The sequence below is a fragment of the Sarcophilus harrisii genome, chromosome 6 (genome assembly GCF_902635505.1).
Source record: "Sarcophilus harrisii chromosome 6, mSarHar1.11, whole genome shotgun sequence".
NCBI lineage: Eukaryota > Metazoa > Chordata > Mammalia > Dasyuromorphia > Dasyuridae > Sarcophilus > Sarcophilus harrisii.
The window spans coordinates 150,202,999-150,491,356 of NC_045431.1; the positions used below are offsets into that span (position 1 = coordinate 150,202,999).

Genomic DNA, 288,358 nt, shown 5'->3' on the forward strand with positions numbered 1-288,358 from the left:
CCCTATTTCCAGCAGACTGTAAATACCCCAAAGGAAGGAATATATCCCTTACAAAACCCATAGAACTGACATAAAGTGGTTTCCAATTTAAAGAATACCCATTCCTGACACAATTTGAGGCTATTTGGTCATCAGAGCCCACTTTCCCCTTTTTTCTTCAGGCTACCTATTAACCACAGCCTTTAGTGCAAGAAGTCAAATTTAGGTTCCTAAAATCTAAAAGTCTCCAGTTTCACTAAGCTTCTTAGCTTACAATGAAAATAGGGTAAATCAGAGATGAGGCACTTATTCTAGCACCCTTGATGGTGTTGAGGGGTCATATTATACAATGTGTTTGCAAAAGAAATCCCTAGCTTTTGGAGTCCTTTCTCCTAAGGCCTTAGAGAAGTGAATTATTAGAGATGTATAAAGTTTCATTTATTTAAACGGTGTAGTAGGATTTTTTTTAAGTGTGATTCATTTCTTTACAATTTTATTTTGTAAATATACCTTAAACCTTTTAAGTTTTAATATAACAATAATGATGTTCAATTTTCTTTTCTTTGAAATTGAGAAAATGCACCTCCCTCATGTTTTAATAGGGGTGAGAGACTATGACCATGAGATATTACATATAGATAGGATTGGTGCCTGTCAATCAATAAGCATTTATTATGTGCCTTTAATATGCCAGGTCCTGGGCTAAATGATGAAGATGCAAAGAAAGGTGGAGGAGGGAAGAAACATTACTTGCTCTCAATGTGTTTACATCCCTCCACCGAGGGAGAAAACACATTTGTAACTACAGGATGTACCTAAAAGATATATATAAAAATGTAAACCCGAGGGTTGTTAGGATCATGACCTATGAAGATTTAAATGCCCTAGTTCATAGTAATTCTGCCTTTGGCAGTATAGTTATGAAACATGAATGGCTTATGATTATGCTTCCAGTTAAGGAGGTAAAATTTTGTTAACAATGTTACATTAATATTGATTTAAGAATGACTTTGAGTGAATAAGTAATTTTGTCTATTATAAATATCCAAATTAACTACAAAGGACATATAAAGAAAGGAGCTATCTTCATTCAGAAAAAAAGCTGGTAAATAGAAGTACATATAGAATCATTTTACATATACACATACAGAGCCTTATTTGTGTCTAATATAGCCATCTCTAGGGTGGGATAGAGAGAAGGAAGAAAAAAAAGAAATTTATAAATATAAATTTTATGTATATATAAATTTATTATATATGTAGTGGAATAACCAATTGTACATAATTTTTAAAAAAGCAAAAGTTTCTGGTCCTAGAATGTAGATTCTGATCTACTAAGATGGTTTATCATGGAACATTCTGAATATGGCAAAAATTTCATGATAAACATTTTGTTCCAAACAAAACAAAACAAATACACAGTGTCCAGCTGCTTCAGTTCTCAGTTTAGTCCCAGGAAAGAAATGTTATCTTTTCCCATGTGGACACCAGAATTGTCTCATGACCTCAAGTCACAAAAAAAAAGGTCCTAGGAAATGCAAAAATACAGGCCCAAGTTCAAATGTTTATGAAAAATAAAATTAGAATAGTTAGATGCAGTCTTTAAAAATTTTTTTCAATAATATTTTATTTTTCCAAATATATGCCAAGATAGCTTTTAACATTCAAAAACCTTGAAATTCCAAATTTGCAAAACCTTGTATTACAAATTTTTCTTTCTCCTTCTCTTGCTCTCCATTCCCAAGACAGCAAGCAATCCAGCATAGGTTAAACATATACAATTCTAACAAACATATTTCCATATCTGTCATGCAGCACAATAAAAATCAGATCAAAAGGAGAAAAATACAAGAAAAAAAACCAAGCAAGCAAGCAAACAAACAAACAACAACAACAAAAAGATGAAAATACTATGCTTTGATCCACATTCAGTCTTCATAATTCTCTGTTTGTGGACTACACTTTCCATCCCAAATGTTTGGAATTGTCTTGAATCACCTCATTTCAATATTCATTTTTGCAAGACTTTATTTCCACTATGCCCAAAGGTATATCGAACTGTGCATATCCAGCAGTGTTTCTACTGGGCTTGCATCCCAAAGAGATTATAATAGAGGAAAAGGGACCTTTTGTTTGTGGCAGCCCTTTTTGTAGTGGCAAGAAACTGGAAACTGAGTGGATGCCCATCAGTTGGAGAATGGCGGAATAAGGTATGGTATATGAATGTTATGGAATATTATTGTTCGATAAGAAGTGACCAACAGAATGATTTTAGAGAGGCCTGGAGAGACTTACATGAACTGATACTAAGTAAAATGAGCAGAACCAGGAGATCATTGTACATGGCAACAGCAAGATTATAAGATGATCAGTTCTGATGGGCATGGCTCTGTTTAACAATGATCTCATCTGATTCAGGCCAGTTCAAATGGTTTTGTGATGAAGAGAGCCATCTAAACCCAGAGAGAAGCCTATGGGAACTGAGTGTAGAACTCAACATAATATTTTCCCTTTTTTTTTTTGTTGTTGTTTGCTTGCATTTTGTTTTCTTTTTCATTTTTTTCCTTTTTGATCTGATTTTTCTTGTGCAATATGATATTTGTGAAAATACGTATAGAAGAAATGCACATATTTAACATATATTCGATTACTTGCTGTCTAGGGAAGGGGATGGAAAAAGGGAGGGAAAAAATTTGGAACACAAAATTTTGCAAGGGTGAATATTGAAAATTATCCATACACATGTTTTGAAAATAAAAAGCTTTATGAAAAAAAGGCTTTATGTTCCAAGTTTTTCCCCTTCCCTTTTTTCCTCTCCCCTCCACAAGACAGCAAATAATCTGATATAGGTTAAACATGTGCAATCCTTTTAAATATATTTCCATATTACTCATGTTGTACAAGAAAAATCAAAGCAAAGCAAGAAAACCATGAGAAAGAAAGAAACAAAAAGGTGAAAATACTATATTTCGATCCACATTCAGTCTTCATAGTTCCCTCTTTGGATGCAGATGGCATTTTTCATCCCAATTCTATTGGAATTGCCTTGAATCATCATATTGTTGAGAAGAACCAAGGCTATCACAGTTGATTAAGATGCATTTTTTTTTTTTTTTTGTGCTGAGGCAATTGGGGTTAGGTGACTTGCCCAGGGTCACACAGCCAGGAAGTGTTAAGTGTCTGAGGTCAAATCTGAACTCAGGTCCTCCTGATTTCAGGACTGGTGCTCTAACCATTGTACCAATTAGCTGCCCCCAAGAGGCAGTTTTTAAGAGACAAACAGAACCCACTTTAAAGTGAATTCCAAGAATCTCTTAATGAAGGCTATTTGTGGGTAGAGGATGAGTCAAGAAGATAATGTGAAAGTCAGCATTTTTGCCCAGTTCATCCAACATTTCTTCTCCACAGTAACCACAGAAAACATACCCTACCAAATTCTGATTGGGAAAGCAAATAACAACAAAAAATGTTACTAGAAGCTTTTCCTGCCCAGAGCACCCTAGAAGATAGTAGATGAGAGATCTGCAGACACTGAGAGGAGTCAGGGAAGGAGGAGTAGACGGGAGCTCTGCACAGTGGTAGCAATACAACTTAGGAACAGTAAGGATATTGAGACAGAGAACGTCAAAGCAAAAAGCAGCTGGGCCGAAAGAAATCTCAGGGGGTCTGTGAAGCAGTGCTGGGCACAGGAACAGTTGCCAGCTGGCAGTTTTGTCATATATTACTCAGCTCCTACATCACAGTTTCTAAGGTAGAGAAGAAAAGTCATGAATGAAGAGAGGCCCAAGCTATGTACAGAGCAAGGAATGAATTTCAAAAACTCAGTAGTGTGACTGGGAATCAGAGACCAGAATGGGTACCCAGTTCTAACCCTCAGTCACTCTGAACTTGTAGAACTCCCTAGTGAGCTAACCATGATTGAGTCAAGCCCACACAATCCAACAGACCCAACCCTGAGTCAAGAACCTGAAGAGCCCAGATGAAGCGCCAGACCTTTCCCCAGACCACACTGCTTCAGAAGGAGTGAAAACTTGTCATTGTTGATCAGTCATCTCAGTCATAGCTGACTTTGATGTTTTCTTGGCAGAGATACTGAAATAGTTTACCACTTCCTTCTCCAGCTATTTTGTGGACAAGGAACTCATGTTTGCCCAGGGCCACATAGCTTTAAACTCAGATTTTCCTGACTCCAGGCCTGATGCTCTACCCACTATGCAGGGTGAAATATTCAGAACCCCAAACTGAGTTGTGAGTTTGGTCACATCCAAAAGGTCCTCCATCAAAAGACAGGAGCTCAAACCAGACATCCTCCTCAGAAGTGAGCAGTATCTAACACTTAACATGAAGTACAAAGTCAAGAAGGAGATGGGAAGAATGAGAAAATAAACAAAAGAATCAGACCATAAAGAGCTGCTATAGTGATGGGAAGCTTCATGCGCAGAAAGGAAGTCAGTGACTTGAAAACATCTAAAAGCCTCAAAGAAACATGATTGGACACAACCTCTATGAGTATTATTAAAAGAATTAATGAATAATTGAAAAAAGAGCAAGAAAAATTTTTGTGGTAAGTCTTTTTGTAGTGGTAAGAAACTGAGTGGACACCCATCAATTGCAGAATAGCTGAATAAGTTATGGTATATGAATGTTATGAAATATTATTCTGTAAGAAATGATCAGCAGGATGATTTCAGAAAGATTTGGAGAGACTTACATGGACTGATGCTGAGTGAAATGAGCAGAACTAGGAAATCATTATACATGGCAATAGCAAGATTATCAAATCTGATGGACATGACTCTCTTCAACAAAGAGATGATTCAGGCCAGATCCAATGATCTTTTGATGAAGAGAACCATCTGCACCCAGAGAGAGGATTGTGGGAACTGAGTGTGGATAATAACATAGAATTTTCTTTCTTTCTTTTTTTTAATAATTATAACTTTTATTGACAAAACCCATGCCTGGGTAATTTTTTACAACATTATCCCTTGCACTCACTTCTGTTCCGATTTTTCCCCCTCCCTCCACCCCCAGATAGTAAGCAGTCCTATACGTGTTAAATATGTCACAGTATATCCTAGATACAATATATGTGTGCAGAACCAAACAGTTCTCTTGTTGTACAGGAAGAATTGGATTCAGAAGGTAAAAATAACCTGGGAAGAAAAACAAAAATGCAAATAGTTTACATTCATTTCCCAGTGTTCTTTCTTTGGGTGTAGCTGCTTCTGTCCATCCTTGATAATTGAAACTGAGTTTGATCTTCTCTTTGTCAAAGAAATCCACTTCCATCAGAATCCATCCTCATATAGTATCATTGTTGAAGTGTATAATGATCTCTTAGTTCTCCTCGTTTTACTTAGCATCAATTCATGTAAGTCTCTCCAAGCCTCTCTGTATTCATCCTGCTGGTCATTTCTTACAGAACAATAATATTCCATAATATTCATATACCACAATTTACTCAACCATTCTCCAATTGATGGGCATCCATTCATTTTCTAGCTTCTAGCCACTACAAACAGGGTTGCCACAAACATTTTGGCACATACAGGTCCCTTTCCCTTCTTTAGTATCTCTTTGGGGTATAAGCCCAGTAGTAGCTCTGCTGGATTAAAGGGTATGCACAGTTTGATAACATTTTCAGCATAATTCCAGATTGCTCTCCAGAATGGTTGGATTCACAAGATAGCATTTTCACTCTTTGTTGCTGTTTGCATTTTGTTTTCTTTCTCAATTTTTTCCTTTTTGATTTGATTTTTCTTGTGCAGCAAGATAATTGTATAAATATGTATAGAAGAATTGCACATTTAACATATACTTGATTACTTGTTTAGGGAAGATGGTGAGAGGAAGGGAGGGAAAAAATTTAGAACACAAGGTCTTGCAAGAGTGAATGTTGAAAATTATCCATGTATATATTTTGAAAATAAAAAGCTTTAATAAAAAAAATACTTGGTGGGGGAGAAAAAGGGACAAAAAAAGATTGTGAAAACCAAATAAGAGCAATAAAGGAAAAAACTGAAAAAGAAACGATTGCTAATTCAGCTTACAAAAACTTTTGTTTCAACTTTTCCCCTCCTTCCTTCCACCTCCTCTCCTAAATGGCAGGTAGTCCCATACATATTAAATATGTTAAATTAAATATTAAATACAATATATTAGGGAATATTTATTTATACATATTTATACAGTTATCTTGTTGCACAAGAAAAATCGGATTTTGAAAGAAGATAAAAATAACCTGAGAAGAAAAGAACAAAAATGCAAGCAAACAATAACAGAAAGAATAGAAATGTTATGTTGTGGTCCATACTCATTGCCCAGTGTTCTTTCTCTGGGTGTACCTAGTTCTGTTCATTATAGATCAATTGGAACTGATTTGGATCCTCCTCTCATTATTGAAGAGAGCCACGTCCATCAGAATTGATCAGCATGTAGTATTGTTGTTGAAGTGTATAATGATCTCCTGATTAATGACACAATTTCAAAGGGCTCAATGAAACTTTCAATTCACCTCCAGAGAGAGAACTGATGGATTCAGAATGCAGTTTGAAGCATTCCCCCCCCACTCTTTTTTGAACATAACTAATGCAGAAATTTGTGCGGAAAGTCTCTCTGCTTAAAATAAAAGAAAAGAAAAATGTGAAAAAATAAATAAGTTCTAATTCAGCTGAAGGAAAAAGACAGGGATAATCAGAACCATTAGTCCTTCCATGTTTCACTCCAGACATCTGTTTGTCCTCTGAAGTCTGGCCCTGAGAGCCAGAAGATTTAAAATGGTTCCTTTACTTTGCTGCTTGTCCTTAATTTGGAACCTTTGCTTCTCTCACTGAGGTTCCTTTGTTCTGAGTGGTGTTTTTTTATATGTATGGAAGAAAACCAAGTACTATATAGTGCTTCTCTCTTCTCTGTGTATTCTTTTCCCATTATCTTTGATGGCTCTTATTTACTTCATCATCATCATCTTTTTTATTATTTAACCCTCAGTACAAGGAGGTGATTAGAAAAAACAAAATAAAACAAAACATGAACAAAAATCATGAAATTAGGGTTAAGTGACTTGCCCACGGCCATACAGCTAGGAACAATTAAGTGTCTGAGGCTGGACTTGAACTCAGGTCCTCCTGACTTCAGTGGATAGAGCCTGTGCTCTATCCACTATGCCATCTAGATGCCCCACATTGTAAAAGTCTTTACAGGTCCAGGCTATTCTTACTTCTTCTATGGCAAAAAATACAAGGTAATCTCAGAGGTGAGACATTGGAGTATGGAGTGGGACTGGTGGTGAAAAGCACTAGGAAAAGCCTTTTGCAGAAGGTGGAATTTCAGCTAAATCTTGAAGGAAGCTAAGAAAAGATGAGGGAGAACATCCTGGGAATGAGGAAAAGCATGGAGTCAGGAGTCTTTTGTTGGAAGAATAGTAAATGTAGTTAGTATCCAACTGGATGGTTTTTGGCAAACTGCTTTTCCCCCCCTCTTTCTCTTAAAATAAATTTTTATTGATATAAAACAATGGTTTTTACATTTTCTAAAATTTCCCCTCTTTCTCTCTCCAAACTCCCAGAAAGTCATTCTATATAGCAAAGAATACTTTTTTTTTTTTAAAGGGAAGAAGAAAAGATTAGTAAAACCAAACATTTTTAAAATGTGAAAACAAATTCAGTGTATCATATTGTGGACTTCCACCCTAGTAAACAAATTGAGAGAAGTTTTCTCTTATTTCTTCTTTGGAACTATACTTATTCTTTATAACTTTGCAACAATCTCATTCTATTATTGGCCAGCTTGAATCCTAGCAGAAACAAAGGGAATTGAAACAGTGAGATGTATATATTGCTTCTCTTCTAGAGTTTTTATAATATAATTATTTTTAGGTTGCTTATCTATTTAGAATGTATTGTGGAATACAACGTAAGATAATTCATTGAGCTTAATTTCTGCCAGATTGATTTGCAGTTTTCTTGGCAGTTTTTGTCAAAAAAGGAGTTTTTTCCTAATTGATTTATTTATTTCATTTTATTACTTCTTTTCTCAACTCTAGGCATTTTCTCTGGCTGTTCTCCAGGCCAAGGAAGACTCTCCTTCCTTTGCTTTGGTTTGATGCTGACCTCCATAGATTTCCTTAGGTTCCAAATAAAATCCCACCTTGTTCAGGAAAACCTCTCTAGGTCTACTAAATTCCAGTGTTTTCTCTATTTCCTAATTATTTTGTATATAATTTACTTCATATATTTGTTTGCATGTTGTCACCCCCACTATATAGAGAGCTTCTTGAGATCAGGGACTGCCTTTTGCCTTTAGTACAGTGATGGCATACAAGAGGAGCTTAATAAACATTTATTATCAAATTTTGGATTATTGGATTCCATTGTGTCTGATTCTCCTTTGTCTAGTCTGTTCCACTGATCTATTTTTAAACCAATACTAAGTGGTTTTGATTATGGCTACTTTATTATATAGTTTGAGGTCTTGAAGTATTGGTACAGTATAGACATGCGCACTGAATAATGTACCAGTTATCGAATTTATACATTTTTTTGTGTGTGTGCTTTGGTAAGAGGATGCCCAGATAGTTTATGTATTTTATAACTATTTTGAATGGAATTTCCCTTTCTTTTATTGCTTCTTGGTTTTGTTATTATCATAAAGATATGATTTAAAAAAAACAAATTAAGAAAAAAGATACTGTTTGGAATGGGGAAAGATTTAGTGAGGAAGTTTAATTTTGTTGAATTTAAGATGTTTATTTGACATTCAGTTCAAGATGTCCAATAAGTAGTTTGTGATGCAAGACCAAAGGTTTTCTGAAAGGTTAGAGCTGGAATAAGTAGATTTGAGAATATCAGCATAGAGATGATAATAAATTCCATGAGAGATGGTTATAATAGAAGTAGACAAGACAGCTGAGTTATATGAAAGAATGAAGTGAATTCTTCTCTAACAGATGAAGTTCTCTTAACAAATAAAGAAAAATATAACAGTCCTGATGAAGAAATTCAGAAAGTCACAGTCCTTTGTCCATTCCCAATTATCATAGGGAATCTCTGTGTCTGTGGACACTGGGAATGGATTGGCCAGGGATGAGCTGCTCAGAGCCCTCTAGAACCCAGGAAGTAAGTAAAAACTGAGGCAAGTGTGCCCACACTAATTCACCAGTTCATTGGGTTAGGCAATAGAAATGAGATGTCAAAGACTGAGTGGTTTGATATTTCCAGAGAAGGGTGGTGTGGACTGTGGAAGACCCGTGTATGGATCATGTGTATCCATGACAAAATCTTCAACATGTAGCATTAACTTTTAAGCATTATAAACTTCCGGGAGACTGATACTCAAAATAGCAAAATATCAGACAATTTGTGAAACTGCTGAATCAGCTTTGGCTCTTTACCATTTCCCTCAAGGTCCACAGCTTCTGGAGGGTGGTGTTCCTCTTCTGTCTCATTTCTTACCTCGCCTTAATCACTGATTAGGCATTGCCTCAGTCAAACTGAGACCAGTTAATGACCTTAGCTTGGGTCTCCCACTGCATTGAAGGCCATCTCCAGTCGTCCAGATCATATCTGGCCACTGAACCTAGTTGACTCTGGAGGAGTAAGAGAAGCGGGTGACTCCCATTTAAATCCAATTTCCACGCATGTCACGTAGTTGTATACACCTCCTGTTGTGCAGCTAGTAATGTTTGAGGATCTCAGGAGTTCCTGACATCTCAAAACCTTAAACTCCTTCCCCCAAACCTTTAAAATCACCCAGATTGGATCTAATCTTAGGAGATGAGTTCTAAAGGGTCATCATATCCCCAATCCTGAGTTTTCTACAAGGAAATAATATTGCTTTATTAATTATTCTCTCTAGGTTTTCCCAAATATGGATAAAAGAGTCCTTATCTCTCATACAGATGCTTAAGATAATAAATAGATATTGCATAGTATGGAGTTATTTTACCCTAAATGATTTATAGGAGGCCATATACTCCTCCAAGGAAGTAATTTTAAGTTGGGACTGTTGAACAACCAATAGTCACCTTCTTTAGACTTGCATTGTCTAGATGACTCACTGTAATAGAAGAGTTTAGCAAGATATGTATCCTTTGTATCTCAAAGTCTCATATGCTTATGAATCTTTCAGCTATGAGTCTGTTGAGCCCTGGATAATAAGCAATAGCCTCTTCCCACCCTTGCCATTAGGACTGAGAGAACTGAGTTTAAAAAAAGAGTCCAGGAAAAATCTTGAAGCTCCAATTACATATTATTGTCATAAACTACAGGTGCATTATCTTGATCCTTGCTAGGATAATTCCTCCTCCTTTTGAGTATTGCCCCTTGCCTCACTGTCTCCTGAACTCGACCTTCTTAACTGGACCCTTATTCTGTCAGGATTAAGTTACAATCTTTTCCTGTAATTATGGTTTGTCTGTCCTCCCAATGTCCTCATTCCCCTTATCTGCCTTTGTTTCCCCTATAAGACTGTATACTATAAGAATATTGTGTATTCTGTTTGCAAACCTTAGTTAACTAAAACCCCTATATAAGTTCTCTGCCTTGGTTCATCTGTACTGAATGCTTTAGACAAGTGTCTCATTTGGTCACTAGCTTAAACTCTGCACATTAAAGATTAAAAAAAAAACAAAACTTGACTTGCCTCAATTTATCTGGTGTTACAGAGCCACATGGTGATTTCCTTTCCTCAAAAAGCATGCTATTCAGCAAATCTCCCTTCTTTAACTACAAAATTAACTTTCAGGATCATGATATAGAAATCTTACTCTTCCACATAGAGTATGAGGTTCAGAGAGGTACACTGACATATGCTTTCATGAACTTTTGGGAGAAATGACTGAGTGCCTAACTCTTGCTGTCCCTAGGTCTAGGAAAGTCCAATCTCCGGATCTCACCTCTAAGACTACACGACTGTAGGAAATTAATATTTTTCTCATGTTGAATAATTAATAATCATATTAAGATATGATTTCTACTTCCTCACTGAGAAACCAAGGGAAATCTCCTTTAGAGGCCAAGATCAAATCAAACAGTTAAAGAAAATTTAAGTTTAGGCTAATGGATGCATTCTGGCTCACTGTGTTTGCTCAGATAAATCTGAGGCAGAATGCATCCATTAGCCCCAGATAAGTCTGGGGAAAGGTTGTTTTTATTATCAAGACAGGCAACATGGAAACATGTCTCTGACCAAAATTTGAGTGATCTAAGTCTCCTACCCAAAAACCTTTATTTTAAAATACTCCACACCTGTTATTGTGTTAATACTTCCTTTCTGAAGGGCATATAAAATATGACCTCATAGCCATTAGGAATCTTTGGTCTAAGGGAAACAGGCAAATGACCAAGCCTTTATTAATAACCTGCTGTCCTTATTAATAAAATTATTAAATTACCTAGAAATTATATCTCAAAACTTTTAAAATATCACACAATTAAATTAATTCTGTTCTTTAATGCTTTAGTCGAGACATTTATATTATTTCCTGGTAGAGCTCAGACCTGAAATGAATAGGTTCTCTCCAAACCCATGAAAACAGGTCTGCTTTACTCTTTGGGTCTGTTCTGTCCTCTGAAAAAGCAAAAATGGTGAAAAAGACAAAAGGGAACATTTGGGTCACATGACCAACAAGATAGAGACATTTTACTCCAGAATCTAATAACTCTCAAAAAAAAATCTCCCAAAAAGCAACAGAAGAATTATGTAGAGCAATTAGATGTCTCCACAGATAGGAAACAAGAAGTCCAACAAAGTAACAAATTTCTGGATTAACAGTAGAGAATACTCATTCATAGTATCTATTTAGCATCTTGCCTCCATTAGTTACCATACTTTGGCATGGTGAACAAAGCGACCTACCAGCTTGTGCTTTGGGATCCAGTCAGGAAGAATTTTCCTTTTGAGGCATTCTATGCCAGTACATGCCATCTCTGGCCAAATTCCAGCATTCTGTTGCAAGAAAATGCCCAGCCAGGTATGTAGGGGAGGAGGCTTTTGAGAAGGAGGAGACTTCATGATGCCTAGTGTGGTTCTCTAGTCAGAGAACTCCATGCTAGCAGCAATTACCCCAAATACTTATTCTACCTTTCCTGAAGCCTACAAAGATCCTCCATCCCTGTCTTAAGTAACTTTGGTTAGAGACAACACTGACCATACTTGAATACTATTCCCCTTTTCTTTTAGCCCAGTATAATCCTCCCCACTGACACTGCCCCAGTTTTCCCGATTTTGCTGTTTGGCTAGATGAACCAGTGTCCATTGCTCTTTTTTGGCTAGTAGTCTGAATTCCTCTTCAACTGAAACGGCTTTGAGGTCTAGCCCAAAGGGTTAAATCTACCATCAAAGGGGAAAGAAAGTGAGCAACAGGACAATGTAAGAAAAAGACTAAAACTAATAAAGATCTTAGAAGAAAGAAAACTCTGTTTAAATACCTATAGTATGAACATATTAATAAACAGGGAAGTTATTGAGAGCAAAAGAAAGATGGGTAACACAACATATAAAAAATTGCATATGTTTGTGATTAAATAGATGAAGGAAATTAAACCAATACCCAATGAAGCACAGAATTTTGTGGATTCTCAAGATAGTACAGTATCACAACAGAAAATACCAGAGAAATAAGAACTTTAAAAGAAGAATTTAGATGGGAACAATTGATTTGTACAATGAAAACAATAAATTTAAAAATAATAATAAAAATTAATAAATAAAATAATAAAAATTAATAAATAAAGGAATAAACTGAGAAAAATTTGTTCATATTGACAAGTCTTTCCAAAAGAACAAATCACAAATACAGTGAAGAGGACAATTTGAAAGAGAAGCAAAGATACATATCAAAAGAACACAAGTTCTTCATACAAGAAAAATAAACTATTGATCTCAAACTCAAAATGCACAGAGACATTTTAAAGATCATAGACTTCCTAGAAATACATGACAATTCAGAAAACTTGAATATCAGAATGTAAAAAATAAAATTAAACTGTTCTAAACCCTCTAACATAAAAAAGAAAGTACCAACTGAACACATTTCTAGGAAAAAAGGCTTTGTTTTAAATTGAAAGACATTTGACGTCTTCAAAATTTCTACAGGTAACCAGGAGAAAGACCTTCATGTGTGAAGGGAAAGAAACTTGAGCAATATAGGATTTTTTCTGCACTCACCAGAAACTAAAGGTGGTAATGGAATAATATATTTCAAAAAGAAAGGTGTTAAGGATGCAACCTCCAATTTCATAACCTGCAAATCTGAACCTAATTATCTAGGGGAAAAAAAAGATATATCTTCAATAAAAGAGAGGCATTTGAAGTAGATTATTTGATGTGCAAACACCCCAAATATGCCAAAAGTACTCAATGGTGATCAAAGTGACGGCAGGATTTAATCGAATAGAATATATGATGGTGGAGGAATAAGCTTGAAACACTGTGGACTAAATCTCTCTAATATTCCTAACCAATGAATCAATGAATTTTGTGGGAGTAAACTGAAGAATGGGGGATACATAAAAGGAGAAAAGGGAAGTGGATAGAAGGAAATATGCAGTGTACCTTAATCAAGCTCATGGTAAACACTGAAGGGAAACAAATTCCCAGTCTCCTAGCAAGAAGAGGAAAACCATACTCTTCATTTCTGTCAGCACAATAGTATTTTACCACATACCATAATTTATCTGGCCATTCCCAAATTGATGGAAACCTTTTAATTTCCAATTCCTTGACATTTAAAGAACTATAAATATTTTTGATGGATGAATACTGTCCTGACTTGGGGAGGAATCATGAAGTAAATGCTTAAGAACTCCTTGAAGGGGAAAAACTCCTTGAACTCTCCTGGAAGAGACCTGTCCCAGGGAATCAAGATAAAGTGGTTTCATTCTGTTATCTTGGTGGGACTAGTTGAGTCCAGGACTACTCCTACTTAATACAAGCTGGAGATGTAGATTTCTATCAACCTCTATTGAGTTGGAGATTAGTCTAGGACTACTCATTCAAATGGAAAATTTTTATTTAATTTGAAGATTTCAGTCTGATTTCAACTCAAACTGCCCCCTAGCCAAAGTTTCAAATTATAAAACGGGGACAATTTGGGGCATTTCCTTGCAGAGGACCTAAAAGCAGGAATCATGCCAGGCCAAGGAACCTCCCTTGTCATAGCTGCCCTCAAGGACCCTCTGCCCACTGAGAAGGCAGTCTCTTTTCATCATTAATCCCTTTTAATCTTTCTCACCTATTTCCCTAATAGGACTACACACCTCTTTACCTCTCTAGGGTTGGGATTTCTCTGCTAGGAACTTTACCTTTCCCTTGAGGAAGTCAGTCTTCCTAGCAAAGGCTGACTTCTCAGTTCCAACAATAAACTTCTTTTTGCCAGTCTAAATTTTTGGGTTGGTAAACTCTTTTACAAAGCACCTGCGCCGACCAGAAGGGGTTCCCACAGCTTTCTGCCCTGCATAGAACCTCATCATTTTTGTATATTCTTAAGAGCTTGTTCTCCTCAGGATTAATCCCTCCAACTTCATCCTCCCTCTATTTTTCTCTAGTCACTAAGTGAAATGAATTTGTAATTAATTGTGTTTATATTTGCATATTTTTCCTTCTTTTAATCAGTCATAATGAGTGTGGTTCAAATGTCAGCCTCTGCCCCAACAATATTGTAACATCAAACATCTTCAGAGGACTAAGGAATTCTGATGAGCATAATGTCAAGGAAAAAAAAAAGTTTCATTTTATACTGATTCTACCCCTCCCCTCCCAATATTTTTGTTATTGTTTATTCATTTTCAGTTGAGTCCAACTCTTCATGCTCTCTTTTAGAGTTTTCCTGGCAAAGATACTGGATTGGCTTTCCGTTTCCTTCTCTAATTCATTTTACAGATAAGGAAACTAAGGCAAACATGATCAAGTGACTTTCTAGGGTCACACAGCTAGTGTCTGAAGCTAAATTCAAACTCTTCTTGGCTCCAGTCCTTGTGCTCTATCTACTGTACCACCAAGCTACCCTTCATTTAATTCCCCCTCTCCCTTTCTCCTTTTTATCTTCCTATTGATAGAAATGTACTCCTGTACCCAAATGTTGCTGTTTCTTTTTTTTTTTAATCAGTTGAGATGGTAATGAGTATCTTCAGCCTCTCCCCTCTCATCCTGTTACCAATAATGGCTTTTTAAAAGGGTCTAATTCTTTTTTTCTTGCCTTTTGTTCTTCCAATTAATTTCTTGACCACAGAGTTTAGATGAGGGTGAGACTTGCAAACTTCTGGAGATAAAGTCTGGGCTGGTCCTGTTTTTGCTTTCTTGGGTACTAAGTCTTCTATTATTCTAGGTTCTCAGTGAGGCTTCAGGTTGGAGATCTGAAAATTTTCAATGCTCTCAAAGTCATCTGTTCCAGGATAAACCTAAAGATGGTTGCATACCCTGGTGTATATTCTCCAAGATCCTGACCTGGATTTAGAGTTGAACAACATATGTATGGGTTTGCTTCTTAAGAGTTTCAATAGAGTAATTGATTAAGAACTAGCTTTCTAAAAAAGCATGGCATACTTTCCAATTTAATCTGATATATTAAAACTTATATTCATCACTTCAACAAAACACCAAATTAAATCCCAAAATTTAATAAATTTTTTCTCTCATAAGGCAGTATAAGAAGCCTTATTGTTTGCCTCCTTTTGTTAACCAGGTGGGAAGTTGTGCTGGTTCAAAGTGAAAGAAAAATAGTTTCTCTGTGGTCCATGGTCCATGGTAATTGAGACCTTGAATCTGCCTTTTGAGGTCAACTTTTTTTCTGTTTCTCTGAACTTGTTCTTTGGTACCAGTGTAGGCTCAGAGACTACACCCTATTCTGGTATTGTCATTCCATAAGGACAAGTGCCCTCTGTATTCTATCCTAGATTTTTGACCTAGAACTGAACAGTGATCAACAAAGCTGTTAGCTGGCACTGGCTTCTGAACCCTGAATTCAGGCTGGTGTATTTTCTAAAACTGCTTGTAGGCATTTTATAGTATTTTTTTTTCCTGCTACTTGATTACTTTGGCTCCGCCTTTCAACAGTAAATATTTAAGACAGAGGAAAGGAGAGAAGGAAGAATTCAATTAACTATTCAACTCAGAAATAAAAAAAAGAGGGAGATTTAGGCGACTTATAAAAAGAAGAAAGAAAAAAGAATTAGTAAAGTAAGTAAAACTCCAAAATCAGGAAAAGTGCTGACAAAGGAGAAGAAGCAGAATCGAGGGTGAGAAAAAAAGTATTAGAATATGACTGCCTTAAATTAAAAATTAGAGTAAGATGGAGGAAAATGTAAACTGAACCCTTATAATTTAAATGTTAATGGATTAAATAATTCTATAACATAAAAGAGTAATATATTAGATGAAAAAAACCTTCACAATCTATTTTTTAAAATAAGAAATACATCTAAAGAGCAAAGCCACATATAAAATAAAAAAAGGAGGAAAGAACAAAATTTACTATGCATCAGATGAATCCAAAAAAGAGTTGCAATCATGCTATTAGGACATGGCAGAAACACCTCACCCCCAATATGAATATGTCTTTTAAAATAAGAAATTCTCTAAAAGGAGCAAATTAAAAACAATTATCAACTTTAAACTTATATGCTACAACTTATATGCTAAATTCACAACAGAAAAATTAATTGAATTGTAAAAAGACATATACAGTACTATAAAAATAGCAGAATACTTTAATGACCCTCTATGAAGTGGACAAATCTAAGAGATAAAAAGGAAAACGTACAATTGAACTAATTGCTGGAGAGATTAGTGTTAAGAGTTATGCTGTCTTATAAAACAGCATAACAGGAAGTGCTAAAGAATATATAGTTTTCTTAGCCTTACATGTAACCTTTGCATAAACTAATTATTTTATTTGGACAGAAATACTGCAAATAAATGTCACAAGGCAGAGATACTAAAAATATTCTTTGCAGACTATACTGCAGTAAAATAGCAATCCATTAAGGAGCACAAACAAAAGAAAGAATTAAAATAGAGACTTAATAACTAAATCCTAAATAAAGCATTTCACACAGGACAAAATTACATTCCTATTAATACATATTGACCAAATAGAAGAGGATTAATGAATTGAATATGCATTTAAATCAAAACACTAAACAAAATAACCCACATTTAGTATAAACAATGAGAATGAAAATAAGAGAAACAAAAAAAAATATTATGGAACTGATAAAACTAAAATCTGGCTCAGAGAATACTTGCAAAATCATTTAGAAATATGTCTAAAAGCTATAAAACTGTGCATATTCTTTGAACTAGGAGTACCACTATTGGATCTGTATCCCAAAGAAATCATAAAAAACGAAAAAATCCACATGTACAAAAATGTCTGTAATAACTCTTTTTGTGATGGCAAGGAATTAGAAATTGAGGAGATACCTATCAATTGGGGAATAACTGAATAAGTTGTATATGAATGTCGTGAAATATGACTGTTCTTTAAGAAATGCTGAACAGGCAGATTTCAGGAAAACCTGGAAAGATTTACATGAACTGATTCTAAGTAAAGTGAGATGAATTAGGAGAAAGAACATTGTATATAGTAACAACATTGTGTAGATGAGATCAACTTTGACAGACATCCCTTCTCAGCAATATAGTGATCCAAGACAATTCCAAAATAGATTTGGAAGGAAAATGCTAAACACATCCAGAGAAAGAACTATGAAGACTCAATACAGAACAAAACATACTATTTTCAGTTTTTTTCTTCCTCCTGGTTTTTTCCTTTAGTTCTGATTTTTCTCTCACAACATGGCTAATAGGGAGATATACTTAATTCTATACTGCAACAGCAAGATTGTGTGATGATCAACTATGATAGACTTAGCTCTTCTCAGCAACTTAGTGATTAAGGCAAACTATAAACTTTGGATGGAAAATGCCATTCACATTTAGAGAAAACTATGGAGACTGAATGTGGATCAATGCATAGTGTTTTCACCCTTTTTTCCTTTTTCTCACGATTTTTCCCTTCTTTTCTGATTTTTCTATCCCAGTATGACTCATAGGAAAATATGTAAAAAATACATCAAAAATGTTTAACCTAAAAAAAAAAATCTAAAAAAAAAGATGTTGAAAATTATCTTTACATGTAATTGGAAAAATAAAATACTATTAAGAGGATACTTGCAAAATTGATAAACCTGAAGTCAATTTGATTAAAAAGGCAAAGAAATCAAATGAACAAAACAGTATAAGAATGACATGCGATCACAAGCAAACTAGATGAAATAAAGAGAATGATAGCAACCTACAAAGCATAATTAAATCCCAACAAAATTAAGTACAAAAGAAAAAGAGGAATAATATCTTAAGAAACAGAAAATACTCAAACCAAAAGGATACTAAATAGAGATATTAAATAATAAAATACAGAAAAGGAAATCAAAGTTGTTCTGAAGGAACTACCAAAAGGGAAGAAAAATTTTTGGTCCTGATATATTTACTGATGAATTGTCTCAAACTTTTAAAAAACAATTAAGACTTATGCTACTCAACTTATTCTCAAAGACAGGCAAATAAAGTACCAACTTCCTTTTAGGAGACAAATCTAGTTCTATTTTTTTTTTTTTAACAAGGAAATGATAATACAAAGAATTAAACCACCAATTCATTAATGAACATCAATTCAAAAATTTTCAACAAAATCCCATTCTTAGGTTACAATTACCTAATTCAGAGGCAGACCTTCTGGCCCAAAACAGATTAAAACATAAATGGGAAATCTTTAAAAAAAATAAATAAAAATACAATACAACATAAATTATGTTAATTTGTGGTTTTGGGTTTTCTAAGTCAATATATAACCCCCTAGAGATCCCTTTCTATTTGAACTGATGACTACTGATTGAAGGCATCATCATAACCTAGTTAGATTTATACCAAAGATGAAAGGATGGTTTCAACATTCAGAAAATAAACAATATAATTAATCATTAAAAACAAAAATAATTAAAACCATAATGGTCTGAATTGATATAGGAAAAGCTTTTGACAAGGCACAGCATTCAATTGGGCTAAAAAGCAAAATAAACAAATGAGCAAAAAGGGATCTTTTAAAGAAATCATTAAAAGCATTTCTCTAGAATCAAGATTAAGCATCATGGATAATGGGGATAAAAATAGACGCTTTTATGAAAAATACAGGGATAAATTAAGAATATCTACTCTTTCAAAAGCTTTTAGAAATGACAGCAACATTAATAACACCGGAGAAATAAACTGAAAGTATAACACTAATTATAAAGGCAATAAAACTATCTCTTTGCTTATGGTTTATGTCCATACTTTAGGGGTCACCAAAGAAACTCAGACAACAGCTTCAGTAAAGTTGTAGTCCATTAAAAAAAAATCCTAATACCAACTCAACAATCAACAGCATTTCTATATAATATTAACAAAATCCCAGAGTCAATAATCTGAAGGGCAATCCCATTTACATGGCTACAAAATGAATAAAAGAATTTGGAATCTCTCCATTAAAGCACACCATATTTGTTTCCACTACAAAGTGGAACTTAAGCAGCTGAAGGAATATTCAGTGCTTATGGCTGGGCCATTGTGTATTGCTTCATATTAATATTGCTTTATATTGCTATAGTAATAAAAAATGACAAGATCACCAAAGTTAATTTATGGTTTTAATGCTATGATAATCAAACCACCAAAGTGATACTCTACAAAACTCAAAAGAATAACAACATTTACAAAAGACCTAGGATATCAAGGGAATTAATTAATTTTTTTTTTATCAAGAGAATTAATGAAAAAAAAAAAAGAAAGGAATGCAGGGCAATAGAACTTTCAGACTTCAAACTTCATTATATAAAGTAGCAGTCATCAAAACCATTTGGTATTGGTTGAGTAGATAAAAGTAACGGACAGATGAAACTCAGAAATAATTGAAAAGACAAATATGGTCCAGACAATTACTTATTCTCCTTTATAGACTAGTAGAAAGGAATGGGAATCTGATCCAACAAATGTGTTCTATGTTTGAGAAATTAGTGCAGCCAATTAGGTAGGCTGGCTTTTGAACAACAGATTATATAGGATGTTCCAAAAGTATTAGTGCGACTTAAGACCTTTGGGACACCCTATCGAGTTGAACATCAAAACTATTTCTGTTTGTTTGGGCTTGCCTGCCAGCATAATCTTTGATAACTCAGCTTTTGTCACCATGATGAAACATCAGAGGAGTCAGTTGGAGTTAGTTTAAAAAAAAAAACCACATTTGCATAGTTAGTGCTTTAAAGTTAAAAAGTTCTTTTTTTTCACAATAGCATCCCTAAAAAGAGGTAGCAGCCATAGTATTATTCCTATTGTTATACAAACAACAAAAATGAAGTTCAAAGAAATCCAGTCCACCTAGTAAATATTGGTGACAGGATTTGGGTCAGGTCATGTCTGATTCCAGGTTCAATCTACTTTCTACTCTTCCATCTCATTTATTTCATGTTTCCTTACCCAACCCTCATATTTTGTTTGATATCTTTTGTTTTTCTTTCAGAATGAGACAGACACACAGTGCCACACCAGATCTGGTTAGTGGTTTCCACTTTTCAGAAATCCAGATAATGCAGACTCCATATGAAAAAATCCTTCAATATGTGGGAATGATCAGAGACAAAAACACCGGATCCCTGTGACCTCAAGGACACAGGCACTTTTGACAGCATTACTATGAAATCATGCATTAGGGTCAAAGGTTCAGCTATATTTGCCATATTTCAAAGAAACAATGATATACTGAAACATCTCATTAATATGCAGGCACATCTTTAGCTTATTGAGTTATCACTTTTTAAAGATGTATCTTTATTTACAAAACAATGACGCCTAACCAATTACAAAGAGACATCAGAAAATTTCATTTTCCACGTAATGTATATAAATATGTACAGGAAATTTTATAAAGTAAACATTAGAAACTGTGACAGTAAACATCTGCTACTTATTCTATGTCAAATGTTATCTCTTAAATCTTAAATATTGGTTTCAAGTATCCCTTATAAAACAGTCCTACTTTATTAAAATAATGAAAAAGAACTCTGCTATAAACAATATTGCTTTAAAAATAGACTAAGAAAATATCCCAGTAACAATGCTCACCTTGATCAAATACTGATGTAATTTTTTTCTATAGTCTTTAAGCAAAAAAAGGCAGTTTAATAACTGCAGTGATAGATTAGTGTTTTTTAATACAACACTTTATTTCAATAATCATCATAGGTTAAAAAAGCTATACAGTACAGCTTTATTAGATATTTACTGTTACAGAGGAGATCCTCTCATTTCAGAGTGAGGGAGGTCTTTACAAAGGTATTGACTTGTCTTGCCCTTTCCCAAGGCTGTTAAATGGCCAGGACAGATGTCTTAAAGGAAGAGTTTGACACAGTTAACACCAGAGATGTATGCACACAGAGAACTTCTAAGAATCACTTTAGATGGTGCTGCTTATTTTTCTGCTCTTCTTCAACTTGAAGACGTCTCAATACACAAAGGACAACTTGATAGCAGAAAATATATTGATCCTGGGGGAGAGGAAAAAAGCATATGGAAAAAGGTAACATTTTCATATTTGTTGAACAGTTGTTAAATTTGGGGGATTTAGTTTTAAAACTTCAATATTTAAATCCTATTTTGGCAAGGAAACTAAGAATGAGATATTCTAAGTTGGATTAATTTTACACAGATGGCCAAGGGGAAGCCTATATAATTCGTTAGACTGAAATTCACACAGATTTATTTTTGTTTGGTTCTACTTTCATTATCTCTTTGTTTTATATTGCTATCTCTATTTGAAATTCATGTTCATATAGGCATAGGCAACTAATTCTGTTAAAAAGTGATATAAATCCTGAAAGTGTGTACAGATTTTTTTAAAATCTCAAATTGAAAAAAAAAATTCAAGCAAAATTTCTTGGAATATTGTGAATAAAAACATTTTAAAAAATAGAACTTAAAGTTATATTTCCTTGTTAGTAATTTTCTTCCCAGAGGCAGTATGATAGAATGGACTAGAGAAATGGAATAAAAAAGACTTAAATTCAAGAAAGATTGGTTAGAGCACTGGCCTAGGAGTCAGAAGGACCCAAATTCAAATCTAACCTCAAACACTTAACACTTCCTAACAACTGTGTTACTCTGGGAAAGTCATTTAACTCCAATTGCCTCACAAATAGAAAAAATAAAGGTGAGAAAGATAAGCTTCTGACATGTTTCAGATATATGGTTATAGGTACCCCAAGTTCTTAGGGACTCCAGGTAACTCTTTACTATTAAGTTACAAATGAATTGCTGTTATTTTTTCAATTCAGCAAAATGACTTTGCAATTTAACTGGATGACATTAGTTTATATAAACTAGTTTAGGTAAAATTATCATTTTTAATTATATTGACCATGCCTACCCATAAACAATTAGTATTTCTCTAATTATTTAAATCTGATTTTATTTGTATAAATTAAAAAAAATAATTTTGCTTATATAATTTCTGGATTTGTTTTTGCAAGTGTATCTATGTGTGTGTGTGTGTGTGTGTGTGTGTGTGGGTGTATACACACACAAAAGTGATTTTACATATACATATTTGCCTAAAAATTTTACATTGATAACTTTTATTATATATTTAAAAGGAATTTCAAGTTGTACATAACAGATTTATGATTTCTATTATGGACATGCTTGTTTTAATCCATAAGTTAAAGGTAAAAAAAAAAAAAAATTGAATTGTAGATGGAAATTGGTTAGTTTTCACATCAAAAAAGTCTCCAAACTGATGAAATGACATATCCTGACCAAGGTAAGTTTTTTTTCCCCTTGTATCTTAGCATACCTAAATTTGAGAAGGCATATTATTGGAAAGTTGGCCACCAAAGAATGAATTTTTTCCCACTACATAATGAAGACCATTTCTAAATGTGGAGGGGGAAGGGTCTGTGCTCCATATTATTGATCTTTGAAGTAAAAATATTCCATTAACTTAGTCACTCAGGCTTGGAAGTGGAATTTTTTTTTCTTTTTGGTAAAGTGATGATGGATTTGAAAATATACATTGATGTAATATTCTCCTAGTGCTTAAACTGCCCTTTGTTTATAAATGACACTATAACCAAAATCAGTTTTAAGAACATGGTTGGAAAACTGGTGATCACATTACAATGTCATAGCATTAACAGGCTGCATACCTGGGTTTGAGGTTTAGGCAGCACTAGCCAGTGTGGTTTCCTTGCCATGAAAATGTCTGTGTGAAAGTCAGCTGAATGTTCAGAAGACTGAATAAATTTAAGAAAATATGTGAAGTAGTCATAACATGAAAGGCAATTTTTTTTCTGTTTAAAAGGAGCAAATTTTATTTAATTTTTTTTAAAGACCAACAATATCTACACAAACAATATGTGTGTGTATATCTAAATGGAGATTTCAGGTTCCAAATGGAATTTCACAAAGTATTCTAAGAATTTGGGAGGGGGAAGCAAAATGATTATACTTTCTAAGTGTTCCACAGTTATGTTTTCTTTTCTTTTTTATTATACATTCTAAATAAGAAAAGCCTTCCCCCCAAAAAAAAGGAAAAGAAAAGAAAAAATGTGGCTAACAGAAGCTTTTAACATTCTCTCTGTAAAAATAACCTTCCACTGTTTTTTAAAAATAATATTTTATTTTTCCAAATATATGTAAAGATAGTTATATTTAAAAAAAAATCCTTATATATTCTTTAATTAGTTACTGTACTTATTAACTTTTCTTGTATTTCTGTTGACCGGGGTTGTTTGTAAATCAAATATTTTATTCGGAACATTTTTCTTTTTTTTGCAGGAAAGTCTAAAATTTATTCTCTTGTTAAATGCTGATTTTTTTCAATGATGCTCAGGTTAAATTTTGAAAGTTCCTTTGTTTTCTTGGAATACATTTCCCATTCAGTTTCTTTGAAACATATTTCCATATTTGTCATATTGTGTGAGAAAAATCAGACCAAAAGGGGAAAAAAACCACATAACTTCCCACTTTTTAAAAAATATTAGTGCCAAAGACATACCTCAGTCTGAATCATACCATGTCTCTGCAGCCTCATTGTACGCACCAGGTCAGAGATGTCAAACTGCCAAAGTGAACAATATGGGTATATTTTGGTAAATGCAAAGAACCACAAAGGACTCTTCCCTGCGCTTTCTCCTCTTCTGCCCAAAGCATTCTTCTAGATTTGTATTAACTCTGAGATAGGCTGTACATCCTATTCGAGCATATCAACACTGTGTGCTGAAAGGCAGCATCAATATTGCTCAGTACTTGAATTTCAAGTTTGAAGACTTGTTTCCAAGTCACCATTGAAACATTTCCTAGCTGATGGCTGTTTTTTACTAGCTATGGGAACACGGACAAATCACTACTTCTTTGAGCCTCCATTTTTTCATTTGTAAAATAAGATGGTGGGAGTAGTTGATGTCTAAGGTTCTGCTTTCAGCTCTGACTCCTATGACTGGCATGCTGCCCAAAGAAGGCTATTGTTGTGGCTATTGTTATTTTGAATCAATAAATAGGGAGCTAGTTTCAAAGGCAAGAGAAGGTCCTGGGTATAAATCCAGCAATTGCTTAGCAATGTTCTAAGTATTTCTTTAATACTTTATTTTCTGCATTGGTAGCAGGAGTTTCCTCCTCTGGGAATTCCCTATGCCAATATAAACACAGATCTAATCTGTATCCTTGTTTCATATTTTAAAGGTTACAGCAAAACACAGATATGTTATAATTCTCCTCTTCTTTCTGTTCCCCTTTCCCTGGTATTCTCAGAAGGCAGCTGCTATAGTAGAATTGGGGCTTAAAACTTTTGGTTCAAATTCCAGATCTGTCATTTAGTCTATAGTCACTTTCTTTGAGGTTTGATTCCCTCATAGTAAAATGGGTATAATAAAATGGGAACAACTTGTCTTCATGGGGTTGTTGTGAGGACAGTATGTTGTAAACCAAAAAGAATGGTGTAAATAATTGACATCTAAGTCTTACTTATCCTACACAGTATTCAGAGGATAATATATCTAGCATTGGAAGGCCTATAATCTAGTCCAATGCTATCATTTTACAGATGAGAAAATGGAGACCTAGAGAAAGTTACGTCATTTGTTTTTAAGCAGGTTTTCAGGAACTAGAGAAAGAGATTTTTTTGTTGTTGTTGTTTTGAGGGTTCTTACTTGACTAAAATTCTTTTTCCCTTGAAACTTGACTTAGTGTCAGTAACACATAAAGAATATTTATAAAATGAATGAAAATTTTCTCAATTCTAATTTCAGAATCATAATCTATTCTCCAGAGCATATGAATTCATTGAATTTGAAACTAAAACATCTCTCAGGGGCCAACAAGTCTAATCTACCATACCTGACAGCAATCCTAATGACAGATATTTGACTAGTGATTATCCACTTCTGCTTGAAAACATTCAAGGATGGGGAAACTAACACCTACCCATGCATGTTTTTGGAGAACTCTAAATATTAGAAAGTTCTTTTTGGCACAATCCTATATTTACCCCCTTGAAATTTTCATCAAAGCTCTTAGGTTCTGTTCTGTGAGGGCAGAGAAAACACCTGTGGTAGCCCTCCAAATATTTGAACACAACTGTCATGTCTCCCAAGTCTTTTCTGGACTAAATGTGGCTACTGATCCCCAGATAGCAAGGACTTGCAGAACTGAATATGATACTCCAGATAAGAGCAGAGGAGTGGAATAAGCTTCCTTATTCCTGGAAATAATGCCTATCCTAAGATCAATTTAACTTCCATGGCTGCCCAAAGTCCACTTCTGACTTCTGCTTGGTATATAATCCACATAAATCCACAGTTCATATTTTATAGGAAAAAAAAACAACTAAAAACAGGGCAAAGTTGCATTTTATGCTATTTTCCTTTATCTTCATCTACTGTGAAGTATAAAATACAAAGCTTTTGCAGCTTATAGTTTTTTGGTTTAGTAGATGAGTTTACAAGGGTATGCTGGTAAATGTTCAATATCTAGTTCTCTGAAAATAAACAAACTTTAAAGTTTAACTTGCATTATTAATATTTTCTCTATCTAAAGTTTAAAGAATCAATTATTCAGGCCCTGATTTGTACTGTTTGTTGGTTTGCAGGGGCTAAATAGTCACACTAAAATTTTAAAAATCAGCTCCTTGGAGTCAGTAAGTGTTGGCTCCTGCACAGCAAAATTCATTGAATTAATTATAGGGGTGTTATGAAACTCAAATGTGATAAAGGAGGTAAAGCACTTTGCATTCCTTAAAACATTATATAAATTCCAGTTGTAATTATTATTGTTATCATTAGCCTCCAATAACCAAATGAAGTCGATGATTTCATTCTCTTTGCTTTTCCACTGCACTCAGGCTGATCTCAGGCATTAATATTGAGTAACATAGAAATGCAGTAGTAAATATTTAACAGTCAGGCTCTCAGGAATGTACCCTTAAGTATGTATGCAACCCATAAGTTTAATCAGCATCACAAAGTCTTCCTCGTGTCTGGACAATCAACAAAACAATAAATCAAGTTTGGATTTGTGGGGATAGCTGCTCTCCAGCAGCAAATCCTTGGCTACAAGGCATGTCCAGTTTAAGGAATATAAAACATTAGATTTAAGAAGAAGTTGAATAAATCTAGCTCCATAGTTTGCTTATTTTAAAGGTGTTTTGTCTACTTGAACCTTAAGAATTATTATGATTCTGTAACATGAAGTATAATTTTATAACTACTGAATAAAAGGGGGGGATATATCTGTTTCTAGATTACATATAAAAATTTTTTTTAGAAGAAACCAAAGGATGTAAATGGAAAGGTATCTTAGTTAACTGAGCTAGTGTAGCCCTTTCTTTTATACAACAGCAGACTGAGCCTCTGTGAGATTTCATAATGCATATAAAATTGGTAATAAATAGGAAAATTCACCAGGTCTGGTGAATAAGAGGCAAGTTCAAATCCTAGATTGAACATGTGCTACATGTAATCCTGGGCAAATCACAAAATTAAGCTTTTTAAAAAAAATCTATAAAATGAGATGGACTAAACTACTTTTAAGATTTCTTCCAGATCTAACTTTTATGATTCTAAATCTAAACTTTTCCTCTTAGGTCTGAATTTAATAACCAACTTATAAGTAATGGTTAAAAAAAATCACACTTTTAAATAAAGGATTTAAAACTAGAAATCTTGTCAATCATTCATTATGACAAAAAAAGAAAAGAGATACCTGGCTGATGCTGGACAGAATATATTACTCACTATGTGATCTCACTCTCCACCTGAATTCTCAGTGTTTCAAATTTCCCATTTATAAATGTAAGATTATAATCAATATTGACTTCTTGTCTGATTCATACTTCAAAAGACCTAAGATTACATCATTGTTATGCACTTTCTTTACGGATGCAAATTGTAACCCCTATATAAATCCAAAATAGAATATGGGAACTTCTTGATCTTTATTGATTATTGATTTATTTATTAGTATAGATACATTGACCTAAAAGTCTCTGAATGTCCAATTCCACTATTGCAATAAGTGGGTCAGCACTAATTTAAGAATTTTCTCATGAAAGAGATAAAAGTAGATAAATTATCTGGTTGATAAGGCAGGTCATAGTTTGTCTATATAGTTAAATCTAGATGAAAACAATAATGCATTTCTTTAATTTGAAAGATTATGATACCTTAGTAGGATCATTGGGCCATATTATGGTCATATATTTATGGACGTTTAATAGACCCTTTCTAGAATTCTCTTTCTAATTTGTTTCCTTCATAAATTCCTCATATCTCCTTTAATGATTTTATAGATGAGGAACTTAACACTCTGGCAAAAAAAGGCAGAATTGTGATTTGAATTAGGAGCTGCTTATACTTAAATATGTATGTAACCCTTAAGTTTAATCAGCAAAGAATTCATCTCCTGGCAGACAACCTTCTGGTGATGACCTTTCATACCTGGTCTTTGGATGTCACATTATCCATTCCAGACCCATAATCAAAGTTTGTCCCTCTTAGCAGGGTCTGCCATAGCATTTGCATTAAGAATACTGATTTCTAAAAAAATATATGCTGTGATGTTAAAATATCAGAATAGAACTTAGAAGACATATATACACTTCTTTCTTTCTGTAATGGATCTATAACCTCATTAATGTAAGGCAGAGATGTCAAATGTATTTTGTAGCTCTGCAATCCTGAGTGCAGCCAGAACCAGATTAAAATCTAATTGGAAAATATTCAATGAAACAAATAAAAATACAATGGAACATGGTCAATGTTGATATGTAATATTCTAGGTCAGTATTGGTCTACAGGAATCCTTATGATTTCTCTTTGAGTTTTATCATTGGTGTATGGAACTCAAGGGGAATATGATCTCTGCCAGTACAGACTAGTACCTGCCTGGGGGCCCTGAGACATTAGGTGATGTGCCCAGAGTTACACAGCCAGTGTATATCTGAAATAGCATTTGAACCCACAACTTTCAGAATCTTTGACCAACAAATTTCCCATTATTCAATGTTGCCTTGTATATGCATAATGAAAAAACTAAAATTTAATATTAGTAAAGTCCTTCAAACACAGTGTTTGTAAAACATTCATATTTACAAATTGAATTTATTATCTCTTTTTAGCTTTCTGATATTCACATTTACTATGTTTAATGCTATAGCCAAAGTGAATGAAACTCCCATACATACACAGCTATATATAAAGATGTAAAATAAATGTATATATCATAAAATATAATTATTATATATTACATAAACATACACACAATTATATAGTGATGCTAACTATTAAAGCATCCAAAACTGCTGATACACTGCCTAAATTCAAGCAACAAAATATTTATTTTAATTAAATGTTTAGATCCATGTACTTACTTCAAGATCTTGATTGATTAGTCCTAGAACCACATCTATACAAATAAGTGTCCCTGAACGTCCAATCCCAGCACTGCAGTGAATGATAATTGGCCCTGATTTGTGAACATGTCTCATGTATGAAATAAACATGAGTAATTCATCTGGTTGAGAAGGTGTATCATGGTCTGGCCAGGCAGTGAAATTTAGATGAGAAACATATCTTATTTCTCCAGTCTGAAAGTTTATGAGACAATTAGTAAATAAAGGTTAAAAATATTGTTTTTATGCAAATAATTAAAGTACAGCCCCAACCCCAACCTAAATAAACTCCAATAAATAAATATATTCCATTAATATAAATCTTTGGTCTGGTCTCTGCTACTGTTCACAATCTGGTCTCTCCTACTTTCTAGTCTTCTCACACCTTACACCCTTCTATGAGCTAGGGTCCTTTTAACACCTGTTGTGCCAGATATTAAACCATCTCTTATGCCTGTGATTTTTCCTTGTGTCCTCTATGTCTGAAATACTTTCTTGATTTCCCCCTAAGTTCTAGAACCATACTCCAAAACCACTTATGAAAGAACTGTTTCTTTTAGGCTCTCCCACAGAAACCACAAGTACTATTATTGTATCTTGTTGAAGAAAGAGCAGTTTAAAGTCAACAGCTGTAACTATCCTTCTAAAATATATTTCTCAGGGAGATTTAACATGTGTGCATGTTTATAGATCATAAATATGATTTTATGAGGAGATAGGAGGAATTTATGGAGGAAACAGATAGGAAAAAGAATTCTAGAAAAGGGTCTGTGAGGAGCTGGTGGTTTATAGTGTATTTGGGAGAATTCTACCCACATGAAGGCTAAAGAGAAGAGTAAAAAAAAAAGACTTATTCATGGGGAGATTAGATTTTACTTTAATCTTGAGTATAATATGAAGACTATCAGTACTTTAAGTAGACTGTATCTTCAGAAAGTAAGGTCAACTGTGGTTATAACAAAAGTTTGAGGTGACCCCTAGCTGTGCTCTTTATCAAAGATTAAATATGTAAGTAATGACATGTCTTTTTTGTTACTGATTTTGCTTTATGTAAGAAAATCTCTCAATATGTTAGCATATGCATGTATACATATGGGTATGTATATACCTAAGCGTATCATTTTGTTTGTAATTAGCAATCTAAAGTCTACCACTTCCCTATCAGGAAATCAGATGATTTTAATAAGACTCCACTGAATTCCATTTGGTACTACAACTTCTTATTTTGTCACAAAGGGTCTTTCTCTAGTTAAGATATTAAAGCTCCCCAGTGTAGTGAATTCTCTACAGCTAAAAATTCTGTTATAAAAACTGGTAGTTTCTAATATTCAGCTTTGGAACCAATTTATGTTGCCGAGTAAGGGCTGACATAAATTATAACTTATTTGTAATGAAGAGGGTTCCATTCAAAACTTCAAAAGAAACCCCCAAAGGTTGGCATCTATTCTAAGAATAGTTATTGAGGCTGATGTAAGAGAGAATGGATGCCATCATAGAAAGAGACAAAGCATATGGTGTGAGCCTGTTTTTATAACAATATGATAACTCATAAGGCACAGATGGTTTCATTCACTTACCTGAATATCCTGGAGCTCCATTGCTCTGACAATAAAGCCTTTTAACTGCTGCACTCTCACTAGGGCAAGCCGAAGCCTGTTATTTACCATTATAGTTTTCCCTAGGATATCTGGCCAATACCGTTGGCACTTGATCTTTTCTCCTTCTACCTCTTGGGTCATCATAGCTATCACTGTAGCATTTTGTTCCCAAATCATTTGCCAAAAGTCTGCCACAGTTGTAGGAAGAGGTCCTTGACAGGCGATGTAAAAAAATTCTTTGTTCCCCACTGGCATCTTAATGAAGCTGGCGTTGATATAGCCTCCTTCATCTCCAAGTGGGACTCTTGTCGCATCATCTGTGATTTCCCCATAACAAAACAGTGATCATCTTGACATGTTTATTTTCAAATAATTATCTTTCAAATAGTTTGGGGTACATTAAAATATTCATTTCAGCAATAGGGAACATTTCAGTGTAGATATTTAGAAGCATTAGAGGTGAGTTTGATATGTCTCCCCACACATGAGCACATGTGCTCCCCTTAGCACATGAGCACAAGGAATTTCTTTTATACATGTTTTCTATGTTAAGGCATATAGTCTATTGAATCAATTACAATTAATTAAAATGAATAAACTTAAATCTGTTGAATAAGTACCTAGGGAAAAGAATAATATTGTCTAGTATTAATTAATGATCCTTATCTATTATTAAGTAATAATAAATGAAAAAGCCACAAAGCTTGTTACTAGAGAACAAAATAAGTATTTTAAATATATCAATACATTAGTAATTATCAAGGTTATGGATAAAGTAAACATTTCTCTTATTTAGTTATGCTATATAATATGAATCATGAATCTAAAATAAATATTAACTGAAGATGTTCTTAGTTCATTCCCATATGGATTAATTTCAGGGAAAAAAAAATAGGCAACTATCTCAAACTGGCTCAGTTTATTTGTTAAGTAGAGTTCTCGTTCTCTTATCTTAGAGCCACATCCTAACATTTATACTTTCAAAGACTCAAAAGACATTTTCACACTATATAGTTTTAGCTGATAACTTGAATACCTTTTAAAAAAATTTTATTTATTTATTTATTATAACTTTTTATTGACAGAGCCCATGCCTGGGTAATTTTTTTTACAACATTATCCCTTGCAGTCACTTCTGTTCCGACTTTTCCCCTCCCTCCCTTTACCCCCTCCCCCAGATAGCAAGCAGTCCTATACAAGTTAAATATGTCATAGTGAATACCTTTTTTTTTTAATGAAAGCAGAAACTTTTCGTAATATTTTTGATATGCCCAATAGAATGATTCTGTATATATTTACATATTTCGATTTAGTGTGACAATCTCTAAAACTAATGAGCAATAATCATGTAGAGAATTTCTAACAATTCTGAATTTTTATACCTACTGAGCTTAATTAATTAATCGTCCTTACTTCTTCCTAAATTTGGGTTCATGCTATTTGACCTTAACCTTTCCTACTTATGAGCCATCTTCTTGATACAACTTTTACTTTCTTCCTCTGTTAATTTCTGAGGCATAAGTAGGCATACAGAATATTGAAATCCAGAAAGTTGAAGCTGACTTAAGGCACCCCCTGAATACTTGTGCATAATAATGAAAAGAACAGGTATGCCTATTCATTACTTCCAGACATTTAAATAAATAATCCTATTTTGTTATTTGAGTGAGTTATTATAGTAGAAGACAGAGGTGAAAATAACTTCTCTTAGTCTGCTGGAAAATTTTAAACAAGTCTACTTGTTTAGGACTACTATTGTAACTCCAAATCTAAATTATTTGATGCTTTATGGATAAAACATAGTTAATTCTTAAAATACAAAATGGGCATAAGGAAGAAATTGTTGATGGTTACAAAGTATGAACTTGGGAAATTTGTCTATTCAGAAGTCAAGCCAAGGAAGATACACTATAAGTAAAAATTCAGGAAACACTGAAGAAACTGTGTTATCTGACTTCCACCCAATCAGTTTTAAAAGCACACAGATATCAGAGTAAGGATGGTACCCAAATGTTCAAAAAACCAAAACCAAAACCCCAACAGTTCCTTATAAGAGAGAAATGAAGGAGAGAGTATTTGAGAGAGAAAAACAAGAAGGAAGAAGAGGATGAAAACTGGCCAGCAACTTAAAAAACTTGAAATTGTCATCATAATTTTTCTTTAAAATAAGAGCAAATTTGGAAATAAATAATTAGAACTTACAGGGAAGTATATTCTTATATCTGTTTTTCCTTCTGTTTTCTTTTGTTTGTCCAATTAAGCAATGATCCAAAGGTTTTAATTCCTGAAGATTCTAGAAGTATAAATGAAAACCATGTCAATTTTTCTGAGATAAACTAAAGGTCACAACCATGATGATAAATGCTATAAATGTGAAGAGAATGGCAGTTGATCAGAGAAGAATTTATAAAATGCTAATTGTAGAGGATGGGAACTCTGAAAAGGTATACTTAAATCTAGGTCAGTAGGGTGCTTATAGTTAAGTACCTATTCAATGTGAGATAATGGTTCTCTAAACACATACTTAATGTGAATCAATATATAGTTGACATATACTTAGGGTAATATGGTGATATAATATTCTACACTTGCACATGCTCAGTGTGAGGTAGTGATGTAATCGTACTGGAGTATTTAAAAGGAGTCTCAGATTCAGAACATTGCCTCAATCACAGCTCTCAGCTACAGACACAAAAGAAGATGCCAGATTCCAGACTCCATCTTTGACCAGCCACTATGGCTCTCCAGCCTCCTTCACTCCTCCACTAAGACCAAGAACTCAAACTGATCCCAAGGTCCCTCCTGAGAGCTAGCCCGGACATTACAGCTAATGAACAGATCAATTTTCTAATGTTTTGGGCCAATCAAGTTAAACAATTATTCTGTGTACGGTTACCCTGATAAGGTAAGCCATTGCTGAGCCACATTCCTACAAGTGTTTTTTCTTTAACATACTGAAGATAGAAAGGCCTTCTTGGAAATAATTAGCAATCCCACAACAACCAAATTTGAAAAGGGCTTTTAAGATACCTCATATAAATTATTTAACTCTCCCTTAAGATGATTCAATATGCTTTTTGGGGGAGGTGGGCACCTATTTAAAAAACTTTGATCCAAAATAATGAAATTCACTAGAACCACAAATAACAAGTTCAGTGGGATCATAAAATCTTCCTTATTCCATTCTTGTTTCTATTGAGCAAGTAGAAAGAATGACAGTATAAAGAGAAACAATATGTTTCTTCACCAACAAAAGCTTCATCTTGTGCTAACTACCTTTGTCAACTAGTTTTTCTCCCACTGGCTAAATGCTGTAACACCTGACAATAATAATTAATCCATTAAAAATATGAAAAAATTGATGGCAGCAATGGCATAAATTAGACACTAATAGAAAAGTCAACCGACAAAAAAGAATGATGAAAAAAGGATCATAAGATGAGGGAGTCTGTGGGTGTGGGGGGAGGAAGGGATGTATTGATCATTGCTACTTTGAAATGGGATGGCATACTTGAAAGTCTCAGTTATATTAAAACTGTAGTACAATGACTGGTGTGGATTCTATCTTGTGCTGGAATTTATTTTTTGATATTTTCTGAGTTCTTTCCTCAAAGTTAAAAAACTATGAAACCACATCGCCAAGAAAATTCATCAAGCTTCAAGATAATAGAGCTCTAACTTTGAATCAGTCTTCCAGGGTTTTATTTAGAAGAAATGGTGGGCAATAAGGATATGTTAGAAAAGACACCATAGGACAAAAATATTTTTGTATTTGGAAATTAAACAAAGGTTGGTGTTAAGGCATCTTTTTCATGAAACAAAATATTATATTTATATTCATAAGAAGCAGCACAAGGAACTCACCTCCAGCTCTTTGGAAGGAATCCCTTGCTCTAGTAGACCACGCAACATTCGGATCACACATTTCAACTTGTTACCAGTATAATTGCCTGAAGGAAGCACTCTGACAACAGGGAGGGCAGAGAGCTCTTTATTTGTTAAGAAGCAGTGATCTATAAAAAAAGATGAAGGGGACCCTTATAGAAACTGGTAAAGTGCCCCTAAATTGGGGAATGGCTGAACAAGTTATAGATAGGAATAAGAAGGTATAATATTGTGCTGTAAGAAATAATGAAGGGGATGGTTTCAGAAAAACCTGAAGAAACTTGTATGAAATGATGCAAAACGAAGTGAGAAGAACCAAAAGAACAATTTATACAATGAAAACAATACTGTAAAGACATAGGAGCTAAACAATGTAACGACTAACCATGACTGCAGAGGACTCATGATGAAACTGGCTACCCATCTCCTAATAAGGAGATGATATTAAAACATTTTATTGTTGGACATATCAGGTGTGTGAATTTCTTTTGCTTTACTATATATAAAATTCTAACAGGGGTTTTGTTTTTCTTGTTTTCTCAATGGAGGAATGTAGTAGGAGGGAAAGAAGGCAGATCATTTTAAAAAATTAAATAAAAAAAAGAAATGCTATCTAGCAAGAACAGATGAGATTTATCTGTTTTTACCCCTTTTGTCCTTATTGGGACAATTATTTCTGCCATCTTTACAAGGTTTTTATTGTATAAAATTGTGCAGCCAGGAGAGATTTGGATGGTTACTAAAATTTTTGTAGGCAGTTACTAAAAGACCAATGAAGTGGATGATAATCCCTAACTCAAGAAGCACTTATGAAGCATCTTAAAGAGATCAGAGTTTAATGGAGAAGATGAAATGCAAACAGCTATATATAAATACAATACATACAGGACAAATTGGGAATAAGGTCAAATGGAAAGCACTAAGTTTGAGGAGGATTGTAAAAGGCTTCTTGCACAAGGTGGACCTTTAGCTGGGATTTGAAGGAAGCCAGGAAAACTAGAAGGCAGAGAAGAGAAAGAGAGAGTTTTAGGTGGAGGATGTCAGTGAAAATATTTAGAGTTGAGAGAGGGAATATTGTGTGTAAGGAATAGAAAAGTGACCAGTGAGGCTGAATTTCTGAGTAGGTTGTGGGGGGAGGAGGAAAATATATGATTTCAGAAAACTGGAAAGGTAGGCAAGAGCCAGGTAATGAAAGATTTTACACTGTAAACAAAGGATTTCATATTTAATCTTGGTGGGGGCATAACACAGTCAGCTCTGTGCATAAGAAATACCAGTTTTACAGATGAATAGAACATGGACTGGAGTGGGGAGAAAAATGGAGGCACATAGACTCACCCTGAGATTTTGTAATATTGCAGGTATGAAGTGATAAGGGCCTGCACAAGGATAAGAGCATTATAAGAAGAAAAAAGGGGGAGTATGCAAAAGATGTTACAAAAGTAAAAATGAAAGGTAACAACAGATTGAATGGGGTGAAGAAGAGAAGTGAGAGATGGTGAAGAGTTGAGAATAAGCGCTAGGTTGCAGACTGAGTGACTGGAAAAATGGCTGTAGCATCTAGCATAAGAAGGAAATTCAGAAAAGGAGAGAGTTTGGGAGGGGAAGTGAATTTAGTTTTGTACATTTTGAGTTTAAAATGTCTATGGGACACACAGTTTGAGATGTTCAATAAAACAGATGGAGACGTGAGATTGGAAGTCAGGAGAGAAGGTGTGACTAGACAGATAAATCTGAGAATTATCTGCAGAGATGACAATTGGATTCATGTGAGTTGATGGGATCATCAGGCAGAATGATATAGAAAGAGAAGAGTCTGAGACAGAACCCTTAGAGATACAGCCACTGTTAGCAGATGTGACCTGGAGGACTAAGAAAGGGTGATCAAAGAAGCAGAAAAAGAACCAAGAGAGTAATGTCACAAAATCCTAGAGGGAAGGGGAGAAGAGGGTGATAGTATCAAAGGCTGCAAAGGGGTTAAGAATGATGAGGCTTGAGAAAAGGCTATTAAATCAGCAAATAAACTGGTAATTTTGGAGAGGGTAGTTTCAGGTGAATGATAAAGTTGGAAGCCAGATTGCAGAGTGTTAAGACAAAAGCAAGTGGAAAATGAAGGCACTGATAATAGATGTCTTTTTCAAAGGGTTTAGCTACAAAAAAAAGAGAAGCTAAGAGGAATATATGTTTTTGAGGACGGGGAGATAGAGGTATGTTTTCAGGCAGGCAGCAGTCTATAGATAGGGAGAGATTAAAGAGAAGTGAAACAGGAGGATAATAGTAGGGACAATCTCCTAGAAAAGGCAGGATGGTATGAGATCACATAGACAAGGAGAATGGTCATTTCTCAGAGTGAAGGAGACAATGAGCAGGAACTTTGAGCTAATGGCTAACATGCAAACACATACATAAGTATGCACACACACCCATGAAAAGACCCTGACTATATTTTTGCAATGTTTAGGTTTGGTGAACCAAGTGTTAAATTACAACTTGCCTTTTGTAGAATCTTCCTGTTTTTTTGTTTCATTTGTCAACCTTTCAGTTTCCCACATTTTGTCACCTTCATCATCTTTCCTCCTTTCAAGCTTTTGAGTAAAGCTATAAAAAAGCAAAGACATTTGTAACATTTCATTTAGTTTCATTAAAATTTTTTTTAAAATTTAGGCTAATTTTTTTCCTCCTAGTAATTTTGTAGGAAGGTACCTGACAATCATATGAAACTAATGAAAGCCTGTTTTACTGGATCCCTGAGGATGAAATAAACAATTGCATCACCAGGTAATTTCCTCTCTGGATTTCCCTTGCCTTCTCTGCACTTCACAAGGAAGGATCCCTCTCTAGAGGGAGAAGGTACATTGATTTTTATGCTTTGTCTTTCAAACAAGGTCATAAGAAGTACATCTTGAAGTGCAAACTCTTGCTATATCCTTCTGGTCCTTGGCTTTTTCTTTGCACAATATAACCAAATATTATTCAAAACTTAAGAAAAGTAGGAAGGATTAAAGAATCACAAAATTGCAGAGTTGGAAAGGGCAGTGACCTTGTAGTTTAATTCATAAATCAAAGAATTCCCATTGATCTCAGTGGTTGTCCACTGGAAAGCCTCTGAAGAGGTAGCAATCACCCCCTGTAAATTAGGCAGCCTATTCCATATTTAGACAGATAGCTATCTAAATAAATTGATCTCTTGGCAATTTTCACTTGCTGCTTCTAGTTCTGCTCTCTTGGGCTAGCCAAAGTCTCCAAATGATATTATTTCAAATACTTGAATATTATCTCTCATGTCCTATGAAATGTTCTCTTTTTCCAATCCCTTCAATAGATCCTCCTGACACAGATTTCAGATCCTTCACTGTCCTGAGTACTTGATCTCTGGATATTATTCTTCAGGTAATCAATTTTTTTTTTTAAACTATGGTGCCCATAACTGGACACAATGCTCCAGAAGAGGTCTGATAAATATGATGGGATTATCACCTTCTTGTTACTGGAAACGATGGATCTCTTAATATGACCTAGGATCATATCAGATTTTTTTGGCTGCTACACCATGTTTCTTACTGATTTCTAGAATCTCCCAGATCCTTTTCAGAACAACTGTGATTTAATCATGTCTCTTCCATTTGTACTTGAGAAGTTGATATTTTATATGTATTCCTTCTGAATTTCATCCTATTAGATTCAGTTTGATAGTCTATCATGATCTTTTAGAATTCTGACAGATATCCAGTTTGTTATCTATCCTCCATGCTTTATGTCACTTGCAAATATGATGATCATACCATCCATACCTTTACCCAAGTCACTAATAAATGTGAAAATATATAAATAAGGACCCAAAACAAACAAATAATGTTAACTATCCCATGCCCAGATTCCTAGGAAATGCTCCACTTAACTAGAGACAACATGTTAACATAGAACCATAACAGTTCTTGAAGCCTGTCACCCACCTCTTGTTAGCCTCTCTCCATTAAAAAAAACAAAACAAAGAGATACTTTAATTTATATTTTTTGGTTAGAAAAATGACTGGGAGAAAAGCATCAATCAGAGCTCCAACAAATATGTATTCTAGAAAGGTTACATTAAATGACAGAGAATGCCAAAAAAACACAAGTATGCAAAAAATGCAAAATATATCTATGGGCCTGTTAACTATTTCTTTCATCTATCAATCAGTATGCAGGACATTATTTTTCTCTTCAGTTCTTTATGTGATAATATGGCATTGTGGTTGTCATTAAAACTCCAGCACTCAAAAAACTAATTTTATGTCCTCTACTGTATAATAGTCTGCAATTGGGACAAGCTGACTCTAGATTGTCAGGAATATATTAATTATATGGTTTGTGGTCCAAAATATACATCACAAACTAAGAAATGACCCTCCTCTCTAGACTTTTTAACAAAAACAGTATATCAAAGAAAAAAGACACATTTATAGAGCAATCAATTAATAAGCATTTCTTAAGGCTTAAGCGGAATAAATACCCACGTTTTCCAATCTTAACTGTTCTGGTGTTTAATGTTTTTTCTATTTTTTTTTCTTTGTGGTTTCAAAATAATAAATGTTTCTCTTATCCTCTCATGTATGTGATTCAGTGTTGTGTCTTGAAGTTTTACTGGAAGTTCAAATCCTTCTGAGGCAGGCATTAGAGAGCTAGATGTGGAAGAGACAGAAGAGCCCAACTACCTCATTTTAAATACCAGGTACTGAGGACTGCTCCAAATCACAAAAAGAGCAAAAGTTATATATGAGATGTGAACCGAGATCCTCAAACTCCAGAATTGTATTGAATTTTTCTCAAGTGATTTCTCTGGGGCCTGACAAGGACTTTGTGGTGTAGTCAGTGCTTTATCTACATACTCAGTATCTAACTTCCTGGTCATAGCAAGTATGTGGAAGAAACGGGGAAAAGGAAGGCTGCTTCAAACTGTTAAATACAGATGAAATATTAAGGTGACAAATTATATTTATCTAGTATATCCACATCCAGGTTGAATTCCTAGGAGGAAATTTTCCTGTTAAAATTTTCCTTTCTTTCTAGAAAGAGCTCCCTCTCCTCCCCACTATTTCAAGTTAACTGAAATTTAAAGAAAATTATTCTCAAGCCAATCAGAACATATTTAACACCAAATTCTAATAACTTGGGGTTACAACAATACAAATTTATAACACAATTTATTTTCTAAAAGGAAAAAGAATAAGTTATTTTAAAACAACATTTAAACAACAACAATAAAATACCCAACTAATTTTGAATAGGGAACCACAATACTTTTATTGCAGATATATTTTAGAGATGTTTTAAGATTCTCACCTTTTATTTAATATTTTTTCTTCACAGTTGTCTTCACCAACATCCGCTTTTGTGGACTAATAAGAAGGAAATATATAAATTGAGTATGTTGTTGTGGTAAAACACCAGTTAAATTCAAACATAAATTGAAATTCAATCTTAGTTATGCTTTTTTGAATTACTGTAATAATCCAAAGATCAGAAAACTCCATAGGGAGTCCTTTGGGAGTTCTTTGTGATCTCACTAAAGCTTCTCATGATCCTCAATCCTCCTCAATCATGGTTCTATATTTCTCATATAAGGGAAGACAGAGAAGATTTCTGAGGTATCTTTTAGCTTTAAATTTATGATATATAGGAGACATTGAGAATGGAGAAAGGAATCTGAATAACATTATGATACTTTAAAACAAAATGTAAATTTGTACATTTCCCCTGAATGGATTATAACTCTCTATATAACTAGAGATTGGAGCTATGATTTTATCAGTATTAGGAACTTTCAGATGAGAAAATTTTCTCTATCAACACAGGTAATACTACTTTGCAACTTAAAGTAGAGCTGCTTGGATAGATCACAAGAAGCTTAAGTGACTTGTCAAGAAGGACTGAGGAATTCCTGGGTCCAACTTTAATTCTTCTGCCTCTTACCATAGACATGAGTGAATAAATCATTATACCAATGAATATACCTATAATCAGTATATGTCCCTTAAAAATATTACTTTGTACCTTTGATGTTACAGTGAAACTTATACAGAGGACATAAAGGGAAATGCAGGTCAAGCATCTGACAATTTAGCTGGCTCTGGTGCTGGAATCTTGTCATAAAGACAAGATAGTTGGGAAAGAAAAGAATAAGGAAAACTGCATTTCTATGTAATTTTCTGCCAAAAAGTTACAATGCTTTATGACATTCCAGCAATGAAATCTTACTGATGTAATGAAAATGGTTTAATTTGTATGTTCATTTAGTGATGAACCTTTATAAATGAAGGAGAAAAATTGTTGCTTCAAAACATAAAATACCATGGGTATTAATTGGAAAAAAGAAATCAACTGATGACTTGGCTATTTTGCAAAAAACATCCTCATTCATCTAAGGTAAAGGAAGCTTAACTCTTTTAGTCTTCTGTCAATAAAAGGAGAAATTTCCTGGATCTGATATCTCTTCAGATTCTGTGTATTTTAAGTCCAGTGTAAACTTCTTTCTTCTATCATAATTTTAGGATACTAACAAGATGTGGAAAATTATTTACATAATCCTCATATAATACACAGTTTAAATGATTTAATTTCTATCACTTATTTTTAGTCATTTTAAATGTCACCTTTTAGGAGCCAAATTAGATGAAAGTGAAAGTTTTTACTCATGAAATATGAATTGGGTCTAATTTGGATTTGGGCAGTTAAATTCTCTAAGGTAGTAAGTACACACTGGCAAATGTCTTTGACATTTTGCAACACTTCTTACTTCTGGAAAATCTTCAGGTAGAGAGGAGCCATCACAATCTGTATCTTCTGCTTTTTCTTCTGTCAAACTCCTAAAGGTCTCTATCATGTCTGTAGGATATATACATTGAAACATCAAAAATAAACAGGCTGAACTACAAAAAGAGGGAAATATTTTCATTCACATAGTAAAAAGATTCATCCAAACCAAAAATACATAATATAGTGTTAAAATTCATATCTAAACTAAGAATAATGACATAATATGAAAAAAAAATGCATGCTGAATCATTATCTCCCTCTACAATCCACCAGCTAGAACAGTATAATGCCAGAAGGGCAGTTGAAATTAAATTGAAATAAAATTGTGGTTTAGATTGGTGGATAACATTTGGGCACATTTAAAAATACATATATATACATATATATGTATACACACACATAATATAAAATAAATTGTACTATATTTAATGGAGAAGATGCTAATTTAAGTGTTTTGCTATCCAATGCTTAGTGATAGTGTGAAAATTGAGGATACTTCAAATTTGTTCTCTTAAAATAAAGCAGCAATGCACCAGCCATGGTGTCCATTGATGTATGATGACTTTGTCTACGTCACCTGCTATTGTGTTATTGCAGTTCAATAAGTTCTGAGCTTCTTCGTCTACAACATCCAATAAAGACTGGATGACTTCATCTTCTTGGGGATCATCATCATAACTAATATCTTCTTGTACTTCAATATCTTGAAAAACAAATTCATAGGAAGCATTATTATAAGAAATTGAGTGGAGATGAAGATGGAAAAGTATTGTAAAAAAGGTATTTCACTTTTCTGTATGTTTGTTAATTAATACTTTGAAACTAACTACAGTGTTCAAGTTGCTTGATAGTGATTTTCAGCCTTTACATAGAGTTATGGGTTTTACTTCCATGACAATCAATCATTCTATCAATAGTTTAAACTAGGTTTATTAGGAATAAGGTCTCATCACAATGAGCTGACAAGCCATTAGTTAACTTGAAACAATCATAGTATTTTGGGGCACTGGGTGAGAGGCAGATTAAAAAAATAGGTAAAATATCAGATACACCTCTGAGCCTTAACAGAAAGCCAGATGAGAGTTATTGGTCAATTGATAAGCCTGAGAGAAAGTAAAACTTCAGAGAAGTAATCATTCTTAGGGGGAAGAGAAATTTTTTTTTTTCTCTTTCTCACCCTCCCTCTCTGGACCATGTTATTAGAGAGATTTAAGCCAGTAGGAGAAAACACAATTTACCAGAAGCACGGACAAATTAAAGATACACTGAGGTCAAACAGAGACACACAAGGATATATTATAATAGCCACTTTATGGAGGAAGCAGCATCTGGAAGTGAGACCCTTCATCAATTCTATAAAATTACTAAGGCTTGTAACTTAACAGAGAGACATATCACTAAGTGAAATTTCAAGAAAACTATGAAAATGAGTTATAGTAAAATGAGTTCTAGTAAACAGGAGTTATGAGTTTTTTACACATATGTGTCACTACCATTGTATTTTAAATTCAAATTGATGCTTCCCCCCACTGTATGTTTTTATGGAAGTGTGTGCCCTGGACTTTTTTTAGGAGATAGGCAGGTATTATAACTACTGTTTTTGCTATACCATCTTAGTAAATTCCTTTTTTAAAAGTTAATGGAATTCAATTGGTTGACCCATAATGAGAAGCATACTATTGAGTGCTCATTAACAATAGCACTAGAAACCTATGGGTTTGAGAGTCTTTTGCATTTGAAAGGATTCAATGTATCAATGATGCAAGACCCTGAATTCTGTATTCAAGACTCTTGTTCTAAGATAATGTAGCCTGCAGAAATTTGCATTCCCTCCCGCCCTGTTTTAAACTGAAATTATTTCTGGGATATATTTTTTAAGTAAATTATTTTTTGTAAGATAATTTTTGCTTGTTTAAGTGTTCAATTATTATTGATAAATCTGCTATATTATTAGATTCATGTTTTTCAAGATTATGTTATTATTTAGTCACATATGAGTTCTTTTTTTTTTTTTTTCTTTTACACTGCTGGATACAAGTCTATATTGCTTGTATGAGGTTCTTGTGGACTGCAAGATCATATGATAACATTTGTCTGATGCTTTGGAAATGGTTAATTGATCCCAAGTGCTTAATCTCTTTGGGACATCTCACATCTATATAGGCTTTGAGTTTATTTTCCTTTTAAGTTAAGTTTTAGTGAAGTATAAGTTATAAAATCCATCTAGATTGCCCTATACATTGAGAGAGATCCTTTGGAAAAATTTTTGGAATCTCAAATGACCTAGAGGTCATTATTATCTGGACTTCCAGTAGCATCATCTTATGTATGAAAGTGATTATTCCTTGAGACATTTGCTGTGCCTTGAATGAATCACTGAAAAGTGACTCATTAACGCACTTACTCCTTTATTAGGTACATAGGCAGTGAGGTAGTATAGTAGGTAATGAATGGGACCTGCAGTCAGAAGACCCAAGTTTAAATGTGATTTATTAGCCATATGATCCTGAGCAAGCCATTTAACTTCTGTCTGCCGTAGTTTTTTTCAACTGTAAAATGCGGTTTTCATGAGTATTAAATAAGATATTTGTGAAGTATTTAGACAGTTCTAGGTTTTTAATAATTGCTTATTACTTTCGCTTGTAATATGTGTCAAGCATTATACTCAGCACTGGGGATACAAAGAAAAATGGTGAGATTGTCCCTATTTTCAAGGAAGCATTCTAATTCAGGGAGACAAAACAGTTAAGTTTAGCCACAAGGTGGATGGAAAAGTCTAGAATTCTTAAGATGCATCTGGAGTATGGATGCAAAAGCCCAGGGGGGTCCTTGGGCTAGGTCATATGACAATGTTGGAAGGTCTACAAAAGTCTACATGAATTTTAAAGGATCACAAGTCTGTGAGCCATGGGATGAAAGACAGATGACAACTCCAAAGGAAACATCTCGTGAGTGACTAAGAACATTAAGTCATATTTCTTGGGTTACAGATGAAATAACAAGTCAGTTTGGAGTTGGAGTTGGTTTAAGAGTTGAGAACTTTACTTAAGCCCTGAGAGAGAATCACTTAGAGATTCTTTCCCTCTCTTTCCCCTCCTCACCTTTAGGTCACTACAATTTCAGGAGACAGTGGCAAACACAATCCATAGGAGAGCCACCCTATGGTCACAATGGTTGGGACAAGAGTGTGTAAAGGGGTGCTGGTATGGAACAGGCTGCAGAGAGAGAAAGGACTCTGGATATCAGGAATGATGTTTGATGACATTGTGGTGAGTTCTCTTGGTGATATATATGACTCATTGTAGAAACATTGCTTCAAAGAACAGAAGAAACATGACCTATACCAAAATACTTATTTTTACAATTATTCCCTTTGATATACTAATGTTAGATGTAGGGTCAGATGCTTGTGTCATATTGAACTAAACAAAATCCACAAGAATTCTTGTGCTTTACATCCCCTCCTCCCCAAGTCCCATTCCTATGATATATATCTATTTAAGCCAAATATTTTGAGGACAAATCATTAATTCTTCTTACCTGAGGTATTACTGTGTGTGGAATAATTGGATGATTGATTGATAAAGGAACCTAGAGGTGCCTCACTGGACATAATCAAGTTCACTGAACTCTTGTCCTGTGAAATACAATTTGTTGCTTCAAGAAATGTATCTTCAGCTACTTTTCCTCTGTTTGTCTAAAATGTCAAAGGAAAACAATAAATTAATTTTCTATTTTATAGAGTTCTAAATAACATTATCCCTTTGATAAGGTAAGAGAAACATAAGTATCTCTATTTACTTGGGAGTCTAGTCTTAAAATCTTTACATGGTAATATAAAAAGTTTAAAATATTCCCTCTATCATTGATAAAATGGAAATGAATCACTGGAGATACTAAGATTTTCAATTTTTTAAAATTGAAAATTGCCATTAAAGAAGCCATGTGAGATCAAGTTTCTTCTGGGACAAAGTTGCATTCTGTCTCTTGAAGACAATAACACAATAATGCAATCCAAAAAGCTACTACATGTCATCACTGGGCAAGGTGCTGGGGACAGACAAATGCAAACAAAATAGTAAGAGCCCAAACATTTTTGATAAAGACTGGAGATGGGGATGGGAGTTACATCCAATAAGAGGAAGAAATATGATGCACATTTCAAATTGATACTTGTAAGAATGAAGAACAGATTTCAACCAAGACAAATTTGGTATTTCAAGGATTCCATTTAAATTCAATAAACTTTCATCAAGGTTCATCTCCTCCCTGCTCTAGAATGGGAGAACTAGTGAAGATTCCTATAGAATTGTCCCCTAGACGCTCTGTTTCTGAGTTCAGAATCAAAGCAGACATGAAGATAAGAAGAAAAAGGGACCTAAGTGTCAAGGAAAAATGTGAGGAAAAAACTTTTGAATTGGTGGTGGAGAGAGAAGAAAAGAAAAAAATAAGAAAGGTTAGAATGGGCTCTAAAAGATGGTGTCAACTTCAACAAATGGGAACTGAGGTAGTAGATTCCAGGCATTTCATGCATTCCAGGTATGATGACCAGACAGGGTGACATAAGAATGGTTGGGATAAGAGTATGTTAAGGGACAATATGTGCAACAAAGTGAAAAGAAGGAAGATAAGGCTCTGGATGTTGGGAATGAGAATGTATACTTTTATTGATGAGTAATAGGAAATGACTAAAGGTTTTTCAGTAGAAAAATAAGACCACAGAGAGATAACATGAAGCTTCACTAAGTAGTGGTAGTCAGGCTGAACTAACCATGGTCAGGATGAAGGCAAAAACTGTGAGGAAGCTAAAACTGAAATGCCTATTTTAATTATCTGATTTTGTCCTTCTTGGTTTAGAATCTTGAATAGGATCAGAAATAGCAAAGGAAAAATATCTATCTTAATTAATTATAGCAAGATGGGAATTTCCTGAAGACAGAGTACCAAAATTGTAGGATGACAGATTTGGATGAGGAAGGGATTTCAGAGATGAACTTGTCCACCCTCTTTTTACAGAGTAAGAAAATGAGTTCAAGACAGATGAACAGCTTGTCCAGTGTCATATAAGCATACTGCAGCAGAAACAGAATTTGAACTCAGGCCTTTTGACTCTATAGCATTCTTTCAATAAACTAAATCTGAATGACAGAGATAGATTAAAATTGTTTCTCAATCTAAAATTCAATTAGATAACAAAATGGTTATTATTAAAGAATGAGTCCAAAACACTAAAACAACAACAACAAAAAAAGATTTTCAATCAAAGTAAGGGTAGAACGCTATCTCTATAATATGCCTCTTGAGAGTCCATTAGGTATGGAAGATGATACTTGTGTACTACCTTAATAAAAGTATTTCTTAAAGAGATGCAGTGGAGAAAATAGCTCTTCTTGGTGATTGCTTCACTCTTTGGGCAAATAGGCACTTTTACAGACTCTATGATATCCCTTAGTTCTCCCCCTGTGATTTCACTAGGGAGGAAAACCTAGCACAACTACTCTCTTGACAGATAGTTTGTTTATATCTTACATTTCTATTTGAGGAATGACTTGAAAACTAATCTTGAGGACTCCAAGACTGGTCTAACAGAATATCATAAAATTACTATAAAAAATAGGAAAGATTTATCTGGATATCCTTGTCAATTGCTAATGAAGAAAGAAATTCTTTTAATAGCTTGCATTATTAATGAAGAGTACTGATTAGGAAAGATCTCCCCTGCCATCTAGGGTATTAATTTGTTACTTCATGGCTGCTATCTATATCTTGAACTACTTAAAAATTTCATGATAGTCGAAAAAGTCAACAAAGGAAGGGGAAATCAAGGAAAGAACACACATTTTCTATGAAATATTGAAGAGTGAAGAAAGCACAATTGGGCATACATAAAATAACAAGAAGTATGCAAATAACAGCAGCATGACAAACCTCTATCCGAATGCTATATCATTAGGCTAAAGCATGTCATGAAAAAAGCACTTCCTTCACTTTGAAGAGAGGGACTCTAGGTGTGGAATACTGCATACACTGTCAAACTTAGTTTATATGAAGATCCGTTTTGCTGAACTACTTTTATTCTTTGTTACGAGAGAAAGCCTTCTCTGTAGGGAACAACGTAGAGACATATTTGGAAAGGCAGGTAAAGTAAGAATAAAAGATCTTAAGAGAAATTCTAAAGAGTATTTTGAAACTACTGCCGAGACACAATTGTAACTCACTGACACCTTGCATAATTTCAATTCTCAGATTTCTAGGGATTTTTTTTCAAGTTGAATACAAACTTCATTTATATTTAGGAATTAATCAACAGCAATAGCTTTATAACAATTTTTGAATATTGCTTTATTTTTCACTTTACATACAAATTGCTGCCCTAACTTCAAAGAATAGGATAGTTTGTTGAAAGGAAAATGATTTTGTCAAAAATCCAAAGATAACCACAATGGTTAAACTGTAAATGTTCTAAAGATGACATTGTTTTCATTAAAATGAAAATAAATCTGGTAGGTGTCTTAAGCCAGTTATGTCAAAAAAGTTTTATTCAGTTGTAAGATTCCACTTCTCATGAGGAAGTCATGGTGTAATCATTGGCATTCAAAGGCAAAATAGAGTTGGAGGCTCCTCTGGGAAGATTATGATTACATTAAAATATGTAGGCAGCTTTGGACTGGAAAAAAGTCTCATTCAAATTATGTTAACTGAAGAGAAATTCTCCCTTTTTCCCTCACAGCAGGGTGCTGACATTTACAAAGAAATAGACTCTGCTCAGCAGGAAGAAACCCTGGATGCATGAAAGTTTATTTGCTTGAACTCTGTGAAAGTGGAGAATTGCTGAATAGGCTGAAGAAAGTGAATGTTCTCGCAATTTCTCAAGATTTGAAACAAGAAGCCGTCTCTGACTAGGATTTTTAGATGTTTCTGGCTTATTATTTCTATGATTCATTACTGCCCATGTTTAACTTGGCTAAGCGGGTGAGTTACCCACCTGAGATAACACAAAACATTTAAGCATCAAGTTCATACCTGGAAACAATGCCTTTTTTGAAAGTAGGAAGAGATCTCAGAGGTCAAGGAAAAAAGAGAAATGGATGGTTAAGTGAGACGCTAAGGATCACAGGGCAGTAGACTGTAATAAAAAGGAAATCCAAAGTTCAAGCCTTGACTTTTTTCTAAGACACTGAGTTTCAGTTTCTTAATCTGAAAAATGGTTCTTATTATATTTATTCTACTTATCTTACAGGGCTGTTGAGAGGAACAAATGAGATGCAGGTATATGTAAAAGCTATATTGTTCATTAATGGAGGTTTGGGTCTAGAACTCAGATTACCCTGTTCATATTGTAAAGATCTATTGATAGCTAGAAGGGAGAGCAAATCCTGCACATTGTAAAAGCCAAAAAACATTTAATCTGTGAGCTTCAAAATAACATTAATAGAGTGCAAACAATGTGACTGAAACTTTCCTCTAAAACATAGGAAAGAGGACAGACACAGCTGTTATAATTTTAGAAATGCTCATCATATGCTCTAAGCATATAAAGCTCTTTTAGGAGCTATTTATACAGATATAAAATAAAAAATGGTCAGAAAGAATGGAAGTAGGATTTAGGTATATGTTTAAACTATCCTTTGCAAAACTGTACTCATTTTCCCCTCATTCACCAAAATTACTCCACCCCCCGTGTGCCTATTTTGTTCTTTAAATTAAATTTTGAAAGAAGTGTTTAAAAACATCTAATTCACTTTTTCTCCTTTCTATTCATCCCCTTGTCATTGGAAAATTAAAAGAAAAAAAATTCTTTGCAACACATTAACTTAGTCAAGTAAGACAAATTCCCATATTAGCCAAGTCTAAATATATATATATGTGAACTTATACACTGATTTGATAATCTCTTTCAAAAAGTAAGTAGCATGCAAAACAATTCTTAAGCTTTTTTTTTTTTTTTTTTAATCATTCCTTAGTGATGAAATTCCTGAACCTTTAGGGAGTATAGCAGATTTTTGCCACAAGTGGTCTCTTGGAAGCAAGGTTTGACATTTGAAGGTCAGAGCTGGTGAACACAAAGCTGATACAGCAATTCTACTAACCACATCCTCTTCTGGTATTCCATATCCTGAGGCCAACTACACATAATTCTGCGTGTGAGCCAAGTACTTCCAGAAACAAAATGATCCATTTAAGTAATTCAGCTCAGTCAATAATAGTTAAGCGTTTGCCTAAAGCTTTTAGTCTACAAATGTGGTATTTTCTCTTTAGTCATCCATTAAACAATGTAAAATTATATGCTTAAAAAGGACAAACAAATGCTTAATTTATTGGAATAAAATAAAAAATGTGAATATTTCACTTAACTTGAGTATGACATGAATGAATAAACAAGATTTCTATTTACCTTAGGGTTAGGATTTTCTGAAGTTATAGTTGGTTGGCCATAGTGACTGCCATGGTGATGACCTACAAAGAATGGAGAAAAGTGATGATAATGCAGCAGAAAAAAAATAATAAGATTAATTTCAAATAACCTAATGCTGGTATTTATTCTAGTACCATAATGGCATAATATCAAAAGATTTGTAAAAAAGATTTAGATTCAATTGAATAGTAGACAAAAGTCACAATCATGGAATGTTGGAATTGGAAGAAACTTTAGAGATTATCTAATCAACCTTTCATTTTATAGGCATCCCAAGATGCTGCTTACCTTATATTACTCCTTTTTCTTTTTAGAAACCACTTTTTAGATATTCCCAGTAAATGGATCACACACGTCTATCATCAGTGTAAAAATTGATGAAGAATTGTTAGAATGCAATGGAATGTTAGTGATATTAAGAAATGACTAAACTATGATACATAAATATAAGAAAGACAAATACAAAGAATTGAGAGCAGCATGGGAAAGCTTAAATGAACTGAAGTAGAGTGAAGATCAGAACTAGGAAAAAAAATAGCTAAACTATTCATGACAATGGAAAGAACAAAACCTCTCAAAAAGAAAGCCAAATAATTCTAAAGACTAAGGTTAGCCCAGAGAAGAAGTGATAAATGCAGCTCCCTCCCTCCTTGCAGGTTGATTATATGCATGTGGAACACTGCCTAGAGTGAAAGATTCCGTGATTATTGGCTAATTTTGCTGAAAGACTTTGTTTTCCTTTTATTTGTTATTTGTTAGAAGGGACAGCCTACTGGCTAGGGAAGAAGGAAAGATATATTTAGAAATTAATGTGATCTAAAAATCTAGTACATTCAAGTTCATTTTATAGCTAATGAAATTTAGGCCCAGGGCTGATCACCTTTTGGTATAGTTATAGAAACATGAGCAGTTGATTATACAGTTATTCCTTCTATATCATGAAAGTTAGGGGTGCAGTGAACCTGCTCTCTGGAATATCTGTGTAAAATTCTTTTGTCCCTCCCTTTGTACTAGAGAAGAAGTCTAAATTATTATGGTATCAAGAGACAAAATACGCATTTCTAAGCTTCTAAACTTTGGGTCACTGGCTGGACTTGATGATGTGGAAGAGTTAACTAACTGTATGTTGGACAAAATCTCCTTAACTGCATTCTAGTCTTCATGATTAAACTTCTTTATTACTTCTGATCAACTTTAGACACTTTTTTTTTTTTTTTCTAGCTTTAACCACCTTTAAATCTTCTGGTTCTTTAATGTAGAAACTGCTAAATCATATGTTATCCTGTCTGTGCTTCCACTGTACTTTGCTTCTTTTTAGATGCTTGAAGTATTTTCTCCTTGACCTGGATGTAATATTCCTGGGAGTTTTCATTTTGGGATCTCTTTGGGATTGGTGGATTTTTTTCTACTTCTATTTTACCCTCTGATTCTAGAATAGCAGGACAGCTTTCTTTGATAATTTCTTGAAAGATAATATGCAGGATCCTTTTTTTGATCATGACTTTCAGGCAGACCAATAATTTTTAAATGACCTCTCCTGGATCTATTTTCTACATCAGTTGTTTTTCCAATGAGATAGTTCACCTTTTTTCTATTTTTTCATTTTCTTTTGGTTTTGCTTTATTGAATCTTGACTTCTCATAAAGTCATTAGCTAACATTTGCTCAATTTTTATTTTTAAGGAATTATTTTCCTCAGTGACCTGTTGTACCTCCTTTCCCAATTGGCTAATTTTGCTTTTTAAAGCATTCTTCTTCTCATTTGTGCTTCCTTTTGCACCACTCTCAGTTTTTTCCTAATTTTCTTCCATCTTTCTTACTTAATTTTCAAAATTCTTTTTGAACTTTTTCATGGCCTGAGATCAATTCTTATTTTTCTTGGAGGCCTTGAATGTAGGAGCTTTTATTTTGCCATCTTCTGAGTGTGTGTTTTGATCTTCCTTGTCACTATAGTAACTTTTTATAGTCAGAATATTTTTCTGTTGTCTGCTCACTTTCCTAACCTATTATTTGACTTTTAACTCTTGGTTATAGTAGGACTCTGTTTCCAGGGTAGAGGGTGCACTATCCTAAGCTTCAGGGATTTTGTGCAGCTGTTTGATCTTTCTAGGGATCTGACGAAAAGCCCTCTTTTCTGCCCTGGAATTGTTAGGAGTGGTGCTGGCTCCATGTAGCTGCTAAGATCTAGCGTGCTAACGCCACAGAATCCTGCTTTGCTAGCTCTGGGCTGTGCTGTACTGTGCTGATGTGGCCTGCCATGGGATTGTGTACTTCCCATCTTGTTGCTACAGGCCTTTCTTGTTGACCTTCCAAGTCCTCTTTGATGTCTCTGTGATGAAAGGTCTGGAAGCCACTGGCACTGTTGCTGATTCAAAAGTGTCTAGATCTATTTTACTGGCATAGGGCTGGAGCCGGGGCAATGTTGGTGTGGCCCGCACCAGGACTGCACATTGGACTCCTACTCTGGTATCACAGATCTTTTCTGCCTTCTTTCTAAGTTGGCTCTGGCTGGAAAATGTTCTTTCTACTCTACCTTTGGGTTTTCCTACGACTCTAAAAAATTTGTTTAGAGTTATTATTTAAAGAAATTTGGAGCAGTTTGGGGGATAAGCTGGGTGAGTTCCTGCCTTTATTCCATCATCTTGGCTCCACCTTGACTCTACTTCCACAACATTCATTTTTATAAGATTTTGATTTCCAAATTTTTCTCCCTCTTTCTCTTCCTTTCCCAAGACAGCAAGCAATCTGATATAGGTTATATGTGTACAATACTTTTAAACATATTTCTAGTTATGTCATGTTGTATAAGAAAAATCAGAACAAAAAGGAAAAACAATGAGAAAGAAAAAACAACAAAAATGTGAAGAGTATGTGTCTATTTGCATTCGGGTTCCACAGTTCCTTCTCTGGATGTGGATTTTTTATCACAAATGTTTTGAAATTTTTCTTAGATCATTATATTACTGAGAATATCTAAGTTTACCCTAGTTAATCAACACATAATCTTGCTGTTACTGTGTAAAACATTCTCCTGGTTCTGCCTCATTTCACTCAGCATCAGTTCATATAAGTATCTCCAAGGTTTTTCTGAAACATACCTGCTCATTTTTTCTTATAGACAATACTATTTCACTACATTCATATTTCATAACTTATTCAATCATTCCCCAATTGAGGGGCATCCTCTCAGTTTCCAATTCCTTGCCACCACTAAAAAGAGCTGCTACAAACATTTTTATAGCTGTGGGAACTTTTCCCTTTTTTAGGATCTCTTTGTGATATAGACCAAGCGAGTATGCAATTTTATAGCCCTTTTGCTCTTCAAAATGTTTGGATCAGTTCACAACTCTACCAACAGTGCATTAGTGAGAGACTACATTTCTTTTTGTTTATATTTACATCCCCAGCTTAGCAGAGTGCCCAGGACATAGAAAGTGCTTAATGAATACTGACAGACTGGAAAGTCCAGTAGAACCCTCCATTACTCCTTGCTGAGAAGCTGATTCTTGAGTGTGTACTCACTAGGTTAGAAAATAGCCAGAATTATGTAGCCACAATGTAGTGAACTTGGAGTAGAAGATCTGAGTTTGAATCCTGCCTCAGAGATATTACTTATGTGATTATAGGCAAGTTTTTAATTTCTTAAAGCCTTAACCTCTTCATCTGTAAAATGGGAATGTTTTTTGTGTGTGTATCATATATTGTGAGGAAAGTGATTTGCAAAACTTTAAGAGCAGATTATAGATATGCTAGATATTCTGTGACTGTATGATTCCTTATTTTCAAAAGGCACATCAGTTAGTCATTCATCTCAATGTCTATGGTATTCTCTATAGAATCCTGGCCATGTCCATATTTGAATTCATTTTGTTTAGGAATTCAATAAATATTTTTGAAGATGAAAATATTGTAATGACATGATATAAGCAATCTGTTTCCCAAAATATTATCCTTACCATTAGCATTTGTTGATCTTGAGTTTAAACTGGAATGTCTCTTTGACTTGGGAACTACTGGATGACCATCTCTATACCAAGAAAAAGATATTTGTAAGTTACATGGGAAATCCATTGTTCAGACACTTCAAAATATTAGCTGTCTACTATGACACTTAACTTTTTAAATATAATTTTGCTTTGAGTTCTACTTAAATACAATATCCTCCTTCCTTTACTGTTTCCCCCACTCCAATACTGCAATACACTCAGTGCTCAAAAGTCTTCTGTTACTTTGATGCTTGATTAACTTTTGACTTAACAGTAATAGGTCTCAGTAAATTTTTAACATGAAGATATTCAACCATGTTTTCTTTCACTTAAGTATAAAGCTTAGAAAATTGTGCAAAAGGTTACATGATAACTTTCACTGGCTTGGGGTGGCAGTAGAATAGAGGGGAAGGTCCCAGAAATATATTTGTTCAGAATTCAGCAATAATTTTTACCTTGGGCACAGTCTTAAGTTCAGTGTTGCTAGACACCATTTCAATGTTAATAAGATACTGAGAGGAAAAGTACAGAATATCATGGTACCATCATTACCGCTGTTACCTCTCACTTGCCCATACAATCAATGTTAGCACTGGTATCTACAGTGTACAGATTATTCCCATGGTGCTGAAGGGTACAGATATCTAAAATAATGGTAACGAAAGGGCTCTAGTTATTGCTTCATCAACCCAGATTCCTTCATTTTCCATTTTTATAATGGTGGTATAGGATTTCTGAGATATAAAAACAATTCATTGGAAATGGAAAAGATACCATTTTCCCCCAAAATATTTTTCAGATTGTCTGATCTCCTCTCACCAATAATTTGAAAAGCTTCACTGGGCAAATGCTTATTTGCCAATCTAATCCTTAGAAAGACATGAGAAATCAGGTCCATTAATTCTCTCCCCACTAGGGAAAAGGGACAATATACACAGTATTAAAGGAATTAATGCTATTAGCAAAACATCTAACAAATTGACTAAAACAGTAATAAAATCTCACATCTGAAAGATAAACTGTGAAACTCTTACAGATAGATAATATAATATGATGCAACAGACCATATCAAGCTTTCTCTTGTATTTATTTATCCTTGATCTAGTATCTAGATCTACCATATCTACAACTTGGATAGACCACATTCATGTTCCTTTTCACAACCTATTTCCAAAGATTATAATAGGAAAAAGTATTATTTACTGTTTTCTTTTAGCTCAAGTCTTTAGGATGTAATCTATTTGCTTCTAAGAATTCCTTGTTTGTTAAGCAATCTAGTCTTACTAACAGGAGCCTAGCACGATCAGTTTTCATTTCTTTCTGGTCTGTGCTTCTAATCAGATGTCTTCATTTTCTCCTCCTGTGTCTCCCTTGACTCCAATTCATTACTCCCCCCACCTACTTTTCAGCTCCCCTTTAGAATGCAACCTTCCTGAAAACATAGACTGACTTTCCTCTTACTTGCATTTATATTCCCAGCTCTAAGCATAATGCTAAATAAATGCAAACTGTCTTAACTTTATGACTAAATCTGAAAAAATTTAAGGAGTCGTTTTAACATTTGTTAAGAAAGCAGCAAATACCTTGTTGCCTTCAGGACCACTGAGGGAAATGACATTTCCAGTATTCTTTCAGCCTCTTTCAAAGTCATCCCCTGTGTACTGATTCCATTCATATAATGGATTATGTCTAATGGTTGAAGATCACCCTCAATGGCAGCAGCTGATTTTGGATTGATATCACTAATATAGATCACCTGGCAAATGCTGTCATGGCCTCCAGATAAAGATAACCCTTCAAAGGAAAAGAAAATATGCTCAGTAAATTTTGTTTGTTTGTTAATAAAAAAAAAAACAACAAAAAAAACTTTTTTATTGTTATCAATAAAATGTTTCAGTAAAAAAATTTTTAATCTGGCATTACCAAATTCTTTTTTGAGGCACATTAGTGTAATATCAGGTAGCAAATGAGGCAAAATTGGGATCTTAGGTAACTCCAGGATCCGTCCAAGAACTAATCTGACTGTCTTTGGTGCAGCCCGAAGCAAAGTCACTGCATCTGTATGAGTCATGTTAGTGACATCTGTGTCATTAACCTGAAAAGATGCAAAAAGAAGATTATAATTTCATGGCAGTAGTGTAAAACTCAAAGAGAAATTGAGTTCATTAATCTCATGAATTCATTTAAAAATGTAACTATCGATGTTTTATTGTATTTTTATTTAGTTTGTTAAATATTTCTCAATTGCATTTTAATGTGGTTCAGGCCATACCTGGGAGTATTGCTAATCATAAATGTGGCCTGTGGACTACTTGTTTGGCACTTAATATTTATGGGATATGCGTCAAAGTTGCCAAGGAAGTCACATTAATACATTTAACCTGTTTAAAATAATCTTGGTCAACAACAGATGCATGATGAACAGTGGCCTCTCTAATTAACTGAATATTTTATTTCCATTAACTTGTAAATAAAATGAAAATGGAAAATATATAGATAACATAAATCTAATACAAGATATCTCACTAAATTCAAGACTAAAAAATCTGCTCTCAAATTTTACAGCTTACTGAAAAGAATAAGTTAACGTGCTCATTTAAAAAAAAATTAAAGCTTTTTATTTACAAAACATATGCATAGGTAATTTTTCAACATTGACCCTAGCAAAACTTTCTGTTCCAAATTTTTCCTTCCTTCCCCCCACCCCCTCCCCTAGATGACAGCCCAATACATGTTAAATATGTTAAAATATATGTTAAATCCAATATATATGTACATATTTATACAGTTATCTTGCTGCACAAGAAAAATAGTATCTAGAAAGAAAAACAAAACCTAAGAAGGAAAACAAAATGCAAGCAAACATCAACAGAAAGTGTGAAAATGCTATGTTGTGGTCCACACTCAGTTCCCATAGGTCTCTCTTTCTGGGTGTAGATGGTTTTCTTCATCATTGGAACTTAACCTGCTTATTTCTAAAATGCTTCAAAAAGCTGGTAGTAGCTTTAAAAATGGCATTTTTTTTTTTTATCAGAAGAGACACTACTCTGCTTGTAGTAGCTCTGTTTTATTCTTCTTTTACTAATGTTATGACTTTCCCCTCTATCTCATATTTGTCTTACCTTTATGAGTCGGTCCCCAGGTCTGAGCCTCCCATCACTTTTAGCTGGATCTTGAATGACATCATGGACATAACAACCAACACTCTCAGCACCTTTGGTAACTGTAAATCCTAGGCTACCCTTATCTGATTTTGTCAGAATAATATGGAGTTCCACTTCCTAATGGAAAAAAATGGTGATTCAGGGGGCCATGTTGTACCACATAGTCAGAGAAAGAAAAAGAGGATATGCAGAAGGAAGTTTAAAACACAACCTTTTCTTTTTGCCTAGAAATAGCCAAAAAAGCATTTCCTAAGGACATTATAATTTCACCATGGATAAAGATATAGTTGGTAGGTAGAACTTTATAACTTAGCAGTGCTTAACAAAGAAATTTCTAAGATAAAATATAATAGCCAAGAAACTAGGTCTCCAGAGAAAATTTTTCTATAGAATCTGTATGGTGGTTCTACAGAAGTTTATATGAGTTTAAGGAAGCTGTAAGAACAGCTTTGTAAAGAAGGACAAAAAACGATAACATTAATATCAAATTCTGCTCATCATCATACTGCTGCAAATCAAATCCAGAAAGTGGGGGCATGCCAGCATTTTGATACCAAGTAGGTATTAATATAAATTTGAAAAGCTTTTTATAAAGTTAAGCAAATGACAATGTAAAGAGTATCCTTTATACATGAAAAATGGCATCACAGGGTGAGGGAAACAATACATTAGTTCACTTCAAAAGTCTGCAAAAAAATTTAACAATTTGTCAAGTTTAGAAGTTCAGTGTGTTAGCCAGAGACATTCTATATTGGTATTATTATTCTTAACCTATTCAAAAAACAAACCATAGTCTTTGTTCCTGTGAAAAACATTTTCTCTTTAACAGACTTGAGAAAAAAGAAAATTTTAATTTAGAAGATAGAGAATTCACCGGCTCAAAGTCTTCAAGTTGTTTTTCTAGGTTGTTCTCCAGACATGCCATGTCTTCTTGTGTAGGGAGTTCTGAAGTATGATGTACACAATTGTTATCGACTGAATTGGAGGAGACATCCAACTGTAATCTGCCACCTTGAAGAGGTTCTATCTCCAATGGCAAAGGAGAAGGAGGATTGCTACAGGGAGAAAATACAAACAAATATTTTCTAACATCTTACCTTTTTATTTTTTAACTGAGGCAATTGGGGTTAAGTGACTTGCCCAGGGTCACACAGCTAGGAAGTATCATCTTACCTTTTTTTTTTTTTTCTTACTCAGTGGTATCTTATTTTATAATTACATGTAAAGATAGTTTTCATCATTTGTTTTTCTAAGATTTTGAATTCCAATTTTTTTTCTTTCCCTCCTTTACCACGCTCCTCCTCAAGACAACAAGAAATTTAATATAGGTTATATTTGTACAATCATTTTAAACATTTCCACATTACTTATGTGTAAAAGAAAAATCAGAATAAAAGGGGAAAAACCATGAGAAAGAAAAAGCAAGCAAACAAACAAAAAGTAAAAATAGTATGCTTCAATCTGCATTCAGTCTCCATAGTTCTCTCTCTGGTTGTAGATGGCATTTTTCATCCCAAGTCTTATTGGAATTGTCTTGGATCACTGTACTGCTGAGAAGAGCTAAGTCTATCATAATTAACACCTTAACTCTTAACTCAAGATATGAATCTAATGAATTAAGAGAGCATGCCCAAAAACCCATGAGTAAAAAGATTTTAAATAAATTCAAGTACTTGATATGTAGCATGATGAATACGAAATACTGAAGTCCTGTACCAGTTGTATGAAATAAGCTCTGAAGCATCATCCAACTCTGAAATTCTATGAAACATTTAAGCTTAACTATTTTAATAGTATTTTTTCCAAATACATGCTAAGTTTTCAATATTCATCTTTGTAAAACCTTGTGTTCGATTTTTCTCCCTCTTTCTCCCTTCCTTAGACAGCAAGCAATCCAATATGTTAAACACATGAAATTCCCTCAAAAAACTCATGAAACCAAGCCTTGGAACAGTGTCTTGATGGAATGAAACTACTCTCCAGCTTAAGACAGACTGGAAAAACTTCAAGAAAGGTCAGTCTCATTGGGGTAAAAAGGGTGTTCAGCTCAGTTCAGACTGATTCTGGGAAAGCCAGTGTCTTAATTATAGCAAATCAGCAATTAAGCAAATCAGCAACTAAGACCCTCAGGCCTGGCTCCGTAGAGGAACAGAACAGTAGGGCAGCTTCCAGTCCCAGTTCAGAAGGCAAACTCTGGGGAACCAGGCTGTTTCCTGAAAAAAAAAATCAGGCAAAGCTACCTCCTACAAACACAAGGGGCCTTTCTGTGCTCAAAGGCAAGGCACAGAGCTGCACAGGAAGATTGGGATAGCACCTCCTTTACCTCAGGAGCAGAGCTCAACCATTAAAAAAATTAAAAAACAAAAGAGGAAATACCAAAAGAAAAGGAAAGAAAACAGCAAGAAACAGAAAAGAACCTTGACCAAAGAAAGCTACTATGGAGACAGGGAAGATCAACTCTGATGAGAAAAAATGTCCACAGAAAAAATCTCAAAAGAGTGATACAAATTGGTCTCAAGCCCAAAGAGGCTTCTTGGAAGAGCTCATAAAAGATTTTAAAAGACAAATAAGAAAGAAAGAAGAAGAAAAAAAAGAAAGGAAATGGGTGGTATGCATGAGAAAGTGAACAGTTCGGAAAAGGAAGGAAAAAAATTGACTGAAGAAAACTTAAAAAATACAATTGGCCAAATGCAAAAAAAAAAAAAAAATTCACTGAAGAAAACAACATCTTCAAAAACAGAATTGATCAAATGGAAAAAGAAATACAAAAGTTAATGGAAAAAAGCACACATTAAAAACTAGAATGGGGCAAATGGAGACTAATAGCTTTTTGAGTTACGTTGTAAAAGAAAAATCAGAACAAAAGGGAAAAGCTATGAAAAAGAAAAGGCAAACAAAAAAGCAAGAATCAAACTAAAAAGAATGAAAAAAATGGAAGAAAATGTGAAATATCTCATTGGAAAAATATCCACTCTGGAAAATAGATCCAGAAGAGACAATCAAAAAATTATTGATTTATCTGAAGGCCGTGACCAAAAAAGGAGCCTGGATAGCATTCTTCAGGAGATCATTAAGAAAAACTACCCCAATATTCTAGAAATAGAGGGGGAAATATTCATTGAAAGAATCCATCAATTGTGAATACGTTCAAACATTCTGGAGAGCAATTTGGAATTATGCACAAAAAGTTATCAAACTGTGCATACACTTTGATACAGCAGTGTTACTACTGGGCTTATATCCCAAAGAGATCATAAAGAAGGGAAAGGGACCTGTATGTGCACGAATGTTTGTGGCAGCCCTCTTTGTAGTGGCCAGAAACTGGAAACTGAATGGATGCCCCTCAATTGGAGAATAGCTGAATAAATTGTGATATATGAATATTATGGAATATTATTGTTCGGGAAGAAATGACCAACAGGTTGATTTCAGAAAGGTCTGGAGAGACTTACATGAACTGATGCTGAGTGAAACAAGCAGGGCCAAGAGATCATTATATACTTCAACAACAATACTATATGATGATCACTTCTGATGGACCTGGGCATCTTCAGCAATGAGATGAACCAAATCAGTTCCAATGGAGCAATAATGAACTGAACCAGCTATACCCAGTGAAAGAACTCTGGGAGATGACTAAGAAACATTACACTGAATTCCTAATCCCTATATTTTTGCTCACCTGCATTTTTGATTTCCTTCACAAGCTAATTGTACAATATTTCAGTGTCCGATTCTTTTTGTACAGCAAAATAATGGTTTGATCATGTATACTTATTGTGTAGCTAATTTATACTTTAATATATTTAACATCTACTGGTCATACTGCCATCTAGGGAAGGGGGTGGGGGAAAGGAGGAGAAAAATTGGAACAAAAAGTCTGGCAATTGTCAATGTTGTAAAATTACCCATGCATATAACTTGTAAATAAAAAGTATTTAAAAAAAAAAAAAAAAGAAAGAATCCATCAATCACTTTCAAAAAGAGATCTCACAAGGAAAATCCCAAGGAACATTGTTGTGAAACTAAAACTACAATCTCAAGGAAAAAACACTGCAAGCTGCCAGACAACTACAATTCAAATATCAAGGAGCAACAATCAGAATTACCTAGGATCTGGCAGCTTCTATAACAAAGGATCAGAAGGCCTAGAATACCATATTCCAGAAGGCAAAGCACCTGGGGTTACAACTGAGAATTAACTACCCAGTATCCTCTTTCAGGGAAGGTGATGGAGCTTCAATGGAGAGACTTTCAATCATTTCTACTGAAAAAAACAAGAACTAAACAGAAAATTTAATCTACAAACACAGGACTCAAGAGAAGCATAGAAAGGTAAACAAGGGGAAATATATATATAATATTTAAAGGTTAAACTGTTTACATCCTTAGATGGGAAAATGATATCTGTAACTCTTGAGAACTGTATTTGTCACAGGGCAGACAGAGGGGGTCATTACATGGACTGAGGGTATGGTTGTGAATGGACTCTGATGTGGTGACTTCAAAGAAAAAGACATGAAAGGGTGGAAAAAAGGTCTGTACTGGAAAAAAAGGAAAGGGGAGGTATAAGGAGAAAATTTGATTACATAAAGAAGTATAAAAAACCTATTACAATCCAGGGAAATATGGGAGGGGGATAAGCATTGTCTGAAGCTTGAGCTCATCAGTTTTGGCTCAGAGAGGGAATAACTTATTCAGTTGGCTATAAAAATTTATCTAATCCTATAAAGAAGTAGGAGGAGAAAGAGGAAAGAAAAAGGAGAGTCAGGACAGATAAGGCAGAAACATCAGAAAAAAGGTAAGAGAAAGGGGTAAGGGGTAATAAAAAATAAGACAGTGGGTGGGGCAGGTTAAAAAAAAGTGAAATTCTTCCTAAACAAATTTCCATAATCATCATGCTAAACAAGAAAAACCAGATCAAAAGGGGAAAAAAATGAGAAAGGAAAAAAACATCAAGCAAACAGATGACAAAGACGGTGAAAATACTAAGCTTTGATCCACATTCAGTCTCCACAGTTACTTCTCTCTCTGGATGTGGATGGCTCTTTCTATTACAAGTCATTGTTGAAAAGAGCCAAGTCCATCATAGTTGATCATCACATAATGAATGGGATTAGCTTTTGATGGAGAAGATACTTGCTTCCCCTTTGTTTCTACTTAAAATTGCATGTTAAAACACCATCACAGTGGTGCTATTTGTGTAGTCGTCCCCTTCTACTCCCAGTACTCCTAAAACACCTCCTCCTTATTTTTCCAAATTCTGTGTTCTGCTACTCCACAGCCTGCTCCTTTGATCCTTATTCCGCCTCCCCCCCCCCCCAACCTCCTCTCTCTCTGCCCCATGTTCACTATAATCTCAGGAATGCTTGCTCCATAAACAACAAACCTGCTTCCATCTTAAACCCTTTTCTACTTCTGCTTCCTGGCCATCATTTCCAACACTGCTATATTTTTCCTCCAAGACCCTACCTCAAATGTTAAAGTCCAAGAGTAAGAATACTTCTTGTTCCCCACTGCCATTTCCAGGTTCTTGCCTTTATTACCATCACTCAGCAGGATGCTCTCCTCCTTGCAAGTTCACTCAATCCATATTTATCAATCAAGAGTCTGGTGGCTGGTGAATACCAACATCCACTTTTATTCTCAAGTAGTTTTGTACTTCGCTCAGTCTGTCCTCCCTAACTCCTGTCCTAATTTGGGGATTTCAACATACATTTGAGGACGCTAAGTAGCAATGTGGATAGAGAGCTGGTCCTGGAGTTGGGAAGATTTCAGTTTGAATTTCACGTCAGACACTGTGATCTTAAATCACTGAACTTCTGCTTGCCTTGGTCTTTTCAACTGTAAAATGGGAATAACAATAGCATCTATGTTCCAGGGATGTTTTAAGGATAAAATGAGATATTATTTGTAAAATGCTTAGCACTGTACCTGGTGCATACAGTAGACATTACTATTATGTTATTAATAAAAAATGTATTTATAATATAATTATAAAGTACTTTAAATTAATTTTTAGAATATTAATTAAGTATAAATATTATTTTGTATTATTTTAATACTTCTTCAAACACCCTAACCTCAATTTTCTCATTTCCCATGAACAAATCCTTCACCCCACCTCAGCTACATATAGAGATGGCCATAACCTTAATTTTGCCATCACATATAAGTTCAATACGTCTATGTTCATGAAACTCTGAAATTCCCTTAGCTGTTCACAAGATGTTGTCATTCCATTTCTCCACTTGCTCATCCCTTCATCCCCAAGTTCTTTCTCAGTCCATTAACCCTACACTGATTTCCCCTCTCTTCCCTTCCCCATCCTGACCCCTCAGTGAAGGAGTTAACCACATTGTCCTCTTCTCTCAAGTTTCTTGCTCTTTTTTCCTATCCTTGTTCCTGCCCTGCTAAGCCTCAGCCTTGGATTACTCCCATCAATTGCTGGCTTCACTCCTATTTCTGAAGGAAGCTGGAGAAAACCTCGAAATTATGCTGAGTCCACTACAAATTTATGTTACATAACTCCAACCAGGCCCTCATTGTGACAAAATAGTCCCTTTGTTGGTTCAGTCATGTCCTGCTCTCCATGACCCCATTTGGGGTTTTTTGGGCAAAGATACAACAGTAGTTTGCCATATCTTTTTCAGCTCATTTTACAGATGAGGAAACTGAGGCAAATGGAGTTAAATGACTTGTCCAGGATCACATAGCTAGTAAGCTCTGGAGGTCAGATCTAAAATCACAAAGAGGTCTTTTAGACTCCAGACCTGGCTACTTTGTCAGGAGTCCCTTTAAACCTCCCTGATTCCCTGTCTCACTCAGCAAAGGCATTTCAAACTTTTTTTTATTTCTCTTCAAGCTGCCCACTATTCCCCATCCCCACCACTCTTTCTCAGTTGAGAAATCTTCTCACTGAAAGAATTGAGATCATTTGCTGAGGGATCTCTCATCTTTCTTCTCCTTTTTTATTATTCAAATGGCTTTCTTACTATTTCCTCCTTTCTTGTCTCACACCACCATAACATCACAATCATGAACACTTTTAAAAAAATTATCTCTTTTAATTCTCACAATTCTGAAAAGAAGCTACTATTTTTTCTTTTTTTTGGCAAGGCAATTGCGGTTAAGTGATTTGCCATGGATTACACAATGTCAAGTATCTGAGACTAGATTTGAACTCAGGTTCCCCTGAATCCACCACACATCCAATTGCCCCACTAGGTCTTATTATTAGCCCTATTTTACAGATGAAAACTGATGCACAATGTTTTAGTGTGTCACTTTGAGTTACAGAGATAAGACCAGATTTAAATTCAGATCTTCCTTATACTAAATCCAGCACTATCTGCTCTTTTACCTATAAGACCTTTCTCCTTGCCAAAGGAGATCCTCTTACATGTCCTTGTATCCTATTCCTTTCTGTTGCAGATTGACTTCAGGGTCTTCCCTATGACACACTAGTTTGTTTATACCTAGTTGTTTACTTGTTGTCTCCTGAGTACACTGAGAGTTTTTTGGGACAGAGTTTATAACTTCAGTGTTTAGAATAGTGCCTAATATATAATAATAACTTAAATACTTGTTGATTGATTATTTACATTTTTAAAACATTCTATCTTGTACAAATTCTCAAGTCAGATTAACTCTGGTCATATAGATACATACATACATATATGTATATATATTTCAAGGTATATATTTTTGCTTTGTAATAATAATTAGATTATAAATATTCCTGAGAAGCCAAAGGTCCAGTTCATACTGAAATGTGAAAAGGAAGAAAAGACAAAAAGGAAGTAGAAAATGAAAATCATTGATTTAGTTCTTCGGTAGTAATTTTGTGATAGGGCTGGGAAAATGAAAGTTTTGTTATTTCATGCCTATATGAATATATTCTGGTTCTATGGGTTAAGCTGAAAGGAACATATTAAACAGGAAATTCAACCAAGTTGGGGATAGGACATAACAAAGGTTTATAGAAATTATTGCTTTGTTGAATCAGTCCAGAAAGGCAGGTAGTAACTAGCCATCCAGATAGACACATCTTGTTCTTAGAAACATGAAAGAAATATTTCTCTGGTTGTTAATTGTAACGAGAATAAAATGCTCTGAACATGTTGTAAAAATATCGATCATACCTGTCATAGTTTGGCCTACTGGGTGGTTCCTGAGGGTAATAAAACATGGTAGAGGCGACTTCTTCCTGGCCACTTGTTTCATATCGACTGTTCACAGTTGAAACCACATTACTCAGAGTCTGATGAGAGGGTGAGTTCCAGTTAGTGTTTGTTATCTGAGTGGGAGTGATTGCTAAATCTTCTTCCCCACTTCCACTGCTGTAACCATAGCTATCCCTCCTAGAAAGGGAGTGAAATGGTTCTTTGCTTTTATCCGACATTTCATTTTCATCTGAGCTGGTGCCATGATCCCCATGTGATGGTTGATGGGCTTCTTTCTTGCTGTCTGGAAATATCTGCATTGGAGAATGAATAGGAGTCTGCAATAGAGAAAGAAGACTGTCACCTATTACAGTGAACACTTATTTATTAGATAAATTGCTGTGTTCTTTATATAACATTTTGCCCAGTGGCATTATCAAAGTCACCATATTCCCTTAAAATGCAAATTATGATATTATTTTTCATAGATATATCCCAAATGACATTCCTAGAATAAACAAAACACTGTCCTATCATGCTAGTAATTTTGTATATTTAAGAATTAAAATTTTAGCTATTATATTTAGTTGGATATCCTTGTCTCTTCCTATGGCTTTATTTCAATGTGATAGAAAAATATTGAGCTTAATTGAAAATAGGGTCAAGTGCTAGGTTATGTGCTAGGTAGTTACAATCTCTTTGAGCCTTAGTTTTTTACATATAAAATGTATGACAATAATACTTGATTATGTACCTCCTCTCAGTTAATTTCTCAGTTCTCCAGTCTTTTCAAAGACATGAAAAATTTTTTCTAATGGTTTTCGATAATTTTTAAGGTCTGACAACGAATTCTCATATTCAAAAATCTTTAGTAGCTTCCTATTTAGATAAATACAAACTCCTGGGCTGGGAATTTAACAAAAATTATTTTCCATTCATAACACTAACAAAAGGAGCACAGCAGAACAGCTGTGTGCAGTAGTGGATAGAGTGCCATTTAGGGAGTCTTTCTGAACTCAAATCTAGTCTTAGACACTTACTATCTGTATGATCTTGGACAAGTCACTTAAATCTTTGCCTCAGTTCCTCATCTATAAAATGAGCTGGAGAAAGAAATGGCAAATCAATCCATTGTCTTTGCCAAGAAAATCCCAAATGAGATCATGAAGAATTGGGACGTGACTGAAACAGCTGAATAACAACAAAATAATAGAACATAAAAAAAAAAAGATTGCACATGGAATTGCAAATGTACTTCATTATTATTCTTCTCCTTCCCAGATATGTGATCAATTCCATATATTATTTTAAAACCTGTCTGCTTATGCTTTTCTCTGTTCTCTTCTATGTATGAGTAGAATGTTTCAATAGCTTTTTTTCTGGTATGAGTATTTCTGTAATTTTTAGCCTTCCTTATTAGGTGCCCTTTAAAAACTGAGAAAAGGGGCAGTTAGTTGGCACAATGAATAGAGCATTGGCCCTGAAGACAGGAAGACCTGAGTTCTAATTTGGCCTTAGACATTTAATCCTTAGCAGCCATGTTTCCCTGAGCAATTGGGTAACCCCAATTACCTTACCAATTAAAAAAATAACAAAAACTGGGAGGAAGAAAAATAATTATAACAAGTAAAATGAATCTACAAAGTAGCCATACCTCCAAAAATGTAGAATTTCAGTTGAATCCCCCACACTCTGTCTGAAGGTGAATAAATACAACAGAGGTATACAAGGGGACGTGGTTGGTCATTATATTCAATCAAAGTACTTAAGACTTTCAAAGTTATTATTTTTTTAAAAAAACAATGTTGTTGCTTTAATTGTTCTCCAGTTCTTCTGACTTTATTCTATAACAGGTCACACTACCTAAGATCCTCCCTAATAGGCTTTTTCTTTATTTCTGATGATATAATAATATTCCATTAGTGTTAGACTACTGTTCATTTGAACCATTGCCCAATGATAGGCATTCCCTTAAATTATTTCCCATTCCATTTCCTCAGCCTTTCAGGATCTGGAAGTTTGTTTGCTTGTGATATTCTCTTCCTTATATTTCTCTTGCCACACACATCCTTTGTCACTGCTTGTTTTTTGTTGAGTTGCTTTGTTGCAATACCGCGCAAACTCGGTATTTGTTTGTGTGAATGAATTCAATCTTCCTTTTTTTGTTTCAGATGAGGTTCATTTGATACCCGCTCACTCTATCACTTCTTCCATGTTCATATACTTTTTTCACATATTCCCAATTGTGAAAAATAGAAATTCCATCCCCTTATTCCTATTTTCCAAAAGCACATTTCTTTTCTTTAAAATCCTTTGAAAAACATAAAAGTTTTGAAGGGATCTTTGTTTCTTCCCTGCCATAGATCATTAGTGTTGCATCATCTGTACTAAGTTCTTACGCAGCGCTGGCTTTTTCATGAGCAGTAATATAAAGTTTGTTCTTCTATTAAATATCCATTTTCTACTTGAAGAATAATACTCAGCTTTATAGGGGAAATTAATTTTGGTTGTAAGACTATTATTCAGCCATTTTCATCTGACTCATCATGGCCCCATTTGGGGTTTTCCTAGTAAAGATACTGGTTTGGCATTTCCTTCTCCAGCTTATTTAATGGATGAAGAAACTGAGACAAATGAGGTTAAGTGTCTCACCCACAGTCACACAACTACTAAGTGTGAAAACAGTTTGGAGCTCAGTAAGAAGAGTCTTCCTGATTCCAAGCATAGCATCCTATCTAGAGCTCTACCTAAGGCACTTCTTGTAAAAGTATACTATTAGAATACTTTTATTTAAAGAACTTCTTTCATTTTAGTAAAAATAAAAGCTGTCAGGGCTTGTGGGATTCTTACTCTTGATTCCTTGGTCCTTGAAATGTTTTTTTCTAGATGCTTTTGTAATATTTCTTCACTAGAATAGAATTCTTCTTTATATGTTGGTGACAAGTTCCTGGGACTTTTTTCCTTTCAATGATTCCTTTAAAGAGGTCATTGGTAGATTTTTTTGTAACTTTGTTTTGCCCTGTGGTTCTCAGGTATCTTTAAAGTTTTCATTTGAAATTTCTCAACATAGTATATGTTATAGTTTTCTTGTGTGTGTGTGTGTGTGTGTGTGTGTGTGTGTGTAAATCATGACTTTTAGAGAGTCCAATAATTTTCAAACTGTTTCTCTGTGACATGTTTTCTAGATCAGTTTAAAAAAAGATCAGATGGTTTAATTACTTCTTTTAGTTTTGTTCCATTTTTTTTTTTTTTTTTGCTATTTCATGGAATCTACAATTTTTCCAATTTTAAGGGATTCCAAAAACTTGGGTGTAGTTTATCGTTTTCCCTTGTAAGAGAACCCCACAAAAATTCTTTCCTCCAGATCTTTTTCTCATTTTACAAATCTTTTCCTAATTTCTTCTAACTGTGAAAAATCCATCTTTTCTTTTGAGTCTTTGCTTATAGTTGTTAATACTAGTTGGTATCTCAGATTGGCTAAGATGATAGGAAAAGATAATAATAAATGTTGGAGGGGATGTGGGAAAACTGGGACACTAATACATTGTTGGTAGAGTTGTGAACTGATCTAACCATACTGAAAAGCAATTTGGAACTATGCCCAAAGGGCTATCAAACTGCAATATCATTTTATCCAGCAGTTCCATTTGTGTCTGTATCCCAAAGAGATAATAAAAAAGGGAAAATGTGCTAATGTGCTAAAATATTTGTAGCAGCCCTTTTTTGTAGTGGCAAGGAACTGGAAACTGAGTGGATGCCCATCAGTTGGGGAATGGCTGAAGAAATTATCAAATATGAATATAATGAAATATAATTGTTCTATAAGAAACAATCAGCAGGATGATTTCAGAAAGACCTGGAGAGACTTATATGAACTGATGCTAAATGAACTAAGTAGAACCAAGAGAACATTATACACATTGGCAACAAAATTATGTGATGATCAACTGAGGGACGTGGCTCTTTTCAACAATGGAGTGATTCAGGCTAATTCCAATGGATTTGTGATGGAGAGGGCCATCTACATCCAGGGAGAGTACTATGGAGATTGAATGTGGATTACAACACAGTATTTAAGTCTTTTTTGTTCTTTCCTTGCTTTTTTTTTTTCTCATTATTTTCCTTTTTTAATCTGATTTTATTTTTGTGCAGCATGATAAACATATATGTATAGAAGATGTATGTATATGTATATAAAGAATGTATAGAAGAATTGCATTTGTTTAACTTATAGCTGGATTGCTTGCTGTCTGGGGGAAAAGTAAGGGCAAAGAGGGGAGAAAAACTTGGAAGTCAGGGTTTTGCAAGGGTGAATACTGAAAACTATCTTTCCATGTATTTCGAAAATTAAAAGCTATTATTAAAAATACTAGGTGGTGTGTCTGATTTATTCAATTTCTCCAGTTCTAGTCACTGTACTGAGACAGTTGCTGCTCTTCTGATCGTGGTCTCATTTAGACTTTTTAGCTTCTCTTGGATTTTTGAGGTTCAGAGCACTGGATTTCAAGGTATAGTGTCTCAAGATGAGAAGCTAAGCTAGAGACTTCATTGCTGAGTATGCTAGTCCAAGCTGTGCTTGCATTGATCTCTACTGCTCTCTAGGGCTTCCAAAGTTCCAAAATTTCTGGGGGTTTATAATCACCTTGGAACTTTCTTGGGGAAGTCCTCCATTTTTGTTGCTCTAAGATAAAAACTAGGTTATATCTATTTCTTCTTGCACTTGAAAGGTATGGGCTTGTTTGCTTTTGCCAATGGGCCTCCTTTCTATTGTCAGTATACTATTAGTTGAATTCATCTGTCATTCTGGGGTAGAAGAAGTCACTCATTGTAGGGAGTTGGGTGGTTTGCCTCTGCTTAGGTAGCCACTTTGGCTGGAATGTAGCTGGGCATTTTAAGCCCTTTTCAATCTGGCTCGCACCCACTTTCTTAAAATCATTTCCTATCTTTTTGCTTTACATACTATTTTCCAGATGAATTAGCTTACCAATTGCTCCCCAAACGTGACACGGTTTTTGGTTCTGCTTTTGCCCAGGCTGCTATGCATGCCTGCAGCACACTGCCTCTATCCCTCCTGGTTGTCTTAGAAGCCCTAATTCCATTCTAGTTTCATTGCAGGAGCAGGATTCTATAGGAAGTCTTTCTTATAGCTTAAATAACCACTCCACCATTGTAAAGCTGTTAGATGTTTCTCCTTCTTGAAATCCCAGATTGTAGTCTGTGCCATCCTCAAACTCATTGTTTTATCTTTCTATTTTTATGAACTAGGCACTTAAATGTTAGCTAAATCAAATCCATGTTTAAAGAAATGAGCCAAAATCAGGCTTCTGATAACTCACTTATGGCTATGTGGATAAGTAGCAATCAATGCCAAATTCTTTTTCCAGAGATCTTTAAAAATATAGTACCAATAAACATGTATAGTGTCTAGAAGGAAGAAATAGGAAGAGATGATATCAATCATTTCTAGTTCTGAGATTCTTATTGATAGGACAGAACCAAAGAAATCTCTTTGGTAATAAGTAACAGTAAGAAACAATTTGGCTAATCAAAAACTTAAAGCTCTACTTCATCAATGCAATAGAATCTTTGGCTATTGCATTAATGAAGTAGAGCTTCAAGTTTTTGATTATGGAATTTCATGCCTATGTTATATATTCCTGGGACTTCAAAGCACACTTAGTAGAACACTTAATTTTTTAAAGATGAAGAAACTCAAGGCTACAGACTGGATTATGGATCATTGATAAAATAATTCAACTGAACTATAATAGTTACATTTTTAATTTCCTTAAAAATGAAAAATTCCAAGTCACAGAGCTTACCAAAACGGATGCATCTATCTCTGGCAGTGTACCAGGTGGAGGTCGGCAAAGAAGTAAAGAGACTTCTGGGGACGTTCCCCTGAGAACAGAAATGACGTCCTAAAGGGGATATTGATGAAAAATTAAAATATAGTTCAACAAGCATTGTGTTATCATTCTGAAATGCCAGTGTTGCAAGGGCCGCATGTTTGCTACTTACCTGCTGGGAGAGTCCCTTCAGAGAAGCCCCATTGACTTTAATGATGACATCTCCAACATCAATTTTTCCACTTTCTGCTGCTGGCTGTCCAGGAAACAGTTTTTTAACCCTTACAATGCTTGCGTTCATTTGCTCTGGAATGAGATTGTCTTCACGGGAAAAACTAAAACCTAGACCTGAGCTATTTTTCAGTAATTTTACTTCAAATGTGTTGTCTGCAAGAGAAAAAATATAAAGGGTACTTTTCATGTATCTGAGACATTAAAAAATCTTCAAGTATAATGCTATTTTACTAATTTATCTCCCCTTTACTGAGGTAGCACCCATTCTTATTGAGGGTAAGCCAGTGCTCACTCAGATCCTAAATCTATCTTTATGCTAAGAGAAACAAGTGAATATTTATATACTTCCAAAGATCATTTGGAAATATAGTAGCTATGGAGGTCCAATAAATAATTTAAAAAGCAAAATTCTGAAAAAAAAGAGAGAAAATGAAGCATTTTTCAAAACAGTTTATTTTGTGCAAAGTCAATAAGCATGTCTTCACTGCCTCTTATGTTTCAAGCTCTGGGCTAAGTCTTCTGAATAAAAAGGTTTTGAAAGGAAAAAAAGGAGAAGGGAAAACCATTAAAGAGAACAAAGCAGAGATGGTGAAAAAGAACATAAAGCACTTATAGAATAAAAATCAAGGAACTGAGTTTATATTTTAAAGTTGCATTCTAAAAACATTAAGTAACTACTGTTTGACTCGTAAAATTAGTGAAAATACAGAACAATAAAAAAACCAACCAGGAAAACCACAGTTGAATATTCTTAAAGAATGAATGAGAGCTAACTCTTCATGAAAACACTTTTGTGGAAGCAAAAGACTAGAAAAAAATTGATTGAAAAAATATAAATACTTCCTATAAGTCTATGATCTCAACTTAGAGGTGATAAGCTATGGTGCAGCATGGGTTTATATGCTGTCACATGCAGTTTGTGACCTTTTGTTTCATGGAATTACTGTCGTTGTTATGAGGAGGATTTGGGGGCACTGAGGGAGGGATTCACTGAGAAACAATAGTGGTGTAAAAAATATCAATAAAACATTGAAAAAAAAGAATGAGGCTGTGAAGTAACTGGCAAAGTCATGTATTCTTAACCAATAATCTGCTGAAATAAGAGTTATTACTTTCTTCTAATTTAGATTTCATGAAATTTAAGTGAATGGAAAATTAAAAACTAAATGTCTAGGTTAGAGAAACAAATGGAAGAAAAATGAAATGAGTACTGAATTGAAAGCAATATTGTTGTTATACTTTGTTCTCAAAAAGTACTAAAATAATACCACTATGCTAAGAGTTGAGAAGATGTGGATTTAAATCCAAGATCTGCTACTAAACATATGATACTATGAACCCATTTTTACTGCCCGCAACTGATTACACATATAACTTTTTCTTCATTAAATCTCACTGAGAATTCCAAAATATATGAGGCAATTCTATGAAACATTAGCTATATAACTTTAATTTATAACTCCATATAATTGCATCATCAGGGAATGGGTTGACCACTCTAATTTGTACAAAAGCTCCTCAGTTGTTTTTATCTCCCACTAAACTTTGGATTTTCTCATTATAGGAAATGCTTCATGAATAAACTGTCTTTCCCAACAGAGACTGGATTTTAGATTTATAATATCTGAGAGTTAAGTGCTTGGGTCACCAAGAAATTGTCCTTTTTCATAGCCAGTATGGGGCAGAGGTGGGTCCCCCAGCCACTCTATACCTTTCTCAAACTATAATTAGGTGAAGTGAAAATGACAATAGATATATAAACAAATATAATAAGACTGTGTTGGTATATATTTCTGTTTATACATAAATAACATGAACTAAAACCATTGAAAAGGAAGAATGAGGTAATAATTTCTTTTAGGACTGACCTTCAGTAACAAAATCATAGTCTTTGGTGTTGGCAGGTTTTTTCATGGATTTTTCTAGGGCAGTCTCTTCTAGAAGAGTTCCTTGGGGAGTCACTGGTGCATGTACTTTGGTTGTTGGGGGTTGTCCTTTTTCTAACAAGAGATGGACTACCTAGAAAAAAAAAATGTAGTACGTTGGTAAATTAAGATTAAAGAGAAGAAAACATTTTTCCCAATGGCTTTCTGGGAATGACAGTTTAAAAGTAATTTGGTATTACTACTTACTTTACTGCATCCTTTATATCCATGAATGAAATAACTTGTATATTCTATCTACCCTCAAATGATTAGGCTGAAATTTTCCTATGTCTTGGAAAATTGTTTCTTTGAAATGCTGTAGTAAAAAATTTGATCACTCTGTAGTCAACTTAGTAATAAGTCTATCTAAACCAGACTTCAGACAGCAGACATGCAATGTCACAAGGTCCATGTTAAAATTCTTTCCAACTTAGCAAGGCTTGGAATAGGTTGTAGGTCACAGGTACCACAGTGGAAAATCCAGGGTTATTTTCATTACGAGGGATTTTAATTGAGTACCAGAAAGATGGAGGCAGAAAATGAACAATAAAGGAGGTTATAGTGACATTTTAAAGACTGGTGTCTCATTCTGGGCTTTATAATGACTTGCTACAAAGTCTCAAACAAACAATTCAATTTCTCTAATATTTTTCATCAAAATATATGTGTAAAAATCTCAGATATCCTATAGGTACCAAAAATGCATCAAAATACTTAATGTTACAATAGCCCAAGCTTCCTAACAGCTGTTTTAAAAAAGAATACTTCTAAATTGCTGTCATGCTTATTAATATAACTGAAAACTGAGAGATATATGTTTGCATTTTAAATTTCTTCATGAAGCTCTTAGCTTTGGGTTAAGATGAAAAATTAGAAAGGTAACATCCTATTCTTCAATTCAGAATGCATACTTACCATGTTTGACCATAAGCTAGAAGAAGAAATAAGTGGAAAAAATATGAAAATGATTGTCTGCCAGATTTGCTGACAAATTATACAAACTCACAGAGTTTGGTGTTTCTTTATTGTATTCCTCTGGTAATTTAATAAATAGAAAAAGCATACATTACCTGCCCTGTATTTCTTAATGCTTCCACAGCCTGTTTATGCGTAGTTCCTTCCAAACTAACTCCATTAACAGATAGAACACGGTCACCTTAAAATAAGAAAGAAAGAATAGTTTGGCAATAATTGAGAAACTTGGTAACTTTTATGCCACATGATAGCTTTTTAGGGTGGAGATAGGGACTGAGGACTGAGGCAATCAGGATTAAGTGATTTGTCTAGGGTCACATATCTAGTACCAAATGTCTGAGGCTGAATTTGAACTCAGGTCCTCTTGACTTCAAAGCCCAGCTAACTGAGTGCATTACATACAGTAACCTTTCAAAAATACTGCATGGAAATTTTTTTTCAAGAAAACCATAACTACAAGATCACCTAGTTAATTGCCACCAATATGTTTTTAAACCAAGTTTAAACTCCACTTTTTCTATAATTAGGACAGATACTTGGTACAGTGGATATAGCTTGGGCTTGGAATTAGGAATATTCATCTTCATGAATTCAATTTTGACATAACTCACTAGCTGTGTGACACTGGGCAAGTCATTTAACCCTGTTTGCCTTAGTTTCTTTATTTATAAAATAAGTTGGGTAAGGAAATGGCAAACCAATTGGAGATCCTTACCAAGACAACCCCAATGGGGTCATAAAGAGATGGACACCACTGAAAAACAAAAAATCTTGCATAACTAGGTTGGTGGGAAACACGGCCCCAACAAACACACTGAAGCGTTGGTCCAAACCATGAGAAGAGACCATATGCAATTGAAACAGAGATACTAAGAGAGGAAATAAAAAATGTTTCCTGGTGAAAACACATTTGACCATGGCCAGTATTGTTAGAAGTTACAGTCTTTGTCTTTTTCTGTGAAACTGAATCAGGGCAATCGCTGTGTGACAAATTTAAAACTTAAAATCAAAATGCTCTACAACTGGACTTTAAGCTGGGACTAAGAAAATTTCCATAATAGCATCAAGATTGTTCCTGACTGTTATGCTTTAATACATTTTTTTCCCTTCTATATTGTGAATTAAACGGTCTATATTAATTTTATTGTTTCATTTCTTATATATGTAATAGAGAAAAAAACAGTGGAACTTACCTTTGTGAATTCTACCATCGGACTCAGCTGCTCCCTTGGGAATCACAGCCTTCACATAAATTCCACCATGTCTGACACCGGTATTTACTCCTCCCTAAGTGGAAAAAAGCACAAAAATAAGAAATCCCACAATCCCATTCAAACCTTCATAAGATTCAAAAAGCATGATCTCAATCAAAGGAAGCATCTTGAATTCAGCACATACAGTGACTTCCAAAATGAAAATGACAATCCCAAACCTCTAGCATATTGATAATGTGGAGTTAGGCAAAACTCTCTTCAAACCAGAATACTCTAAGCTTCCTGTCACATAGTGAGTTTATTTCTTCAGGGAGATTGGTTCTTTGGATGTTTATATCATGCATTAAGAATGAGATTACAGAGGAATGCAGTCAGAAATACATTCATGCAAGATTAGTTTCTGCTTGTGACTATTTGAAAGTATTCTCAAGAACAATGGACTTTTACTCTTGCTATAATTTACAGACTCTGCCTGTTTCAGTTTTCTCATCTGTAAAATGGGAATAATAACCACAATAATCAACCCAGGGTTACTGTGAGACTCCAATAAGATAATCTTTGGAAAGCATTTTGCAAACCTTAAAGTACCTTATAAATGCTATTATTACTTTGAATATTTTTGTTATAATCAGGTCAAATATCCTAAGTAATATCCTTGAAAGTAAACATTGACTCTTCTATTTTGAATGTCTATGATTGAGAAGTTTCCAAATATTGCACATGAAATTAACCTAATTAGTTCATTTTACTATAATAAAATGTGGCTTTTATTTGCTTCTACAACACAGGCAGATAATTCAATGTAAATGAAGGGCGAAAGTGAAAGGACAGAGTAAAGTTTAAGTATGGTTAAACATGCTATTAAATTGGGTTTCTTCTTCTAATGAAAATTTTTAATATTTATATATCAGTATTCTTTATGCAATATTTACAAATTGTTTTAAAATTAATTCTGATACAGTTGGAGCTGTATTAAATATCTAATCTACAAATGTTAAAATCTATTTTTACCATTCTTATGGAATTTTAAAATAATTTTGTAGACAGTTTAGACACAATTATAAACTACTTTAGTTAGAAATAAATATTTATTATTGGAAACCTTTACATTCTAAGGTTGTAAGCTCACATTTATATATTCATTTTTGTACACAAGATTTATTAAACAAATAGTCTTGTTTGCTTCATAAAATCCTGGGCATGCATAGGAACAAGTATACATGGAAATCAGTCGATAATGGTTTGTGGCATAAGGAAAAGAATGTTTTCTGTAATATTTTGCTTTGGCAAGAAACAGGCAAACTCCAGGAAGTGGCTTATTATAATTAGTGATTTTGAGGGCATCATTTGATTAAGCAAATCTGAATTTAAATCTCCATAAAACTCTTGGGGGGAAAAGGAATATTTTTCCAATTTTTTCTTGGGTAGTGGAGAACAAAAATTAGACCACAGAAAATAATAAGAGGCTCTCTCCCTTCTGCCCCACCCAGGGTTTCGAGTATGCCTCAGTTTAATAGAACTGGGAAGACTCAATAAGTGGGTCACAATAAATGTGTAAATTACTCTACTGCTAGAAATGGAAAACAAAAGAAAACATGTGAAAACCTTTTCAAACAGTACCGTGACACTTATTCCCAAGCTGTTATCATTTTTAGACAGTTCAACTTCAAAGATATCTCCAGGTTTAGGAGGTGCTGAAGAATTTTTTTTTAAATTCATTTTGGTAGAAGTACTCATTGAAGAAGGCTCCTTAATAAAGAAAAAACAAACAAAAAACAAGGGATTTTCTGTGTCAAAATGTATGATTTAGTGGAGGAATCTCATGGTTTTTTTTTTTTTTTTTTTTGGAGGGGGGCGGAGAATAAGCCAAAATGTGGTATAAAGGGATACAGTAAATTCATAGAAATCAGCATTGGTTGTACAATCCCATCATTTAACAGATGAGGAAATGCAGGAGTGTGGTGACTTGCCTTAAGTCATAATTCCAGCAGACATGAATGAGATTGGTACTTGAATGTAGGATTTTGATTTCAGTCCATGACCCATTTCACATTTACTTTGTTTTCAGTTTGTAAAATGTTTGAGAGAAGTTTTAAACACTTTAAAATGTCATCATAGTTTTTTATTTGTCTTTATGTCTAAATTCTTATTGTGTTCTTACAGATATCTGGATTTTATCTACCTCATATAAAATACACAGCCGAAGATATGTTTGTATATTGTTGGAATCCTTACAAAGTGTTGTCATTAGAACAGTATATGTTGTTTAAAAACATTCTTTTCATTTGGGCACATGTTTGTTTCATTCTTCGAGTAAAATTTTGTACTGTCTAAGCTCCTTTGTAATTGAATGGCCAAATTATAAAAGTGAATTTTATTCTTTCAGTCTTCCTTAGCTTCCTTATCCGTTTACATAAGAATGCAGCTCATTGCAAGCGGATAAGAATGCAGCTCATTGCAAGCGGTCTAAGATAACATGCTCTAGGGTTAGTGCTCAAAGCTTCCTATTTCTTTCAGCAAACAACAGTAGCAGTTAGTGGGTGAAGATCTAAGGGTCACAGAGAGAGCTGGAAGAGATCACTGACAACAACCCTCTCTTTTGGCAAATGTGGAAGTTGAAGCTGGAGGGGGTTAAGTGACAGTCACCACAAATCAGGATTCAAATCTAGCCCTCTGATTTCAAGCCTTATTCATTTTACTCCCCTTAACCACACTGTCTCCCTAGCAGAAATACTCATTTTCCAGACCACAGAAGTAGCTAATGAGAGATAGCTCTGCCAGAAGCAGTAAGTGCTCCTTGATCAAACTATGGGACACTCAATTTTTAGGAACTTAAAAGAGATTTTGGAAGTGTATAAAAGAGGGAGGAGGGTTGGTGTTAATAGAAAGTATCTGGGAAATAGCTTATACCTTTTTAGTTTGATGATCCTGACTGCTTGAATAAGTGGCTTCATCCATGTCTGAATCCCCACGGTCAGAATAATCCACGGTTTCTGAAATGCCCAACTTTTTAGCTTTGCTTTGGTTGTGCTCATTTGAGGTCTGTTTTTTCTCAGCTGGTTTAGACACAGCCAAGGAAGAAGGGCTGGAATGCTGGAATTCCTGCTGGGCAGGGGCACCCAAATGGTTTACTAAGAAGCCATTCAAATGGCTCTGTGACAAGTTGGCACTCTCAGTCCTAGAATCCTGAGAACTCAGGCTTCCTTCCTTTTGGCCCCCTGATAGTGCAGAGGAACAAAGTGAGATACGCCGCTGATAACACTGTGTCTGATGGTGGTCCTCTAAGGAAGATTCCAGATCATTGTCTTTAATGGAAGAAGGCCTGGGAACATAATTTTTTATCCTATTGGAAAGATATGTAGGTGTAGAAGGTGCTGAAAATAAAAATGAATTTTTGAATTTGAGAATTACATTTATTTAAGGAGCAAAAATTTCATTTGATTAGCAAGCATATAAACAGCTTTTAAACTAAACGTTGAATATATTTATTTGCTTTCTTTTTTATCAACAGAAAAATGAGAAGGAAACAAGCTAATATCAAAATTTTATTTTACAGTTGAGAACTTCAAATAGCCCAGCGCAAACAACCAAAATAAATCTTCCTTGATATGTTTTAGTTTTGTCCAATAATAACTAGTGATCATAAATATAGTCCACAATGCGGGGTCATTATTAATAAACAAAATAATAAAGAACAAATTCTGTTCATAATGACATATTCATTATGAAAGTAAAAGTCTAGCATATTTTGGAAATAATAGTGCTCTTAAAAACAAAAATGGTTTTCTGAAATGGAAAGATTTGTTGGAAATGATGTAAGTAGAACATGAAGAACGATGTTCAAAAAAATGACATAATGTAAGGGAAAACAAGCTCAGAGATCAGAACTCAATAATCAATCTTGACTTTAGATGATAAAACATATCTGCCTTCTTTCATTATTGAGGTGGCTGAATAAAGTGCAAGATGAAGCATTTGCTAACAGATGTGGTAAATGTAGAATCTGTTTTGTATAATTTTATTCTTTGTTATAAGGGAGAATTCACTTAGGGGTGAAGTGTTATTAGGAAGTGACTGAAATCACCAAAACATCAAAACAATTTAAGAAAATAAAAAAAAAGACTCCCACTTCTAGTTAAAATACCAATACTGCTATCCTACTAAGAAACTGATATTGGAATTCACAAAAAGAGACCCAGATTGCAGTATAATCCTCTAAACATAATGGAACTATGTTTAATAGGTATAGGATGTCATGGAATTATGTCTAATAGATATAAGATATCTTTCCTGGGATTCAATCTAACCCCAAATATTGTCATACAGCACAAAATTTAAAAGTATAAAACAAAATAAATAGCAACATAATATTTTTTAATTTTATATTTATATAATAATTTACAGAGATTATTTTACTTCTCATAAAAATGTTGTGATATGGATAATACAATAAATTTTTAACTCACTTTAATCCATCTTCGATTCAGCTGCCCAAGTGATCTTCCTAAAGCACAGGGTCTGACTATGTTTTCCTATTCCTCCCTCCTTATAAAATGAAAGCATACCCAAAATATTGCTAGTGCTAAGTAATGCACAACAAGCCATATTTTTTTTTTCTTTTGTACAAAATGGACCTTTTTCTCTTTTGATCTCTGGATCTATGTCCAGTAGAAATATTTCTGGGTCAAAGTGCATGCATAATTTAGGAAAGTTTGGGCAAGAGAAATTCCATTTGGAAAAACTATAGCATGCATAAAAAAATCTGAGAGTACCCAACCAAAAGTTCACAAGAAACTTGCTACAAAATTTCCCTACTTGTTTTCCTTCAAATTTTAATCACTGATTGATTTTATGTGTAATTTAGCAAACTGTCTTTGATTTATCAAAATCTACACTGCTATATTTACCCGTTTTTGTATGTTGTGAATCTAAGCTATTCCACTGATTAACTTTTATATTAATGGGTATCAAATGATTTTGTTGATTACTGCTTTTTAGTATAATTTCAGATCCAGTATTGCTGAGCCACCTTCTTTCCCAATTTAAAAAAAAAAATTCTTTTATCTTCGTGATATTTTATTCTCCTGGATGAAAAGTTATTGTATAAATAACTCTGTTAGTCAACATATATTTATTAAATGTTTATTGTATACCAGGCAATGTGCTAAGAACGAAGGATACAAAGAAACAAAAACAACTCTTGTTCTCTTCCTATGGAGACAACATGTAAAAATAGCAATGTACATTATACATTGTTTACATGTGAGTATGTATGTGCATGTGGAGGTATAAAGTAGATGGAAGATATTTTCACTAGGTGTGGAAGAAACCAGTGAATGCCACCTGAAGGATAGTAATTTTGGGTAGTACTGTTATTTTTATGATATTGTTGTGGCATATATACAGAAAAGCTGATAATTTATGTGAAGTTATGATGCCTTGTTCTATTAATTGTTTTAATTAAATTTTTATTGTAATGCTAGGATTCTCAAAGCAGATCATTATGTCTTCAAAAACTCTTAAATTCAGTATATTGATTTAATATATTGAAACTTGCAAATTTAACAAAATAATACATAACTAACAGTAATTCATTAAATTACCTTTGGAAATCTTCTCTTTTGGCTTGGAGATAACAAGTGTCACATCTTGAGGAGCATTCTGCAAAATTTCTAATGCTGCATTGTAGCCAACTCCTTCGAGACTCATGCTATTCACAGATATTAAACGATCTCCTGTATAAAGAAATATACATAGTTATTGGCAGTATGGCACTTTAAGCAACAAGAAATTCCATTCACAAATTTCATTACTGCCTCTCAGAGAGAGTTTTGACTAAATTCCTTTTGTCCTATACAGGTACCATAGATAGTTCGAATAAAAATGCATAATGGCACCAGTCGTTTTTATTTCTCATTGAGGTAAAATAATCAATCACTAAAAAGTACCTGGCTTTAGGGAGCCATCCAAATCAGCAGGTCCCCCAGGTGTTACTGAACTGATAAAAACACCCAGATCCAGTTTTCCTGTCTTCTCTCCACCAACAATCTGAAATCCTAAGAAAAAAACGCACTTTCAAAGAATCTTTTCAGAATTGTTACTGCTTCTAATGACTCATGTTTAGCTACTTGAAACTCAGAATTCCGGTCTCGGCATCGAATAGGAATGGCTCCTAAGTCTACTTTAGAGGTTATCCCTGTCATATGGAAAATTACAAATGAAGATATTCTCTATTTACTTTGGTATTTAGACATTTTCTGTAGATAATTAGCTCTTGCCAAAGATAACTTGGGGCTTAAAAACCTTTCAAACTGTTCATGAAATTCTCTCCAGCTCTCCATTACCACCTGCAGTGACTTACCTAAGTCATATTTGTTATCCTTTTTCAGATTCACCAAGGTGATTTCCCTTTCTGGTGAAGACACAATGCTCCATCTTTTTTGCAGGCCATCTATTGGAAAGTCACATTTTAAAAATAAAATATACAGAGTGAAGGTAGGTATCAAGGCTGCATTTGTCAGTTTCTTCCAACTTAACTATTAAAATGATTTGATAATGGATCCATCATTCAGTTACTTATAAAGAACTCTTGTTAAAGTATATTGTCTGATCTGATTAGATTTTCTTGTACAGTCCTGCAGTTTTTAGCAGTATAAATGTGTGTGTAATGTATATATATATATACATTACACACACATACATACTCATATATGTTGGTAGCTTTTATATGCAATTTAAAAGTCAGAATTGTTATTTCTAAAGACATGGGATCTATAAATAAAATGTTCATCTATAAAAAGGGAGGTTGGACTAGATGACCTTTGAGGCTTTAAGTAAACCAATGATCCTAAATTAAGTTTTGTTTATTGTTTTTCTATTCATTTTTATGGCTATTATGGCAGAGATTATTTTCTTGGTTCTGCTTTTTTCACTTTGTATCAGTTCACATAAGTTTTTCCATGTTTAAAAAAAAAAAAACAACTTAATACTCATTCGTTCTTATTGTGCAGTTATTATTCACACCAAACAGATTCTACAACTTGTTTATTTATCCTCAAATTAATAGGCATCTATTTTGTTTCCAATTGTTGTTACTTCCCAAAATGCTGTTATAAGTATTTTGTTGTATATGGTATCTTTCTTTTAATTTGTGACCTCTTTAGTGTATATACTTAGCATTAGAATACATGGGTCAAGGGATCTGTACATTTAAGTCATGTTTTTAGCATATTACCAAATTAGAAAGTGACAATCTGTATTTGTCAAATGCTTTTTATTTTCTCAATGCACTTGTACACATTTCACTTTACTATAGTAAAATTGGACAATTATTACTCCCATTTTTACAGATTCATTACAGAAAAAGTAAGTGATGCTCAGGGTCACTGAGCTACGTAGTAGTATAACAACCAAGAAGAGAATCTAAATTCAATTTCTACTTAACATTCTTTCAGCTAGATAAATATGTTAAAATAAATACTGCACAGAAAACTAAGCCCAGCAATGTGTTTATTAATAAAGAATCATTAACAAATTTATCCACTTAGAAACATAAACATATATTTTTAATTCAATTACTTCTATCCCTGCCAACTATTGTCCTACATCTCTTCTTCCCTTCCCAGCCTAAACTCCAAGAAGTCTTCAATAGCTGCCTTCTACTTTCTCTTCTTTTTCTTTAACTTCTGTAATGTTTTCCAACCTCAGTAATCCACTAAAACTGTTGTTTTCAAAGTTACCAATAATTTTTTAATTGCCAAATCTAAAGTCCTGTTCTTGATCTTTATTCTCTTCAACCTTTCTGTAGCCTTTTTATATTGCTGATTATCTTCTCTCTTCTCACTAAATTTCTGAGATACATTTTTTTGATTCTTCTCCTATCTGATGACTCCTCAGTGTTCTTTTCTGGACCCTTATCTAGATCACCTCTTATAACCTTAGGTGTCCTTTCAGGTTCTGTCCTGGGTCTTTTTTTCTTTTGCCTTTTGCCTTTATATAACTGTACTTGTTGATTCTGTTAGCTTTTACAAAATCAATTACCTACCATCTTTAGGCTGATTATGCTCAAATCTACTTATTCTGACCTAACCGCAATGTTGATTTTCCAATCTTGCATTTCCAACTGCCTTTTAAACATTTCAAATTGGATCTTAGTGGTCATCTTGAACTCAACATGTCCATTATTCTCCTCTCCCACCCCAAATCCCTTTCATCTCCTTTATTATTGCAGAAGGTAACATCATCCTCCCAGTTTCTAAGGCTCACAACCTAGGAGTTACCTTGGATTCTTCAGTATCTCTTAACCTCCCACATCAAACGTGTTACCAAGACATATTGATTTCACCTTTACAACTTTTCTTTGAGAAGCTCCTTTCTCTCTCTGACACTGCTACTACTCTACTGAAGGCCTTTATTACCTTATGCCTGGACTACTGCAATAACCTGCTGGTAAGTCTGCCTGCCTCTGGTCTCTCTCCCCACTAGAATTCACTTTCCATTTAACCACCAAAGTGACCTTTCTAAAATGCTGGTCTAACTACAACATCTCCATACTCAGTAAAATATTCATTGCCTCTAGAATCAAATACAAAAGGTTATATTTGACATTCAAAGCCCTTCTTAAAATAGTTCCCCTTTATTTTTCCAGTATACCTTATTGCCCACCATGATTCTGTGACACTGGCCTTTGGTGGTTCTACAAACAAGACACTCATCTCTTGGCTTTGGGCATTTTCTGTTGCTTCCCATGCCTCCTCCCTTGACTACTGACCTCTTTTGCTTCCTTTAAGTCTCAACTAAAATCCTGCCTTCTATACGAAGCCTTTCTCAACCCCTTTTAATTCCAGTGTTTTCCCTTTCTTAAGAATTTCCTATTTATCCTGTACAAAAGCCTTTTTGTATATCTTTGCTTGTCTCCTTCATTAGATTGTAAACTCCTTGAGGTCATGCCTGTCTTTTATCTATTTTCATAACCTCAGCACTTAACATAGTTCTTGTCACACAGAAGATACTTAATAAATATATGTCAACTGATAAATCATAACTCTATGAAAATCTTTAGATTGAAAGGCACACAAAAGTAGCTTATAGCTCTTCTTTGGTGAAGACCAATATATTTTTGATAATTTATTTATGACCAGTAACTATAAAGAGTATGATGATTTGCTGTATTAATATCTTAATATATATCAAATTTCATTCTGTGGATTTTAAATATTCAATACCATAAACAATCTTTAAAAATAGCAAAAAAAAATCACATTTACTTGTAAAATTTCCACTTCTGACTTTATTTTAAAAGAACTGATAGGTTAATTTTATGTGAGCTTCTGGGATAATTCATTTTAAAGGAAAATCATTTTTTGCAAAAGATAATAGGTGAAAATGTCCCAAGTATGGTGGCAAGGGAGGTAGTGCTTTGTTTTGTTTTTTAAGTACTGGATTTTATAATAAAAGGATCTGGGTTAGAATCCCAACTCTGGAAAGTCTTGCACAATAATTAAATGATATGGATTAAATCAAGAAGAATAAAGAATAATATTTATAAGGAATAATGTAATAATAAACAACACTAAAAGGCAGCCAAATGCAAGTTTATTACAATGAATGATCTTGGGATGATAATGAAACACTTTTCTTTGTTCTTGAGAGAGATGTTTAAGACTTAGGCTACACAATGTTTGGTGGTAATAAGACTGCATGTACTAATGTAGCACCTATTCTAGTACAGGTTCTAAAATAATGCCTAAATTACAAGATTTGGGGGGAAATATTAATAAAATCAAGGATCTATTTGTATAATGCATTCCATTTCCTGGAATTACACAAAGCCACAGAAGTTAAGAGTTCAAAGGGACCTTGCTGTCATGTACTCCAATTTGAATGGGATCTGCCTTCTAGCATATCATACAATTCCACAAATAGTCATCTCTAGCCTCTACTACCTTCATCTTTTTTTTACTTTTACCTCCATCTCTTGAAATCCCTAGAATCCTTCAGGACTAATTGATTCTCTTTAGGTATTAAGAGTATACATTGTCATCCCCTCCCCTCCATGTACATTTCTTAACAGTAGGGACAATTTTATTAATATTTCTATATCCCCATTGTCTAGCAGAGTGCCTATTGCTTAATAAATGAACTGGTATAAAAGATAGATTAAGATCAGACTATGGGTAACTTTTCAATTCATCAGTAATGATTTTAAAAGAACCTATGTCTCCAAAGTATAGAGATGTGCAAAGATGAGAAGGGTGATGGACTGAACTGCATACATCATATTCTATATATGTTTTTCCAATGTGGGATGGTTTACCATATGTGGGAACAAGAAACTGAAGAAGGGAAATAGTAAAAGCTAGCTGTTAAATAATCATTCTCAAAATATTTTCCATAAGCTCAAGATTCATTTGGATTAAGAACTTTCTCTTTGGGCAAGCACACACTTCCTAAAGGAAATCAGTCCTTTGCATTTGATTATAAATCATTTAAATCAGATTAACACTCAGCTGAGACCTAGTAAATGAGTTTTGACAGTTGGGATGGAAAGAGGTAAGGAGGAAGAAAAATGGAGGAAGAGAAGACATTTATCACTATGTCACACTCTTTTACCCTCATCTGATCTTTTTCCCCCAAACCTCTCTTCACATAATTCCTTACTCTTTATCTTGATTATGCAATCTATTCAAATGGATTCATGGGATCTATCTTGCTTCTAAGACTGAAGGAAAATCTTCTTGTAGTTCCACAATGCCTTACCAGATGATGGCACAGTAGATAGACCACTACTAGATCAAGAGTAAGGAAGACCTGAGTTCAAATCCAATCCCAGACACTTAATGATCAGATGACTTGGACAAGTCACTTCAATTTATGTTTGCCTCAGTTTACTATCTCAAAGGATTATTGTGAGGATCATTTGAAATATTTGTAAAAAAAAAGCATTTAGTACTATGCTTGACATATGGAAAGAACTATATAAATGCTTACTTTCTTCCCTTGTCATTTCCTACTCTGGTTTATAGTAATAATGGTGTGTGTGTGTGTGTGTGTGTGTGTGTGTGTGTGTGTTTACTTCAAGGGTTTACAATGTGATTTATATACTTTATCTCATTTAGGCATCTCAGTTAATATTAATACCCCTATTTTGCTGATGAAAATATCAAGGGTAAGACAGGTTAAGCTTTAGTGTTATATAGTTCTTAGGTGTGCAAAGAAAATCCATTTTTTTCCCCCATTGCTTCCTAAAGAAGAGGAATGTAAAGAGAAAAATTCTAATTGGGAAGAGAACCATCAGCTAAAAAGGTGATATCTGAGAATGGAAATTGGATTTTTAGACCACCACTTAAAATGTGAGAGTGCCAGATTCCTGGATGAAGATGAACAAAACCTAAAAAGGCTGTGTCTTTGCCATATATCTTGCAAATTTAATCAAAAAGGCTTTAATTTTTAAAGATTATTAGAGAGAGAAGATTGCTGAAAGTGTTCCCCAAGTTAGATACTTTAGGGAATAGCCGCAAATAAGGAAAAAGAACAATTGCTGAGACACCCAAAAATTCACGAGGAAAAAAATCTAAGGAAAGAACCAGTGGACTAAAGAATCCACGGACTAAAACACAAAGATATGGAGGTCCAAAAGCTTGAGCAACAACCAATTAGAACCAGAAGTTTGAATATAAGAAGGTCTGATCTCACAGTTATCAGAGACTTGGTGAGATAAAGTCCATGGGAGGACTGTGGCTTTGGACCCAAGAGCAAGAGGTGGAACTCTGAAGCAAGCCATTTTAAGCTTGATGTCCTAATAAACAGAGCTGTCCCCAAATGAAGCAGCCTAGGTCTTTCCTCCTTGGAGATCTTCAAGCACACACTGTACAATCTTGCTCAGGCTGCCTTTCATGTAAGGGTTGAAAAAGCTGGCTTCTGAGGTCACTTCCAATTTCCTTTCTGTAAAAAAAATATTTCTAACTATCAGAACTAACTAAAAACAGACTGGACTGTCTTAGGAGGAAAGGAGATTCTCCCTAATTGGAGACTTTAGAGGACTCAATATCCTTTGGGGATATTGCAGAAGGACTGGATTCACTGAAGCAGTGAGTTAGACTACAGGATTTTCAGGTCCCTTTGTACTTTGAGATCCTATAATTCTTTCTGACTTCAAGTCCAGTCAGTTATCTATTATGCTCTCTAGTGCACTAAATTATGCACTGTTTGATTCTGGGGATGAAAAGGATAAAATTAAAAGAAATATGTGATAATAGAAAAATTCAATGAAATTAATTTTGGTACATATCAATAATATTAAAAGTATATTGATAATGGACAATTTAAATAGTCTAAGATAAAGAACTACTTGTTGATATTTTAATGTTGCAAGATTAATCTAATCTAAAATGTAAGGACGGAATAGTCAACACTCAAAATGTCCTTTTTTACCTGAAAATACAAGCTATCATTAAAACTTCAATGGTGGACAAATAATTCAGTTTTTTAAAAATAAATTAAAAAATGAAGAACTCTGGTTTGGGAAAAGTAATTGAAATAATATTTTGAAAACATTTTACTTGAGGTTTTTTATTTTCATATCTCCCAATATTATAATATTATATACTATGCTATATAACTTTTTATGTCATGGAATTCTTTAGAACTCTGGTGAGGACTATGGCTTTTTTTCATAACCATGTTTTTAAATATGTAAAGGATTATATAGGATCATAAAGGAAATTAATTATGTTGCAATAATTATCAAAATATATTAAAAAAATCAAGTTCATGCACCATAAATTAACAACTTTTGATAGAAAGTGTTCATATCCAACACTTACTATGTACTTTATTTTTGCAAAGCATCCTCTTCAATAAATTGATTTTAAATAAAGGGTTACTATTTATACTGATGATAGAAGCATCTTTTCTTGGGCTTAGAGCTAGAAGAGAATTTCAGAGACCACCTAGTCCAACCTCCATTTTACAGATAAGGAAACTAAGGCCATCAAGGTCACACAGATAATAATCGTCAGAGGTGGAATTTGAACTCAGGTCCTCTGACTCTAGAGACAGTGTGCTTTCCATTTTGCCATAAATGGAAAATGTCTCAGGGAAGCTAATTTAATAATTATTACTTACATAATCTGCTTAACATGATGTTAAGGTAAACTTTAGAGGGCTTAAAGAAGTTATTAGATGGGAAACTTTATGGCAGCCACTGTTAGCATCTTTTAAAAATATTTGGACTCTAGCAAAGGACTTTGCACACAATTGATACGTTATATATATGTTGAACTGACTTTCATAAATATGGTGATTTTATAGAAGAAACTGGCTATTTTGTATTAATGATGGTATTGGAAAATGACTTTGGTCATGGCAATAATATGCATGCTTGGCTGTGTATTTTAAATATATACATTAATAAAATAATGTTCAACCATTAATTGAAGAAAATGGTTGATAGATTATGAGACAAAAAAAAAGATAGCAATAGGTAGCAATAATTTTGGCAAACCCACCATTTTCTTTCAAGGATGCTTGGGATAATCCATTTCCAGAGCTAATTCCTATGATATAAATCAATGATTAGACATTAGTCAAAAGATCAAAAATCTACCATTTTCTCAGTTTTAATGTATAAAATAATTAAGCTTATAAATGAATTAAAAATTTACTAAAAACCTCCTCAAAGTGGTTATATTTACATACTGAACTTTTACTTTATTTACTCATTAAGGCCATTTTGAAGAAAATATTTAATCAGAATTCGTGTTTTTGAGATAGATGTTAAATCATGAAAATTATATTAAAATTTTAAAAAGTCATACAATGTGAACAAAAACAAATGAGAATACATGCAAAAGGATCTTTTTTCATGTGTTAATTTTCTTTTATCCTATATAGGTTCCCTAGATTCATACATAATCTTCAGATTTATTTTTGAAAAATAAGATGCACTACATTTTTTGTTGTTGTTGTTCAGTCATTTCAGACTCTTTGCGACCTGATTTGAGATTTTCTTGGTAGAGATACTGAAGTGGTTTGCCATTTCCTTTTTTAGCTAACTTTATAGATAAGGAACTAAGGCAAACAGGATTAATGAGTTGCCCAAGCATCACAGTTAGCAAATGCCTGAGACCAGATTTGAATTCAGGAAGAGGAGTCTTCTTTAACTCCAGGCCTAACACTCATGTCACACAATTGTCCCATATATTACATATGAAAAATTTTCTTTTAAATGTTCCAATTAAAAAAAAAAAAGAACAATTCTAGAAGGTTGCAAAATATAAAGTCTAAATCTATAAAAATTGGATTAATGGTTTCTTTTTTGGGGGGGTGGAGGAGGAGGTAAGAAGGGAGGAAGACGAGGTAGGAAGGGGAATAATAATTATATTGATGGTAACAGCTCATATTTATATAATGCTCTGAAGTTTGCAAAACCCTTCATATACATTCTCAGTGAAGAGATGGCAGAGGCAAAAAGCAAGAATTGGAAGGAAAAGAAATGGAATGAAGAGCTCTTTGCTTTTCTTCTGTCTTACATGTTCTTTCTGGGTAATAAACCTTTTAATTACCATTTATTCAATGGCTAAGAGACTTGCCTCTGTATGTTTTTCTTACTTGAAGCAACAAGAAAAATAAATAGCTTTGTTTCAGAAAGTAAGAATATTTGTTTGAAATTACAGATAAAATAATAATTTGACTTTTTTCAAATATGTGAATTGTTTCCTAATGATAAACCAAATATATATAAAAAGATAAAACTTAATATGCTTAGTAAACTGAAGACTCAATAAATACGCCATAGCTTAGCTAGAAAGTTTTTTGATGAAAACTAATAATTGAGAATTTGTATCAATAACTATCTAAAACAAGCTATAAATATCATTAAAATTATTTAAGAATTCATTGGAGATAATTTATCTCATGTCAGATTGAAAGTATCTGAAATAAACCTTTTTCAAAGCATGCGGCAATCAATATAGTTTATCACAAGCACCAAAGGCAACAGAAGAAAATCCAAAGGTTAAAGGTAGTATACCAGAGAGAGACCAGAAGAAAAGTGTCTGAATTCTCTGCTAGTGAGCTTGATGATAACAGACTCAAGAAAAGGGGAAGCAAATATTTGTGTCAAGAAGCAATTAAGCAATTCATTTTCATGTTAGGTTACAGCACAGATTTGATGTATTTTAATCAGCAAGGGCATTTCAATTTATGAAAACATTTTGATTAAAAGCAAAGATCATTGGCAACAGTGACACAAATCAGCACAAATAATAACTAGGTAAGCAACATTAGCTTCTTTACTTTTAACAGTTTTTACATGGGGGAAAAAAGGTAAGCTTGATTATGCTGACCTACAACATATGCGTGACCAGTGTCTTCAACCGATGATGAGTCTGATTCATGTTTTCTCCTTTCAGGGCTTCTATTTAAACTTGCAACAGACTTTGAACTAAAGTGGTAGGGGAAGGAAGGTAGGAGGAGGAAGAATCAATTAAAAAATTGGCAAAAATAAAAAAAATGTCAAAAATAACAAACAAAAATGTGTATATACATATAATGTGTATATATTCACATATATTTGTATATATGAAATTCAGAAAAATGAGGTTGGGTAACTTAACAATGATTCTTACTTATTGAGTTTTGTGAATCCTGTCACACATTCTGTTTCAGGTCGCGCCATCTGGTGAGATGGTTTTCCCACCAGCTCCGAATTGGTTTGTGATGGGGAGTCAACGTTGTCAATAATACTTTTTTGATGAGGGTAGAGAGAGACCTGACTGAGATCATGGTAAGATTTACTCATCCCGCTGGGCCTTTCCTCCCATGATGTTTTTTCACTCCTTTCTTTTGAACTGCCTTGCAGTGGCTGGTACAGGGACAACTCCGAGCAGGATAGTCTCTTCAGAATCTCAGCTTGAACGGACAAAGGCCGAACAGCCAGTTTGTTCAGGGTGCTGCTGGCCAGGCTGCCAGTGCTGATTGCACGCCCCATAGTATATCCTCTAACAGACTCTCCTTGGAAGTTCAGGCTCCTAAACGAAGCTCTCTCTACAAGGAAATAGCATGGCTTTACCAGACTGCATTGCTAAAATAACTTTCATTTGAAGATACTACAACTGTGATAGAGTAAATGGAAACATGCAGATAATAGTAACTTTTTGGTTGCCAGCCTAAGGACACATTCAAGGAAGAAAAGATTTTAGCCATGTGGGCTGAATGTCTTGGCTTTAACTACATCTCAACCATTTCATTTAACTCACCTACATCTCCTCACTGAACATCTCTCAGTCCTAGTAGCTACCAGAATTATCATCCCTCAGCTCAGACATCTCCCCAAAATGGAGTACTTTCTTAATTTCAGATGGCTGAGAATAGCTAAAAACTTCCTAAATTTTATATCACGCTATTTTCCTATTATCTTGACATAGCTAAAAAGTTTCTAAATTTTTTATCATGCTATGTTAAAATTTCTATTATGTTATCTTTCAAAGTAAGTTAGGGAGACAATAAATCTGGAAGAAGATACAATGGCAACATATGTACATGGACAAAAGTTTTGAGGTATGTTTCTACACACACACACACACACACACACACACACACACACCCCTTCAATGTCTTCTTAAACAACAGAAGCCCAAGCTTGTATTTCTTACAATCTACATTTTTTTTTTTTTTTTTTTTAAAGCTAATAGCTCCTGTTATACTGATGACTTCAGGGCTGGATTTAGATGGGGCACTTCCAGCTAAATTAAATCAAACAGTATCTCAGTGTTTTTATTTATCCATATGATATGGAAATACTGGTATAACTAAGCTTTCAGCACATTAATCAAATGTCTCTAAAATGTGGAGTTTAGAGAAACTTCTAAGATTCTTTTGAAGTATTCCCTAGCCTGATAAATACTGCTCTTAGAATGAAGATGAACAAATGTCACTGCTCTTAAAATTTGGGATCATTAAGGGTAATCAATAATCTCATTAAATCAAGAACAAACAATAAAAAGGAACAGCAGATTTTGTCTTCTGACGCATTAATGACCTTCACTTCTATTCAGAGGCAAGAAAAACGTCAGGAGAAAGATTAGTGGCTTTTCTCTCCCTCTCAAACTTCATGTGGGTTCAGCATGAGGTAGGAAGTAGTACACCACATCTGCTAAATTAGATAGTATTTTGGAGCCCATTTTGACATCAAGACATTATATTTCCCTAAAACCTCATCTTGTGGATCAGCAGTAAAGGCTGGAAGTTACATTGGAAGCCTGAAAGTTAGTGATGAAGGCTTTTCAATTTCCACCAGCTAAAAGAAAGCAAGATGTATATTATTTATTATGCATGGATAGACCCTTCCTGTTCCCATCAAAATCATAAAAGTAAAATAACATAGCCACCAAATAATACCTTTAAAAATTCAAAATTTGTTTTACAAGGCAGATTTTTTTCCTACTTTCCAAATTAGAGGCTAAGGAACAGAAAATATAAAAATGAGTTGGCATTCATTTAGTAACATTTTTGGGAAAAAAGAAAACCTTTTGAGTTTACAATTTTATTTCTGTGATTAGTAATCATTGACAGTGTCTTTGAAATAAATTACTCTTATTATATACCATCTTTCCTGATAATCTGTACACACATAGTTTCAGATAATTGTCTCAAGTTTGAGTTCTTATTTAGTTCAACATAATCATAGGATAAAGGTTATTCTTGCCTCCACCTAGTCCTTAAGGCCACTGTGTCCTCTAGAATGACCTTTTTCACAGACAACAATCTTTCCTGCTCTTTTTTCTCTCCCATTCCTTCTACCTAGTAGCTTTTACTGAAATTCAGCTTGCCCCTCTGGGCACATTTTCCAGTAGTGGCCTTACCTTTATTCATTCCCCTCATCTGAGTGTTCAAGGTAGGGAATATGGAATACTCATTGCTCCCCACTGCCACTTCCAGTTTCTCCCTCTTGCTCCATCACTCAGTAACCTATTTTCCTTCGAGGCTCAAAGCTACTTAAATCACCTTGTAGCTATTGTCTATAGAACCGCAGATTGTGCTGACTAATGGCTGGTGTCTCTTAGAGTTTTGTGATAGCCCCTCTACCCTTCTTCCTCTATACCAGTTCACTAGGTTATTTAATCAGCTCCAAAGGATTTAATTACCATCTCTTTGTTGATGATTCTCAAATCTATCTATTTTACCTCAAACTCTTTGCTGCCTCCAATCTCACATCTCTAATGGCCTCTCATACTTCTCAGACTTGATATTCAGTAGAAAACTTGATCTCAACATGTCAAAAATGAACTTCTTATCTTTCCTCCTAAACCTAAGTTCCCTCTTATCTTCTCTATTACAGAGGAGAGCTCAATCCTCCTCCCAGTTACTCAGATTCACAACCTAGATGTCACCCCAGATCTTTTATTACCTCTCATAACCAATCTGTTGCTAAAGTCAATCAATTATATCTTAGTAATATTTCTTGAAGATAAGATTAATTGACTTGAATAAGATTAGATGTGGCAAAACCAAGATCTGAACCCAAATCCTGTGTTCTCTCTACCACAGTAAATCTCTGGAATTCTAACAATTATCTGAAAATAAGCATCTCTTTAAAAATAAATCAGAACACATCAAAGTAATTAAAATTTACTATTGACTAATAAAGTCCAGAAACAGATTTATCTACTCTTCAGAAAAATCTATTTGACCTACTTGCAAGAATCACCATGTCCTTGGAATTTGACTTCTGGACTTCTGCACAATCAAACTTTGCAGAATAAGAGGGTTACATGATGGTAGATTAGACCTGAAAGGCACTAGAATTACACCCCTAGTCTAACCTTCTCATTTTACAAATGAGGACACCTGTGAAGGAGATCAGGTGACTTGCCCTTTTATATAAAGAAACATTTTTTTTCTTTTGGACCAATCTGTTTATTAACATTTAAACTTTATGCCTTTTTTTTTTTTTAAGCAATTGAAGAAGTCTTCTAAATAATAGCCTGAGGACTACATGGATTTTACATTATTCTTTATTCAAAATTTTAAATATTAGATTTCTTTTTAATAATATTTACATTCCTTATTCTAATCTTCAAATACATTGTCAGAAGAATTAGAATTACTGTGCCTGTACACATTTTGTTAGGAATGTCACTATGAATTCTGGTGATGAGCTAACATAAACACATTAAGTAACTGATAAAGGAAAAGAAAATGACTTAGTGCTTTGACTCTCAATCCAATCTTCACTAAGCATTTTAAATGGACAAATCACATTCTTATTCACTAGGTGATCCTCACAATCTTGAGAGGAAGTTGAGGAAGATGATATTAACTTTACAGAAAACTAAAGTTAAGTCACTTTGCCTATGGTCATAAGACCAATGAGTTGCATGATTAAGATTAGAAACTACTATTTCTAAGGCCAATATATAATGTCACTGAGTCAGAGATTTCCATTCAAAGTCAACTCGTCTACTTAACAACTTTCAAACTTTTTGTATACATGTAGCCAAAAAGTAAAAATAACTTCCCTTGCTGACTTTGAAATTTTATATTCAATATTTTCTTTTGTCTGAGTAATTCAATTCAAAGGAGACAATTCAAATTCTGGAATAATTTTTAGCTTATAATATTGACCAGAAGAAATTATATGATTTTTAAAAATTTTACCAATAATGTAGCCTACTACCAGAGGATCTGCTAAACTAAACTTCATACTTGTAATATGCACATTACCTCAATAATCCTTACAGCAGGACTTTGATTTTGGTACTATATATAGTCATATCATCATTTCTACCACACAGAACTAGTACTCAACCATGTTTATATGACTTGCCTTGGATCAGAGAGAACAGGGAATATGAGAACAGAACTGCCACTAAGGTCCAGTGCCCTAGTTATCAAGAAGACTTTAAAAACTAATACGTTTCTCAAACCTGAAAAAAAAGTCAGACACAGAGTAAACTGAGGCAAAGAGGGTCAAATCTGCTTAGGATACTACATTTTATCTTTAAAAAAGCCCATCTTTATCATGAGTCGGAAGAAAGGAGAATACCTTCTTTAACATTATCAAACTGATTCAAAGCAACAATTATTTTTCAGAGAAGGTTAAAAAAAACTTCGGTGTGTTTGTACACATGCGCATGGAAGAACGCATACATTTTTTTCATGATTTGCTTTGAAAAGTGTTAGAAAGTAGAGACCAGGCAATGAATAGAGCTTTCTTTTAAAAGGCAGATTACAGGGACAGAACACAGCATACATTGTTAGACAAAAATCTTGGATTGGTTGTTTTTGGTATAAAGTTTTCTTTGCCAAAAGGAAGGGCTCAATTTGGGGAAAGAATGAAGAAGGAAAACAATAAATAGCAAATAAAACATAAGATAATAGAGTAACAAACGAATAAATATGGTATGATTTTTTTTTCAGATTTCAAAATTTCATAAAACAAAATGGACAGTATTCCATTTAAAACAGAATTTTTACTACTTATAAACAAGCAATAAAAATTTACTATCCCATCAGTCTCATGAAGTTGATACTAATACCTGTTCTGATAGTCATAGTTCTATTTTTAAGGAACTTTTAGAACTTTGTCTACATAAGACAACAATTACTTTGATTCTTTGTGTGTATAACAAGTTTGTAGGAGATGAGATGACTCCATTGACCACCCACCCCCCTTCAAAGACTTTGTTATAAATTATGTCTTATCCTTAAGGATTTTATTTTGGATTATTTACAATAGGATATTTAACCAACCAAGAAAACAGATAAATAGAAAACTGTATTTCATTATGTTTTGACAAATACATAACAGAATAATTATAGTACACATAGAATGTGGGAAGAAAAAGCAGAAATGCACACATTTCTAATTTGGTTACTATTAATTCCTATGATTCTGAAGGCAAAATTTTTACTTTGGAAATTGTGAAGGAGAAGAGGTTTATGATTACCCTTTTAGGGCCTTTGATTTGATTGATTCAAAATAATCCCAACTTCATAATGTTTCATTTGAGAACATACTCTAGCATATAGGAACTTTTTATTTTGCTGTTGTTGGCTTAGTTTTACTTCTGTAGAAGGCAATAAAAAAAAAAGAGACTTAATTGCTATTTCCTTATCTTTAAGACAGAAATCATAATATCTGTAGTATTTGCTTCATAAAGCTGTTGTTTGAAAGGGCTTTATAAACCTTGAAATTTGTGTCATTATTTCTATTTCTGAACAATTACTTTTTTAAAATACTGAAACAACATTCAGATTATTGGAGTAATTTCCATTTTCTTTTTTTCCTTCCCTTCTTTCCTTTGTTTCTTTTTTGCTCTTTCCACTTTCCTGGATCACTATCTAGTTCTGGGAACTAGAACAGGTATTTTAATCATTGCACTGAAGTACATGCATCTCATGTCATCTCAGTCTGAAACAGTAACTCATAAAATTAAAGGGCTTTCAGTATAGATCACTTAATGTCTACCTACAAAATTGATATGGCATATTAAATTCTGTCCTATCAACATACTACTTCCATTCCTAATATTTGGACCTTGCTTATGGTCCCCTCACCTGGAACATTTCTTTTATCTTGAAACATACCCAAATCCTACCCATTCAACAAAGTTCAGTTCTAGTCCTAATTCCTTCACAAAGGTTCTCTTGACTTAATTTTAAAACTGAATGATTTCCTTTCTCTTCTTATTTTTACAAGTTTTATAGTATAAGACTATACAGTTTAGGTCTCAATTGTGTACTGTCTTCATATATATATATATGTATATACAATTCTAAGTATTTTAGTCTTTAACTACACTAAGATTCCTTGAAATTAGTGCGCTCTCTCTCATGCACACTATGAATGATAATGACACTACACAAGAAACACATCACAGACATTATTCCCCCTCTCCTAGACAAATTCTTTTTGATGGATATGGGATATGATCCTTTATTAAAGGCTAGAAAAATACAACAGGACACAAGACTATAAAAGTTAAATTCTCAGCTTCACTTATGATTCATCTTATAAACTTGACTAGGTTAAGATTCTATGTATATCTATGTATATAGAATATACATATTCTATGTAGAAATATAGTATATTTCTACTTCTAGCATGGTCATTTGAAAAAAAAAAAAAAAAACCTTCCTCCTAAAAGAAATACATGCATAGATACTATCATCTTTTAAAATCTTCTAGATCTTACCAATATCTAGGGCATCTTGATTACTTTGTCTTGTTCTCATCTGCAGCTGAAATTTGTGTTGAGAAGAACAGAGATGTAGGAGGTATTGACAAACTTTACTGTTATTGGTCTGGAACGTATGCTTTATTTCATCTGATGTATTCTGCAGGGTAATTTTCTTTTTCTACAATATTAAACAGAATAATCATAAGGATATTTTGATATTTCAAAGGAATGTTAATCTCATAATCATGTAACATGGCATTTAAAGATAAAAACATGGCTATTTTAATGGGAAAGAAGGAAAAAAGGAGTCTCTGATGTTCATTAATTCCCAGGGTAGAGGCTTCCTTTGGGTATAGGTCAGCAACCCTAGCTTCAAACTGTTTTGATCATTAAAGGGAGCAAGTGACTTTCCAAATGAGGCAGAGACCTTTTTGACATGATGCCTTTCTTATATTTTATTATTTAGAGCTGTTTTTTGATTATTGTAAATAGTTATGGATGGTGAAATTTATCACTTTTGGGGGAGGGGGTGAAGTTTGGGTCCTACTATCTAGGAATGAATATGAGTCATTCTTTGAAGAATGCATGTTTTTAAAAATACTGCTTAAAAGTTAATGCAATAAACTATGATCCAAAATTAGGAATCTTTTAAAGCAACAAATTAAATTGAAATTAACTATACTTTTCTTTCTTTCTTTCTTTTTTTTTTTTTTGGACTATAACTTTCAAACACAACCATTTAAATCAGGTATCAAGAGATATCAGTGTCCTAAAATCTATAGGAGTTTCTCCAAGAATAAAATTTGCCGAAAAAGGAATGAAAAGAAAATAAATTGTTGCCTTGTTTAGGAAAGTCTAGGCAAAAACTTGATTCATTATTGTTGACTGGGATTGGGGTGGGTGGTGGTTCCATCCAGGCAACATTAAAGTGCTCCTGCCAGAGAACAGAGCTGGGGAGAGGCAAACAGGCAGGGCTCTGTTAGTGCAGACCCAAAAGATGCAGTGATAATGAGTGAGGCAACAGGATGTACTCTGGCAAGTTCAGATAAAGGACAGCCCCAAGTTTATATTCTGCCTTCTTTTTCAGGACATTTTATTTTTTAAAATTTACAAGAGAAATTTATTACAAAAGAGAGAAATAGTCAAAGTCTTTGCTAGAGAATATCATCACCAAGAGATTTACTATAACAAAACAATAAAGGGCAGTAATGCTGTTATCTCTTTGGATTAAGTTCTGATACTTTGTTTTGTGTGTTCTATAATTTATCTTAAGTTTAAAAATATGCCACAATCAACCTGGTGTGTGGTCTCTTGAGGTTTTTTTTTTTTTTTTTTTTTTCCAGCCTGAGGACTGGGCTGCTTTGAGATAGAGATATATAATGTGCTGCAGGTGAGTGACTGGTAGGGATTCCTGAGTGAGGAACATGGGTTGAGAGGACCACGGGTTGAGAGGACCACGGGTTGAGAGAACCACATTGATACTGTAGGCTGGAACCCTGGGAGATGCAAGATCCCAGCAGAATGGGATCATTCTGATTGTCTTCCAGGGCTGAATCTTCACTGAATTGAAGCCCTCTGAGTACCTAACTATATCTTCTCTGGCAGCTCCTGGGAGACCTGATTCTTCCTAAGCTTACACACAACAAGCTGCACTAATAGTCTAGAGTTACTCAGCCTGACAGCCATGTGCTGAAGAGCCTAGGATTACATTCTTAGGGTCATCTTTAGACATAGTATCAAACTGAAGCTGAATACCACCTTCCTAGACAGGTGTACAAACAAACACCTCTGGTCTTGGCACACAATTGTATCCTGCAGAAACCCACAGAGTAAATAGTGCCCTCATTATGGAAGCCAGGTCACTCAGGGATGGGCTTCCCATCTGTTATTTCTTTTCCCTTTTTCTCCTTGGATTTCATCCCAATTGGCTCTTCAATTAGTGCTGGGCCCAGGTCCAGCTCCTTGAATGGAGGAGCAAATCAAGACAAGTTAAGATGTTCTTCTATCCAGGTCTCCCCTTTACTTCAAGTTGCAGCTGGGCTAACTTTTTTTAGGAGCTATTTTCATTCTTCTTTTGATGTGATAAACTTCCCCAAGCAGGCAATTGCATCACAAATACCTGCTCAGCGAGCGTTAACTACCTCAAAAGGCCAGAGAAACATCAGCTGGTATTTCTTGTTTTGACTCTTATTTGGGGGCTTCTTCAATTTGGGCTTGCTTACTTACTTGCAGGGGGCACAAGGAAGGACAAGGGAAGCTGACTGGGGGGCTCATGAGTCAATAGAATTAGAGTCAGGCATTGTGCTAAGTCCTCAAGAGCCAAAAGAAGGCATAAAATAGTACGGATTTTAAAGATTATACTGATGGAGGAAGACTATGTATATAGAGTCCTGCAGTCAGAGTGGGAAATGAGTTGATTGATTTCATCTTGCAACATCATGTCTCTGGAATCATCAAGTCCAAGAATATAGTATGGTGGGAAATGGCCTGGTCAGGCTGCCCCTGCCTGGGCTCCAGGCATTAGCCCTTGTTCCCACTCCCAGTAGGAGAAAATAGCTCAATGGCTCCCAGTCAGGAGCTCTAGGGCAGCTGCCCAGATGGCTATCTAGTGTAACTGTGGGTCCTCTTTCATGATTTTTTTTCCAGTTAATAAATCAGAAAAAAATGGATAGTGGGAAGTTGCAGAGAAATTTGTTTTTTCCAGCACCTAGTCTCCAGTATGCCTAGAGTTGAGTTTCCTAGCAGCCCTGATAGGCTTTTTGATGGAATTTCATTCCAAATTTAGCTTCCTTAATTTAATTCCTTCTTTCCCTTGGCTCTTTCCTCTATCCACCTTAGAACCTTACAAGTTACTTCATTTGGTACTCACAATAACCTGGGAGGTAGGTAATATAATATGTAATGTGCTGTAGGTGAATAACTGGTAGGGATTCCTGAGTGAGAATTAGCATCTATAACTGATTGTAGGAACATTTAGATCAGTGGTCCTCAAACTTTTGTTCTCAATATCTTTACCCTGTTAAAAATGATTGAGGATCTGTCCAAAGAGTTTTTGTTTATGTGGTTTATAGTTATAAATATTGATCACATTAAAAATAAAAACTAATTATGAATTTGTAGACTCTCTGAAAGGATTTCAGAGATTCCCAGGATGCTCTGGACCAGACTTTGAGAACCACTGATTTAGATCATTAACATTTGAAGGGTGATTCTGTGATTTTTAGAGGAAATTGTCTTCCTTTCCGCGATCTCCCTCAAAAAACCTAGTCACTGTATATAGAATGAATTGAATCTTTCACAGTGGATCTCAAAATGATTAGTTGCAACAAGTTCTTACACTCTAAAGCCAGTATGAAAATCTGAGGCCATAAGAAAATGGAAGACTATTTGCTGATAGGACTCGTTGCCATCCACAAATTTTATTCAACTATAACTGGGCCTACTTTTGGCAATAAAAAGAATCGAAATTTCTAATCTTTGTCCAGATTTATTTCTATTCTACTGTAAAAGCAGGATTTTAGTCTTTAAATTATCCCACTTTCACTAAACTGACACTAAACTGACAATTACATTACAGAACTTTTAATTCTGGGCTACAAATGTTAGTGTCAATTAACTGAACAATCTAACTGATAATTAAGAATTTCTATGATTGATCTCTTAAAATATTTTCATAGGATAAAAAATATCCCAACAGCATCAGAAATTAAGCATGAATACAGTCCTGTGAGGTCATACTATCAACCTCAAAAGTAAGTATCTAATTCCACTTAATTTAACAATGACTATGTGTACTCCATGCTATAAATTATATTAATACATGTCACTAAAAGTTTCCAATAAACATGGCAAAAAAACAAAACAAAACTGGAAGTTAACTAGACATACAGAAAAAGAAATTTTCCTGGTTTCTCTCCATGGGAAGCGAAGTACCAAGGTTCTGATTCCATTGTGAACCTCAAACACAAGGACGCCTTTAGAACAGATGCCAAGGAGTATCCCAGTTTGAGACTTCTTTTCTGGGTGTACTCGATGAAAATGAACACCATACTCTGTCAGTCTTTGGCAGACCTATAAAAAAAAGCAATTAATTCTACAGGCATAAAAAAAAAAGTGAAAAAACAAAACCACAACATGAACAATAGACTCCAATCTAGTAAAGATATTGAGCTAATTAAATAAAATCACAATTCACCTTTCCATCTCCCCATCTCATCCCCATCGATTTCAACTCTATCCTTTTCATGTTGGACTTAAGATATGCCTATTCTTTTTATTAAGTCCATCAGGACTTAAATTCCATAATTAACCAACTTTCTTTTAGTTATACTTCCTCCTCATGTGTGACTTAAGAGAGACCTAGTACTCCCAGATGACACTATCGCCATGATCACATTTTTCAGCATTCTTTGTACCTCTGCTATCTCCTGACTCACAAGTCCCAGAAGAGGAGTAAGAATACCTCTTTTTCTCCATTGTTACTTTAGGTGACCTCTGTTTTCATTACCCAACAAATAGTTTTATGGTTGACTCTATACCAGGGGTCCTCAAAGTTTTTAAATAGGGGGCCAGTTTACTGTCCCTCAGACTGTTGGAGGGCCAGACTATAGAAAAACAAAAACTTTGTTTTGTGGGCCTTTAAATAAAGAAACTTCATAGCCCTGGGTAAGGGGGATAATCGTTCTCAGCTGCTGCATCTGGTCCGTGGGCCGTAGTTTGAGAACCCCTGCAGTCTATACAAATTTATCAACCAATTCAGACTTTAGTAACTATTATTCTATCTGGTACCAGGTAATTCATTTTCAATTTGTAAAGAATCCAGTGGCGGAGTTCTTCTTTTCCTCTACACCAGAGGCTCAAACATTATTACTTTCCAGTCCTTCAATCTAATCTAATGACTGACCTCTTCAATATTACTTTCCCTATTCACAGGAATCATCACAATCTTTATCTTGCTATTACAAAAGTTTTATTTCTTAGGCTCAATAACTGTTAAATTATGGAATTTTATTCTTGTTAAAATACTACCAGTCTCTAACCCTCTCTCAGCTATGGCATCATAAATTAGGAAAAAAACAAAACAAAACTAGGACATTAATCATGAGCTCACTTTTTCTCCTTTTCTCCAATTATCACAGAACTTTTTCAAAAGCTTCCATTCTCTCTTCCTTTAATCTAGTCTCTGATGGTGGACCTTTTTCTCTGCAAGGCCTCCCATGTAAACCCTTCATACTATCCTCTTATAATTTCTCCAAAACTTTACCCCTATGATCATTTCTTTGCTTCTAATATTTAAATCTCCCTATCAAATAGTTCCTCCTGTACTGCCTACAAAAATGTCCAAGTCTTTCTCATCCTTTAAAAAAAAAAAACTTTCATAAGATCCTACCATTCCCTCAAACTTTCATATAATTTCTCTTTGCAAGGGCAACCAAGACCCCAGAAAAAGCTATCTGTATTAAATGCCTCCACATCATCTCCTCCTCTTACTTACTTATAGACCCCTTGATACTGACAATCTAACTTCAGAACAAAACTAAAATTAATCTTTGTCAATTTACCAATGATATCTTAATTATTAATGCCAATGATTCTTCTAGTTTGTTTGTTTTTAAGCCAAATAAAGTGGCTTAAAATACCACTAGATTCTTTATTTCAAATGCCCTTGGTATCCAGCTTTTGATCAGTGTTGATGGTAATCATAGATAATAGAGGGCTAGCTAGGTGGATAAAGACTGAGATGGGGTGTTAACTGAACCAAGTAGGGTGAGTCTGGAAAGACATCAAGGTAGGTAGCTAGATTGCATTTTGCAAAGGAAAGGAGAATACCCTAAAGTCCCTTGGTTCTCCTGAGAAGCCCACAAGAAATTACTAGACTTGAAAAATTGGGAATTCTTTCTTAATTTAATTGAAATCTGCTTCTCAATTACCAGTTTTAATATATATTCACCATGGTCATAAATTATAACAAATAACCACTACAATATCTCTATTATCTTGATAGAGGTAAAATGAAACCTCTTTAACTATTTACACAGGATGGGGAAACTTGATTCTCTCCAAAGGCACTGAAGAGAAGGATGAAATACTTTTGGGTCCTGAGGAGCTAGTTCAAATAAAAACATGGAATGCTTTCTCCCCCTCTATTTTTGGAGGGTTGGAAGAGGACAACGACAAAACTCTTACAATGAATAGATCTTTTAGTTTTCTTAATAACTTGCCCATGGTCACACAACTAATAAATATTTCATGTACAAGTCTTCCCTATTACAAGTACAGAAACTTTCACTGACACACTATTTGTGTTGTTTACTCAATGTAAAATCTTTTCAGTGGTAGGATGAATATGGAGACCCGTAGAACTTACTATTTACATGAACCTTGGGGCCTAATATAGTTTGACTTACTTTTAAAAACTCCATTTCTGTTTCTTTTTCAGAAGCCCCTATGTAGGTACTGTGCAATTTAGGTAATTCTTCCTTCACATAAGATAAATCTAATCGCTCTGTCACTCTAGCAGGCAAGTAATGTTCCAGTCTAAAGTAAGACACACCATGAACCTATCAAAGAAAAAGAGACAGAGAAACACATTGATGTCAACTACCAAAATACATTAGAAGCTGTTTCCTTGAGCTGCTTACTTGAACCAATACAACATAAACTTCAAAAAGTCACAGACTTTGAAAAATTCTTTTTTTTTGATAAACAGTATTTTGTTTTTTCCAATTACATGCAAAGACAGTTTTCAACATTCATTTTTTTTCTTTTTTTTGCTGAGGCAATTGGGGTTAAGTGACTTGCCCAGGGTCACATAGCTAAGAAGTATTAAGTGTCTGAGGCCAAATTTGAACTCAGGTCCTCCTGACTTCAGGGCTGGTGCTCTATCTACTACGTCTCGCTGCCCCCACCCCCTCATTCATTTTTTATAAGATTATAAGTTTCAAATTTTTCTCCCTTCTTCCCACCCTCTCCTCCCAAGATAGCAAGCAATCAAATATAGATTATACATGAATAAACATGTTAAACATATCTCCACATTAATTATAAGGTGAAAGAAGAATTAGAACAAAGGAGAAAAAACCACTAGAAAAAAAAGCAAAAAACCAATTTTAAAAAGTGAAAATATTAAGTTTTGAAATGCATTCAGCCTCCATAGTTCTTTGTCTGGATACAGATAATATTTTCCATCACGGGTCTTTTGGAATTATCTTAGATTACTGTATTGCTAAGAAGAACCAAGTCTATCATAGTTGATCATCACACAATATTGCTATTTATTGTGTACAATAATTAATGACAAATGCTTGAAAGCTATATAATTATTCAATAATACAAGGCAGGACTAAAAGTAAAACAGAAATGGCCTCTGCTAATACATGAAGAAAGAAAATCCTACCTCTGGTTGGTAATCTCCATACTCTGCTTGAAGGGCCAAGGAGGCTAATAGTAAGGAAGTTTCATCATCACAGTGCATCCTCTCCTCCAAGATATCTTTACGCAGTTGGAGATAATATTGGTGACAGGTCAAAGCATGTCTGAGAAAAGAGAAATTTATGTTAGCTATTAATTCTAGAATCCTTGGATGATTTTGTCAACTAACAATTTGGTGAAACATTTTATACAACAAAATGAAATCTTTACAATTGATTCTTATAAAGATAATATTGGAAATTTGATCTAAGTTATCTGAGAAAATAAGAATTAGAAAGTTATAGAATTGCTATGACAATATGTTTTACATGATTGCACATATATAACCCATAACAAGTTGCTTACCATTTTAGGGAGAGGCAAGGGAAGAAGAGAGAGAGAAAATTTGGAACTCAAAATAAAAAAAAAAGAAAGTTACCGAGTTAAAAGAATTAGGAAGCTAAAAAAAAGAGTAAAAATCTTCTATGTACTTACTGTATTAGACTGACATCATCTAGGAAAAATTTAATTCGTAGAAATAAAATAAAATCTACAGTTGTTTTGTTCTTTTTCTTTGGTTCTTCTTTCCATCCCTCTGGGGCTACTTTAGTTAGTTTCAGATCAGGATCAACAAAGAAATACTCATTATCTAAAGAGGATGAGAAAACCATCCAGATCAAATATTAACACTTGATAATATCTTATTAGGACATAATACTCCTTTAAAATTTTTCCATTTTAACTTTTTCTTTTCTTTTTTTTTATGAATATTTTTTTTAAAGCTTTTTATATACAAAACATATGCATGGGTAATTTTTTAATACTGACCCTTGCAAAAACTTCTTTCAACTTTTCCCCTCCTTCCCTCCACCCTCTTCCCTAGATGGCAGGTAGTCCCATACATTTAATTTTTTATTTTCAACAACAAAGTCAATGTGAGGTTTCATTCCCAGCTGAAACTAGTTTAGCAATTTGCTTCTTATTCATATTATCACTAATAATTCAGTATCCCATGGATATAAGTATTACAATTGAAAACATCCGAAATAAAATTAATTTCCCTCCTTCTCAACTTCCCAGCTCACTCATCTTTAAAACTTGACTACTTCTGTGTAGGGAACTATAATTCTCTTAGTCCCTCATGTTTACAATATTAAGAATATATCTGGTTCTCCTCGCTTCCTTTCTCCCGATTTTTAATCAAGTTCCACTTTTTGTTAGTTTACATATCCACAATCTGTCACAATCTCAAGGTCAACACTCTAGTGTAATACCTTCCTATTTGGTCTTCATAAATCCAATTTTTCCTTTTTCCAATTCATCCTCAATAAAACTGCTAAATAAATTAACCTAAGGCACAGGTCTGACCTCAGTGGCTATTATTTCTTCTTAGATCAAGTACCAAAGACAGGGCTTGGTACTTAAAATTCTCCACAATCTGGATACCTATCCATACTTAATTCATGTAAGTCTTTGTTCATCTTGTGATCTAGGAAAATTATTCTTCTGGGCATTCCACCTCTTCTCTTGAAGTTTTTCTACAAGCATGTCCCCTAAACTTTACTTGAACTCCAATATGCTCAGCCTCTCAGGCTTCTTATATTTTAACAAGTTTCAAAACAATCTATTCCTTCATATTCCTCCTGATGCTCCCATGTCAGCCCAATTGTTACAGCTTCCTCCCTTCCCAAATAAACTTATATGTACTTGGTTGCAAATAAGCTGTTATTCTCCTAATTGGCTCTAGACTCTGAAGGGAAGGGATAAATTAATTTTCATCTTCATACTTCCCATAGTTCCAGCCCTGTGTCTGAAAGGATGTTGGTGCTTAATAAAGCTTGTAATTCAGCAATTATTCAGCAAACACCTATTGATCCAAAATGCTCAGGAGAGTTTTGGACAATTCTAATAATATTCTGTTTAAATTAAGAGATCACTAATATTTAAAGAATTAGATATCAATAAAATCATTAAAATTATAATGGATGTAATCTGGTATTTCTTCAGCTCCTTACTACATGGTAATTTGGTTTTTAAAACTACCAACTTATTCTGAATAAAGAGCACATGAGTACAAAATAAAACACACATATGTAAATCTGCAGCGTCAGAACTCATTTCTCCCTCCAGTTTACAAAAATTTTTATTATTGAAGTTGTTCTGCCTGTATGTATTTCCAACTGACCTTCCTTTATACCTTCAAGAAATTTTGGGGAAAGTAGTTTATGAACCTTAAAATCCTAGGTACATGTGAGGGGCTCTAAATTTTTTTGATTTTGTTGGTATAGAGGACTCCCCATGTAGGAACTCCCTTCCCTAATACAGACCAGGAATTCTTTTGTGACAGAAAATTTAAATGAGAGGCCCTTGGTCATATAACTAGTGTTAGAAAGAGGATGTAAATTCAGGTGTTCCTGGATATCTACCATTTATCAGTGAAGTCAACTTAAAGCATATACGAACATTCTCTGCCCTATATTAACAAGACTAGGTAAACTCGATGATGTGGTCCTGGCAACGTAACATATGCATAATCTTAATTTCTGCTCTCTTACCTGTAGGCACAAACTTGCTTTTGGTTCTTGGAATTTAATCTCAGTCAATCAATAAGCATTTAAGTGCCTATTATGTGCATGGTTTTCCACTAAACCCAGAAGATGAAAAAAAAGGAAAGGGAGAGTCCCTGTGTCCAGGAATTTAGTTTAATGGGAAAAAAACTAAAAATAAGGACTGTAGAAAGTAGAATTTCACCTGGGTCTTAAAGGAAGCCAGGATAGTCAGGAGGTGGAGATATGAGGAAGCAGAGTTTCCTAGGAGAGAGGGAAAGCCAGAAAAAAAGTCAAAAACCAAGAGGAAGCTCTTGTTTGAAGAAAAGCAAGGCCAGTTTCACTGGAACAAAGAGTAAATGGAAGAGTGTAAGCAATATGAAGGCTGGAAGGTCAACGAGGGGGAGTTAGTTTATGAAGGGCTCTGAATAACAAACAGAAGATTCTGTATTTTATCCTGGAGGTAAGAAGCCACTAGAGTTTATTGGTCAGGTATTGAAACAGAATATCAAGCCCAGAATCAGGATGATTCATTTTTCTGATGTCAAATTTGGACATAATGAGTTTAAGATGTCTTTAGGATATCTATTTGGAGATATCTAATAGGGAGGTGGAGATGGAGTTAGCCGATAAGCTATGGTTTAAGTAGATTTGAGAATCATGATCACAGAGAGGATAATTACATCCATGGGAACTGATGAGATCACCAATTAAAGTAGTATAGAGGAAAAAGAGAATCCAGATCAGAATCCTGTGAGATAGCCAGGATTAATGGGAATGACCTAGATAAAGATCCATCAAAGGAGACTAATAAAGAACAGTTAAAAAGGCAGGAAAATCAAGAGAGAGAGAGAGAAGTGTCTCAAAAATCTAGAGAAGAGAGAATATTAAGAAAAGTGTGATCGAGAATGACCACAGCTACAGAAAGGTCGAAGAAAGATGGGGACTGAGAAAAAGTCATGAGATTCCTTAAGTAAAAGATTAAAACCCTATTTTAAGTAAAATTGTCCTTATATATTTAACTTATTTCTATTGGAATATGGGTAAGGCATGGCAGTAGTTATAAGTACCCAACATTGTCAAAATTTCCCAATGTGGACAATGTGAAAATGTAGATATTTTCTGCACTCTCCCGAAAACTTGCAAAACTTTTTTGTACCTTTAAGGCTGGCTAAGGCAAACAAGTGATGTTCCACCAAACCAATATGAGCCACAACCATATCAAATACATCTCTACAGAGAGTTTTGACATCACAGGTCAGCTCCAATCGCTGTCCACTCAGAAGCATGATGTTTATTTTTCTCCGAGTATCCTCATTCTTCCCTTTCTTGGTCTGCAGTTGGAAGAACATAACATTGTTTAAGGAAAACAATATCAGAACTATATAGTCATATGGCTTTTGAAGTTTTTTTCTTGGATTAATTGTATTTGTTATTACTTACAAGGATAGATCGGGGCAGATCCAAAGATATAAATGGTTCAACTGTCATCTTCACAAATTCAGGTCCAAAGAAATTCTGTAAATCATATAGATCAAGTCATGTCAACAAGTATTTATTCAGCAGTGAGCAACAGAGCAACAAATGATGTTCTGTCAAAGGGCATAGGAATAATATTGATAATTTATGCTCAAGCATATTGTTTGTCATGTGAAGTTCACTGTCTTCCAATATGTATACTATTAGCATTTCTCATAATGGTTCCTGACACTAGCAAAGAAACTTACTTTAAAAATATTTTTAATATAAAATCAAAATTTGATGAAAATTTATTTTCCTTACATTCTACATCTAATTTTTAAGTTGTACATGAAACAAATCATAAGGAATTAATCACAGCTAATTCTGAATTTTGCTCACAAAGCAACCCCATGAAAATTTATGAACACTCTTAGAGATACATAGAAGAAATATTTCCAGCTTTTTAATATGTTGAGTGTCCAAATAATCTAATATTTACAAATGAAATATCTTTTTTTCATTTTTAATTCCAAATTTTATCTCTCTACCACCTTCCAATTTCATTTTTTAGAAAGGGAAAGATGTCTGTATAATCTAATACTTTATTAAGGGATACACTAAAAAGAAATTTTATGAACTTTATTAAACAGTTAAGAGATGAAAACTTCAATTAAAGTGAATTTCAACAAGCTAGATTATTCTAGAGTATAAAACAAAGTATAAAATTGGAGGCAAGATGGCATAGTAAAGACAGGAACCTGCCCAACCTCTCCCAGAAACTGCTCCAAATTCCTTTAAATAATGACTTTAAACATCCAAAGATGGAATATATAACATGTTCCAGCTGAAGATAATTTAGGTCAGCAGAAAATGTATATGACAAAAAGGTGAGAGTCCAGCCTGCATCTGGTGCAGGCTGGGTCAATGCAGCTCTGCTCTGGCCCTATGCCAGCAAAGGAGGAACAGGTCTAAAGATCCCTGAATCAGCAGCATTACTGGTGCTTCCAGACCACTTAGCCTAGAGACACCAAAGAGAAGCGACTTGGAAGGTCAACAGAAAAGGTTTGTGGCAACAGAGTGGAAGTCCACACACATCCCAGCACAGGCTAGCTCAGCCTTGGCCCTGGCCTTGACCCCAGTGCCAGCAAAGCAGGACAGTTGTTTTAGCACACTAGAGCTTACAGATACAGTAGGAGAGGAACATCTTTAAGTTCCAGGGCAGAAAAGAGTGCTTGTGGTCAGATCTCTGAAAACAGCTGCACAAAATCCCTAAAGCTTGGAACAGTGCATCCTCTACTCTAGAACCAGAGCTCTCCTTTAACAAACAGTTAGAAGTTGAGTAACATGCTAAAAAAATGAGCAGATTACAGAAAGTTTCTGATTTTAAAATTACTATGGTGACAAGAAAGATCAAAACACACTCAGAAGATTACAAAGTTAAAGCTCCTACAACCAAAGCCTTCAAGAAAAAATAAGGATTGGGCTCAGGTCATGAAAGAGCTCAAAAAGGATTTTGAAAGTCAATTAAGAGAGATAGAGGAAAATTTAGTGAAAGAAAGAGTGGTACAAAGGAAATAAAAAGGGTAATGAGGAGAAGAATACCTTAAAAAGCAAAATTGGCAAATGGGAAAGAAGGTACAAAATCTCACTGAGGAAAATAATTCCTTAAAAATTAGAATTAAGCAGATGGAAGGTAATGACTTTATGAGAAATCAAGAAACAATAAAGAAAAATTTTAAAAATAAGAAAAAATGTGAACTATCTTGTTGGAAAAACAAGTGACCTGGAAATAGATCTAGAAGGGATAATTTAAAAATTGATGATCTACTTGAAAGTCATGATCAAAAAGAGTTTAGACAAAAATCTTTCAAGAAATTATCAAGGAAAGCTGTGCTGATATTGTAGAATCAGAGGGTAAAATAGAAATGAAAAGAATCCACCAATCACTTCCTAAAAAAGAGCCCAAGATGAAAACTCCTAGGAATATTATAGTCAAATTCTGGAATAGGAAACAAAACTGAAGTTTACCAATTATAGAAGAGGTAGAAAAAATTATGGACTATTACTATGAGATAAAAAATGACTATAATGAATAGAGAAACATGGGAACACTTAAATGATCTTAATTTACAGAGTAAATTAAGCAGAACTAGGAAAAATACACAAAATGATTATAATAATGACCATTGAAAGAACAAAAAAACTTTCACGAACCTGAACATCAAGTAATTATAATCAACAGAGTTTATCCTGAAAAAGAGTCAAGAAAGTATACCTCTTTATCTTACTTTCACTGGTAGGGAAAACATAAAGGAATGAGCATGGGTAAACATCGTGATCCACTTCTTAGGTTATTTTATCTACAAGTACATGTTTTGTTGCATGTAACACTATAATATTGATTAAATAACCAAAACCAAAACCAAAAATTACACAACAAACTAATGATTTATTAATTTCTTCTGTAAAATAAAGTTTTAAAATATATTTTGATACCATTTATACTTCCCTTCTTTTCTCTCTCCCAAAACAAGCTCTTATATCAAAACATAAAAAGAAAAAAGACTCAGCAAAATTAACATGTACCTGTTGGATAACATAATATATTCCATGCACCTAGTCCTCTACCTTTATAAAGCAGCAAGGAGGTAAATTGTATTTTCCCTGGGGGGGTGGGGGGGGGGAGAGGGCAGATTGAATGTTACATTTTACAACATTCACTTTCCAAATCCTTTCCATCTCCACTGCTCTAGTCACAAGAAAGCAAAATTTCTTTAAATTTATCACAACTTGTTTAGCCATTCCCCATCTGATGGATATCTACTTTGATTCTTCTACAAAAAAAGTGATGCTATAAATATTCTGGTAAATATGAGTTGTTTTTTTTTTTTTTTTTGTTTTTGTTTTTTGCCACTGACCTTTTTGAGTTATATCAGTTTAAAACAACATGGTACTCACTCTGGCACTTTGCCTCTTCCCACCTGAACCTGAACTCATATGGGATCTTGGGCTCTGATAGATGAGCTTTAACCTTATCTTGCCCAGAACTACATCACCAAACCACTTTTAGACAGTTCAGAATCATGCTATGGCATGTGAATACTTGGCTGATTTACTTGTTTTTTTTTTTTTTTTTGTTGTTGTTGTTTGTTTATATCCCAAGAGTGCTTGACATATCATAAGCAAATAATAAATGTTTTCTTTAAAAATTCATCCATTCATTTATTCTTGTCTAAAATAATGGACTCTCTGGGTCAAAGAATTTGGACACATCAGTTACTTTCTTTGTATTAATTCTTTTTTTTATTGTTGTTCCAATTAAAGTTTAATTTTTAAAAAATTGATACCTTATAAAAAAAAGGCTTTTTTTTCCCCTTGAGACCAGTTTTGAACTCAGGTCCTCCTGACTTCAGAGCTGATGCTCTATCCACTGTGCCACCTAGCTGCCCCTAAAAATAGCATTTTACTTTCGAAATGCATGCAAAGATAGTTTTCAACATTCACCTTTGCAAAACCTTGTGTTCCAAATTTTTCTCCCTCCCTACTTCCATCTTCTCCCCTAGACAGTAATATGTTAAACGTGCAATTCTTCTTCTTTGTATAATTCTAACCTGCTTTACAGAATATTTTGATACACCTGTAATTTCAAGACCAGGGGGAAAGGGAAAAGGTCACGGAATCAAAAGGATAATAGATACAAATAGAAACCTGAATGAAGACTTAAGAACTGGTTGTACTGATGTACAAAAGAGCAGAGTTAGGAATTGAAGTTACTTCTCAAAACGGCTTGTGAAGAAATTCAAGAGCAGCTTGATGAAATTAACCTTATGAACGAGAGGAACTGACTGGGAGGCTTGCTTAGTGTAAGCAAAAATATCTTCGTTAACATTACCTATCCCCTGAATTTGAATATTTATATGAAATAATATTATGCTTTACATTATTTTCCAAAAATGATCTTTTACAAAACCACTATTGTTCTCTAGCTAGTTCAGCTTTTCCAGAAACATTTAAAGTATATTAAAAAATGTAAAATAATATGGTCTTAATTATTATTAACCTTTGGTAATAGGGCAATGAAGACTACAAACACAGAAGCAGATTCAATTTTCATGTCAGTAAGTATTTCTTCACATATACATTTTTTAAAAAAGTAATGGGCTACCATGTGTTATGGTTTAATTCAAGAGATCTTCAAGACAAGGTTGGAAATGCCCACAACTTGAGAATATTAGAGTAGATCATGTTCGGACATAGGTTGGATCAGATAGTCTTGGAAATTCCTTAAAATTCTGTGATTAAAAGTTGTTTTTTGAAAACTATAATTTTTTTAATGAAATGATCAAATTAAATCTTAATAGAGAATAATAAGCACTTTTTTTTTCTGTAAGTATAACATATTTAAGATTCAAAACTTTGAATCTTATGGTTGTCCCTACCATCAGCTTGTTGCATGTAACACTATAATATTGATTAAATAACCAAAACCAAAAATCACACAAAAACAAATTAATGATTTATTAATTTCTTCTGTAAAATAAAGTTTTAACATATATTTTGATACCATTTATACTTCCCTTCTTTTTTCTCTCCCAAAGCAAAATTAACATGTACTATTGGATAATGTAATATATTCCATGCACCTAGTCCTCTACCTTTATAAAGCAGCTATCTTTATAAAGGCTATGGCCTATTGGCATATCTTTTGATAACTCAACATCACTGCCATGATAAATCTTTGGATTAGGACTTTGTATTATTTTTTTTTTGCCCAGAAAAAAGAAAGCTTTACTCAGATAGCTGAGTTGTAACAAAGATGGTGCAATGGGTGCAAGAGAAAAGAGACTAAAAACAATGAAAAAGGAATTGGTGCTAAAATCTTCTCTTTAAACTTTCTCATTCTTTAATATTCAAAGCCAGTAGGGTGGTATAGGCCAAACAGGGCTTGGTCCAAGGAAAGACTGATTTTAGCTGGAAGCCAGAATGAGAAAAGAAATAGGTCTAGCTATGAAAGCAAATACAAGAAATAGCATTCAGGTCAACTATAAACTAAAAGCAGGGTTAATATTGCTCACTCCCTGGAGGATTGAGGATTTTCAGAATTTTATTATTTTTCTTTCTTCTATTTGCTATTTAGTCTATTCAACTGTATGGTCTGGGAATTTATATTCAACTCTACATATTATATACAAGTATACACATACATACTATGCACTATACATACTATATATAACTATGTACAACATACTATAGTATGGAATGGAACACAAGCCATAACTTGAATTGAAACTGACACAAAACTCTTAACTCTATGTTTAAGTTTATCAGTAAACTAACACCATGCCTTTGGAAAAACAGAAAGAATAAAAGAGGATGGTTTCCCAATGAAAAAATAAAACTGAACAGAGTAGAATCAAGGAAAAACAAAATGAAATAAACGGAAAAATAATTTAGTTATTATTTGTGGAAAGGTTATTAGGAAAAATTTTATATGCAAAATATCTTCACAGTTCAATTTTTTTTCCTCTTAATGTTATTTCTCCTGAAAAGTAGTACAATGAAAGTATTGCATTTCATTCATCCTAATCATCCTTTGGCTTGATATACTAATTAAAAATATAAATGCTTTCTTCCTTTTACATTTTAAAATGGTATGCATCCAAAGCCGATTTACTTCTGGGAAAGTCATTCATATATTATCTCAATCTAAATGTAGACCTCATGTCTAAAATTATATGTACTTAGGAAAAAAAAACATATAATATGATTTAAAAATATAATAAATTCCACACAAGTCATATTTAAAAACAATTATGGTTTGCAAATAGATCAACATGATAAATTATCTGGTCAAAGAATGTTTTTGTCTAGCTGGAAAACTTATGGGATTTTAATAAGACAGTTAAGATATATCCTTTGAGAGACAGTATAGCATTCCTGAGTCAGACATGGTGGAACTTAAAATTTAGAAGACTGGTATTCCAGCCACAGACAGTGGGCACTTAGCCTCTCAGTATCCTAGGCAACCAGGGGGCCAGGGAATTGACAGGCCAAAGTTTATTATTAATGATTTTGGATATGTTTAGTTGTGGAAAAGAATATGAGAAGTAATAGAAAATAGGCCTAGGTCTCCCATGGAATGCTTCTGACATTATGTAAACAGTGCAAAAGTTAAAATATCTTGACCACTGTCCTTAAAGAGATTTAACCTTTTCAAGGAAGATAAATATACCAAATCAATGATTCTTATTAATAATTTTTTTTTGATAGCCACAGTTCTATATTCCATTTAGCTTGACTGTATCATCTTCACATGGAAGCTTAGTAAGTAAGATTGCTGGCTGTGCTCTGAAAAAGAAGGACCTAAAAAGATGTTATGTAGAGAGTTTAGCAATTAAAAAAAAAAAACAAAAAAAACACACATTGGATTTTGTTGAGCACTGTTTACTACATACCTTTGTAAGGAAAAGGAGTTAAGCATTTATGTAACTTCTACAATGTGCTAGGTACTATGCTAAGCATTTACAAATATCATCTCATGTGCTCCTCACAACAATCCTACAAAAGAGGTGCTAGCACTTTATCCATTGCATCACCTAACTGTTCCTTTTAAAAATGTTGTAACTAACTTTAAAATGACTATACCTAAAGTCAGTTTTGTCTAAAAGTTCCTTAATATACCTTTGAAAAAAGAAACATTTACAAGATGTGTCAACCCTTGGCAAGTCACTTAACTCCAATGCCTAGAAATAAAAGAAACATTTCCTCCACACAAAGTCTCCTATGATTGTTCCAATCAAGCTTTGGCAGCTCCTAAACCAAGCCAGATAGGCTTAATGTATTTGTTATTTATGGATTAACCTGGCTCAATCTGGAAAGGTATACCAAAAGGGGACTGGTAGTCATTTTGCTTGACCATGGTGATCCATGAACTCAAAATGACCCTCCATTCTTGTAGTAATACGATGGGGGAAAGCCAAAGGATAGTAAGAATCATATAGTTCATAGTCTATAAAAAAATTTCTTCTATTCTTGACATACTTTGTTCAAAAAGCAATGAGCTGATGGTAAAGAAGAAGCAATGAACAGTGTCCACCAATTGGGGAATACCTGAACAAATCATAATATGTGAATATAATATAATTTTGTTATGTCTTAATGATTGAAGGAACAATTTCAGAGAAACCTGGGGAGACATATAAGCTAATGCAGTTGATGAACACAACTCAAACTGTTTATAGAATAACAACAACACAGTAAAGAAAAACAACTTGGAAAAACTTAAGAACTTTAATCAGTGTGATAGCCAACCTCAACTTTAGTAGACCTATGTGACCCTAAGAAAGTAGCTTTCCCTACAGGGTTCTAATTCTTCATCTATAAGCACATTATCCTTCTGACCTTCTGACAAAGAGGTGATGGACTCTGGATATACGATGAAACATACATGGTATTTAAATACAGTCAATGCAGGAATATATTTTGTTTTCATGTATATTTGTTACAATGATTTTGCTTTTCTTTATTCTTCAATGAATGGTGGGCTAAAAGGAAAAAAAAAATTTTGCTAATTAAAAAACATAATGACTAATAACCTGATATACTCGTTACATACTAATGGACTAAATCACATATGACATAAGAAAAGATTTAGTTAAATATAAAATGCTCATAGGCTTTCGGTGGAAAGACAAATAAAAGTTTTGGTGAAATTGGCTTCATGTGATAGTCACATTGTTATTTTGCCTTAGTGTGGTCATAAGAAATGTAAGCAAACAAACCACCATGAAAATAATTGCACAGCTTATGTGTCATCCACCATAGTAGATTAAATACTAAAGAATTTCTGAGCAATTCAAAAGGTCTTCCAAGTTAAGGAAACATATTTTGAGACAAAGTAACTTAACTGCAAAAGTAACTTAGGGGTGAAAATGATTGGAAAATATGGGTTTGGGATCAAGAAATGAAAAATACCAAAGGCTTATAGACTGCTCAGAAGCCTTTTGCTTATATATTTTAAATATTTTCTTTAAGAAGAGTTAACAGTTTCTGGATTTAATTAAACCAAATATCAGTTAATTGAGCTGACTGAAGCTTAATGGAAAGGAAAAGGAAAGAAAACTTGCTAAAATGTAGCCAATTTTAGAAATAGCTCCTTTTCTGTATTCAGATCAATTGATTAGAAAAGAGCTTGTTTAAAATGCCAACTAACAATATGGTACAGTAAGGAATAAATTGTTGTAGCTCTCCCAAATTTACCTTCAAAGAACTGTAAAACAGCACCCCCAAAAAATCCTGGAATAGCAGAACCAACAAAAAAGATGGAGTGAAACAATCTTTTAGCCAAGAAATGCAAGAAAAGTTTGTCTCACTCAGATAAAAGGGGAACACAACCCAGCACAGGAAGCATCCCAACATGCCAGGAACAAGCCCCACCTCAGCAACCTATCATATCTTGAGTCCCAGTCCTGTGAAGCAGGCGAATGTCAACACCAGGACCTACCACATACTTCAGCATAGCCAGGGAAGGAGAAGACTCCAGCTCCTAAAACTCCAGGGTGCTTCAGCATAATCCCAGGCAAACAGATAGATGTCAACTCTATGAGTGGCTAAGCAAACAGGTACCAATGCTGGGCACACTCCACATGTCCCAGAGAGCCCCCAGCAGTCAGACTACCATGTACTTCAGTGAAATGCAGAAACACCCCACTGATCTCAGCACATACTGGGCGCCAGCACTAGGACCCTGATTCAGCACCAGGTAAACTGCCTACCTCCTATTACATCTATCAGCCACCATCCACCTCAGGTCTCAGGTCAACATCAGTGCAGCATCAGCTAAATAATCAGGGGCTACAGACCCTGATACAAGAACCCTGAAAGAGTTCCAGCAAAGCTCAAATAAAAAAAAAAAAACTAAAAGGAAACAGGTTAAAAAAGATGAGCAAAAAACAACAAAAAAAGACTCAACTATAAAAAGTTATTATATGATTATACATGTATAACCTATATCAGATTGCTTGCTGTCTTGGGAGAGGGGAAGAAAAAGAGAAAAGAAGAAAAAATTTGGAACTCAGACTTACAAAAATTAATTTTGGAAATTAACTTTACATGTAATTAGAAAAATGACATAATGTCAAGGAAAAAGAAAAGTTTCTATAGCGATAGGAAAAGATTAAGACAAAAAACCAAAAGAATAAGAACCCACTGTCAAAATACCAATGGATAAAACTCCAAAGAAGAACAGGAAATGATCTCAAGCCCAGAAAAATCTCATGGAAGAATTCAAAAAGGAGCTTACAAATCATATAAGAGATGTAGAAAAAGAATTAAGGAAACAAATGAGAATGATGCAAGAAAATTATGAAAAAAATTGACAGTTTGGGAAAAGAAAACAACTCCTTAAAAAGTAGGACTGGCCAAGTGGAAAAGGGGATAACAAAATCTACTGAAGAAAAAACTCCTTAAAAAGCACAAGTAGCCAAATGGAAAAGGAAGTATATAAGTTAACTAAGGAAAATAACTCCCTAAAAGTTAAAAGTTAAAATCAGGCAAGTCAGAGCTAATAACTCTATGAGATACCAAGAATTAATCCTAATAACTCTATGAGAAACAAGAATTAATCCAATAAATTCAAAAGAATGAAAAAATAGAAGAAAATATAAAATACTTCATGGGGAAAACAAGTGAACTGGAAAAGAGATCCAGGAGAGGCAAGGTTAGAATCACCAAAGTATCTGAAAGCTGTTATCAAAAGAAGACCTGGACAGCATCTTTCAAGAAAATATCAAGGAAAACCAAACCAAACTGATATTCTGGAACCAGAAGGCAAAACAGGCATTGAAAGAATGTACTGATCACTTCAGGAAAGAGATAAAATTCCAAAATACCACAAGAAATCACAAACAGCTCCATATTCCGTGCATAGAGATTAAGAACACAATAATTATTATCCAAGAGTTAAAATGAACAGGGAGATAAGATTGATGTTAATTGACAATGATAGTTTGTATTTTAGTAGTGGGGAAAACATCAGTGATCAGTTATGGCAGCAACTAAGTTACTATATCTTTATCTTTAAAAGAATAAAAGAACCTTGAGGTTTCTCATGTTAAAAGTAAACAGCATTCAGAGACACTTAGAATTAAATATTTTGATTTAAAAAGAAATCAAATTCAGAACCTACATTTTAGCAGTAATCAGTAAGATTACAATTCTCCTTTTCTGGAACTAAAATGGCAAATAAGAGCTTGTGGGTACTTGTAGAAAGAAGCTCTAAAAAGGTCCTATTTTATCTGGCCATCATCTTTAAGAGTAAGCAATTCTATCTTAGGAATCAATTTACCCTTAGTTTTCTTTGGGTCATAGCAGTTTCCAATGCCATTTCTCGCAGGGGATCTCTGGTGACATCAAGCATGGATGCTTTGATGGTATCTCCTGGATAGAGGCTCAATCGAGACTGTCGAAGAGCCATCCTAGTTTGTAGCTGCATCAATTCTTCTTCTTGACGTTTCAGCATAATCTCTTGACTAATCAAGTTGCCGTCAAATGATTTTTCATATTGTCTGCTGCATTGAAGAGAAAGGAAAGTGTTTTAACATAAAACCATTAAGACAAATTCAGAAAAGCACTATCTTATAGACTAATAAAAAAATAAAATAATAATAAAAAAAAAATACCTTCAAATTCACCATCTCCCCTCCCATCAAATGTTGACATTCACACTGCTAGTTATAAACAAATATATAGCTAAAATGAGGGGCTAAAAGAAAATCAATTACATTTGAGCTGAACTAAAAGAAGCAGGCAGCAACCATTTCAGATAAGGTTATAGCAAATAATGTAATAAATTAGCAGGAGAATTATATTAAGCATAAGCTTAAAAGCATCATATATAATAAATCAATATCAACAGAAGTAGCAGGATATGTAAATTAAAAAAAAAAGATAATCAAGTTAGGAGGAGAAAAAGATAATAAAGTTAGAATAGAGGAAGACCTTAATGTATTCCTTTCAGATCCAGACAAATCTACCCAAAAATAAACAAGAAAGATGTTATAGGCCTAAGACAAATTTTATTAGTTATACTGAATAAGAGACCTTTAAGAGACAAAGTAACATAATTCTAAGCAAACTGTAGTTCAAAGGACAAATTATGAAAACAACAGAAAGTTTATTATAAAAACAATGAAAATAATGAGTCAGCATACCAAATACTTTTAAAATCTGGGTAAAGTATTTGTTAGGGGAAAAATTTAATCTCTAAATGCTCTTAAGAAAGAAGAAAATAAATCAATAAATTGAGCCCACAAATTAAAAAATTACCAAAAAATTTTAATTAAACAGAAATCTTAAAAACTGAAGAGATTAATGAAACTTAAAGCAAAGTGACCATTAAATGGATAAATAAAAGTAGGAGGGGTTTTTTTTTTGGGGGGGAAGCAGGGGACAAATAAAATAAACAGCTAACAAATTTAATTTTTTAAGAGAAGAAAAGCAAATTATTCATATCTAAAATGAAAAAGAACTTGAATTATTAAAAACTATTTTGTTCAATTCTATGGGAGGAAATGATAATGTACAGAAAAAAATTTAAATTATAAGAAATAGACTACTTAAATAAACAAATATCAGAAAAATAAAATTAATAAGCTACATATATACTCCCAAAAGAAAGGTAGCAGGGAATTCCAGGATTAGAGGTATTTGCAAATGAATTATATTCAGCACTCAAAGAACAACTTATTTCAATGTATAAACTATTCGCAATAAAAAGAGAGAAGGTGGTGTTCCAGTCTCTTTCTACAATGCAGATATGATCTTTATAATTAAATCAGAGACAACTAAGAGAAAGAAAATTTCTGGTATCATTAATAGATAATGATATAAAATTTTAAATAAAATGTTAGTAAATGGCCCCAAACATCATATTATTGGGTTGGGTTTATACCAGTAATAGAGGATTGGCTCAATATAAGATTTAAAATTAATAAATCATGTTAATGATAAATAATAAAAAAAATAGGATTACTTCAATGATGCTGAAAAGGCATCCATTTTCTATTTAAAAATGTAGAAAATATAGTAGCAATTGGAGTTTTTCTTAATAGAATAAATAATTATCTCTCTGAACCCAGACACAAACATAGGCAATAAAAGTCTCTAATTTTTATCCATTACACATTATCTAATTTTATTCATGTACACTCTTCAGAACATAATCCATTCTAATCTGCAGTTTCTGAAGGGCAAAGAATAGTCTTAAGCTGTTCAAATTTCCTTTCCCTTCTATTTTATTTCTATGCTCACAGAATTTGTCCTTTCTTTTTAATAGGAATTGCTTTTTTGTAAGGCAATTGATGTTAAGTGACTTGCTTAGAGGTCACACAGTATTACATGTCTGAGGAAATGTGTCTTATAGGAGTTTATGTTTATATCTTAGATTTTGTTGCAGTTTTATTGGTTTTTATTCCTTTCTGGATGTATTTTTTTGATTAGTACTTTGTTTACTGAGATCAGGGAAAAGCAAGAATGCTCATTACTGTGACATATAACAGTAAGACAAGAAAGAGAAATTATAGAAATAAGTATAGATAAAAAGAAAATAGTTATTTTTTAAAGATGATTTGATGATTTACTTAGGAAACTCTAAAAGTTAATAACATTTTAAAAGAAACAATAAATTCAAAATTATAGGATATGAAATGAATCCAAATACATCATCAATATATCTTAGTAACAAAACAGCAGAAAAAATTACAAAGAAAAATTCTATTTAAAATAACTATAGACACTATAAAATATTTGGGAGAATATCTACCAAGAACCTTAAAGTATATTAATCTAAATTTTTAAAAATCACTTTACAGAAATACAAACTGATCCAAAATACTGAAAAAACTTTTTTAAATCATAAAAATTTCTTCCAGTAGCCTATCCTCTCTCCTCTCAAAAAGCATTCCTTACAACAATTAATATTTCTAAGTCACTTTATATAACAATATTTTTTTAAAAAGAAAAGAATCAGCAAAACTTAAAAAAATTAATAGACAATATTTATTTAATGCCTATTATAGTACCAGGTGCTGTTCTAAGCACTAGAGAAAAAGAAAGACAGTTTTCATCCTTAAGGAGTTTACAATCTAATGTGGGGTAGACATACACACAAAAAGGCCCTAAGTGGAGGAGGTAAGACAGAAAGCATGCAGCTTGGAAGCAAGATGGAGAAGTGAAAGAAGTCTAAAAAAAAGAAGTGCAGTGAGGTGGGCAATAAGGAGTTGTCTAAGGACATATGACAAATAATTCAAAAAAAATTCTGAATGATCAGAATTATTATTTCCATGAATCTCCCATATAAGCAAAGGAGTGAAGTAAAGGTGCTTTTCATTTGTATTTTGGGGGTAAAGTTGTTTTGTGATGGTCTATGTCTTTCATTTGTGCTGCCTCAATCACTTACTATTTTTATTGTGTCTGAAAAATGTATTTACTATTTCTATCTTTATTTATTTGCATTATTTCTGGGCATGATCAGGTTTTAAAAACAGTTCAATATAGTACTAAAAAACACATATATTGTTGAGCAGTACTACTTAGTGGATGCCAGAAGTCTTTTAGTTATAGTTTCTTCAGCAGTCTGAAGATTATTTTAATGCTCTTTATGTCATCTTGTAATTTGGTTAATTTAGATACTAAGACTTTTGCAGTATGTAAGTTTAATATGAATGTTATTTTATTGTCTATGGTTTCTTTCAGTATAATGTAATTTCTTTGTTTATCTTTTTGTGTTGTCCATTTTTGTCTCTGCTTTGTCTGATAACATGATTTCAATTGCTGTTTTTTTATTGGATTCACCATACAGACATCAAATTTTGCTCAAGCCTCACATTATTGAGTACATCTTTGCTTTTTAGTTATGTTCCTTAAAAGCAATACATTATGAGATTTTGGGTTCTTATCCAATCTTACTGTTTCATTTTATTGAGTTTTACTCATTTATATTTAAATTTCAGGTATATAATTTTCTCCACTTTCTCTAATTTTGTTTTTCTGAGCTAAGATTTTATCATTTCTGTTCTTTCTTTGTAAAAACAAACAAATCAGTATTTTGTCTTCTCAATTATTTTTTGTTACTCTAAGGCAAACATTCACAAAGACTGTTACCACTTCACCCTCAAGCCCCCATTTTCACTAATATACTTTTTATAGGTCTGTTTAACTTATTAATTCCTCTTCTTCGCCCCTCCACCCCCCCATCTAGCTGTCCAATTCTTGCTTTTTTTCCATCTCAGTTAAGTAGTCAAGCAAAATCCGGCTTCTCCCTTTTCAACTTGTTTTTGTTACTTTTTTCTTTCATTTTCAGTATCCTTTTTTTGCTGAGGCAGTTGGGGTATAGATAAGATAGAGGGAATGGTCTCTTTAAGCCAGGGGCAGCAAACTAAAGCTAACTTACTGATCAGATGTAGCCCTTTGCTTATTTTTGCATGGCAGATCAGTTAAAATGATTTTTACATTTCTATTTTGTTCCCTGGGGTATAGTCTGCCAATTCTTCCTTTAAACAACAAATCCCTATCAATTACACCCTCATCTCTTTTATATACTTGTCTTCTCCAATGGAAAGGTCTTTCAGTGGGACCTATTTCCACCACTAATGAGATTTCCCTCTTTATTTCTTCTGTTTCCATTCCTTTATCACTTTATTGATTCTGTTGGCTGCCTTCTTCCAGAAACTATAAGAATTATTTTTTCTTCATTATTTAGCATTGACTCGATCTATCACATATTCTTCTCTCATTCTGTAGTTTAGTTTCCTCCAAGCTCCCAAATCCTAATTTTCTTATAGGCAGAGTGTTGTGAAGTTTAATCCATGATGTTTCATGTTGGTTCCTCCACCATTAGTACTTTTACTTATGTAATACTTTTACCCTCTTCTGTATTTTTAGAAACAAATCTCTTAAGTTCTTATTATTCTCTTTGTGTGGCTTTTACCAGAGAGATGTTTTTCTCTTTCAAACTCCTTTTTTTCTGTGATAGTTTATTTTGTGGCTTTGTGCCTTCCTAGGTTGCTCTATCACTGTTCTCTCCCTGCTCTGTATTTCTCTTGTCTGGCAAGTTTGCAAAGCAGATAATCTGCTCACGCTTAGTTTTCATTGTTGGAATTCTTCCAATGCCTCTTTTTATTAAATGTCCTTTTTTTCTTCCCCACTGATGAATTGGGCTTGGTCTTACAGGACACATCATCCTTGAGCTTCTTTGCATAGTTCATTCTACTCTGCAGGTGGACACAGAATTTCTTTTTCCCTATATTTTACACCATTTCTCTTGAATGCTTATAGAATTTGTTCTTTTTTATAGCAATTCATGTCTACAGTTTAGAATTTGTTGCACAGCTTTTTTTTTTCCTGTATGTATGCTAAGTATTCTTTTGATTGACACTGTTTACTAGTTTCAGAAGTACCAGGTAGCTCTTTTGTATTCTTTCTTGAATTACAGCATTCAGGTTGGTTTGTTTTTTAATTTGTATCTTTGCAACCTGCCTCTGATATCAACATATTTTGTTTATTTAGAGATCCTATTTAAGTTACTGCTTTTCTCTTTCTATATTGTCCTTCACCCCATGTATATTGTACTCATAATTCATTGTTCTGTTTTGTTTCTTTGTTGAGATTTGCTATCATGAACTTTTCTTTTTTTGTTAAGTAAACCAAAAATTCTGTTTTCATCATTCTTATTTCTTTCTTGAACCATCTGGGAACGTCATCCTCTGGTTATATATTTTCTTGAAAATCCTCTACCATACTAGGTATTGATTGGTTTTTCTTTATCTTGCAGTATTTACTCTGAAATTTTCGGACTTGTTTGTGAAGACACACTCCCTTCTGTTAGTATTATCTTCCCTATTGGTTTATTTGCTCAAAATTTTTAATTGAAATGTCTTCTTCCTGAGATCTGTTCAGCCTTCCCCCCTCCACACACACTCATACTGTGACCCCTTCCCTCTGGATAATGGATATCCCAAGGGCTATCCCTTAAAGCTGTTTTAGTCTCCTCCCACACTGGGGAATTCACCTTTTACCATCCCCAGTCTCTATCATTTCAAATTTCCTCTTTCAAAATCCATGTTTGATGATCCTTCCCAGTTTTGTCTCTTAATTTTGTGGATGGCACTGCTGCAGGACTGGATGCCAGAGTATTGCTCTAGGTAGAACAAGCTTCCTGCTTCTCTTCATAGGACTGCTGTTGAAATGGCTCTGCTGCTTGTTGCCTCAGAATGGGGGAATGGGACTAGCCAGCAGAGGCTGTAGCAGCCACAGAATGGCTGAGTCGATTGCATGGGTCCAACTGTGTGTCTGCTAAAACTTAGTGGGGAAGAGAATGCTAAGTTCGGAGGAAGCTCATTAGGAGTAAAGGTTCATCCAGCTGTTAGCTTATTGAGATTCTTGGTGCTTTATATCACAGAAAATGCTGAAATTCTTTTCCCTCTTGTACACAATTCTTACTTTGGAGAAGTCTGAGAGGTTGTGAGGATGAAAGAAAATGCTAGCCCTTGATCCTGTTGGTCCCATGATCTAAAAGTCTACATTTATATTCTTTTTTTTTTTTTAAATGCAAATCTATAAAATAAAGGCAGCAATAGTATCTATCTTACAAGGTTGTTATGAGGATAAAATGAGTATGATATTATCTATAAAGTGTTTAGCACAATGCCTGACAAACAGTAGGTACTAAATAAATGCAAATCCCTTCCCCCTCCACTCCCTCCCTGATCTTCCTTTTGTTGATTATTTCCAATTTAACCTGTATAAAACTGGAATATATATAAAGTACATAATTATCCTAAGTTGTTTCTTTCATTAGATTGTGATCTTCTTGAAAGCAAGGATTCTCTTTACTTTTTTTCATATGTCCAGAGTTTAGCATACACTAGGCCCTTAACAAATGCTTACTGATTTACTCAGTGAAGATAATGCAAATATCCTGATGTCTTTTTCAGGTAAAAAGAAATTGCCTCTGATGACAGGGAAACAGGGAAAAACACACAGGTAAGATCAAGAATTCCATAGCAAAGTCAGGAAACATAGAAGTTAGCAAAACAACCTTATTTGACTCCCAATAATCTATTTTTAGGCACCAGGTACCATATGCCTTCTTCACTAGCCATAGAGGATTATCATAAGGGGTATTTGTAAAGCAAATATTCTCTCATTACTAGGAAAAAATACCTTTCACATCCTATTCTAAGACAAGGTTTATTTAGTATTAACCACATGGGATGGTTTGGGCAACTCTGAAAGCTTTCACTTGGCTCTGACCATGATAAATGGCACAGATATTTCTTTAAGTCCCTATCTAAGGACTGACTCCCAAGAACTCATATTTTCTATTTTCACAAAATTCATAGTCTTCCTTATCATTAGCCACAACAACTAGGATTCAAAAAGGAGTCTTTCAGCACCTCTACCTGAGCAAGAGTCTTTTCCTCTAAGCCACTTAAAAAATCTGGGATCATGCTATATGGGACACAGGACAAGGTTCCTTTGTTACACACTGTTTGTCTGCTGGTACCTTAACAGTGTCTCATATAATTTTGTGTATCTCCCTTCCAGCTTCCGTATGGTTGTTTAGAAGAGCCTGAAACTCTGGAAACTTGGCCCTTGCTCTCAATGTTTGTCATAGTGACTGGCACATAGATGCTTAATAAACATTTATTGAATGATTGATTGACTGACCTGGGAAAACTCATCCCAAAAGTTATTCCAATCTGGATAAAAAATCTTGAGTAATTCCAAAAAATAGGTGGGATGGGAGTTTCTGAAGTGTGAAATCTTGATAGGGCTAATGCACCTTTACTAGCTGGATGTCCTGGCACAGTTTTACAAACATTTGTATAGGTTAATCACTAATCTTCTTGTCCACTGCACATTTCAAAAACCATATCCAAAGCTCCTTATAAGAAATAGTTATCAACCTCTACTAACTTAACATGGCAGCAAGCACTTTGTTTCTTCCCATGATTCCTAGAGATTATGTTTATATGGACAGTTTTATTTGTACAGATACTTAACTGCCTCAATTACCTGCTCAAAGTTTAATTATTGATTTCTCTAGGCAAGTATGGCTACCTGACAAGGAAAATCCATAAGCAAAAGTAAGACCTACCTGCATCTGAAAATGTAGCCACAGAAATTCAAGAGATAATGGAGAGTCAATTAAACTTTAGCCAATTAAAAAGGGATAAAGAGCAATTCCCAGGTGTGTGTGTTGGAGTGTATGTACAGGGGGAATCCTCTAACTAGTAAAGCTGATTTTTAAAGAACAAATCTTCAATAAACTCTAAAAATTCATGAAATTATAAAATTGACAAAAACTCTTCAGTTGAATTAATTTAGACCAGGTGTCAAAAATGAGGTCTTTGGGACATATATGGCCTGCAATTAATCATTAAATACTAATGAAGTTCATGATTTTTGCTAGGTACTAGGGATACAAAAAGAGACAAAGATAATTCTTCCCCTCAAGGAGAACTTTCAAATGTTGCCTGAACCAGATTGAGATGAAATTGAGAAATAATTCATAAAATAAAAAATTCAGTATAATAAAGGTAATATCTCATTTTAAACCTAAGTTAATATGGGTACTTCAAGGATTTTTATGCATGGACTAGCAATCTTCTTTCTATATAAATTTGAGTTTGCATTAGATTGTGCCTTCATTAGCTATTATTCTCATGATTCACTAGCCTACTATGAATTCTAATTTATTTTTTCCAACACCTGCTTTCTTGGTGGTAAAAGTCTGCTTGCCACTTTCTCCATTACAGAAAAAGTCATTCCCATCTTGGAAAGAATATGCTGAAGCTCTCTTTACCATCAGATCTGGTTTTCTATGATCATTATTACTCTTATTCCTATTCTTTGATCATATAATCCTGATTTTTGGTAGGATTTAAATCATTCTGCAAAACTGCTGGTTGGAAGTTACATTCCTTATCTGTAGCCTTAACCCCATTAATCTTATTAACCTGTGCTACTTCTAGATCAATATCATCCTCCATTGCCTGTAAGGCCCAGACCTTAAAGATCAAGTTACTTTACCTCCACATGAAGTGGTCTAATATTCAAGGACAATTTATTTTATTTTCCCATAAAGCGGAGGTCCAGTTTTTCTTAAGCCACAAATAAGAGCCAAGAAATACTTGATTTTGTGATTTTTTCCCCTAATTTTTTCTTTAAACATCTAAAGAGTCAACTCCATATATTAAATTTTCTCAGCAAATTTAGAGCCATGGTCTTCGGCTGAGAGAGCAGGAAGAGGAAATGTGAGAGTCTGAAGAGAGTAGATCTGGAATAGCTTCTATGGGGAATGAGAGAGAAAATCAATTAGGGAGGAATAAAAGGACTGTCTTGCTGGAGGAAAGGACCAATTGAAACTGGACAATGAGCATTAGAGTGTTCCCAATAGTCATAGCTGTCTGATTTTTTCTAATTAACCTTCAGCTGCATTTAAGTTGGAGTAAGGATTCATTAGTCAATCAATAAGCATTTAGAGAGCAATTATTATGTGCCATGCACTATAAGTAATGGGGATACAAAGAAAGACTCTTCCTGACTTCAAGGGGCTCACATTTTAATAGAGGAGACAACCTACTTCAAAAAAACCAGAAAACCAAAACCAAAAACTCTGTATAAACAAAATGTGTGCATAATACAAGGAAGGTAATCTCAGTAGGAAGATACTAAAAGCAGAGGATGAAATCTGATCTGAACCTTGAGGGCAGTTAAGAGATATAGGCATTAGAGAAAGCATTCTAAGAATGGGAGATAATCAATCTAAAGCACAGTTCATATAAAGCAAAACAATAACAGCATTTCAAATCAATAATGACATTAGCTTATGTTATATAATTCTTTATGATTAATAAAGCATTTTTATTATATCATCTGTGTATGGTAGTGTGGACATATAAGCGTTCTCATTTTAAAATGAGAAAACTGAGGCACAGATACAAAAAATAACCAAACACAAATCAATTTGATTAAAAGATTCAAAAACAAAAAAGATAATAATTAGCTAAATTTAACATGATCTTAACATACCTATTAAAGGAGATTAAAAAACAAAATGAAGGAAAGAAAGCAAAGCCAGAAGAGACAAAGAAATAAAATACCTTGCTCAGTGGAACTACTAAATGTGAACACAGAAAAAATTATTTATTAAAATTTATTATCTTTAGTTAATATTTTACATACCTTGGTCTCTGTGATTGCCCCTGGCTTGATGAGGTTTCATCTACTCCTTGGAGTCCACTACAGGAATCAAATGTTTTTGAAGCTTCACTCCTCTTCACTAATGTATGAAAAAAAAATTAATAAGATATAGAAATAATAAAAACTCTATTTAACAGCGAAGTTTAAAAAGAAAAATATTTTAAGGGATTCAGATTTTGATGGCACCATATAGAGCCATTATAGCATTAAGAAATATTCTAAAGAAACTGAAGTTATTTTTAAAAACAAAATACTATTTCTTCCAAAATGAAATGACTGCATAGTCCTTTAAGGAAACATGGTACTAGGATCTTAGAAATTTTTTTTAAAAATGGAAACTTCATGGGAATTTTATTAAATTCTTATATTTTCTCCAGGATCATAGCACCAACCCAGAATTAACTGCCAACTAATTTAAATCATTCATTTTGCAGATAGGAAAATTGAGACCCAGGGAAGTCTAGCTCAACATCATATAAGTAGTGAGCATCACCAGAAGGATATGAAACCAGGTTTTTTGTCTCTAAAGCCAGTGATCTTTCCACTGTAATATTCTTTATCTCAATGTTTGACATGCATACCAATGATGATTTTGACAAATAGCATCTCAATCTAATACACTATGTGTATATATTGTATACACATGTCCTAATGGTGGAATGGACATGAAATCAGCAGAGATCTAGCTTCTAATCCAAAATCAGACACTTAATCAATGTGTCATCTTAACAATTCATTTAACTTGTCAGGGCCCCAGTTTTCTCACCTGTAAAATGGGAATAAATTAATATTTACATTATCTTACAGGGTTGTTGTAAAGAATGTAGTGTGTACTATTTCAAAGTCTGATTCTTTTTGTACAGCAAAATAACTGTGTGGACATGTATAAATATATTGTATTTAACTTATACTTTAATATATTTAACATGTATTGGTCAACCTGCCATCTGGGGGAAGGGGAGAGGAAGAGGGGATAAATTGGAACAAAAGGTTTTGCAACTGTTAATGCTGAAAAAAATAAAAAGCTATAATTAAAAAAAAGAATATAGTGTGTAAACCTTTAATGTATCACATAAAGTTGAGCTAGTCATCATACCTTTACGATCTGTGATACTATTATATTTAATGCTTCATACCTTGTCGGAAATCTGGCTCAGAAGAAATAATAGATGGACTTTCACTGGCAGTACTGTAGATATCACTGTGATAAGGTTTGTATCTCCGAATTGGTTCTAAAAAGATAAAACAAAGCAGGCCAGCATTGGAGATCATTAATTGGTTGGCCAAAAAAAAAATTTAATTTTTGATTTTATCATGAAACAAAAATATTTTAAGCAATCTTTAAAAACTGAAGACTCCATCATTATATTAGTCAGTCATGTTACCTCCATAAAAGAGTAAATAGCCAGAATTAATTTTTTAAATTGCTTATGTATATAGCAAAAGAAAAACTTGAAAAATAAAATAAAATATATATACATATGTAATTTTTAAAAATCTAAACAAACAAACAAAGAAAAAAGCAGCCACTGTCTCCCAGGAAAATTATACTCTTACTAAAAGACTAAGATGAATATTATTCTTTGAATAATTAAGTTATCTGAATGGTTGAAAATTTTTCAAAAATTAATTTTCTTTAATATCTCTACAAATATTATTAATAACACAATTTAGTATAGGCAAGTAAATGAGCTATTTAAAAGAGAATGGATTATGGGTAAAATAGGGCAAGAATTTGTATTTTTAGTAACAAAGCTGAAAAAATGCTGGCTTCAGAAGGGCATTAGTAAAAGAGAATTCTACCCAGCTAATTGTTCATTTTTTCCCTTTTGTTTGTGGATTAAATAGACTTTTGAGAATTTATCGAGGAAATTGTTAAAATGCTAATCAGTACACAGTGATCAAATAGCTACTTTCTTTGCCTTCAAACAGTTGTCTAGCTTCATATACAGTGGTACCTCAATTGCTTTTCATTAATTGATTCTAGAGGGCATGATGAGTAGCAAAAACGAGTACCAAACAAATTTTTCCCACAGGAAATCTATCTCCAATCTGCATTCTAATCATTCTTCCCCACCCAATACCCTAAAGGGGCAAATGGGGCTTCCAGCTAAAGAGAAAGAAGCCAGCCCAGTTCAGTCCAGCCAGGCTTCTCCCTTCCTGACCCAACTTACTTTCTGAGAGGAACTCAGATCTTTATACTGTTTTACTCCAGGGGCAGAATGGAGGAGAGACTAGACAGGGAGGCAAAAGCTACGGTCCTGCATTGCCAAGGCTCTAGCTTTGCCCAGGGCTCAGGGCTGCCAGGAGTTCTGGATTCCTGCAACAGCAGCCTCTGCTTGGGATCCAGCTGTTGCTACAATTTGCACTACCACTGCTGCTTGTGCAATGCCATTTCTCCTCCTATTGAGCACACCTGCTACACTGTGCCCCTTCCAGTACTACCATTTTGGGAGCTGGGAGTCTACATGCTGCAGCCCCAGTCCTGCAGGAACTGTCCTACCACCTGCCTGCTGATGCACACAACCTCAGCATAGTGTGTTCCAACTTGACAGAGCCACCACCACAACTATTGCTGGGGAGGAGCATCCCATAGCTAAAGACAAAAGCAGTGGTAGTGGGGACTGACTGGGCAGTACGCCTGGTCAATCACATACCCCTCCTGCTCATCAAACAACACCCAAATATAAGGGTCAAGTGCTGAATGCATTTTTGTTTCTCTTTGAAATACATCAAATACTGAATTCCACAAGTTTTGAAGCAGAAGTCCCAAGGTACTGCTGTAACTGATTAGGCTACTAATTCACAATAAAACAAATAAAGTTCTATATTTGTCACTAGAGAGACTTAGGCTCAAATTTTTCCTTAGACACTAACAGTGTAATAGCTCTGGACACATCATTTAACCTGCCTGGATCTCAGCCTATTCATCAGTATGAATAATAATAGTTAGCATTTATATAGTTCTTTAAGGTTAGGCTTTAAGGTTTACAAAGCACTTTACTAATATTATCTTATTTGATCCCCTTGAGAAATTCACAGATGATGAATCTAAGGCAAACAATGGCTTATCCATGTGTTTTAAAAATAAAAAGCTTTAAAAAATGAAAAAATAAATACGGAAAAATATCTTTACATGTAACCATAATAAAATAAAATACTATTAAGAGAGGGGGAAAAAGAAAAAGAAATATTGGGTAGATTTGATGAACTGCTCTTCTCACCTCTTTTGAAAATTATGTGATTTAAAGAGGGCTTGCTAAATTGGGGAGGAGTAAAATATCCAGATAAAAAAATGATTTAAAAACCAGATTGCCATATAATTCCGAAAATAATGTATAATATAATTTCACTGAACACATTGCCTAATAATTTAAAAATTTGAATGATAATAAGGAATGTAAAAAAAAATTCTGTTGATTTCTATTTAGCCCCCAAATCTTTTAAACATTGAAAACCATGCCCTTTTTTCACGATTTTTTTCCCCTTAACTTCAACTTCTCCCTAATGACCTGCCAAGTACAAAGAAAGTGTGGTTATTTATTTGTTTTTGTTCTTTCTCATTAAGGTAACCACACTGGAGTGAGGGTGATGGGAGATATAACATAGATAAAATAGCAAGCACTGCTAAAATGATAATTACTTTTCTATAATCACATTTCTACAAAGCTTAATAGTTAAGAAGGCACTTAAACATTGTCTCACTTAATCCCAATCACCACCTTTGTGAGTCAGAAGACCAGGGGTCCTCAAACTACGGCCCACGGGCCAGATGCAGCAGCTAAGGACGTTTATCCCCCTCACCCAGGGATATGAAGTTTCTTTATTTAAAGGCCCACAAAACAAAGTTTTTGTTTTTACTATAGTCTGGTCCTCCAATGGTCTGAGGGACAGTGAATTGGCCCCCTATTTAAAAAGTTTGAGGACCCCTGAAGTAGACACAAACATGTCCATCTGAATTTTAGGAAAACGAATACTTGGAGATTGTAGTTAATTTGACCAATATCACACCATTAATAAGTGGATAAATATAAGGACACCCATGTTTCTCACTGTATCATACTGCTTCTTTTCTTGTCTATTTTTATAACACTGTTCTCAGACCTGAAATAAAAATGACATAGTCAAAAGGCACTTAAGTGCTTACTCTGTGATAAGCAACAAGGCTACAAAGAAGGGCAAGAACACAATCCCTCTTTAAAAACTACATGTTAAGATTTATTACACAGGTTTTATTTGTGAAATGGAAATTTATTGTTTTATATTGATCAATCAACATGAGAATGTTCTTTTTCATTTTGTATTTAAATTTAAAATAAATAAAAAATAAAACAAGTGCTATCCTCAAGGAACTAAAATTCTTAATTTTTTTTTGGCTGAGGCAATTGGGGTTAAGTGATTTGCCCAGGGTCACTCAGCTAGGAAGTATTAAGTGTGTGAGGCCAAATCTGAATTCAGATCCTCCTGACTTCAGGGCTAGAACTTACATTTTAACAGGCAGAGAGTGCACAAAAAGAAATGCACAAAGTATAGATATATACAGTGTATACAGAAGGAAATCTCACAGAGAATTTAGCAGAACTGACTCCAGAACCAGCCCTCCTACCAGAGGCCACTCTGCCCTTAATTTGAAGAGAAAACAGAAGTGAGGGTACAGAAGATGGGATTGGAATAAAGTCTCATGGTAAGCTGAGAATTCAGTGAGAAGAGGGGATGGCCAGTAAAAAGGCCCACAATCAGAGGGAAGTATTGCTATATCTTAGAAAATGTGGAAGAGAATGAAGAACAAGTCAATTTGAAAGAGAAGGGGCCAGGTGAGGAATGGTTTTAAAAGGAAAACAAAACATTTTATATTTGATCCTGAGGATAATAGAGAGCCATTCTAGTTTTCTTCCTGAGTAAGCAGGTGACATGGCAGGGAGACCAAAGAAGAAAGGAGAGTTATAAGGTAGACATGAAGCAATAGGTATCTATACCAAGGCGTGGCCATAGGACTGGAGAGTAGAGGACTTAGGGGCAGGAACAAACAGACAAGAGACTCAACATGTAGGATGGGTGCCAGTGAAAAGCTAAGAATGACATGGAAGTTATGAGCCTGGGTAACTACAGAAATGATACAGTATTCTATAGTAATAGGGAAATTGGAAAGAGAAGGAATTTGGGGGGAAAGATGAGTTCTGTTTTGCACACTCTGTGTCTGTGGGACATCCAATACCACATCATTCAGTGTAACATTAAAGGTCAGGGGAGAGACTGGGTGGGAAATACAGAGATAGCTAGAAGGCTCAGTGGATAAAGCCCTGGATCTGAATTCTAGAAAACTTGAGTTCAAACCTAGACTCTGAGAGTATATTAGCAGCATAAACCTGGGCAAGTATTTTAGCCTCTGTTTGAGTTTCCCATCTATAAAATAGGGACGATAGTAATTCTTTTTTTTTTTTTAATAATTTTTTATTGACAGAGCCCATGCCAGGGTAATTTTTTACAACATTATCCCCTGCATTCACTTCTGTTCTGATTTTTCCTATCCCTCCCTCCACCCTCTCCCCCAGATGGCAAGCAGTCCTATACATGTTAAAGAGGTTACAGTAGATCTTAGATATAATATATGTGTGCAGAACCGAACAGTTCTCTTGTTGCTCAGGGAGAATTGGATTCAGAAAGTATAAATAAATAACCCGGGAAGAAAACAAAAATGCAAGCAGTTTACATTCATTTCCTAATGTTCTTTCTTTGGGTGTAGCTGCTTCTGTCCATCTTTGATCAATAGAAACTGAGTTAGATCTTCTCTTTGTCGAAGAAATCCACTTCCATCAGAATACATCCTCATACAGTATTGTTGTTGAGGTATATAATGATCTCCTGGTTCTACTCATTTCACTCAGCATCAGTTCATGTAAGTCTCGCCAATCCTCTCTGTATTCATCCTGCTGGTCGTTTCTTATAGAACAATAATATTCCATAACATTCATATACCACAGTTTACTCAACCATTCTCCAATTGATGGGCATCCATTCATTTTCCAGCTTCTAGGCACTACAAACAGGGCTGCCACAAACATTTTGGCACATACCGGTCTCTTTCCCTTCTTTAGTATCTCTTTGGGGTATAAGCTCAGTAGTAGCACTGCTGGATCAAAGGGTATGCACAGTTTGATAACTTTTTGAACATAGTTCCAAATTGCTCTCCAGAATGGCTGGATGTATTCACAATTCCACCAACAATGTATCAGTGTCCCTGTTTTCCCACATCCCCTCCAACATTCCGCATTATCTTTCCCTGTCATTCTAGCCAATCTGACAGGTGTGTAGTGGTATCTCAGAGTTGTCTTAATTTGCATTTCTCTGATCAATAGTGATTTGGAACACTTTCATATGAGTGGTAATAGTTTCAATTTCCTCATCTGAAAATTGTCTGTTCATATCCTTTGACCATTTATCAATTGGAGAATGGCTTGATTTCTTATAAATTAGAGCCAATTCTCTATATATTTTGGAAATGAGGCCTTTATCAGAACCTTTGACTGTAAAAATGTTTTCCCCATTTATTGTTTCCCTTCTAATCTTGCTTGCATTAGTTTTGTTTGTACAAAAACTTTTCAATTTGATATAATCAAAATTTTCTATTTTGTAGTCAATAGTGATCTCTAGTTCTTCTTTGGTCATAAATTCCTTCCTCTTCCACAGGTCTGAGAGGTAAATTGATGATAGTAATTCTTATAACCTATAGCTATTTTAAGGATCAAGTGAGATAATTTTTGAAAAGAACTTTGCAAAAAAAAAAAAAAATGCTACCTCTTATTATTGTTAGACCTGGGAATCCTCTGGATGAGAAGTGATAATTGGATCCATGGAGACTAATGAGATCACCACATGAGAAACAGAAACTTCTGCCACTGGTAGATGGATTTGCTGTGGAGATGGATCTCTGGAGCAATAGAAGAAAACCCAGGGATAAAGATAGGGGCCTAAGAACAAATAATTGGATCCTGGGATGACATGAAGATTCTTGGGAGAGCCTTCTTAAGGGCAATTTTAAGAGTTGCTTTAATCAGTATACCTTGAATTTGAACATTAGAGGTGCTTAGAGGTACCTGTTGAATGAATATGTGTATTATATATATAATATACATATATTATATATATAAAAATACATACATACATATGTGAAGAGAAATAAACATACAGAAGGACCAAAGCATACATATTTCCTATTTATAACTCACAATGGTGTTTGGAGAATCCTTTCCATATAACAGCTAATATACAGATAAACCGTATCCAAACCTGTCCAAGTCAAAATTATTTCCCCACATAGGGGAAACATACCATAGACAAATCCAATCATAAAGTAAAAAAATCTTGTTATTATTATTACATTAACTGATCTTTTAAGCCTTTTATACTATGGTCCTGTGGAACTAATAGAATTGCCTTTCGGAACATTAGTTCATCTACCACTTTGGATACAGTAGAAAATTCTGAAAATAATGTATAATATAATTTCACTGAACACACTGTCTAATAATTTAAAAATTAGAATGATAATAAGGATTATAAAAAAAATTCTGTTGATTTCTATTTAGCCCAAAAATCTTTTGGCTGATTATGGAAGCTTGATGCTCTCTTATATTGGCCATCAATTCCCTATTAGGCATTTTTGTACATTTTTTTTTAAAGTTACAGCTCACAACAATTAAATACAATACAATTATGTAGACATAGGTAGCTGAAATTTAACAACAAAGATATCGATAACAATGTTAGCCACGATAGGCATAATAATGGACTGTGGGTACAGTTATGAACTAGTACAACTGATTTGGAAAACAATTTGGAATTGTGTGAGAAAAGTTACTACATTGTTTTAATCTCTTAAACCCACAATTTCACATGTATGAAAGTATTTCAGAACAGCCTTTTTATGGTAGCATAGGCTGCAAAAAGTTAAGAAATACTGAACATATTGTGTTAATGTAATGATTTTGCAGTGAAAAATAACAAATATTAGAAATTTAGGGAAATGGGAAAATTCTTTAAACGAATGCAGAGTGAAATAGGCAGTCAGAAAGAAAATATACATCACATATAACAATGTAAATAAAATGCATGAAAGGAGAGATAAATATTAAATACCTGAAAATGCAATAATAGTCAGGAGAGTAAAAGATGAAACACATTAATCTCTAGGTGGCATGAAAATGGAGTACTATTAACCAGACTGCTACATATATTCTCAAGGTTATCACTGTTTTAATTATTTTTGCTTTCATTTTGTTATGATGGTGGATTCAATTCAATTCTAGGGATGAGTATTTTCAAAATAAAATGGAAGCATCAATGAAATTTGTCTCTTCCTTTCACCTTCTTATAATTAGACAAATTCTCTTCCTATAGTGATATAACAACTATAATCAAAATAAAGCTCTCAAAGGAACTTAAAGAATTATATTCACTGAGTATTCCAAGATTCTTTATTGTCAACTCATGCCTGGGAAATTCTATTATATTTGTCTCCACTTTGATCTTTCCTAGTATTTGAAAATGTTTTTTTAAAAAAAGTCTAAATGTACCATCAACTGATCAAAGTGAATTTATGATTCTAGCTATAGAAGCAAATGAAATACCTAGAAAACTTCATCGAAAACAAAACTCGAATATAGCAACATGCTGTTTAGAACTATAGAGCAAAACAAACACCAGACACAATTCTCCACTTGTTTTTGTCCCTCTTGCTTTTCTTCTATTTATCCCATACCTAAAATGAATTGTTTCTCCACATTCCGTTTCTGATTCTGATCTTTGTCTACATGTAAAAGTGATTCTACCTTCACTTAAAATCTGATTAAGATGGCATCTCTTCCATGAAGCCCCTCCTGATCTCTTACCAAGAAATCCTTTTTCCAGCATCTCATAATATTTTCCCTGATTGTTCTTTTTCTGCCTTAATACTATTTATTCAGTATATTATAGTTATTTCTTTCCTATTAAAGTATAAATTTCTTTTTACCCATAATACTAACACAGTAACTTAAACATGGGTGACATTTAATAAATGATTGCTGATTTAAATTTAAAAGGTTATCCAGGTCAAAGTTCAACCTCCAGCAAAGTGAAAGACTTGACAAGACAAAAGAATGTAGTCCATCATCTTTTTCTACCTCTAGGGAGCCATTTTCAGTACTTAATCACCTTGACAATCAAGAAATTCTTCCTTTTATCTAGCCACCTCTTCTCTTACTGCAATTTAAAAAAAATTTTTCTTATTTGACTTTTGTGGAAGTGGAATCATGACAAATTTGTTTGTTCATGAAATCTTCCCAGTACCTAAATACAATTGATGTTTTAAAATTTCCCAATAGGACCTATTTGGTATTATTTTTTACTTTTAACGTGGAGAACAAAATAATCATTAGATACAATATACTTAGAAGGGTTTAATCAAAACAGAGTGGATAATGTGAGGATTATTTCACAGTCTCTACAATGTTTACAAATATTAATATTTACAAATAACATCTTTGTATTGAAAAGTAATGTAATACCTATTCAACTTCTGAGTATGATTCCCAAGTCATCCTCTTCTGTATTTTTTTTTTTTTGAGGTAAATAAATTTCAGCTACCTATGTCTACATAACTGTATTGTTTTTAACTGTTGTGGGCTATAACTTCAGAAAAAAAACCAGAACAAAAATGTCTAATGGGGAATTGATAGCCAATATAAGAGAGTAACAAGCTGTCATAATCTGTCAAGTCACATAACCCAAATGAGCTACATCATTTGGCATGAAAAAAAATTGGCAGACATAAATGCTGAGCTACTCTTAATAACATCTGAAAGACTATGAATGGGAAATGTACTGAAAGACTAGAGAAGGACAAATACTGATATAAGATTTCCAAATATGATAAGAGAATATATCACTATGTTAGTGAGACTGATTTTGATTGTTGAGAAAATTCCAAAATAAATTATTAAAGAGATGGCTGATAAAGATCTAGAAAAGGAGGAGTGTCTATAGTCAGTATGGTTTCATGAACAATTGTTCATGACACATTAAGATTATTAATTTTTTTCGACAGGACTTTTGAATTGGTAGATGAGTGAAATTCCATAGATAAAGTTTATCTAGATTTTGAAAAAACCTTTGATAAAGTATCACATATTATTCTTACAGAAAAAGTTAAAAGATGTAGACTAAATGTAGAATAAAATCACATAAGTTAGGAAATGGTAGAATGGCAATAATCAAAGGAAAATCATTAATGATTCAATGTTAATTACTCAAGATAAATCTAATGGATTATTCGTGCTATTTATTCTTGGTTCTATGCTGTTTAAGATTTTAAGAATGACTCGGCAGGGAGGAGGAATAGATGTCACGCTTAAAATCTGCAAATAACACAAGGCTGAGAGAGGTACTAGACGACATATCAGATCCAAAAAAATCTTGTTTGACTACATGACTGGGTTGAATTGGAAAAGATGAAATTCAGTACAAAGAAGTGTGAATTCTGGAACTTGGCTTCAAAAAATCAACTGCAAAAAAATGCAAGGTTGGAAAGATTTTGGGTGAAAATGTTCTGGAGACTGAAATTGACTGACTGCTAAATAACCCAGCAAAGTGATATGGTAGCCAAAGAAGCTAATTCAATCTTGGGTTGCATTAGGAGAAGCTTCGTTTCCAGGAACATAGTACTCTGCCCATATCAGACTTCAGTTGGAGTATTACGTACAGTTTTGGGCTACACAGTTTAAAAATATCTTGGAAGACACAAAGGGGCAAATTCTGACTTCAAAGCAGGAAAGACAATCTAACAATGGGAGCTGTCCAAAGGTGTAATGGATTTCTTCTCTATGGAAGTTTTTAGAGATTGTTGAGTATATCACAGTTTGTATATGGATTAAACTAGATGGTTACTGAGAACCTTCCTAGTTAAGAAAATCTGTACATACCATTTCACTAAAATAAATCAAATAATAAAAAAATGTAGAGGCAGTCTGACATAGTGGGTAAAAACCTGGGCTTTTTTGTGTTATCCGGGAACTGGAAATTTAAATGGAAGCCCATCCACTTAATGGCTGAATTAGTTATGCTATATGAATGTAATGTAATGTTATTTTTATAAGAAATGATGAGCAGGCTAATTTCAGAAAAAGCCTGGAAAGACTTACATGAACTAATGCTGACTGGAGCAAGCAGAACCAAGAGAACATTTTAAATAGTAACAACAATCTTGTGTGATGATCAGCTCTGATGGATTTGGCTCTTTTCAAAAATGAAGTGATTCAAAGCAATTCCAATGGACTTGTGGTATAAAGTGACATCTGCATCCAGAAAGAAAGCTTATGGAAATTGAATGTGGATCAAAGGATAATATCTTCATCTCTTTTGTTGTTTGTTTTTTCCTTTTTACTCATGTTTTTTTCCTCTTTTGATCTGATTTTTCCTATGCAGCATGATGAATATGGAGATATGTTGAAAACTATCTTTACATGTATTTGGAAAAATAAAATACTATGCCACTTATTGTCTGAACTTAGGTAAGTCTGTTAATCTCTATGATCTCCTTAAGACTCTTTAAGACTTACTGACTAAATTAGAGATGTAGTCTATCACTTTTAATGACTACAAAAGTGTGAGAAGTTCCCCAAAATGGTAAAATAAGTGACCCTTTCCATATTCACATTAACCAAGAATTCTATCAATGAGTTATATAGTAGACAAATGATAAGTGTGTCTTGATTTATTGGCTAGGATCTTAACAAGACATGTAGCAATGATTTTCAAAATAACATACATAAAATAAATGTTCTTCTTACTTAATGTACTTAATGTGCACACAATATTTGATCTTATTTTGATAGCTCCAAAAGCTGCTTATGACTTTTAAAAAAATTCCTGTGAAAGATCAAACTGGAAACATAAAAAGTAAAATTATTTTGTCAATTTAAAAAAAATAATCAAAATATTATTCCACATTATATTAATCACCACTTTTTGATATTGAGAAAAGAAATATGGATTGAAACTAAAATCAATTTTTAATGAACAATGATAAAATTAAGAATTAAAATTCCATTTCATCCATAGGATTTCCCTTTTGGATATTACACATGATAAATTTTTCCTATTATTCATATTGTCAAATACATTCAAGTATAATTTTCAAAATATTTAACTTTTAAGATCAATGTCCTAAAGAGAGTGGTAAATGGTAAGGAACAGCTAATTACATAATATAGCTGCATAATAACAGATTTTAAATTTTCCATAGGAAAAACCAAACTGAGATAATAAGAGAGTCTCATAACATTAACAGAAGAGAACCAGCTGTCTAATTTTCACGTGAAATGGATTGCCTAAAAGTTCTCTTTCTCAACAAAAACATCTTAAACTCTCTTTGGGAACTTAGTTTTATCAAGCCTTTGTCTTTTTTCCTTGTGGTATTGTTTTAAGAGAATTTTAAGAGTCTAAAACAATGGAAGTCTCCAGAGTCAATCTCTAAGTCACTCCCTAATTATCAGGAATATACTTTCAGATCTCCCAACCATACAGAGAGCAGTGGGATAGGAAGATGTATTGTTATTACATCCAAGAAATAGAGAAGGGAGAATGTTGAAGAAGTCATTCTGAAAACAAGCAATTACTTTCTCAATCACTGAGGTAGAGAAAAGATGTTCTCCTTCCTTTCTCAAGAAGATTAGTACCTCATGATTTAGACATAAAAGGTGACACCATATGCAAACTAGGGAAGTATTATATATTTTACCTGCCAGGTGGATAAGGAAAGAATTTATGATCAAACAAAAGAAAGAGAACATTATGGGATGTAAAATAAATAATCTTGATTATATTAAATTAAAAAGGTTTTGCATCAACAAAATCAATACAGCCAAGATTAAAAGGAAAGCAGAGAGCTGGGGAAAAAATTTTTTTTTTACAGTCAGTGTCTTAGATAAAGGCCTTATTTCTTATATGAGAACTGGATCAAGTTTGTAAGAATACAAATCATTTCACAATTGATAAATGATTCAAGTCTAGGAAGAGACAGATTTCAAAAGAAGAAATAAAAACTATCTATATTCACATGAAAAATGCTCTAGTTCACTATTGATTAAAGAAATATAAATTAAAATAACTCTAAGGTACTACCCCATATCTATCAGACTACCAAATATGAGAGAAAAAATAGATAAATACTGAAGAGGATATAAGAAACTAATGCACTTTTGGCAAAATTGTGAAGTGATCTAACTATTCTGTAAATCAAATTGGAATTATTTCCAAAAGACTATAAAATGTGTATACCAGTAATACCAGTACTAGATCTGTATCCCAAAAAAAATTTTTTAAAGGACCTATTTGTACAAATATTTTTATAGTAGTTCCTTTTGTGGTAAGAAAATTATTAGAAAGTAAGAGGCTGCCCATTAACTAGGGTATGGTTGAACAAAGTGTGGTATGTAGTTGTAATGGAATACTACTATGCTATAAGAAATGATGAGAAGGATGCTTCCAGAAAAAACTGGAAAAACTTACATCAACTGATGAAAAATGAAGTGAACAGAACTAGGAGAATATTGTATGCAGTAAAAGCAATAGTGTACAATGATCAACTGTTAATGACTTAACTCAGCAATACAATAATTCCAAATAATTCCAAAGAACTCATGATGAAAAATGCTATCCAATAGAACTGATGGAGTCTGAATTCAGATCAAAGCATGCTGTTTTTTCACTTTATTTTTTCCAGGCTTTGTTTTCTTTCAGAAAATGACTAACATGGAAATATATTTTGCAAAACTGCATACGTATAACTTATATCATATTGTTTGCTACCTCAAGGTGAAGGAGTTTGGAATTCAAATTAAAAAAAAAGATTAAAAATGTTTGTACATGTTAATTGGGGGAAAATAAAGTGTTTTAAAAAAAGAAGTTTTGTATCTAATCTAGTCTTCCTGTCACCACAACACCCATCTTTCTACTGCTAAGAAAACTCAACATACACACTGATACTCCCTTAAAATTGATAATCACCTAATTCCTCAGTGTTCTCAATTCTCATCACTTACTTCTTTGTTCTACCTGGGCTACTCTCATGGATGACCATTATCAAAGTCTGGAAATTAATTTATTTATCTATAACTCATCTTGTCCTGGGCCTTCACCAGTCATTTTGATTCTTGTTTTGTTATTAGATTCCAATAACTAGACAAAAAATTGAAGGTGATGACTTTGAGTGGCTCTGTCTCATTTAAATCTAATTCACACAAAAGTCAAGACATTACCCTTGTGATGTGATTGGTCCTCTTCGGGAATGAAGAACTACCTATCCTGTAATTCCATCTCTTTATTGTTACTAAGACCTGTAGTCTCTATCCCTTAATTCTCTCTCAAACCATTGCCCCAACTCTGGCTTCACTGTTTTAACCAAAACTGAATTAAGTTTGAGGTTGCATTGTCCTTTAACTTGTAAATCCCTACTCCCCTAGCTCTATATTACTCAGGTCTTGACAAACCAGCAATAAATTATGCTCATGATCTGCTTCTTCCTCTCTTATTCAATAGCCTGCTGATTAGAATTGAAGGATGTAATGATGCTGAATGAATGGAAGTTGCCTTAGCTTATCTCAAATAAGCCTTCATTTTGCTGAGATAATCCTTTTGTTTCTCTGTTTCATTCTTTTTAGTAATTATTCCAAACTTCTCCAGGGGATTGTGAATTCCTTAAGAACAGGGACTAGTTTTTACCTTTCTTTGTATTACAAGGATGTAGCACAGTACCTGGCATGGAACAGGGGCTTAAGAAATGTTTGTTGATTTGATTTCTCAATCTTCTTACTCCATCTCCTCCCCTTCTCCCATATCTACTCTCTCAGCAGAAAGCAATGCTTTTTGTAATTTACAAAGAAAATAAGAGACTATTTTGTGAGTACTCTTTTATACTCTATATGCCAAAATCCCCCTTCTACCATCCTTCATTCTCGCCATAAAGAGTTAGACTAGTTGATTCAATTCTCTGCCTTCACTCATACCTTAAACTCACTCCTGGTTCTCTCAATAATTCTCAAACTCCTTACATCTTACTGGCTTATTCCCTGATATATTCCATGGGAGAAAAACCTTTCTGATTTTAGTAATCCTCAAGCTATTGTCCTATTCCTCTCCTCTTTCAGAACTAGGAAGGGAGAAAAGAGGGAAGAAAAAAAAATGCATCTTTGTTATATGTTTAAAAGGAATAGCAAGTTGTATGTCACAGATTTGCAGTTTGTTGTGCAATCAATCATCTTTTTTTTTTTTTAAATACTGTTAAGGAAGTACTTATTTTATTCTACAAATTAAAAAAAACCCCACTAAACTCCTAATAAAAGTTGTTCATTCCTGTTGCCTCTATTTGCACTCACTTTTAAACACTTTTGTGACCTACCTTCCAACCTCATTATTCAACTAAAATTACTCTTTCCAAAGTTACCAGAAAACTCTTACTTCCCAAATTAATGGTCTTTTCAAATCTCATTCTTTTTTGATCTCTGTGAAAAATCAAAGATTGATGACAACCTTCTTGTTCTGGAAACTTTCCACTCTGGGTTTTCATGACACCTCTTTAGTTACCTTCTTACCTGCTTGAATGCTTCTTTTCAGTTACCTTTGCTAAATCAGCAGGTCTATCATGCTCCTTAATAGTAAATGTGTCCCAAGTTTCTGTCCTAGACCCTCTTCTCTTTTGTTCCCATGCTTTCTCTTGATAACATCATTAGCTCCCAAGAGTTTAATTACCCAACTCTAGATTCAGACTGATAACTACCTAAGGGATATATCTAAATATATTTTACCTTAATACCTCAAACTCAACATGTATGAAACAGAACTTGTGTTCTCCTTCCTCCCCAAAGCTACCCAGTTTCCAAGCTTCCTTAATTCTATTGAGGGCAGCCACACCTTTTCACTCACCCATACACATATTCTCAGTCTTCTTCCACTCCTCACTCATCACCATTTATTAAACAATTACTATGTACCAGGCATGTGCTGGAAACCTCTCCACCAAATCAAATCAAATTATTTCTCTTAAGGAATAATTCTCTCACAGAAAACAACACAATTATACAGAGAGAGAGACAGAAACATACACACACACGCATGCACACAATGTAATTGTATGGTAGAAACACTAGCAGCTAGGAGGATCATGAAAAGCTCCATAGAAATGGTATGTGAGATGACTTTTTAAGAAACTAGTGATTCTAAGAGATGAAGATAAGAAGGAATTCTAGCCTGGGTGTGAAGGACAGTTAGTATAAAGAAGAGGAACAATAAGAATGTTAATTTGTCTGTATATTGAGTTTATAAAGGGAAATAATGTATAATAAAACTGCAAAATTAATTACATGAAAGTTAAAAAAGGCTTCAAATGCCAGAGGAGTTCATATTTAATAAGACATAAAAGATAGTAAGAAATCACCAATTTGCTATTAGTGAATTCAAGTCACCTGGCTCAGAAGAATTACATCCTTGGGTTTTAAAAGAACTAACAGATATGAATGCTGAGCCATTGCCATGTTGTTTGTCCTTTGTTCTTGAGGAGGACTATGACTGGGAGATGATGTCATGACATGCTAATGGATTGGATTTAAGTGAGTGAGGGCTATAAAAAGTCATTAGTCTCATTTCCCCCTCCAGAGTCATCTGGGTCCAGTGACAAGATATAGATCAGGATAACTGGAATGGCCCTGTATACAGTGGGAGACACTGGCCTTTTTCAGATAGGGCCTTTAATAGGTCTCAGTTTTATTGAGGCAACTACCCATTCAGTGATTAAGACTAGGTAAAAAATGAGGCAGAAGAAGAGGAATACCATCCTTTGCCTGACTTGCCAGAAGTTGTACACCTTGAAGGAAACAGTGAAGAGCCAAAGCTCTTTGCAAAGAAGGTAAGGGTGTTTTATCTGAAGAATGGAGATTCAGGGGGAATATCCTAGATGTCTTCAAAAATTTAATGGACTATCATCAGGCAGTGATTTATCTCATTCTGTAGGGTCTCAGAGGGCTAAATGAGTAGAATTTGCAAAAAGCACGATTTAGGTTTGATGTCAGTAAAAAAAAAAAAAAAAAAAAAAAAAAAAAAGAAAAAAGAAAACACCACCTTTTTATGAATCAGTTATTGAAATGTGGTTCAGAATGTTCCTCATGCCTGGGCTAGAATTCCTTCTTATCTCTATCTCTTAGAATCACTAGTTTCTTCAAAAGTCATTTTAGTAATTCAGAGATTCACCGAGAGCTTCAAGCAATAATGAGCTATGTTATAGAGGCAGTTCCTTTTTAATAGGATACATCCTAACCCTTAAATTCTGTGATCTCCAATGAGCTGTTGAAAGCTACTGAGTAGGTAATAATTATCCCTTAAGAAAATCCCTTTGGCAATGGTGTGGAAGATTGGCTGGAAGACAGGAGAGCCCTGAGGCAGGGAGACCAATCAGGAGGCTTTTGCATATTTCTGGAAGACATGATGTAGCCCTGGTCTCAAGTGTTAGTTTTGTGAGTAGGAGGGAATGAAAGAGATAATGTAGAAACAGAAATGATAAAACTTAGCTATTAGATATGTGGGGTAAGAGAGAATGAAGAGGCAAGGATAATAAAACATTAGCAAATAATCATACACAATGGCTACGACAGATATATAACAGGCATGAAAATTTGGTTCAACATAAGAAATACTAAGTATAATCATGTTAATTATATAAATAATAAAAACTCTGTGATTATACTAACAGATGCTAAAAGGCTTCTTATAAAACCCAACACACATTTCTATTTTTTTTAAGTGCAGAAATAAACAATTCTTTCTTAATTGGGTATGGTAAAACATACCTGTAATCCCTGTTATTGGGGAGGTTGGTGCTGGGGGATTGATTGAGCTTGAGTGTTTTAAGATTCAATAGGGCTAAAGTATTTGAGGTGTTGCTCTAAATCAGCAGAAGAGATAGGGGATCAAGCTGCCTATGAGGGACAAACTGATCTGAGTTAAAATTGAATAATATGTTCATTATGAGTAGCAATACGATCAGGACTGCAAATGGCCCTTGCATTGCCAGCCTAGGTGAGAGAGGGACATTAATCTCAAAACAAACATAAACATAAATAGAGAAACAAATCCAAGAGTAACAGTGGAAATGGAGGACAGTGAAAGACCTTTCTCATAAGATAGGATAGGACAATGGATGCCCACTATCACCAACACTGTTCAATATAGTGCTAGAATTGCTAGCTACAGCAATAAGACAAAGAGAAATTGAGGGAATAAGTGTATCTAAAGAGGAAACAAAATTATTACTTTTTGAAGATTATATATGGAGAACCCTCGGGAGTTAATTAGAAATCAAATAAAATCATAAATAACTGCAGCAAAGTTGCAAGATAAATCATCAGCATTCTGAAATATAACCAACAAAATTCCACTTAAAATAAGAAAATAAATTACACTCATGAGTTTATCTTCCAAGATTCACTCAGGGACTGAATATAATAATAAATCATTTTTTTGGCAGAAAATAATAGACCTTAATATTTGGAGAAACAATAGTTCATGAGTATGTTGAGCAAATGGAATATACATGACAATACTACCTAAATTAATTTATTTACCAAGAAATCTCCCCCATCCCAATATGGTAAATTCATATGTAGGAATATAAAGTCAAGAGGAAAAAATGTGGCAAGGAAAGGTATTATCTTTACTATACCAATATTAGATCTCAAAAGCAGTTATCATTAAGGTGATTTTGGCACTGGTTAAGAAACAGAAAGGCTATTCATAACGAAATATATACAGTGAGAGAGATATCACTAGATACCAGTTTATGTGAAGAGAATTTTATTGTTTTTGTGGATTTACTAGGATGACGTAAGTCAAAGCAGCGATCAAAAAAAGAAATCTAATGGGCAATATTAATGTCTAAATTAAGGGAGGTTACACTTTCATTGAATCCTGCCCTATTATGATCATAAATATTATGATCAATTCTGGATATCAAACCTTACACATATACTGACAAACTGAAACATTCAGAAGAGAGTCTCTAGAATGGTGAGAAGTCTACAGCCTATGGATAGAACTAGGTCTATTTAGTTGGAGAAAAGATGATTAAGCAGGATACTACAGTTGTCTTCAAATATCTGAAGGTTTGTCACAAAGAAAATTTGTCATCCTTGGCCTCAAATAACAGAATTCAGAAAGGGCATGGGGGGAGGGGGAAAGGATAAACTACAGAAAATAAAACTTTGCAACAATATAAGAAAAAAGCTTTCCAATGATTAGAGCTAAGCACACTCCCCTCACTCCCACCTCCCCCCCCCCAAAAAAAAATAGACTGGCAGAAGAGAATTGGACAGTTAAGAATCAGGAATTCCTAAGGATGTTCTTTTGTCAGAATTGTTATATTATTCAGGAGATTCACATTTATTGGGCTTAGAAAACTTTTAAGACACCTTCCAACTCTGAGATTTAGTATGATAAAGAATTTCTTCAATCTTTATCAAGGTGCTAAAAAATGAACTATCTTAAAGTAGGTGGAGAGTGGAATAAGAGAGAGAATCAAACTGACATATTAAGAACTGGATAATCCAGAATAGACTGGAGAAGAAACTATACAAAGTTTAAAACCCATCTCTCTACTGAATGCCAACAATTCAGGTCCACGTGACTGAGAAACAGGTCTTTCCAAAGACTAATCCTTTAAAAGATCACATGAGCTATCTGAAGTAAATACTTTACATGTTCTGACACATCAACAGAGGTTTATTTTCAAAATTTAGAGGCAGTTCAAATTATGGGAATGAGCAATGGTTGGAAATAAGCTTTTAAAATATGTCAGTTTTTCTTGCCTTTAGTTTCTTTGTCAGTAAAATGAAGAAGTTGAAATGAATGATTTCTAGAATTCTTTTTGGGCTTGAAAGTTCTATAACACTTCACAGCAGTTCCTAAGAACCAAAGATGTCTATTTTGAAAATTATCTAGTATATTATTTAATAATTTAAGAAGCTTTTACATAGTAGTATTTAAAATGTAATATGTACCATCAAACATTCATCTGCCTAATTTTAATACACATAAAAAGCATTTATGAAAATTTCTCTTGATAAGAATCAAGTGAACAAATTTTATGTAATCTTTCCCTATTTTGAACTTTAGCTAAAATCTTTAGCAAATTAAGTCTTTATTTACACAAAGTACAGAAAATATCACAAAAAAGAGCAAGACAGAACAAAATTAATACATTACTCAATTATAAACCCCCAAAGTGTGATTCATATCAAATTCCAACTTTAAAATACTAAGTAAATGTGATTTGAATAAATGTAAAAATTTCCATATAACAATGATGGAATGATTAAAGATGTAGTATCCCAACTAAAAAGCCAACTAAGGATATTTAATTTGGACATAAAAATACATTCTAGAAAGACAGATCTGATTTTTTAAAAATAGAAATAGTTTTGTATAAATTGTTTCTAGAATCACAAACTTGTCAATTTTTAACTGACAATAAAAGAAGAAATTCATTGAAGCATTTAAAAAATAAAAAGAAGAGAAAGCAAGAAAGAAATCAACTTGACAAACAAATCAGTTTTTAAGTTACATGCTGGATTTATTAAATGTTTCTAAAGAAAGACAAGCCATATAAAATAGATTTACAGTTTCATGTACAAATCTCTTTCTAAATGCTCATTTATATTGTGTTTATTAATTTCAAAATTAGTTACAAATAAAAAATAAAAGTGACTTCTTCCTCCCCCTTTTTTTTTTGGCATGGAGACATGGGGAATTTTTAGCTGTCATCAGGTGGGGAACCATGGGAACTCCCTTCATTGCAGATAGTGAACTTTTCTGCAATCTAATCTTAAGAACAGCCTGAGATACTGAGAGGATTGATCACATTACTAGTATATTTTAGAGGCAGGACTTAAGCCCAGGTTTTCCTGATTCCAAGGCCAATTAATTCTCTACCAACTATGCCTTACTATGCTATTATTTCTATTATAAGAGGCTCCCTTGTTTTTCCATATGTCATTTGTAATATCAAAAAATATGCCTCAGATCTCCAAGTTATGCCATTTGGAATGGATAAAATTCATCAAAGAAGATGACATAGGTTACTTCTCCTGTATGATATATGGTAGTAGACCACTTTCAGTGCCTATTAACATAGTGACTTCTAAAGAAGTATGTGAGGCAGAAAGGGCTAAAGAAGGAGGACTAGAGCTGAATAAAAGGGAGAACAAAAGCATGAAGCTGTTTTGAAAGGATATAAGTTTATAAAGAAAACCCAAGATCAAATGTAGACAGAAGTGTGGAAGAATTTGAGAAAAAATTGGAGAACTACTCAAACAGAAGGAAGGAAAAAAGCTCAGTATGAATAAGGAAAGGGACTGAGAAAAGCCTGGAGAGAAAAAGACCAAAGGAGGAGAATAAATTTGGAAGGGCAGGGCCAGTAAGAAAAGTGAAGAAATAAAAACTGGCTTTAGGAAGTGACAAAAGAGTGTAAAGGTGTAAAAAGGTGATGAAAGGATATAATCATGTTGTTTGTTGTTCTCTGTCCTTATCCCATTCTTATTTTTTTGCCCAATCTTATGGTCATACTGTTTTAAGGGCTAATAAACTGCCCTTAATAGTAAAGCAGTGCCCTCGTTCCATGAATTACTTTGTATATATTTTATATTTAATTTTAATTTTTGATATTTTTTACCTCAAAAGTTAAGCTCCCAGAGGGCAGGATTTTTACTTTCTGATGGATATGAGACCCTTGAAAAATTCTTCAACTTAAATGCATTTGCAAGACATATATACTGTTGTCAATCTTCATTAGGTTCACTTTTAGACAGAAGCTTGTCATTCTTACATTTTAAGTTAAGATCCATAAATCCAAATCAAGGTCAAGGTTGATAGAGGTTGGTGGAGTCCTGAGGTCTAAACTCCAAACCTTAATCTAGGTCAATTCTTTCCTATGATCCATTACAATACTGAGCATAATTTAAACCGTCAAATGGTAGAGTAGAATTTTGGGCTCCAGATTATGGTTCTGTGTAAAGGGAGAATGGTGGCAGAGAGGTGGAGTCACAGGCAAAATAAGGAGAAGTAAAGAAGTAAAAAGGAAAAGGAAGTCTGAAGTATTCACTCTCCAATCCTTAGTGAGGTGAACTCTGCTTCACTCCAGTGTTGAGTAAATTATCTCCTTCTACTTCTACTCAGGGGAGTTCATGAAATTTAAAGTGCAAAATATGGAGGAAGGAACAAACTGCCTTGGTATGGCCACAAACCTAAATACCATAGCAAGTAATTATAAAGTAGAAAGAATAACAGTTGAGGCACTCTGAAGTTCACAAAACTCAATAAAGGAGCAAGCTATAAAACTATAACTTCAAACATTTTAACAAATATGCACAGAGAAAAGGCAATAAGCAAAATGAATCAGAGGTTCAAAGAGGCAAATCTGAACAAATAGTTATTGATGAAACTAACATGGGAAAACCCATGACTAGAGTATGGTTTTAGATCAGTATATCTTATATTAAAAAAAAAACAAACCATCACCCAACTGGATGAGTAAAAAAATTTCTCAATATTAGCATATTAAGAATGTATACCAATAAGAGGAAACCCATGAATCAGAGTGTGGAATTCATTTGGCTGAAGACCAATGGAGAGATAAACCCAAGTCATTTTTGTCATTGGAATGTACCAAAGACCATTTTGACAGAAAAAGGAAATGCAGATGTCCCTCGAAATTGTATATAATATTAGCATATAATTTTATAACAACTTTTTTTTTCCAGAAAATAAATGTAGCAGTTATTATTAACCACCAAAGCATCAATTTTTGGAACACCTACAGAGTTTTTTTAAGGGGACAATCTGTAGATGAAGAATCTGAAAACGGATTACAAACCTAGAAGAAAGGGATGATACATCAGTGATGGGGGACTTGAATTATCCAGATAATTGTATATTTTCTCTTCCACTTTTTAAATTAAATTCCTGAGATTGCCACCTACAATCGGTGTCTCCATTTCTCTAACTCTCCTAAGCCATTTGTAATCTAGCTTCCAACTTCATCATTTAATTGAAACTTCCCTTTTCAACATTAACAATGAAGTTTTAGCCAAATATAACAATCTTTTCTCAGGCCTAAAATGTTTGATCTTGGAAACAATGGACACTGCTGAACGTATAACCTCTCATTTATTTATCTGTTATCTACTTTGTTAAAACGGAGGATTTTGTGGGGATGTGGACAGTTTGTGGAGAATGACAATGATGGTGAAAGAAAGTTAAGAAAACTTTTCATCATTAAGGGGGAAAATATAAATTTGGTTTATTTATTCAAAACACAATAAATAGTATGATTCTATCAGTGGATATAGACAACTAAAAATTAGTAAGTATTCATTCTACTGGCTTCAGTTATGAGTTCTTGTGTTACTTAAAAAATTGGGTGGGAAGAAGGCCATGAAACAAACCAACCAACAAAATTTCTGAGCATCTAACAAAACTGTTTTCACTAGATATGCAATAAAACTGCAGAAAATCTGGTATGGTGAATTGTGATTTGCCTACTTATTCTTAAAAGTTTAGGAATGGTAGAACACTCTGCAATATAAAATCAATAAAAAATACACACAAAAAACACCTTGGACTTGAAAAATATGATTCTTGCTTAGCCACCAACCCTACCTTATTGCCTTGGCTTCTCCTGAAAACAGAAGAAATATATAAAACTCCTTTCCTTGACTACATGATATCTGATGGCATAAAACTCAAATACTTTGAAAAATTAAGAAACACTATGAAATATATTTCTTCTATCTCCATGTTCCAATTAACTCAATAAAAATGGGATTCATCTATAGCATTTTTAAGTATACAAAGCACTTTCCTCTTAACTTTGTAAATCATGTAGAACAAGACTTACTATTCTCATTTTACAAATGAAGAAATTCAGTCTAAATGAAAATAAGTGACCAACCCACGGACAGCAAAGAAAGTCTCAAAATCCTGATTTTCAAATCCACATTCTTTTTAACATTGATACAGTACAGAGAGTACTGGATCTCTGCTCTCTGTACTATACAACATCTCTCCCTCCTTATCCCCCAAAGGAGATGTGCCACTAATGGCTGAGTGATTGGACTCAATTTAGCACCTCTGGTTTAAAACATTCTACTGCCAGAGCAAATCTTTTTAAAGGTTGGACATTCAAAGCACCTTCCCCTGAAATAAGAATCTCTGTTGCACACATAGGTTTTTCAAAAGCACCACACTAAGAGTAGAGCAACAATTCTGATTCTAGTAAGTTAGTCAATACCTCCTGAATGTGTGATTACAATATGAGTGATACAGAAGGAGATGAGAAGGGGAGAGAAAGAAAATTCAAACCATAGCCTCTGACTTCTATAATTTCACAGTAAAAACACAGATGAGTAAATATGAAAAAGTAAGAACAAATCCTTGTACAAATATAAGTTAACATAATATAAATTCTAAAATAAATATTGAGAAAATGGTGAGTAACTTGACCAGGAATCTCATATAGAAAAACTGTCTAGAAGTAATGAGATATGACTGAACAGGGAACATGAATTGGCAGAGAAGAGAAAAGCATCTTGAAGGGAAATTTGAAAAGGCTTCAAAGTGGGCACGTTTCCAGGATATATGCTTTATTTGTCAAATGGTTTAGAGTTTATTTTGAAAGTCAAAGATTAAGATTCTATTTCCACTCTTCTCCAAACACACATACAACTACTAACCTTCTATGTTCATGGCCTCCCTCAGCACTTGGAGCTTCTTCTGTCTTCCTCGTATCCTGTCCAAGGCACTTGATATTGCTGGTGAGGTGGGTAACTCTGGCATAGGTCGATGTGGAACTAATCGCTGAGGACCAAACACATCCAAGGCTAAACTTCCATCTGAGTATCTTGCCTCCTTCTTTCTGGGAGCAGTAGAAACTTGTGCTTTTATTGCCTCAGGGAAACAGTGACGAAGTCTTCCAATTTCTCCAGAGAGCATGTCTTCATTAGCTGGGTTGTCAGAGGAGCAAACCAAGTCTAGTGATGAAGCCCATATCTTCTGTTTATGAAGTATATTGGGGCCAAGTTGACCTTTTCTTTCTAGGCCATTAGTTTTATAGTGATAAAGGGAACTGGGACCTTCTGAATCTTCATATCCAGGATTGTAATCTGAGGAAAGATCTTTGAAATAATCTTCCTCATCTGGCGTGTCTCTGATGGAGAGAAATCCCATAGACTTACTAAGCCCTTTATTGAGAAAGCTCTGCTGAGAGAATGCAGCCTTGGATACACCTAGTACATCAGAAGTAGAGCTTCTCCCTGTAATGATAAGAATCTATCATGTATGTACACATTTTTTTCAGACTGTACATCGACATTAAAATTCTAAGTGACTAAATATTTTTCTTAATATTCTCGAGAAGCAAAATCCAAATAAATTACCAAAGAAATGTTACCCTAGAACATTTGAAGATTATATGCATTTCCTCATTTTTCTTTTCTTTTTTTTTGCTGAAGTAATTGGGGTTAAGTGACTTGCCCAGGGTCACACAGCTAGGAAGTGTTAAGTGTCTGAGATATGATTTGAACTCAGGTCCTCCTGACTTCAGGGCTGGTGCTCTATCCACTGCGCCACCTAACTGCCCCCATTTCCTCCTCATTTTTAATGATAGAAAAATATGTACCAATTCAATCCATTATAATGTCTACTATCCCAGAAATTGCACATTAAATTGTGTAGGTCTTGCTTTACTGTTATCTCTTATGTTTATTACTTCATAAACAATCTTAGTTTAGTTAAGAAAGTCAAATAGACTTTGTTTTTAAAATGCCAGCTTTTTATAAATACATACAATATTGACTCAGTGATGTACAAAATTCTACTTTCTGATTTACTGATATTGTGATGAATGAAGTATAAGTTATAGTGATTAGTCAAAGACTTTATAAACTGTAATATACTGGGAGTATAATTTTCAAACCTTATCTTAAGAACACAAATATGAATTTCTGGCTCTTAATTTTTTTCTCCCACTTAATATTATTTTTTCTCCAACTACATGTAAAGATAGTTTTCAACACAGTGTAAGATTCTGAGTTCCAAATTTTTCTCCCTCACTCTCTTTCCTCCCTCCTCCCCAAGATAGCAAGTAATCTTATATAGGTTATACATGTACATGTTAAACATATTTCCATATTACTCATACTATGAAAGAAGAATCAGAAAAAAAGAGAAAAATCACAAAAAAGAAAAAAAACAACCCCCCAAAGTAGAAATAATATGTTTCAATCTGCATTCTGTTTCCTTAGGTCTTTCTCTGGATGTAGATGGCATTTTCCATCACAAGTCTTTTGGAACTGTCTTGGATCACTGTATTCCTGAGGAAAGCTAAGTCTAGCATAGTTGATCATCAGTGTTGCTCTTACTGTGTGCAATGTTCTCTTGGTTCTGCTTACTTCACTCAACATCATTTCACATAAGTCTTTCTAGCTCTTTCTGATTTTCATTACTGAAAAGATTTTTCTGGCTCTTACTGAAATTGACCCTTGTTTTTTCTCCACAGAAATAATGTTCTAAAGAATAGTTTCCAGGCTAGCCCATAAAATCCTAAAAAGCAGCTAGAAGTAGTATATGAACAATGAAATATACTAAAAATGTTTCTACAAAACTAAAAATTAAATCAATTAAAAAAAGAATGAGATTAATGTGTTATGATTTAATGATAAAGGCCTCATTTCTTTTTTTCTTTATTAAAGCTTTTTATTTTTCAAAACATATTCATGGATAGTTCTTCAACATTAACACTTGCAAAACCTTGTGTTCCAATTCCCCCAACCCCTTCCCTCACCCCTTCCCCTACATGGTAAGTAGTCCAATATATGTTAAACATGGTAGAAATATATGTTAAATCTAATATATGCATACATATTTATACAATTATCTTGCTGCACAAGAAAAATCGAATCAAACCAGAAAAAAAAAGAAACAAAATAAAATGCAAGCAAACAACAACAAAAAGAGTGAAAATGCCATGTTGTGAACCACACTCAATTCCCAGAGTGTTCTCTCTGGGTGAAGATAGCTCTCTTCATCACAAGACCATTGGAACTGGTTTGAATCATCTTATTTTTTTTTATTAAAGCTTTTTATTTATAAAATATATGCATGGTAATTTTTCAACATTGACTCTTGCAAAACTTTCTGTTCCAAATTTTCTCCTCCTTCTCCCTAGATGGCAGGTAGTCCAATACATGTTAAATATGTTAAAATATATTCAATATATGTATACATATTTATACAGTTATCTTGCTGCACAAGAAAAATTGGATGAAGAAGGGGAAAAAAAAACCTGAGAAGGAAAACAAAATACAAGCAAGCATCAACAGAAAACATGAAAATGCTATGTTGTGGTTCACACTCAGTTCCCACAGACTTCTCTCTTGGGGTAGATGGCTCTCTCATCACTGAACAATTGGAACCGGTTTATCTCATTGTTGAAGAGAGCTATGTCTATCAGAATTGATCATTGCACAATCTTCTTGTTGCCATGTACAATGATCTCCTGGTTCTGCTCATTTCCCTTAGCATCAGTTCATGTAAGTCTCTCTGGGCCTCTCTGAAATCATCCCACTGGTCGTTTCTTACAGAACAATAATATTCCATAACATTCATATAGCACAATTTATTCAGCCATTCTCCCAACTGATGGGCATCCATTCAGTTTTCAGTTTTTGGCCACTATAAAAGGGGCTGTAAACTTAAATGTGAGCAGATGCCCATCATCTGGGAAATGGCTGAATAAGTTATGGTATATGAAAATATATTTCTATTCTATAAGTAATGAACAAGCTGATTTTAGAAAGGCCTGGAAAGATTTACATGAACTGATGCCAAATGAAACAAGCAGAACCAGGAATACACTGTACACAGTAACAGCAACTATGAAACACTTAGTTCTTCTCAGCAGTTCAGTGATCCAAGGCAATCCTAAAAATTTTGGATGAAAAATACTGTCTGTATCCAGAAAGAGAACTATGGAGACTGAATGTAAATCCACACTTACAATGTTTACTTTTTTTCCTTTTTCTTCTCTTTTTTTCCTCTTATGGTTTTTCCCTTTTGTTCTCATTTTTTTCTCCAAACATAATTTATAAGGAAATGTTTTTTTTTAAATGAATGTATATGAGCAGAAAAAATAAAACAATAAAAAATGTGACCATTTAGCTTTTCTTGAAGAGTGAGTGAAAACCCACTATGTCCTAGTATGGCCCATTGTACAATTGGTTATCCCTAGCAAGGGATAAAAGGAAAAAGAGAAGGAGGGAAGGATGCAGGCAGAGAGAGAGGAGAAGAGGGAGAGAAACAGGGGGAAGAGAGAATGTGGAAAAAAAGAAAAAGGATTGAAATGGAATTAACTAAGCTATTATTTTTTAAAAAGAAAAGGGGAATACTGTATGCCTATGATCAATCTGAGGAAAAAAAGAAAGAAGACAGACTAGTGGGAATATATATGTGTATATATATATATATATATATATATATATATATATATATATATATATATATATTCAATTATGAAGAATGTAGCAGAAACAGTATTATCTTAGAACTGAAAGACCAGAGTTCAAGTTCCAATCCTTGTTGGTCAAGTGAACCTGGGAAAAGTCAATTATTTCCTCTGTGCCTTTCTCTCTTCACTTGCAAAATACAAGCACAATATTTACACTCTATACTTGACAAAGTTATAAAGAAAATATTTTGCAAGCCTTAAAAGCAGCTGCTACTACTGCTGCTGCTGCTGCTACTACTACTACTATTACTACAACAAGTCAAAAGACCTAGAAGTGAATCCTAGATCTTAAGCATCAATGTGAACATTAATTGATTCTAATGAGGAAGGTTCTAAGTGGCTTTTAATACTAGGTCTCATGACTCTGCTATAGGAATCCTATAGGATTCATTATAGTAGCTCACCTTCAAAGGAACAGCATTCGAAAAGGCAACTGTTAAAAGCTCACAAAGGCAATAGATACGCCAAGAAAAGAAAAGGGAGGTAATTGAATCAAAGTCTCAAGCTCCTGTCATGAATCCCAGAGAAATTGGAAGTTGAAGCTCTGTTATAATTGTTCTGGTGTCCTTAGAGAACTTAAGTGATTGTAAATTCAGAGGTGATAACCAGAATATGACTGGAACCAATGTGGGAATGATGTATCATTTTGACAATGTCAATTTTAGTTTTTTAGATTTCATTCAGGCTCATTGACTAGCCAAAAAAATAATCACAAAGATTTTTCCAAACTATTTTCCTCAAGGCATTTTTCTGTTCCATACAAATCAAACCCTATGCTATCCTCTCTTCTTATTTTAAATTTTAGTTTATTTGAGCAACAAAAATCAGTTTTTTTATCTCTCCTACCTCTTCTGTTGACCTCAGTTGAGAAAGAAAAAAAGAAAATCCCTGATACAAAGATGCACAGTCAAGTAAAACAAATTCTTCCATAGGCCATGAAAAAAAAAATCTCCATGTGTACTCGTCAGTTACTCCACGTTCAGGTTGTGGGCAGCATATTCCATAATGTGTCCTCTGAAATTGGTTTAGTTAGTTCTTTCAAAACTATCTTTAAAACATTGTTTTCTTGATTCAGCCCATTCATTTAAATTTTTTTTTAAATTTACAGATTTGTTTGTTTTTATGTAACAATGATTTATAGATTCCCCTCACTTTTTGAGAGGTCTCTTGCAACAATGTAAAATAATTAAGGAAAACAAATAATAGCGTAACCTAATTTGATAGTGCATGAGACAAGTATTTTATGTGCTTTGATGGGTTGATTCCAAAAAATGATAATCATATTGTGGTTATTTTGAGTGGGATTTCCCTTTCTATGGTTACTTCTTACATTATGTTATTATTATTATTATTATGTAAAAAGGCTATTGATTTTTGAGACTTTATTTTATAGTCTGCAACTTTACTGAAGTTATCTTCTCAATTATATCCTTGTTGATAACTTGGATATTTCAAGTAAACTATTATATAACCAGCAAACAGGGACATATAGTTTTGACTTTACTTAATGGTGTTGTGAGTATTTTCATAACTATAGCATATAGTGGGGGGAGAACAGGTTTATTTGCTTCACTCTCATATTTATTAGAAAATATTATTTTCATTGCATATGATGCTTCCTTTTTTAGAGAGATGCTTTTTATGATATTAAAATGGTCCCACTATATCCACATTTTGTAAGGTCTTTAGCACAAAGGAATACTGCATTTGTCAAAGGTCTTTTCTAAATCTTATAAGATGATCATATGATTTCAGATGTTTGGGGTTTCAAAATTATTAATTATATTATTTTCTTACTATTGAATCAACCTTGCTACCCTGGTAAAAACTTGGACATAAAGAATAATTTCTTGGGTAAACTGCTATATTCTGATATTGACTTCTCATCTATGGCTCATTACCGTATAATATAGTTTATTTGTTTATCCCTTTATATTTTTGAATAGCTTATTTGCTTCATCAGATATTGTGGTCACAATCCCTGATTTTTAAAAATTAACTTGATACACAGTAAATTTTTTGCTATCTCTTCAGTTTTTTTAAAACCATATTTTTGTAAGTATCACATTGTAAGATTTGTTTTCTTATTTGTCACTTTTTGTTTCAATAGTTTATTTAATATATTCACATTTAAAGTTACATGCAGTAGTTTTTTTTCAGAATTTTTAGTTTATGTTTAATTGGATATATTTATTTGTTGTTTTTTAGTTTCTTTAGTTGCATGCTCAATTCATCAATCTGTTCTTCATTGTTGATATAACATGTATATATATTTCCTTTTCTGCTTTCCATGTTTTCCAATAATTCTGGTATATTGTCTCAAGGGAGGAAGTGCATTTGGATGTTTAGAAGAATAAGTCAGAAGTGTTAGATGATCCAAAGGGCAAATAATATATGGTCCCAAGTTAGGAAAGAATTCAAATAATTTGGTGCCTAAGCAGATTTGAGACGAGAGAATTTATATAGTTTGTTATACTTGGTATGGTGAGTTAACTGGCATTTTTATATATCCTGGTATATGATGTGCTTGCCCTCTTTGCTACATTGAATACACTGGCTATGGACAACTACCACTTACTGCTAAAATTTTTGGCAGAAGACAACACTGTATTTGAACTAAGGAGGATGCACTTTTGCACAGAACTAAATCCTTTCTGTGCTTTCTTTCTTTTTAAATATTTTTATATTTAATATTTTTCCAGTTACATTTAAAAAAACAAATGTAAAAAATTGTTTTAACTTTTGAGTTCCAGATTCTTTCCCTTATCCCCACATTAAGAACTCCATTAGGAAACCACATGTGAAGTAATGCAAAACATTTCCATAAAAGTTATGTTGTGAAAGAAAACAAAGATCTTCCATCCCAATAAAAATAAAGAAAAATAAAGTTTTAGGGAGAGAGAGAGAGGAGAAAGAATGATTCAATATGTTTTCAGAAGCAATCATTTTCTTCTCTGGGTATGTATGGAAAGGATTTTTCATCACAAGTTCTTCAGAGTAGTCGTGGATTACTATATTGCTGAGAAGAGCTAAGTCCTTTACAGTTGGACATCCTAGGTCATGGCTATTATTTTGCATATATTACATTACACTTTAATAAGCAGGCTTAAATTTTTCCTCTATCTTTCCCTCTTCTACTGTAAACAAAATACTGTATTTTTTCAGTTACTTTACCTTATTCCTTTTGTTAAAGTGACCCTATTCCTAGGTCACAACTATTATTTTTATATATTACATTACACTTTGACAAGCAGGCTTATATTTTTCTCTAATTTTCCCTCTTCTATTGTAAACAAAATACTGTATTTTTTTTAGTTACTTTACCTTATTCCTTTCGTTAAAGTGCACTTGCATTCTTCCCCTTATTCCTGATAATTTTTTTCTGATTTTTTACCTCTTTCCCTTCATGATTTTTCTGATTTGATTTTTTTTCTTGCTTTTCTCTAGTTTTATAATTCTCCTCATTTTTTTCTAGTCTGTCAAGTAGAGTCTTCCTTCCTCTCTTCCTGTTCAACTAGCCCTGTTTATTAGTTTTTAAAATTTCACTTTTTTGTACACACCCTTTCCAAAAAGGATTTTTCTCCTCTTCAATATCCTAGTCCCTTCATTAACCATATATTCTTTTTCTGTCTACTTTGGACTCCCAGAAATTACTCTTGTATTCAGAAAGTGCAGATTTCTGAATGGCATCTTTCTATGGAAAGACTTAAGAGAATCTATGACAAGGTAAAAAGGGATCTGAAACTTGACACACTCTGCTACTGCAATAATTAATTCAGACAATATATGTAAAAGATTTTTTTCCAAGAACTAGCTAAGGCTAACAAGGTTGATTATAGATATTTGGTGATGATTTTTCTGACCAAGAGAGCCCATCAAACAAAAAAAAGAGAAACACAAGTCTTCAATCAAATGCAATCTTCTTCATCTTATGAAGTGAAAGTTTCAGAGTACTGGCAGAAAACATTAAGAACAAGAGTTCAGATTATCTATAAACATTAACATACCTGTTAGTACCAAGCTGGTAGGGTTTTAATAAATGACACAGGAATGGAAATAATTTTAAAGAAATAAAATTATAATAATATTGGTATTATTACCATAAATGATACCAAGAGAAAAGGGATATATCAGTTTAATGGTTCAGAGTTTGTTCTTGAAGAAACATATAAAAGAAGTAACTTCATCATGTTTAGAGGCATCAAAGAACATAATTTTTTTAGACATTTGGTCACCCTGTATTCCGTTGGTAATGTTAAGTATTTACTAAAAAGCTTCCATGAAAACAATGGCAGTTTTGTATCACTATTTATTGTAGAAGATGAGAGGGTTTCTTTTAGAACAATAATATTCTGTAACATTCATATACCATAACTTATTCAGCCATTCTCCAACTGATGGACATCCACTCAGTTTCCAGTTCCTTGCTACTGCAAAAAGGGCTGCTACAAACATTTTTGCGTATGTGAAATGGACCTTATTCTTAACCCCACAAAAAAAGATACCAAAAAAAAAATCAATTAAAAAATCCATGTATGTCTACTTTCTCATCACTACAAAATTGTTTTAATGATAATCTATACAAATATTGAGAGAATACCTGATAAGTCTTTGAGAAAGGATTACTAGGCTTTTAAAATCATGTTCAACAAGATTATTTCTTTTAATTCACACAACTAAATGAAAAGCATAGTAAATACAAAATCCTACAGTGATTACTGCTAGTTAACAATAAAAAAAACTGACTTGATAGTATAAAACTAACCCTTGAGGATCCTCTTCAATACAGTGTTATCCATAATCATTCAAATGAGCTCAACAACCTAAGTGTCCAAAGATATAAAACCAGATACAAGAATAACTACCTTCTGACTATGAAAGAAAGTTATAAGAACTCAGACCTGATTCATTAGTATATACTTTTTCAACAATATAGGAAAAATAAGGAGGATACAGAATTGAAAAAGAGAAAAGAACCTTTGGGAAAATGCAGTGTTCTTAATGACTTTATCCTCCCTCAAATAAAAATCCATCTTTTTTTTTTTTAACATCAATATTCTTCTTGGGTTTTGTCATGCAGTATCACAGTATCTGAAAAAAGGTGATCCAAAAAGCAATAGAAATGCCCAGGTGAATGGGAGGAGGGAAGAAGAAGAGGAATGAGGAAGGAGGAGAAGGAGAGGGAGAGAGAAAGGGAGGAGAAGGGGGAGGAGGAAAAGGAGAAGGGGTAGAAGGAAGAGGAAGAAGGGGAAGAAGTAGAAAAAGAGGAAGAAGAAGAAAAAGAATAGGAAGAAGAAGAAGAGAGTTAGATAGTGAAAGGAAAGGATCACCAATAGATAGCATCCATATGATGTTAGAGGAACAAAGGGAGGGCACCTTCCTAGCTGTACCAGATCTAAAACTATATTATAAAGCAATGGTCATCCAAACCATTTGATACTGGCTAAGAAATAGACTAGTTGATCAGTGGAATAGGTTAGGTTCACAAGACAAAATAGTCAATGACTAGAGTAATCTAGTGTTTGAAAAGCCCAAAGATCCCAGCTTTTGGGATGAGAATTCACTATTTGACAAAAACTGCAGGGAAAATTGGAAACTAGTATGGCAGAAACTAGGTATTGATCCACACATAACACCATATACCAGGAGAAGGTCAAAATGGATTCATGATCTAGTCATAAAGAATGATATTATAAACAAATCAGAAGAACATAGGATAGTTTACCTCTCAGACCTGTGGAGAAGGAAGGAATTTGTGACCAAAGAAGAACTGGAGATCATCAATGATCAAAAAATAGATAATTTTGATTATATTAAGTTAAAAAGTTTGTATATAAACAAAATTAATGCAGACAAGATTAGAAGGGAAGCAATAAACTGGGAAAACATTTTTATATTCAAAGGTTCTGATAAAAGCCTCATTTCTAAAACATATAGAGAATTGGCCTAAATTTATAAGGAATCAAGGCATTCTCCAATTGATAAATGGTCAAAGGATATGAACAGACAATTTTCAGATGAAGAAATTAAAACTATTTGCAGTTATATGAAAAGATGCTCCAAATCATTATTGATCATGGAAATGCAAATTAAGACAACTCTGAGATACCACTAAAAACCTCTCAGATTGACTAAGATGACAGGAAAAGATAATGACAAATGTTGGAGGGGAGGTGGGAAAAGTGGGGCATTGATGCACTATTGGTGGCGTTGTGAACGGATCCAACCATTCTGGAGAGCAATTTGGAACTATGCTCAAAAAGTTATCAAACTGTGCATACCCTTTGACCCAACAGTGTTTCTACTGGGATTCTATCCCAAAGAGATCTTAAAGGAGGGAAAGGGACCTGTATGTGCAAGAATGTTTGTGGCAGCCCTTTTTGTAGTGGCAAGAAACTGGAAACTGAGTGGATACCCATCAATTGGAGAATGGCTGAATAAATTATGATATATGAATGTTATGGAATATTATTGCTCTGTAAGAAACGACCAGCAGGAGGATTTTTAGAGAGGCCTGGAGAGACCTACATGAACTGATGCTGAGTGAAATGAGCAAAACTAGGGGATCATTATACACGGCAACAACAAGATATATGATGATCAATTCTGATGGACATGGCTCTCTTCAACAATGGGCTCAATTAAAACCCACTTCCAATTGTTCAGTGATGAAAAGAGCCATCTAGACCCACAGACAGGATTGTGGGAACAGAGTGGAGATCACAACACAGCATTTTTACTTTTTCTATTGTTATTTGGTTGCATTTTGTTTTCTTTCTTGAATACATATACATATATTGGATTTAACATATATTTTACCATATTTAACATGTATTGAACTACCTGCCATCTAGGAGAGGGGGTGGAGTGAAGGAGGGAAAAACTTGGAACAGAAAGTTTTGCAAAGATCAATGTTAAAAAATTACCTATGCATATGATTTGTAAATAAAAAGCTTTAATAAATAAATAAAAAGAAAAGGGAAAAAATTAAGGGAGGGCACTTTGAAAGTTTGGTAGCTTTAAGCTCAAGGATTAAAAGAGAAAAAGATTAGCACAGAAGAATAATCATGGAGAGGTGGTTGATATGTACTATCCTGAGAAATTTTCCTCTTGGATGAGATCAGAGTTCTATGGAAATACTGAGTATGATAAAAACAAAATGTGGCATTTCCAATGTTTTCTAAAAGATGTAAACTAGTGCTTTTGTAAACATAGATAAATAATAATTATAAACAGAAACCTACAAATAGGGCTAAAATCACTAAGTAAATATGTGATTCATAGCCTATTAATATATGCAAACAAGGATTTATTAAGTCTTTTCTATGCTAAGTATTAAGGATACAAAAAAGAAAATGTGACAGACCCTGCCTTCAGAGAATGTACATTCTACCAAGAGAGAGAACATATACATCGATTAGTATATAGAGAACAAATTTTTAAAAAAAAAATTAAAGATAGTTTCGAAAGAAAAGGCCCTACCAATTGGGAGAAAAGGAAAAACTTCATTTAAAAGGTGGTCTTTGAGCTTTGTCTTGAAGGAAGTATAAGGGTAGAGGTAGACCAGAAGTTCTGTGACATGGAGGTAAAAAGGGAATGCCTTGTAGGTATGTGGGATGAGGCACAATAAGGTCAATGGTACTGAATCGGAGAGTATAGGAAGAAAAATAATGAAAAATGAGGCCTGAAAAGTCAGAGTGAAGTAAGGCTGTAACAAACTTTTAAAATCAAAACACAATAGTTTATATTGTATCCTAGCAGCAACAGGGAGCCAACAGAAGTGACATGATGGTCAGACCTGGACTTAACAAAAGCATTCTGGGAATATGTGGAGGAAAGACTGAAAAAAAGAGACATAACCTGTGACAGAAGCAATTCAAGCCGTAGATGTAAATGAAAAGGTGATAAACGAGAAACTTTGCAGAGACAGAGAAAATACTTGGCATGTTTATGTGGGGTTAAGTACAGTGAGAAATGTTTGCCCGATGACACAGGTATCTATATGTGCAGTACTGTAGTTTTCTTACAAAATTTCAATAAAAGAAGCTGCTTTTTATCACTTAAATAGTTTGGAGACCTTTCAAAACTATATAAGGTTGCTCTTTAACAAACAGAGGACTGGGCCACTAAGCAGAATGCCCCCTTTGCAGTATACCACTAATGTACCAGGTCACTATAGAGAATAAATTTTGATAACTAATGGTAAGCTCTTTCTGTTCTTTTGGACAGAAACAACACATTTTGTTTTTATTCTATTCCCTATTTAATTCCCTATCTATTTAGGAGATATAACAAATTATTTTAAAACTGTAATAATCAAAGTGGAGTTTAAAAAAATCTCTTAATAAAAAATGAAATAAAGTAAAATCTTGCAGACTCAATTTCAGTATTGCCCATATAATAAACAGTAAAATCACTGTGTCTAGAACAATGGAGGTAACCTTGTGAAAAATATGAGGTTGAACATGACATGAAAGAATGGGAGGTCATAGTCCTATTTTCAAAAATTCAATAAATTAAAACCTTAAAACTGAACTATAAAAGCTTTCCTTATTGGGGGGGGGGGGGGGGGGGGGGAGGGGAGAGGTCCTATGTAAAAAGTTACAAGCTAAAAACAGCCCTTTGAAATACTCCATATAAAATTACAAAACAAAAATCCCTGATCTTAGGGACACATTTACCTTATGCTAACTTCAGGATGTGAATCAAAATGTGGCTTCACTAAACTGAAATAACAAGACTCTAAAGAAACAGTCTTTAACCAACAACACTACCACTTTGTCATCCCTCTACTACAATTTTTTTTTCTACATGAGTGTTAAACCCCAGCACATCTTTAAAAAAATCCCACTTCAAAATGTCATTTGTAATTTTTATAAAGCAGCATTTCATTAAGCCATTCTCACCAAAGTAGAACCTATCTTGATCTTAAGCAAAGTGTAGTCAGAACAGACCCTCTCCAAGCCACTATAAATATGGAATAAGCAGGAAAGGTCTAATGTCTCTCTGCTTAGCAGAGGTCATTTCATCACTAGTACAGAAGTTACATGAGAAGCTGGAGGTTCCCACCTTAACCATGGCAACAATCACAAAAACCAAACAAGGAGAATGAACCTTTTTAAGGTCATCCACTTGGAGCTAAAAATTAATTTGAAAATAGCTCACTCCTCCATAACAAGGAACTATTGTATAGCAAACATTTGTCAAGGATTTCTACTTATCTCATTAGGCCTTCCATTTAACAATTTTCTTTTTAGTCACGAGCTAAATCAATCACTATAAGATGTTCTCTAGTCAATTTAAAGAAACTATTGCTCCTACTTTAAAGGGATGTACAGCAAAATATCTCCAACATAATCGGCTATACAATACTAAAGGAGTTAAAAGAATGCTATAACAAGTATTTGATTTAACTCCAGAAATGTAATTTCACTCACTTTAAAGAGAACTTCCTCTACCAATGAAGATTAGCAACTATTCTGCAATTTATATTTTTAAGAATTTACCTAAAATACCGAGAAAGCAACTAATGGTATATTCTGAAGCAGAATTTGAACTCAGACTTCTCCTTCTTAGAGATTCAGCTGAGGAATCTGTATTTAAATCTAGAGTCACAAAAGTAAGAAGCCATTATAGATTCTCAAGCAGAGATGTGATATGGTCCAATCCAGTCTTTAGGAAAAGTACTTGTGACAAAAGTGTACAATATGGATTGAAGAGAGGAAAGAATTTTTGCAGGGAAATCAATCAGAAAGTTACTTCATATAATGATTCAGGTGAGGGGGTCATAAGGGTCTGGATTAAGATGGTAGCTATGTGAATGGAGAGAGAAAGATTAATGAATGATGCCGTAAAGATAAAATTGAAAAGACTTGGCAACTAACTAGATATATAAGATGAGGGAATGAGGAGTCAAGCTCCTCAAACTTGCTGGAAACTGAAGTGATCAGAAGAAGGATGATATCCTGAATAGAGAAATTCAGAAAGAAGCAAAATAATGAGTTCTGTTTTATACATGTTAAGTTTAGAATACTTCGGGGACATCCAAGTGTATATGTTAAATAGGCAGCTGGTGATTCAAGAATGTCACTAAGTACAGAGATAGGACTGAATATAGAGATCTGGGAGTCATCTGTATAAAAACTGTACTAATGAGAGCTGAGTATGTTAAGGAGAAAAGCGTTGAGGGAATCCATATTTAGGAAACTTCTCCTTCTCCCTTTAAGGACACAGATGATGATTCAAAGAATGAGATTGAAGAGGGAGAAGACGAATAAGAAGAAAACCAAGACAAAGAAATATCATGAAAACACAAAGAAAAAAACCTTAAAAGGAGAGAACGTTTTAAAGAAGGTTGAAGACTGTTAATTGGTAAATGCTCAAAGGATATGAACAAACAATTTTCAGACAAAAGAAATTAAAGTCATTTCTGATCATATGAAAAAAATGCTCTAAATCACTATTGATTAGAGAAATACAAATTAAAGCAATTCTGGAGCACTATCTCACACCTCTCAGATTGGCTAAAATAACAGGAAAAGGTAATGATTAATGTTGGAGGAGATGTGAGAAAACTGAGACACTAATACATTGTTGATGGAGTTGTCAACTGATCCTACCATTCTGGGGAGCAATTTGGAACTATGCCCAAAAGGCTATCAAGCTGTGCATACCCTTTGTTCCAGCAGTATCTTTACTAGGTCTGTATCCTAAAGAGATAAAAAAAAATGGGAAGGGACCCACATGTGCAAAAATGTTTGTAGTAGCCCTTTTTGTTGTGGCAAGGAACTGGAAACTGAGTAGATGGATGCCCATCAGTTATGGTCATATAAACATAATAGAATATCATTGTTCTACAAGAAATGATCAGCAGAATGATTTCAGAGGTCTCAAGAGACTTATGTGAATTTTATATGAAGTGAATAGAACCAGAAGAACATTATATATAGTAACAACAAGATTATATGATGATTAATTTTGATAGACATGGCTCTTTTCAACAATGAGGGGATTCAGGTCAGTTCCAATGGTCTTGTGATGGAGAGAGCCATCTACATCCAGTAAGATGACTATGGGGACTGAATGTGGATCATAACACAGTATTTTCACCTAAGCTGGTATTGTTGTTATTTGCTTGCATTTTGTTTTCTTTCTCATTTTTTTTCCTTTTTGGTCTGATTTTTCTTGTTCATCTTGATAAATGCAGTTTATATTGATAAATATGTTTAGAAGAATTGCACATGTTTAACCTATATAGTATTACTGTCTAGGGAAGGGAAGAGGTGGGGAAGAAGGGAGAAAAATATGGAACACAAGGTTTTACAGAGGTGAAGGTTGAAAATTACCTTAGCATATATTTTGAAAATTAAGTTATTATAAAAAATAAAATTCTGAATTTATGAAGAAAGTACTGATATTTATTTGAAGAATTTATTCATATTTATCATCAAGTAAATTATAGAATAAATATTCAAAGCTATTTTGTTTCAGGATAACATGAACATAAAAATTTTAATCTGTTCTATTTTTTAAAAAAGGAAGAAGATGAAGATTGGGAAAAGACCATCAGATTTGGCAAATTAAAAGATCATTGGTAATTTGAGAGGATAGCTTAAGAGTACTGATAATTAAATAAATTTTTGTGAATAGTTTAAGAATGGTAGGATTTCTTAAATTCTCTATACTAATTTTCAATATATTCTACTATTGTTGGCCATGTAGAAATGAGAGCCATTTTTATTTTATTTTATTTTGAGATTGTCATCTTCCACATTCAAAAAGAATACACTTCCTAGGGACCAATCTGGTGATGATGTCTTTCTTTACTTCTGCTGCACTGGTTCTCAGTAGCAAAGTCTATCATTAAAAACAGACTTCAGAAACTTCAAAGTTTTTCCAGTTTGAGAGAAGTGCTATGACTTGGGCTCTACTAGAGAAATCTTAGGGAAACTGGGGTCACCTTTCACTACAACAAGGTAATAGAACAGTACATTTATGGATAAATAATGGTATTTAATCAAAACAAAACCATTTTTCCTGTTTCTTAATTTGTATACAATTTTACCCTCAATAATACTTAGGTTAAATAAGTTATAGAATCCCATATAATTAAGTAAAAAGGCATAGAGTTTTAGAGATTCTAACAGTTTTATGAATAACCCAAATAATAAGCCTGTATTTAACTAGAATCTAGAAGGCTCAAATAAACAATTTTTAAAAAATCTTGCATGTCATCTAAATTTGACAGTGAAATAAATGACAAGCTGCAACCTGGAAATGTTATTCATCTTAAATCAACTTCGAGACTGTCTTATAGGGTCAATGAAGATTCAGGGAACTCTTCAAAATTTAGACCTGCAATACTGTCCAATGAAAACTGATGTTCATAATTTTAACCATGCGACACTCAAAAAGTTGTCATCTGAACCATCAAAAACAATTAAATTATATCTTTAATATACTTTTAGCACTTTTATTTTTTTTAATTTGCTAAAACAATATCAGCATAATTCAATTCAAAACCATTTATTAAGTGTCTACTATATTCAAGACACAATATGGAGTGTTAGGGCTAAATACAAAATGATGCCTACTCTCAATGTGCTGATATTCTAGTAGAGGAACACTTAAATGCAATACAATGCAATACAATACAAGTTGAGGGGAGATATTAGTATTTGTAGGGATTGAGATAAGCAGGGGTGGGATTTTTTTTTGATAGATTGAAACTGACAGATTATTGGTTCTAAACAACTCTGCACTCCATAATTTATACCTATGCAATGTAAATAAATGAGTTCAATAATTCTTTCCCTTTTCCCCAATGTTTTATAGTGTACTGGATAGGAAAAGGATTGAAGGAAAAGAAATGTATTTAGAAATCAAGATAATGGAGAAGTCTCAGATGGAATACAGAGAGGCTTGATCCTGTACAGGGTTCAAGAACAGTTGCTAATTATTAGTTTTATCACTTGTAGCCAGTTCCAAGTCACGGAACAAAAGATCACTGAGGAGGGAATCTGTGCCTTGCACCTTCAGGTGTCTGAAGGTGAACAGTAGTCTTGAAGTTTGAGATATGCCCTGAGGGAGCAGAAGCAAGTGACTTGTCCAGGATCACATAGCCAGTAAGTAGTAAGTGTCTAAGGTCAGATTTGAACTCAGGTCCTCCTGACTTCAGGGCTTACTCTATATACTGGGCTATCTCGCTGCCCTATCTTTCTATCTTCTCACTTTTAAGTAGAAATTTTGGAAGCAGCATGGTGGAATGGTCAGAGAAATGATTTTCAGTGATTTTAGAAACACTGGTTTCAGGAATGTCAGGAAGACAGAGGTGGCTATGTGATCCTGGGAAATCATTCAATTTTTCAGTGTCCCACGCAATTCTTTAAGACAACAGACTATAGAGCAATATCAATTTATACTGTAAAATAGAGTTTCCTCATTGGGCATTCTTTACACTGATGAAATCACAGGTCAAGATGGCCACCAAAGAACAAAGATGCAAGAATTTACTATCTCACCTTATGAAAATATATTGACATACAGGTGAGAAAACCATTTTCTTATACCCCAAAAAAAGAGATGTGAAATAACAATCAAAGAAAAAGAGGTTATTAAGTCATAAATTAGGACTTGCTTTCTACATTAAATTAGAACAGTATTCAAGAAATCATTGATGTTTTTCTATCATTTTTCTTACCTAACTTTTAATATCTTTAGTTCAATAAGAAATCCATTACAAACTAAATTAATATTGCTAATATAATAATAATGAGGGTTAAAATAGAAATGGTGTACTCTGGAAAACTTCAGTGTACTGCCATTATAAAAGTCATGTGAATAATGTTAAAGAATGATTTACTGATCTGTGTAGGAAGATCCAGAATCTTGCTTATAACTGATTTCTTCCATCTTTTGAACTAACATTCCATCTATTCTCATGTAGTCATAATCACAGTTATAATTGTTTTTGATAATCAGAATTTTTTTTGGCAGGAATAGATAAAGTCAGAATTCACAATCATTCTTACCAGTGGGTAGTCCTTTTCCTCTCAATCGGTCCCGGAGGGCTTGGCTTCTATCAGGGCGTAGATTTTGTTCGTTGTTATAGGGAGGTTGATCCATCTGTATAAATAATCAGAAGTCAGCACTGGCAAGGATTCTTCTCATCCAAACCTACATCTTTCCTTTTAATAATCTGCACAGCAACAATAGTAAGTCACTTGGGAGTTTTTCTCTAGCAACCACAAAGGAACCTCCTTCCTGCCTTCAATTCATTGTTTTGGTTAGACATGAAATCTCAGGTCTAGCCCAATCACCTTCAGAAAATGAAAATGAAATGCAGATGTCAAAAAGTAATGTGCACTTGACAAATTGTTGATGGAGTTGTAAACTAATCCAATCATTCTAGAGAGCAATTTGGAACTATGCCCAAAGGACTATCAAACTGCATTTCCTTTATCTAACAGTGTTTCTATTGGATTTGTGTTCCAAAGAGATCATAAAAAAGGGGAAAGGATCCACATATGCAAAAATATTTGTAGCAGCCCTCTTTATAGGGGCAAGGACCAGGAAACTGAGTAGGTGTCCATCAGTTGGAGAATGGCTGAATAAGTTATGGTATATGAATATGATAGAATATAGTTCTATAAAAAATAATCAGAAGGATGATTTCAGAACGGTCTGGAGAGACTTACATGAACTGATGCTAAGTGAAGTGAGTAGAACCAAGAGAACATTGTACACAGCAACAATAATATTATGTGATGATCAATTCTCATGAATGTGGTTCTTTTCAACAATGAGGTGATTCAGGGCAGTTCCAATAAACTTGTGATGGAGAGAGCCATCTGCATCCAGAGAGAGGACTTTGGGGACTATGTGGATCACAACACAGTTTTTCCACCTTTGTTATTGTCATTTGCTTGCTTTTGGTTTTCATTCTCATTTTTTTCCCCTTTTTGATCTGATTTTTCTTGAGTAGCATGATACATATGGAAGTATATTTTAAAAAGCTACATATATTTAACCCATATTGGATTATTTACTATGGGGGTGGAGGGGAAGGGAAGAGAAGTAGAAAAATTTGGAACATATGGTTTTGCAGGGGTGAATGTTGAAAACTATATCTTTGCATGTATTTTGAAAATGAAAAGCTATTATTAAATTTTTTTTTAAGTAATGTGCACATAAGTTAATGAAATCAAATCAGCAAGCATTTATTTAGGTGCCTACTGTGTACCAGACATTGTATTAAGGGCAGAAATGGTTTCCACCCTCAGGGAATTCCCAACCTAATGGGAGAAACAATATCCAAACAACTATAAATAAACAAGATACAGTTTGAATAAGTTAGGGAATAATCCTCAGAGGGAAGGCATTAGTCTTTAGGAGGTTCAGAAAAAGCTTCTTATAGAATGTGGTATTTTAGCCAAGTCTTGATGGAATGGGGGAAAGCAAAGGGGAAGTAGAATCAGTTTATTTTTCCTAATTTGTTTTTATTTTCTGTTTCAAATTCACTCCCTCCCCAATCTACCTCTCATCAACATTACAAATATACATAGTCTTGAAAAACAAATTACCACATTAGCAATGAGAACCAAAAAAAGGCAAGAAAAAGACAGTAGAAAATATGCTTCAAACTGCACTCCACATATTACTTTCTATCTGGAGATTAATAACTTTTCATCCTTTAGAATCATGGTAGGTCACTATGTTGATCAGTACTAAGTCTTATCATTACAGTGTTGTGTTACTATGTAAATTGTTCTGGTTCTGTTACTTTATTTTGCATCAGTTCATACAAGTCTTCCCAGATTTCTCAAAAACTACGGCAATCATCATTTCTTATAATACAACAATATTTCATCACAATCATATGCCACAACTTGTTCAGCCATTCCCCAATTGATGGGCATTCCCTTAGGTTCTGATTCTTTGCAATCTCAAAAAGAGATGCTGTTTTCATACAAGAGTATTTGACCTTTTTCCTAGTTCTCTTTGGGGTACACAGCTCATAGTAGTAAGTCTGGGTCAGAGAAAGTAACATTTAATAGTTTGGGAGGTTTAATTACAAACTGCTTGCCACAATGGGAGGAATACTTTCTGAGGGATTTAAAAGTGGAAGGAACTTTAAATATTACTTTGTCCAAGCCTTTCATTTTATAGAGGAGCAAACCTAAGTTCAGAGAAATGAAATGGCAAGACTACACATGTTGATAGAAGTGCCAAGACTATATATAGGCCAGTTCCTATATCTCAGATTTAGGAGGATATCTCAGATCCATTAACAATGAATTAGTATATCTGCTTTCCCACAGTCTATATAGCTTTTGCTGTTTTCTGTCAAATTTGACAATTTTATGGATGTGATGAAGTAGAATCACAGTTATTTTAATTTTCATTTCTCGAATCATTTCTTAGTGATATAGAGCCTTTTAAAAATATGGCTATTAACAGCTTAGGTTTCTTCTGAATTCTTCTTTTGAATATTTTATCAATTAGAGAATGGCTCTTATTCTTGTAAGTTTGAATTATTCTCTTTATTTAAAAAATGACTTATCAGATGAGTTTAATACAAATATTTTCCCTATTTATCAGCTTCTCTTTTGATTTTTAACTGCAAGCTGTTCATTTTATTTTCTGTGATCCTTTTTACCTCTTGATTTGACCTCATTAATTCTTCTACTAATAACAGACCTGATTGGCAATTTCTTCCTAACTCCTCTAATTGATTTATTATGTTCCCCTTTATGTCTAAGTCATGTATCCACTGGAATCATATTTTGATATATGATTTAAGATGGGTTCTATGCCTAGTTTCTGCCTCACTGGGTAAGGATTAATATAAATCCTTTGTTCTAAACTGTCAATTCTTTCCCCAACTTTTTTCTTCCAAATTCATTTTCATTTTTTCCCTTCAAGTTCTTTCATTTTATTTACATTTTCAACTCTCTTTTTTTCTTTTTCTCTGACGCTGTCTCTCCATACTGGATCTTGTATGGATCAATTTATATCCATTTTATTTTCTCCAATAGAACATAAGCTCCTTGAAGGCAGGGAATGTTTTTCCTTTTTCTTTGTGTCTCCAGAATTTAAGAGTTTCAGATATATATTAAGTGCTTAATCAACAACTGATTGACATAACTATAGTGAAATCTTATTCCTCTTCTTAAGATAATGAAAAACCAAAATATATTGATCCAATTATAATAATCAATTTTATTTCTTCCTTTAAAACATGCTCTTAAAAATATCCAAATTCATATGAAAATTCTGAAATTTCATGCATTTCTGATGAAGACACTAATAAAAAATAAAACACCAGCAAAAGCATCGATACACAAAATTAAGTAACAGAAATCTTTAATACACCTTTGCATAATACTCATTTTTCATCTTCTTGTACTTCTTAGAATGTACTAGAATCCATACCAGAAAACAGTAATCAGTTAAATTAGATATCTTTCTTTCTTATCATAGTCCTTAAATCACCTAATCTGTCTTTATGACCTGAATTCTGTTACTTCATTTCTTAAAATAAGACTTAATTGGGACTACTCCTAAGAGAATATAATTATTTAAGACATTATAACTAATTTTATTGTCAATCCATAAAGGTAAAGGGAATAAAATGAATCAACAGGACTTCAAAATTTAAGGGACAAGATATCAAAGATCCCATTATATACCAATAATAGCAAGCTCCTAATTGCCTTTCTACCTAGAACCTCAAAATACTCACTCATAAGCAGTATTTCTATTTACCTGTTTGGTAAAATGGAATTGTTTTTCCAAATTGAAGAGCAGAGATTGTAAGTAATTTTATGATGACAATACTTTAAACTTTTGAATACTCAAAATCATTTGATAATTGGAACAGAGCTTATTTAGCCACAATTGTAAAAGGACACTCTCTTCCACTTTTATCTGCTATTTAAATCTCTTTGAATTACACAGCAACAGAAATGACTATTTTTAGTATCAGACACAAAGTACCACAATTCCCACAATTGTACTATTAGTTATATCTACAGAAACATAATGCAAAAAGAAAAAGATTCTTTTTTTTTTCTTTTTTAAGGGATGGCCTCATGAAAAGAGAGAAGAGATAGCTATATTTGGAAAGGAATATAAAATTACAAAAACATAACTTTTGCCTCTTTTCTTTTTCAAGTAAGTTAAATATAATAGATGAGGAGCCAGGAATCTAGAACTTGAGTTCTACCTTTGCCTCTCACTAGCTTATAAAATAATAAACAAGCTGAATCAGATGATCTCTAAGGTCTTAGTTCTAAAGTCTTTAATCCTATGAATTTGTTACCTGCATTGTAAAATTAAAATAATTTACTATTTCCTAGTTATCTCTTTTATTGTAGACCAGAGATCAGCAAACTATATACCCAGAGGGTTAAATCTTTCCAAACAGCTAAGATTAGATCTTCCATTTTAACCATGTTTTAAATACAAATTTTTTTTTTTAAAGATTTTTTAACAGATTTTAATCATTTTTGGAAAAAAAAAAAAACTGATATACTCTCTGTGGGCTTTTCCCCTTGGCTTATCACAAAGGCACAGTCCTCTCTCTTTTTGTTCTAGATTTTCTTTTTCTCATTTGTATGTCATTTTAAAATCAGCCTATCCTTTTAATTTATATAGCATAATGAGATCAAAATTTGAGATCAAAATTACAAGTGACATATTTTAGAATTTGTTTTATACATTATATTCAATAAATATACACTTTAAAATGTAAAAAGTAGATAATTTGAAGGTCATACAAACAGGCAACAGACTGAATTTGACTCTTAGGAGTGGTTGGCCAACAAGAACAAGTTGTAGGAACAATTTAGTAAATTAATTCTAATATTTATTTCTCATTTTCAGAAGCTAACTGTGTATATTAATATGGATATTTCTTATCTATATATGGTATGTACATGTTTATTGTGTGTGTGTGTATGTGTATGTGTATGTGTGTGTGTGTATATATATATATATATATAAATATATATATATATATAAAATATATATATATATGCCTTATCTCTCCATCTTACCCCAGATTCCTACCTCATTGTCAGCTCCTTGAGAGCTTTTATATTCTTCTTTTTTTAATTATTAAAGTTTTTTAATTTTCAAAAGATATGCATGGATAATTTTTCAATGTTAATTCTCACAAAATCTTGTGCTCCAATTTTCCTTCTCTTCCTCCCACTCCCTTCCTTAGATAGCAAGTGATCCAATATATATTAAACATGGTAAAAACATACGTTAAATCCAATGTATGATACATATTTATACAATTATCTTGTTACACAAGAAAAATCAAATCATAAAGGAAAATGAGAAAGAAAATAAAATGCAAGCAAAAACAAAATACTAATGGCTATGTTATGAGCCACACTCAGTTCCCACAATCCTTTCTCTGGGTACAGATGACTCTCTTCATCACAACATCATTGGAACTGGTCTGAATCATCTCACTGTTGAAAAGAGCCACATTCATCAGAGATGATCATCCATAATCTTGTTTTTGCTGTGTAATGTTCTCACTTTACATCAGTTCATATAAGTCTCTCCAGATCTCTCTGAAATCATCCCGCTGATCGTTCTTATAGAACAATAATATATTCCATCACATTCATATACCATAATTTATTCAGCCATTCTCCAACTGATGGGCATTTACTCAGTTTTCAGTTTCTTGCCATTACAGAAAGGGTTGACACAAACATTTTTGCACGTGTGGGTCCATTTCCCTGCTTTAAGATCTCTTTGAGATATAAGCCCAGTAGAGCCACTGCTGGGTCAAAAGGTATGCACAGTTTGATAGCTCTTTGGGCACAGTTCCAAATTCCTCTCCAGAATGGTTGGATAACTTCACAACTCCACCAACAATATATGAACGTGAGGGCTTTCATCTTTATGTCCTCAAAACCTAACACAGTTTACATATAATAGATATTTAATACATATTTCCTGAACTGAAATGGTGAATTCAACAACAGCAACAACAACAAAAAATTTAATTGCCAAACATTCAAAATTTTAAAATTAATTTAATGAGATGGAATTATTGATGAAAAAACCACTAGACAGTTTATTCTTTTCATCTGGTGACCAAAAAAAGTCAAAGGAGCTTATAGAGGTCAAACACAAAAAGAATACATATATAAAGGAGCAATTTTTGTAATAGTAAGCCACTTAGAGCAATGAACCAGTTTGACTAGATAAATTACAGTGCATGAATGTAAATGATTACTTTTGAGCCATAAGAAATGATGAATGTGAGAAATTCAAACAAACATGGAAGACCTGTATGAAACTGATGTGGAATGAAAGTAGAACCACAATTAAAACAGTCACAATTTCTATAAAAGTAAAGCAATAGGGTAGCTGAATTCAGAATAAACATCATGACCAATTTTGGTATAGATGAGTGAAAAATAATATTTCTCTAATTTCAGTAGTGGGGAGGTATATGATATTATATCTGTTATCAAAAATAAGTTTTGTTCAACTGTTTTTCTCTGTTGTGAGGAAGAATTAGGTAAGGCAGAAATAATGGAAAATTACTGTGACTTTTTTTTAAACCATCAATAAAACTTTTAAATTTAAAAATAGACATGCATAAATACAATTTAAATTAAACGCCACAGATTAAAACAGTAGCTTACCCCAGAAAGGCTTCCAAGAACCAGCTTTACCAATTGTTTTACATAGGAGAAAGAAGGTGCACAGTTGCTGTTCCTAATGTGAGCACTGCAAGCATCCAGGACAGTACGTGTAGAAACACGAGCATAAATAACATCCTCACACATTCCAAGCAATATGCTGTTGAGATGGTCTCCAAGCTTGATAGGCTGAGTACAAAAGAAGGAAAAGTCATGTTAAATTCACCTTTATAGACAATATAATAATAATAACTTTCATCATCATATACACTTTACACATACTTCAATGAAATCAGGGTAATCTTTTAAAAATAGTAATCACCCCACTCTAATAAATGGGAATGGAGGAAGGTAGTGTGCTTGGTTAGATTTTTCTTTTGATTTAACAGATTAGTAGTGTGTCTGTTTAATATACTTAAAAATAATTATTCTTGCCCCTGCCCAAAAAATATTTGGTAGCTGAGATACTAATGTAAATCAAAGCAAGTCTAAAGTTTTATTTCACACCTATAACACTGACAAATTTGGTGAAAGAAAAGAAAGAAAGAAAGGAAAGGAAAGAAAGGAAAAAGAAAGGAAAGAAAGGAAGAAAAGGAAGGAAGGAGAGAGGGGGAAGAGAGGCAGGGAGGAAAAGAAGGAGGGAGGGAGGGAGGAAAGGAGAAAATGACAACTGCTGAAGGAACTGTGGGAAAATAGGCAAATCAATGTACTAGTTGATAGAATTGTTAACCTAGTCCAGACATTCTGGAAAGCAATTTTGAACTATGCCTCCAAAGTCCATGTATACCCAGAAGTACTATTAATAGAACTATACCTGCAAGGAGATTAAAGAAAAAGGAAAAGATCTTATATGTATATATTTACATTGGTTCTGTGGTATGTGACTTTAATGGAAACCTACTGTGATATAAGAAATGACAAGCAGGATGATTTCAGAAAAATCTGGACTTACATGAACTAATAGAAAGTGAACAGAAGCAGTAGAATGCTGTACATAGCAATAGCAATATTGTTCTGTGAAGAACTATGAATGATTTAACTTTTCTCAGTAACAGAATGATTGAAGACAATCCCAAAGAATTAATAATGAAGCATATTATCCGCCTCCAGAGAAAAAATTGACATCGTTGAATACCGACTGAAGCATGATATTTTTTATTTTCCTTCTTTTTCTTTTATCTTCTTTACAAAATGGCTAATATAGAAATGTTTTATATCATTGTATCAGACTGCTTACAGCTTAGGGAGGGGGGAGAAGAGAGTAAGAGAAGAACAGAATTTAAAACTCAAACCTTAAAAAAAATGTTTAAAAATTATTTTGACATATAATTAAGAGAAAATGTATATTAAAAAAAAATTAGGTGCCTAACAAATTCTTGCTTAATGGTGCTGAATGTCAATCATCGTTATGACTAGCACTGAACTCTACTACAGAAGCAATGAAGGAATGTATAATTGAGAATTTAGTTGATACCTCTTGAGAAGAAAAAAATTTGATTTAAACTTTTCTAAGCAGTCTAAAGATTGATATTTGTTTCAAAAAATAACTTCACAAATACTGGATCACAAATAAGTGATCAGTTTTCTCAAATAATCTACCTGTAATTAAAAATAGACATGCATAAATACAATTTAAATTAAAAGCCACAGATTAAAACAGTAGCTTACCCCAGAAAGGCTTCCAAGAACCAGCTTTCCCAATTGTTTTACATAGGTTATTTTTTCCATCAAATTACACATTCCTACATTTCTTTGAAACATATCCACATTTTATATTTTTGCCGTATTTCATATGTAATTAAACTGCAAAATATATTTCTGGGAAATATTTTCTATGGCAATTTAACTTTCTTTTATCATTGTTAAGAATCAGGTAATACTGAATTATATACATAAATACATATATACATATGTATTGAACTAAAATGAGAAACATCTTTCAGTGAAGGTAAGAAGTAAAACTAGAATTTTACATGAACCTTAACAATTAAAAAAGAACTATTAATAATTAATTAATTATAATAATAATAATATATATATAATAAATTAATTAATAATTAATAATAATATCTAGATTCTACATTTACTAGCCACAAAAATACCATAAGAACCATAACAAGACTGGGATATAGAGAGCATGAAGAGATAAACTTAATTAAATAAATGACTGTAACCCTGTGGTATTTTTCCCATTTTAATTGAGTTCCAAGAATTGTCAGAATCAAATTGCAATCAACTGATCAAGCATTTTTTAAGAACCTAGGACATGCCAGGCATTGTAGGTTTTGGGGTACAATTGCAATGAATAAAACAATAGGCACTCTCGCAAGATAGTAACAAAGTCTTTTAGAATTCCTATTATCAATCATTTCCCTAGAACAATAAGAGGAAAAACCAACCTACCAATTTTTCAATTATTACATAGGAATACAAATACATTTCACAGAATAAATCTGCGACTCTATTACTTTACTTACCTTTTACTTTATTTCAGATACTAAAATGACTTTGTCTGGTGTTTTACTGAGGGTCATTTTGTCACAGAACATTTTTAAATAGACATTCAAAGAGATGCTGATTCTATGTCTATGCTGCTTCTGAACATATTTTAAAATGTGGAAGATTTTTTTATTTTAAGATGTGAAAACTAAAAATAAAAATAAGTAAAAAAAGTCTGACTTACTTGTGTTTGAGGTACTTCATGGTCAGCTCCCCAGTATAATGTCATTCCAAGAGAATAAATATGTATCTAGGAACAAAATTCAAACTGTTAGTTATAGCAACTTAATAATTATGTAAGAAAAATTGTAGATAAACAATGCCAGAGCAGACTGGAGTATACACTTAACCTATCCCCTCCAATCCCAATCGTGGTGTTCTACTCATAATAAATATTAAATAAAGGTTTGTTGAATGGAACCAGCTAACATTTACTAACAAAAAAGATGTTTTTTCCTCACCAAAAACACTTGAGAGATTTTGGATACTCATTTTCCATTTTGAATAAAAATATTTATGGTGTATTAAAAAAAAATTGACACTAGAGAAGACATTTATTTTAATAATTAAAATGAAATATTGTTGGTGTCAAAATATTGCAAAGAAATTCTCTAGTAAGTTACCAAAACATTTCCCATATAAATGTTAATACAGTTCAAAGCTGCTGTTTTAAATATGGGTTATTATACATCCTAATTTACATGCCAATATTAAAATAGGTTCACTGAGTAAAGATGAAGATTTTTACTCTTAGGAAATAGCTGTATGAAACAGATTAACAGATTTTTTTAAAAAAGCAATGATAATCATTTGACTGCCTTTTCATTCTATTCACTGATATATATTTATATATACACACACACAAATATATGTTTGCCCATAAATGCATATATATATATATTACTGAAAATGGTCCAATAACATGCAAAACAAAAACTGTTCTAACAAACTGTAATGTTAATAATACTATAACCATAACATGTAGTAGTATTAATTTTATAGCTAACCATTAGAATTCAGCTAAAATTCACGAAGCCTATACCATTCTTTCTCTGTAAGAACAGTACACAGAATAAAAACATACTTTTTTTTTCCCTTAATATGAGAAAACAGGATCATATTTATTTCACGGAAGGAGTTTTGTAGTATCTCTTTTTTCTCTCTTTTACTCAATCATTAAATGGTATTAAGCAACATTTATCATCAGATCTCATGCCAAATATTAGGGTTACAAATATGAGAAATCCCACTGATTCTGGGGATTTTTTTTAATTTGAGAGATCATCTATAGTTTCTTCAATTTCTTTTTTTGAAGATTAAGTAATATAAATTCTCTATTGGTTATCCCTAGAATGTAACCACAATAAAAGTGATCACATGCTATGATATAGTCTGGTCCTCTGCTACCTGACCAGACTATATTATAGATTCATACTCAAGGAGACTATACAGAGACACAGTAATTATGAAAAACCAACATACACAGAAAGATACTGGAAGAAATGGAGCTCCACTGGAATGGCCATAGCTTGGTGGCATGCAGAATATACAAAGCATGACCCCTTCTGGGTGACTTGATAGTAATCTGCATCAGCTTTCATGAAATTACCTACATGTGTCATAGGATCAATTGTCTCTTTTGATACATGCAAGAATTTTCAAAGCTACCATTACTATTACTCCCCCAAAGGGTAGAAATCTCTATTCCCCAAAGCTTCCAAGATCTGAAGATTCTCAAAGGATAATTGATTTGTTAAATTATCCTATCAATGGAACTATGATCTCATAGATAAATGCCTTTCAGAATTCTAAGGCAATCATTATTTCTATTATACTGTAATACCCTGGAGAGGCAAGGACTGTTATATTTCAACTTAAAGGGACACATTAAAAGTTTCAAAATTTTTGTACTGTCTATGTATCTAATTTCAACCTCAATTTGTTTGATCCTATTACCTTCTGTGCTATAGAAGAGAAAAGAAAAGAGCTAGCCAGTTGAGCCAACTTTTAAGTTTTATTTACAAGGCAATGAAAAACTATCTTAGTTAGTATTCCTTTTTTAACTGGTTTATCTTATTGGTCAGGCTGACAAAAAGAAACTGTGAGAAAAGAAGTACATTAATGAACTGTTAGTGAGGCTGAGAACTGATCCAACTATTCTGGAAAGCGTTGTGAAATTATCCCAAAAGTTATTAAACTGTGTATATCCTTAAACCTAGCAATACCACTGCTAGGTCTATCTCCCAAAGAGAGAAAATAAAGAGAAAAAGGACTCATACATACAAAAATATTTATAGAAGCTCTTTTTGTGGTAGAAAAGAAATAAAAATTGAGGAGGTATTCATCAACTGGGGAATGGCTAAACAATTGCAAAATGAAGTGAGCAGGAGGACCAAGACAACAATTATACCACTAACAATATTATAAAATAAACTACTCTGAAAGTAAAAGATCAACACAATGACAAACCACAATTTCAGAAGACTCATAATGAATTATATCTTTCACTTCCAGATAAATAGTGATGGATTCAATGCAGACTAAAAAAAATTTTCTTTTTTTTTCTGCATATAGTTAATATGGCCATTTGCTTTATATGACTATCTATACTTGCAATGCACTATGTTTTTCTTGCCTTCTCAAGAAGGCAGAAAGAAAAAGAATTCAAAATTAAAAATAAAAATTAATTTGAATTTTTAAAAACTGTTTTATCTTAGAATCAACTGAAATTTGATATTAAATTCTGCTTCTCCTTGCCAACTTGCTAATAACATCCAATCATAAATTTTTGGCATAGAAACAATATATTTCGAAATAGTTTGAATTCTTTAATGAAATAAAAGTAGATTTTCCAACAAAGCTTCAAGAGATTACTTTGATCTAGAAAAGGCTATTGTGTAAAATTGGTGGGAAAAAAAAATCTCCTTTTCTTTCTACTTTATAGCTTTGCCTATTCTCATTAATCAGTTTAGCCTATAATTCAGGTCAAATGATAAGAACTTGCTTCATATTTCATAAAACATTTGTTTAAGGGCATGTATAGTCACAACAGGGCATAGAAAATGAAACTGCTGATGTAGGACACTATTCTTGTCTAACAGGTTGCCAGGTGTATGAACCATGTGAGGACAAAGCTGACAGATGAATTTAAAAAAGAGATGTTCAGGAAAACTGAGCTTTTATTACTTGGCAACTCTAAAGATTCCTATATTGTAAAGAAAATTGCTGTGTCTTATTAGCACAATTTGGTACTATTTGGTAGGCATTTAAACATTTTTTAAACAAATAGAATAATCTTTCAGAAGGAAATATGTCAAAGGCATGATGATTTCAAAAGGAAAAAAATTAAATTGAAATTAGTTGAGTTGTGGCTTTTGTTAATGATAAAAAAAAATTTCCTTTGGGGGAAAACACATAGCTTAAACGTATACCAGTCATACTCATTTAGAAGTAATCTAAGTAACTAAAAAAGCCTAAGTCCAGTGATTTGATAGAATTTGGAAAAAACTGAGCATAATCACAATAAACACACATAAACACAATCAATTATACTCATGGAAAAATATACCTATTTAGAATATTTGTGCTATAAGAAACAAGAAATATGAAGATTCAAAGAAGCACTAGAAGATGTAATTAATAAAAATAAAACAGACTAAGGATACAATATTCATAATGACTATAAGAATGTTTTAAAGGGGGGGAGACTCAATTCTGTTTTATTACAACAACGAGTTTTATTAGCTCCAGAATTGAAAAAAATTATAATTTCCCTTTTTAAAAAGTAGGGGGAGGGAATATGAATATCATTTAAAGTGTTAGACATGATTAATGTTCAGGTTAGTTTTGGTACACAGCTTTTATTGTCTCATTCTTTAAAAATCTGTGTTGTCATAGACAGGTATATATATACTCCAAAAATGAAGGTGGCATAAAACCAAAATACATCAATAACTAAATTTTTTTTTTTAATGTCTATTGCAAATGGACTCAACCAAGTTACTTGAGAGGTTCAGAAATCAGTTAATTAATGGTCTAGCACAGAAATTTTTCAGTCTTTGGGAACAAAAGCTGGCAAAGAAATCCCTAAATGGCACTCAAACATCTAAATACCAAGTTAATGAAAGAAATTAAGTAAGAGAATTTTTGTTGTAAAAAAATTTTCTTCATTAAAGTACATTCAAGTATCTCAGAGTAGCTTTAGTTTAGATAAAATTTTAACTATGTCTCTTCAAAAAATGAAAACTTTAAATTTGTGTTTCTAGAAGTATAATACAGAATGGATTCAAATGGTGGTGGTAGGGTAAAGGCAAAGACTACTTTTTCTTTTCTCCTCTTTAAATTAAAAAAAAGTTTCAGTTACCTTTTCAACATCTGAAAGAGAGTTCAGTGACTGGTTCTGAAGAATCTCAGGAGCAGTGAAGGCTCGAAGGTCTTGATGGGAAACACTCTCATCTGTAAATGATACACTGCCAGATGGCAACAGCAACAAAGACCATGGAGAAATGATGAAACCCAGAGCAGTAGGATCTGCTGTGTTCACTAGTTAAGGAAGGAAAGAGGAAAAGAAACACTTAAAATACAAATCTGAATTACAGAACTTTATTTGTCTCAATTGGATTATTCTTGACACAAAATGACAACATTGTTAAAGCTCCTTCAACAAATAGAGACAATAGGATATAAGATGAAGCATTTCTTCCTGGCTGTTTCTATATACAGACAGTCAGAATGAAGAATAAATCAACCCTTAATACTGACCAAACCACAGGAGAATAGTATTCTACATCCAACTCTAAGACTGAAGCAGCACCAAGTACTAACATTACCTTAATTTTTAAAGGTGTATAAGCATGGAAATTCTAGAAGCTAGAAAACAGAAACTTTTAATTAACAACACATCATAAAAAGTCAGATTTAGGGGCAACTAGTTTAGTGCAGTAGATAGAGCACCAGCCTTGAAGTCAAGAGTCAAATTTGGCCTCAAGATACTCAGCACTTCTTAACTATATGACCCTGGGCAAGTCACTTAACCCCAATTGCCTTAGAAAAAATAAATAAGATAAACCACCAAATTTGAGGGAGGTTTTTCTTATGAATTACAGAAATTTTAAAAGTGCCAGATTCAGATGGATTAAAAACAATGACTTTTGTTTTAATTTGACTTCAAATACTTCCTAGCTGTGGGACCTGAGGCAATTCACTTAATCTCTGTAGGCTTCCATTTCCTCACCTGAAAAATGGGAATAGTAGCAGCACCTATCTCAAAAAGTTATTGTGGGAATTGGATAAGAGTTTAATTTCCACAGTTAAGAAACTTTAATCAGAAAAAAATGAAATTCAAACCTAAGAAATGGAAGCTAATTTGGAATAAGGAAACAAAAACTAGTGGAGGGAAAATGCAATTAGGATGAGGGCTTACTCAAAAGTGGAAGGGAAGATGTAATTAAGAACTTATAGTCAGGTTGGAGGGTGGGGAGACAAAGAAGTAATGATGTAATTAGAGGTGGAGACTCCCGTGGGGGAATTAGACTCTCCAAACAGGCTTGTAACCTTTGTAGTATTCAGCCATTAGGGAAATAGAGGAAGGACTGACTAATTTCCAAATAAAATGACCACCAAGGGGAGATTCACACTCAGGTGGGAGCTTAGGCACTCAGATAGACTATGACCTCTGGTACCCTAACAATGGGGAATCATAGAAAGGATTTGCATTTTGGGTGACAGGGTATAAAAACAAATGTCAATTGATTCCAAATGTGCTTATTCTATAGGACACCCACTTGTGTAGTTATATAATTCAAGATTTCTAGCTTTACCCCTCTCAAGTCCAATGGAGTTATATCAAGATAAGATTGAAACGGGTTCATGATTTAGACATAAAGGGTGATACCATAAGCAAATTAGGAGAACAAAGGATAGTCCACCTCTCTGATCTGTGGAGATTATGAAATACAAAGTGGATAATTTTGATTATATTAAATTAAAAAGTTTTTGTACAAACGGCCAATTCAGTCAACTTTAGAAGGGAAGCAGAAAACTGGGGAAAAGCTTTACGTTCAAGAATTCTGATAAAGGTCTCATTTCAAAAATATATAGAAAATTGACTCAAATTTATAAGAATACAAGCAATTTTCCAACTGATAAATGTTCAAAGGATATGAAGACAATTTTCAGTGAAGAAATTAAAAAATGAATTAAAAATAAAAACGGGGGCACTAACGCATTGTTGGTGGAGCTGTGAAATGATCCAACCATTCTGGAAAGCAATTTGGAACTATGTGCAAAGGGCTATAAAACTGTATCTCAAAGAGATTATAAAAAAAGAGAAAAGAACTCACATGTGCAAAAATGTTTGTAGCAGCCCCTTTTGTAGTGGCTGGGACCTGGAAACTGAGTAAATGCCCCTCAGTTTAGGAATGGCTGAATAATAATAATGTTATGGAATATTACTGTTCTACAAGAAACGATCAGCAGGATGATTTCGGAGAGACCTGGAGAGACTTATATGAACTGATACTAAGTGAAATGAATAAAACCAAAAGAACATTGTACACAGCAAAAACAAGATTATGGGTGATCAACTCTGATGAATATGGGCTCTTCTAACAATTCAAGCCAGTTCCAAAGATCTGGTGATGGAGAGAGCCATCACATCCAGAAAGAGGACTATGGGGACTGAATGTAGAACACAAGATAGTATTTTTACCTTTTTTATTGTTGTTGTTATTATTTGCTTGCTGGCGTTTTCTTTCTTATTTTTTTTTTTCCTTTTTGATCTGAATTTTTTTGTGCAATGTGATAAATGTAGAAATATATTTTTTAAATTGCACATTTTTAGCCTATATCGGATTACTTGCTGTCTAGGGGAGGAAGGCATGTGGGAAAGGAAGGAGAAAAACTTGGAACACAAGGTTTTGCAAGGGTAAAAGTTGAAAACTATCTATGCATATATTTTGAAAAATGAAAAATCTAGTATTATTATTTTTTAAAAAGCTTTTATGAACTTGGAAAAATCACAACCTTCCTGGGCCTTAGTTTCTTCTTTATAAAATGGGCTAGGCTAGATGGCCTCTGCAGACCTTTCATTTTGGAAGGGACCTCAGAGGCCTCACTTGGTTGGTCACTGACTTCAAGTGCAGTGCTGTCTTGGTTTCATCATAACTACCTTTGTGAGCTGAACTGGAAAATTCCAGTCAAAATTAACTGAGTTGCAATGTAACTAGGGCCTGCCAGGGTCAAGCTGATCTCAATAGATACTGTTCCATAGGCTCCCAGAAAACTGCTCATGTTTAAAGAGAGCAAACTATGAATTCAGATTCAATTCAGCATGAATGGAGCAGGGAAAGGGGAATGATATATTTCAAAGCATTTCCTTTAATGTTTGACTTCATTTTTAAAAATTCCCATACAAGTTATTAAAAGAAATAATTTCGGAAATGTAATTCTACCTGATTTCCTTTCCAATTTTCTGATTAGTCCTTCTTTTGAACCCCTCTTCTATTCTCTAGGGCCTAGGGCCCAGTGAAAAGTTATCAATTGTCAAAGCCATACTTCATCATCACTATTTTTTGATCTTTAGAGAAATCTGCTATATGGTGTACAAAAAGATTTATAATGACATAATTCAAAGCTTCAAGTATCCTAAAATTAGAATACAAAAGGTTCTTTGGGAAATCCAATCTGAAATATTTATTAGTTGTGTAAGTAAGTCACTTAACTCTGTTTGCCTCAGTTTCCCCATCTGGAAGTTGAAGCTAGAGAAAGAAATGGCAAATCACTCCAGTATCTTTGCCAAAAATACCTCAAATGGGGTGGTAGATAATTGGTTACAATTGAAACAACCAACTGTACAATCCAATCAATGTTACTGAGTGCTTGTTATGTACTTGGGACTATACATCCTTGTATGCACAACTCCTAAGTACATATAGGTGCTTCATAAAGTGCTTATTGACTGACTGACAAATCTATCCATACACATACACAATTTATGTATATAAGCATCATCTAAAGATACTGGAGATTAAATATTAAAGTAAAATAGTCCTTGGATTTCTAGTTTAAGTATTCACAAGATAATTTCTGTATAATGTACTTTTTTCTGTAAGATTTTTGGTTATGTTAAAAATCTTATTCCTAAAATATGAAATATAGTAAAACATAAATAATGAGGTAAAAACACCACATATACTTTTTCTTTCTTAATTTTAACAATTATATTCCAGTTTTTCACTTGTTCAATTCTAAAGAATTTTTTACAGCAATGAGCAAAATGCTACTTACATCTTCTTTTATTCTACCCCAAAAAGAGAATATCTTGATATCCAAACATATCCAAGTAATACTTCAAAACCATTGGGATTCTGTAATGCGTTTACATCAATGAGGCAACTAGTAGTTTTTATTTACTGTGTTAACTACCAGACTCCTGAAGAAATTCCAGACCATGCAGCTTATAACAAAACCCTTGTTTTTCTTGCAAACAAGCTGACAATGCAAACAAACAATGTGCTTCAATAAAACTGATTCTTAAAAGGAAATAACAACTAGCAGGAATGTGGAGCTTTGTGGACAGAGACAATTTGATGACCTTTGAGTATTTCTCTTGTAACTAATCTCTTATAAGCCAATTGACCCTGGCAGCTGGCATCAGGAGGGAAGAACAACAGCATTATCAATGGAATGAAAAATTTTAAAAATATATTAAAAATGAACTTTAGGGATTTCCCCCCAGTCATCTTAGGTTCTTTCTCACAAAACTCTTCAGATGTGTACCCACATTAATTCCTTTGATATTAAACCTCTAGTCTACTCCTTAGAATTTTTATGGGGGGGGGGGAGGGGGAGAAGGCAATGTCTTCTAATCTTTCCATTCAGTTTTTACAAAGAAAACCAAAAAAAAAAAAAAAAAAAAAAAGAAAAAACATTTTCGTGGGTCTACATTTCCTAGAGGACAGGTACAATGAAATTCTTTAAGCTAGTTCCAGTATTCACTACATTAGGAAGGCTTCCTACATTTAACTGCACCTTCCTTCCCCATCAGCCTTATCAGATCTCAATTCCCTTGGATTTGCAGCTGACTCTTTATAGGTACATCCCCAGGAGAGTCACCAAGAGCCTGACCAAAGATGGAATGAATTTCTCTCCTTGGCTCTGAGAGGTTGAGCTCCCCCCTCCAGTCTGCTTGTCTTCTCTGGCTCTGACTCTGAGTTCCAGCTTATATGCTCTACACTGAGTATAAACCAATCATTATATCACTAGGAAACATTATTTGTTGTAAGATTATTGAACTTAGAGAACTATTAAGCACCATGCTAAACTAGATAATCACCGACTTAACACCTTGTAAGAATATTTGTTTCAAGTTCAGAGTTCTGGCCCATCTAACAAGTCAGCATCTAACAAGTTTAATAAATTGAAAGTCCTTATGTAATTATGCAAATCTGACTTCAGAGGTGTCACTAAAACTTGGTAGGATAAGACCCATAAAAGGAATGTGGCTCTGTTTGTTTATACTTTCTTCAAAACAAATGAAAATATTAAAAGAAAAATGTAGCATTAAAAAAAAATGTCATGTAAGGAAATGCAGGAATCTAAGCCAAAAAGAATAGCAGAAGTCATGTGGATAAAGGTGAGGGAAGGAAGAAACAGAAGTGATTTTGTCACCGAACTAACTGTTGGTGATTACATAGATGATTAACAAGCCCACCAAAAAGATAGGATATAAGAGTGATGGGGACTGTAGTTCTAGTTCTCTGCTGTAGCTGCATACCTGTCAATGCAGAGGACCTTATACCTTCTCGACTCATCTTAATTAAAATTTCCTCTTTCAAAAAGCAAAAAAGCCAAGAAATTGTTTTGGATCTGATTCTCACAGAATTGGAAAAATTGGTGCCAGGATAGAAATAATAGAAACTTTGGGTGTTAAAGACCATTCTCTTTCTGAGTTTATGATGATGATAGAGAAAAGACCCCTTTTCCAATAAGTCCTATTCTTCTCATTAAGTGGCCAAAATATTTAGTTCCAGCCTCAATATGTATCCTTTCAATAAATTGTCTGAATTAAAGTATTGATGGATTTGATCTCCTTGATCTCCAAGGGACTCTTCTTTTTCTTTTTGCATTCTGAACTTAGAACACATTAAAATAGAAATTTGCTAGCCATCACTGTTACCAATAATCTAACTACTAAATACAATGGTATTTCCAGTCTTCAATCTACTTGATTTCTTTGAAGCTTTTTATACTGTTAACTCACCTATGCACTGAAATATTCTCTCTCTCTCTCTCTCTTTTTGATTTCTTCACCTTTTCCCCTCCCATTGCTACCTTTAACCCTTAGTTTTGGCATGGTTTTTCTGATCACTCCATGCCTGACCATTTGACAGTCTCCATTGCAAGATCATCTTCCATCTCATCCATCCAACACAAATATCCATCATGACTTTGTTCAGGTCTTTCTTCTCTGTCTACTTTCTTTCTCAGGGATCTCAACAATTCCCTTGGGTTCAAAGTATCATTTTTATGTAAATGATACCCAAATCTAATTATTTCCTGAACTTTAATCTCAATTCAGTTTTTTTCTTTTTATATTACCAGTGCATGTAATATGGATATTTTAAAATAAATAATCTAGAAAATGAATTGAGGAATATTTACTGGATCTTCTTTCAAGTTTGGGGAAAGCCTCAATTTCCTCCCAGAACCTATTTCCTTCTGTGAGGACCAAAATTTATGATGTGTATGAAAACCCTTGGTAAATAAAAAAAGTACTATATAATATGCAATAAAGCATTGTCATCTCTGGGTATAGGCCCTTATGTATATCCACTCTGACCCCAAGTCAAACTGTATTTCCACTTTGGGGCCCTGAATATGCAATACTGGTTGAAGAAGACTACAAGGCTCTGGTTTAGTTTTCTGTAGATCTTGGGACTAGCCTTTGTTTTAGCAGAGTAATCACCACGAGAGTAGCCAGGAATAAAGTCCAAAAGTCATTATTGTCTCCTTCACAGTCTGTCTCCTTGCCTGGGGCCCAGGCTAGATTTCTGGAGGCCCTTCACTCAGGCCTTGGTTTCAGTGAGGGAAGCAGGAGGGCCACCACGAGGCTGATGAAGATGGAATGTCTCTTTCTGTCCAACAGCTTGAGCTCCAGCTTATATACTCTATTACAATTACATCATTACAGTATACTCAGTATATACCAGTCATATCACTAGGGAACCATTATTTGTTGTAAGATTAAATCAATCATATTGAACTAGAGAACTCACATGCTAATCTAGATAACCATTGTCTTATCAATTCCACTGAGTTAACACCTTGTTTAAATCAATCATACTGAGCCTTAAGTATATTTCTCCAAAGTTCCTGCCCTTTACAGAAGACAGTTATCTATTTGGCCTAAAAGATAAATCTCTTGGAATTCAGGCTGAATTCATTCTCATTGGGGTTCATTGCTTTGAACCCCAGGAAGATCTAGATTAACTGCTTATTGATCTGTTCATTTAACACCATATTCATAAGTTAAATGTTAATGTCATTTAACATCATATTCACAAGTTAAATTCATCTTGTTTTGATGAATCTTAACATTTAAAAAATATTTATTCTTATGCTAACATCCAGGTTTAGTTGCACCAAATACCTACACAACAAACTCACGTGGCATAACTTAGCATTACATTTGGCATCTTAGAAAGACCTGTTCTGAATAAGTTATGGTATATCAATGTAATGGAATATTACTGTTCTATAAGAAATGATGAGCAGGCTGATTTCACAAAAGCCTGGAAAGACTTACATGATGCTACGTGAAATAGGTAGAATGAAGAGAACATTGTACACAGGACAAAGATTATGTGATAATCAACTCTGATGGAGTTGGCTCTTTTTCACAATGAGGTAATTCAAGGCAATTACAACAGATTTGTGATGGAAATTGCCATCCACATTCAGAGAGCAAGCTATGGAGACTAAATGTGCATCAAAGCATAGTATTTTCATCTTTTTTGTTTTGCTGTTTGTATTTTTCTTGTGCAGCATGAAGAATATGGAAAGTTGTTTAAAAGAACTACATATGTTTAACCTATATCAGATTGCTTGCTGTCTTAGGGAGGGAAGATAGAAGAGGAGAGGGAGAAAAATTTGGAACACAGGGTTTTGCAAAGATGACTGTTGAAAACTATCTTTGCATGTATTTGGAAAAAATAAAACACTATTAAAAAAAAAAAAAGAAATAGAAAGCCCTGTCTTCTGTTTCTACAATTATACTTCATTTTGAGCTTTTCCATTACTCATCTAAATACAGGAATATTAAGCATAAAAAGCCTTACAGAGAAACAATTAGATGGCACAGCAGATAGAATGCTGGATCTAGAGTCAGAAAGATTTGATTTCAAATCCAGCCTTTGACACTTACTGGACTATATGACCCTGAGCAAGTCACTTATCCTCAATCAGTCAATTAGAATTTATTAAATACCAAGGGGCAGTTAGATAGTGCAGTAGACAGAGTACCAGCCCTGAAGTCAGGAGGACCTGAGTTCAAATTTGGCCTCAGATACTTAACACTTCCTAGCTATGTGACCCTGAGCAATTGCCTCAGGAAAAAAGAAATTTATTAAGCACCTCATATATGCCAAGTATTATGCTATGTACTAAAAACAAAGACAAAACAAACTAGTTTCCTCATGTGCAAAAAAAAAGAAAATAATAATACCTATTTCCCAAAGCATTAGAAAAGCCTTAGAAGGCCAAAAAGATGCCAGATTTTAACTTGATTCAGGACTTCTCCAACGTAAAGCTATTGAGGCTGGGTTATATATTCTTAAGAGAAATAAGAAGAATGATTAATCCTTGGACTCACAATTGTTCTTTAAATTATATTTAAAATATTCTTGACATAGAAAAAGTTTAATGAACTGATAAAAACCAAGAAAGCAAATTCACAATGAATATAATGTTAAAAAAAAAAAAAAAGCAAAGCAAAGCAAAACAAAACTGAATTCTGAATAATAGCTAAGACTCTTCCCAGAAGAGAATTGAGAAAATAATAGTTTCTCTTGCTCTTTGTCAGAGATAAAAGATAACAGAAGTGGAAAATTGCATATACTGTTAACATGAATTGAATTGTTTAGTTTTGCTGAACTGCAGATGGGAAGAAATGACAATGGAGTATAAAAAAAAAAAGTCATCAATAAAATATTTTTTTCCTAAATTGGCATATGATATTTTGATAAATAAAGAATACCTTTTCTGAATAATTCCTGAAGGCTTTCTGCACTTTGACTTAATACGGCCCATATTTCTTCTTCTTGCAGTGGTCCTCCCCGAACCTCCAAGGCCTCAGCTAATGACACATGCATATTATCTAGAACAAAAAAATAGAGAATTTTCACAATTGCCTTTCAATTGTACAGCCTTATCATAACTCAAAGCACTATGAAGTAAGTCAGTAAATCACAAAAATTTTAAATGTAATTAAACATTAAAAACATAATGGAAAATATAATTATATGACTTATAGGTCTTCCATAGCCTCTGTAATAGGCTTATGAAACAAATGGTATATAGATGGCAAAGCATCTACTTGAAAGCTAGAGCAATACATTTGTTTTGCTTGACTATGCATATTTGTTACTAAGATTTCTTTTTCTTTCTAATTTTGGAAAAGGGAATAAGAGGGGAAACGAGTTAGCTTTGAATGGGATAAACTGAATGAAGACCTCTCACGAGACTGTGATCTTGAACTATAGCCTAATTGTGACTTGAGACTTAGTAATAACAAATTGAGCTATAACTAAAAAGCTGCAGGTGTTTAACATATCTTGGATGAATACTTCCCTTCCTGTTTCCTCCCACTTCTTAATTAGTATTTAAGTACTTTTTTTTTTTTTTTTTTAAAGGCAATGATGACTTTGGGAATTCAGGGTATTCTCTCATCCAAGAATATCTGCTTATATAGCAGTTCTCTAGGGAAATTTGAATTAAGAGTTTATTTATTCTTTTGTTTCTGGGATAGATTTCTGTATTTAGATTGTAAGCCTGGACTCCCCCAGACAATGGGAGAAAAGGTCAGGGGTGGGGTGGGGTCTTCTGGTCTATATAATATTGTGTTTTTCAGTTTGTAGTTTGCACTTGTCTAGTGATAACTGTCTGTTGGAAGTTGGCTTTTCTTGCAAAATCGGAATAAATCCTTAATTTTTTTTTTTTGTTTTGTTTTTTACCTTGAGAGTCTGTGGTTTTAATTTGGGTAAGGTTCACTGTCCCACAAAGCTTTAAGTTTAACGCCCCGAAACAAAAACAGAAAAAGGAAAAAAAAAGGAAAATATTCAAGCATTCTTTTTTCCTTTTTTTTTTTTTTGGGGCAATGAAAGGAATAGAAAGAAGACAACTATCAGGAAGGACAATTTTGAAAGTTACATACTGAACTTATACATTTAAAAGGAAAAGCAAACTACTTAAGTCACATTTCCATATATAATGCTTTTTCTAATTAATTTGTATATGGAAATATTCTCTTTTGTGATATATATATTCTCAATAAATCAGGGGAAGAGGATTATATATTTTCTTCTTAAAAAATATTTTATTTTTCCCAGTTACATGTAAAATGATTGCCCCCCCCCCAAAAAAAAAAACCTCAAGAAAAATAAAGTTAAAAAAGGTATGTTTTAATCTATATTCATTCACAATCAATTCTTTCTCTGGCTGATAGAAAGCATTTTTCATCTTACGTCCTTCATAGTAGTCTGGACTTTGTATTGCTGAGGATAGCAAAGTCATTCACAGCTTATTATCCCATAACATTGCTTTTACTTTGTACACAATATATTTCACTTTACATGAACTCATGAAGCACTTTACAAAAGGTTAGAGAAAGACTATATAAATTATGAGTTATCAAGGTAACAAAATAAGTCCCTTTCAAATTATCAATACAAAAATATTTGAATGAATATGAAAAATCTGAAATGTAAAGCAAACAATTAAAAGAACATTGACACTTGACAACAAAGCTTTTTAAAAGAAAAGAAAAATTATGTTCATATATATATATATATAAACAGGTCAAGCAAGTCAATAAAAAAATACAGTAAGCTATTACCCTTTTAAAGATACTTTTTGTGTATCTATTATGTAAACAGTTGTTAGTGAATGGTTATATTAGTAGTTTTTGATGAAACAAGCTTAATATACAAACATACACACATACACAGACACATACATATTTAAACTATGTTGTGACAATAAGGAAGAGAACTAAGTAGCATAGATGTAGAGACTTCAGAAGCTACCTAATCTTACAGATGAGGAAACCTAGGCTCAAGAAAGTTAAAAAACTAGTCCAAATGTCAGGAAAATTCTGAGCACTTATATATATATGAAGAATTCAGACATAACCTCTTCAAAGTATCTATTTTCAGCCAAGTTGACTCCTTGAATAAGGTACCAGCTTTCATACATTTATTCCAATAAACCCCCAAAATTCATACCAGAGAGAATAATGATCATAAAATCCAAAGAAGAAACAATGATTTCTTCTACCCAAGAACAACCCCAAAAAGTCATCCAAAATCCTACAGGAAATGCAAAAGTAGAAAAGGTAAATGAGCCCTTAGCACCTCTACCAGTTAGGACCTGAAAAAAAACAATATACACATATCTGTACAAAAGTAGGAAAACCACAGTCAAGATCCATAGAAACACGGTGGAGCAGCCCCAACTAGTGCAGACAAATCTGCAATTAGCATCATGAAGCACAAAGTACTCAATAGCATCTTATCCTGAGACACCTGATCTGATGATGCAGTTCTCTGAAACTCAATGATTTAGGAAGACCTAACACTAAGAGACAGGATTAGACACTGGAAATTAGGGGACCCTGAGAGAGTAAAGCTAACAACTCCACCCAAGAGCACAGTAGAGTGCAGAGTCCAGTCCTTAACACAAAGCTACAATTCAGGAAATAAAACTGAAAAGATGAATAACTCAAAGACAAGAAGGGGTATTTTTTGAAAAAAAAAATCCAAATTTAAAGATTTCCACCAAAAGAAGAATAATTCTGTAAGAATTGAAAGCTAAGACTCAAAGGAAAAATATTATTTCCCTCCAAAATGACATGAATAACATAGAAAAAAAGGAACTGGAATAAAAAATGAAATAAAAGCTCTTGAGGAAAGACTAGATAAAGAATAAAAAGCCAAGTGATAGAGTCCCTGAAAACTAGGACAAGTTATGATTAATAAGAAATTAGAACACAAAAGACAGAAAAAGTATGAGATCTAATATTAAAAAAAAAAAAAAAAAACCCTGACCTGGAGAAATGAGAAAAGAGATACTTTAAAAGATAACAATCACTGGACTATCTGAAAAATCATAATTTAAAAAATTAAATAAAACAAGTCACTGTATTAAAACTATGAGAATTGAAGAGCAAAATCTAGGAAAATATCCATCAATCACTCATGAAAGAAACACCCAAAGATTTCAGAAGTCCAAGAAATATCACAACCTAAATCCAGAGCACCAAAGTATCATTTAAAAAAATACACTAAGCATTAAGGAAGAAGCAACTCAAGTATTAAAGAATGGACAGCCAGGCTTGTACAAGATCTTATAAGCTTTTCTATACAAAAGAGGGGACTTTGGAACACAATATTCCAAAAAGCAAAAGAGATGGGTTTGCAACCAATAACAATTAACACTTGGTAAATCCAAAGCTACAAAGAAAAGTGCAGGAAATAATTTTTAGTGGAAAAGAAGAACTTGAAGGTTTTCTTATAAGAAGACCACCACTTAATAGTAACTTTGAAATACAACATAAGAATTAAAAAAGAAAAACAACCTAGGAGGGTAAATTTTTTGAGCAACTATAAGAAGCTGTCTGTGTATGTGTGTGTTTTTTAAACATCTGATTGGATTTGGGGGAAAAAATTATCCTTTCATAATCTTAATGATATTAAAGAGTATTAGGAGAGTTAAATAACAACAAAAGAGACATGAAGGTAGATAGTTCTGTTTCAAGGATTTTAAGAAGGAAAAAGAGAGAAAAGGGAATATATCATTGTAGAAAGGAGAAAAAGGGGAGGTAGGGTTAGAATTTGCTGTGTGAATTCTATGAAAAAACTGGTTTAAAAAAGGCAAATAAACATGAAAGAAGGAATGAGGGGATAGGGTATCAAAAGAGCCTTGTTGGAAGTAGATGAGAAGAACTGGACATGAAGTAATTATAAATTGGGAATGGCTGAACAAATTGTAGTACATCAACATAACGGAATATTACTGTACCACAAGAAATGATGAAAATTGCAATGAATTCTGGGTATTATAAACTGATTTTGAGTGAAATGAGCAGAACCAAAAGAAAATTTAAAGCACAGGGGGGAATATACAATATCATAGGTGACAATAACATTCTTTCTCCTCCTCCTTCCCCCCTCCCCCCTGGTCAAAACTATTTTCATAATAATACTAAATTGGTAATGATCAATAGATAAAATTCACATAAATGCAAAAGCTCTTTGAAAGTCCTCAGTAATTTCCTGAAATTAAGGAGTCCTGAGACCACAAAGTTTGGGAAGTTTAGGGAATGATTAGATCGTACACTCAATTTCTTTAGGTAATTCAACAAGTAAACAAGATCCTGAGTTCACACTTGGCTTTAATTGAAGCGTTCCAGAAGAATTCAGTAGATAAGATAATTGATGAAACCCTATCATTAAACTTATATACAAGTCTATAGATAAATAAGTATGAAATTATGAAATTTCTATTTCATAATACTTGACATTTTAAAAACATGTAATAAATTCTATATATTACTTTTAAATTATACTTCTCTGTGCTTCCTTCAGAACTATCTTCTATTATTTTGCAAATTTCTGAGGAGTGAAATAAAAGCCATCCTGGACCCAAAATAACTGCCCTTCTCCAAACAAAACAAAATAAAAAACTCAGCCTGAAACTAAATTTATGATTCTTAATTTCTGATTCTAAGGTCTTTCTTTTAACTCAAATATTTATTTTCTTATCAAACCTAAATGAAATATGTGTATATTTTAAAACAATTTAAGTGCTTATCAATTTACAGAAGAAAATAGCATTAATTTAAAAGTTCATTTCGTAAATTCATTCACTTATAAGCTGTGACCTCAAAAAAATTAAAAGACAGTCTATCTTTATTATTCCAGAAAACCTTAAAAATTAGCACATTATGCCAAAATAGCTGAAAGAATAACTTTGTAGGAAAGCACATGAACGCCCTAAAGCAATGGGGATAAAATTTGTTTATAGGTATTAACCTTTCACATAGTTTTCAAAGCACAGAAAGAGAACTCATGCTTTCTCTTCCAAGGACCAAGAGAAATAGGACTAAATGGAAATAATAACATGTAATATGCTTCACTGTCATGTCCCAAGAGCATTGATGAGGGATTAGTAGATTCCTTCAAAATCATCAAGTCTGTTTTTAGGTTGGAACTGACCTCAAGATAAGTGACTTGCCCATAGACACATAGGAAATAAATGACTGAACCAAACAAAGCTCAAATCCAGATCCTCTGATTCCAAAAACACTTGCTATTTTGTGCATAGCACCACTTACTACGAGTTCCATTATCATCTTCACCAGTATTTAAAAATTGCTTGATTTTAGGTCAGAGCCCCTGGGGAAAGTCTGGGTCTCAATTTTCTCAAAATGAGAGTGGCAAAGGCATAAACATGATCCAGCAGAAACACAGACCAATTCCACAATATAGCCTCTCCACAAAGATCCAGAATTCAGTCCTGATCACAGAATCCAAGGAAAAAAAACAACAATCCACAGAAATTTAGAGTTGAGAGAGAGAGAGAGAGAGAACGAGAACGAGAACTGGTCAAGAAAACCCAGACTCCAAAAGGGGACCTGCCTATGCAGGTGTTGGGGAAAGGTGTCCCTTGGGAGCTCTGTTACTGACTACACAGCTCCAGATCACAGATTCAAGGAAAACAAAAGATGGAACTTGCATTTTGTAGGATGGCACAGAAAAAGAGTGGTCATGGGCCTCACTTGTTCAGGAACATGTTCAGAAGCAAATAGGAACTGTGCGTCTCTGACCTAAAAAGTGAATTGGGGGCTCAGTGCTAGTTTGAAGTCTGCAGTAGAAAAAGAATCACAGACCAAGAAAAATTCTTCAGCTTTGTCAGTTCAGCTGAGATATGGAGAATGGATGGGGAGTTAAAGGAATAGGAAGGAAGGAAGGAACAAATATTATTAAGGGCCTACTACATGCCAGGTAATTGTGTGAAGCATTTTATAAAGCCTTCTCCTGAATCAGATCACTTTCTGGGCACCTAATTATGCTCATTACTTGCAAACACAATGTAATAAAAATTATATTCAACAAAGGGTTGCTTTAGAAAAAAATTTAAAAGCTAACTGAAAACTAAAATTCTAAAGAATGAGTAGATTAAATATCAAACCATAGAAAAAAATCAACAATTTTATTAAAAATTATAATATTGACACAAATGTTAAAATTTTTAGGATTCAACCAAAGCCATCTTTACGGAAAAATGTATGTTTCTAAACACTTTTATCAGTAAAAGAGAAAGATCAGTTGACTAGAAAAGCAACAAATTAAAAAAAAAAAAAAACAATTAAACAAACACCAAAATAGAAATCCCCAAAATAAAAACATTGAAAGAAAAAGAAAATTGAATGAGTACGTAAAGAGGGGTTTTAATAAAAAAAAATATAGCTACATAATTTAATTCTGAAGAAAGTCAAACTACCATTATCAAAAACTAAAAGGGTGAACTCATATAACCAATGAAAAGAGACAAAGGGAAATATTTTGCCCAATTACAGGCCAATAATATTGATGATCTAAATTAGATGAATATAAAAATATAAATTGACTATATAAACAGGAGAGAACTGAAATAACTTTACTTTAGGAAAAGCAATTGAACAATCTATAAAAGAACTTCCAAAGAAAAGCAATCCCAGGACCAGATGGATTTGTAAGTCAATTCTATCAGTGAAATTAAATATGGAAGCAAATGAACAAAGTAACCTAATATATGAAAATTTTAAAGATTCTAGCTAATGGAACAAGAACTCAATATTTGACAAAAAGTATTGGGAAATTGGAAAATACCATGGAAGAAATTAGGTATAGAGAAATTCTCATACTCTTTAACAAGATAAGCTCGAAATGACTTAGACATAAACATGGATATTAGAAGAAATTACCAAATTTCTATGACCAAACAGGAAATAGAGAGGCCCATAGGATTACACAAAATGTAAACATTTCAGCACAAACAAAACCAATGCCGCTAAGGTCAGATAAAAGACAAGTAATTAGGTAAAACAAAATAAAACTTTTGATAAGTCTCATTTTTAAGATATGCCAGGAATTGGTTCAAAATTTTAGCCATAATTCCAATAGATTTGTGCTACACACATCCATAGAGAGAACTAATAATAAGAATGAATGTGGATCAAAGCATAGTATTTTCACCTTTGTTGTTTGTTTGCTTAGTTTTCTTTTCCTTTCTCATATTTTTTTTCCTGTATCTGATTTTTCTTGGGCAGCGTGATGAATATGGAAATATGTTCAGAAGAACTGCACATGTCCAGATTGCTTGCTATCTTGGGAAGGGAGAAGACAGAAAAATTTGGAAGACAGGAGTTTTACAAAAGTGAATGTTTAAAACTGTCTTTGCAAGTATCTGAAAAAATTAAATACTGTTAAGAGCAAAAAAGAAGAAAAGCCATTCCCCAATTGATAATATGCAAAGGATAAGGACAGTTGACAGAGGCAGAGATCCAGCTCTCAATAATCTTGAGAAAAATGCTCTATATTACCATTGTAGAAATACTGATTGAAACAATTCTGAGGCTCTACCTTACACCCCTTAGATTGGCAAAGCTTACAGGAAAAAAAAGAGAGAGAGAAATGTTGGAAGAGCTGTAATTAAAACACTTTTGGTAGAGAACCAAGCCATTTTGGAAAATAATTTGGAATTGTGTTCACAAAGTTATTAAACTGTGTACCATTTGATCAGACCTACACAATCAAAAGATCAAAAATAGATGAAAAAGATGCAAATGTACAAAAATATTTATAGCAGCTCTGTTTTCACAATGGCAAAGAATAAGAAATTGAGAGGTTGGCTATCACTTGGGGGAATGACTGAAATAGTTACTAAATGTGAATGTGAAAGAATACCATAATGATATAAGAAATGATGAAGTGGATGGTTTCAGGGAAAAACCTAGAAAGACTTACATGAACTGATACAAAGTGAGCAGAACCAGGAGCACAATTAATACAATAAAATACTGTAAAAACAATAAACTTAGAAGGTCTTAGGAACTCTGATCAATACAATGACCAACCACAACTCCCAAGGACTCAAGATGAAACCTTTTAGAGACAGAGGTAAGGATAAATGCAGAGTGAGACATTTAATTTACTATATATGCAACATTTGTTTTGCTTGATTTCACATGTTTGCAGGAAGATTTTGTTTTGCTTAATTTCTCAATGAGGGCATTGGTGGGGAGAGGTGAGAGGAAGAATTCTTCCGTTCAAAGAAAATTAATTACAGAACTATTTTGCTTGACATCATATGTCTACTTCTTGATGAGATGGGAAAGGATGAAAAAAAAATTTGAAACTGAAAATAAAATTGAATTTAAAAAATTTAAATAAAAAAAATTAAATAAAAAATCCGTAAGAATTAGACTGGATAATTTTTAAGCTGTCCAGATTGGTCAGATTGGCTCTCTCCAGCAATGAGATGAACCAAATTAGTTCCAATAGAGCAGTAATGAACTGAACCAGCTACACCCAGCGAAAGAATTCTGGGAGATGACTATGAACCACTATATAGAATTCCCAATCCCTCTATTTTTGTCCACCTGCATTTTTTATTTCCGTCACAGGCTAATTGTACACTATTTCAAAGTCCAATTCTTTTTGTATAGCAAAGTAACTGTTTGGATATGTATACATATATTGTATTTAACTTATACTTTAACGTATTTAACATGTATTGGTCAACCTGCCATCTGGGGGAAGGGGTGAGGGGAAGGAGGGGAAAAGTTGGAACAAAAGGATTTGCAATTGTCAATGCTGAAAAATTACCCATGCATATATCTTGTAAATTAAAAGCTATAATTAAAAAAATGTTTATGTCATAGGGTTATTGTGAGGGAGAAATGATATAATGGATATAAAATAGTGAAACACTCTATCAATTATTGTTACCTTTTAACTTCTGAACTAGAAGAGGTAACATACCAAAGCAAATATACCAATATATCGACTAGCTACTTCCTTACTGCTTACAGTCTTGTCCAGATTCACCACTGCCTTAGAAAATCATCATTTGACCATATCCTCTTCGTTTATATTTCTCCTGTCTTTCACAGACAAATTCTCTAGAAAAAGCTGTGGATATGGCTCTATTTCCTTATTTTCTACCTCTTTCTCAGCCTCTTACTATCTGGCTTCTTCAAGTGAAACAGGTTTCTCCAAGGACAGTATGAGTTGTGATTTCATCATGACTAAGTAGATTTGTTTTTTTGTTTTTTTAAAGGGTATAGGTTTTCTTTCTTTCTTTTTTTCTTTTCTAATAGAAGGTGGAAAGGAGGAAATATAAAAGTTTATATTTAAAATTTAAATTTACAAAACATTTGAAAATATGTTTAATTGTCTGAACTAATGGGGGAAGAAAATAAGTATTTATATAGTGCTTACTATGTTCCAGAAACTGCTCATTATACAAATTACTTTTAATCTTTGCAAGAATTCTGAAAAGCAGTCTATTATTTTTAATTTAATATTTTATTATTTCTCAATTACATATAAAAACAATTTTAACATTCTTTTTTCAAAATTTGAATTCCAAATTTTCTCTTTCTCTTTCCATTGAAAATGGAAGCAATTTGACACGAGTTATACACGTGTAGTCAAGCAAATACATTTCCATGTATGTCAGGCTCTGAGAGAAAACAGGAAAAAAAAAAGAAAGTAAGGGAAAAGTATCTTAGATTTGCATTCAGGTGCACTAATTTTTCCTCTGTAAATAGACAGTATCTACCATCATAAGTGCAAATGCTATGACTATTCCCATTTTATAGTTGAGAAATATAAGACAAATGGGTTTAGGAACTTGCCCAGAATCATACAAGTTAGTACCTGAGGCTGGATTTGAGTTTTCCTCACTTCAGGTTGGCTATTCTTTGTGTCAACTGTCTACCTTAAATGGAGATGAAAAAAATGGAAAAAACTAAAATTCTGGTCCATGAAGGAGGCTAGCTTTTTTTTTTTTTTTAAAGTAGAGGGTCTAGCATGTGGTGGATAGAACATGTTAATCTCAGGAATACCTATGTGATAAAAAAGAGATTCATTTTACCTTCCACCTTTTCACACAGTTGAATGAATGTTTAATGCATTTTGAAAACCTGGGTCTGGTTTAAGAAGAAAAAAAGTTGTATATTTAAAGAAGTTTGGAAAATGTATATTAGGTATTCCTTTTTCTCTTCCCTGTCCTCATCCTCTCATATCGGCCTAAAAGGAAAAGATACCAGCTAGGACATTCTTCTATCCTCCCTTCCCTATCCCTGGGCCACAGGATGCAGAGGCTATTCCCAATCTTGAATGACCAAGGTGTCACCATTCAATACTCTTCAGGTGAGATGATGAACTATCAGGTCTCCCATCTGCCCTGACAAGAGTCCCAAGATTCCTTGGGTCTCATCATTTAGACTGCTGTTAGAGTGATGTCCATACCCTCAGGCACTGCTACCTACCCAGTTAATGAAACCTAAGGAATCCTGTCTTACCATCTGACTACTATAGCAACCCTAAGATTCTCTAAGGCTATCTATATGCCCCATAACTGGCAGTACCTTGAGAATAGAGGCTGACTCATTGCTTGGCACAAATAAGGACTTAAATAAATGCTTTTAAATTCATACATTCATTGCAGATCAAAGGATATTATTTTCACTTTTTGCAGGGGGAGGGTTTGGGTCCCCCCCCCCATGCTCTGTTTCTCCTTTTACAACATGACTAATACAGAAATATATTTATCATGATTACACGTGTATAATCTTGGGGAGGGGAAAAAGGAAGGGGAAAAATTTGGGACTTAAAATCTTATAAAAAATAAATATTGAAAACTACATATAATTGGAAAAAACAAAATACTATTCACAAATGATTAAATTCATAATAAACCCAGTTTTCCCTCTAGTAAGGCCAGCTTTGATTTTATCACAATTAATTTTTTTCTGATCCTATTTAGAATTTAATTCAACAAACTCTTCCATGACTATGAATAGAGCATTAGGCTTAGGTATGGGAAAAATACAAAGTTAGATAAGACAGTTTATATATCCTCAATAAGACTGCTTTTTACTAAATTCTAGGGGAAAGGGAAAAACAAAATAAAATTTTGATAAGTCCTGATTTCCATCTAGTTTGCTTTTATAGCTAGGAGAACACTTACCTAAGACTCATTCACACTGAATATTTAATGGTTTATTAAAATTCCCTCATACTATAACATATTATATAATTATGGCAACAAAATTAGGTTAATGATTATAAAATTGAAATGATGACATGACTCATAAATCAGAGTTTAATGTCAAACTTTGAGTTCAGAGTGACTCCCTTATTCTATAGGCAATTCAACTCCCTTTTTTGGGAAGACTTGTTTTTCAAGCATTACTGATCATTTTTTTTTCCTTTTAATTATGCAAGGCTCTTGTGCAACTCTCAAAATTAAGTGACTAATATGCAACAGTATCATTCTGTGTTAATGGGATTCTGTGTAATTCAAAAAGCATTTACTAAGTATCTGGCACATCCAGGCACTCTGTAGAAAAGACAAAAAAGATCAAGACCCTGCCCTCTAAGAGTTTGTATTCTAGTTGAAAATGAAGAATTATACCCAGTCCTATCATTTAAAATATAAATGAAGCTATTTCAGAATAATTAGAGTAAATGTACACCTTGAAACACAAAATTCACTTGTCCACACTTGTCCATACTCTGATTTGAATTTGAAACCATTATATGAGATGAACCAAATCAGTTCCAATGGAGCAGTAATGAACTGAACCAGCTACTCCCAGCGAAAGAATTCTGGGAGATGACTAAAAACCATTACATTGAATTTCCAATCCCTATATTTTTGCCCACCTGCATTTTGGATTTCCTTCACAGGCTAATTGTACAATATTTCAGAGTCCGATTCTTTTTGTACAGCAAAATAACGATTTGGTCATGTATACTTATTGTGTATCTAATTTATATTTTAATATATTTAATATCTAGTGGTTATCCTGCCATCTGGGAGAGGGGGTGGGGGGAAGGAGGGGAAAAATTGGAATAAGAGGTTTGGCAATTGTCGATGCTGTAAATTTACCCATACATATAATCTGTAAATAAAAGGCCATTTAAAAAATAAATAATAATAATAAAAAAAAAGAAACCATTATAAACACTAGCCAAAATAACAGCAAAAAAAAAAAAAAAAACAAACAAACAAAAAAAAAAAAACTATCTCCACTAAACTTTTCTTTCTACACAAGATCTCAATATAAGGATTCAACTATTACCTCTTTAATTTATAAGTACAAGAGTAACTCAGTATTCATCACTAATTGGGTCCAGAAGGTACAAAAAGTGGTAAAAAATGATGAGTACTAAATGAGTATACCTCTAGTCTACAGCTTTACCATTCCTCCCCACCCAACACACACACACACACACACACACACACACACACACACACACACACACACTGCAGTACAAGCTTCCTAGGAGATGGGGTAGGAGCTTCTAGGTGGAGGCAAAAGCCATGGTTCCACACCTTCTGCTACCCAAGGCTCAGAACAACCAGGTCAGGTCCACTGTTAACCACAGTTGTTTCTGCTCTTGCTGCTTCTCCTACTGAGCACCTTGGTCACTCTGTCCCTTCCAGTATTACTGTTTTGGAAACGGGGAGACTATATGCTTCAGACACATCATTCTGCAGGAACTGCCCCTCTATCTGCTAGTTCTGTACACTGCAGCCTTCACTAGGGGCTGGGGAGTACAACTCCCCAATCTCACATCCCTATTACTCAACCAAGACAACAAGCAAGTGCAACAATTGCCAAGGAAGTATTAAGCGCTGAAGCATTTTTTTTTCACTAAGTTCTATGTACCAGTGAGTAGACTGAACTTAATTGGACTAGCCCTCAGACAACAAAATAAGAGTCCTTTGTCAAGTATATATTCAAACCAGGTATAATTATTTTTGGTTTTAAATCAATATATTGTGCCTTCTAGAAAATCATATTCCAACTTCTCTGCTCCTTTACAGTGAAGGTTGCTAAATCTTTTTTGGTATCTTGACAGAAACTCCTAGGTACTTGCATCCTTTCTTTCTGACCGCTGGAAACTTTTTTCCCTTTGGCGTGGAAGTGACAGAGAATGTCCTTAGCAGCACCCAAGGTCTCTCAAATAAGGCTCTGAATTAACTAATCACACTCTGGTTCTTAGCTGATAACCCACTGTGAAACAAAGAAACCCACTGTGAAACAAAGAACTTTCCCCACTTAAAACTCGAGTAAAACTTAAGTCTAGCTTACAACTCCTAGAGCAACTTAGCATATGGTTTGCATTGCGGTTTGCTCCTGCCTACTTTGCTGTACAATTCAAGTGCATTCTGGACACCGCATGCCCAGTTCAGAAAATCCTCACCTCTTGCTCAAATGCCTAAGATTACCTCATTTTCCTGCCAGTACAACAGTTTTCCTCTATTAAAAACTCTAACTCTACCCAGTAAAGCAGCTGCCTCCCTTAAGGAGAAGAGCCCACCTGGTGCATTATCCTCAAATAATGTCTTCACTTGATTTGGAGACTGTGTAGACTTACATTCTTTCAAGCAGTGACATATGCCCATTTATTACCTCAAAAGAATCACGTTCCTGAGTTTTTTGGTCCATCTTAATTCAAGAAATCCTAAACAAAAACTTTCCAGCTTTTCTAAGGAAAATTGAGAGAATCCAGTAGGCACCTCCTGAAACAAATGTCCAAAATAAAAATTAACTCTTTATCTCTGCATGTATATATGCACACTATGTATATATATATATATATATATATATATATATATATACATCCACACATGTATATATATATGTTCATATAGACACATTTCAATTATATATCTATATATAGCTATAGTTACAAGTACATAGAAACTCACAATAGTCAAAAGATAAGAAAAAGCAGTTTTTAGAGGAATAAACCCTCCACTGAATTCTATCTAAATTTGGATTTGGATACTAGGGAAAAAATACAAAATTTAAATAAGATATAGTTTATGCCTTCACTGAGGTTGCAATTTGCTGAATTCTGGGGTAAAGAAAAGCCCAAACAAAACAAAATAAAATTGTGCTGGTCCTGATTTCCATCTGTTTTGCTTTTATATCTGGAGAAATATTTGCATAAGATTCATTTATAATAAATATTTAATGGTTTATTAAAATTCACATATACTATTTTATACTACATAATTATACCCCTAAAATTTGATGAATGATTATAAATTTAATTTTTGGCATGATTCAAAACAGATCATAATTTAATGTCAAATACTGACCTTCAGGGTAACTTACATATTTAGCTAAATGTAGATCAAAAAGGGAATTATCCTTTCAGAGAGGCCTGGAGAGACTTACATGAACTAAGTGAAGTGAGTAAAACCAAGAAAACATTGTACACAGCAACAGCAAGATCATACAATGATCAATTCTAACAAAAGTGACTCTTTTCAACAGTGAGATGATTCAAGCCAGTTCCAATGGCCTTGTGATGAAGAGAGCAATCTGCACCCAGAGAGAAGACTGTGGGGACTGAATGTTGGTCTGATTTTTCTTGTATAGCATGATAAATGTGGCAATATGTATAGAAGAACTGCACATGTTTAATATATTGGATTACTTGCCAGCTAGGGGAGAGAGTGGGAGGATGGAAAGGAAAAAAAAAATTTGGAACACAAAATTTTGCAAAGGTGAATGTTGAAAATTATCTATGCATAATTTTTGGTAATAAAAAGCTTTAATCAAAAAACAAATAAAGGTATTATCCCAAACTAAAAATTGACAATAAATATATCAATTGGGGAACAGCTAAACAAATTATAGAATATTAATATGATGGAATACTATTGTTTGTAAAAAGAAAGGGATTTCAAAGAAACCTGGAAAGACTTATTTTCAATTAGAAAAAAGATAAATTATACAGGAAACTACATGAAAAGAAATGTATACAGGTACTATAAAAACAATGCAAATAGCAAATTTTTATACAACTTTTAAACAAAAATATTAATAAGGTAATTTTTAAAAAACAGCATAGTTTGTAGTTTGGCTGTGTAGTCCGATAATCAGGAGTTGTCAGTGAGAAGATGAACTCTGAAATCTCCCCAAGATTCTGATGGCAAGATGCCATTACTGAGAGATGAGGAGGCTCGCCAGGGATTGATGGTGCTCACAGTGCTTCAGCTCACCAAATTAAACTTAATGGTTAAATGCAGTCGCAGAAGCCTGAAGGCTTGAGATGAGGGGGGTTAGATGGAGGGACACAGAATCCTGGCTTTAGCCCAGAGTTTTTAACTCAGGATAACTGTATTTCAATGTAATTGGTTTTCTCTGTAATTTTATCTATTTTTTTTTCTTATGTATTTAAATACAAAATTTTAAGAAGATGTGCTTGGGCTTTATTCAACTGCCAAAAACAATCCAGGACACACAAAAAGGTTAAGGATGCCTGCTTTAAAGAGTCATTAGACTGTAAGTTCCTTCTTAACAGCAAAAGCTACTTTTTGTTTTGTTTTGGTTTTATTTTTGCTTTTCATCATATCCTCAGCAGTAGCACAGTGCCTGGTACATAGTAGCCCCTTATAAATGCTACCTGACTGGCTGATACTGATAAGGACCTTTACAGCTATTTGTCATCTGGTCTGATCATCTCATTTTACACAGGATGACTTGCCCAAACTCATCCTAGTGGTAATGGCCTGGATTTGAAACCAGGACGTCAAATTAAATGAACTTTTCATTATATGCTGCTTTCTGAATAAAGATAATTGGGTTTATGACTTACTCATGTTCTCTTCCATCTCTCAAAAAAAAAAAAAAAAAAAAAAGTGGACATGGCTAATTAGAGGAAGCTTAGTCTAGCCATAGAGCTGACTCTAGATCCAGGAAACCCAGAGTTTGAAATCTACCTCAAGACACACACACGGAGGGATGAGCCTGAGCCAGCCAATTTAACCTTTCAAGGCTTCAGCTAATGCTAAGGCTATAACCAGCAGATAAGGTGCCAACACCAACTGCTGGGGAGAGTATCCTTATCCAGGGATTCCCTAAATCAGTGAAATAGGACCTAACTCCAACCCCATAAATAATTATGACTAATTAATTACAAAAATAAATATTACTATATTTCTTAAAGCAGGTATCCCATGTGTTATTTTATTATTACTACCACAAATAATAGAAGCTTTCATTTATAAAGTGTTTCACAGACCTTAGAAAAAACAGTATGATGGAATGATGAAGGAGATACAAAGCTGTACTCAAAGTCAAGAAAACCTGGGAATAACCAGACTTTTGTTTCCTTACTAAGATAAAAAGTGTCTATACGAAACAGGGCTCTTTAAACACTCTGCCAAAACGCATGGATTATTTCTCAGTATAATATTTTTTAAATGCATAAAATACAGGGGATTGAAGAAGAAATCAATTATGCTGAAATAATCATTAGAATTTTTTTCTTTAAAACAAGCTCAGAAATCCCATATTAAAAACTTTAAAAAACAAGAGCTATATTTCATGACATGAAGAAATATTAGAGGCTATTTAAATAAGAGTGGAGGTTAAACAGTAATAGCCACAGTGACCACAACTCTAAAAGTGTTCACTACTGTAGCTATCAGGAAAAAACAAAGAAATATGCATAGACCAAAAAAAAAAAAAAAAAGCCAAATATTACTATTTGTAGTTGATGTGGTGATTTAAGAGAACCCTGAAAATAAAACTAAAACTTAACTGAAACAATAATTTCAGTATATGACAAAAAAATAACTAACTTTGTACACATTATTTCATTTGAGTCTCACTACTATTCTGTAAAGTAGATGCTACATTATTCCCACTTCATAGATGAAGAACTGAGAAAGCCATTAAGGGACTTGGGGTCTGAAGTAATATTTGAACGAAGAAATCTTGCGGGCTCAGAATATTTAGGTACCTAGAGATCCATCATTTTATTAATTACAGATAGATAGCAAAAATCATTACTATAAATGTTATTGGTCTGACTATAAGCTATACCCTTAAAATACAAGCGCTTTGTACTTTCCCTCACTCTAAGTCTTATCTATTTGTAAAAAGACCAGCATTTTCCTGACAGCTTCTGATCTGGGGGTATAAAAGGTCCCAGCTCCATATGTCTGGAGGCCTTTCAGACTTAGTGGGTGCCTGAGACCACTCAAGTTGAATTACCCTGATGACTTAATGAGCAGATGCATTTCCAGACAGAAATGGGGGAGAGGAGCCACATCCCAAGGCTAAGTATTACTGTATTTTTGAAGCATATTCTTACTGTGTTAGTGCAAAGTAAACCTTTGTTAATATATTTGGTGCTTTTCAGTACTACTAAGAAAAGAGTTATGGGAGAGTATGGGGATGAGGAGACAAGGGAAGAAAAGGCGGAAAAAGTTTCATGAAAACTATCACATATTTTAAAAGAATAGTAAATATCAGATTGCTTGTTGTTTTGAAGGGGGGAGGTAAAAGAGGGAAGGGAGAAAATTTGAGAACATAAAATCTTACAAAAATGATGAAGGAAACTATCTTTTTGTGTATTTGGAAAAATAAAATACTATTGAGGAAAAAAATAATAGTGTTTAAGGAAGGAGTAGAGGAAAGGGGGGGGGGAAGAAAAAATGTGGAACGCAAGGCTTTGCAAGGTGAATATATGAAGTCTATGCATATATTTTGAAAATAAAAAGCTAAAAAAAGAATAGTAAGTTTTATATAATTGATTTGCAGTTTCCTGTGAAGTCATCTCCTCCCCCTTATTCTACTATGTAATGGAAATGCTTAGTTTAAAACAAAATAAATAAAAAAAAATAAAGTTACTAAAATGAAAAAAAAAGATTCCCAATTGAAAAAATTAGGTACACAAGACCCTGAAGCATTTTGCAGAATGTTTAATAAAAGCAAGGATGCCAAGCACAGGGGTAAGGACTCTATTCAGCAAAAATGTTTGGGAAAACTAGAAATCATTACACTATGCTTACCCTTTGATTCAAAGATATTAATACTAATTACATACCCAGAGGAAGGCTTCTCTGTACAAAAATATTTAAAGCTGTACTTTTTGTCATAGCAAAGAACTGGAAACTAAGTGCTTATCAACTGGGAAATGTTTAGACAAATTGTTTTACACAATATAATGGAAAATAATGTGCCATAAGAAATTTAAAATATGATGAATTTAGAAAAACCTAGGAAGACTATATATATAAACTGTATAAATTGAAATAAGCAGAACCAGGAAAATAATTAACAAGAAGATCAAAATAATATAAAAGAAAGTAACTGTGGCAACACTAGAGAACTTTGATCAATGCAAGGACCAGATCCATTCACAGTGACTGACATATAATAATAAATAGTCAATCATCACTTCAAAAGACTAATGAAGCATTCCAAGAATCTCTTAACATTAAAGTGATGAATTAAATGTGCAGAATGACTCATACCCTTTTCAGATATTGATAATAATTTGATTTCCTTTATTTGACTATACTTATTACAGTTGTAATATTATTACAATTATTATACTAATAATTACAAAATATTATTAGTAGTAGTAATAAAAATATTTATTACAAATTTTGTATTTTTAAATAGAAATTACAAAAATTTCTATTGATTAGGAAGGAAGGGGAAGAAGAAGAAGGGATGTTAGTAGGTAATGACAGAAAAAAAAGAAATATCAATAAAAGATTTAAAAATATTTAGAAAGCTAAAAGTTCAGAAGGGAACATAAAGTGATTTTGTCAACACTATTAAATTTTATATAAACTTACAAAACAAATTTATATAAATTCATAATCTTCATATATTTTTGTGTTTACCAAGGAAGCAGGTAACACTCTGCTGGGGCAAAAGTAATTTAACATCTTTGTGCCTTAGTTTTCTTACATGAAAAATGGGATGAGAGATTATTTATAATGTCCTTCTTATATATAAATGCCATGATTTTAGGTAGAGATAAAGATCTTGGGTTTATCCCGATACAGGTCATTTAGTTTGTCATATTACATGTTCTCAGGCTGTACCTACAACAGTAGCTTGCTATCTTCTTTCAAAGGACATTGGGGGACATTAAATAAGCACAAAAATCACCAGTCACCTGAAAAATAATTCACTTGGCTTGTCTTATTCCAGAGAACAAGCAGTGTATCTTTACATGAGGAGGACCATAATGTTATTTTTTTAAAATTTATACCATTATTCAATCTTAAAATGTCTGTGGAGCTGGAAGATTTCTATAATATTATTATATATGTCAAGGCAATATCTTATGGAACGCCACCTCAAGATTACAAACACATCTTGTATCCATGAATTATTATTGATAAATGTGATCATAATAAAATGTGTTTCCTTTCAAAATCACAATGGAAACATACTGTCATTGTGATAATGAAGAATCAGGATAACTCATAGTGAGAGATATATTACAGCTCTCATTATGCATGAAGGATAGATGAAGACCTAGACTGAAAGCTGTAAAAAACATTTCTGAGGTCATCTAATTCAATTGTCTAATTTTATAAAACCAAGGACAGAGTTATGATGCCAATCTAGGATTCTGCCTACTTGATGAATTGGGATATTCTATTTTTATTCTACTTATGCTTTAAATATTAATCTATTAATTTTTGTGATTTCTAAAAAATGTCTGAACTTTATCATTTATATATATAAAGTACTACCTCTTAGAAACATATGGTATTTATTATTCAGTTGTATCTGACTCTTTGTGACCTCATTTGGGGTTTTCTTAAAGCTTTTCTTCTTCAGCCCATTTTACAGGCAATTAGGTTTAAGTGATTTACCCAGAGTCACAGTTAGTAAGAGTTGGAGGCCACATTTCTAAAATACATAGCGAATTGACTTAAATTTATAAGAACACAAGCTATTCTCCAATTGATAAATGGTCAAAGGATATGAACAGACAATTCTCAGATGAAGAAATTGAAATTATTTCTAGTCATATGAAAAGATGCTCCAAGTCATTATTAATGAGAAAAATGCAAATTAAGACAACTCTGAGATACCACTACACACCTATCAGATTGGCTAAGATGACAGGAAAAAACAATGATGATTGTTGGAGGGGATGCGGGGAAAACTGGGACACTGATACATTGTTGGTGGAGTTGTGAACAAATCCAACCATTCTGGAGAGTAGTTTGGAACTATGCTCAAAAAGTTATCAAACTGTGCATACCTTTTGATCCAGCAGTGTTACTACTGGGCTTATATCCCAAAGAGATCATAAAGAAGGGAAAGGGACCTGAATCTGCACGAATGTTTGTGGCAGCCCTGTTTATAGTGGCCAGGAACTGGAAAATGAGTGGATGCCCATCAGTTGGAGAATGGCTGAATAAATTGTGGTATATGAATGTTATGGAATATTATTATTCTGTAAGAAATGACCAACAGGAAGATTTCAGAAAGGCCTGGAGAGACTTACATGAACTGATGCTGAGTGAAACAAGCAGGACCAGGAGATCATTATATACTTCAACAACAATACTATATGATGACCAGTTCTGATGGACCTGGCCATCCTCAGCAATGTGATCAACCAAATAATTTCCAATGGAGCAGTAATGAACTGAACCAGAGACACCCAGCGAAAGAACTCGGGGAGATGACTAAGAACCATTACATTGAATTCCCAATCCCCATATTTTTGCCCACCTGCATTTTTGATTTCCTTCACAGGCTAATTGTATAATATTTCAGAGTCTGATTTAATAGCCTTTTATTTACAGGTTATATGTATGGGTAACTTTACAGCATTGAGTAAGATGAATTACATTGAGGAACTTGTGTAATACTTTCAACAAACCCAAGATTCTTATAGAAAAAAAATCCAATTTTTAACATCGATATTCTCCTTATGATGCTATGTAGCTATAAATCAAAGAACTAAAAATCTTTGAAAAATCAAAATTTTGTACAATGTGGGGAGGGGAAAAGAAGCATGGCCAGTAAAGGTTGCTGCACCACAGAGATTATAGAAGCAAGAGCACAAAGCATCAAAGAAAGATGTCGGAGACATCACCAGAAAAAGATTGTGGGATAATAGACTTCATGTTGGAAAGGCCTTATGAGACCAAATAGTCCAACCCTTTCCTTTTGTGGGTGAGGAAACTGAGGTCTATTATTCCACAGGTAGTAAACAGCAAAGAGGATCTGAATCCTTTGATTCCAAATGCAGAACTCTTAGGATACATATTAATATCAGAAAACCTAAAGAAAGACACACTCCAACCCCTGCACAATACACAACAAAGCAATCACACTTCTATTTCTGGAAACATGTATATAATAAACTTCATAATCAAATTTAGATTACACGAACCCATAAGAATCTATTTTTAATTCATTCAGAAAAATACTCTGATACAAATCAAGAATATATAAAATCCAGCAAAGGAGACTAATGTCATTAAATAGGATCAATAAATCTCTCAATTCATTATCTGAGGTTGTCCTTTTCATTTAAATAAGTGAATCATACATGTCATGTTTCCTTCATTCCACCAAGAGCTACTGTTCTGCCCTTGGAGCTTTAAGAATAAAAATTTGTTATTCTATACAGAAAAAAAATATTTTACAGAAATAAAAATAACAAATTCTAATAAATGTTCATTTGTATTAGGTTTCCATAGAAAGAATTCCATTACATTATATTTCTTTGTTGGACCATCAAACAAAACCTCTGTCTAAAACTTGAGTTAAATGTAGTTGCCAGTAAAGTTATGTATTCTACAAGCTTTCATTTTTATTTAATGAGTATTACAAAGAGTTGTTCAAGTTCACTGAAACAGCACTTTAATATGAGATGATTTGTGCACACCAAACATCTCATAACACTTTCTTTCATGGGATAATTTCCAATTTGTTATCCTCTCATTTGCTTGGCTACAAAGGATAAGAACATTTTTATAAGATTCTAAGGAAAAAAGTATCTTAACTCAAACAACAGAAGAAAAGAATTCTACTTGAAAATTTGGTATTTTTTTCCCTCCCTCATTTACTCCCAACATCCCTCTAAAGAAAAGAATAACTTTGATTAAAAGATGTCTGTTTTCTATTAATTATGTGGTGGTGAGAAAATTTTACTAAAAAGTTCTTTCACAGCTAAGCTACTGTAGTTAAAAAGTAACAAACACTATTAAGATTTATGACATAGAACTAACCATCCAAAACATCTGAATTCCTACCCTAAAACTTGGCTGTCTAAATCAGTGAGTGAATGAATACCTAGCTCACTCTAATTCCAGACCAGACTACATTTTACATACCATCCAGTCATCCATACCCAGCCATCTTGCCATCTTCCCTGACCCTGGAGAGCTGTTGCTTCTCCAATATCACAGTGTGTGATGCATATTAAATTTAATAATTTCTTTTCTATTCATTTATTCACTTGGGGAAAGCAGAAGAACAATGGAAAGACTGCTGGGGTTGGTGTCCAGAAGATCTAGGGTAGAATTCTCCTTCTGCCAGTTCCCTAAGTAACTGGCATGTCCTTTGCCTTATTTGGGCCTTAGATTCTTCATCTATACAATGAAAGATGCTAAACTAAATGGCCATGTTCTAAACCTACAGGATTGCCATCAGAAAACATTTTATTGGAAGAGATTTCTTTCTGTTGTGAAAAACCTTAATGGCACTTGCTCCAAGTAGATTCCTTTGCTACAATGATGTTTGTTTGTTTTTTAAATAAACTTAGAAATAAACCAACTTATAGATGGGGACATCTATACTCTCTTCTCCCCTGAAAAAAGCTTCCAAAAAAAAAAGTAGAAAAAACATCATTTCAGAATAGTAGTGACTATGGAAAATTCAAAGTCTCCAGGTTTCTGTTAATACCTATACATTGAATTCAACTATTAAAAGGGGCTTAAGATAGATGTCACACTGACATTGGGAATTATAGACAGATGCCTACAAAATCCTAATGGTTTTTTGAGTATAATGAAAATTTAGGTATTTGAAAGAGAGGAGAAACATGAAATATGAAGATCGTGAAAACAGATACAGCACCTCCATAGCCTGCTGACAATTAATAAGTGATCTATAATTGCTTTCTGGAAAAAAAAACAGATCTAAAAAATCAAGTGAGAGATTTAAAATCTATAACAAGTGTTTTCTTTGTAAAAGGGAGGGTGTTCTGAGGGAAAAAAAAGCATAGGCCACAAAGGACACACAAGTAGTGTTTGGATTGTGACAATGATCTTGATGTATGAAATTGTGCTATGTCTGCCATCATTTAACTTCTTAAAATTTTTTTTTTAATTTTAAATTTAAAAATGTTTTAAAAACTTAAAAAAAAAAAAACTGCAGATTTGTCTTGAGGGCTCTCCAGCTCTGCAACTGACACTGACCATCCCTCTTTCCTACTCAAAGTATCCTGCCTTTCTGATGATCCAATCTAATATCAGCTCTTCATTCTTCATCCTCTTTAACCTTTCTAGTTATTTTGGCACTGCTGCCCACCTCTACTCCCCTTTTTTTGCATAATTTTCTCCCATTTGATTGACAACCTTTCTTCTGCCTCTTTTGCTTCCCCTTGTCTCCTTCACTGGTGGCCTACTAATTCTCTTCTAGGACTCTTAAGGAGGAAGTAGTAGAATCCTCTTCCTTTCTAAATTAATATTCTTATCATCTGCAAGCTGATTTACTCCTACAGTTTTGATCAAACAAACTTTGAACCCTGTTCCTATCCTTGTGCTAAGGGAAGACAAAGCACAAATAAAATAAAATGATCCCTGCCATCAAAAAGACAACATATACAAATTTAAGTACTGTACTGTACATGTAAAATATTATAAAAGATAACTTTCAGAAAAGGAAACTGTCACCTCAGTAGAAATTGAGAGAAGCTGCAATTCGAAAGTGGCATTTGAGCTGCTAAGTTTTTAAGGAATTAGAGTTTCTTAAGAGGTGAAGAAAGGATGGAATGAACTTCAGGAACAGAAGGTAGATAGTACAAAGACATGGAAAGAGGAAATGGAGTTTCTTATATGAATAACAGCAAGAAGGTGAGATTAGTTGGACCTTAGGGGATGAAAAAAATAATAAAACATTAAAATCTGGAAAGGCAAGGGAGGGAGATTGTGAAAGTTTGATTTTGTTTGTTTTTAAAAAGAGTTTCTACCTTGTGCTAAAAGCAGTAACAAGGACCCACTGATATTCTGTATTTCTGTCTTTAACTTCTTTGGATTATGTACTTAGTAGCCATATTGTTGTATCAAAGGGTATTGTAATCTATTGACTTTAGGTATAGTTGCAGATTGTTTTCTGAACTAATTGGATCATTCTGTAGTTCTTCCAACAATGTAATTGTTAAAAGTTTATTGATTTAGGAATTTACTCAGGAGAGTGTGAGATCATCAGATCAGTGACAACTTTATCAGCTCTGTGAAGGAGGTATTAGAAGTATTAGAGACCAAAAGATCAGTTTAAAGACTTAGTTCCAGTAATAGCAATGTGAATGCAGAGAAGAGGATATCTGCAAGAGGCTATAGAAATATTACAAAGATTTGGCAACTTATTGGACATGTGGGATAAGGAAGAGTGAAGGTTTTCATATATGAAAATTTTCATAACCCCACAATCTGATACCATATTTTCCCAGTCTTCTCTCATACTACTGTCATCCCCAACATTCTCTAAAATTTCCTAAAGGATAGGGCCTTTCACTGGACTATTCACTGTCCCACCAAATGCCCCACAATTTCTTACCTCTAGGCTTTTAATATACTTGGCACGCCATACTCTTTTTTGGAATTTCTAATTAATAATTCATAATGCTTAACTCAATTGCCATTTCCTCAAGTCTTCTATGACTCTAATCATGCCTCCTCCACCACTTCATATAATTTCTTTAATGGACATATCATATATTTTTGTTGTATTTTCCTAAAGACTATTAGTGTCATGAAGGCAAGAATCATATCATCTAAATATGCATTTTTTTTCTAGCTCTTAGTAAATACTATTTAACCGAATGACAAAACCAAGCACATAGTTTAAGGTGAACTGTTCCATTTCTACTTAAAATAGAGATAGATATGAGATCAAGATTCTGGGGAGCACTGAACAAGAAAAATAGTTCAACTCCCACCTTTAAAATTAGTCATTCTCAATTCCTGAAGGGTTTGTGGGAATAATAAGAGCACTAACATACTTAGTGCTATTGCATTATTGGAAGAATTGGCAAATCATCCAATTAGTCCAAAAAACAACCTGGAACTATACCTAAAGTTAACAAACTACACATATCCTTTGACACAGCAATATGACTACTAAGTGCATAATTCAAAGAAGTTCAAGATAGCACAAGAATTTATAGTACATATATGTCATAAGTACATAAGTATAGCAGTACTTTTTTGTTGAAGCAAAATGAAATAAAAATACAGTTGGTGCCCATTAAATGGGGATTGGCTGAGCAAAACAGGAATAAATAGAGTGATGGCTATGAAGTTGTATGTAATAAGATGAGGATTATTCCATTTCACTGCAATACAATTAATTTTCCCTAAAAAGCAACAAAGCTGTCCATGAGACTTAATTGGCCCTGCTTCCCTTAATACAGGTTCCTGGTCACCAAAGGACAAAGTTCCAACATGTAGAGCTGGTACCCCCTCAGATTCAGGTGTTGTCTGAAGGTCATCAAATGTGTTTCCACATGATGACAAGGCTCCAGAAAAGCTAAGTGCCACAGTATCCTTGTTATGTAAATACTCTTTTGTTTCAAGGACTTGGGTGCCTTATTTTGTATCATCATCTAATCTGAAATAACAAAACAGAGGCTTTAAGCTCCCTGAAACAAATGCCTATTGAGAGAATCTTAATTAAAACTTGTATGTTTCAATAGTCTAATGTACCCAGTGACCAATGCTAATTTATATACCCATGATGGTGCTGGCTTTGCCCCTTTTCCCATTGCCCAAAGAGTCTGAGTTTTGCACTTCTACAGTTGAAGTCATTCAATCAACAAAGATTCATTAAGTGCTTACTCTGTGCTAGGCACTGTGCTAAGTGCTAGGGATACAAAGAAAGGCAAAAGACAATTCCTGTTCTTATGGAGCTCATGACCTAATAGGGAAAAAAACAAAACAAAACAATGTAGCTTCTCACTAATAGTGGCCTCTCTTCTTGGCAGAGAAGCAAGTAATGAACTAGAAGGTACAAAATGACTTGCACACATATACATATACGTGCACCAATACACATACACACAGAGATACTCAAACATAGCCAGTTATTTATTTGGTTATACTTATTTCTGTTAAGGTACAATAACATCTATTAAAACATTTAAAAATACATAGAAGAAAGAAAACAAGAAGCAATTCAGAAAAGGCCATACACAAAACAATTTATTTACTATTTTTGTCAAGTTAATTTAATATACACAAAAATCAAACTACATGGGAGAAATTCATGAGTTCATATGTTCTTTTCTCTTTTTTTGTTCTTTATATGTTGCCAACAGACAATAGCAACTTCACAAAAGTTACATGAAAAACTAGGTTTATTACAAGAGAAATGAACATCCATGTGGATGGAACCCTAAGCAAGTGCAAAGACAAATTATGTCAGCTTAGGAGGACTTCATTCTTGACATGTTCATGGTCTCCTGCAAACTCTGGATCCAGTGTTTCTGGAAATTATAGTAACTCAAAAAGACAAGTTCAGGGGATCCTCTAACATTCCTTAACAGTATTGAAACATTAATATTTACTAATTGCCTAGATCATAATAAACAAAATTTTAATTTTTAGGGAGGATTCTCATACCCAAAAAAGAATAGGACAGCATCACAGTCAGGGGTTCTTAACCTTTTTTGTGTCATGGACTTGGGAATTCTGGTGAAGTCTATAGTAAAATTTCTTAAACTGTAGATCACAACCCCATATAGGGTCTCATAACTGAATATGGGAGTCACAAAATTATGATTCATTATCAGTAAATGTTTGATTTGTATACCTATTTTATATAACTATATACATTGGGTCACATAAAAATTTCCTGGGTTGCAAGTTGAAAAAGTTTAAGAAGTTCTGATATATAGAATCCTTAGAATAATCTTTTTTTACATTATATTTATGTAACCATATCTATATAGAAAGTTTGTAAAGAAAGCATTTTTTACAAATATTATTCTATTTTATCCTCACAACAACCCTGAGAGTAGATACCATTTTTATCCTTATTTTAAAAATTAGAAAACTAAGGAAGACTGAGAAAGCAGAAATTAATTAACTCATTGAAGTCAATTGATTTATGTCTAAGGCTTGATTTAAATTCCAGGGTGAATGTTCTATTCACTGTATCACCAAGAATTACAAAGGAAACCAATTATGATGAAATAATAGTAATAATTTTTTTTTTTTTTTTTTTTTTTGTAAAAGAACAAGTTCAAGAAGCCCTGGTTAATAACCTTTGATCTAGTCTACCATCTCATCTTTATAGCTGAGGGAGATTAAGTAATTTGCCCATGATGAAGCAGGTAGTAAAATACAGAGGAATGATCTGGCCTTACTTCATCTCTTTCTAGCGTTAATGCTTCTTTCATTACTCTAGGAAAGTCCCAATTGATGCATCTTGGACTCTGCAAGTATTTGGTCTCTACCTAACAGATTTATCCACTGACAGAAACAAACAGGGCAGGACAGGATAGAACAGGATATGTAGTTTGCAGACAACTGGCACTACACAGATAGGAATCTTCCAGATGTTTTCATTTTTCCCCTAAGACCTGGAATGTTGGAATCACTCCACCAGCTACTCCCTCTCCTGTTTCCCCCTTCCTTCAATGGCTTACAGACGATATGGTAGATTTCACAGTAACCTAGTAAGTTGTTAAGTTCAACTTTCATTAGTCAGAGTTTTGTATTATTAATACTTAATAAAAATATATCTCTTCTATCTGATCCCTTACTTACTAAAGAGGGAAAATAAAATCTAATTAGTACAAAGGGTATTTATTCTATATTCCCAGTGGTTTCACTGCTGAGAGAATGGGAAATCTGAAAGCATTAATCTCATTTTTTCTTCTCCATACCTAACCTAATCTGACCCAAACTTCTGTGCTCTTTCCCTCTTTATGCCCTGCCTTGTGCCTAAGTATTATGAGCTCAGGACCACAGAGAGAGACAGCCAGAACACCAGAAGTCTCATTAGTAGAAAAGGTCCAGTTACTACTGCTTTAAAGGATTTGGTTAAATTTTTGCAAACTTCAAAATGTAATCATTTGAAAATAAAGACATTTTTCCAATTGACAAATGATCAATGGAAATGAATAGGCCATTTCTTCCCTCTTAAAAATCCAAGCTACATGCTATATGCTCCAAATCACTAATAATCAGAAAACTGCAAATTAAAGAAACTTGAGATTCTCAATCATCAAACTGGCAAAAGTAACCAACAAAAGGAAACTGTCTTAGAAGGATTGTGGGAAAATTGGAACATGGTGAAAATATATGATGGAATTGTAAATTGGTCCTAATATTCTGGGAGAAAAAATGGAGCTATGCTCCCATAGTTACTAAACTGCACATACCCTATAATCCTGGGATATCACTCTTAGGTCTATATCCTAAACAAGTCAAAGAATGGAAAAGATACTCTATGTGTACAAATATTTGTAGTGAGCACTATTTATAGTGGTAAAAGACTGGAAATTAAATGTGTGCCTGTCAACCAAGGAATGGCTGAACAAATTACTGTATATGAATGTAGATACACAAGAAATTGAGACAGTTTCAAGGAATCCTGGGGAAACATGTATGAAATGATGCAGAGTAAACAGAATCAAGAGAACATTTTATAACAACAGTATAAAAATGAAGACTTTTGTAAGACTTAAGAATTCTGATCAATGCTTTAAAGGCATGATTCTAGAGGACTGGTGAAAAATGCAACCCATCTGCAGGCAAAATTTAGAAAGTGATAAACCCAATATACAGAATATTTTGGACATAATTTTGTACAATGTTAATGTGGGATTTTGTTTTGCTTGACTATGCATATTTTAAACAAGAGTTTGTTTTTTCTTTTCTTTTCCAGTGAGGGGAAATGGTAGGGAGAAAAAATAAATGCTTCATAACTGAAAAAAATACAATCCCAACATTTTAAATGAAAGGCACTCCTAAACGCACAAGTTTTTATTGTAGTTTAAATGCACAATTGGTCATTAAACCCAAACTGATTTCATTTAAATTCTCTTATCTAAATGTTTACCTTGTAGGTCACCTTTAGAACCAAACCAAACCAAAAACAAACTATCCCCATGAAGAAGAATCTATAATAAAGCTCCAAAATCTGGAGTCTGTAAACTTTTTTTAAAAATATTTTGATAATGGCATTTCAATATAATTAATTTCGTTTACAATCCTATGTGCTTTATTTTATGCATTTTAAAATAGTATTGTGAGAAATGGTTTGATAGGATTTGCTAAACTGCAAAAAGGGTCAATGCCATATACACAAAAAAACTAAAAAAAAACCCTTACCTAATATTATCTCAGATACAGTACATTTCTGACAAAGGGAGGAGCTGAAAAAAAGTACTCAGGGTCACTAAAGGGCAGAGTTGAGAGATGCAGCTTCTCCCTCCCACTACATACTTGTACCAGGAACCAGGCAAGTTTGCAGCCCTGTCTTAATCTTCCCTTAGGCTACTAAAAATAAGTTATTTTGCTAAAGAGATCATTTACCATACATACCTGAATTTTTTAGCAATATGTTCAAAATGAAACAATTGAGGGAAATGGTCTGAGAACAAAAGTATACAATAAAAAAGTCGAAAAAATTATCTTAAAGGTTCCTTCCAGCTAGCTGTAAATATTAGGCACTCTTCCCCTTACTCACCCCCCCCCCCAATCTCTTTGAGGTCTGGGACTATTTCATTGGTCTTTGTATCTTGAGCACAGTTCCTGACGTAAAGCTCGAACTAATTAAGAAAAAATCAAAATTGTACTGTTGCTTTATTTACCATTGTTTCATCAAAGCCTTCAATAAAGCAAATGTGCATTTGGAAACAGCAAATTGGGCAACAAGTACAAGATGGGGGAAAGCTAAATTCTAAACTCAGGCAAGGAAAGTAAAAAACAAAACAAAACAAAAAACCAGCTACCGACAGCTCTGTGAATCTACAGGGAGAAAAAAATTATATTGTGAAAATAAAACCAGATGTTCTTCCACATCACATAACCACTGCAATCTAAGAATGTACCCTCAAACTTCTGGAAACATGACCAGAAATTTGGGGACTAACAAAGCTTACTTAATGCTTATTTCAGAATGCTTTTTTCTCTACGATAGTTTCTCTCCACCACTTATAACACATCCTAACCTGGCTAGATAAAAATAAAAATTCTGATAATCAGTTCTCAAATGGCCACAGCCCACAGTTTTTGAAGTCCTACATTTTGTTTAGGTCTCCGCCTTGAAAACAAACCCAGTTGCCCCATTTTCTCCCGTAAACAGAACAGAGACTCCTCTGAACCCTCGGCAGCTTTGTATGAAGTCACCGCGTTTGTTGTTTCAAACATGCAATTAAAAGAAAATGACACAGACAATCCATGAGATTAGTTGGCGAAGTGTGGAGGTGTAGATCCTACAGATAACACCCATGCAGGAGGTATTCCTGCAAGTCTATCCACCAGCAGGCGATAGGATTTCCAATCCCATCCCCCCGGCTCTCCTTCCCCAGCTCCTTAGGCATCCCGGAGTCAGCAGCGTATCTCTGCAAGAGTTTCAGAACTTGGGGTTCACTTAAAAGTCCTTGCCGTTTTCTCTAGTGCCGCAAATTGCCATAAACCCCGGGAAAGGGGACGATAGGGGGCATCCCGCTCTTTCGAGGGTCCGAACCAAAGGAAAATAAGAAAGCCACCAGCGCGCGGTGGCCGCGTCGCTCTGCCTCTCTCCTCGGCGACCACCTCCTCTGAGGCCGCTAGCCGGCCACCCCCGCGATCGTTTACGGGAAGCAGAGCGGGGGCCCCAGAGCTGTAACCCCAGTGTCCCAGGCCGGGAGGACTGGGGAAGCGCGGGCCCGGCTCCTTTCCTCTCCCCGTCTTCCCCCTCCCCTCCCTCGGTCCCTCGCAGCATCCCTCCCCAACACCGCACAATTCCCAAATCTGAGAGTGGTAGGAGAAATTTGCCGGGGGCCCAAACCACTACCTCGCCCCACCCCCAACCACGAAAGCTATTCTCTCCTCCCCCTCGTTTCACCCTCCTCCAAGCCCCACTCTAACCGCCCCCCATGATCTCCTTCCCCCCCCCGCCCCCCCCACTTCACCACCACCTCCTCTAGCTTAGAGGGCCAGGAAAAGTTCCTTCCAGCGGGGCAGCCAGAGGGTCGAGTCATCGGCGTGGAGAGCGGCCCCAGGAGGAGAAGGAAAGAGTAGAAGGGGGAGTTGAGAGGGGCTTCTTCTTCCAAGTGTAGTTGAGGACACTAAAGCCCAGGAAGCTGGATAACTTGCCCCAGTTCCGGGGAAGAGAGGTATTTAGTATCAGTCCTTGTTCCCCCGCGCTCAGCACTTACCGATCCGTCTGTAGACGTGCTGCAGCGGCCCAAGAGCTGGGGGACTGAGGGATCCGTAGTTCCGGAGAGGAAGGGGCGATGTGGGCAGCGGGTAGCCAGGGGCGCTGGGGGTTGCAGCAGGCGACGGTCGAGGCGATCAGGAAAGGAGCCCGGGGAGGGGGAGCAGGGGAACAGCATCTCTTTCTCCTCCCCCCCTCAGTCTTGGAAGCCCCTCTCCTCAAAGTAGACGTGGAGGGCGCTCCCGGGGTCGGTCACGGCACTGCCCTGAGTTCCGCTGCCCGCTGCTACGGCCCCGCGGTGCAGCTCGGAGCCAGAGCAGGCTATCCAGGGGCCCCCAGTGCCCGCAACGGGGCCAGCCCCAGGCGCAGCCGCTGCCGCCGCCGCCCTCGACCCCGCCCCGCCCCGCTGTCACTCAGACTAGCACGCCCAGACTCCAGGGAGCCCCGCCCCGCCTCCTGGGCCGGGGCCGGGCCCCGGCCTCCCTCTCTGGGTTTCTGAGGTCGACCCCTGGGATGCAGAGAGTGCTTCTGCAGACCACGTCCCAGCTCCGCGCCTTGGGGCAGCTAGAACTCGCCCGTGCCTTCTTCCTCTCCTCGTCTTGGACTTTGCTATGGCCCTCCATCTAGAGGGATGTTCTCTAAAACTCACTTCTGTTCTGCTCACCTGTAAATACGGGTTCTGGACTTGCGATCTCCAAGGGCCCTACGATTTCGTGACCTCCAGGGCGAGCCTCCGAGTGCTAGGGGCGAGGGGACAAACAATATGTACTGGGGGACTAGACTGGAACCATGGGAAGAAGACGCAAAGGAAGGAAGAGAAGTTAGAGGCACAGCGACTTGGAGTTTAAATTCCCACCAAGAAAATCGAGAAACTGAAACAATTCACAAAATATTTATTTAGCATCTAAGTGGCCTCAAAGACAAAAATAAGACATTCCCTCTTCGGGAAGTTAGCATTCTATTGGGATACACCACCTTCTCAGGTAGGTAAATACAGGTGTAAAGGGGCCATGGAGCATGCTCAGATTTGCACTTCCTGGTGGGTTTCACAAAGTATGAGCAGACTATCCCTGCTGGATTCCAGCGAGAGCTCCGGGGGCCTGTTTCCGCCTTTGTTTGACAGGGGGTGAGATGGGGAGTGTTTCAGTGAGAGAAGACTTAAAACCCCCTAATTGGCAGCTGTACTGTAAGAACTGATGACTCGGTGGAAATAAATAGCTTAAAGGACCTCTTTCTCTTACTTTCTGAGGGCAAAGCATGAAGAGTGAAAGAAAAGACAATTGCCCTATCTCCCAACAGGAACCCTATTGGCAAGATGTGTTCTTATTTGTATCTGTGTGTATTCTTTATTGATTTAGGCGGACAGGTAGATGTGTTCAAGATTGACAGTAACTTTATGTGTTCTGAAATTTCTGATAGTCCATGTAAGTCTTCAACTACTGCTGCTTCATTGGCTGACTGCTTGGCTGATGACTAGAGTGGCTTATATATCACCGAGCGCTGCTATTAGAAAGATCAAACTTTTTATTTGATTGGACGGACTCAGCACAGGTGAATGGTAAATTGCTTCATTAGTAATGTAAAACATTCTTTTTTTTTTTTTTTTTTTTGCCTTTTTATTTATTTATTTATTTTTATTATAGTAACTTTTTATTGACAGAATCCATGCCAGGGTAATTTTTTTTTACAACATTATCCCTTGCACTCACTTCTGTTCCGATTTTTCCCTCCCACCCTCCACCCCCTCCCCTAGATGGCAAGCAGTAAAACATTCTTTTTTTTTTTTTTTTTTTTTTTTAATTTATTTTTTTTTATTTAATAGCCTTTAATTTACAGGATATATATACATGGGTAACTTTACAGCATTAACAATTGCCAAACCTCTTGTTCCAATTTTTCACCTCTTACCCCCCCCCTCCCCTAAATGGCAGGATGACCAGTAGATGTTAAATATATTAAAATATAACTTAGAAAAACATTCTTTTTAAAAGTTTTATCTATATGTTTACATTACAGAAATTTATATATTGTTTCCACTTCCGTGAGAGGTCTCTTGTAACAAATTAGAACAGAATCACAGACCATCTGAAAGTGTATATATTTCATATGTTTCCACACACCCCCACACACATTACCACTTCTATATTTTTTAATTGAACAGAAATCCATCTTTTTCCTTCTCCCTCCCTATCCCCCCTATGGGGGGGGGGGGGGGAGAGAAGGGGGATAACCAATTTTATTAGAACAAATATGCATAATCAAGCAAAACAGATTCCCAAATAGCTGTATACAAAAATCTTTCCCATTTTGCATCCTAAATCTATCACCTCTTTAATTATTGGTCATCCAGAATCATGAATGGTCATCGTATTGATCATAGTTCTTAAAGTTTTCAAAGTTGTTTATATAGGGGCAGCTAGATAATGCAATGAATAAAGCACTACCCCTGGAATCAGGAGGACTTGAGTTCAAATTTGAGCTCACTTAACACTTACTTGCTGTGTGATCCTTGGCAAGTCATTTAACCCCAATTGTCTCTCAGAAAACTCCACAAACAACCCAACCCCAAAACAAAATTGTTTGTATTTACAATGCTATTATTTAAATTGTTCTCCTAGTTCTGCTTATTTCAATGATTCAGTGGTTTACAAAAGTCCTCAAAAAGTGTTCATTTTTATAGTTTTATGTATAGCATTGATGCTATCACATGTTATATTGTAACATTATTATTAAACATATAACATTATAAAATGATATAAAATACTTCTGCTTACTTCACCGTGCATCAGACCATATATTTTTTTCTCCTTTTTTGAAATCATTTCCTCCTCATTTCTTACAGCATCATTTCCCCACCTTGATATATGACTTTCCCAGCCATTCAATTAATGGACCTCTCCTTAATATCTAGTTTTTTCCTACCACAAAAAAAGAGCTACTATAGTTTTTTTTTTTTTTTTTTTTACATAAAGAACATTTTTCTTGTTCAATAATCTCTTTTGGGTACAAGCTTAGCAATGATATAGCTGGGTCAAAGATACATTTTGTGTATAATTCCAAATTATAGTTCAAATTACTTCTCCACGAGAGAGCCACCAATAGTGCAATAATGTTTTCCCAGAGGCCTCCAAAATTTATGATTTTTATTTTTGGGGTAATCTTTGCCACTGTGATGGGTATAAAATAGAATCTCAGAATTGCTTTTATTTGCATTTCTCTAATTAGTGGTGAATTGGAACTTTTTTTTCATATGACTATACATAGCTTAGTATTTATTCTCCTCTTGAGAATTGTCCATATCATTTAGGGAATGCTTCTTTTTCTTATGAATTTAAATCAATTCTTTATATATTTTGCAAGAGAGAACTTCAGCAAGATTTTCCACAGCTAATTATTTCTTTTTAATCTTAATTTTGTTAGATTTGTTTGTGCAAAAAAACTTTTACATTTTATATAAAAAATTATGCTTTTCCTTTTTTGTGCCCCTCCATTTCTTGTTCATAGAAATTTTTCCTATCCATGAATCTGACAGGTAATTTCTATTTCACAGTCTTATGAGGCATTATGAGGTATTAGTCTTCATGCCAAATGTAATCATAATTATGTTATTTGTATCCTGTTAATTGTATTAATGCTTGATGTAATTCTTCCATTTTTAGCATTTTCTATTTAATAATAAATTATCTGTCTCATATCTGATTCATATTGTATATTGAATAACTTCTTTTACTTCCCCCTTTTTAAAGGAAATCTTAGAATAGTGAGCCATATAACTGTTCCTAAAATTAGCATCAACACTGCTTCACCCAGGTAAAGTATTTAATGAGCTGAAGAATTTGAAAACCAAGGCCTTTGTCCCCCACTTAGAGATTCACCAATTAGGCTTCCTCTGGACCAAACTTGGTTCATAAATGAAAATGGTTAGGAAGTATTGTGGTTGTTTGTGCTTCATTCTCAAAGAGGACCATGACATCAAAAAGGTGAAGACATGACATGCAAGTGAATTAGATTTAACTGAGTGGAGCCAAGATGGTGGAATAGCTAGAAGTCCAGTGAAATCCTTAAACCTAGCACTCCAGCACAGGGAGAGGTTATATGCCAGGGCAATAAAGTGTCCCAGATTCAACTCAGAAAAACTTAAATCTATGTAGAGTATGAGGACAACTTTGTCCCTCAGAACCCAATTCCAGCTCACAGATCCAGTAAAGTATGTAAAAGTAACTTTCAGGGTTAAGGAGCAATCAAAAGACTATGTACAGAGAGGAAAGCACATAGCTGTCGTTGGCTCAGACTCCACTGAGATGTCAGCTTCAGGTTCCAGCCCAGTCTGAAGCCTTCAGAGGAATCAACATGACAGAAATCTTAGACTAAAGAGGAAATTCTGTCTCTTTGAATTAGCAGAGCTTCCTAGATGATTGATAGGAACCAAAATCAGTAGCATCCATAAAATCAAATCTTGTCAAGAACTTGCAGACTCTGAGTACATAAATAAAAGGATGCCTATGAGAAAAGTTATAGAAGTAGAAATGACAAAATTTGGCTACTGATTGGATGTGTTACATGGAATTGAGATTACACTACGATTACTTCAAAGATGATGGTGCCCTTGAAAGAAACAGGAAAATATGAAAGAACAATAGGTTTTGGAGGAAATAACATTAGTTTTTTTATGCCCATGGAGCAATCAAGGAGAAATGTTTATGAGGCTATTCAGGATTACTAAGACTATAATTCAGGAGAACGATAAGGATATTGAATCAAGATATCATCCTGTTTACATTCCTTTTTGAATAGATCTTTCACGTGACCCAGAACAAGCTTTGAGAAATCTTATGAAGCTGAAAAAAATTCCAGTGTGGACCCAGCTATGGACAGTTTTCCAAGAAGGAGGCTAGTTAGCATCAAACTCATCACCAGAATGTTGGTCACTAGATACTGAATTGGAAGGTGAATATGCATATAATTGAGAGCAGCTAAGTGGCACAACAGATATAGAATTGGACTTTAGTCTATCCAATCAAAACCTGAATTCGAATCCAGCCCCAGACACTAGCTATATGACCCTGGGCAAGTCACTTAACCCTTTTTTAATCTCAATTTCCTCATCTATAAAATGACCTGGAGAAAGAAATGGTTAAACTATTCCATCCAATATCTTGGCTAAAAAAAAAATCTCCAAATGGGGTAATGGAGACTTGGATACAGCTGAAACAACTGAACAACAAATGCATATCATTGAGGGCAAAAAATGTTTGAAGTATTGAAAAAATACTTAAAATGTGCTCAAAAGATTTCACCTCCCTACTCTAAAATGTTCAATGATTCCCTATTGTGGCCTATAGTACAAAATTAAAAACTACTTATTCTGATATTTAATGTCTTCCACTTAAGTAGCACAGTGGATAGATTTGGCCTGAAATCTACAAGATCTGAGTTCAAATTTCCCTTAGACACTTAATAGCTAGCTGTATTGATATTGGACAAGATATCTGGGCAAGTCATTGATTTTTAGTTTCCTTGTCTGTGAAATGAAAGGATTAGACTTGATATTTTCTAAGGTCTAATGCTTTTTGCACAGTGAAGTGACTATGTGTGGAATGAATTTCTGATTACTTCTACTTGTAGAATCCTGTCTTGTTTTAAAATAGCTCCTATACAAGGCCTTTACTGATAGTCCCAGCTGATAGTGTTTTCTGCCTCTTGAAGGGGGATAGGAGTGGAGAAAGATTAAGAAGCTCTGGTCTAAATGGAAGGTAAATTCCAGAGGGATTTACTTTCTTACAGAAAGAAGGCTTTGAGCTGAGATTTGAAGGAAGCCATAATGTCCAGAAGTCACAGGTGAAAAAGGAGAGCATTCCAGGCATGGGACAGCTGACCAAAAAGCTAAAGATGAAACATCCTGGGTAAAAGACAAGTACAACAGTATAGTTTCATTATAGAGTTCATAGAGGGGAGAAAAGTTTTTAAGAAGTGAGTGAATATTATGCTAATATTTTACTTGATTGCACATGTATAACCTATATCAATTATTTACTTCTTCTGGGAGCAGTTAGGGTTGAGAAGGAGGAAGGGAATGATAGGATTCGGAACTCAAAAAAAATTTTTTTAATGTAAAAAATTGTTTTGACATGTAATTAGGTAAAAAAATTATTTGAAAATTAATATTATGCTATATAATTTAATAATCACTGTCACATTGTAATGCATCCTGTTTCTCATTTTGTCAAACCCGATTTCTCCATCTAGCTCAAAAAACAGATTTTCCCAATCCAAACTAAAGATGTGCTTGAAAAATATGCTTGCTCTTATGTCTAACAAGAGACCCTTACTTCCTTTACCCAATAAACAAAGAACCCATTTGGGCTAGGCCTCTCCCCCTGGGGATTGCTTTTCTGTCTTTATATCTTCATGTCAAAGTTGGAACTGATTTGATTTTCAAGGGGAAAACTAATTGGAGGGATTTTGATTGGAGTGATGCTGATTTTCTTGCTAGGATTATTAGAAGTGGGTGAGGTTTATAAAAGCAATTAGTATTCCTTGATTGTCAAAGGGGTGTGATCAGCTGCACCTAAAGGCTAACCTACTTTCCTCAGCAGCAAATGATCGTAAGCCTTTTCAACTACCTCCCCATCTTTGGAGATCTCAAGGAGGGTCTTTTCCATATTTTCCCGGTTGTAGATCCATTTGGGGAAGACAACTGGGCATTTTATAAACCCACTATTTATAAACGGTTACCTTGCCCTGGAGAAAATTATGCTTCAGTTTGCTTCAGTGTTATTTTGTTGTCACAGAAGACTGGAAAGGTAGGAAGGAGTTTTTTAAAAATCAGTTTTATATTTGATCCAGAACCCAATAGGGAGTTCGGGAGTAACATGGTCAGACCTTTGATTTAATCTTTGTCCTGAACTATAGTCCTCATCACCAGATGCCCTTTGGACATCTCAAATTGCATTTTATGTAGACATTTCAAACCCAGCAGGCCTAAAATAATTATTCTCTCTCCTCAAACTTTTCTAATACTGTCAAATACACCACCATTCTTCCAGACTTCTCACTCTACTTATACAATCTCTTGGCCAATCTTGGTATTTCTCCATTCTTGACATCACTGGTATAAAGACCTTTCTCTCCATTTATACTGCTACCACCCTGCTCCAGGCCATCATTACCTCACACTTGGATTATTGCAACAACTTGCAGATAGCTCTGCTTGCCTAAAGTCTCTCCCCACTCCATTCTATCCTTCTCTCAACTATCTAATTAATAAATTCCTCTTTGCAAAACCTTGTGTTCCAAATTTTTCTCCCTTTCTCTGTTCTTCTTTCTCTAAGACATCAAGCAATCTGATATAGGTTAAACATGTGTAGTTCTTCTAAACATATTTCCATATTCATCATGCTGCACAAGAATAATCAGATCAAAAGGAGGAAAAAGAAGAGAAAGGAAAAAAAAGCAAACAAAACAAAACAAAAAAATGAAAATACTATGCATTGAAGTCTATAGTTCTTTCTTTGGATGGGGATGGCATTTTCCATCACAAGTCTATTGGAATTGTCTTGGATCACTTCACTCATTACTGAAAAGAGCCAGCTTCAAGTTTTTTTTAAAGCTTAAATTTCTGTAATTTGGCTTTTTTTCTCTCTTAATCTCAATGACCAGTCTTCAAGTGATTTACAATGAAGTGAACTGCTTAGAAAACTGATAGGTATTAGAACTACTTTGTATTATGGGATGAGAAACTGGAGCTCAAATTCACCTCAATCTCAAGTCCAAGGGGCTCAGAAAACATCATAGAAGTTTTTTGATCCTGACAGGATAATTTAGGGTAAGTATGAGGAGGCAGTGGAGTACAGAGGAAAACAGTTGTAAACAAAGGACAGAGGTTTGAATCCCAATTCTGGCACTACTAGACAAACTATTAACTTTCCGGACCTGAGTTTCTTCATCTGTAAAATGAGGAGTTTGTACTAGATTGACTTCTAAGGTACTTCCCAGCTCTAAATCTGTACTTTAGATTATAGAGATCTACTTAGAATATCTCTAGATTTCATATGTGAATATGAGAGAGAGGAGAGGAGAGAGAGGGGAGAGCAAAAGAAAGAGGAAAGAGAAGAAGAAGACAGAGAAAGGAGGAAGAGAGAAAAAGAAGAAAAAGTGAAAAAGAAGAGAGAAAAAGAAATAGGAGAGACAGAGGAGGAAGAGAGAGAGGAAGAAAAAGAGAGGAAGAAGAGAGAGAAAAAGAAAGAAGTAAGAAAGAGAGGAGAAAGAAGTCCATTTTAGGACTGTTCTGTTAAGATTTCCCTTATATTAAGTCTAACTTGACCTCTGCAACTTTCATTCAAATACTGGCCCAATAATGGGTCAAATAATGGAATGTTAAATATTCCAGTCTAGCCAAATAAATCTAGTACATCTTCCACATGTCAATTTTTCAGATACTTAAAGACTGTCTATCATGTCCCTTTGAGTCTTCTAAACATCCTCAATTTCTTCAGCTGTTGTGAGAAACACAACTAGGCAACATGCCTTTGTCAAATATAGCTCATGACCAACAAGTTTTATTTTCTAGATTACTAGGCTAGTAGATCAGGGTAATAATGTAGATATAGGATACTTAGATTTCAGGAACAAAGTTGGATGAAGCTTCAGAAGTTGGGAACACATGGACAGTTTTGTCAATGATTCTGTGTTTCCTCTCCAGTGGATGGTAAGTGGACTCTACCAGTATGCATTGACTATTGGGAAGCTAGCAAGGAGAGGAATTGATATATATCTGTATGGTTTCCTTAACTCAATCCCTACCTTCAACAACATATGTAATGAAAGCCCTGGAGATAAGAGTCAATACTGTAGAAGTATAGAAGTTTAATACATATGGGGCAGAATAGTTCAGATTTAATATCCGACAAATGAAACTAAAACTACCTTTCTATAGTGTGACCCAAGGTTTTGCTTTGATCTAATTATCATCTTTATTCAAATGGTTCCTGAGGCAAAATGTTCAACTTTCATTTCTCTTTTGAGCTCTAGGTCCTTATCTCCAACTGCTTGCTTTACATCTCTACTTGAATTTCTTATAAGCATATTAATTTCAACATGTCCAAAGCAGAATTTATTACCTTCCCCTAAATCCACCTTTATTCCTAATTTTCCTGTTTCTTTTGAGAATACCACCATCCTTATGGTTGTGACCTAAATAGGAGTAATATTTGACTTCTAATTCTTTCACTCCTGTATTCAACTAGTTGCCAAGGCTTGATGATTCCACTTCCTCAATATTTCTTACATTTATCCCCTTCATTTATCCATAATAAAAACACCTTAGTCCAGGATCACATCATCTCATGCTTTGACTTTTGCCATAACTTTGTAACTGATTTCCCTATATCCAGTCTCTTCCTTTTCCAATTCAACTTCAATCATTTATTCATTCATATTTTTTTTCCTCAATAAAATGTGAGCTCCTTGAAGACTTTGTCCTTTTTTGGACACCTTGCACTTAACCCAGTGCCTGATGCAGTAAATGCTTATATTCTCAACCTTTGCACAGATATTTCCAGAAATCTAGACTTCCATAAAGATTTAGCTTAAAAATAACTGTTTGGACATGTATGCTTATATTGTATCTAATTTATACTTTAACATATTTAACATGTATTGGTCAACCTGCCATCTGGGGGAAGGAATGGGGGGGAAGGAGGGGAAAAATTGGAACAAAAGGTTTGGTAATTGTCAATGCTGTAAAATTACTTATAAATAAAAAGATATAATTTAAAAAAAAGATTTAGCTTATTTGCCACCTGTCTCAAGAAGCTTTTTTTGGGGAAGCTATGTGGCACAGTGGATAGAGCACCAGCCCTGAAGTCAGGAGCAGCTGAATTCAAATCTGGTCTCAGGCACTTAACAGTTCCTAGCTATGTGACCCTAGGCAAGTCACTTAACCCAATTGCAAAAATAAATAAATAAGAGGCTTTTTTTCATTCTCCCAGTTATTGATGCCTTTCTATTCCCTCAATCCTGAACCAGTATATGTTTCTTTATTGATAATCTACATGCAGTTATCTGTGAATATGTTGTAACCCTCCATCCTGAGAAGAATATTACTCTTTGAGAATAGAGAATTTTGTATTTTGTATATTTATATTCCTAACATCTTACATGGTACCTGATACTCAGTAGGTTTTTTATTAAAATGTTGTCATCATTTGAGTTCCTCAAGAATTAAATCTAAAATCTCATCATTGTATTTGGAAGACCAATGTTCATTTCCCTCTTGAGTCACTTTTTTTTTTTCTTTTGTCAAGACTTATGATTTCACTATGGTAGGTCTCTATTTTTATCCAATGAATCAGTAAGCTTTACTCAAATTACAATCAAAGAAAACTGCCTGTGGGCACTGGGAGGCTGTGGCATATCCAAGATCACATAGCCAGTGTGTGTCAGAGATTGGACATGTCACAAAGTCTTTCTCATTCTGAGGCTGTTTTATTTTTTTATAGATTTTGTCACATTAACTTGAGTTATTTGATGGGATCAACCATTTGTCATTTTGGATCAGCTATAGCAAAGTTAGGAATGAGTAGAGGAACAGTAGGGCAGGAAAAAGGGGGTCTGCTTAGAGCCAAGGATACTGCTATAGTTCCTGGAGAAAGGGGGGGCATTGCTGGTGCCAGAGGGAGTGCCCCAATAAACAAAACTTTGTCTACTCCACAATTTTACTTTAAGGTTAACTTTGACTCGTTTCAACTACTTGTCTGAGCATGTTATCTAATTGCTTCTAACTTGGGCTATAGGGGACAGTGAATGAGCCCAATACTTTTGTCCTTTCGGTTTCAACCATGTTAGAGCATGCATAAAGTGTCTCATGATGAATTTTGCTCTCAGCTAAACTGGAACTGTCAGTAATGTTCATGGACCTGTGAAAATGACAGTCTTAGACAACTGCCTAAGGCTGAGAGATATAAAGACAAACGTTAATTACTCTTCATAGTCTTATCTACTTGTTCTAATTCTAGACTCAACCCCTTAAGGCAGAGACTCCTCAAGGGTCTGAGGGTTTCTTTTACTTGTCACTTCTCTCTCTTCCTCCTTTTTTCCTCTCTTGTTTTGCAACCTAATTAGTTTCTCCACTTCTGAACAGCATCCCTCCATGTTTCCATCTGACATTTCAAACTTCACATATCCCTAACTGAACATACTCTCATTCTCCCCTAAACCTGCTTCCCCTTTCACCCTCATTATTTCTGCCAATGGCATTATCATTTATCTAGTTTCTCATGTTTGAAATCTCATTGGAATAAGAAAGTTGGAAGGGACCTGATGGGCCATCTATCCCTAACTGGCCAAAAATGCTTTCTGTGACATCATGCAACAAATGATCTTTTCCCTCGGCTACCAAATCCTACTGATTCTATCTTTTCATCCTTCTGTAGTACCACTACTACAACCTCTAGTTCCGGTTCTTATTACCACCTGATTTGACTATTACAATAATGTCTTAATAAGGCATTTCTACCTATTCATTTTTATTTATACATGTTAGTCCTTTGCTCAAAAAACTGACATAGTGATCTCTTGCCTTCCAAATAAATTTTAGGATCTTTTGTCTACCCTTTGAGAGCCTTCATTATTTGACATTATTCTATCTTTCCAGATTTATTTCATATTGATCTTTTCTGTAAACTTTACCAAAACACCTTCTTCTTTATCCTTCTAACATGTCCTATGCTTCTTTGCCCCAGAGTGTTTCCTTTTTGAGGGGACACAAGTTTGATTATTATAATTACATAATGTGCAGTTACATTTTTTTTTCCTATTCATATTATACATTTGCTTTCTTACTGAAATATATGGTCCTCATTTCCAAAATATATAGAGAATTGACTCAAATTTATAAGAGATCAAGCCATTCTCCAATTGATAAATCGTCAAAGAATATGAACAGACAATTTTCTGATGAAGAAATAAAAACTATCTCTAGTCATATGAAAAGATGCTCCAAATCATTATTAATCAGAGAAATACAAATTAAGACAACTCTGAAATACCACTACATACTGTCAGATCAGCTAGGATGACAGGAAAAGATAATGCTGAATGTTAGAGGGAATGTGGGAAAATTGGGATACTGATACATTGTTGGTGGAATTGTGAATGAATCCAACCATTCTGGAGAACAATTTGGAATTATGCTCAAAAAGTTATCAAACTGTACATATCCTTTGATCCATCAGTGTTTCTACTGGGCTTATATCCCAAAGAGATCTTAAAGAAGGGAAAGGGACCTGTACGTGCAAAAATGTTTGTGGCAGCCCTGTTTGTAGTGGCCAGGAACTGGAAATTGAATGGATGCCCATCATTGGATTATGGCTGAATAAATTGTGGTATATGAATGTTATGGAATACTATTATTCTGTAAGAAATGACCAGCAGGATAATTTCAGAAAGGCCTGGAGAGACTTACACGAACTGATGCTGAGTGAAATGAGCAAGACCAGGAGATCATTATATACTTCAACAACAATACTATGTGATGATCAATTTTGATGGACATGGCTCTTTTCAACGATGAGATGAACCAAATGAGTGCCATTTGTTCAATAATGAAGAGAACCAGCTACACCCAGCGAAAGAACTATAGGAAATGAGTATGAACCACAACATAGCATTTCTACTTCCTCTGTTTTTGTCTGCTTGTATTTTTTATTTTCTTCTCAGGTTATTTTTACCTTATGTCTTAGTCCGATTTTTCTTGTGCAGCAAAATAACTGTAGGTATATGTAAACATATATTGTGTTTTAACATATATGTTAACATATTTAACATGCATGGGACTACCTGCCATCTAGGGGAAGGGGAGAGGGGAAGGAGGGGAAAAGTTGGAACAGAAGGTTTTGCAAGGGTCAGTGCTGAAAAATTACCCATGCATATATCTTGTAAATAAAAAGCTATAATAATAATTTTAAAAAGAAATATATGGCCCATCTTCACCTGTTGACTGCCTACCAGTCATTTAAAACTCAACTACAATTTCCACATTCTCTATAAAGCCTTCCTTGATTTCTCTCTATTGATCATAACCTCCGGTCATGGATTTCAAGTGAAATGGGGAGGGGGTTTCTGCATTGTGCAGAATGCTTCAGATAACATCTCTGCATAGGGAAGAAGCTAAAGAGCTTGCTTCTGGGAGAGTTGCAGCAAAATGGATTGGAAGTACTCTGGAATTTAGATATAAATGGTGATACTGTAAGCAAATTAGGAAAGCAAGGGATAATCTACCTGTCAGATCTTTTGGAGAAGAAAGAAAGGAGGAATTTAAGACCAAAGAAGCACTAGAGAACAATAAGAAAAGCAAAATGGATAATTTTTATTACATTGAATTAAAATGTTTTTGCACAAACAAAACCAATGCAACCAAGATTAGAATGGAAGCAGAAAGCTGGGAGGAAATTTTATAACCAGTCTTTTTGATAAAGGCCCCATTTCTTTTTTTAAAAATTTATTTATTTAGTTTTATTATAGCTTTTTATATACAAGGATCAACATTGCAAAAACTTCTGTTTCAACTTTTCCCCTCCTTCCCTCCACCCCCTCCCATAGATGGCAGGTAGTCCCATTCATATTAAATATGTTAAAGTATATGTAATATATGTATTATATATATAATATATGTAAGTCAAGTCAAGTGAGCTGCCATTTTACACTTATCAAATTGGTGCAGATGACAGGAAAAGATAATGATAAATGTTGGAGGGGATGTGGGAGAACTAGGGCAATAATGTTTTGTTGATGGGCATTGTGAATTGATCCAACAATTTTGGAGAGCAGTTTAGAACTATGCCCAAAGGGCTATATAACTGTGCATACCCTTTGATCCAGCAGTGTCATTTCTAAGTCTGTATGCCAAAGAAATCATAAAAGAGGGAAAAAGATGCATATGTGAAAAGATGTTTGTAGCAGCTCTTTTTGTAATGGCAAGGAATTGGAAGTTGAGTGGATGCCCATCAATTGGGGAATGGCTTAATAAATTATGGTTTATTAATATAATAGAATATTATTATTCTGTAAGAAATGATAAGCAGGCTGATTTTAGAAAATCCTGGAAAGACTTACATGAGTGAAATGAGCAGAACCAGGAGAACATGGTATACAGTAACAACAAGATTATATGTTGATCAACTATGATAGACTTAATTCTTCTCACCATGTGGTCATCCAGGATAATTTTAATAGACTTGGGATGGAAAATATCATTTTCATCCAAAGGGAAAATTATGGAGACTGAATGTTTGTCAAAATATAGGATTTTCACCTTTTTGCTTGTTTGCATTTTCTTTCTCATGGTTTTTCCCTTTTGGTCTGATTTTTCTTGCACAACATGACAAGTATAGAAATATGTTTAAAAATATTATACATGTGTAATATATATCAGATAGCTTTCCCTTTGGGGAGGGGGAAAATAAGAGAAAAAGGGAAAAAAATTGGAACACAAAATCTTACAAAAATGATTGTTGAAAGCTATCTTTATATGTATTTGGAAAAACAAAATACTATTGAGGGGAAAAAAGGAAGTATTTGGGAGACTGTGGAACATACATGATCATTGTATAACTGGGTTTGGTTGATTGACTACATATTGACAATGAACTTCTTTGGCTGAAGAAGTATTCACAAAGATCTGTTAGTTTAAGTCATAATTTCTTGGTTTTATTGATGACTCCTTTGTTTATGGAATAATAATCACAACAATCATTTATGCATTACCTACTACTCACTAGTCACTGCTAAGTACTTGATAAATATTTCATTTAATCTTTGCAGCCATGCTGAGAGAGTGGTGCTATTATTGTCCTCATTTTACAAGTGAGGAAACTGAGGCAAACATAAGTTAAGTAACTTGCCCAAGGTCACACAGCTGGTAAGTGTTTGAGGCCTAATTTGAATTCAGGTTTTCCTGAATCCATACCTTCATGACTCTAGGCCCAGATTTCTATTTTGCTTCCTAGTTGCCTCAGAGGAAAGACAATGTAGTAAGGCAAGAGACCATGGGTCCCTTTCCCTATGAGGCCAGATGGTCCAGAGAAATGGACTTTGATCCTTAGGCTAATGTTTTGTTCTTTTCTTTTTTAGGGAAAAAGACTGGAGCATTTGACCTTGTGAGTTCAGGAGGTTAAGAGGCCATTCTAACATCTCCACTTTCACAGTCTGCATTCCAGAATTAATGTAGCATCAATGCCCTAAGGATTCAGGAGTGACTTCCTGGACCCTGTCCCAGGGAAACAGAGAGGAAGACTTATCCAAGTCATGCTATGTCTGGACATGAACTTGGTAGGACCAGTGTGTTTCAACTGACATAAGTTAAGCCTCCTCTCCCAGCATCTGAAGTGATGTAAGAGATAGTATGCCCCCAAAGTGATGGGTGAGATTCTTGTTGTACAGCAAAATAACTGTTTGGACATGTATACTTTTATTATATTTATTTTATACTTTAACATATTTAACATGTATTGGTCAATCTGTCATTTGGGGGAAGGGGTGGGGGGGAAGGAGGGGAAAAATTGGAACAAAAGGTTTGGCAATTGTTAATGCTGTAAAATTACCCATGCATATAACTTGTAAATAAAAATATATAATAATTAAAAACAAACAAAAAAAAGTGACAGGTGAATGTTTGTTCTTGCTATAGATTTGAAATATATATATATATATATATATATACATACATACATACATACATACACACCTCTATCTCCTTTTGTAAGAGATAATTAATATTAAGAAGTCAAATGGAATTGGAATGCTAGTTGCTGGCACATAACAATAGGGATACATAGTTAGCAGGGCCTTAAATTGAAGACCAAGGAGAAACTACGCGCCAACCCCTCAGTTTCCTGCTGCAACCCTAAGGGACAGATGGAGCAGCATGGCTCCATGGAGAGAGCCAGAGCATTTTCTCTATACAAAGAGCACTTTATTTTGAATTCTTTTAGTGCTTTTATTGCATAATTTTGTATGGTATGCCTACTTTTGTATTTATACTCTACTAGACTGTAAGCTCCATAAGGGCAGGAACTATACTTCTTCAGATTTAATTTCTACTGTTGCTTAGCACATTGCCTCATACACAACTACTTAACAAATGTTTATTAAAATTCTTTTTTAAGAGAAGAATTTCACTGAATATAATGAAGACTTATTAGGAGCTAGCTGGATGTCAGCATCCCAGATTTAATGTTGGGATAAAATGAAGCATTCATAAGTCATGGAACAAGTAGCCCTAACATAACGAGGATGTGCAACAATTAAGTTTCTTCAGCTATGACCTTCCTTTTCTACATGGAGAAACCTATCTGGTGTTCAGACATGCATCAAATCAAAGGTTCACCAACCCCAAACTCTGTGTAGATGAGAACTTTTTAATGCCCCTAAGCCATACAGCCATACAGTCCCTGTATTAAGAGAGGCACTAATTAAATCTTTCCCTCACATTGTCACCTTGTCCAATGCATGGAAGAGTGGAAAAAAGGAGAAGAGGAAACCCTTGTTCTTTTTTTAAAAAATGTATATTTCAATTATATTTTATTTTCCCACATGTAATGATAGTTTTCAACATTCATTTTCATAAGATTTTGAGTTCCATTTTTTTTCTCCTTCCCTCCTTTCCCTCCCTCTTCCCCAAGAGAGCAAGCAATTTGGTATAGGTTATACATATCATGGTCTTTTTCACAAAGAATTACTCTGAAGATTCATCATGGTGTGGAGAAATTGAGTTTTTGAAAGCTAAATCAGAGGGTGTGATTTCCAGAAGGTTCTGACATGTTAGAAAGGTTCCCTGCAATGAAACAAACTTGCTTTTTAAGGGCCAGAGCTAAGTTCAGAGAAGCTTATCACCAGTAGGTTGGGCATATGGTGATTTATTCTTTTACTAAGTTAACCCATGAGCAAAGAAAAATATAAAACAGACAATCCTTTTATAGTCTTTTATTTCTGCTTTTATGGTAAAAAATGGGACAGAAAGTCTGAAAAAAAATCACAATTTTTAGTTTTTTGTCCTCCCCCCCTCCCCTTACCTTTACTTCTTTCTCTCCTGTTTCTCTATTGGGTGAAAGGTATTTATTTCTATTCTCACTTTATCCAGTACAGATGAGAGTGAGATACAAGTATCAATGACCCCAGTCCCCGGATTCTAATTGTACATACTGCTACTTGTACATTCTGATTGTGTGAGACAAATTTCCCTATTCTTCCTTTATCTTTCCTCCTTTTTAGTGTATTACTCTTCCCCCATTTCTATTTTTTTCTTTTAAGATCATGAAAAAAAAAAAGTAGAACAGAACCACTCCAGGTCTTCTGATTAATTAGACTCTATGTCACAGAGGTCCTCAAACTACAGCCCACGGGCCAGATGCAGCAACTAAGGACATTTATCCCCCTCACCCAGGGCTATGAAGTTTATTTAAAGGCCCACAAAATAAAGTTTTTGTTTTTACTATAGTGCAGCTGTCCAACAGTCTGAGGGACAGTGAATTGGCCCCTATTTAAAAAGTTTGAAGACCCCTGCTATGACTTCTGATGATAATAAGAGTTCTTCCTAATGGTATATATAAGTATCATTTTCCCCAAATGAATTTTTTCCCCTTATTTATTAGTTCTGATTACTCACTCTTGACCTATTTATACTTTTCTTGATGCTAGTGTTTGTTGAAGTTTCCATCTATCTTTTGGTTTTTCATCAAGAATGCTTAGAAATTGTTTCATTAAAAGTCCATTTTCCTTCTCTGGGATTATACTCAATTTTCCTGAGTGAATTATTTTTAGTTCTAAGCCTAGATCTTTTGCTTCCTAGAATAGCATATTCAAAGCTCTGTGCTCTTTCATAGGCTACAACATCTTGTGTGATCCTGACAATGGCTTCTCTGTAATTGAATTCTTTCTTTCTAACTCTTTGGGGTATTTTTTTGTTGCTGATGTTGGCCAGGGAGCTCAGGATTTTGGCTATAATATTCCTTGGAAGTTTTAATTTTGGAGTTTTTTCCCCCCAGGAGGCAATCAGTGGATTCTTTCTATGTCTATTTTTAAAAACCTGGACAGTGTTCTTTTATGACTACTTTAAAATAATGTCTATTTTTTTTTCTTTTAGTGATAACTTTCAGATAGTTTGGTGGGTTCATAAATGATCTCTGCTAGATCTGTTTTTGTCAAGAATTATCTCACATTTTCTTCTATTTTTTTTCAGTCTTTTGATTTTGTTTTGATATCTTGCTGTCTCATGGAGTCATTAGATTCTATTTGGTTAATTCTATTTTCAAAGAGGTTCTTTTTTTTTTTTTTTTTTTTTTTAAGTAAGATGTACCTTTCCCCCAAGATGTTAATTTTTTTTCTGTATCATTCATAGTTCTTTTTAGTATCCCACTCCTATATTATTCTTAAAATAAATTTTAGTTCTTTTTAAAAACTCATCTCTTCCCAGAATTCTGATTGGTCTTGTGTCCAAGCTGTGGTTTTCTTTGAGATTTTGCTTGTAGGTATTTAAGAGTCATTTTATTCTTTTGGATATATGTCTTGAGCTTTCTTGTTATCATAATAGTTCTTTTTTTTTCCCCTGAGACAATTGGGGTTAAGTGACTTGCCCAGGGTCACACAGCTAGAAAGTGTTAAGTGTCTGGGACCAGATTTGAACTCAGGTTCTCTTGACTTCAGGGCTGGTGCTCTATCCACTGTGCCACCTAGCTGCCCCTTTCATAATAATTCTTTATAGTAGAATTCCTTTTTTATTTGTTTGCTACTTACTTGCTTAATCTTTCAGCCTATTTCTTAGTCTTGGATTATGAACTTCTAAGGAAGAATGTCTACACTGAATTTTTGTCCTTTTGGGTTCTTCTGCTCTCCTTTCTCCAGATATTGAGTATAATTCTAGGATTTCAGGGACTATTCAGACTGGAGACTTGCAAGTTCTCAGTGTTTCCAAAGTAATCTGAAATTATGTCTGCTCACTAACTTCTTGGGCTAAAGTCTGCAAGTTCTTAACCCAGGTTTTTGTTGTGTTTTTTCTTCCTAAAAAAGTTAACTGTTAGCTTCTCCTCGGATTACAAAAACCAGTAGACCATTGCTGGATTTAGCCACTATTCACTCAGAGTCACACAGATCCTATTTGCTTCTGAACTTATCCTTTACTCTCTATATAGCTACCGCCTAAAATTGCTCCTCTCCAGGAGAGGGTATGTGTGGGCATAGGTAACCTGCCTGGGATCTATGACCTGGAACTGGACAGTAAATAACAAAGCTGCCTAATAGCAACCTTTCATGCACTGTGCTCTAATTCAGGGACTCCCTAAGAGTTCTTTCTGTCACAAATTTATAGCTTAGTTCTCTTTTAATCCCTAGATACTGGAATTCTCCATGTAGTACACTTATGTCCAGACCTTATCCAAGTTCACAGAACTCTTTTTCTGTCTCAAGCTGACCTGGGCAACAAGAATGACTTATTGTGATTTTGTCTTGAATTCTTGATCAGGATCTGGTCTATATAGTTCTAGATCTTCATGCAGAAGAAATCATTAGACAAGTAAGCTGTTTTTGTCCCTGCTATTCTGCCATCTGGCTTTTGCTTCGCTCTTTTTTTTTTAAGAGACTGCTGTCATACTTAGAATATGAGTCCTTTCTCAACTCCATTTCTTAGAATCTGTTATTTTCTTCAAGACTAAGTTCAAGTGCTCCCACTGCATAAATACCTTAATCTAATACCTTTTTTCTCTCTAAATTACTTTATATTAATTTTTATGTGAAATAAATGTGTATGATATGTGAGATGGATCAGGGATTCATTGAGTTTCATCTCTTATAATTCAAATATGAATGTTAAAGAAGAGTCTTCATATAGATTAACTGGAATTTCACATTTAGAGCTTCATTACTTTATCCAACTGATTGGATTTTTATTAAAATGAAAATTCTTCTATAGTGCTAATATTTCTTTTTTTTTTTACTTAAATAATATTATTTCACTTATATCTATTTAATTCTGAATTCTTAAGTTAAAAAATTCCAATTAAATATTAATATTATTAAATCAAAATCTTCTAGAAACCATAAATCCTAAAGGAAATGTCCAGCAGGTGATAAGAGCCAGAGATGTTTCATCCATTCCTATATTAGTCTCTCAACATTCTAAACATGAATGGAGAAACCATTTTGCAATTTTTCATTTATAAAGGTAAAAAAAAAAAAAGATCATGAAAATAGTGATTGCTCAAGAAGGTCAGGAAAGTAGTACCATGAAAAGGGGAATGGGGCACAAATATTGAGCCTAAGGGCACTGAAAAGAAACTGAATTGTTGTATATAATCTTGTCTAAGTTGGTGTCTGAAAATAAATGTATTATTGTCTCTTTCAATATCCTCCCCATATAGACTACATTTGTCTTTATTTTTAAAATAGTACTAAATGTTATTTTAAATATCTATGAAATAAAATTTGAATAGTAATTATTTCAACTTTCATCTCACCTGGTGAGACACCAATCTCTAAGGCCATTATTATCATATTCTCACATAGTACCCAAGAATTAAGAAGATTTTCAAACCCTTTCCAGATGTTTTTCCTTTCAGATAAATTTTTCAGATAGAACAATTGAGGCACATGGGGTTAATTGATTACATAGTTGATAGTAGAGTGAAGAATAAGATTTAGGTTTTATTTCTGGTTTAGAGGGCTTTCTACTGGATAATAAAATCTATTAAAGATTCTGAAACACATATTCAAAGATGAATGTAAACTAATATATGATATTGACAAGAAAACAGTTAAAATACATAAAAATAGAGGGATTGGGAATTCTATGTAGTGGTTCATAGTCAACTCCCAGAGTTCTTTCTCTGGGTGTAGCTGGTTCTGTTCATTACAAATCAGTTGGAACTGATTTGGATCCTCTCATTGTTGAAGAGAGCCACGTCCATCAGAATTGAACATGAGGTAGTATTGTTGTTGAAGTGTACAATGATCTCCTGGTTCTTCTCATTTCATTCAGCATCAGTTCATGTAAGTCTCTCCAGGTCTTCCTAAAATCATTCTGTTGGTCATTTCTTACAGAACAATAATATTCAATAACATTCATATACCACAATTTATTCAGCCATTCTCCAATTGATGAGCAGCCAGTTTACAGTTTCTGGCCACTACAAAAAGGGCTGCCACAAACATTTTTGCACAGGTGGGTCCCTTTCCCTTCTTTAATATTTCTTTAGGATATAAGCCCAGTAGTAACCCTGCAGGGTCAAAGGGTATGCACAGTTTGATAACTTTTTGAGCATATTTCCAAATTACTCTCCAGAATGGTTAGATTCGTTCACAATTCTTCCAACAATACATCAGTTCCCAGTTTTCCCACATCCCCTCCACTTTGCACCACATAAAATTACTTCTTTTCTTACTCTTTGACTGTTGATCCTTGTTCATCTTCAGGTGGGAGAATCTTCTTCTCTCCTCCAATATAATCTTTATAAGCTTTTCTGATTAATATTACCCTTAAAAGAGCATGTAGGATGTATTAGCTCTTAATGTGAATATCAGTTCCTATTAAGACAGACAATTGCCAAGCTCATCAAACAAGCTACCTTTGGCAGATAGATGAGACCAGCCATTAATCCCTCTTGCTCTGTACTGTCTAAACACAATGAAGCACCATAGCCCCAGTTTCCAGAGAACAACAAGCCCTTATGGAATGTATCATCTTTCTTCTACTTATGCTGTTAAAGAACAATAGTCATTGCAGCTTTTGGCTGCAATGATGCCAAATGCTATAAATAAGTGTTTTATTGTTTTATTAATTGTCTAGACTTGTGAAAGTGATGGGGAAAATGCTAATAATATGTATTAAACTTGAAACTTGAAAATTAAAACTAAAAACTTAAAAATTAAACTTTTTTTCTAGTGATCAGTGGTTCTCAAACTTTTGTTCTCAGTATCTTCATGCTGTTAAAAAAAAAAACTATCAGGGATCTGTTCAAAGAGTTTTTGTTCAATGAGTTATATTTATAGCTATTTACTATATTAGAAATAAAAATAATTTTGAATTTGTAGATCCTCTGAAAGGGTTTCAGAGACCCCAACAATTCTTTGGATTACACTTTGAGGACCACTGCTCTAGACTCTGTGACTTTCTACTTACCTAAAAAAGTTATAACTTCCCACATTTCTCCTATCAAACTGACATTACTTTTCAGTCATATCTCAGTGTCCAAATGTTTTGATGTTTTATTTTTATCGTTTTAGATTTACTCTCTTTAAGCAGCACTATCATAGTGATGTTCTGCCCTAAACCAATCAACCACAAGCATCTTGAAACAGTGATAGTCTTATGTTCAGACACAAAAGTTTACAAAGAATTCAAGGTAAGAAAAGAATAGATGCAGGTAGAAAGAAAAGTTGGGATTGTGCTCCATACTGTCACTATGAAGAATTTGTCGAATTAATTAAAGATTCTGTCAGCTATTGCTAAAAAAAGAAAAAGAGGAATGACCATTCTGGCAGCACACTAGGCAATATTTGGTGAAAATTTCTCCCTTTGATGGGAGGGTTAAGACTCCATTAAATGAACAGCTTCTCTGAGTCCCTCTGTTCTTCACTCCATAAATGGGTAAAAAACAAAGAAAACTACCTCTATTAGTGTTCTCAAAGGCATTTTTAATTGGTTGTTGTTATTTCTTCTGTGTTCCCTTTCTCTCCTTTCTATTTCCTCATGAATGTTTATCCCATTGTTCTACAAAAGACATTGGCAGGGTCATCAACCTCTATTTGTGTTTATGTTTTTACCATAATTTTCTTTCTTTTTCTTATTTGTGTCCCCAAATGATTTGCACATACCTCACATAGTAGGTACATAAGAAACATTGTTTGTGTTATGTATTTTTCAGTTCATGTTTTCTTCAACATCCCATTAGGTACTGCAACATACAGTAATCTGAATTATTTATGGGAGAGCCTAGTGTCATATCATTAAAAACTTAATAAAGTTAAAAGATAAAAGCTGTCTGCATAAAAATGTTAGCACATCTAGTTCCCCCAATAGGAGCAGTGGGGTTATGGAGGAATAATGATTTCTTCCAAAGGATATAGAGGCCTGAACAAACCTATCTTATTTTTCCTCATCCAGCTTAAGATGATAAACAGGAGAAATAATAAGAGAGAATGAGTGACCAAAAGCAAGTCATATTCCCCTAGACCAGAGATATCAGTGAACAAGTTCTGGATTGAAAAGGGACAAGACAGGCACTTATTTTCACATATACAGTATAAGTTCCTGTTGAAATCTTTTAGTTGTACATTCCTAGATCCTCCTTCCTTTTCAGTTTATCAGTGAGTGAGGATATTTATAAATGGAGGGACTTCTCTTCTTCATTGACAACCATCAGTAGAATATATTTTACACATATTACACATATATTAAGGCAAGGACTGGTAATTGACTATGAATACAAAAATTAAACTAAACTAAACAACAAAATACTACATAATCCTTACAGGTTTATATCAGAAATACTAATGTTGAGAATTAGTTGAACCTGATAATAGTAAAAAACAAATCTTATATTTTTAAGCTATGTGGAAGCCAATAGAAAAACAAAAATTATAGGACTTCTGCTTAGAATGGAAATGGAGGGATGATAATTTTGAAAAGACTGAAATACTCATTTCTTATTTGACTTCTGTCCTCTCTCTCTCTCTCTCTTTCTCTCTCTCTCTCTCTCTCTCTCTCTCTCTCTCTCTCTCTCTCTCTCTCTTCCCCAAATCTTCTCTTTTAAGAAAAATGGTCTTTGGATTGGAAAGGATAGAGAAAAAAAACAGGAGAAAATGTATATTCAAGATAAGCAAAAGAGAGAGTCTTCAATTAACTTTAGATTTGAATTTAGATGTAAATGAACAACCTCCTAAAATTCTGAAAGAACTGGAAGATATGGTTATAAGTGGCTATAAGAATTATGATCAGTGTATTAACTAATTACAACTCCAGAAGATGCTTCCCACATCTTGAAGTGAGAGATGCCAGAGACATATATTTTTAGTTATAGTCAATTTGTGAATGTGTTTTGCTCAAACACAGTTGTTTTTGTTGGTGTTGTTTGTTTTTTTGTAAAAAAGGGAAAACAACTTCCATTCCTAAGAGAGGGACAGTTTAGGGAAGATGAATGGTGAATTTATAAAAAAAAAAAAAAAAAAAAAAAAAGGAAAGGAAATCAATGAAATTTTTAAAATGCACAGAAAAGAGCAGAAAGTTCAAGAGGAAATACACAGGACAGGGCTGTTTTGGTATGTTAAATTTAATATGTACTTTAAAAGCTGCATTTCATGGAGCTGTTTTTAATATAGTCCTCTGTTTTTTTATATTAAAATTTTTAATTTTAATTTTATAGTATATAATTTTTATATAACATATAATAATAAACATTCTGATTTTTGTTCAGTTTGTAATAATGTAATGTGTTTCACTAGGCTCTCCCACAGAGATAACAAATCATATCTTTAAAAGCCAAGTGAAATGCTGCAGAAAAGTTGGACTGGCAGTTTAGTTACTTTTGTAACAGCCATTTTTGAGTTTATTCTCTTTCTACTTTAAGGAGCTTACATAGGCCTTCTATGCCTTCATTCATTTCTAGGCTGCTACTAACTCTTCTCTAAAATGCCCCAGAAATCCATTAATCTTAAAAGTTCACTTCAGTCCTGTACTACACACAGTGAAAGACTTTCCACCCTTTCTCCTCCCTCTGATTGGTTGGTTGGTTCTTCCTAGAATCTTTATTTTAAAGATGGGCAGATGTTTTCATTCCTCTCCAGGCTATACTCCTGACTATGCTGGACTTTCTCTGGAACAAAATTTGCATTCTGGATATCTGATTTCTCTTCACTCCACCCTGCTCCCATTCAGCATCCTTTTCTGTCATTTACTGCATTAAAATGTAAGCTCTTCAGGATGATTTCAGAGAGACCTGTAGATACTTACATGAACTTATACTAAGTGAAGTGAGTAGAACCAAAAGAACAATGTGCATAGTAACAACAAGATTATACAATGATCATTTCTGATGGGACATGGCTCTTTTCAACAATGAGGTGATTCAGGCCAGTTCCAATGGTTTTGTGAAAGAGAGAGCCATCTGCACCCAGAGAAAGGGCTTTGGGGACTGAGCCTGGATCACAACAAAATATTTTTACCTTTTTTGTTGTTGTTTGCTTGATTTTTGTTTTTTTTCTCAATTTTTTTCTTTTTGATCTGGTTTTTGTTGTGCACCATAATAATTGTGGAAATATGTATAGAAGAATTGCATATGTTTAACATAGGATTACTAGGATCTAGGGGAGGGGTGGGAGGGAGAGAAGGAAAAAATTTTTCGAACACAAGGTTTGCAAAGGTGAATGTTGAAAATTATATATATGTTCTGAAAATAAACAGATTTAATTTTTTAAAAAATGAAAATCTAAGGATTCCTTGATCCTGGGATCAAGACTTCTCCTTATTCTCAGTACTATGTACTGCTGCCTGACACTTAGTAAATGCTTAATAAATGTTTTATGAAATAACTCTATTGGAATCAAGATAGTATTTGTTTTTATCTTTGACCTGTGAGATAAACTATGGAGAAGATAGAGAGAAAAGCAAGGGAGGAGAAACTTTTTTTTTTAGAATTAATTTAACTTGTATTTTGAGGAAACAGTATAAAAAAGAATTCTAAGAGGAATGAGATTAATTGGAGACTTTTCCTTCTGTATTTATTCTTTCCTAATAAAATTAGGAATTCCTAATTCCTAATGAAATGTTAATTTTTACATTTATCTTATGGAAAATATTTTTGAAAAAACTTCCCTAGGTATCTTAAGAGAAATTGAGTGGTGTGGAGCTGTTTTTAGTCATGCAGCAAACATTCATTAATCACTTATTATGTGCCAGGCTCTGTGCTTAAACACTACAGTTACAAAGAAGGCAAATCCCTTCAAGGAGCTTGCATACTAACAGGGGAGATAACATGTAATCTAGGTGCATATAAAACAGATAAAAAATAGATGGAAGTAATCTGAGAAAAGGCACTTATCCTGGGAGTGGGGGATGGGAAAGGGCAGTAGGAATGACCTTCTACAGAAGATATGATTTGAGTTGAGTCTTGAAGAATGTCAATGAATGTAAGAGGCAGAAGTTAAGGAGCAGGATATTCCAGATTTGAGTGGGAGAAAAGGAATCCAATGCAAGGGCTTAAAGACTGGAGTGCATGGAGAGCAATAAAATGTAAGAAGACTGAAAATATAATGTAACAGGAAGATGAGTCAAGAGCTAAATTTTGGGAACATGAGCTTTGGTAAATCTGCTTCCAGAAGAACTTCATGATGACATGTGATGAAGACTATGCTTGTCACAACATATTGGAGGTATCCTGAAACTGCTTACTCCTTGGTGACTGAAGTAGAACTGAGAACATACAAGAGGCATTAACTGGCCAAATCAGTTTCTCTTTTTTTCTTAAAGGAAGATGTGATATGAGCCTCTGGATAGAGCCGACATGTGGCTTCTAAATGTATGTCCTGCATATTTTGGGATTGGGTTTATTTTTTTCTCCCTGTAAAAGACATTGGAGGTCCAGCAACAGTGGTTGCCGTTGTGGTAATGGCTAATGAAAGTGGAAATCCCTACAGATGAATGCAGAAAAAGCTATTCATGGATAGCTTCAGAGATCATGAGATATTAGAAAGAAGTGCCATCTATGAACTCCAGAATAGCATTGTCCTTGGATCTCACAGAGAATTTCTGACACAGAAATTCACAAAGATTCCATGAAGAAAGAAGGGTTTACAGGGCCAAGAAGCAGAAGGTATCCTTCAGCCATACATGTTCTCTACATATGTGTCTCACTATCATTCTGCTTGTGGATAGAGAGCTGGGAGCAGAGTCAGGAAGACTTGAAATCAAATATAGCTTCATTTACCTTCTGGCTATGTGATCTTGGAGGAATGACTTGACTATAGTATCTTTGGGCACAACAAAAATCATTCTACTTTAACTTTGATCCAATTTTTACAAAAGCGTTTTGCATGCAAAAGGAAAATGAATCCCAGCTAATAGGAGGAGATTGATTTTGCAGTTACTGCTCTTATTATGCCTGTCCTTTTTGTAAAAGTTAATGGAGTCTAGTAGGTCGTTTGGTAAAAGGGAATACACTAAAAGTGGCTCAGGAGCTCTGTTATGGGAGAGACCCAAGCTCTATCATGTCACCCAATGATAGAATTCTGAGAACCTCACTAATGCAAGTGGGAGCCCAATGATGTTGCTACATGTATAGAGAACCAGCTAGGTAGTTTTAGATTTGGGGCTCATCCTTACACTAGATTTTGTTTGTTTAAAATGAAAACATTAAAGCATTTTATATACATAAAAATAATAATGGTAATATATTAAATATAAATCAAATCAAATCAAACTACCATTATCACTATAATTCCTATTTTTAATATATATTTTTATATTCTTTCATGTATAATTGTAGTGAAGAGCTGCTTTTCTCCTTCTGAGAACTCTCACTTCTTACAGTGAATTCAGCTTTAGATAGCCACATTTTTGTTCTTTCTTCTTTTTTTTTCCGAGAACTTTGAGGACGTATCCTGGGGTAATATATACAACCAACCCCAAAGGATCAAGCAAGCTAGCAAATAAGCATTTCTTAAGCACCTGCCTGATATATACTAAGTGCTAGGGAAACTAAGATGAAACTGAAACTTTTCCTATATTCAAATGTTTTACAATCTAGTTGTGGGTGGAGAGGAATACCACAAGTTTTTTTGTTTTCTTCTTCCTTATCTTGAGTGGTGTACATGATGGTACTTAGATTAGGATTTGAAGGAGACTAGGGATTCTAAGAGGTAGAAGTACATTACAGGAATGGAAAGCAACCAGTGCAAAGCCCTGAGATAAAAAATGTAGTGCCATTTATAGATTTAAAAAAAGGCCAGTTTGGATAAACCAGAATGTATGTGAAGGAAGGGAAAAAAAAGTCAAAGGAAGTTGGAAATACAAACAGAAAGAAAGAAGAAATGTTTTTTTCTGAACCACTAAAGATAGTGGAAGGAGTGACGAAGGCAGGATGCACAGAATCAAAGTGCTTGGTTAAAGGTCAGGGAAATGACTGTGAACTTTCCATAAGCTGATACATACATAGTGAGGGGAAAAAAAGATCTATTTAAGCAGAGTCGGAGGGTTTCCCATGGTTACCTAGAGAGAAACCTTGTGAAAGGCTTGGCTGTGGAACCTGAATTTAAAATAGCAGAAGATTCAAATAGTCTGGTAGCATTTGCCCCAGAGGTAGGGAATTCTAACATTGTCAACTGAGGCTACAGTGTAGTCCCTCCATGGATCAGCTATTCAGTAGTTGAGAACTAGGGAAGAGATAACTAGATAATCATCTACTGGAGGAGAGCCTAACAGCATGGAGAAGAGAAATGAAGCTGAAGATCCACAATGGTTTCCAGGAATGGATGATAACTACAGCAGCAAGGAGAACCAATGGCCCATTGTCAGAAGGGAAGGACTGAACAGTGGAGGAGTACAGCCTCACCAGGAGAATTGCCAACTTTTAAAAAAATCAGATGCAGAGCTTCACCTTCAAAGAGGGAACTCTAGCTGTTGCAGGCTGGGCCTGCTTCCAGTCTGGTGCTTCAGGTTTGGAATTGAAATGAAATGAGACACTTGCTGATCATCTAACAGTTAACAAAAATAGGTTTACTTAGCCAAAGCAGGAAAGGGATACAGCATTGATTTGGGTGAGCTCAGTTTTCTTACCCAATTTAGTCATCTGCTCCAACCTGAAGGAGAGAAATTCCTACCTCTCTGGGGTCTGAGTTTTGTACTTAGGTCAGAAATAAATGGCCTGCACCTTCATCTTCCAAGCTACTTAAACCTCAAAGACATTTTCAATCACTTTTGAAGAAAAATTAGCCAACCCCACATGATAAACATTGCTCTTATCACGCCCTACCCCTTGATAGCAAGGTTCTAAAGGTCTTCTAGAAGATCTTCCACAACTTCTGTGACTTTAGGGCTGTTATTGGACAACTCTAATCTTGGGGATTTGAGAAGACTGCCTTATTAGAGGAAGAGCTTAATACAAATAAAAGACAAAAAGAGACCAACATTTTAAAAAAAGATAAGGAAAATCATTGCTCCTTGAATAAGTAACCAAAAATGTAAAAGAATGAAGTTTTCAAACTTTGCCTTTCAGAAGGATCAAGTTGCACCATGGATATAATTCTTATGGAAGGTGATACTTAAGCCTTGTAGTTCGTGTTGGGTATCCTGATATAAAAATCATAATGAGTAGGAGCAACAAGAATGATACTTTTATTACAGTTGTGGAACCCCATCACAGGGCAGGACTATTGTTAGTAAAGTAGTTAAGAAGTCATTACCCTCTTGCATAAAGTCTGTTCCAGTGCCAGAGTCAATGCCAAGAATTGTTCTTCACCCACTTAGTGTTGTTCTCTGGGCCAACCACCAACCATCACTCCCCTTTCCCTTGAACTCCTATAAAAGAAAAGAATATCAAATCTTTATTCTTTGGTGTCCTATCCTAAGGCTTGTTCCCTTCTCCTATTGAAACTGAGTAGATGGTTTCACTTCCTTCCTCCCCCGTTGTCATGACCATGATCTCACCTCTTTGTTCTCTAACCCTCCCTGGGAAGGAGTTATTGCACTATGCCAGCCTGAGGTCTGGGGAAGGCACTGACACTGTGATTTGAGAGTTACACTCTGATGCCAGAGCCTAGTGATGTCCCTTAATAACAGACTAGAAAATTCCCTTTATATTGTTGCCTATATTGTATAGTGTAGCAGAGCCCTGCCGCCCACTGTCAGGGCTCAAGGACTGACCCTTAGTTTTCATACTGCCATTTCTGGGTCTTGAATACTGACTCCCTTTGCAAGGCAAGATTTAGTACTAATCCTACTACAGGGGCCTACTTCTGGGTCCTAATGGATCATCTTCCATCCTCCCATTGGGGGTCAAGTGATACTGTGCCAACTGCTATAGCAGATTCTGTTGCCACTCCCCTTTTCCAAGATTGAGTTATGTGCCCCTGTCCTAGGGTCTAGTGTTGCCCCTTAATTCTGGGCTAAACACAAAACCCATACCCAGTTTTAGCTGCCATATGACAGCTGTTTCCACCACCAGATGGGAGCACACTTAGAACCCGTGTCTCGGCTCACTCCAGTGTGGCCCTGTTCTCATTAGGTATTTCAGTGAGGGAGTTACAGCTCATAGATTCTAGAGCAGAAGTTGTCTTTCCATTTAAATAGATAGAATTTTTCCTTTACTTGACAAAACTGTTTTAAGTTTTGAGATTTTGTGAATATGAATGTTTTTAAGTTCAGGAAATGTCAGATACTGAAGCCCTCAGGATTCAGATGGAAGCAAATTAGCCATGCAGGTGAGCCGATTCTGAAGGTTACCTGGATTCTTCAGGTCAGGAGATAGCCAATGATATAAGGATTATATAATAATAATAATAACAGGTCACATTTATATAGCTTTTCTTAACACAACTCCATGATGTGGCTATTACAAAGTTTTTCATGATACCATCACACCTACGTGTCTATTCTTTCATTCTTGCCTATTCTTTTATACCTTTAAAAATATTTACTATGAGCACTTCCTGTGTACAACACATTATGCTAAGTGCTTTGAATACAGAGTTGAGTAAGACATGATCCCTGCCCACAGAGTTTGTAAACTTGTAGGTGAGAAAGATATGTAAATCCCTGAAATTTAACACAATTTGTGACACTTCTCAGGAGAGTGATATAAAGAACAAAAGCATTTGGGGGAAAGAGACCTCTTTTTTAGGTAGAGGAAGGAGACAGGGAGAAGGAAATAGGATCTTTGAAGATGTGTCCTTGTAGAATGAGTAGGATGTTAATAGGCAAAAGGGATGGCATGAACAAAGACAAAGGCATGGGAAAGGAAAACCAAAAAATAGTGAATAGCTACTTTGTCTGAAGAATGGGGAATATGTAGGGGACAATTAGAAAATGGTCTAGAAAGTAAGTTGGGATCAGGCTAGACATGAAAGATTAAATGCAAACTAAAAAGTTTAGACCAGTAGGCAATGGGTAATCAATGACATTTTAAAAATAAAAATATAAATAGATGTTTTTAAAATTTTAAATAATAAACCAATTATGGTAGTACTGAAAGGAGGTCTATTTCTTTCTTTCTATCTTTATTTTTCTTTCTCTCTTTCTTTCTATTTTTTTTTTTTTTTTTTTTTTTTTTTTTTTTTTTTTTTTTTTTTTTTGCTGAGGCAATTGGGGTTAAGTGACTTCCATCAGTCTTTTATCCCATAAGTATTAAGATTTATACCTGAAATTGCCTGTAAATTAGTCACCTAGAAAACCCACATAACCTAAAATAATAACCATCAGATATTCAGATAGAGTTTCTCATGGGATAGAATTCAACAAGGGAAGAATAAACAAAAAGTAAAACTGTTTGTTAACTGTGGTGAAGAGGGTGGAGGTTTGGACGAATTTCTTCTGAGATAAAATGAAAAACCTATAGACACTGAACTCAAAGCCAAGCATTCCACAGGCACTGACTGTGTGCAGTATAAGTACAATAGAACTTCTTTCATTAGCACTTGTTTTATTATAGGCATTTTATTAGAAATACACATTGTAAAGGACAGTTCACAGAGTTGTCTAAGAAATTGAATCAGATAAGGATGAAGTACTTTGTCTTTTTCCTTCTGACTTGGCCCCTTTGGGGCTTATAGGATCCATTCTTCAAAGACATCTTTTATGCCCTATAGTATCTGATGTTGTCCTGAAAAGAGGTGGAGGTGGGGATGTATTTTTGATCCTCAGGTAAACCAACAATTATGCTTTTCCTATGAAATTTAATAATGCTGTGGAATAGTTTACTGAAGACTTTACCCAAAGGTCAACATATAAGGTAAACTTTTCATCCTTTTCTCCCATGTAAACCATACATCTCATTTGCATAAGTTTTAAAGAGATGATAGAAGGAATATAGCATGGTGGAAAGAGCTTTAGAACTGGAGAGCAGGAATTCAGCTACACTATAATTAGTGTGATATAGGACAAGTTTTTTTCTGTGCTTCAGTTTTCTTATATTTAAAATGAACTGTTCCATCTCAAAGTTAGATCCTTTCTTTACTCTGTAGAATTCCTATTGGAGCAGCTAAGTTTGTGAACAGAACTCGACATAAAATAGATTAAATTGATTAGTCTTTTAAGTTTCCAGGTAAAATAGCCAAGTTTATCAATTCCTTCCTCAAAGAACAATTTGGGAAATGGTGACAGTTAGATTGTAGTTAATATAATTCAAAGTTTATTCCAATTACAATGCCAATAGTTAGTTTCATATTTAAAAACAAGTAAGACAATAGAAATATAGGATATAGAAAAATGAGTTTTGGAAGATTTAATTTTAAAAGAGGGGAGTTGTGTGGTCAGACTGTGGTTTTCTTTCTTTGTATTTTGTTTGTGGGTTGTTGTTGGGTTTTTTTTTTTTTTTTAATGAGGCATTTGGAATTAAATGATTTGGCCAAAGTCATACAGCTAGTAAGTATTAAGTGTCTAGGGCAGATTTGAACTTAGTTTCTCCTGACTCCAAGGTCAGTGCTCTTTCAACTACATCATCTAGCTGCCCCAACTAGACCATTGGGTTTTAAAATGGAGTAGACCTACATTAGAGAAGTTTGGAAGCCAATTAAAATGCTCTAGCATCTGAGAATTACTAATAACATTTCATTGCTATATGGCCTGAAATGAATTATTTTCATTATGAAAATTGTGTCATTTTCCTTAAATCAATTTTTTTTATTCGACAGTTTCACATTTACCATAAATGTCAAAACTTTAAAATGCATAAGTGCCTACTTGTAAGATAAAGTGTTTTCTAAATATTTAGACTGCAATCAAGGATGGCATGGATACTTACATCCCACCTCTGCTGAGACAAGGAGAAAAGCTATGTTTAAACTACCAATATGCAAGCCAGGGCCAGGGAAAGGCAAGATCCAGGGTACCCAATATGTCCAGTGAGAGGATTATAGGAACTGAGTGTGGATCACAGCATAGTATTTTCACTTTGTTATTTGCTTGCGTTTTGTTTTCTTTTTTTTTTTCTTTTTCATATTATTTTTCTTATGCAGCATGATATTTGTGGAAATACATATAGAAGAATTGTACATGTTTAACACATATCAGATTACTTACTGCCTAGGAGAGGGAATGAAGAGAAGGGAGGGAAAAAATTTGGAACACAGAGTTTTGCAAGGATGAATGTTGAAAACTTTTTATGCATATGTTTTGAAAATAAAAAGCTTTAATAATAATTTTTTAAAATACAGGGCATGCAAAATAATCCCAATAAACTTTGGATAGAAAATATCTGCATCCAAAGAGAGAACTATGGAGAATTAATGTAAATCAACACGTGCTATGTCCAAATTTTTTTTTCTCTCGTAGCTTTTCCCTTTTGCTCTGATTTTTCTCTCTCAACATGATTCATAAAGAAATGTATTATCAAAAAATTAATGTACAACCAGAAAAATAAAGAAAACAGTAAAAAAAAAAAAACAAAAACAAAAAACAGGGCAATTTGGCATCCTAAAACAAACATTCTGGAGATAGTGGGACATAAGCTTGAAGATGGCAATGAATGATTTTATGAAATATCAGATGTATATAAATGTTATTAGCCATCCATGCTCTTTTATGTCACTTCTATAAAATTGGTAAAGATGTAGCATTGATTGCAAGCTACCTTTTGTAGAAATTTACAGTAATAACCTACAGGACCACTAGGTATATAATTCTCTACATCATGCTTGATCACTGACTGTTAAAGAATAAATTCCCTCACCCATCCATCCTGTTCATGATTTGCAATTCCGTTGGTCAGATATTGGGGATCCTTAAGGTTTGGGACCCCATCAAGTAGTTTGGTTATAAAAACAAATCTGGGTTTAGAAGAAAATCTACTTCCATTATGACTTTTAAAGAGGAAGATAATCCTTTAGCTCACAATTTTAGACTATGTCCAACCAAAAATTACACAAAAGACCATCACAAATAGTAAATTTATTTATCAAAGAAACAACATATAGAAATGAGAGAGGTTTTACAGATTAGAATATGCCAAAAATAGACTAGTGAACTCTTCAGCTGGGAGTGAAATAAGATCTCAGATAAAATCATAAGAGTAAAAAAAAATTCTCAGGGAGATAATTTCTTAGCAGGCTCTTGAATTTTAGATTCTGTAGATCCAGAAACATGTATGGAACCAGCTTCCATAAATATTTGAGGCCTGGAGGGCTTCAGTTTACCATTTAAAATCTTTCTTTCTCAAAGGCCTCATAGAACTCCATTCTTAAAAGTTCCCTAAAGTCTCTACAAGGCAGGTACAAAAAGTAACATTCAGCATTCTCTCCTCCAATCAGGAATCAAATCTCCCTCTGCATTACCCAGCAGCTCACAAAACCACCTCAGGCTAGGGTGGAAATCTGCTTACAAATGTTTACTGTTGTAATCATATGAGTGATACCATCTTAAAAGAAAAATTGGCTAGAACTGAGTGGGAGGGGAGTGAAAGGGAGGGTAAAACAAAACATTGGTCCTATGGTTTTAGAGCATTTTAATATAAAAGAGTAGAAAAGAAAGTTCATTGTGAAAGAGGTGACTTGTAAATACAAGGGTTAAGGTTATTTACTAGAAGAAAGAAGCAAGAAAAATCTTAGGGCAGTCATATGATCCCTTCATGTATCTTCTTTTTTGGGGGGGAGGGAGGGAAATGAGTAAATGTTTTGTTAAATATCATCAGCAAAATATTCATTAATTATGAATAACATTTCTAGGCAATAAGAGCTATGCAATTTCTGGTTTTGGGGAGTTTATAATCTAAGAAACATATGTTTCTATTTTTTTTAAATGTTCTTTTTAAAAATAAGTTATTTATTTTAGTTTTCAACATTGACTTTTATAAGATTTTGATTCCCACTTTTTCTTCCTCCCTCTTTCTGTTCCCCTTCCCCAAAAGAGCAAGCAATCTGATATAGGTTATACACATACAATCAAAATGATGCAAATTGTGTCCCCTTTGACTTTTGGGGGTGAACTCTGAAACTCTCCTCTGACAGAGACTCACCCTTCAGGGCAGTTAAGTGGTTTTTTTTTGTTAGAAGTTCTGGTGGGAACTAGCTGCACCCTCTATTGAGTTGAAGATGAAGGACCAATCCCAATAGCTCGAACTTAAGTGATCTCATTCAGTTGGAGATCTTGACCTGATATTCCTATTGAGTGGCTTGAAACTCCAAAATAAGTACTCTCTTTTCAACTAGAAATCTAGGCCTGGGGGCATTGACAACATTGAGGGATTCTCATTCAATTCTGAATGGAAGCTCTAGCCTCAGACTTCTATAAAGGCAATTCTGAACTTCAAATCTCCGCAGAAGTACAAAACAGGATTATGCCTTGCCAAGGAACCTCTTTTCTTGGCACAGCTGCCCACCAAGACTCTTGCCTGCTGTGAAGATACCCTCTTTTCATTGATAAACTTTGTTATTTCTCTGACAGGACCTCTTACCATTGAGGAATCTGTCTTCCTAGTGCCAATAAAAATCCCTTTTCTTGCCACATTCAGATTTCAGGTTTGTGAATTCTTTCCCATTGGACCTGTGTCAACCAGAGGGGATTCCCACCCCAATTCTCTATCTCTAGAACTGCATCAATAACAAGCATATTTCTATATCAGTCATGTTGTATAAGAAGAATCAGATCAAAAGGATAAACAAAAACAAAATCAAAGCAAAATATTATGCTTTGATCTGCATTCGGACTTCATAGTTCTTTCTCTGGATGTGGATAGCTTTTTCCATTATAAGTTTTTTGGAATTATCTTAGATCATTGTATTGCTGAGAAGAGCAAAATCTATCAAAGTTGATTATCTGCCCAATGTTGCTATTAATGTGTATAATATTCTGGTTCTGCTCATTTCATTTAGCATCAGTTCATGTAAGTATTTCCAGTTTTTCTGAAATTAGCCTGTTCATCATTTCTTATAGAACAATAATATTCCATTATATTCACATACCACAATTTGTACAGCCATTCCCCAAATGATGGGCATTTTCTTGATTTGCCACCACATAAAGAGCTGTTCTAGACATTTTTATACATGTAGGTCCTTTCCCCTTTTTTATGATCTCTTGGGAATACAGACTATTACTGGTATTGCTGGATCAAAAGGTATGCACAGTTTTATAGCTCTTTGGGCATAGTTCCAAATTGCTGTCCAGAATGACTGGATCAATTCACACCTTCACCAATAATGCATTAGTATTTCAATTGTTCCATACTCTCTCCAACATTTATGATTTTCCTTTTCTATTATATTAACCAATCTAATGGGGTGAAGTGGTACTTTAGAATGGTTTTAATTTGTATTTCTCTAATCAAGAGCAATTTTTCCATATGACTATAGACCGTTTTAATTTCTTCATCTGAAAAGTGTCTGTTCATATCCTCTGACCATTTATGATGGGAATGATTTGTATTCTTATAAACTTGACTCAATTCCCTATATAGTTTGGAAATCTGACCTTTATATGAAACACTGGCTGTAAAAATTGTTTTTCAGTGTGTGGTTCAGAAATGGTGAGGGATCACCATTTAATAAAAAAAAAAAAAAAAGATGGCGAGATCTCTAGAAGCAAAACAAAATTTATTATACATTCTTGCGAGAAGGGTGTCCCACCCCTGGAGCAGACAATGGAAGGGAGGAAGCACCTTCTGGGGCAGAGTTAACACTTTTAATCCCTAACACAAATACTCCCTCCCACCACTGACCCTCATCTTCATTGGCTGAGGATCTTACATTCTGAACGTGGGAATTACCCAAGAAATTGGACTTGACTAATAAGTACATAGTTGCCCATATTAGACTGAAATAGGGAGAAAATGATATCATGGGAGGATAGCAGGAAGGGGACTCAGGTATGCCCTTGGATCAGTGCTCAAAGTCCTTCAGGCCTACTCAAACTCTGAAGTAGATGAAGCCTTACTTGATTTTTACAACTGTCTTGAACGATCTCACCTCATCTTGTTCATCAGATTTCTGCTTTCCTTCTAATCTTGATTGCATTGACTTTTGTGTAAATCCTTTTTAATTTAATGTATTCAAAATGATCTATTTTGCATTTCATAATGTTCTATGTGTTTTCTTATAGTAAAGAAAGCATCTCCTAGGAAGTTATTCTACTTCAAGACTAGACAAATATATTAGTTAAAAGCCAGATTTATTTTTTCTCTGTAAAGGGTGAGCTTTTCCTTTACAGGGAAAAAGCCTTATATTTCTGACAAAAGAAATCAAATAATATTTTCTCAGTGCTTTGACTTTTCTTCTTCTGTAAAAATAAAGGAACAAAACTGGAAAAAATACACAGAAAAAAACACTGGAAAGAAGATCAGAAAGGGACCCAAATAAGCAAGAAGGTATCAGTGTAAAGGGTGGGTGCAAATATTCTCTGCCTACTTGTAAGGAACTAGATGGTAACTTCTGTCCTTGAGCAGGCAAGGGTTTAGACTATGTGATGACTAAAAATCTTATAGCCAACTGAGAAACTGGAAGAATTGATGACTCAGGAGATACTCAGGATGAACTGAATATACATTACAAAAGGTCCCTCTCAGTTTCTTTTCTTTCCCTCCAGTAAGTGAGACTTTAAGCTGCCCAATGGGGATGGGATAACTGAATTTCCTCAATTAGCTGCTTTGCGTCTGAGGATATGTTGCCTCTGTTTCATTTATATTTGTTCTTTCTTTATTTTAGGTGAATGAGTATCCTGAAATGAGAGTGTCTAGGTAAGTTTATAAGTCTGGGAAATGTCCAAAGTTTCATCAGAACCATCAAAAGTCTCACTGACACCCCAGGATAATATACCACAATCAAGTAGGATTTATACCAGGAATGCAGGGCTGGTTCAATATTAGGAAAACTATCAGTGTAATTGGCCATATTAATAACCAAATTAAAAAAACATATGATCATCTCAATAGATGCAGAAAAGCATTTGAAAAATCCAACATCCATTCCTATTAAAAAACACTTGAGGTATAGGAAAAATGGATTTTCCTTAAAATAATCAGTATATCTATTTAAAACCAAGGTAAGACAAGTAAGGGACAAACTGCAACCATTCCCAATAAGATAGGAGGAAAAATGCCCACTATCACCCTAATTTAAATTGCATTAGAAACATCTTTGGCAAAAGAGCTGAGAAAGAGATTAAAGGAAAAGAATAGGCAATGAGTAAACCAAATTATCACCTTCATGATATGATGGTATCATTAGAGAACCCCAGAGACTATAAAAGTTATTAGAAATAATCCAAACTTTAGCCGTTGAGTTATAAAATAAACCCACATAAGTCATCACACTTATATATCATAAAATCCAACAATCAGAGCAAAAGAGAAATTCCATTTAAAGTAACTACTGAAGTATAAAAAAGGAATCATCTGCCAAGGGAAAATAAAACTTATGAGCAAAACTAAAAACACTTCCACAAAAATTGCTGATCTAACCAATGAAAAATAAATTTAAATGCTCTTGGATTGGGTGAGCAAAATAATAAAGAGACAATATACCTAAACAACAAAGCCCATACCAATCAGACTTCCCAAAAAACTATTTTGATGACCTAGAAAAATAACAACAAAGTTCATATGGAAAAAACAAAAGGCAAGAATTTCAAGGGAAAAGAAAAAAAATCAAATGAAGGTTTTAACGTACAGATCTAAAATTATATTAAGAGCAGCAGTTACCAAAACCATTTTTGGCTAAGGAATGTTGGATCGGGAAAGGAATTTGGATAAAACAACAACAAATATAGCAATAGTCTTTAAAACCCAAAGACCCCAGCTTTTGGGATAAGCTTACTGTTTGATAAAAATTGCTGGGAAAATTGGAAACTAATAGGAGAAATAGGCATTGATCTAATTAACTCCAACCAAGATAAGATCAAAATGGATTCATGACCTAGGTATAAAGAATAATAAATTAGAGGAAACACAGGATAGTTTACCTTCAGACCTGTGGAAGGGGAAGGACTTTATGACCAAAGAGAACAGAGACTTCGATCACAAAATAGAAAATTTCGATTATACTAAACTGAAAAGTTTTTAAAACAAACAATAGAAAGAAAAGGAAACAATAAACGGGAAATATTTTTAATAAAGGTTCTGATAAAGGCCTCTTTCCAAAATATATAGAGAATTAACTCTAATTTATAAAAATCGCCTTCTTAATTGAAAATGGTCGGATAAAAGACAATTTGATGAAGAAATTAAACTATTTCAGTCATATGAAAAGATGCCCAAGTTTATTAACAGGAAAAACAAATTAAGACAATCAAGATACCACTACAATCTGTGATTGGCAAGAACAGGAAAAAAAATGATTGTTGGGGGATGGGAAAAATGGGAATTGATTCATTGTTGGTGGAGGGAAAACAATCCAACCATTTTGGAGAGAGTTTGAACTACCAAAAAGCAAACGCATACCCTTATCCAGCAGTGTTATACTGGGATTTATCCCAAAGAGATTTAAAAGAAGGAAAGGGACCTTAGCATCAATGTTTGTGGAGCCCTTTGTAGTGGTAGAAACTGAACCAATGGATGTCCATCAGTTGAGAATGGCGAATAAATTGTGGTATATGAAAATTATGGAAAATGTTCGTAAGAAAACCAACAGGATGATTTGAAAACCTGAGAGACTTTTACCAACTGATTGGAGTGAAATGAGCAGGACCAGGAGATCATTATATACTTAACAATATAGATGATGACCAGTTCTGATGGATCAGGCCATCCTCAGAAACAGATCAACCAAATCATTTCTAATGGAGCAGTAATGAATAATAGTTACCCAGAAAAAAACTCTGGGAGATGATTAAAACATTACATTGAATTCTAATCCCATATTTACACACCTGCATCTTTTTGATTTTTCCAAGTAATTGTACAATAGATCGATTTTTTGTACAGCAAAATAATGTTTTTAGTTACTTATTTGTATCTGTTATATTTAATATATTTAAATCTATTATCCTGTCATTTAGGGGGGGGGGGGGTAAGAGGTGAAAATTGGAACAAGAGGTTTCAATTGTTAATGCTGTAAAGTTACCATGTTATTCCAAATAAAAAGGCTATTAAAAAAATTAAAAATAAATTCTCCAATTGAAATGGTAAAGGATTATGAAAGACACCTGATGAAAAATTGGAAACTATTTCATATATGAAAAGATGCCCAAGTCATTAAATGAGAAAATGCAAATTAAGACAATTAAGATAACTATACACCGTCAGATTTAAAAGATGAAGGAAAAATAATATTATTGTTGAGGGGATGGGAAAACTGGGACATTGATGCATTGTTGGTGGATGTGAAGAATCCAACCATTCTAAAGTTTGAACCCGCTCAAAAAGTTTCAAACTGTTACCCTTTGATCCAAGTGTTACTATTGGGCCAATCCCAAAGAGATTATAAAGAAGGAAAGGGACCTTGTATGTGCACAATGTTTGTGGCAGCCCTTTTTGTAGTGGTTAGAAACTGAAACTGAATGGAGTCCATCAGTTGGAGAATGGCTGAATGAATTGTGGAAAGAATACTATGGAAATTACTGTTCAAGAAATGACCAACAGGATGATTTCAGAAAGGCCTGAGAGATTAACAACGATGGAGTGAAATGACAGAACCAGGGAATCATTATATACTTCAACAAAATATTATATGATGACCAGTTTGATGGACCTGACCATTCTGCAACAAGACCAACCAAACCCAATGGAGCAGAATGAACGAACCAGCACTTAAGAAAGAACCGGGAGATAAAACCATTACATTGAATTTAATCCCTATATCTATGCCCACCCATTTTTTTTTTTCAAAGAATTGTAAAATTTCAAAGTCTGATTTTTTTGCAGCAAAAATAACGTTTTTAATGTATACTTATTGTATTAATTTATATTTTAATGTATTTAACATCTATTGGTCATCCGCCATCTTGGGAGGGGGTGGAGGGTAAGGGAAAAATTGGAACAAGAGGTTTGGCAATTGTTAATGCTGTAAAGTTACCCATGCATATAACCTGTAAATAAAAGGCTATTAAATAAAAAAATAAAAATAAAAAGAATTTCAAGGGAATTAATGAAAAAAAAATCAAATGAAGGTGGCCTAGCTGTACCAGATCTAAAATTATATTATAAGGAGGTTAAAAAACTATCTGGATTAGTAAGAAAAGACTAGTTGATCAATGGAATAGGTTAGGTTAAAGGACAAAACAGCCAATAACTTTAATTATCTAGTGTTTAAAACCAAAGATCCCAGTTTTGGGATAAAAAATTATTTGACAAAAAGGGGAAAATTGGAAATTAGTAAGAAACTAGGCATTGACCCACACTTAACAATACACCAAGATAATTAAATGGGTTCATGATCTAGGTAAAGAATGAGATTATAAATAAATTAAGAACATGATAGTTTACCCCTCAGATCTATGGAAGAAAGGAATTTATGACCAAAGAAGAACTAGAGATCACTATTGACTACAAAATAGAAAATTTTGATTATATCAAATTGAAAAGTTTTTGACAAACAAAACTAAGGGCAAGATTAGAAGGAAACAATAAATAAAACTTTTAACAAAAATTTTGATAAAGGCCCATTTCCAAAATATATAGAAAATTGACTTAATTCATAAGAAATGATTTTCCAATTGGAAATGATCAAAGGATATGAACAGAAATTTTAATGATGAAATTGGAAAACTATTACCACCAATGAAAGAGTGTTCCAAATCACTTTGATCGAGAATGCAAAAAGACTACTCTGAATACACACACCTATCAGATTGGCTAGAATGAAGGGAAAGATAATGCGGAAGTTGGAGGGGATTGGGAAACAGGGACACGAACATTATTGTGGAATTTGGAACACATCCAGCCATTCTTAGAGCATTGAAATTTGGTTCAAAAGTTATCAAACTGTGCATACCCTTTGATCCAGCAGTGTTTCTACTGGATCTACCCCAAAGAGATACTAAAGAAGGAAAAGGGACCTGTTTGTGGCAGCCCTGTTTGTAGTGGCTAGAAGCTGGAAAATGAATGGATGCCCATCAATTGAAGAATGGTTGAGTAAATTGTGGTATATGAATGTTATGGAATATTATTGTTCTGTAAGAAACAACCAGCAGGATGAATACAGAGAGGATTGGTGAACTGATGCTGAGTGAAATGAGCAGAACCAGGAGATCATTATATACCTCATCAACGATACTGTATGAGGATGTATTCTGATGGAAGTGGATTTCTTCGACAAAGAGAAGATCTAGCTCAGTTTCAATTGATCAAGGATGGACAGAAGCAGCTACACCCAAAGAAAGAACACTAGGAAATGAATGTAAACTGCTTTCATTTTTGTTCTTCTTCCCGGGTTATTTATACCTTCTAAATTCAATTCTCCCTGAGCAACAAGAGAACTGTTTGGTTCTGCACACATATATTGTATCTAAGATCTACTGTAACCAATTTAACATGTATAGGACTGCTTGCCATCTGGGGGAGGGGGTGGAGGGAGGGAGGGGAAAAATCGGAACAGAAGTGAATGCAAGGGATAATGTTGTAAAAAATTACCCTGGCATGGGTTCTGTCAATAAAAAGTTATTAAAATTAAAAAAAAAGAAGTCTCACTGACAATTGGATCTGATAGAAGAGTCTGACAAGATAGTATCACTAGTCACTGGGATTTGAGGGAAACAAAAAGCAACCTTGAGATTTATATGGTCAGGCAGGATTCTTGTGGGCACTGCAAGGTCTGGAGAAGTTGTTGGGCTTCAATTGAATGGCTTGGCCTGCAATTCCTGAGTTGGGTGAGGAGTCAGCTCAGCAATTGAGCAACTTGTCTGGTTCAACTCAACATAGAACTATACTTATGGGAAATTTCATAAAAAAGGGATTTCCTGGCCCAGGAGTGGAGAGAGAATCTTTGTAAATCACCTATACGTGTTACCTACATGTGTCTCATTACTAGTTACTTTAAGTTTGAGCCCATTCTCTTTAGGGACTTTGTGTGAATATGAGGAAAGTGCGGCTCTTGGTTTGTTGGAGGAGAGGTGAGTATATAGTGTCTAACTGTCCTTAGTATATTTTTTCAATAAATTCCTTTTATAAAAGCTAATGAGGTTGAACTGAAGCTGTTTTGATAATTAAGCAGTAGGAGCTACAATGTTAAAAGCCACAAAGTAAAATGGTTTGTGGTAAGGAGACTTTTTTCTGCCAAGGGCCATTTGGATATTTATAACATCATTCACAGGCCATACAAAATTATCAATTTATGGAACCTTAAGCAGTGTGAGGTTGTTGTCCCTAGCTTTCAGATCATTATCACTTGCCATTGCCTTAGTAAATGATTTTGTTGTCCTGTTACAATCTGTGAGCCAGACATTCCTTACCCCTGCAGAGCCTTAAGGGGAGCCAACAATTTGGGGAACCATGCCTTGAGTGCAAATAGTCATTTGGGGAATGGTACAGTACTATCTTATTAAATTTAATATATTCTTTAAAACCCTTAGCTATAACAGCATTTGGTTTTTTTCATATATCTTCTTTTTCTATGGAAATGTTTATAGTTCTTAAGTTTATAATAAAAAAAAAAAGAAATTAAATGAAGGGGATGGAACAGATATAAGGTGCTTTCTAGTTCTAAATCTGTATTCCATAGAGAACTAGTTCATTCCAACCAGCATGTGACAATTGGTTGATTTTGCTTCTTTAGATAACATTTGTCCTTTAAGCTTTTTCAAAGATGTAAAAACCTGTCCATAGAAACAGGGTGTGTGGATTAAGTTCAGCAATCAATACAGAGAGGTAATAGCAGAAAAACCAGTTGAAACTAGATTTATGTCAGGTCGTCAGTTCACATACAACATACAAGCCTCAACAAGCAGATGTGAATCAGTCTAAAGGCTGTATTATAGCAATAGTTGAACAAGACTTCTTTGGAAGCTACAATGGCTCTTTAAATGACCTGATCATGTAAATCACATATTTAATGAAAGCTTGAAATCTAGTTATAAATAGTGTACAGTGTATTGGTCAGGGAGAATCCCAGCCTCTTAACCGTCCTTTTTCAATAATCAATCCTGTCAAAAATCCCTGTGAAGCAAGAGGAGGAACATGGCCTCTGGCATCCTTGAGATTGTATTCCAAGGGTTAACATGTTTAGCCCTGCTTAGACAAATTTGGGTCCTGAAAAAGCCCTCCATGTTTATGTCCCCAGGTACCGAGTAACTCTAATGAAGGAGAAGTGAAAAAGAGTCCAATAGCATGTGGATTTGTAAGAGGGAGGACCTACCCAAAATTTAATCCTGACTTGGTCCAGATTTACTGGATGTCCCTGGGCAAGGCACTGATTGTTTCAGTTTCCTCAACTGTAAAGAAGGCATTATCATACCAACAGGCTTCACAAGGGTGTGGTTCAAATTAATTAAAGTCTATTAAGAGCTTCGAAAGCCTTGGATGAAAGATGCTTTTCTAAGTACAAAGAATTACCATTTGTTTGCACTGAGGTAAGAAGAACATAAAACTCAATCTCATCAGGACTAAGTAGGAAAGAAAATTTTTTTCCTGGATTAGCCATTCATAATCATATTTTATTTAAAAGGAAAAAAAGGATTTGTTATAATTTTAGCTCAAATGTAGCTTGACTCATTCTTTGGCTCTAAAATTCTGATTTTAAAATGGAAGCCAAAGCAAAAAATTAGAAGTCTGTCATTTACCTTTATCTCATCTGTAAATTATTACTGGCCTATTAATTTCATAGAAATAACAATCAAAAAAGGCTGCTTGGGGGATAAAACTTAATTTTTATTTGCTAAAATCATTTAGGGCCAGGAAAAAAAAATGACTCACTTTCTGCAGTAGGAAGTTCTATGTAGATTACTTATAAGTAATGAGGAAGGCATTAGGATCATCCAAATTCAGTATAATGTATGCATTGTTTTCCTACTATTTGTTTTTTGCCAGTGTATTCTCAATACCTCATACAGTGCCTGGAATATAGTAGGCAATAGATAGATATTTGTAGATTGATTATTTTTCATTGAAATGATTAGTCAGCCGAATAGTTTAACTATTGATTATTGTATAGATCAAGGTTTCTTCTTCCCTTAATATTCTTTTTAGTAATAGCTTTGTTGTTGTTTTTTAAATATTGGTCCAGAGTTATATTCTCAGGTCACATTTATTCTGACACGAGTTGGATTATGCTACTAGGCTGTAAAAAACATAACCTTGGACATTCTCATTTTAAAATTTCTATTTTCTTTTTTAATAGTATTTTATTTTTCCAAATACATGCAAAAACAGTTTCAACATTCATCTTTGCAAGACCTTATTTTTCACATTTTTTTTCCCTCTCTCCCTTTTTCTCCCCAACCCAAAATAGCAAACAATCTAATATAGGCTAAATAAAATTTCTATTTTCTATCCTCATTATAAGAAGAATGGAGAAATGAAGGAGAAATGAAATGTGTAATGTTATTAAAACATTTTCAAACAAAAGTAGTTTTATTCCATTTTAGTTAATATTCTCAGTAATGAACATGTTTGTATTTTTTGGTGGAAAACAAAACAAAACTAAAAACTTGTTCATCCACCCTGATTTTCAACTCTAAATTGTAACTGTAAGATTGATAGCAGTGCAATAAATCAGCTTAGTTTTGGTTGGATCATGTGTGATTCATCATCTATTCCTCTGGCCTGTCTGCTCTGTTCTGATGAGCAGGCATGGTATTTTAAATAACTCTTTTCCAAGGGGATATTCTAATACTTCCACTTAGAGGAACCATAGAGTAAGTAACCATAGAGTAACTAATACAGAAGATGATATGGAATTGGAAATACATTTTTAATCTGATTTTTCTAGAAAACAGGTTTGATTTTTTTTTTTTTTTGGCTCAGGCAATTAGGGTTAAGTGACTTGCCTAGGGTCACACAGGTAGGAAGTGTTAAATGTCTGAGGCCAAATTTGAACTCCTGACTTCAGGGCTGGTACTCTATCCACTGCACCATCTAGCTGCCCCAACTTTTGATTTTCAATTTTCAAAATGTTATACATTTGTTAACAGTTTCTACTTGATGGGATCTATAAATGAGTTGTTAAAAATGTTTTATCTTGCTCAGCTGCTGATATATTTAGGGCTAAAAGGAATCTTAGAAATCATGAGTCTAACTCCCTCATTTAAGATAGGAAGAAATAGGGTCAGCTAGGATGAATTACTTTTCCTGGGTCATACAATATGAATCAGAAATCAAACCCGGTCTTCTGACTCCAAATACAGTGCTCTTTCTAGTCCACCAGACTCCCTTGGGATGGAAACCTGAGTTACCATGCTTCTGAGTCAGTTACTCTAGCAAATTTTTCTAACTCCCTTCCCCCCCCACCCCCCACCCCCCACCCCCACGCCCAGTGGTTCCCTATTGCCTCTAGAATAAAACACATATTTCTCAACCTACCATTTAAGACTATTTACAAAGTGGCTTCAACCTACCTTTTCCAGCCTTATTTCACACTTGGCCTGCCTCACACACTGTTACAGCCATTTTAGAACATTAGCTATTTATCAAACTAAACTGACTATCACCCCTCTGTTCATTCACATGAACTTTTCCTCACGTACCTCCTCCTCATTTGTTTCTCATAATCTTTCAAGGATAAGGTACTGTCTTATATGCATCCCCTTATCTCCACCAATTGTTCTCTTCTCTTCTCTTGTGTTTCATATTATCTTGTATTGATTGATGTGTATACATCGTATCTTCCAGTAGAATATATTAAAAGATAGCAATCTGCTTATTCAAATCATAGTTTGTTTATAATGGAAACAATAGTTAAAAAAAAAAAAAAAACTTAAGTAGGTTTTTTTATTACCTTTAGGAGACATTGTAAGAAATAGTTATTGGTGCTTTAAAAAAAATCCCAATATTACCATTTCCTAGCTATCACTATTTTCTCCTTGCTCACCCCCTTTATGTTTTTGTTTGTTTGTTATATTGTGGTTTCTCTTTATAGTATTATAATCACAATATGTTTTGTTCTCTTGGTTTTGCTCACTTTGCTCTGCATCAATTTATATGTAGTCTTTCTGTGTTCTTTTTAGAATTCTTATTGTTTCTTACATTGTATTACTGGTATATTGCATTTGTAAACTATCATTTAAGACAATAATTTTTTTTGTTTATTTGTGTTAATTTCCTTTTAAAGCTATTAATGATCCAATTACATAAAAAGATAGTTTTCAACATTCACTTTTGTAAGATTTGGAGTTTCAATTTTTTTCAGTTTCTTTCCTTTTCCTTTCCCCTCCCCAAGACAGCAAGCAGTGTAATATAAATTATATATGCAGTCATTTTAAACATATTTCCATATTAGTCATGTTGTGAAAGAAAAATCAAAACAAAAGGGAAAAACCATGAAAAAGAAATAAAAGGTGAAGATAGTATGTCCCCATAGTTCTCCCTCTGAATGTGGATAGCATTTACCATCCTAAGTCTATTTGAATTTTATTGCAGAAAAGAGTTAAGTCTGTCATAGTTGATCATTACACATTATTGCTGTTACTATGTACAATATTTTCCTGGTTCAACTCACTTCACTCAGGGTATTGATGATTTTTTAGTGGAGACCCATGCTCCCTAAAGATGTCTACTGGTACCATGAAGGAAATTCAGGGCAGAATTCAAATAGAGAAAAGATTCTCTGTATTTCTGAGGTAGGTTTGACTCAGGACGGTGTGGTGGTTCAGACTCAAAATTGGAACAAGCTAAGACACTTAAGATCTCTAATATTTAATAAAAGTAAGTTTACTCAACAATAGCATAGAAAAGGTTTTCAACAAAGATAACAAAATCGTTTCTCTTGAGCTAACTCCCTTTGCCTCTGCATTTGTCACTGTGACGCACATGATCAGGATAATGTGTTATCTTAAGATCAGTGAGAAGTCTGTCAAGCCTAAGGAACCCCAATTACTGGAAACTGGACTTTTCTGTTTTAGGCAACAAGGAAACTACATCAATGGTCTGAACTTTAGTTCCCTTTTCCAATTAAGTATAGAGGATGGTTTTCATTGCTATTTAGTATTAGCCTATATGTCAGGGATGTGCTAGTCTTCTTAAGCTATATGTAGTGAATTTCTAGTTGCACAATCTTGCTTATTGACATTGATTCCAATCAGATTAGCAATAGATGTTGTTCCTACCAAGCATATAAATTGTGAAGGTCTCTAGATTTCTGTTAAAAATAATGCTGTGCTGAATTAATGAAACTTAGAACACTGCAGAGCTTTCTGAAAGAAATCCATAATTACTCAAAGAGTTTGGCCTGAGAATTCACACAGGAAAATCCATGTGGCTGAAAGAATGCTATTGTTAAGAGTATAATATGCATTTGGATGAAAAGTCCAAAGAGAGAGCCTTCTAATATAGTATGGAGGCAGAGGGGAGGAGAAGAGAGGACAGACAACAATTATGAACCATGTACTGGGTACAGAAACATACAAGAGCAGGAAAATGGGATTGGTTACATTTGGTAAATTGAACACAGCGTTCAGTTATCAAATGCTTCATTTCCTCCCATTTGTGCTCCTGACATGATAGACTTTGTCACTGTAGATTCAGCTGGCCTCTGACCATGGGACTTCCCTTAGCATCTGGCTATACCCTGCAATAGAATCTCTGCAATGGCAGAGTCCTTTCTCCTATTGCCGAGTTTCTTTTGAAACCTCCATTTTGGGGATGGACTTAAGACAATCATGTTTCTAATTCTAAGGATTTTACTCATCATCTCATGCACCCCCAATTCCCAGCTCTCTTTTATGTGTTGTCTTCCCCAATTAGATTATAAACTTCTTGAGGACATGACTATTTTTATTTTCATTTCTCTTTGTATTAATAATAAGAATGACGATAAAAGCTGGCATTTATATAGTGCCTATGTGTCACACATTGTGCTAAATGCTTTGTAAATATTATCTCATTTGACCTCTTTACAACAACCTTAGGAGACAGATGCTCTTATCATTCCTATTTTACAATTGAGGAAACTGAGGCAAACAGAGATCAATTGAGTTGCCTAAGGTCATACAATTGGCTAGATTTGAATTAAGGTCTTCCTCATTCAGTCTTGTGATTGGTTCACCACAATCACTATTGCTAGTTGTTTTAGCTTTGAAAGGCACTTTATAAAAATTATCTCTTTTTTTTTCAGATTTTCTCATTTTACAGATGAGGAAACTGAGGGAGACTGACATTTTTGTCTATCACAGGATCATATAGCCTAAGTGTCTAAGGAACTCAAATGCAGAATCATGAGAGATCATGGATCCAAAGAGGAGATTTCATAGTAAATGGAAAAGAAAGTTATCATGGAGAGGACAAAGGATGGAAATGTATCACAAGATCAGTGACAGTAAAATTTCTGTCACTGAATAACATTGTTATCTTCACTAAATCTGAAAAAAATTGGTGCTTCTAAAAGTACACTGGAATAGAAAAAATCGGCAAGAAGGCAAAGAAAATTCTTTAGAAGATAGCACTAAAAATAAGTTCTTTAGACGCTTTCATTCCATGAGAAACATAGCAACTAAAGAAGGAACAAATAAACTTTAGGTCATTAATCAAAGAATAAATATTTAGAATAGACAGAAAAGGAAGGGAATTAATGTAGAAAATGAGATAAAGAAATCTTTTTTAGGAAAACATGCAGGAAATGAGAAAAAAAGCTCAATAAAGAAAAGTAGTAAATAGGGAGCTGAGAAAAGAACATTTTAACTGAGAGGAGAAAAAAGGGAGTGGGAGAAGTAGATCATTGGATAAAAGGAAGAAAAAAAAATTAAGTCAAACTTCAAAACTAAGGAATGAGAGGAGGGATGGTTGAGGGTGAAAGGAAGAGACACTGTGGGAATAGAATTGGCTTAAAATAGATTAAATAAAAATAGCCTGAAGAGGTAATTTGTTGTCTTTAAAAAGGATGAGTGGCAAAAAAAAAAGTTCTAATTTAGAAAAAGTAATATTAAAGACAAATAGAGGAGAACATAGGCCTATAAGCTTTTAAAATATGAATGGATACAAAATAGTAAAATAATAAAATTATTTTGGATAAACAGAAGATATAGAATATCAAGGGAAATAATGAAGGGATAAAGAAGGAATAGAACTTCCAGACTTCAAACTATATTATTAAGCAGCAGTCATTAAAACCGTCTGGTATTGGTTAAAGACTAAAGAGACAGATCAATGAAACAGAGATTTAGAAAGACTAAAAGACATCATAATAATCGAGTGCTTGAAAAAGTAGAAAACATAAATTTCCTTGGGAAAAAACTTGGAGAAAAAATTTGATAAAAACTGCTAAGAAAACTGGAAAGCAAGTCTGGCAAAAAAAAATTAGACTTAGACCAACATCTCATTTCATATTTCAATATATATTGTAAATGGATATGTGACCTTAAAATTAAAGAACATACATAAGAAATTAGAAAAGAAAAAGATTATATGCCTCTCATAGCTCTGGGTAGATGTATTCTTAGCCAAACACCTAACTTTGATTAACTGAAAAGCTTATGTAGACAAAACTAATAAACCCAGGATACAAAGCAAAGTAGTTAAGTATGTGTATGTGGGAAGTCTTCGTATTGAATTTATTTGTTAAATATTTGCTGTCCCTAATGCATTGTTGGTGGAGTTGTGAATAGATCCAACCATTCTTGAGAGTAATTTGAAATTATGCCCAAAGGGATATCAAACTGTGCATACTCTTTGATCCAACAGTATCTCTACTGGATGTGTATCCCAAAGAAATCATCAAAAAGGGAAAAGGATCCATATATGCAAAAATGTTTGTAGCAGCCCTTTTTGTAGTGACCAGGAACTGGAAACTGAGTGGATGCCCATCAGTTGGGGAATGGCTAAATAAGTTATGGTACATGAATGTAACGAATATTTTTGTTCTATAATAAATGATGAGCAGGATGTTTTCAGTAAAACCTGGAAAGACTTACATGAACTGATGCTAAGTGTAGTAAATAGAACCAAGAGAACATTGTACACATTAAAAACAAAGTTATGTGATGATCAACTTTGATGGAGTTGGCTCTTCTCAGCAATGCAATGATTCAAGACAGTTCCAGAGAGAGAACTGTGAAGATATAATGTGGATCAAAGTTTAGTATTTTTTCTTTTTATTATTGCTATTTTTATTGTTGTTGATATTGTTTGTGGTTGTTTTTTCTTTCTTGTGTTTTTTTTTTCCCTTTTGATCTGATTTCTCTTGCACAGCATGATAAATATAGGAATATATTTAGAAGAATTGAACATTTTTGGATTTGCTTGCTATCTAGAGAGAAAAGGAGAGGGGAGAGAAAATTTGGAACACAAGGTTTTGAAAAAAGTGAATGTTGAAAACTAGCTTTGCATGTATTTGGAAAAATTAAAAGCTATTAAAGAAAAAGGTTTACTGTCTAAGATATATAAACAATAATGCAAAGAAAACAATATACATATGCATATATATGTGTGTATATACATATTTACATATATATACACACACATATACATGCACACACAAACTAATAGCCATTCCCCAATAGATAATTAATTAAAGGATACGAACAAATAGTTTTTAAAAGAATTGTGGGGTCAGCTAGGTGATGTGGTTAGAGCACTAGCCCTGAAGTCAGGAGGACCTGAGTTCAAATCTGACCTAAGACACTTGACACTTCCTAGCTGTATGAGACTGGGCACTTAACCCCAATTGCCTCAGCAAAAAGAGAGAAAGAGAGAGAGAGAGAGAGAGAGAGAGAGAGAGAATTATAAATTATTCCCCCACATGAAAGAATGCTCCAAATCACTAATAAGAGAGAAATGAATATCAAAACAATCATGAGATTAAAAATAGCAATTTTCAATGTTTGGTGAGTTATTTGGAAGGATAGACATACTAACACATTATTGGTGAATGGTACACCTATGCTGGAAAGCAACTTGGAATTATGCAAAGTGACTAAACTATCCAGGCCCTTTGAACTACAGACTCTTATTATCAGACTTATATTCCAAGGAAGACATCAATAAGAAGAAATGTAGTTAAGAATTATACACAAATTTGTGTATACTTTGGGGAATCAGTGGGGAATGGCTAAACAAATTGTGTTATATAAATGTGATGAAATATTACTGTGCTATAAGAAATGACGTGTGATGAATACAGAAAATCATGGAAAGATCTGTACAAAACTGTTGCAAAATAAAGTAAACCAAGAGAACACTGTACACACTAACGACAACATTGTAAATGAAAAGCATGACAAACCAAAAAAACCCAAAAGTAATAACTTTTGTTTTATTTTATTTTGTTTCTTTTTATAACAAAGTTATAAATATCCAGCAAAAATGGAATAAAGACATATGAGAAGATACCTCCAATCTATGCCTTTGTGGAGGTGGAGGATCCATACATCTCACACACTGCCCATATTTTGGGATCCTTTCAATGTACAGGTCAGTTGTACTGATTTTTTTTTTTTGCCTCTAAAAATACTATATTTCATATGGAATGATTGTCTAGGAGAACAAAGGATTCCATGGTGATGTCAGAAGCATAATATGTCAATAAAATTTATTTTTAAAAATGTAAATTGATTTAAAATCTAATAAAATGAGAGTGACAGATTGCATAAGAAGCCAAAATAATCTCTTGCTTACAAGAAGCATATTTAAAAATCAAAAACATATAGAATTAAAAACTAGAGACTAGGCTAAAATTCACTATGTATCCAGTTAATAGAAAAAAGCATTTATTGCTTTATTAAAATCTGTAGCTTTTTTTCTCTGTTCTATGAATTAATTAAAATTTTAGCTACATTTTCATTTATGAAGAATCTATTTAATATTTATTCCTTTCTATATTTATTTACAATATCTTTGTGCCCTTATAGATGGACAACTCTGGTAAAAGTTTCATCTGGTGCTGGGAAATAGGTATATTCCATTTAGAAGATAGTGAAAGCACCGGCCCTGAAGTCAGGAAGACCTGCATTCAAATCTATTCTCAGATACTTAACACTTCCTAGCTGTGTGACCCTGGGCAAGTAACTTAATCCCAATTACCTCAGCAAAAAACAAAACCAAAAAACCCTCAAATATATGATACTACAAATATAACCTCTAGCAATTTGTTCAATACTATAGTTTCACTTTTATTCAAGTTTCTGTAATATTTGTATTATTGGAACTGAGAGAAGGACACTAAAGCCTCCTCTGATCATTATGTTACTATCTCTGTCTTCTTGCAATTCAGTTAAATTAATTGGAACATATAAATTTATTATTAACAACTATTTTAACATCTTTGGCTTTTTCAGTACTAGTCAGTCTATAAGTATTTATTAAGCCAAGGAATGTGCTAAAAACTTGGGAAACAAACAAACAAAAAGATAATATTCTCTGTCATCAAGAGAATTATTAAGAGCAGCAGAGCACTAGCTTTAAGAGAAGTTAGGAAAGGCTTCCTGTAGAAGATAAGATTTTGTTGGTTACTTAAAGAAAGTCAGGGAAGTTAGGAGGAGATGACTAGGGAAAGCATTTCAGCTATGGGGTACAACCCAAGAAAATGCCAAAGGAAGTCATTAGAATTTATAGAATCAGGGAGATGATATGGTTAAACCTGAATAATTTTAAGTATAATGGAATTTGCAAGTTTAATTCTGTTTATATTTTGAGTTTTTGTCTTTGCTTTGCCTCCAGTTAGGAGGACCCAAGTTCAAATCTGGCCTTAAATACTTACTAGTTGTGTGAAGCTGAGCAAGTCAATTGCTTCAGTTCCAACATCTATAAAATGAGCTGGAGAAGAAAATGACAAAACCACTCCAGTATGTCTGCCAAAAAAACTCCAAAAGGGATCACAAAAAGCTTGATATGACTAAAACAATACAATCATACAATATTACAATATATATTTTCATTGTCTATTTCTATGTCATGTCAATGATGAAAATGACCATATTACGATGAGCAAAATCCATTCTCCAATGCATAACTGATCAAAGTATATTTATAAATAGTCCTCAAGAAAATTGCAAACTATGATAGTGGAATAAAGGCAGGGACATGCCTGAGCTCTTTCCCTCACCATTCCAACTACCTTTAAATAATAACTCTAAACAAATTCTAAAGTGACAGATCCACCAAAAGACAGATGAAACATCTTTCCAGCCCAAAACAACTTAGGAGGTTGCAGGAAAAGTCTATCGCACCCAGATGAAAGGGGAACACCGTCCAGTGCAAGCTGTACCAATACAACCTTGCCCCAGAAAACCAGGAGCAGGTCTTGGAAGCCACTGAATCATCATCAACAGCAGCAGCAGCTACTTCTGCTGATTGTAAGGTTGTAAGATTGTACTGGTTGTACAGGGGTCAAACAATTGATCAGAAGGAGATTATAGAGATCTCTTTGTTAGTACTGAAATAGGGTTCTGTTCCTTTTCCCATACTCCGATCTGGGCCAGAGCTTGTGGTTTCAGTGGAGCAGAGAACCTCATCACAATTCAAAGGGAGAAAAGAGTGGCTGTGGTCACACCAGAGCACAGACTAGAAGAATAGTAAATAACCTCTCCTAAGATCATATCACCTTGAAATAACTGAAAACTTACAAGTCCCTAGAAGTATCTCTGGAAATAGCTGCATAAAACCCTTGAAGCTTGGGGGCAGTCCACTCTTTATCTTGGAAGCAGAGTCTTAGTTTAACAAAGAGTTAAAAATCAAATAATAAATTGGGGAAAATGAACAAACAACAGAGAAATATTTTGACCATAGAAAGTTACTATGAAAATGATGAGTTGATCTCAGGCCATGGAAGAGTACAAAAATGATATTGAAAATCAAGTAAGAAAGATAGAGGAAAAATTGGGAAGAGAAATGAGAGTGATGCAAGAAAATCATGCAAAACAAGTCAATAACTTGGTAAAAGAGACACACAAAAAAATATTGAAGAAAGTAACACCTTGAAAACCAGATTAGGCCAAGCGATAAAGGAAATATAAAAAGCCAATGAGGAGAAAAATGCTTTGAAAAGCAAAACTGTTAATGGAAAGAGAGATGCAAAAATTCATTGAAGAAAAAAAAATCCTTAAAAAGTAGAATTGGTCAAATAGAAAAGGAGGTACAAAAACTCACTGAAGAAAATAATTTCCTAAAAATTAAAATTAAGGAAATAGAAACTAATGGCTTTATGAGAAATCAAAAAACAATAAAGCAAGATCAAAAGAATGAAAAAATAGAAGCCAGTGTAAAATTATCTTACTATAAAAATGCAATTGGTCTGAATGCAGAAGTTGGGTTAGGGGTGGGAAGCAAGGAGGGTGTAGAATTCACCAAGAAATCCCAAAAGGAAAACTTTTAGGAATATTCTAGCCAAATTCCAGAGCTTCCAGGACAAGGAGATAATATTGGACCCAGCAAAAAAGAAACAATTCAAGTATTGTGGAACCACAGTCAGTTTAACACAAGATTTAGCAGCTTCTACATTAAAGGCTGGTATGGTAGACTTGAATATGAAATTCCAGAGAGCAAAGGAGTTAGAATTACAACCAAGAATCACCTACCCAGTAAAATTGGTTATAATCCTTTAGGGGGAAAATTGAATGTTCAATGAAATAAAGGATTTTCAAGCATTTTTGATAAAAAAAATAAAAAAAACCAGAATAGAAAATTTGACTCTCAAATATGACTCTAAAGAACAAAAAGGTGAACAGGAAAAGGAAATCATAAAGGACTTAATAAGATTAAAATATTTACATTCCTACATGGGATAACTCATAAGAACTTTCTCATTATTAGGACAGTTAGAAGAAGTATATATAAATAGAGAGCACAGGTGTGAGTTGAATGTGAAGGGATAATATTTAGAAAAATAAAATTAAGTGGGGAGAGAGGAATGGAGAAAGGGAAAGCGAGAGGTAGACTGGGGTTAGTTTTTTTCACATATAAGAAGACAAAACTTCTACAGTGGAGATGAGGAGGCAGATAAGAAAGACTGAGTAAAGTTTACTCTTAATCAGAATTGACTCAAAGAGGGAACAAGATACACACTCAATTGTTATAGAAATGTCTCTTATCCTATTAGGATAGTAGGAAATGAAGTGAATAAAAAGGCAGGGGAGGAGTGATGCAAGGGAGAGCAGATTGGGAGAAGAAGTAGAAAGAAGCAAAACATTTTTTTGAGCAAGGATTAGATGAAAGAAAAGAGAGAATATAATAAATGGAGGTGGGGTGGGAAATACAGTTATTATAGTAATTTAAAAAAAAATTTAAGGGGCAGCTAGTTGATGTTATGCACCAGTCCTAAAGTCAGGAGGACCTGAATTCAAATCTGGCCTCAGAAACTTAACATTTTTTGCCTGTGTGACTCTGGGCAAGTCACTTAACTCCAATTGCCTCAGGAAAAAAAAGAAAAGAAAAGAAAAGAAAAAGAAACAAGTTTCTCAAACATATAGAGAACTAGGTAAAATTTATAAAAATAAGAGACATTCTTCAATTGATAAATGATGAAAAGATAAAAAGTTTTGAGATGAAGTAATCAAAATATCGTCATGTGAAAGAAAATTACAAAACATTAATACCTATATGAAATAATGCTCCAAACTAATAATCATAAGGGAAATAAATTTCTGCATTCCAAAAGAACATAAGATCTTACTTCATCTCTAGAAAATTGGCAAGATGACAAAAGATGGGACTAGTCAATATTGGAGGAGTGTAGGACAATAGCCTCACTAATCTATTGTTGATGGAGTTATGAATCAATGCAAACATTTGGGAAAGCAATTTGCATTTGATTATGATAGAAAAGCAACTAAAATATTCATAGTCAAAGGCTATGAAGATTTTTCTGTACCAGGAATCTATCTCAAGGAAGTAACTGATAAGAACAAAATCCTTATATGCACCAAAACATAGCAGCACTTTTTGTGGCAGCAAGGAATAGTATATGCCTGAGAATTAGCGAGTAGTTGAACCAATTGTGGTACATGAAATGTAATGGGATGTTACTATAATTTAAGAAATGATGAATATGAAGAATGAAGAGTATGGAAAAATTCATTTGAAATGATGCAACCTGAAGTAAGCAGAGTTAAAAAGACAATATACAAATGGTTATAACAATTTAAATGGAAAGAACAACCAAAAAAATTATTGAATATGAGGGTTGCATAATGATTAAGAATAAGACCCATGGGTATGTAAATTGACTATATTCTCAGGCTTTTTTGGTAGGCATAGTTGCTGCTGAGCTTGCCTGGACAGGTTGCCTGGCAGCCAGAGATGGCTGCTTCTGAGTTGGATCAGTTGTTAGCTCTCTCTTCAAAAGTCACTGGATCTCTGTTGGATGGGCTTCACTTCCTGGACTTGCTCTTCCAGCACCTGGCTCACTTGTTCTTTTCTGTGGGAATATTATAATATTCCTTCAGAAAGGATAGAGAATCTTAGCCTAAATTGGCAAACTTTTTCCTCTTTGGCTCACTGAGGGACTCATTTCTGAGGTATGTCACTTTCCAGGCAGGTGGTGGGAGTGGTATAGTTACTCTCATCTGACAATTTTTTTTTCTGATTCAGAGCTGGGTACCCTCAGTGACACATCCCTGGCGAACAGCTAGTTGCATTTTCCAGATTCCTTTTGGGTTCTTGTGTAAATAAGAGACTGAGGACAAAGATATTGTGCCAATCCATACTCAAAAGCAAATCTATTGTCTATTCTGTCCTTTTCATGTGTCTCTCATAATTATGTAATACTTCATTTACACCTAGAAGAGCCTCCGCTCTATGCTTCCTTGTTTTTCTCTTTGTCATTTTCAATTTTTCTGGAGTCTAAACAAGACACACCCTTACAATAGAATTAAACATTCCTGCCACTTTGGCAAGTACATAAAAGGGAGTGTAAAAAGAATTAGATTATGTGTAGGAGTCAAGTCTAGCTTTTTTTAAAAAAAAGATCAGAAATATTTTAGAGAGATATAAAGAGATGAAATAAGTCACTAATTAAGGGAAGGGAAAGAAAAAGAAAAATACAAAAAGGCAGTCACTTAAATGAAAGACTTTACTCCTACTTTAGCTTTGCTAATAAGAGGCTTTGAAAGGTGGAAGCCATATTTGGCTATAGCTGAAGAAATTGAGGAAGTATGATAATTATGACTGATAGTAAGGATGGGATAGTAGGATTACTTTTAAAATCCCAGCATTGCTTTGCAGTGTTGTTCTATCCAGAAATTTATTTCCTTATATTCTTATTGCTAAGTGCTCCATCCAAAGGAATTATTTTTATCAATTAAAAATTTTTAAATGATGTTTCACCTCAGTAGAATATAAATACTTAGAGAGAAGTTTCTTTTTCTGTCTTTCTCTTCTCAGAACTTCCATAATTTGAATGGTAGATGAAATGAGCCTACACAGATGCTTTTGTTGCATATTCATGTAACTAATCAATAAAAGCATCATTTATTGATATTTTCTAGTTCTAAATATATTGCTAAAATTACCTACCAATGTAAGGGAAATTCAATAAGCATGTGTGTGAAAACAAGATTCTAAATAAAAACATGTACTAATTTTGATGTTTTTTTTCAAATTGAGGAATTTTAAAAGATGCTTTACACTTTGCTGTCTTTGGATGTCTCTATAAGGTTTTTGTTTGTGACTGCCTGATAAGCTTCAAAAAACAGTAGTTCCATTGAACTGTTAGAAAGGAAGTTGTAATGTCTAGATTATTTCCTGTGGTAGACAAAGGGCTTTTCCAAATGTAACTAAGTCAGAAGTTACAGACAGAAGTTGGCCACATATTTCATGTCAACACATTTACCTTTCTTTCTTTTTTAAATTTAATTTTTTTTACATTTATCTTTCAAAACTACACATTTTCCTGAACCATGATTTCAGTAACTAAGGAAAGAGGAAAGAGATTACCAAAAAAATCTCTAAAAACTGTTACCTAAGAGATTTGAAGACCGAAGAAACAATAGTATAACCAAGCTTCTATATAATTCTGATGTTTGATAAGAATTATAAACAATATATTTCTGATAGTGTTAAAATATGTGTTGAGTTGGATTTCTTTTGAACAGGAAAGGGATAAATTGCTTTTCATAGTATAGCCCTTCAAAGCCTTCAAAACACCTCTGCAAAACCACATCCTGAAAACCTCTAGAGTATTCAATCTCAAAAGGTACACCAACTCAGAAGAAATGAAAATACTGCCCAAAGAGGTCATCTGGGCACGTTAGAACTGTGTTCATGATCAGAGGCTAAGGATGATTGGAGACATCTAGAGTTTCAAGTCTAAAGGTTTTGAGATCTCTTTCACTAATTATGGCTGGGTATGGATCATGGAGCTTTCTTCTAATTTATTAGTTATCTCAGCTATCACTGGGGATTGGAATTGTTTGGTTTAATGGGAAAGCTCACTTTTATATCAACCCTCTCTCTGAGGGAAAAGCCACTCTTTCCCAGAACCTCCCTTCAAACCTCCATGGGCTTGACTTTCCCTTAGCTCCACCCCTCAGGAGAGGGGTTTCCATGAACCTGCCTAGTAAATGGGAATATAGGAAAAAGAATTTGCTAGAGACCTTTTACTGCAGAGAAAACTTTATATCAAGCCCCTTTCTCCTCTAATACTTAGCACATTCTTTGGACAGGGATATCTAGGTATGGTTTGGTTCCTTTTGAACTTTATGTTTAGAGAAATCTAAGACTTTTTTCTTTGAGTGGAAAAATATATATATATATACATACACATATATACATATATATGAATGCCTATATATGCCCACATACATATGTATATTCCTATTACAAAAAAAATTTTTTTTAATATTCTTTTTTTTTTAAATGTTGAGTTTCAGATTATCTCCCTCTCCTCTGTCTTGAGAAGGCAAACATTTTTATATAGATTAAAAACATACAGGAAGATTATGTTTTTTAATGAGTCAGGCCCCAGCTGGTACTCCAGTACTTAAGAATGTGTTTCCCCTCTCTTCCCTTGTGTCTCAGGGCAACAAAGTTTTTGTTTAGTTACTTATAACAAAGCAAGATTATTGCTCTCTCCTTCACCTTCCCCACTCTTGGCAAAAAAACACATAAATGTTGTGAATAATATTTTGCAGAAACATATTGCTTTTCTATTCTTCTTCCTTCCTTCCTTCCTCCTTTTTCTTCTTCTCCTCCTCCTCTTCCTTCTTTTTCCTTCAGAACCCTTGATTGATACATAAAGCAAAAACCTTTTTAAAAATAAAGAATGGGAAATAGATTCAATGAGAAAGTTAGCAAAAAGGGAAATGGGAAGGTAAAGATTTTTCATTCCGGCAACTGTAGAACTAACTGCTTCAGTGTTTCCTTTTTGTTTCAGCATTCTCTCTACTTCTAATTCAGTCATGGTTGTGGCTTGTAAAGATGCCAATATACTGTTGTAATAATAAGAGATGGCTACAAGTAGTAGTGAAATCAATAGTGCTAAGAGTATATCTTTCTCCTGTCTTCTCTCTCCTTCTTACCATGGAGAAATCACATTTTACTTTGAAATCATTGCTTACCTTACATGACACCTCATTTTCTCCTTCCTTTTGGATGAAAGGAGAAAGTTACTGTTGTTGTTGTTGTTGTTTGTTTGTTTGTTTTTTTTAACATTCACAGTCTTGCCATTCTGGGGGTCAGGTAAGGAATGATGTCAGAATTCTCTGTCAACCAGCAGATATTGTTACAAGAGATGTGCTACAATCGTTAAAATGAAAACACTTTAAGGAATAGGTTTTAGAAAATGAGGATAGAGGGCTAAGAATCAGGAATGGATATTAGGTACCAGAGTATGAGTACAGACATTGGATTATAACTCTAATTCCAGGCTCATACATTGCTGTCTTGTCCTAAAAACAAATCCTATTTGCTTTTAGTCTCATTTTTGAGAGGCAGGATTATGACTCTAAGTGTCTGCCTTTTCATTAGAAAGTTTGGGAGCTGCCAGCATGTTATGATAAAGCTCACAAAGCCAAATCTCTTCTACCATATTGCAATGATATTTGAAATTATATCTTTATATAATAAACAAGAAATTTATTTATTATTTATATATATATTTTTGTCTTATATATCATTTTTTTGCCTTATAACAAGGTAAACCTCGATGGGTAGGGAAAGGGGTATATTTGGAAAGAAATGTGATATAAAAATTAATGACATCAATAAAACCTAGAAAAAACCTAAACCTAAAAAACTTCACTCTTTGAATTAAGACATTTCATCTCCAAAATATCCTTTTCAAATACAAAATTTCCAATGTATATATATAGTTAGTCATTATCAAATACCTTGGCAAAATTAATTTATGAAATTGTTTTCAGAAATTGAACACAGGATAGGTATGAGGGATTTTTTTTTTTTTTTGGAAGGAAGATAAAGGAAGTTTGGGGTATCTAAGTTGCTTAATAGAGAGCCTGGAGTCAGGAGACCTGAGTTAACACTGTATGCCCCCAGACCCTTTTTGCCTCAGTTTCCTCATTTGTAAAATTTCTAGAAGGAAATGGCAAAATCACTCCAGTATCTCTACTAAGAAATTCCCAATTATTGTTCTGTAAGAAATGACCAGCAGGATGAATACAGACAGGCTTGGAGAGACTTACATGAACTCATGCTAAGTGAAATGAGCAGAACCAGATCATTATATACGTCAACAACGATACTGTATGACGATATATTCTGATGGAAGTGGATTTCTTCAACAAAGAGAAGATCTAACTTAGTTTCAATTGATCAAGGATGGACAGAAGCAGCTACACCCAAAGAAAGAACACTGGGAAATGAGTGTAAACTGTTTACATTTTTGTTTTTCTTCCCAGGTTATTTTTTACCTTCTGAATCCAATTCTTCCTGTGCCACAAGAGAACTGTTCATTTCTGCACACATATATTGTATCTAGGCTGTAAGGTGACATATTCAACATGTATAGGACTGCTTGCCATCTGGGGGAGGGGGTGAAAGGAGGGAAGGGAAAAGTCGGAACAGAAGTGAGTGCAAGGGATAATGTAAAAAAATTACCCAGGCATGGGTTCTGTCAATAAAAAGTTATTAAAAAAAAAAAAAAAAGAATTTCCCAAATGGGATCATTTTAAACTTGTGTCTAACTCTCCATGACCCCATTTGTGGGTTTTTTTTTTTTTTTTTTTTTTTTTTTTGTAAAGATACTGGACTGGTTTGCCATTTCTATCTCTAGCTCTAAACTCCAGATGAGGAAACTGAAGCAAATAGGATTAAGTGACTTGCTCAGGATCATACAACAAATATGTATCTGAAGCCAGATTTGAACTCATGAAAATGATTCTTCCTGACTCTAGTTCTCATACTTTATCCACTGTATCATGTAGTTAGCCTCTC

At 34.0% G+C, this 288,358-nt stretch overlaps 1 protein-coding gene and 1 long non-coding RNA gene across 11 annotated transcripts; both read right to left on the reverse strand.

Moving 5' to 3' along the window:
- Window positions 1-19,809: 19,809 nt before the first annotated feature.
- PTPN13 (protein tyrosine phosphatase non-receptor type 13) lies at window positions 19,810-226,147 on the reverse strand. Of its 10 annotated transcripts, none has more exons than XM_031942067.1 (48): window positions 225,781-226,141; window positions 194,088-194,207; window positions 185,196-185,374; window positions 181,017-181,082; window positions 178,337-178,522; window positions 171,689-171,782; window positions 153,829-154,407; window positions 130,159-130,254; window positions 129,005-129,101; window positions 119,103-119,325; window positions 108,740-108,814; window positions 108,456-108,630; window positions 105,246-105,399; window positions 104,737-104,875; window positions 103,748-103,900; window positions 101,229-101,411; window positions 97,356-97,518; window positions 90,786-91,203; window positions 90,504-90,601; window positions 88,665-88,712; window positions 81,518-81,607; window positions 81,105-81,212; window positions 80,760-80,891; window positions 78,067-78,530; window positions 76,777-76,905; window positions 75,136-75,229; window positions 74,038-74,123; window positions 72,911-73,061; window positions 70,981-71,195; window positions 70,782-70,880; window positions 64,939-65,297; window positions 57,669-57,849; window positions 56,753-56,911; window positions 55,554-55,725; window positions 55,214-55,424; window positions 53,601-53,671; window positions 49,625-49,686; window positions 44,770-44,926; window positions 41,807-41,932; window positions 41,210-41,298; window positions 39,757-39,812; window positions 36,929-37,032; window positions 34,414-34,562; window positions 32,752-32,842; window positions 30,529-30,866; window positions 28,931-29,146; window positions 24,065-24,127; window positions 19,810-21,557 (listed from the first exon to the last, which is right to left on the reverse strand). In XM_031942067.1, the coding sequence occupies exons 2-48, from the start codon at window positions 194,200-194,202 to the stop codon at window positions 21,462-21,464; spliced, it is 7,509 nt and encodes a 2,502-aa protein (XP_031797927.1). In that variant the 5' UTR covers window positions 194,203-194,207; window positions 225,781-226,141; the 3' UTR covers window positions 19,810-21,461. The 10 variants fall into 10 exon arrangements, 9 of the variants coding, with proteins under 9 accessions (XP_031797927.1, XP_031797926.1, XP_031797928.1 ...); XM_031942066.1 differs by having other exon boundaries at window positions 76,762-76,905; XM_031942068.1 differs by lacking the exon at window positions 88,665-88,712 and having other exon boundaries at window positions 76,762-76,905; window positions 225,781-226,142.
- On the reverse strand, window positions 58,065-63,447 carry LOC116419837. The gene is made up of 3 exons (XR_004230158.1): window positions 63,129-63,447; window positions 62,341-62,638; window positions 58,065-58,095 (listed from the first exon to the last, which is right to left on the reverse strand). It is a non-coding gene; the product is annotated as an uncharacterized LOC116419837 (long non-coding RNA).
- Window positions 226,148-288,358: the final 62,211 nt, after the last annotated feature.

Coding starts and splice junctions, on each gene's coding strand:
- PTPN13 (XM_031942066.1), bottom strand. CDS start 194,202: ATGCATGTGTCATTAGCTGAGGCCTTGGAGGTTCGGGGAGGACCACTG. Junction 178,523..181,016: donor ATGAAGTACCTCAAACACAA/GTAAGTCAGACT, acceptor TTTTGTACTCAG/CCTATCAAGCTTGGAGACCA. Junction 80,892..81,104: donor GGATGGCTCCCTAAAGCCAG/GTACTTTTTAGT, acceptor TTCTTTATACAG/GAGATCGTTTAATATCTGTG.